The sequence below is a fragment of the Peromyscus californicus genome, unplaced genomic scaffold (assembly GCF_007827085.1).
Source record: "Peromyscus californicus insignis strain IS unplaced genomic scaffold, ASM782708v3 Scaffold_6__1_contigs__length_162567912, whole genome shotgun sequence".
Classification (NCBI taxonomy): domain Eukaryota; kingdom Metazoa; phylum Chordata; class Mammalia; order Rodentia; family Cricetidae; genus Peromyscus; species Peromyscus californicus.
The window spans coordinates 130,320,853-130,579,084 of record NW_026294584.1 but is presented as its reverse complement, the minus strand read 5'-3'; the positions used below and the strand labels follow the sequence as shown (position 1 = coordinate 130,579,084).

General features: G+C 46.8%; 5 protein-coding genes and 1 long non-coding RNA gene across 19 annotated transcripts; 3 read left to right on the top strand and 3 right to left on the bottom strand.

The window, feature by feature from the left end:
• The first annotated feature begins 27,919 nt into the window (after window positions 1–27,919).
• Tmem40 (transmembrane protein 40) lies at window positions 27,920–40,869 on the top strand. Of its 3 annotated transcripts, XM_052721392.1 has the most exons (11): window positions 27,920–27,992; window positions 28,635–28,766; window positions 31,683–31,757; window positions 34,366–34,419; window positions 35,668–35,703; window positions 36,230–36,262; window positions 36,609–36,656; window positions 39,148–39,219; window positions 39,318–39,392; window positions 39,883–39,945; window positions 40,781–40,869. In XM_052721392.1, the coding sequence occupies exons 1-11, from the start codon at window positions 27,920–27,922 to the stop codon at window positions 40,798–40,800; spliced, it is 681 nt and encodes a 226-aa protein (XP_052577352.1). In that variant the 3' UTR covers window positions 40,801–40,869. The 3 variants fall into 3 exon arrangements, with proteins under 3 accessions (XP_052577352.1, XP_052577354.1, XP_052577353.1); XM_052721394.1 differs by lacking the exon at window positions 31,683–31,757; XM_052721393.1 differs by lacking the exon at window positions 31,683–31,757 and having other exon boundaries at window positions 28,635–28,768; window positions 34,374–34,419; window positions 39,883–40,869.
• On the bottom strand, window positions 30,290–53,623 carry LOC128099456 (uncharacterized). The gene is made up of 3 exons (XR_008214528.1): window positions 53,393–53,623; window positions 40,862–40,998; window positions 30,290–31,851 (listed from the first exon to the last, which is right to left on the bottom strand). It is a non-coding gene; the product is annotated as an uncharacterized LOC128099456 (long non-coding RNA).
• Window positions 53,624–93,468: 39,845 nt separating this feature from the next.
• Raf1 (Raf-1 proto-oncogene, serine/threonine kinase) lies at window positions 93,469–150,628 on the top strand. 4 transcript variants are annotated; one of them, XM_052721963.1, is made up of 18 exons: window positions 93,469–93,838; window positions 125,428–125,659; window positions 132,483–132,595; window positions 134,533–134,635; window positions 134,920–135,077; window positions 136,526–136,624; window positions 138,421–138,574; window positions 139,104–139,163; window positions 142,179–142,206; window positions 142,314–142,441; window positions 142,785–142,902; window positions 145,766–145,850; window positions 146,324–146,500; window positions 147,511–147,557; window positions 148,842–148,960; window positions 149,250–149,381; window positions 149,477–149,611; window positions 149,772–150,628. In XM_052721963.1, the coding sequence occupies exons 2-18, from the start codon at window positions 125,453–125,455 to the stop codon at window positions 149,913–149,915; spliced, it is 2,007 nt and encodes a 668-aa protein (XP_052577923.1). In that variant the 5' UTR covers window positions 93,469–93,838; window positions 125,428–125,452; the 3' UTR covers window positions 149,916–150,628. The 4 variants fall into 4 exon arrangements, with proteins under 4 accessions (XP_052577923.1, XP_052577925.1, XP_052577926.1 ...); XM_052721965.1 differs by lacking the exon at window positions 139,104–139,163 and having other exon boundaries at window positions 93,476–93,838; XM_052721966.1 differs by lacking the exons at window positions 93,469–93,838; window positions 132,483–132,595 and having other exon boundaries at window positions 125,583–125,659.
• A 188-nt stretch (window positions 150,629–150,816) lies between these two features.
• On the bottom strand, window positions 150,817–179,982 carry Mkrn2 (makorin ring finger protein 2). Of its 2 annotated transcripts, XM_052721968.1 has the most exons (8): window positions 179,850–179,982; window positions 160,328–160,456; window positions 159,278–159,459; window positions 158,021–158,325; window positions 155,847–156,061; window positions 154,685–154,795; window positions 152,002–152,146; window positions 150,817–151,866 (listed from the first exon to the last, which is right to left on the bottom strand). In XM_052721968.1, exons 1-8 carry the CDS (start codon window positions 179,873–179,875, stop codon window positions 151,729–151,731), a joined length of 1,251 nt encoding a protein of 416 aa, XP_052577928.1. In that variant the 5' UTR covers window positions 179,876–179,982; the 3' UTR covers window positions 150,817–151,728. The 2 variants fall into 2 exon arrangements, with proteins under 2 accessions (XP_052577928.1, XP_052577929.1); XM_052721969.1 differs by lacking the exons at window positions 160,328–160,456; window positions 179,850–179,982 and having other exon boundaries at window positions 159,202–159,447.
• A 74-nt stretch (window positions 179,983–180,056) lies between these two features.
• Window positions 180,057–191,261, top strand: Mkrn2os (MKRN2 opposite strand). 4 transcript variants are annotated; one of them, XM_052721972.1, is made up of 5 exons: window positions 180,057–180,382; window positions 183,481–183,570; window positions 187,214–187,263; window positions 188,392–188,554; window positions 190,849–191,261. In XM_052721972.1, exons 2-5 carry the CDS (start codon window positions 183,494–183,496, stop codon window positions 191,069–191,071), a joined length of 513 nt encoding a protein of 170 aa, XP_052577932.1. In that variant the 5' UTR covers window positions 180,057–180,382; window positions 183,481–183,493; the 3' UTR covers window positions 191,072–191,261. The 4 variants fall into 4 exon arrangements, with proteins under 4 accessions (XP_052577932.1, XP_052577930.1, XP_052577931.1 ...); XM_052721970.1 differs by having other exon boundaries at window positions 183,481–184,004; XM_052721971.1 differs by lacking the exon at window positions 180,057–180,382 and adding an exon at window positions 183,692–184,004 and having other exon boundaries at window positions 183,482–183,570.
• Window positions 191,262–192,300: 1,039 nt separating this feature from the next.
• On the bottom strand, window positions 192,301–234,301 carry Tsen2 (tRNA splicing endonuclease subunit 2). 5 transcript variants are annotated; one of them, XM_052719661.1, is made up of 12 exons: window positions 234,227–234,301; window positions 228,666–228,874; window positions 225,745–225,826; window positions 220,427–220,463; window positions 214,135–214,657; window positions 212,730–212,807; window positions 204,738–204,788; window positions 202,248–202,386; window positions 197,461–197,497; window positions 196,390–196,501; window positions 195,443–195,532; window positions 192,301–194,536 (listed from the first exon to the last, which is right to left on the bottom strand). In XM_052719661.1, the coding sequence occupies exons 2-12, from the start codon at window positions 228,852–228,854 to the stop codon at window positions 194,477–194,479; spliced, it is 1,398 nt and encodes a 465-aa protein (XP_052575621.1). In that variant the 5' UTR covers window positions 228,855–228,874; window positions 234,227–234,301; the 3' UTR covers window positions 192,301–194,476. The 5 variants fall into 5 exon arrangements, with proteins under 5 accessions (XP_052575621.1, XP_052575620.1, XP_052575622.1 ...); XM_052719660.1 differs by lacking the exon at window positions 234,227–234,301 and adding an exon at window positions 233,738–234,203; XM_052719662.1 differs by lacking the exon at window positions 234,227–234,301 and adding an exon at window positions 233,419–233,686.
• Window positions 234,302–258,232: the final 23,931 nt, after the last annotated feature.

Genomic DNA, 258,232 nt, shown 5'->3' with positions numbered 1-258,232 from the left:
GAAAGAGGTTGCTGCAAGTAGGTATGACCCGATAGGCCCCTATCCTCAGACCTGACAGGGTAGGGCTGGCAACCTGAGTTCGACCCTGGAGCCTGTGTGTGGTGGTTTGAATGAGAAGTGTCCCCCGTAAGCCCACGTATTTAAAAACTTAGTCTCCTATTGATAGTCTTGTATGGCAAGGTTATGGAATTTCTTTAAAAGGTTTTTTTAATTTAATTTTAGGTGCTTGAGTGTTTTGTCTGCATGTATACCACCTGCAAGCCTCATGTCTGGGGAGGTCAGAAGAGGGCACCAGATCCCCTGGAATTAATATTATGGATGGTTCTGAGGCACCATATGGTTATTGGGAACTGAACCTGGGTCCCTTGAAGAGCAACAAGTGCTCTTAACTCCAGAGCCATCTCTCCAGGACAGATTATGGAATTTTTAGGATGCGGAGCTTGGCTGGAGGAGGTGTGTCAACGGGGTCAGCCTTTGAGTGGTTAGAGCCTTGCCTTATTTCGGATTTACTCTCTGGCTTCCTTTGTGCTACTGGGATGTGATCTGCCAGCTTCCTGCTCTGCCCACTTGCTACCCTGCCTCCCCAGCCATTGTGGTACATGTGTGGACATCAGAGGTCAACTTCCAGGAGTCAGTTCTCTTTTTCTACAGTGCATGTCTCAGGGGCTGAGCATCAGTGATCAGTCTGGAGAGCAAGTGCATTTACCGGCTCAGTTATATCACCAATGTCAGCTTATTTCTTGTTTAATATTTGAGGGACCAGCCTTAATATTATACATCCCAGGGGCTCAGGAGAGAGAACTACTAATGGCGAAGACTATTTTCAGAAAATAGAATCTCAGCACACCGAGCTCTATAGTCCACTTGCTTTAATTCCTCTGGCATAACATCCTTTATACACTATACACAGCTTCAGTTCTGTTCTCATGTCTAGCTCCTTTCTTGCCTGATTTCTCTCTATACTTATCTATTGCTCCCTCTATGTTCTATCTCAATTCTCTCGTCTTAGTTCTGCCTCATCTAGGTCCTTTTCATCTTGTTCTTACCCAGCTAGTACTTCCCCATCTGACTCTTCCTCATCTTCCATCTCGTTCCTCTAGTCCTCTCTTCTAGCCCTTCAATCTAGTTCTTCCCCATCTCAGTTTGTTCCTCTCAAGCTCTTACCCGTCTAGTTCTTCCATTCTCTTTTCTCTTCTATGTCTCCCCATGCCCTGGAAGTCCTGGTATATAAAGCCAGGCTTCCAGGGTCAAACAGAGGGGTGATAAGAATCACATTGAGAGGTAATAACTTTTATTTATTTATTTATCATTTGCAAAGGGAAGTGACCAATGGGGAAATGAATTAACTAAAGGCTGAATTCAGGTAATATCTAAGAAGAGGGAATCTTACGTGCTCAACTATAGTCTTAAACGTGATTGGTAGAAAATGTTATGAATCTATAAGTTTGTTAGGTCAATGGGAGAAAATAAAACTGTCTTCTTTTTTCCTGTGGCTCCTATCTGTCCAAGCTATCTGCTGTTTTTCTGCAGGGTGGGGGAAAGTGTGCTCATTTGCTAGGCAACCTGTGTACAGCTAGATGCTTCTGGTGATAGTTAAAGGGAGATCTGGAACTAGAGGTAAGTTTTGGGAAAGGAGGAAGTAAAGCTTAATTGGCACATTTGCCAGGCCTTCTCAAACAGGTAGCCTGGATGCTTAAGTCTGTTCTTAGAAAGCACAGAGGTATCTCTGCTAAGGTACTTTCCTCCATCTGGGGATGGACCTGGCCGGATGCTGCCAATGATGATAATTACAAGGAGGCTTGAACTGGGGTTCTGGCTGAGCATAGCTATCAGTGCAGAGGGTTATCTAAATATTCCTAGAAGTGGTTAGATAAGGAGTTAAAGGTCTATAAAGTTAGTAAGGCTGTAAGAAAGGAGGGTCTGAGCTGAATTGTATAAAGCTATTACTTAACGTCCACCTGACCGAGGTGGTGTCTCCTTGTGGAATTTACCTTAAATCAGGAGACTTTCATATGGACTGTTATTACTGCTAGTCCTTGAATATGGCTAAGGGAGATATCTGATTCCAGAGAAAGTCTTTCCTGAGGCTGTTTTTCAAATGCCTGGAATGTGTATGTCCAGAGAGTGATCAGTCCACACTGTTAGCCCTTCTTAGGGAAAAGTCAATTGGGAAAACTATGAAGGCACACATGATTTTCATAACAGAAGACAGTTGATATATAACAAGCCAAGTAACACCAAAAACTCCTTGGAATTTGGCTTCCTCTGGAGGAATTCCCTGATCCCTCCAGGTAGTGACTTTGCCATAACCAGCTGAGTTCTTATGATATATTCCTGCGGCCCGCAGCACTGATTTTGTTCATTTATTTATTTATCTTGAGACAGGACCTCACTGTGTAGCCCTGGCTGTCCTGAAACTTACTCTGTAGGCCAGGCTGGCCTTAGACTCATACGGATCTGCCTGCCTCTGCTTCCCAGTTGGTGGGATCAAAGGCGTGCTCCACCATGCCCACTGTCTCAGTTACTGTCTATTGCTGTGAAGAGACATCATAACCAAGGTAACTTATAAAAGAAAACGTTTCCTGAGGCTCCCGGTTCAAGAGGGTTAGGGTTCATCATGGTGGGGAACATGGCCGCAGGCAGGCATGGTGCTGGATAGGTAGCTGAGAGCTGCATCCTCATCCACGGGCATGAGGCAGCAAGATCTAACTGGATCAGACATGGGCTTTTGAAATCTCACAACCCACTTCCAGTGAGATACCTTGTTCACAAGGCCACACTTCTGAATCCTTCCCAAACAGTTCCACCAACAAGGGACTAAGCATTCAAATACATGAGCCTGTAAGGGGGCAGGGCACTCTCACTCAATACACCATACCCAGCTCTATTTATTTATTTATTAGAAATACATTTAATTTATTAATTTATTAAGGCTGTAGAGGTGGCTCAGAGGTTAAGAACATTACTACTCTTGCATAAGACCATTACACCTAGCTCTGGCTTATTTTTAAGGTGGATATTGGGGGTCCAAACCCAAGTCCTCATGTTTGGACCCCTCCCCTCCCCTCCCCTCCCCTCCCCTCCCCCGAACCATCTCCCCAGCATTTGTGGAATACTCTCTTTTTGGACATGACATGGCCACTGCCATCTTGAAATCAGAGAAGCTGTAACTACCCACACAAGATCAGGCCTGATAACTTAGTAGAGACGTAGAGTGTCAGGCCCACTTGAGAGTCAAGCCCTCCCTCTCTCCATCCCTCCCTCTGTCCCTCCCGGTACCCCCAGCTGCAGTGTGGTCTGGGGAAGCACTATAGTGTTGAAGGTGGAAGGTTCACTGAGGGGAAGGACTCCATCTATGCAGCTTTGGGGAGGTAGTCACCCTTGCTGGAGTGGGTGTTGGTGGGAATGCAGCTGTCTGGGGGCCACCCATGCTCCTTTAAATAAGCCCAATAAACTCACTGGTTCTCCCAGCTGGACCTTCAGCTTGTCATGAGTGCCCTATGGTGGGGTGAGCCGATGAACGTTCGTGTCTTCCCAGAAGTCACACAATCATAGGCCTCCGAGACCTATTGGTTCTTTTCTGTGGAAAGCACTGACTCAAGCCAGGACAAGGCCGTGGGAGGAGGGCAAGAGACAGGCTCGGCAGCAGGATTACACAGGCTCACACCACAAGCCCTCCCTGCCTCTCACACCCATGGGGAGGTGCCGGATACCTGCCCTGGCTTGAGCTGCACTGAGCTGCCCCTCCTACGGGAGTCACTCCTAAAGTTACTGGGAGGATTCCAGGGCTGGAAGCAGGGTCTGGCTACAGAGATGACCCCTGTCCAAATGCCTGATCACAAAGAACTCTTCAAGAACCTTTTCATGGCTGGTGGGACGGCCCAGCAGGTGCTTGCAGTCAAGCCTGACAATCTGAGTTTGATCCCTGAAAACCACATGGTGGAGGGGAGAACCGACTCCTGTGAGTTGTCCTCTGACCTCCACACAGGCACTGTGGCCCTTCCCCAATAAATAAATGGAATGAAACTCAGAAGAACATTCTTTTGATCTTCCTTCCGCCCTCCCTGCTTCCTCCGTCTAGTCTAACTTCTTTCCCTCATCCTCTCATTTGAAAAAACAAAACAAAACAACAACAACAACAACAACAACAAAAACCGGGCAGTGGTGGCACATTGGGGAAGCTGAGGCAGATGATTCTCTGTGAGTTTCAGGACAGCCTGGTCTGCAAGTTCCAGGACAGCCAAGGCTACACAGAGAAACCTTGTCTGGAAAAACAAACAAACAAACAAAACAATAACAAAAAAAGAACTCTTATTTGATCTTCCAGAGGACCCTCAGTTCCTAGCACCCAGGTAGGGTGACTCACAAACACCTGTGGCTTCACCTCCAGATGATGAATCCTCACACACATGTGCCTTCACCTCCAGATGATGAGTCCTCACACACATGTGCCTTCACCTCCAGATGATGAGTCCTCACACACATGTGCCTTCACCTCCAGGTGATGAGTCCTCACACACATGTGCCTTCACCTCCAGATGATGAGTCCTCACACACATGTGCCTTCACCTCCAGATGATGAGTCCTTACACACATGTGCCTTCACCTCCAGATGATGAGTCCTTACACACATGTGCCTTCACCTTTTGAACCACCTCAGCAGCCTTCCCTGCCCCTTCCTAACCGTGCACTGGTCCCCAGGAAAGAGGTCTCTGCATGACTGCCCTTATTGACTTGATTTTATGAAAATCTTTCTCCTTCCCTGAAATCCAGACCTTGGTCCTCTAGGACCTATTGGATACATTTGACTGCTCTGTAATGTTGGTCCCTCTAGGACCTATTGGATACATTTGACTGCTCTGTAATGTTGGTCCCTCTAGGACCTATTGGATACATTTGACTGCTCTGTAATGTTGGTCCCTCTAGGATCTATTGGATACATTTGACTGCTCTGTAATGTTGGTTCCTCTAGGACCTATTGGATACATTTGACTGCTGCTCTATGAAGTTGATTCCTTCGGGACTCATTGGATACATTTGACTACTCTATTTTCCTTCCTTTGTAGAAAGCCAGTGTTTGTACCAAATGGAGGGAGCCACAGTGAGTTTGATCAGCTGAATCCTCAGACGCCTCCCTTTTTTGTATTTGGATTAACACAAGGTCTCGATGTATTATCCCAGCTGGTTTCAAACTCACAATTATCCTGCCTCAACCTCCTCAGTGCTAAAGTTAAAGGCACACGCCACCACATCTGTTTTGGAACCCCCAGATCTTACCAGTAATGATTGTGTGACCTCAAATAAGTTCGATTTCAGGGTCTCCCTGAAGTTCGTTCCCTCTGAGGACCTACCCTTCCCTCTTCTGGAGGAAGATGTTTCTTCTCTCAAATGGGTCCTTTGGGAGGTTGGCCCTTCCCCACTATGGTGGCCTCTCCGCCTTGTGTAAGGTCCCTCCGCCTTTTCTCACTTTGGCAAGTTGGGCTAGGAAGGAGGCTCTGTGCAGTGCACACCTACCTGTCTGAGAGAGGAGAGCAAGCAAAGTGTCTGCTTCCACAGAGTGCCCTTGAGGGCTTGCCTGAAGGTCAGAGGATCTGGCTTGTGGTTCCACCTTTGCCCCCAAAGTCCTTGGCATCCACAGGCAAGTAAGTCCCCAACCTCTAGGCCTAGACTTCCTCATCTGTAAAATGAGCTTTAAAATGATGGTGAATACCTTTAATCCCAGCACTTGGGAGGCAGAGACAGGGGCGTCTCTGTGAGTTGGAGGCCAGCATGGTGTCCAAAACACTTCTAGGCCAGCCATAACTACACAGTGAGACTTTGTTTTTAAAAAGAATGACTATTCAGGAGCTGGAGACTCGGCTCACCCATAGAAGTCTTGCTCAGCACCCACCAAGGAGGTGCTGGGCTCAGGGTGTGGCTCAGCAGGACCATTGCCTGGCATGCAGGAGGCCTACATTCTATTCCCAGTACTGGGGGACCATCCAAACCACTGAAAAACTGTTCATTCAGTCTGGTTCACTGCTGTGAATAGACAAGGGAACGGCTGGCTATTCAGCACTTTCAGAGGGTGGCCTGTGGGACACACGGGAAATATCTGTCCACCGCCAGCTGACAAAGGATTCGAGTCCCAGCAGCAAAGGGGAGAGCAAGCAGAAAGCAGGCAGGAGGCTGTGCTGACCAAAGAAGGTAAGTAAGCATGGGGAGTGATGTCCAGCATGGTTAGCCGTTAGGGAAAGAGTCAGGAGATCAATGGCTGGGGCATGGTTCCGTGGTGGGGGCTTGTTTCATGTGCTCAAGGTCCTCAGTTTCATCCCCGACACTGCAGAAAGGAGGCGGAGGAAGGAAAGCAGGAGGAAGGAAAGCAGGAGGGGGGGGCGATGCTCAGGTTTCAGATGTAGGCTTGAGTGGCACAAACTGGAGCTGTGTAAGCCTGTAGGTTAACTTGGAGTTTCTCGATGGAGGGGCCGAAAGGGTTGGGTTTTCAAGCCAGGGAGATCTTGGTACAAATCTCAACCCAGCCTTGTGACCTTGAGAAAAGTCATTTCATCTCACTTTCCACATCCATGAAATGGACACAATACTCTATGTTAGAGTTGTGTTTGTTTGTATTAAACTTAATTAACTATTTGATTATTATTTTTTTTTAGATAAGGTCTCCCTTTGTAGACCAGGCTGGCCTCAAACTCGCAGCGATCCTCTTGCCTTAGCCCTTGAGTACAAGTGCTGGGAGTATAAGTGTAAGCCACCACCCTTGCCTTGGAGGACTCATTTAATAGACAATTTCAGATGGTAAAGATAGGTCCTGCCCTCCCAGGCATCCTTCTGGGAGGCTGTAGGAGGCTGTAAACGGCCAGAGCTCACAGTAGGTGAGGTTTCCTTTCTTCTCTCCCTGCACCTACAGAGCATATGTATCAGGCCTAAGAAGCCACAGGGGGCTTCTTCAGGAATCCGGTGGCCTCATTCCAAGAACACTGAGGCATAACAAAGGCTGGGTGTCACTGGCCAGTATACACAAGCACCCTTGTCATGAGTAGGGAGCTGCTGCCTCACTGTTTTGACAAATGGGGAAACTGAGGCTGAGCTGTCTGACTGTTGTCTACAGAGTACACATGCCTGCTGAGTCAGGGGCCTGGCTAGCAGTTCTGGAATGCAGAAAAGCCATAAGTCACGCTCAGCTGCTGTACTGACTCCCCGGGACTGTCAGCTGCGCTCCATCACGGTGGGAGGCTGTGCCGTGAATCACCCACACTCTGGGCACTGAAGTCATCTGGGTGGAGCTAAGCTGGAGCAGGGCCTCCTTGACACCTCAGACAGGTCTGTCCTGACTGTGACATCTGCCCACGTGGAGGTGTGTCTGTCATGCTCCAGGTAAACACCCAAGCAGGTGCTGCAGAAGAGGCAGAGAGGGAAACTGAGGCTCAGGGAGGGAAATGCCTAATGACGGGACTAGAAGGCAAACCAAAGATAGAGGATTGCTTTTGGGGAGCACTTTCTGTGTGCCAGGCATTTAAACCTGCAGGTGGCAGAAGACTTCAGACCAGTGGGTCTCGCACATGAGCAGATATCAGCGCAGGCGGGCTAAGATAGCCTGGGGACCCCACAACTTCTGATTGAGCATGTCTGGGAAGGGACCTGGGGACTTAGCAGTTTCTAAGAGGTTTCAGGGTAATTCTGACTCTTGCTCAGCTAAGGATGTAAGCGCATTATGAGAGTAATCAAGTTAGTTGTTCGTTATTTTGGAGAAAGAAATTCCCTATGCAGCCCAGGATAGCCTGGAACCCAAGATCATCTTGACTAACTTGCTGAGTGCCAGGATTATAAATGTGAACTACTATGCCCAGTTTAAGAATACCTAATTTAGTTTAGCCTCCTCCTACTGGCTTAATAGGGGTCTTGAGCTGGGCGGTGGTGGTGCAGGCTTTTAATCCCAGCATTCGGGAGGCAGATCTTTGTGAGTTAGAGGCCAGCCTGGTCTATAGAGAGTTCCAGGACAGCCAAGGCAGTTACACAGAGAAACTCTGTCTCAAAAAACCAAACAAATGAACAAACAAAAATAGGAGTCTCAAAGTTTCTTCTTATATACTGCTCTCAGAAGGAAGGCTCATTGTCTAGCCTATCAACGTATTTCATTTCCAGCAAGTTCTTAATTTAGAAGGTGGGATTTTGCATGTGTACTGTGTCCCACTGAACACTGGCCATCCAGGGTCTACCCCTGGGGCCTCTGAATCACAGTCTCATCAGAAAGGAGCTGGTGGAGGAAGAAGGAGAGTTACAGTTAGTCTGAGGGTCTCCCTCACCCCTACACCCTCACCCCCACATTATTGAGACCTGTTGGCTGTGCTCTCTGAACCAGGCCCATCATACACTATAACTACTACACATTTTAAATTTGCAGTGGTACATTAAAAGTAGTCAACGTTTTACTAACTTACTTTATAAACCAAGTCTACCCAACATGAACTCATCTTAACATCATCAATACAAAAGAAAGGAAGAGTGGGCAGGGCATGGTGGTGCGTGCTTTCTGTAATAGCCCTTGGAGCCTGGCGGTGATAGGACGCACCTTTGATCCCAGCACTCAGGAAGCAGAGGCAGGAAGATCTCTGTAAATTCAAGGCCAGCCTGATCTACAGAGTGAGCTCCAGGACAGTCAAAGCTACACAGAGAAACTCTGTCTCGAAAAACCAAGGGGGAAACAAAAAAGCTCTTGGGAGACAGAGACAGGCATGAGTTTGAAGCCAGCCTGGTGTACATAGTGAGTTTCAGGACAGCCAAGGCTACATAGTGAAACTCTATCTCAAAAAGAATTATTCTCTATTTTCCATCCAGCCTTTAAAATTCAGCATGCATTTTACATTCCCTGCGCTTCTCAGTCACAGTTCTCAGGCCCTATCACCCCTGTGGCTGGCAACACTGTCCTTCTCAACATATCCTGGATCTTCCCATGACCCTACCCCCTAATCCCCTGTCTCCCCATCCCTCAAGACACCCTTCTCAGTCCACACCATAGCTTCCAAGAGCTATCTTCCAAACAGACCAGACCATGTGGCTCCCCACTGTGCTCAGGTCCCCATGCAGTTCCTTAGCGTGGCTTCGGAGCTCCTGCCCCTCCAGCTTCCTCTCTGTCTCTTTTAGCGCCAAGGCCCTCACTCATGCCAAATGAAACAATCTGTGTGCTTCCTCAGCACAGTGGTCAATGGCACCTCTTACCTCCTTCTGCTTGGAGTACCCCCCCAACCCCCCGCCACCACTACCACACACACATCAGGCGATTTCAGATCTCTTACTCATTCAGCAAAATTGACTGAGTGTTTTCTACACATGGGTCACTGTCCCAGGTGCTAAAGCAAATGCTTTATCAGGAAATCTGCGCAAGGAAATAATATGTGGAGGTGTAAAGCAGGCTGAAGAGGACGGAGAGCAGGCTGACCAGGGCAGGCTCCTTGAGGGAAGTGACATTTGAACAGAGACAGAAAGAGTGAAGGAAGGAGCCAGGTGGCTTGCTTTCTTTCTTTAAAGATTTATTTATTTATTATGTATACAGTGTTCTGCCTGCATGCATGCCTGCCCGCCAGAAGAGGGCACCAGATCTTATTATAGATGGTTATGAGCCACCATGTGCTTGCTGGGACTTGAACTCAGGACCTCTGTAAGAGCAGCCAGTGCTCTTAACCTCTGAGCCATCTCTCCATCACCACCCCCTCAGGTGGCTTTCTAGGGGAGAGTGTTCTGAACAGGACAGCCAGTGCAAAGGCCCTGAGGTGGGTATCTATCTGGGATACTTGGAGCATTTTTCAGTATGGCACAAATTGAGAGAGGGGGGTTGTCATGGAGTCAAGGTCAGAACAAGAGGCATGGGGCAGATGGCGAAGGACTTTGTGAGAACGGGCTGCGTCCTGAGAACTGGAGGCTATGCACAGTGGGGGTGGAGCTGAAGCAGCAGCCCAGGTGGACCACAGTGGAGGGTATGGCCGAAGCAGGGCAACAGCGATGGTGGTGGCGGAAGTGAGATGGGGGCGGGACTAGGGACAAAGCAGAGGCTGTCCAGTAGGACTTGGCTCACAGGTCGAGTATATGCTGAACTTGAGAGAACAGTCAAGGCTTGGGCCTGAGCTTAGGATGTGGGTGGCTCCTTTTCCAGGAAGCTCCCGGGTTTGCCTTTATTCCCGCTGACTGGTACTCTCTGGGTCAGCGACAGCACAGGGTGACTGATGAGTGAGCACAAGGCAGAGGTGGCAGCTGTGTGAGGCTTCCTGCCTCTTGAGGACTCAGTTCCTATCTATCCTAGACAGGTGCTGCTCTCCTGACCTGCCCTAGCTTTGGCCCTGTTCCCTTCCCAGGAGAAGCACTGCCCTAGCTTTCAGCCCCTCTCCATGGTCCCTGAGCTCCCTGTTCCTCTGCATATACATACCATGCCAGCCCCGGCTTCCAGGAGCAGGGAGCATGGCAGTGTCTTCTAACTTGCAGGGCAGGTCAGGACACATGGCTGGGGCCTGAATCAACCTCCCGAGCAAAGAGGGGTTACCCAAGACAAACCCTCAACTCCTCCCTTCCTGGAGCCTGTCACAGCCCAGGGTGGCCCACCATGGTTGCCACTGGGGGCTTGAGATTGCAGTGTGATCCTGGGATCTGCAGCAGGGTGTATGCCAACCTCTGCTCCTCCTAGGATGCTGGGGAAAGAGGCAAGTCAGACAGGAAGGCCTGGGGGCTGATAGCGCCTTAGGAAGGAATGCCACAACACCCGGATGAGCCAGTGAGGCCCAGGGGCAACGTCATGGTTGCCCCGCCCTCTGCTGTCACGGTGCCATGGCCTCTCCTTCCCCAGCCTGGCCACATTCACAATCAGCACACCGCTCGCCTTGCTGCTCACATGAGCCCAGAGACTCCAGGTAATGGGACATGGGGCTGGTCAAGTGGAGGGGTAGGTGGGTGGTTTGGGAGAAATGGTTGATCCTTGGGCTTGGCTCTGTGTGAGTCCTTTGTGGACCTGGGATGGAAGCCCCCAACTCTGTACCTTCTGGGCTCCCTGAGGCCCCTCAGTCTCCCTTGTGAATGAAGTCAGGCAGGATGGACCATTTGCCCCCATGGTGGTTTCGACACTTCCGTCAGCTTAGGCCTGCCCACAGTCCATGGCTGGCTCTGACTCTTATCACTGGCTTGTGTGGATGTTTAGAAAACCCTTGACCTCCCTGACCCTCAGTTTCCCCATTTGGAAATGAAGTCTTTAGCTTGGTATCTATAGGCTTTTCTCACTCTGCTGTGGTGGAACCCCACAGCTTAGGGATGCAAAGGGTCTCTGCCTCTAGCTTAGATCAGGTAAAGCCACCACCTTCCCTCCTGGAAGAGGAAGCCCTCTCCAACCCCTCTGCCAGCCAGGAGAACCAGCCAGGTTGGGAAACATGGGAGAACCTATGCTGAAAGGCACCTGTGGTGTGAAAATGCTGAACACAGAGCGAGAGGAAGGGGAAGGAGGCAGGCCCTGCTCTCAGGCAGAGCCTTTCAGCAAGTGGGATGGTCCCCTGGGGAGAGGGTGCTGGCAGACCCCAGGAAGCCCTACCCAGCCTTCTTGGGATCATTTCTCTCCATGGTAGCCATCCTTACCCTGTGGTCTCTGCCCAGAGCATCCTGGTCCTCAAACTTCCAATAAGTCTTTTAAGGGAAGAGGAGAGAGATGGCTCAGTGGTTAAGGTCTTTTAAGGGGGCAGAGAGGTTATCCAAGAGTGCTTATTATTTTCTTTTGTTCTGTTCAAAACTGCCCCCAGGGAATCCAGGGCCCTACCTAGAGCTTGGGAGCGTGTGCTAGGGGAGGCATGGTGAAAAATAACCTGTGTGTGTGTCGGGGCGGGGGGGGGGGGGGGGTCCTGTTTAGGGTCAAACAAGCAGATCTGTAAGGCATAGGACTAGAACTCAAGGTGATGTGGCCTTCTGCAACACTAGGTCACCTGGACTCTGAAGTTCTAAAGCTGCTTTCTCAGACATGACTGTTCCCGTTCTCTTTCTTTGTCTCTGTCTCTCTGAAACAGCTTTGTTGACAACATATACCCGTAATCCCAGTACTAGAGAGGTGATGTCGGGAGAATCAGGAGTTCAAAGTCACCCTCAGCTACATAATAAATTCAAGGCCAGCCTGGGCTACATGAGACCCTGTCTTACCTTTCCTGTCAACAAAACTACTTTATTGATAGATGGAATTTACTTGCCATAATATCTCTCTCTCTCTCTCTCTCTCATCTCTATCTCTATCTCTATCTCTATCTCTATCTCCCCACCTTCCCAAAACATGGTTTCTTTGTGTAACAGCCCTGGTTGTCCTGGAACTTCCTCTGTACATCAGGCTGACCTCAAGTTCACAAAGATCCGCCTGCTTCTGCCTCCCCAGTGCTGGGATTAAAGGCATGCTCCACCACACTTGTCAGTCTTTCCCTCTCTACAAGGTTTGGTGCAGAGGTTTCTCATATCTCATTGAGTTCTACAACCTTGAATTTAAAACACTTCTCAGATAGAGCTATCTGGAGCACTTTCCACAGTGGGCACTTCCTCCATGAGAACTAATTGTCTTGACCCAATGGATGTAGCTAGGCATTTCAGACTCTGTAAAAATGTGTTGTTTATTTATTTGTGGCTATGTATGGGGTACGTGTGTGTGTGTGCACGCTATGGCACAAATGTGGAGATCAGAGGACAGTTTTGGGAGTCAGATCTTTCCTTCCACAATGTGAGCCATGGGAAATGGCACTCAGGTTGTCAGGTTTGGCGTCAAGCACCTTTACCTGCTGAGCCGTCTTGCTAACCCGTGCCTGGGCAGTTCCTATGCATGGACTATGTGGTCCCTTTTTACCGGGATCCTCACCCACCCAGTACCAGATCACCCTTCCTTCCCCCACATGGCTGGATAGTTCTGTTTATGCCTTGTTCTGTGTATCCATTTACCAGTTGATGGAGATTTGTGTTGTTCCCACTTCTCAGCTATTTCGAATGATGCAGCCACAAGCATTCATGTGCTGGTCTCTGTATAAATATGGGGTTTCACTTCTTTTAAAAATTTCTCTTTAAATTACACTTACTTATTTAGTGTGTGGGTAGGTACGTCGTGTGTTTGTGTACAAGTGCACATGCCACAGCGCATGTGCAGAGGTCGAAGTACATCTCACTGGAGTTTGTTCTCTCCTACTGTTAGGTCCAGGCATTGAACTAAGGTTGTCGGGCTTGGTGGCAAGCACTTTAACCCACTGGGCACTCTTGCCAGCCCATATATACCGAGGAGTGGAATCTTGGATCAGCTGGTAACTATATTAGCATTTTGAGGGACTGTCAGACTGTTCCCCAGGGCAGCTTACACATTCTTACCTTGCCACCACAACCCATGAGGGCTCTCTCTAGTGTCTTCTCATCCTTGCCAACACCTGGGACTGCCTGTCTCCTTTTAATCATGCTAGTGGGAGTGAAGTGGGATCCCACTGTGGTTTTGATTTGTATTTGCCTAACGAATAATGATGTAGGAGATCTATTGGATGTATATGGGAAACATCTGTTCATATCCTCTGCCCACTTTTAAACTGGGTTAGATGTCATTTTATTGCAACACACATACACACACACACCAGCAACAACACAGACCAGCAAAGAGACATCCAGAGCAAATGCTAATCTGCTTCTGAACATGGAGCAGCCATCTCCAGATCATCAGCCACTGGATGAAAACCCAGCGCTCAGTGCGCTGTGCGGCTGCGCTGACCCGCTTTGGTTAGGTACAGCAAGGCATTTTCAACTTACCTCCAAGTCACAGTGTGTTGTCAGGATCCAATCCCACTGTAAGTCAGTAAGCATCCGGGTCTACATGTTAGGCACTGTGTACTCATGTCCTGAGGCCTGATATCCACAGGGAGTGAAGATGGCCACCGAGACGGGGGAGAGCCACTTTTTTTAAAAGTGCCTTTCTTGCTATTGATCCAATAATCAGTTTTGCACAGGTGAGAGTTTCATGTCCTCCATGATAACAAGGCTGGCAGAGGACTCGGGAGTGCAGAGGCTGGGCTGGCTGAACTTTTCCTGTTCTCTCTTGTACTTCCACGATTAGCTCTATCTCCATCCGCGGTTTCTTTCTGGGGACTCTGAAGGCACTTGTTCACTCTTGGGGCTGATTCAGTGACAGCTGTATAGTCCGAGTCTCACATCTACCCAGTGGGGCTCCTGCATGCTGCTTGTACCTCAGCCTGCATTGTGGGGCTCCTCACTGGCCTTGGGGACACTGCACAGGGACACTTGTGCTCTGCCTGACACAGGCTACGGGTGCACATCAGGATTGTACTATGTGCTCTTAGCTGTTTTTCATTTAAAATGCAGTAGAAAAAGGACCCTGTGTGACAGTACAAACCTTTAATCCCAGTACCCCAGGAGTCAAGTGTATCTCTCTTAAGTTTGCGGCCAGCATGCTCTACATAGTGAGTTACAGAACAGCCAGGGATACACAATGAGACCCTGCCTCCAAAAAAAAAAAAAAAAATTAGTAGAAAGAGACAAACAAACTTTGTTTCTGTTCTGGAGACGTTTGTCCCAGGGGCTAATAGGTTCTGGGCCGAGAACATGGTTACTAACCACTACTGCTCACAAATTGGATTCCACACTTGACTGTGCTCAGGGCCACCCCAAAGCAGTTGTTTTGAGAAAATGACTTCATGTACTGAGCAGAATGGTTTCACAGCCCAAATGGGAGTGGCCCTGCACTGACCCTGGGCAGCAGCCTGGGCTTGTTCAGATAGTGTTCCCCTCCAGACTGAGTCCCGGTTCCTCCAGTACATCTATTAGATGGAGTCTCAGGACCACACATCCTGTGCGTTCTGTTGGGCTCTCCAGATCGTGTTCTGTGCAGAGCATGAGCCGAAGGATGAAGGCTGGGGAGATGGGGGTCCTCTTCCTCACTGTGGACTCTGCTTCTGTTCATACGACCTGTGGCTGTGCCGGCTTGGCTCTGTGCCTACTGCCCTGTTGGCCTATACTGCCACGTTAGCACACGGTGGTCGTTCACCTGCTTTGTGTTGCACACCATGCTAGATGCTTTCCTTTCAAGTTATCTTTTAAAAAGCTCAGATCAGCTGGGGAGTGGTGGTGCACGCCTTTAATCCCAGCACTCGGGAGGCAGAGGCAGGTGGATCTCTGTGAGTTTGAGGCCAGCCTGGCTATAGAGTGAGTTCCAGGAAAGGTGCCAAACCTACACAGAAAAATCCTGTCTTGAAAACAACAACAACAACAAAAAGCTCAGATCTTCAGGAGTTGAAGGCCAGACAGCTACATGAAATCCTTTCTCAAACAAACATCTGAGATCTAAGCCAGGTGTAGTGGTGTACACCTGTAATTCCAGCACCTGGAAGGCTGAGTTAGGAAGGTTGTAAATTGGAGGCCAGCCTGGGATACATGCAGAGACCATGTCTCAGAAGAGTTGCTTAATCTGGATTGTTAACTTGACAGGATTTAGACTTACCATGGAAACACACCTCTGAGGATGTTTCCAGGAAGGTTTAGCTGAGGAGAGAATACCCACCCTGAATGTGGGCAGTCCAGCCTCATGGACTGGGGTCCTAGATCAAATAAAAAAGAAAATTCAAGCTGAGCACCCAGTATTTATCTCTCCGTTCTTCCTGACTCGGGGACAATGTGACCAGCTGCCTCAGGCTCCTGTCTCCATGCCTTCCCCATGGTGATGGAGTATGTCAAACCTCGAGCCGAGAGAAACTCTTTCTTCCTTAGAAAATGAAATAAAACAGACAACAAAAAGTAAACCCACCTCAGGTCTATCGAGCAGTCTTCAAACTGGCCCGCCATTCCTTCTCCCTCAGGAGTGTCACCCTCGACAATCCCTTTCATCATCTCAGTTCAGCCCAGGTGTCAATCTCAGATCCTCTGCAGCTCCCAGGCCCTGGCAGCAGCCTCAGTTCTGCCCTGGCCACAGGTCCATCTGGGACGCTGGCTGCACAGTGTGGGTTGGTGCCCCACCATTACCCTGGCCTACGTTGGGACAAACAGTCGATGTCTTCCTTCTTTCCCTCCGAGCAGCTCTGTGCCAGTCCGCCGTCCATCGCCATAACAATATACCTCAGATAATCAACTTAGCACAGAGAAGGTTTGCCAAGCAAGTGGTACATGCTTATAATCCCAGCACTCAGGAGACTGAGGCAGAAGGTGGCCAGCCTGGGCTACACAGAAAGACCTTATCTCAAGAAAAACAAAACAAAACCAATAACAACAAAAACAGACTGGGGATGCAGTTCAAGTGGGAGAGTACTTGCTTAGCGTACATGAGGATCCCGGTTTGGTCTCCAGCACTGGAAAAACCACGTATGGTGGCCCATGCCTATGATCCCTGGCGCTGGAGAGGCAGGAGCAGGGTGATCAGAAGTTCAAGGTCATTTTCAGATATATAAAAGGATTGAAGGCAGCCTGAAGAAACAACGGAAAAGGGTATGGGTGATGTGGAATGAGGGAAGGAATTGGCTGGAGTTTAGCCCGTGATCAACTTGCCTTGGGCCTGTGGTCCCAGAGGTACAGCACGGGAGGAGCATAAGGAAGAGTGAGGCCAGAGAACCAGGGTTCCATGGTCCCCTTCTAGGACATGCCTCCCAGTCACCCAGCTTCTGCCCACTAGGCCCCTCCTACTGGGAAGCTGAGGAATGTTGCTGGCCTGCTCTTTAAAACAAACAACAACGAAAAAAGCATTTTAATTACATTCATTTGCTTATTTGTGTGTGCACGAGCGTGTGTTCTGAGGCATGCATGTGGAAGTCAACTTGCAGGAGCCAGTCCCGAGGATGCAGCTCAAGCTGTCCATCTTTATAGCAGTTGCCTTTACCCACTAGGCCACCTCACCAGCTTAAGCTTGTTTCTTTCAGTTCTATGTGTGTGTTTGCACATGCGCACATCAGCTCATGTGCATGTGGCAACCAGAGGACAAGCTTAGGTCTTATTCCTTGGGACCCATCCACCTTGTTCGTTCTTTGAAATTCTTATTATTGTTTTATTATGTGTGTGGGTGCTCTGCCTGCATGAGAGTGCCCAGTGACTGCAAAGGCCAGAAGTGGGCATTGGATCCCCAGGACTGGAGTTTCAGGAGGTTGTGAGCTGTCATGTAGATACTCCGAATCAAACTCAGGTCCTCTGAATAGCCAGTTTTCTTAACCACCGAGTCACATCTCCAGCTACCTACCTTGCTGTTTGAGACAGGATCTTTCACTAGTCCTGCGGCTTAAAGATTATGTGAGGCTGGCTGTTCGTCAAGGCCCTGGGATCTGCCTGTATCTGCGTCTCCAGCATCGAGACTACATGTGTGCACCATAGGCCTGGCTGTTTGTGTAGATTCTGGGCATTGAACTCAGGCCCTTTTGCTTGCGAGCTGAGCACTTTGCTGACTGAACCATCTCCTCAGCTCTTAAATTCAGAACTGCTTTTGACGAAGCACTTTCTATGTGTGGGAAACACATGGTTCCCGTTCACAGGAGCTCAGTGACTTTCTCAGCTCGATCCTCATAGAAGCCCTTGGGACATAATAGCACCAACCATCTCCCCCAGGGGGAAACAGGCTTGCAAAAGTGAAATGGCAAAGCAGGAGTGAAGTAGGGACACAGACTTTGTATGCCCCCCTCCCCCACGCTAGAATGGCCTAATCCAGACCCTGTCTGTGAAGAATAAGACGAAAGATATGAGAACCTGTGTACTCTCCTGCCTGCAGCTGCCATGAGCTCCAAAGCCCAGTGGTGGCATTTGTCCCTATTTGTATAGGAGGAGAGAGATGCAGAGGAGGCAAGTGACATGTCCACTGGCTAAGGGGAGATGGTGGCAGCCTCAGGATACTCCAGGGCCAGGTTCTTGGGCTGCTGACTCAGCTTCCTCTGCAGCTCCTGCAGCCCTGCTCTCAGGCAGGCTCTTAAGGTACTTGTACTGGTCGGTCACACCTCAGATCCTGCTGCTGGTAAAAAGGCCTCTGCGGTCTGTGTCCTGGGGCCACACGGGTTATGTTTGATTCAGTGTACCCCAGCAGTTCTGACTGATGTGTCTGAAAGGCAGGCACTGGCCCCAGTGGGCAGTGACAGCATCCAGGCCTGGAGTCCAGGGGGAGATTCCGACCCTGAGGTCATCAAGGCTGTGTGGAAAGCATTGGACTGCATCCTGGGGACAAGGACTGGGCTCTTGCACAGTCTAAGATAGAGTCCAGAAGGAGTGTTCTTTCCTACAAGCCTCAGAGTCTTTAATATTCATATTGCACAAGCCTCACAATTCAGCAAAAAACAAGCTCCCTTCTGTCCTCACAAGATCGTTAAATGCTGTTCTAGTTTCTCTGACAGATCCTATCATGCCCGAGCCCCAAGGTTCTTTGAAATTAGACAGGTTCACCTTGAAGGCTTTATCTAGAAGGGAGTGCTCTGTACTAGACTGTCAGCTCTGGAAGGGCGCTGCAGAGATGGGGAAACTGGTCCAAAGCAATCCAGCAGTGTTTGGGGAGGGGAGGCTGGAAGCAGGCCAGCCACACGGGAGAGGTTCTGGCGGCGGGCCATAGTCCAGCTACAGGTGGAGAACAATTAGATCACCACCACATTCTCACCTAATCTTGCTCCTGATGTTCGATCCCCGACTTAAAACCTTCACAGAGTCTCAGGAATTCACGGCCATGTTCCCAGGAAACCAGATCATTACTTACATTTGGGAGACACTGTATATCTAGAAGAGAGGGGGCTTATGTTTTATGTGCAATATTTTAGGCTTTTGTTTGTTTTATTTTTTTGAGACAGGGTTTCTCTGTGTAGCCCTGGCTGTCCTGGAAGTCACTTTGTAGACGAGGCTGGCCTCCTACTCAGAGATCCACCTGCCTCTGCCTTCTGATGGGATTAAAGGAACACACTGCCATGCCTGGCTTATTTTAGACTTTATAATTTAATTCCCATAGTGTTGTGAATAACAGAGATTAGCATCCCATTGTATAGTTGGAGAAATTGAGGCACAGTCTGGCAGTAGAGACAAGAATAAGAACTCAGCAATGAAGAGTTCTGAAGTTCGATCCCCTTCCAGGGCCTCATGGGAAGGTTCAGTGAGCCAGACTTCTGGGGCCTTCTCAGGTTTTGGCTGGCTAGTGAGGAAGGAAATACTCTTGACTTTTCTGACCTTGGAACTTGGGGTTCCAGGAGTATGATGGGCTCAGAGAGGAAACCTGGTGGATGGGGAGGTGACTCAGCAGGCACCGTGCTTACTACATAGGCGTGAGGACCTGAGTTCAGATCCCCAGCACTCACATAAAAAGCTAGGCATGGTGGCATGCGCCAGTGCTGGGAGAGTGGAGGCCGAGGGACCCTGGGGACTTGATGGCTAGACAATATGGTCAAACTGGGGAGTGCCAGGTTCAGTGAAAGCTCAGTCTCAAAAACAAAAACAAACAAACACAAACAAACAAACCAAAAAAGACAATACAGGCAGATCTGATGTCAACCTCTGCATCTACACATGCATGCACAGGCAAGCACATCTGTATAGACACATACACACACACACACACACACACACACACACACACACACACACACACACACACAGTAGCTGGTTTGGGAAGAAGGAAGCCAAGTAGTTGCTGGGCCCCTGTGCTAGGCACTGAGTTACAGATGAATAGGTCCTCGGGACTGAAGAGATGACTCAGTAGTTAAGAACCGTGTGCAGTTCTTGTACAGGACCTGAGTTCCTGTGCCTCCCAACAGCCAGTTCTAGGGGATCTGACACCTCTGGTCTCCATGGGAACTGTTCTCAAGTGTACATACCCACATAAACACAGTTTAAAATATTTTTTTAAAAAACAAAACAAAAACAAAAAAAAACCCAGATCAAGTAGGTCCTCCGTAGTGTTCGAATTCAAATGCCAGAAACTGTAAATTAGGTTGATGACTACGGGAATTCACAACTGCACCTGGGCCAGGTGTGGTGGTGCATTCCTTTCATCCCAGCTACTCAGGAAGCTGAATCCGGGAGTTCTAGGCTGTAGTGTGATTATGCCGATTGGATGTTTGCATGGTTTAACATAAATATGGTGATTAGTAATGGGATCATACCTGAGAATAGCCACGATGCTCCAGCCTGGGCCTGGTGTGCCCACAAGGTTCCTTAAAGGTGGGCAACAGGGGGCAGCAGGTGGAGGTCAGAGCAAGGCTAAGGGAAGACTTGAGCTGACACTGTATATCTTGAAGGCAGAGGCTGCTCTGGGGACCCTAGAGCAGGGGTGGGGCATGAGGGCGGGGGTGGGGTGGGGGACATTACTCTGGATGATACTAAAAAAAAAAAGTGGTGGGGGGGAGCTGGGCATGGTGGGCATGGTGGGCATGGTGGTGCATACTTGTAGTCTTAGTTCTTGGACTATCGAGGCAGGAGGATCAGGAGCACAAAGGTCAGCCCGGGCTACATAGCAAGTTCAAGGCCAGTCTGGCCGACATAAGATTTGGTCTCAGTAAATGAAGAGAAAAAAGTCTTCAGGACAGCCTCCAGAGAGGAATGTAGCCCTGTCTACATCTAGGTTTTAGCCCAGGAATATCCAACTTACATCTGGCTGTTCCGCCCCCTCCCTCCTCTGTACATAAATATATAAGTAAGCCAGGCGGTGGTGGTGCATGCCTTTAATCCCAGCACTCGGGAAGCAGAGCCAGGTGGATCTCTGTGAGTTCGAGGCCAGCATGGTCTACAGAGCGAGATCCAGGACAGGCACCAAAGCTACACAGAGAAACCCTGTGGGGGGCCCAGCATGCTGATGGCCTGGTTCAATCCCCGGCAATGAAATAAAAGAGAAGCCCACGTTGACCTTCTAACGCTATACTAACTACTAAATGTCTTTTGTTTTGAACCACTGTGATTGTGGATATCTCTTACAGCAGCCATCAAAAATGCTCAAGGGACCAAACCAGGTTCTAGGGGGTGTGGTCTTGTAAAGTCGATTTGCTTTTCCTCCATTCCTGTCCTGTACTTTCTAAAATCCCTAATGTCTCCAAGGCCCCTGTGCCTGTGCAGCCTCGTGAGTATTGGGGGTACACCAGGCTGGGCTTTGGAGGTGGAGGGAGCTCCAGATGAGTTCTGGTCCCAGAAAGACAAGGTAAGATTGGAGGACTGGGACATTCATCCAGGGGCTGGAAGAGAGACTGAAGGTCACCAAGGCCAGTCACACCTGCATAATGAAGCCTTGTGGGTGAAAACTCACGAGGACAGGCTGGCACACTCCAGGGCATCTGTGTTTATCTGTGAGCACAAGACCTCTGTACCTCCTAACAGGGGACGAAACAAACCAGGGCCAGGCTCGCTCTGTTTTTGTTGTTGCTATTGCTGTTTGCTTGAGACAGAGTCTCATGTAACCCAGGATGGCCTTCAGCTCTCTATGTAGCCAAAGGTGACCTTAAATTCTGCTATTTCCTGCCTCCATCTCCCCAGGGCTAGGATTACAGGTGTGTGCCACCATAACCATTCTATGTGATTCTGGAGGTGAACCCAGGGTCTTGTGCATGCTAAGTGAACACTACCAACGGAGCCACAGTCCCTGTCCTGCTTTTTCCCTTTCCCTCCCTCCTTCCCTCCCTCCCTCCCTCCCTCCCTCCCTCCCTCCCTCCCTCCTTCCTCCTCCTTCTTTGCCATTTTTTGAGACAGGGTCTCACTATGTATCCCTGGCTGGCCTGGAACTCACTATGTAGAGCAGGCTGGCTTCAAACTCACATATATCTACCTGCTTCTGCCTCCTGAGTATTGGACTAAGGAGTGTGCCACCCTGCCCAGTCCTCCTTTCTTTCTTCGCTTCTCTTTTTCTCGGCTCCCCAGAGTCCATTTCAACTCAAAGGAAATCATGTGTTATATGGTTTGGTTTCTGTGGTGCTGGCAAGGAATCCAGAGTCTTGCTCACTCTACCACTGAGCTACAGTCCTGCCCAGGCCATGACTTCTGAACCTGAGAGGCTCTTTCTGGCAAACTCGATGTGGTCCTGCATGCTTCTTGGTGAGCTCATGTCCCTAGGTGTTGGGCAGTGTCCTGCAGATAGAACCTTGACTGTGACATTTTTAAAGCTGTGTATGCTTTCTTGTAGTTGAGGTAAAGCTACTAAAAGAGAAAGGGCCACCTCAGGCCTTGCCTCTAAGATGTGTCCATTTGCCTCTTCTGATGGGTCAGTGCCATACTGCCCAAGAAAGCTGGGTTTGGTATGTGCCCCTGCAGTCCCTGCTACTCAGAAGGGAGGATGGCTTGAGCTCAGAAGTATAAGACCAGCTTGGGTTATACAGCAAGACCTCATCCTGAAAAAAACAAAAACATGCCCTTGAAGTTCCCTAGGCTATGAGGACACTCACTCTGGTGTCTGGAATGGCTAAATCTAAGCCAGGGCAGCAGAATTTCATAATGCTGCTAGTGGCTGTTTATGGCTTCTTTCCTGATGCTAATGACAGGCTTGGGCAGAGGGTGCCAGCTGTGCTCCAGTAGTCTCTCAACCTGGGCAGAACAGCAGCCCTTGTTCAGCCCCTTCCAAGCTATGGGTGCCTGGCAAGTTCCTCAGCTTCTCTGTGCCTTGGCGTTCTTACCTATAAAATGGGTACAATCACAGTGAGAGGGTAGTGGTTGCTGTTAGAACAGTGCCGGGCAGGTAGTGAGCCCTGAGAGTTGGTTCATCATTGTCACAGTCGTCATCCTCCTCCTTGTTACCGGCATCACCTTTTGCTCTGTGCCTCCCCCATCCATTTAGGGAATGAGAGTCAGGTACATAAATCAGCCTGAGTCCCCACCTTGTCTAGGTTCATGATCTTGTGGGGATGTCAGACCCTCTGAGGAGCTCTACCTGAAGCATGACGTATAGGCGTGTGGAAGTCACTTGCTTTCAATTGTCAGTAATATTTATGTAAGAGGTGTGTGTGTATGTGTGTGTGTGTGTGTGTGTGTGTGTGTGTGTGTGTGTGTGTGTGCAAATGCAAAACAGATTAGTTTGCATTCCTCCTTCACCCACAACCACTAAGCATTTCCCAGCAGGCCACTACATCTGTTCCTGTCCACTAGCAAGGGAACACATGGCACACCCAACTTCAAGGGATTGTGGGAAATGTAGTCTCCAGCTGGTAGTTTCCTGATTGTCTAAAATCCCTCTCTCCCCTCCCACACCCTCCTCCAAATAAATCTGCTCTGCTAGCCATTTGGATTTAGACACACCTCTAGTGACTTCTCAGAAGCTCAGTAAAGCAGAGCATACAGTCCCAAAGGGACTTAGTTCTCAACTCTTGGCTTGGTCTTTACCAGCTCCACCCATAAATATTTCGACCTGCCTCCATGGTAGCCCATGAATAAGTTTGTGTCGCTGGTCACAGAATTGGAGCTCTGGAGTTGCAGCCTGTGTGAGACCATAGTCTCTGTGCGCTAACACCTTGAATAGACGCACAGCAGAGCTGACTGTTGTTTTTATTTCTGTTGTTCTATTTACCAACAAAGACTCAGGAGTCAGATATTGGAGTGAGAATCTGCTAGATTAGAGAAACTGTCTTCCTAGGTCCTCTATACTGTCTATGGCTAATTCTTGTCATTGGCTCCACTCCCTGATCCAAGGTCAATTTTTTTAACACAGTGTCCGAGTTTCACAGTGAGATCAAATATCCCACAACAGCTGACCTTGCAGGATTATTGTAAGGTTCAAACGAGACCGTCTTTTAAAAGATCTTTTATTGTCTGAAAATTCACAGGCAAGGGCTGTTCCCGTTCCTACCTGACTGGTCTGCCAGCAGTGCAGGGGCAATCATGGACACATGCCCTTTGTAACATGATTGACATAATACGGATACAAGGTGGCATGTGTTTTTGTTTTTAAATTATTTATTGTATGTGTATGGGTGTTTTGCGTCCATGTATGTCTGTACATCATGTGCCTGAAGTGCCTCTCCAAGGCCAGAAGAGGGAGTAGGATCCTATGGAACTGGAGTTATGGACCGTTGTGAGCCATGTGGGTGCTGGGAATGGAACCGAGCTTCTCTGCAGGAGCAACAAGTGCTCTTGTTGTTGTTACTTTGTTTGTTTGAGACAAACTATGTAGCTCTGGCTGGCCTAGAACGCCCTATGTAGACCAGGCCAGCCTCAAATTCAAAGATCCCCTGGCCTCTGCCTCCCGACTGCTGGGTACCACCATGCCCAGCTCTAACCGGTGCTCATGACTGCTGACCCGAAAAACTAACACCCCTGGCCTCTGCCTCCCGACTGCTGGGTACCACCGTGCCCAGCTCTAACCGGTGCTCATGACTGCTGACCCGAAAAACTAACACCCCTGGCCTCTGCCTCCCGACTGCTGGGTACCACCATGCCCAGCTCTAACAGGTGCTCATGACTGCTGACCCGAAAAACTAACACCCCTGGCCTCTGCCTCCCGACTGCTGGGTACCACCGTGCCCAGCTCTAACCGGTGCTCATGACTGCTGACCCATCTCTCCAGCTCCTGTTGTTTTTCTGTCGTTACATAAATAAATGTGAAAGAAAAAAGGAGAGATGTAAAAAGGTCCAGAAGGCTGAAGCAGGAGACTTGCTGTCAGTTGGAGGCTAGCCTGGACTACATAACAAGTGAACAAAGAAAGAAACAGGGCCTGGTGAGATGCCTCTGAGGGTAAAACACCTGAGGCCAAGCCTGAAGACCTGAGTTCAATTCCCAGGATCCACACAGTGGAAAAGTGAATCAATCCCTGAAAGCTGTTCTCTGACTTCTACACACGTACCCACGTGTACTCACAGAAGTAATAAATGTTAAAAACAAACAGCATCAAAAAACTGTGGGGTAGGTGGCACACACCTTGAATCCCAGCATTCGGGAGACAAAGGCAGGCAGATCTCTGTGAGTTGTAGGTCAACCTGGTCTATATTGCGAGTTCCAGAATGGCCAGGGCTACACAGTGAGACCCGGTCTTTTAAAAACAAAATAAGACGAAACCCTAATACTAATATAAATATCACACCTTAAAAGGGGTTTTGTTGTAATTGTTGCTTTTGTGAGTCTTATTGTTTCATAGTCTGACGCCAAACACCTAACCTTGGACAATGTTCTGGCCCTTAGCCTCCCAGAACGTGGGAACCACAGGCATTTACCACTGTGAAAGTTTCCATGTGTATTCACAGGCACACACGTGGAATGGGAGGCCAGTGCTGTGGGCCACAGGAATATATCATAAGAATTCAGCTGGTTATGGCAAAGTCACTACCTGGAGGGATCAGGGAATTCCTCCAGAGGAAGCCAAATTCCAAGGAGTTTTTGGTGTTACTTGGCTTGTTATATATCAACTGTCTTCTGTTATGAAAATCATGTGTGCCTTCATAGTTTTCCCAATTGACTTTTCCCTAAGAAGGACTAACAGTGTGGACTGATCACTCTCTAGACATACACATTCCAAGTATTTGGAGAACAGCCTCAGGAAAGGCTTTCTCTGGAATCAGATATCTCCCTTAGCCATATTCAAGGACTAGCAGTAATAACAGTCCACATGAAAGTCTCCTGATTAAAGATAAATTCCACAAGGAGACACCACCTAGGTCAGGTGGACGTTAAGTAATAGCTTTACACAATTCAACTTGGACCCTCCTTTCTTACAGCCTTACTAACTTTATAGACCTCTAACTCCTTACCTAATCACTTCTAGGAATATTTAGATAACCTTCTGTGGTGACAACTATGCTCAGCCAGAACCCCAGTTCAAGCCTCCTTGTAATTATCATCATTGGCCGCATTCGGCCAGGTCCATCCCCATATGGAGGAAAGTACCTTAGCAGAGATACCTCTGTGCTTTCTAAGAACAGACTTAAGCATCCAGGCTACCTGTTTGAGAAGACCTGGCGGATGTGTCAATTAAGCTTAACTTTCTCCATTCCCAAAACTTACCTCTAGTTCCAGATCTCCCTTTAACTATCACCAGAAGCATCTAGCTGTACACAGGCTGCCTAGCAAATGAGCACACTTTTCCCCCACCCGGCAGAAAAACAGCAGATAGCTTGGACAGACAGGAGTCACAGGAAAAAAGAAGACAGTTTTATTTTCTCCCATTGACCTAGCAACTTATAGATTCTTAACATTTTCTACTAATCACGTTTAAGACTATAGTTTAATAATTATTGTCTCTCAATGTGATTCATATCACCCCTCCGTTTGACCCTGGAAGCCTGGCTTTATATACCAGGACTTCCAGGGCACGAGGGATGGAGAAGAGAAAAGAGAATGGAAGAACTAGACGGGTAAGAGTTTGAGAGGAACAAACTGAGATGGGGAAGAACTAGATTGAAGGGCTAGAGGAGAGTACTAGAGGAATGAGATGGAAGATGAGGAAGAGCCAGATGGGGAAGTACCAGCTGGGTAAGAACAAGCTGAAAAGGACCTAGATGAGGCAGAACTAAGACGAGAGAATTGAGATAGAACGTAGAGGGAGCAATAGATAAATATAGAAAGAAATCAGGCAAGAAAGGAGCTAGACATGAGAACAGAACTGAAGCTGGGTATAAAGGATGTTATGCCAGAGGAATTAAAGCAAGTGGACTATAGAGCTCGGTGTGCTGAGATTCTATTTCCTGAAAATAGTCCTCGCCGTTAGTAGTTCTCTCTCCTGAGCCCCTGGGATGTATAATATTAAGGCTGGTCCCTCTAATATTATACAAGACCCCAGAGGACAGCCTCAGCTATTGACCCTTGCCTTCTGTCTTGTTTGAGACAGGGTGTCTCTGCTGTTCACTTCACTGCTAAGATAGCTGGTCTGCAATCCAGCAATTCTCCTGCCGCCTCCCACCCCACTGCCATAGGGGGCAGACTAGGATTACAGATTGGAATTGCTTTTCCATGGATTCTAGGGATCTGGGCTCAGGCTATCAGGTTAATGAAGCAAGTGTTTTACACACTGAGCCCTCTCTCCAGCCTCTAAAAGACTTCAATATTATCAAAAGATGATCAATATTCAAATTTTCCTAATTCATATTTATTTGTTTGTTTTGCTTATTTGAGACAATATATCTGTGTATTCCTGGCCCACTCTGTTTTTCTAAATTGTATTCCTGGAGCTGGGGAGATGGCTTAGTGGGTAAGGATGCTTGCTGCCAAGCCTGATGACCAGAGTGTAATCCTTGCGAGCCAAATGATGGAGGGAGAGAGCTGATTCCGGAAGCTGTCCTCTGGCCTCCATACGTGCTGTGAACTTGAAGGAAACATGCTAAACAAACCAGAAACAAATATAGGTTGTTTTTTTGTTTTGTTTTGCTTTGGTTTGGGTTTTGGTGGTTTTTTTTTTTTTTGTTTTTGTTTGTTCGTTTGTTTTTGTTTTTTGAGACAGGGTTTCTCTGTGTAGTTTTGGTGCCTGTCCTGCATCTTGCTCTGTAGACCAGGCTGGCCTAGAACTCACAGAGATCCACCTGGCTCTGCCTCCCAAGTGCTGGGATTAAACTGGCGGCACCACCGCCCAGCCTACAAATATGTTTTAAAAGTAAAAATGGAGCTGGGAGCCGGGCGGTGGTGGCGCACGCCTTTAATCCCAGCACTCGGGAGGCAGAGCCAGGCGGATCTCTGTGAGTTCGAGGCCAGCCTGGGCTACCAAGTGAGTTTCAGGAGAGGCGCAAAGCTACACAGAGAAACCCTGTCTTGAAAAACCAAAAAAAAAAAAAAAATGGAGCTGGGAATGGTGGCACACGCCCTTCAGTCCTTGCACTCAGGAGGCAGAGGCAGGCAGAGCTCTATGAGTTCAAGGCCATCCTGGTCTCCACAGCAAGTTCCAGGCCAGCCAGAGCTACATAGACAGTCCCTGCCTAAAACAGAATTCCTTATAACTTTAAATGTTGTGTTTCCCTCCCTGTTTTATTCATAATTTGCCAAGCTCTTGACATATGAAGAATATTACTAAAGTGAAGGTACCAACTCGCTGTTCTACCTCTAGGAAAAGTGATGGAGGCTTCAGGATCTTCTTCCCAGTCTCAAGACAGCAATGGAATCCACAGAGAAACAGAAAACCTAGACTGTAAGTTTTCTTTCTCAGACCCTTTGAGCACAGCCCCTGGGGAAGTAGATCCAGCCTGGTTGGGACCATCAAAGACGCTGCTCAGGTTATGATGGACACATCAAAGCTGTAGCAGAGCAGTGATTTTCTATTCATGTGCTCCTTCCAGCCTGTTCCCACACTTTCTACCTAAGTAGGTCCTCAGTTGCTCCCCAGATTTTGAGAAGTTTCTGGGCAGCTTGTTTTGGAAGTGGGGAGCATCTCTAGAAGGTGGGAAGGGTCTCATGCATCTGCCCTTGGAGAAACGGACAGTTTAGGGCTTGATCACAGGCTGCCCTCTGTGTGACTTAAGAGAACCCTGAGCTAGTACTGAGTCTGGAAGTCTCCAGGTGGAGTATCGAGGACAAGGGGCAAAGGGGGCTTAGAAGACCCTTTTCTAGGGTCTGTATGCAGAGGAAATTTTGCCTTGGGCTGTCTTTGACACCCCCACCCCTACCTAGGGATCTCTGAGAACTTTGATCTTGGAAACCTTCCATTGGGCTTGGCTATTCAGGGAGTAGTTCTCCCTGTTGGCTTGATGAGTGCTCCATGGAGAGGCTGTACTGTTGCTGGGGACAGGGCAGGGGGCAGGAGGCGCTCACCATCTTGCCTGTGTGCATCCAGACCAAGAGACAGAATTCCACAAGCAAGATGGGAAGCTCCAAGAACGATATGAGAGAAAGAAGTCTTCCTCCTCCTCATCTTCCTCTTCTTCTTCCTCCTCATCATCTTCCTCCTCCTCCTCTTCCTCCTCAGGTATAGCAAACATTCTTAGGACTGGGGTGTGACTTGATGGTACAGCGCTTGTCTCATATATACAGAGCCCTGGGTTCCATCCCCAGCGACACACACACACACACACACACACACACACACACACACACACACACACACTAATAGAAATACATTTAGAAAACATATAGGAGGGGGCTGGAGAGATGGCTGAGGTTAAGAGCACTAGCTGCTCTTCTAGAGGTCCTGAGTTCAATTCCCATCTGTAATGAGATCTGGTGCCCTCTTCTGGCCTGCAGACATACATGCAGGCAGAACATTGTATACATAATAAATAAATAAAATCTTTAAAAAAAAAAAAGAAAGACGCCTTTAATCCCAGCACTCGGGAGGCAGAGCCAGGTGGATCTCTGTGAGTTCGAGGCCAGCCTGGGCTACCAAATGAGTTCCAGGAGAGGCGCAAAGCTACACAGAGAAACCCTGTCTCGGAAAAAAAAGAAAAAAGAAAACATATAGGGCTGAATTTATCACAATATTGGAGCTATCATTTATTGAGTACTTACTTCCAGGTACTCTTCCAAGTACTTTACAGGTAAGAACTCAGCCAGTTCTCACAGGACCCCATTACGGAAGATATAATACTACTGTTACGTCTCGTTTTTTACAGGTGAAGCACAGGGAGGCTATGTGACCTGCTTTAAGAAAGCTCAGTAACAAACTTGAAGGTCTTTCTGGGACTGGGGAGTGTGTGTGAGTGGGTTCTCCGCCTGCTCAATTGGAGCTTCAGCACTGTGATTTATTTTACATCCTGGGCTTGAGCTTACAATTCCTAGGCTTAGGCTGAGGGTGCAGCTCTGCATGGTTGGGTACTTGTTTAGCACAAAGCCCCAGGTTTCTTCCTCAGCACAGCACAAAACTGGTATGGTGACACGCATCTATAATCCTACTACCCAGGAAGTGGAGGCAGGAGGATTAAAAGTGCACGGTCATCCTTAGCTAGTCTAGGCTACATGAAAGAATAACTACTAAATAAAGCCAAGGATGATAGCACATGCCTTTAATTCCAGCACTTGCGAGGCAGAGGCAAAAAGATGGGCAGGCTGTTATAGACTAGCCTGGGTCACACAGAGAAACTGCTCCCAGCAAACAGAAAATAAACACACCCTCGAAACCCCAAGTTTATGTTATGACTAAATAACATAAATTTTTTTCTTGTTGAAAGAAAAAAAACTCTAGAAAGGAAAGAAATAGTTGGGCATGGTAGCACATGCCTGGGATCCCAGTACTCAGGAGACAGAGGCAGGAAGATTACCACAAATCTAAGACCATTCTGCTCTACATAGTGAGTTCCAGACCAGCAGGACTACATAATGAGACCCCGTCTCAAAAGTAAAAGGGGGTGGGAATAAAGTCACTCAACATCTTATTCATTAAGATAAACACACATCTGTTATTTTGATTTGTAGCCAGCCCTCTACATTCATGGACTCTGCATGCTCAGAGCCAGCCCACCAAGGAGTGAAAAACAAGACAAACTGTGTCTATACTGAACACAGATGGCTGCTTTATTGTCACATTACTAAACACCACCAAGTATGAATGAGTAGCATTTACACTGTAGTAAGTATTACAAGTAATCTAGCAGTGGTTTAGATAATAGGGAGGGGTCAGCAGGATGGCCCAGTGGGTAACGTGCTCGCTGCCACGCTGACCACCTGAGTTCAATCCCCAGGACGCACGTGACCCACACGGTCCAAGGAGGAAAGCAACTCCTGAAAGTTGTACTCTGAACTTCCACACATGCGCTGTGGCGTATGCTTCCCCGACCACACGCAAATATTTTTTTAAGTTAAAAAAAATAATACAAGAGGACACGTACAGTTTCTATGCAAATACTACACTGTTGTGTATAAGGGACTGGCGTGTCTGTTGATTTTGATGTGTGTGGCAAGTCTTAGAACCTTCTCCCATGGGTACCAAGGGACAACCGTATGACCAGACATCTGTGTCAGTTTAAATGACATGAACACTGACTTGGAAGCACAGCTAATTGACGTCCTGGAGTTTTAATGAATCCACAATGGATGGGAAGTCCCTATACACACTGAGGGAACTCATCTGGGGCCATCTGGGTAGTCCTGGGAGAAAGCCCTGTAGCCCAGAGCTCCTGGCTCTGAATTCTTAGACCATTGACTAGTCTAAGATGTACACAACTCAGCCATGCTGTCCGTCCCTTCAGGGTCCTGCTCCAGGCTAGGCAGCCTGAGGCAACGGAAGAGGCAGGCTGTGACCTTCAGGAGCTCAGGTGGTTAGAGAGACAGGCATCATCCAGTCCTCCTGGTGACTGACTCAAGACAGTTAGTGCCCTGGAAACCCCCAGTGAGGAGGATAAGGTGAGGGTCTGAGCAGCATGACAGGGTTCCCATAGGACGTGTGACTTCAGTTTAACTTCACAATCAAGGAGACAAGTGGGAAAGAGTTCCAGGCCGGTAGACACAAAGCAGCAGACACCCAGAGTCCTGTGACACCACGAGGACAGAGATGATACAGCATCGTGCTTGGTGGACTCTCCGTAAGATGGTGCGTCATAAAACTTGGTTGCCTCTTCAGGAAAGCCTCCCCAGGCATCAGCAGAAGTAAGGCTCAGTCAGAAAATACAAAGAGGACAGTGACACAAAAAGTTAGGAGTTGCTGGGTGGTGGAGGCGCACTTCTTTAATCCCAGCACTTGGGAGGCAGAGCCAGGCGGATCTCTGAGTTTGAGGCCAGCCTGGTCTACAGAGTGAAATCCAGGACAGGCACCAAAACTACACAGAGAAGCCCTGTCTCAAACCCCGCCCCCACTGTCCTAACCTGGAGCCAGGCAAAGTCCCTTTCTCCGTGACTGTGGTCCTGGCTCCTTCCAGCCTGAGGCCCTACAGCTTGTATTTGCTTCCCACAGACAGCAGCGATGAGGACCATCATTCCAGAGGTCCCAGGGAACATCGAAGGAAGCCACGAAGGGACGGCTCTCCTGGTAGGTAGCAGGCTCCCCACCTTTCCTTTGCTTCTTGGCTCATAGCAGAGCTTAGTGGGCCGGTCCAGGAGGTTCCTCACAACGCTGTTCATACCTGGATGAGTGGGAAATAGCCTACTTACCACCCGACAACAGCTACGACAGCCAGACAGAAGCAGAAAGTGGGCTCTGTCTTGGTCATAACCATGGTTGTTGTTTTGAGGCAGGGTTTTCACTGTGTGGTCTTGGCTGTCCTAGAACTCACTATGTAGACCAGGCTGACCTCAAACTCACAGAGATCCTCTGCTTCTGCCTCCTGAGTGCTGGGGAAAGTGTGTGCCACCACACCCTGCTTTGTTTGGTTTTGGTTTTGTTTTGATTTTGGTTTTAGTTTTTGAGACAGGGTTTCTCTGTGTAGCTTTGGTGCCTGTCCTGAATCTCGCTCTGTAGACCAGGCTGGCCTCGAACTCACAGAGATCTGCCTGGCTCTGTCTTCCGGGTACTGGGATTAATGGCGTGCTCCGCCGCCGCCGCCGCCGCCGCCGCCGCCGCCGCCGCCGCCGCCGCCACCATCACCACCACCCGGCACTTTGTTTTTAATGAGCATTTCTCTAGCTCTGGCATGATAGGTGGCAAGTCACAGAACTCACTTGGCCTCAAATATATTTGCACGCCTTTAATTCCAGCACTCGGGAAGCAGAGCCAGGCGGATCTCTGTGAGTTCGAGGCCAGCCTGGTCTACAGAGCGAGATCCAGGAAAGGTGCAAAGCTGCACAGAGAAACCCTGTCTCAAAAAACCAAAAAACCATAAAACAGGAAGAAGGGGCCTGATGAGATAGCTCAGCAGGTTAAAGGCACCTGCCACTAAGCTTGATAAGCTGAGCTGCATGCCTGGGACCCACATAGGAGAGAACCAACTTCCAAAAGTTGTCCTCTGATCTCCACATGCGCACTGTGGTGTGAGCTCCATGCCCCCATGCAAATAAATAAATAAATAAATAAATATTAAAAGAGAATAGTTTACAAAACAGGAAAACATTAAGATATTAATAGTAATTATGATAGTGAAGTTGTGAGGCATATTTTTATTCATTTATTTTTGCAATACCCGGGTGGTACCCAGGGTTCATGCAAGTGTTCTTCCGCTGAGCTACATTGAGCTACAACCTCAATATCCCCTCTTCTGAAAAATGTATCGTTTATGTGTATGAGTGTTTTGCCTGCACGTATGTATGTGTACCATATGCGTGGTGCCCATGGGGACCAGAAGAGGGTGTCTGATCCCCTGGAAGATTGTTCTGTTGTGGGTGGGGGTTGGGAGCCAAACCTGGGTCCCCTGCAAGAGCAGCCAGTGATCTTTTTTTTTTTGGTTTTTCGAGACAGGGTTTCTCTGTGTAGTTTTGCGCCTTTCCTGGGACTCACTTGGTAGCCCAGGCTGGCCTCGAACTCACAGAGATCCGCCTGGCTCTGCCTCCCGAGTGCTGGGATTAAAGGCGTGCGCCACCACCGCCCGGCTCAGCCAGTGATCTTAACCCTGAGCCATCTTTCTAGTCCTGGGAAATCACTTTTGCCTAAATAAATAAAAGAATGAATGAATGAATGTTGTGAAAAGAAAAGAGCATCAGGGAAAGAATGGGTATTAATGAACGAATGTCTATCACAGAGTCTGGTACACAAAGTACTTGATAAATGCTACTTGCGATACTAGGAGTTGAGCATAGTTCTGTTTCTAGAGATACAACTAGCTGGCGGTCTGGGTATGTAGCTCACTGCGAAGTCTGTGCTTAGCATGCGGAAGCCTTGAGTTCAATCTCCAGCACCAGTAATGATGGTGATGATAAACAAAGCAGCCGCAAATTAAAAACAGCAACCCCAACCAGGAATTCCGGGTTAGGAGAGACCTGTGGGTCACCCCTCACTGTGTGTGTTTGGTAGAATCATTTCACTCTCTGTTTTCCTCTCCACCACCCCACGTCCCTGTGCTGGGACCAGATCCGCGTCTCTCACGTGCTAGGCCGAGCTCTCTCCCACTAAGCTCTTCCCCAAGCTGTAATCAAACCTTTGAGCCTCAGCTGCCACGCCTGCTTGTGTGCCTTGGTGCCTTCTCCGTCCGCACTCTTTCGATGAGAACCGATAGGAAATAGTCAATATAAATTACTTAGCCCACCATTGGCACACCTTAGAGCTCAATAAGTGACGAGTATTCTTATTATATGAAAATTGGAAGGTTAATTTATTTGTGTGTACGAGTGTTTTGCCTGCCTGTATGTACATGTGCAGTGTACATGCCTATGCCCACAAAGGCCAGAAGAGGAGATCGCCTGAAACTGGAATTACAGGCGATTGTGAGCTGCCATGTGGGGCCTGGGAACTGAACCTGGGTCCTCTGCAAGAGCAGCCAGTGTTCTTAACCTCTGAGCCATCTCTCCCGCCCGAGGTAACTATTCTTGACTGAGTGTCAGGTCCTCCCAGACCTGCAGTTTCATATCAGTAACAGAACATAGTAACCTCTGGGGCACTGAGGATAAATAACTGTGACTCTGTTTACCTTTTGGAGACTTCAGATGTAGGGAGATGGAGGTGGTTCTCAGACACTGGGGAGAGTTGACCAAGGTTTGTTTCCACCCAGGTGCTGACCACAGGGAACTGGAGGTGCTGAAAGATGATCTTCAGCTCTGTGGAGGTAACTGCTTGTCCCCCAGCTTTGAAGAAGAGAATCATGAGGGCTGAGGGCCCAGTGGGCACAACAAGGGGTGGGGTCTCATGATCTGAAGACTCCCAGGCAGACAGATGAGCCAGAGAGGCCACAGCCATTTAGGTGGGACTGGGGTGCCCTCTACAGTGATTACAATGGTTCAAGGACGGTCAGTCCTCTCTGCTGATTGGAACCCCAACTTTCAGCATGGTTGACTGGTCACCCAACAGATCTGGGCGCCAGATTGCCATCAACACAATGAGTGCGACCCACTCCACTCTCTTGGGACCCTGCTCTGTTTAAGAACGGCTCAGACCCCCCAGCCCCATTGAAGGGTGATCTTTATATTGTTTTATTTACTTACCTGAATTTATTTATTTGTTTATTTTAGCACTAGAGACTCAACTCAAGAATAGTTTTTTTTTTTTTTTTTTTTTTTTTTGGTTTTTTGAGACAGAGTTTCTCCATGTAGCTTTGCGCCTTTCCTGGAACTCACTCTGTAGCCTAGACTGGCCTCGTACTCACAGAGATCCTCCTGCCTCCGCCTCCCAAGTGCTGGGATTAAAGGCGTGCGCCACCACCGCCCGGCTCAAGAATGATTTCTTTGTTGTTATTTTGATTTTTTAAAAAGATTTTTATTTGTACTTTGATTTGTTTATTTTAATTTGTGTGTGAGTATTTTGCCTACATGTATGTCTGTGTACCATGTGCATGCCTGTGGAGGCGAGAAGAGGGATCTGGATCTCCTAGAATAAGAGTTACAAACAGATTCGAGCTGCCATGAGGGTGGGGACCAAACTCAGGTCCTCTGAAAGAGGAGCAAGAGGAGCTATTTCTCCTGTCCCCTATTTTTATATCTATGTTTCTGAGTGTGGGTTTATGAATTTGAGTGCAGTGCCAAAAGAGGCCAGAAGAGGGCATCAGATTCCCCTAAAGCTGGAACTACAGGAGGGTGTGAGCATCTAGTACTCTTAACCACTCTGACATCTCTCCAGTCCCTATTTTATTTTGTTTAAAAAAAAAAAAAGTACTGGCTTTCCATGGCTTGAGGTGTGTGTGTGGGGGGGGTGTGTGACTGCTCATTAGATGGAGCAGGAGCCCTTCAGCCTGCTCCGGTCCCCTCCCAGCCTACACCAGACCAGTGTAAGTCTCCAAGTAGGCCCTACCTTCCTCCAAAGTGCCCCTTCTCAGGAGAGCACCATCATGTATGTGCTCACTGATTCTCCTTCCATGCAGGTGCCGCTGGGGAAATGGTGCTTGCTGGGGAGACAGGTGAGTACCCAGGAAGGGGAGGGAGTCAAGGATACTGGAGATGAATGAGGTCTGGGTGTTGTCCTGATGAGGCAGTCTAGGGTCCTGGCCGTGAGACACAGGAACTCCAGGGCCACTTAGGGACCTGACTGCATGCAACAGGCATGAGAGGAGTTGTGGGGCATTGGAATGGGGGTCCAGGCAAGAGGAAGCAGACATCTGCCAGCTAGGAGAGGTCCCTTGAATCCCATGGCTGGAAAATTACCTAGAGCCTTTTCTTTTTCTTTTCTTTCTTTCTTTCTTTCTTTTTTTTTTTTTTTTTTTCGAGAGAGGGTTTCTCCATGTAGTTTTGGTGCCTGTCCTAGATCTCGCTCTGTAGACCAGGCTGGCCTCGAACTCACAGAGATCCGCCTGGCTCTGTCTCCCAAGTGCTGGGATTGAAGGCGTGTGCCACCACTGCCTTTTTTAGTGACTAGTCACTGGGTTGAAAGCCCCTGGCAAGGAGCCCTGACCAACCGGGCACTAACACTGAGTTTCTCATTTCTAGGACTCCGAAGGAGAGGTTCCGGCTCAGCAGGGGGTAAATATATAAGCTCCCAGGACAGCCAGAGGCTGTGTGGATTCCCGAGGGGCCAGGGAGGGCCACAAATGGTCTGAGAGAGTGGGCCAGTTTTAGCAGGGATCGCAACACCCACGGAACTCAGAAAGAAGTCTCCATCACAGAGGAAATGGAAGGAAGAACAGGGCTAAGCCTATAGAGGGATGAGGAAGTCAGCGAGGGTCTGGGGACAGCTATCCCCACCTTCAGGGTCCTGCCTGTGGCTCCTGTGAGCACCGGCTGACACACACACAAACACCCAGCCATCCAGTCTCTAAGTTCAGAGTGGCAATCTACAAAACACATCTCTCTCTCTTTCATTCTTAAGGAGAAGTGGAGGCCTCCCAGTTACGAAGGCTGAACATAAAGAAGGACGGTAAGTAGGTTGGTGTTCAGGAGCCGGCCGAGCTCACCTGGCTGGTCCAGATTTCTGTGCGTGTACGATGGCTGGCAGTTACAACGACAGTCACCCCAGTCACCTCTTTCTTGTACCCCACAGTTAGCAAAGTCCTCAGCTCTGATCTCACCTAGGAGTGTGTGTGTGTGGGGGGGGGGGTTTACAAGCAGTGATGCTTATCTTTCCATGTAGAAGCCACTGAGCCCCATGGTTGGTACGGGTCTTACAGCTAACGAAGGGAATGGCCTGGGCTTGACACCCAGTCATACGCTCCCTTTGCTATGCGTGAAAACCCTGGGAGATGAGTGTTTCTCAGGCCCGGTGGGGGGGACTTAGTTAGGTTTTGGGATTCATGAAGTTCTACTAAAGAAGTGATGAGACCTTCAGGCCTTCGTCTGCTCCAAGCCTGGAAGATTGTGAGGATAGGAAAAGGATACTTGGTTTTCTTTTTTTGTTTTTAAAGATCAAAAAAAAATTATTATTTATTTGAGTGCATGAGCCTAAGGAGGCCAGAAGGGGGTGTCAGAGCCCCTGGAGCTAGAGTTACAGGTGCTGGTCGTAGGCTGGTAGAGATGGGTGCTGTGAACCCAACTTGGATTTCTGCAATAGCAATATTCACGGCTGAGTCATGTCTCCAGCCCCTCACATTTTTTGATTAAACAATAGTAGCTGTTCTAGAAAAATCTCGAGCTACTTCAAAAGCTCCCATTTTTTCAGGGAAGGAGACACCTGGGCTTTAAGCTCTCTCATAGCCTTGGTCCCCGACCATCAGAGTATTCTGTTTGGCTGGGGGTGGGGTTGGGGCATAAAAAGGCTCCTTGGACTGAAATCCAGAGTCTCAAAGCACAGGCCACATCCAGCTTGCTTCAAGGGTGTGTTATGCTCCAAAGGAAGAAGGCAATCCCCCCTGTCTCTGGACGCCTGAGACTTTGGTTTAGCCTTGGCCTTGCTCATTGCCCTTGAGAAAGACGCTTCCCCAGGCAGGAGCAGGGTTTGCTCGCTCTGTTCTAGGCTGGCTTTTGTTTTGTTTAGTGTGTGGGAGACAGTGTTTTATTCTGCCTTGATCATCCTTCCTGTGTAACCCGGACTGACCTCAAACTCCGGGTCCTTTTGCCTCAGCCTCCCCAGTCCTGGGAGCACAAGTGTTCACCACCACTCCTGACTTCCCTTAAACTTTCTTTTGTATTCCCCTTGTCTGAGGAAGCAGGGAGACACCACTGACCCTGGTGACATCCTTACCCTCACTGCCTAGTACCCCAAGGTCCAGACTCATGCCTGTTAGCCTCAGAACTTTGCACTCAGTGACTTTGCACATTTTACAATCGTTTTTTATATTTTGGGTTGTGAGCCTAGCCTTTAACGGCTGAGCCATCCCTCCAGCCCTACAATCGTTTTTTAATGCTCACTCAACAAATTAATTCCCGAGCACCCTTGTGTGGCTGCTCTAACTACTGAGTTTTCTAGGGTAGGAGACTGACTGCGACCCTCCTTCTCTAAGACCTAGAGCCCGGGGACCGATAAACGCAGAAATAAAACCCAAGCTGTGTGACTGTACATGTTCCAAAAATAATGAAGAGACATAGAGCTGAAAAGGGGGTTCCTGGGGGTGCTATTTAACACTGGCTGGTCAGAAGCAGCAATACTGTCATTTGTAAAACAAGAGGAGGCTGGATGGATGGTTCAGTGGTTAAATACATTTCTCTTTTGTCAGAGGGGTGGAGTTTTGGATCCCAGCACCCATATCAGGTCCCTCACAAATGCCTGTAACTCTAGTTCCAAGGGATCTGATGCCCCCTTCTGACTTCTGTGGGTACTTGATGCACGCTCATGTGGGGGCATGCATGCACTCATACACAGATAAAATAAAAAATAGAACAGTTGGTCATGGTGGTACATACCTTTAATCCCGGCACTAGGCTGGCAGAGGCAGTTGGATTCTGTGAGTTCCAGGCCAGCCAGGGTGACATAGTGAAACCCTATCTCAAATAAATAAATAAGTAGCTGGGCATCGTGGCATATGTCTTTAATCCCAGGACTCTGGAGGCAGAGGCAGGTGGATCTCTGTGAGTTCGAGGCCAGCTTGGTCTACACAGAGAGTTTTAAATCATCCAGGGTTACAGAGTAAAACAAATAAACAAACATCACACACACACACACACACACACACACACACACACACACACACACACAAATAAAAACGAGAACAGGCATGGTATTGTGGCACACACCTGTAACCCTAGTACTCTGAAGGCCGAAGCAGAAGAATCCCAAATTGAAAGTAACCACCCTGGGCTGCACAGAGACCTTGTCTTGAAAATCAAAGCAAAAAATAAAAATGAGAGGGTTGTGGTGATGGGTGGGGTGGAGTAGGGGGAGAGAGAGACAGATAGACACACAGAAACAGAGACAGAGAGAGAGAAAGAGGGAGAGAAACAGAGAGAGAGAGCTAGCCTCCACCCCTTTCTTGCAGATGAGTTTTTCCATTTCGTTCTCCTCTGCTTTGCCATTGGGTCCTTGCTGGTGTGTTATCACTACTACGCAGGTGAGGCTCCCTGGGGACCTTGGAAGGGGCTGCATGGGAGGATAGGGCGCTGACTTACAACCCAAAGGCTGACTGTTCTTTCCTTGCTGCCCTTGAAGACTGGTTCATGTCCCTCGGGGTCGGCCTGCTCACCTTCGCCTCCCTAGAGACCATCGGCATCTACTTCGGGCTGGGTAAGTGGTCCTATCAAAAAGCTACACAGACCCGCAGGCTCCTGGAGGGAGAGGTGGTTGCTGGACCGGCCATCACTCTCGCCAAGAGTCATGATCTAAACTTTTTTAAAAAGTACATTCCTTATGTTTGTGTTTTCTTCCTGACCGCATGTGAGGTCAGTGAAAGGTCCTTGGCAGAAGCTTGTGGAAAAAGGGGGCAGTCCCACAAAAACAGTTTAAAGTAGTAAACACGCATAGCTCCTCAGATACTGAAAACAAGCTGGTGGAGCCAGGCAGCAAGGTCGCGGGCTTCCTGTCCCTGTTATTACTGCCTGTGACTCTTTTCCGTGTAATAACCACAGCACTGTTATTGACGTTAGCCTAAAATTGCATGTCAGGGCTTTGTTTGCGTGGGGTGTGCCTCGGTCCTGGGGCGGCAGGGAAGGAGCCTGACCCTGGGGCTCTCCAGGGGCCACCATCCTGACCAACATTTCCCCTTGCTTCTGAGCAGTGTACCGGATCCACAGCGTTCTTCAGGGCTTCATCCCCCTCCTTCAGAAGTTCAGGCTGCCAGGTAATGGTGCTGCACATTTCCCCAGCCAAACTCTCTCCTGATCGGGACTTTCTTCTTCCAAAGAGGTCTGCTGTCTAGGGAAAGTCCTGGAGGCAGGGGGCTCCGGCTCCAGTTCTGCCTCTGCTCTGTGACCCCAGACAGCCTTTTTCTGTGCTGGCGATGGAACCCAAGGCCTGCAGCATGCTAGAGAAGCCACAATCCAGCCGTCTGTGGCCTCTTTGAGCCTCAGGTTCCTCAACTGGAAAACTGATGTAATTCTTTCTGCAAGGGGTGGCCCATCAAGTAAAGAAGGATGAGGAGGGCTGTAAACATAAACACTAAAGAAAAGCAAAGAACCTGTACTCCCCAAATGCTACTTCCTCTCTGGTTGTATTAAGTAACTTTGTAGTTGCCTTTGAAATAGCCTGGGCTAATGTAGATTCTCTATGAGTGTGTGTGTGTGTGTGTGTGTGTGTGTGTGTGTGTGTGTGTGTGTGTGAGTGTGTGTGTGTGTGTGTCTGGTGTGGCTAGGATGGGACCCAAGGCTTCACATACACTAAGAAATTGCTCTGCTGCAGAGCCATACTCCCACCCATTGTCTTTGACCAGCAGCCCAGGAGCTTTGTACTTGGTGATGTTGTGCCTCAGAGTCTGGAAGCCAGGGAGAGTGTGTCTCTGTCCCGGGGGTGGGGGTGGTAATGTCTTCTCCACAGCTATGGACCATGGGGAACCACAGTGCCTTCAGGAAGGGCCACTTGCTACCTTCCCTGTATTTTGGGGGCCTTTGAGGTGGTGGTGGGGTCAGGACTTGACTGCCTGCAGAATCCTATACCATCCTGCAAGCTTTGCTTTCCAGGGTTCAGGAGAACCGACTAAGAACGTTGCCTGAGAGCAGATGAGCCACTCCCCCATGTGACCACTGTCACCACTGCTGTACCTGAGCCCAGAAGACAGAACCGACATGCTGGAAGCCACCAGGAGGCCACGCCTGGGCACTAAAGAGCTCTTTTCTTCCATGTGGTCTCAGTGTTGGCAGCAGTGGGCAGGCTCTCACTCTGCAGATTAGCACACAGTCTGCAGGGGGGAGAGAGAAGGGATGGCATCTAAGTCTGCAAGAAGGACCTAGGACACCATTGCTCTTGGGGCAACATGAGTCCTGGGCCCCACAGGCTGGCATCTGTGGGCTTGGGTCTCTCTCATATCCTCAGGCCATGCCCAGAAGCTCACAGTTTCTGCAGAGCCATCCTGGGACAGACAGTCTACTACCCTGAGGCAGGGAGCTACCAGGCTGGGTCCCCAGGGGAACCTGTTTCAGATAAGATGCCTGGGACTAAAGCTGTGGCCCCATCACCTAGTGACCACCCTGTCATCCTTGGATTCCTTCAAAACTCAAATAAACATTCTGTTCTCGATGCTAAAAAGGGTCACCTGAATATTCCTTTAGGATTTTTTTTTTTTGTTAATTTTTTACACGGGCTCTCATGTTGCCCATGCTGGTTCAAGCTTTCCATGTAGCTGTGGCAGTTTGAATATAATTGATCCCCATAAGCTCATTGGGAGTGGTACTGTTCGGAGGTGTTGCTTTGTTGGAGTAGATGTGGCCTTGTTGGAGGAAATGTGGCCTTGTTGGAGGAAATGTGCCACTGTGGGGGTGGGCTTTGAGGTCTCCTATGCTCAAGATATGCTCAGTGTCTCAGACCACTTCCTGTTGCCTGCGAGTCAAGATGTAGGACTCTCAGCTCCTTCTCCAGCACCATTTCTGCCTATATGCCACCATGTCATACCAGGATGATAATGAACTAAACCTCTGAAAATGTAAGCCACCCCAATGAAATGTTTTTCCTTTATAAGAGTTCCTGTGGTCATTGTGTCTCTTCACAGCAATAGAAACCCTAAGACAGAGGCCAGGGCTAATGTTGAATTCCTGTTCTTCTTGCCTCCACCTCCCGAGTGCTGGGATCTTAGGTGTGGTGTGTGCCACTGTACCTAGTATAATGTGTGGCTAGGAATTGAACCCTGTGCCCAGTAGGCAAGCATGCTACCAGCTGAGCTATATCCCTGGCACTCCTTTAGGTCTCTTGAGCATGAGAACACATTTGGAGACTCTTTTGAAGCCATCTAGGTGAGTGAGCACTTATCCAATTGCATAGAGTATAAACAAGAATGTACGTATAGTGACTCGTGTAAAATTCAGGACTTCATTTGCACAGCTGGGGATGGGAGGAGGGGGTTTGCAAACATTCCTGTGGAAAAAATGTGTGTGCGTGTGCTGGAGACCTGGTTCAGAACTTACCTTGAGTTCACAAAGCTCTGGATTTAACCCCAGCAACATACAAACTGGGCATGGTGTTGCATGCTGATAATCTTAGCACTGGGGAGGTGAAGGCAGGAGGATCGGGAATTTAAGACCAGCTACACAGGGAGTTGAAGAGCAGTCTGAGTCAGTGAGATTCTATGTCAAAAAATAACGGGGGTGTGGGATTTGGTATTTTCAGGTCAACAAATCCGAAGAGTGTAGCCCTGCCTGGTTAGGAACTGACTATGTAGACCTGCTCTGGAACTCCTGGAGATCCACACCTGCCTCTGTGTCTCCAGTGCTGAGATTAAAGGTGTGTGCCGCCATGCCCAGCTCAGAGGACAACTCTTGGGAGTTGGTCACTTTCTCCCACTCTATGGGATAGAGGAGACCAAGCGTAAGGATGCAAGGCTGGCCCTGGTGCCCTGCTGAGCCATCTTGCTGATTCAGCTCTAGACTTTATATCAAGGGCAACAATGCCAAGCTACAGAACAAAAAAAGAGACCACGCATGTCCTCATGTGCCTGTAACCCCAGTGCTCAGGACACAAAGGCAGGAGGGTCACTGCAAGCTAGGAGCTAGCCTGGTTGGTGATTTCTGATGGCACTGCACACATGTGACCTCCAAGGGCATGAGGCACACACACATGTTGTGCACAGACATATATTCAAACAAAACACTCATACACATAGAATAAAATACATACATCTAAAAAGAAATAAAATAAAAGTTTTAGGATAGAATTACCATATGATCCAGAAGCTTCACTTCTGGGAATATATACAAAAGATATTTTAAGAGGTATTTGAACACCTGTGTTCATAACAGAAATGTTCATAACAGACTAGTTGTAAGAACAAGCCTGTAGTACCAACACTCAGAATGCTGAGGCAGGAGGGTCACTGGCTTGAGCCTAACCTGGGCTATGTAGCAAGATCCTGTTTCAAAAAGCCAAAATTATAAAAAATGAGAAAATACATTTTTAGAAAATAAATTGTAGGGGCTGGAGAGATAGGTCAGTTAGTAAGGTGCTTCTCAGGTGATCATGAGGACCCAAGTTCAATTTCCAGGTGACCATGAGGACCCAAGTTCAATTTCCAGGTGACCAAGAGGACCCAAGTTCAATTCCCAGCACCCACATAAAAATCGAGGTGTGGCAAATAGCGCCAGCCTGGGCTGGGGTGGTGGTGCAGAGACAGGTGAATCTCTGGGACTTGCTGGCCAGCCAGGTACCAGCCAGCCCCCTGTCTTGGTAAGAGACTCTGTCCCGACAACAAAGTGATTGACTCTGGACTGCCACGCATAACCACACCACACATGTAAATATACTTGCACTCCCATGTAAAAGCCAAAAACTTAAAATTGAAGAAGAAAAAAATTTGAGGAACCTTTAATCCCAGCACTTAGGAGGCAGAGGCAGGCACAGTTCTGTGGGTTCTAGGCCAGCCAGGGCTACAGAGTAAGACCCTGTCTCAACAAAACAAAAAGTGTTTTAAGAGGCTAAAAGTACAGGCCAATGGTTGAGTGTTTGCATACAAGAGGTCTTGGGTTTGAATGCCCAGCACTCAAAACAAAAACATTAAAATGGTGGAATCTATAATTTACCATTTTTTTAGTCTCATTTATTTATTTATTTATTTTTGCTTCTTGAGACAGGGCTCTCTGTGAAGCTCTGGCTGTCCTGGAACTTGCTCTGTAGACCAAGCTGGTCTTGAACTCAGAGATTTGCCTGCCTCTGCCTCCTGAGTGCTGGGACTAAAGGTGTGCGCCACCACTACCACCTGGCTAAAATCTCAAATTACTAGTGGCCATAAAAACTGGACATGACCTACAGGTTATAAGCCACCGGGCATGGGGCTGCCACCGTGTTCAGCTGGAGCTGGGAATGGAAGGAAGAACAGAATGGGAGCGAAGAACCAGAGCAAGGACATGGTCATGTCGATCCTTGGCAGCCTAGACACATCTGAGGGACACAAGTACAACCTGACTCTGCTCCTGGTCACCTTGGCCTCTGGAACCCCTGTTGCTAGAGAAGGGATCAGATGAGTCAGGTTGTTGGTGTCCTTTGTGTCCCCAGGTCTCACAGCTCTGCCAAGAGTCTGTCTGTGTAGTGTGCTGCCTCCTAGGACCCAGCCTAGCACTGACCTTGACGGTTCTCAGCTTGTGTGTACCACTGGAGTTCAAGCCAGGGCTTGGGCTCTGGTTATATCTCAGGCTGTGCATTCTAGGAGCCCCAGTCCAACGTGGGGTCTCAAAATAAAGAATGGAATCCTAAGCTGGGTAGACAGGATTGAAAAACGGAGGGACTTTGGTCCTTGGCCCTCCTGGACCCTGGGCACCAGACTTCTGCTGTCATCCTCACACAGGCCAAAGGGAGTAGTGAGTGCATTCTGAGACCACGCAAGCAGACTTGTACTGGGAGAAAGGTCAAGCCCAGGAGAACAGTGACAGTTGTTTGTCCCAGTCTCCTGAAAGGGACCCAGTTCAGATGTTGCTATTCCCTAAAGGCTAGGTGTTGAATGCTTGGTCCCCTTGGTGCTACTGGGAGATGGGGAAATCTTCAGACAACGGAGCCCATAAAGCCTACTGGTGGGCAGAGGATGGCATAGCATGATGGCTTTAGAAAGATTTCTCTGGCTGCCCTCCTCAGGCTGTGGGGACAAGAGTCTGGACTTATAGACAGATCTCCAAGATCAGGACCATAATTGACCAAGGCCACACTTCCCTATCACAAGAGAGATACTGAGGCAGACCCATAGATACCTGGAGACACAGATACCTCTGACGGCCAACTTTAGCTCACAAACTCCCCAACATGGCAGGTGGACACAAGGTGGCAGGCAAGTAGAGACTTCTCTCACCCACTCTGCCCTGTTCTCCCCATCTGGGGACTTCCACAGCAGCCTTCAGCCTTCCCAGCTCCCTCCTTACTTGCTCTCCCACCCAGACTTTCCCTTTAAAAGTCCTTGAACATCTACTCTCACCCTGGCATTGGCTTCTGAAAGGATCTAGACGGCAAAGCAAGTTTTGTCTTTTTCTATTTCTATGACATAGTAAACAACAACAACAACAACTAATGGTTTATACCTGTAATCCCAGCACTCCAAGGCCCAGGCAGGGGAATCGGGTTTGAGATCTCTCTTCCCTAGCTCCATCCACCACAGCATAAGCTCTCTCAAGCATTCTGAGCCCCAGCACATGCTGTTCTGTGCCTGGCTATGGACTTCCCAGCATCCTGCTTATTGTCAATCAGATGCTACAGACAATCCCCTGATCACAGCTATGACAACGAAAAGTGTCTCCAGCAGTTAACAAATGTTCTCTGGGGTTGAGGGGATAGCCGTACTCCATCCCCTCCCCTATAGGCCTTTGCTGGTTTGACTAAATGCTGGGTCTAGTCTAAAGCATAGCAATTGACCAATCAGTATTAGCCTGCTTCTGGTCTCAGAACTCAGCACAGGCAGAGCCTGGCAAATAAAGGTTTGATGAGTGAATAAATGACAGATGGAGTGTGTGCTCCTACAAGGGTTGGAGTAGCTCAAAATTGTCCAATGTATCCTCCCTCCCCATAAGAAGATTATAGCAGAGAAAAGGCTTCAGGCCAGTTCAAAGATCTGGTCAAGGTTGCCCTGGGACACCCTTCCAGGATGAATGGTTTGAAAGAGTGTCTTTACTCCGAATCTCAGTGAATTCTTTCCATCCTCGGTTCCCTCTGTTCTGTCTCCACCTGCATTCTGTCCTCAGTGTGACTCAGAAGCAGCATGAGATCCCGACACAACTTCCTTCCTGTGTGTTTGTGAGACAAGGTCTCTTTTACCCCAGGCTGGCCTCAAAGTCCATGCATACCCGAGGATAACCTTGGACTTCTGATCCTCCTGCCTCCATTCTTCCCAGAGCCACCTTGCCTAGTTTATATAGTGCTGGATGGAAGCCAGGGCTTCCTGCACACTAGGCCAGCCCTCTCCCCACGACCCCACATCCAGAATCCCAGAGCCTTCCCTATTGTGAAGCCAGCAGAGCTGCAAAGGAAGCGTGCCAAGCTGTCCTGACCGCCCACAGGAAGCAACTCCACACTGCACAGTGGACCGACGGCTGTCTTCAGACACTGGCTCTGAGGCAGTGGACGGCGCTGGTCCCACAGACTAGAAATGAATGGCCTCAGTCCAACAGCTGGTTCAACTCTCCATCTCTAGGGCACAGGAGTGCTGTGGACTGAGCTGAGATCACCCTGACCCTGATTCCTACTGACACTTAACCCCCAACAGGGCTGTATTTGAGGGTGGAGCTTTGTGAAGATGTGATGAAGTATGACCTCGCAATTCTGCAGGGCCCAGAGCAGGCGATATCAAAGTGTTCTCCTGTCATGTATGACCCAGCAGGAAGGCAGCTCCTCCATAAGCCAGCTGTGCTGGCATCTTGACTTTGGACTTCACGGCTCCCAGAGCTACGAGAGGCAAGCTCCTCCATTATATGAGCCGCCAGTGTCTAAGTGCTTCATGGCTGACATAAAGGGGTAGTCCAAAGATGTCACTGAGCCCAGACATGGAGCTTGGGGTCCGAGGAGGTCAAGACCACTGGAGTTCTCAAGGCCCGGACACATCAGAGGGGAACAGAGCAGAGAGGACTCCCAGAGGGTCTTCTCCATGGCCTCAGCTAAGAGCCACACCTCTTCCTCCAGAGGCCTCAGGACCTGGATTTCTTTGTTCTGAACTTCATGTTGTGGATAGAGCGGCAAAAGGTAGTTGAAACAGCCTATGCCGAGGCTGCAGAGCTTACTGAGGTTGCTAAGGGCGCATGGGGCTTGAGTTCTTTAGAAGGGGAGAGGTGAAGTAAAAGAAGGAGATGGAGTTGGAAGTTCCTCAGACCTTCTCTGAGTTGTTTCTAGCTCTTACTTCTCATGGGTTTGTGTGGCAAATGAGGTGGACAGGGTTTATCCACCCTGCGCCATGGGCACCATGCTAGGCAGACGGGGTGCCTTCTGTTGGAATTTGCATTTCTCTGTTTACTAATGAGGCGGAGCACTTGTTTTGCCTATGTGTGTGTCTGTGCATTGACTGCATCCATGGGGCCCAAGGAGGCTGTTAAGAGGGTGTTGGATCCCCTGGAACTGGAATTACAGATGGTGTGAGCTGTCATGTGGGTGCTGGGAATCAAATCTAGCTCCTCTGAAAGAGTGGCCAGTGCTCTAAACCAATGTACTATCTCTTCAGACACCTGAGAATTTTCTATTTCTTTTCCATTTGGATTTGCCTAGCATGCATGAGAGTTTGATTTCCCAATGTCACACAAGCTATATTGACCATCACTGCTGCAGATTACTGAATGCTGACAATACACCACCAACTAAGGCAGCATGTCTTCTGTAGAATATTCTATCGAGGATGGTGGTTCATGTCTATAATCCCAGCTACTGGGAAAGCCAAGGCAGAAAAATATTGCAAGTTCAAGGCTAGCCTGGGCTGCATAGTGAGACTCTGTCCCAGAAGGAGATGATCATGGTGGTTCCTGAGTATAATGCCAGAACTCAAGAGCCTGAGGCAAGAGTCACTGTGTATTCCAGGCCAGCCTGGGCTATATAGTAACTTCCAAGCCATCCTAGACTTACAGAGTAAGACTCAGTCTAAAAAATCCAAGTCAGGGGCTGCTGGGAATGCTCAGTCTCTAAAGTGCTTACCACACACATAAGGACATGGATTCAGACCTAGAACCTGCAGTAAAAAGGCAGGGCTGGAGAGAGAACTTGGCAAGTAAGAATGATTACTGTTCTTGCAGAGGACCTGGGTTTGGTCCCTAGCAACTACATGGTGGCTCACAAAATTACCTGTAACTCCGCTTCTGAGGGAACTGATACCCTCTGGCCTTCTCAGGCACCTGCACATACATGGTGCACATAAACTCATGTGGACACACACATAAATTAAAAATAATAAATTTTTTTAGACAGGTCTCTCTGTTATATAGCTCTGGCTGTCTCAGAACTCACTATCTAGACCAAGCTGGTCTTGAACTCAAGAGATCCACCTGCCTCTGCCCTCTGAGTGCTCCAATTAAAGGTGTGTGCCACCATACCCAGTTTGCTGGCTAGTCTTATGTCAACTTGACACAAGCAATAGTTATCTAGAAAGGAGTGAACCTCAATTGAGAAAATGCCTCCATAAGATCCGGCTGCAGGGCATTTTATTTATTATTTATTTATTTATTTATTTATTTATTTTGAGACAAGGTTTCTCTGTGTATCCCTGGTTGTCTTGGAACTCACTCTGTAGACCAGACTGGCCTTGAACTCACAGAAATCCACCTGTCTCTGCCTCCTGAGTGCTGGGATTAAAGGTGTGCTCCACCACTACTTGACAGTAGGGTGTTGTATGATATTTTATTTGTGTTCTGACAAATTAAGCTTGGTTGGAGATCAGAGGGCAGAGCTAGCTACTAGTTAAACATAGCGGCCAGGCTGTGATGGCACACAACTTTAATCCAGCACTCCAGAGGAGGAAATAGGAAGATCAGGAGTTCAAGGCCACCCTGGGCTACATGAGATTGAACCAGTTTTAAAGAGAAATGGGAGGGGGCAGTGGTGTGTGCCTTTAATCCCAGCACTAGGGAGATGGAGACAGGATCTTGGTCCCCCCCCCAAAAAAAGGGGGGGGGAGTGCTGTGGGATGGTCTGTATGTCAAATGTGTTGCTCTGATTGGTCAATAAATAAATCACTGATTGGCCAGTGGCTAGGCAGAAAGTGTAGGCGGGACAAGGAGGAGAATAAAACTGGGAAGTGGAAGGCTGAGTCAGAGAGACACTGCCAGCCGCCATGATGACAAGCCGCATGTGAAGATGCCGGTAAGCCACGAACCATGTGGCAAGGTATAGATTAATGGAAATGGATTAATTTAAGCTGTAAGAACAGTTAGCAAGAAGCCTGCCACGGCCATACAGTTTGTAACCAATATAAGTCTCTGTGTTTACTTGGTTGGGTCTGAGTGGCTGTGGGACTGGCAGGTGAGAGAGATTTGTCCTGACTGTGGGCCAGGCAGGAAAACTCTAGCTACAATTCACAGAGACAGGATGGCCCCCCATTTGGTCCGAGATTTCATAGAGATAAGAGGTCTCTAGTGGTTGCTGCTCTGCTTCTCTGATCTTTCAGCTTTCACCCTAATATCTGACTCTGGGTTTTTATTTAATAAGACTAATTAGCATCGCACTTCAGTAGGGCATTTTCTCAGTTAGTGATCAATGGGGGAGGGCCCAGCCAATTATGGGTGGTGCCATCCCTGGGCTGGTGGTCCTGGGTTCTATAAGAAAGCAGGCTGAGCAAGGCAAGCCATGGGAAGCAAGCCAGTAAGCAGCACCCCTCCATAGGCTCTGCTCCTGCCTCCAGGTTCCTGCCCTGTTTGAGTTCCTGTCCTAACTTCCTTCAGTTACAGGCAGTGATATGGAGGTATAAGCTGAAATCAATTCTTTCCTCTTTAATTTGCTTTTTGGTCATGTTGTGGTGGTTTGAATAAGTGTGGCCCCCATAGACTCATGTGTTCGAATGCTTGGCCTATAGGGAGTGGCACTATTAGGAGGTGTGGCCTTGTTGAAGTAGGTGTGGCTTTCTTGGAGGAAGTGTGTCACTGTGGAGGTGGGCTTTGAGGTCTCATATATGCTCAAGTCACACCCAGGGTTATAGTTCATTTCCTGTTGCCTTCAGATCAAGATGTAGAACTCTTAGCATCTTCTCCAGCAACATGTCTGCCTACATGCTGCCATGCTTCTTACCATGACAATAATGGACTAAACCTCTGAAACTGTAAGACAGCCCCAATTAAATGTTTATAAGAGTTAACATCATCATGGTGTCTCTTCACAGCATAGAAACCCTTAGATACAGTAATGGAAACTGTAGGGCACCCAGAAAATGCTTTAAAACTAAATAAAACTGACATGGCTGTAGCTGGAGAATTTTTCTCCAGCTCCCACTGCCAAGTCCCGCCAGTCGCGGAGCCCACTTATAAAATAAACACACAGACTCTTACATTATTTAAACTGCTTGGCCATTAGCTCAGGCCTATCATTGTCTAGCTCTCACTCTTATATTCAGCCCATTTCTATTAATCTTTACTTTGCCATGTGGCTCGTGGCTTACCGGTACTTTACATCTTCCTTGTCTTGGCGGTGGCTCCAGCCGGTCTCCCTTTCCTTCCTCCAACATCCAGAATGGTTTGAAGGCAACTGGCTCAGACGATACACCCTCATGGACTATTCCATAATCCTAAAATTTTCTTTGTGTCCCCATAAGATACAGTGCCCACCTCCAGCAGGAAGTAGTAAGAGAAGCTACGCCCAAATTCCCAAATTATATGTAATTTTACTTTGTTAAGGTTAAAACCTTCCTTTTTGAAATAAAAAAAGAGGGGGGGGAAGTGCTGTGGGATGTTCTGTATGGCAAATGTGTTGCTAATTAGTCAATAAATAAAACACTGATTGGCCATTGGCTAGGCAGGAAGTGTAGGCGGGACAAGGAGGAGAATAAAGCTGGGAAGTGGAAGGCTGAGTCAGAGAGACACTGCCAGCCGCCATGATCACAAACAGCATGTGAAGATGCCGGTAAGCCACGAGCCATGTGGCAAGGTATAGATTTATAGAAATGGATTAATTTAAGCTGTAAGAACAGTTAGCAAGAAGCCTGCCACGGCCATACAGTTTGTAATCAATATAAGTCTCTGTGTTTACTTGGTTGGGTCTGAGCGGTTGTGGGACTGGCAGGTGAGAGAGATTTGTCCTGACTGTGGGCCAGGCAGGAAAACTCTAGCTACACATGGCAGTGTGGGTTTGTGATTCAGTGCTGGGAGGCAGATGCAGGAGGATACCTGGGCATGCTGGCCAGCCAGGTCAGCCACACCAGGGAGCTGCAGGTTAAGTGATAGACCCTGTCTCAAAACATGAGGTGATAAGTGGGGCATGGTGACACACACCTTTGAATCAAGGACTCCAGAGGCAGAGGCAGAGGCAGGCAGATCTTTGTGAGTTCCAGGCCAGCCAGGGCTATCTAGAGAGACCCTGTAGGAAACAAACTAAAACAGTAGTGAGCCACCATGCAGGTGCTGGGGACTGAACTGCAGATCACTAATTGCTCTCAATGACTGACCCTTCTCTCCAATGCCCACAAACATGATATTGAGTGAAAATATATGACTTTATTTATACAAACTTCCCAATCAGAAGCTTGCTTGTTTAAAGATACTTATTCTGATAATTGAACACAAAGCAAAGAGATGCAGGCACATACCTGCAGCTAGGGGGCGATGTGTGCTTGCCTGGGCAGGTGGTGCCTAAGGTACTGACAAAGACCCATTTCTTCGGTTTTTAAGACACAGTCTCTACACGTAGCCCAGGCTGTCCTCAAACTCACATCCTCTTGCCTCAGCAACCTGAGTGCTGGGGTTAAAGGCATGTGCCATGCCAGACTTCTGGATGCTTTTCTATGCATTAAATTCCACAATAAAAATTAAGGGCTGCCGGGCGGCGGCGGTGGCGGCGGCGGCGGCGGCGGCGGCGGCGGCGGCGGCGGCGGCGGCGGCGGCGGCGGCGGCGGCGGCGGCGGCGGCGGCGCACGCCTTTAATCCCAGCACTTGGGAGGCAGAGGCAGGTGGATCTCTGTGAGTTCGAGACCAGCCTGGTCTACAGCGCGAGATCCAGGAAAGGCGCAAAGCTACACAGAGAAACCCTGTCTCGAAAAAAAAAAACAAAAAAACAAACAAAAAAAAAAAATTAAGGGCTGGAGCTGGAGAGGTGGACCAGCAGTTAAGTGTGCATGGAGCTCCTCCAGGGGACCCAGGTTCCCTACACCTACATTGGGCAGCTCACAACCACTTTTAACTCCAGCTCCAGGGAGATCCAACACATCTGGTCTCTGAGGCCACACACATCCATATGCACACGTGCCAGCACACAGATATACACACATACACATAATTAAAAATAAAATCTTTAAAAAAAATAATAAGGGCTGAGGATGTTGTCTAGCATACATGGAGTCCTGTGTTGGATTCCCAGCAATAAACACAAAAATATTTAAACCATGCATTAAATTTTAAAAAGTGCCTATGGGGGGGGGGCGAGGAAGAGAGAGAGAGTGGAGGGGGGGAGGGAGGGAGGAGGAGGAAGAGGAGGGGGGAAGGCTGAAGTGGGAAGTTTGAATCTACATGCTTTGCTCAATTGTAGGGGCTATTACTGTATATGGACACAAGAGGGGGTGATAACCAGTGAGCAGCTAAGGAATCCAGGTTCCCTAGCAACGGAGAAAAACATTGAGCAGGAAGTTTCTGAGACTCAGTGGACGGATTTCAGCTCTGCACCTGCTTGGGGCAGGGCTTGCTCCTGGCACCTGGAGCCTTCTGTTGAGTCTTGAGTGTCCTTGACCTTTTGTGGAGTTCTCCTGGACGTGAGGTCAGATCTGCAGGGCTGAGGGGCTGAGCCCTGGTTCTTCCTTCTTCCCTGACCTTTTCTGTAAGACTCCGACCTCCCCCCGCCACCCTCGCGGCGTTTCCCTCAAAAGAGGAGGGAAATAAATGCATACATGGAGTCCTAGGTTGGATTCTGAGACTTCCAGGTATAAAAGATAGATTTGGGATGCAATGAACATTCCCAGGTTAGTTAATGAAGACTTTAACAGGTAAGTATTAGGTAAATTTAGGTAAATATTAGGTAAATCCTGTGGAGTAGTAATAACAAACTCAAGAAGAATCCCCGTGAAGAGGCTGGGGCGGGGCTCTACGGCTGAGTGTTCTGGCATTGCAGTTCAGGCCAATCTACAGTTTAAATCTTGGCTGGCCCTGTGGCCCTGTCAGGAGGTGCCGGGACCTTTAAGAGGCGGGGTCTACTTGGACAAAGGTTACGTCATTGGGTGCTTGTCCTTGAAGAGACTAGATGGACCAGTTGTCCTGTGGCAGACTTTTTCTGGGGAGACACAACACACACACACACACACACACACACACACACACACACACACACACACACCCCTAATCTCCCAGAAAGGGAACTCCATGACAGACCCGAGTAACATCCATACCAAGGGCTAACACCAGAAAGGGAACTCCATGACAGACCCGAGTAACATCCATACCAAGGGCTAACATGTAACTAACGAGCTTATATTGGACTAACAGGAGTGTGGGTGAGGGGTTACCTACCCGAGCAGGTGTGACTCAAAAACAGCTGCATCGCCAAAAACCCCAACAGGGTGACGACTCACAAAAGCTGCAACCCTGGAGCTCTCCTGCACAGCCTGCAGGCAGCTGACAGATCCGAGATATCGCCCCTCTGCAGCTGCCTGTTCCTTCTGGAAAGCTGGGAAGGGAGGGGCCTTCGAGAATCTTGCAAGTCTCCACTTTCCCCGAATGTGGCCTTTTGTTTACCTCCGTGGTTTCCCGAGGCTCCCCCCCCCCGCCCCCCCCCCCCCCCCCCCCCCCGCCCCCGCCTCCGTCCCCTCTCACTCCCCCTGGAGGGAAAGTTTGGATTCTGAGGAGTCTGCTCCCCAGAACCAGCCGTTTCCTGCCTTTCTTTTGCACCCACTCACTGACCGTGAGACTATCGATCTCCTTTGTCTGGCTCCAGCTTCGATGTTTGACCGCACCGCAAACCCAAACGTCTGAAACCGTGAGCCAGAGTGAAGTTTTCCCCTTTTTAATATGAGTCCCTGCAGAATTCGTCAAAGTAGTAGAAATCTGGCTCACAAATGGAGAAATAAATTGAGAACCCCGGGCTGGAGAGACAGTTCACCGTTAAGTAATCGCTGCCCTTACCCAGGGCCCACACTGGATTCCCAGCACCCACACAGTACAGTTCACAGTCGCCTGTAACAACAGCTCCGGGGATCCGATGTCCTTTCCTGGCCTCTGAGGGCACGGCATGCTCGTCCTGCGGACTCCCTCTCCACCCCACACGTGTTGGTATATATGTAACTAAAAACAAAATAAATCTGTAAAAGAGAGAGAAAAGAAACGGAGACTCACAGAGACTAAACAGGATGACGTCCAGTCCAATTTACAAAAGAAGAAATATTAAAAAGCATATTTTTTATTTATGTTTAATTTATTTTTTGAGACAGAGTTCACTTTGTAGCGCTGACTTATCTGGAACACACTGTGCAGACCAGGCTGGCCTTGAACTCATAGAGATCTGCCTGCTTCTGTCTCCAGAGTGCTGGAATTAAAGGTGTGTGCCACCATTCCTTCATTATTATCATTATTATTTTTAAAAGCTAATTTTAAAGGGCTGAAGCTGTTTATTGTCGCCAATAACCAGACAAGTTAAAATCAGAACATCAGGGAGGTAATATTCTCTCCCAACAAATGAAGAAAACCACTTAAAGTCATAGCATGTTGCTCTAGGGAGGTCACTGGCGACTGGCAGTCCTGTCTGGAGCCTCACTGTGAAAGAGCAGTCCAGCTACATTGAGCAAGAACCATAAAAGAGTCCCTCCCAGACAGTGTGATGATGTGTGAGGACAATCCCAGTACTTGGTAGGTGGAGACAGGAGGGTCATGAGTTCAAGGCTACCGTCAGCATCAAATCAAGTTTGAAGTCAGCTGGACTTCAGGAGACCCTGTCTCCAAACATCCTTCCCCTCTGATCCAGCAACTGTGTTTCTGGGAACCTTGACTTCAGACACAATTTGAAATTTGGTAAGAGGTACACATGACAATATTAGTGCTGGCGTTATTTATGATTTCGACAAAGAGAAATGGACAGTAGGGGAAACAATTCGTCAGGTAACATTAATGCCTCCATTAAGGAATGACCTCACAGGAGGAGAGACATCTCTGGATTTAAGGGTGTGTACTGTTCTTGCAGAACGTGAGGTCAGTTCCCAGCAGCTACATTGTATAGCTCACAACTATCTATAACTCCAGCTCAGGGGTTCCATCACCCTCTTCTGGCCGCTGTGGGCCATGCACCTGCACACACATGGCATGCATACAGACAGAAATAAAAATCAACCTTTAAAAATAAAATGAAAATGTTTTAAAGTTACCTTGGGGGCCGAGGATATAGTTCAGTGGGCAAAGGATTTGTCTAGCAGTCATGAAGCTCTGGGTTCAATGTCCAGCACCATGTGACAGGTCACAAACACTCAGGGGATCTGACATCCTCTTCTATCCTCCATGGGTACCAAACATGTACGTGGTGCAGGTAAAACATCCATACACATAAAAAAAAAATCTTAAATTGTTTTCTTTTTGTTTTTTTCAAGACAGAGTTTCTCTGTGTAGCTCTGGTTGACCTGGAACTCATTCTGTAGACGAGGCTGGCCTTTGAACTCAGATCTGCCTGTCTTAAAATTAAAAAAAAAAAAAAAATAGGGCTAGAGATATGGCTCAGTGGTTAAGAGCACTGGCTGCTCTTCCAGAGGACCTGGGTTCACTTCCCAGTATCCACATGACAGCTCACAACTGTCTATAACTCCAGGTCCAGGGGATCTGAAACTCTCATGCCAATGTATATAAAATAAAATTAAATAAATTATTTTTTAAAAGATTTTATTAAAAAATTAAATATACATTTATTTATTTATTTATTTATTTTCAAGGCAAGGTTTCTCTGTGTAGCTTTGGAGCCTTTCCTGGAACTTGCTTTGTAGACCAGGCTGGCCTCGAACTCACAGAGATACGCCTGGCTCTGCCTCCCAAGTGCTGGGATTAAGGCATGCGCCACCACTGCCTGGCTAAATATACATATATTTAAAATCAACTTGCTAGCTGCTGTTAGTGCGACAAGCTAGAAAGACATGCTTAAGGGGTAGAGGCCAATGTGGGCTACAGCTTTTCAGGCCTAGTGAAGTGCCATAGGCCTTTAATCCTAGCACTCGGGAGGCAGGGCCAGGCAGATTCCTGGGAGTTCAAGGCCAGAAAGTTTCAAGTTAGCCAGGGCTACATAGCATCTCAACCCCAAGTACTAATTAAAACAAATAAATAAAAACATCAGCTCACTTTGCTGAGAAAAGACACAAAGTCAAGGGTCCAAGCATCTTCTTTTTAAATTAAAAAGTGTTTGTTTTTTGGTTTTTCAAAACAGGGTTTCTCTGTGTAACAGCACTAGCTGTCCTGGAACTAGCTCTATAGACCAGGCTGGCCTCCAACTTACTAAGATCTGCCTGCCTCTGCCTCCTGAGTACTGGAATTAAAGGCGTGCGCCACCACTACCCGGCCCATATTTACATGTATTTTTTATTGAAACAATGGGTGCACATACCCTGGTGCATGTGTGGAGGTTGAAGGATGTGGTGGTTTGAATAAAAATGGCCCCCATGGGAGTGGCACTCTTAGAAGGTGTGGTCTTGTTAGAGTAGATGTGGGCTTGTTGGAGGAAGTGTGTCACCATGGGGGCGGGCTTTGAGGTCTCAGATGCTCAAGCCACTTCCAGTGTGGCATTCTCTTCCTGCTGCCTGAGGATCCAGATGTAGAACTCTCAGCTCCTTCTCCTGCACCGTGTCTGCCTGCACACCGCCATGCTTCCCGACATGATAATGGACTAACCTCTGAAACTGTAAGCCAGTCCCAATTAAATGCTTTCCTTTATAAGAGTTGCCGTGGTCATGGTGTCTCTTCACAGCAATGGAAACCCTGACTAAGACAGAGGAGAACTTGAAATCAGTTCTCTTCTTCTACCATGTGGGTCCTGGGGATTAAACTCAGGTCTTCAGGCTTAGCAGTAAACACCCTTACCCACGGGGCCACCGCACCAGTCTTTGTTTTATGAGACAGTCTTGCTATAGAGCCTAGACTGGCCTCAAATCTGCAGCCCTTCTGTCTCAGCCTTCTGAGTGTTGGGATTTAAAAAAAAAAAATCCACACTCCCTTCAGTAAGGAAACACTGTAGAAACACCTTAGGACTTGTGGTCCTTGAACTTGGACCCACATCACAATCACCTTATTGAAAGAAAGCCTTTATTTATTTATTTATGTATCTCTGTGTGTGCACTTACCACAGCTCAGAGGTCAGAGGACCACCTCCCTGCCCTAAACATGAGTCTTAAACTGGATGTGGTGGCTCTTGTCTATTATCCAACCACTGGAGAGGCTGAGATGGGAGGAGTCCTGCCAACCTGAGGCCAGCCTGGGCTACACAGTGAGGCCCTCTCTCAAAAGAAACCAAAACCAGTTGAGGGCGGTGGGGAGATGGCCCAGTCAGTGATGTGCTCGCCACACAAACGCAAAGGCAGCATCTCTATCGCCAGCACTCGTGGGAGGCCAGGGGTGGTGCTGGCAACCGTTATCCCAGCCCTGGGGATGCAGGGACAGGAGGATGGTCACTGGCCACTCAGCCTAGATGAATCAATGAGCTCCAGTTCAGTGAGAGACCTCCATCTCAAAGGTGGCGGGGGTGGAGTGATCAAGGAAGATACTTAGCCATTGGCCTCTGGCCTCCACACAGAGCTACACGTTCCTGAGTATGTACATGTGCGTATACTAAACAGAAAAATAATTTTAAAATTTTAAAATTTGAACACTTTACATTTTTAGCACAGTCCCAAGTAGCATTGAGACTGCTATTCCCTGGACCCACTTTGAGGACCATTACCTTAGTGTATCATCCATGGAGTCTCTCTGTGGGCTGAGGAGGTAGGCCAGTGTGTTTCGTGGGTTCTGGAAGCACCGAAGAGAGCTGGTTGTTGTGGTGCACACCCATAATCCCAGCACTCAGGAGGTGGAAGCCAGAGGATCAGAAGTTTAGGGTCATCCTCAGCTACATATGATTGGAGCCAGCTTGGGCTACATTAGACACCCCCACCCCCACCCACATTAGTGACTTCAGCGTGCTGCACACAGACACCTCACCCTTCAAAAGATAGGCACCTGCCTTTCCAGTGGCACCCTTACATCTAAATTATTGGTGTGTCCTTAATTACCAATCACCTGAATAAGATTATCATAATTGTTCATTTATTCCCTTAATTACCTAAATTATTAGTATTGTTTCCAATCCTACAAGTGGAGCTGTTGAGTCAGAAGGCAGGCATGAGCTGGGTGTGGTGGCACATGCCATGAACCCAGCTCTAGTGGGGCTAGGGTAGGAAGATTACTGCCAGTTTGAGGCTAGCCTGGGCTACATAGTGAGTTCCAGGCCAGCCTGGGTTTATAAGTATATAAATGAGACCTCATTGGGGTGAGAAAGAGGGGAATGTTTTTCAGCCCTAGAATATAATGATTGCCATGCACTGTGGGCTGTGTGTGTCATGTCCTCTGATACTCAAACACCACTAATCAATTAATGCAGTCTGTACTTGTCAAATGCTACTTTGTGTCAAGTACTTTGGGGATTCAGAGTTGAGCAAGATGTAAGGGTAGGTGCTATTATTATGCCCATTTTACAGATGAGGAAACTGAGACCCTGGAGGTGATTTGCCTGAGAACACTGCCAGAGACTGCTCCCTCGTTGGTACATTTGTGTATCTCTGAGCTGAGGGTGGTGATGCTCACCTGTAATGCCAGCAGAGTATTACAGCCAGGAAAGGCCAAGTCAGGAGGATTTGGAGTTCAAGTCCAGCCTGGGCGACATAGTGAGTTCCAGGCTTGCTATGTATAAGCAGGGAGACCCTGTCTGTGGGGGGGGGGGGGGGGGGGGGGGGGGAGAAGAGCCTCCAGCCTCCTCAGGATGCTCTGGTTTGTGGGGGAGAGGGTGTTTTAATTTTAGGAACAACTTGTTTTTAATCCCCCTTTGATCCCCCCCCCCCCCCTTTTCTCCTTTCCATTACAATCCTGGAAACAAATCAAATGATGAAATGTATTGTCATATAGCTTGGGAGAGAAAGCCTATCCAAACACTGCTGGAGTAAAGGGTAACACGTTCTACATTAAATTTGATTTCCCACTTTTAAGGAATATTTATTCATTTGTATTTGTGTGTGTTTGTCTGTGTGTGTGTGTGTGTGTGTGTGTGTGTGGTGTTCATGAAAGCCAAAAGACAGTGTCCAATCCCCTGCAGATGGACTACAGGGCTTGTAAACTGCCATACAAGGTGAATGCTGGGAACCAAACTTGGGTCTTCTGCAAGAGTTATATGTACTTTTAACTGATGGGCCACCTCTCTAGCCCTGACTTACTGCTTTTAAGAAATTAAGCGGAGTCAGGTGTGGTAGTGCATGCCTTTAATCCCAGCTCTTGGGAAGCAGAGGCAGACAGATTTCTGTGAGTTTGAGGCCAGCCTGGTCTACAAAGTGAGTTTCAGGACAGCCAGGCCTACACAAAGAAACCTTGTCTCAAAAACAAAAACAAAAACAAAAAGAAATTAAGCTGAGGGGGCTGGAGAGATGGCTTAGCAGTTCAGAGCACTGGCTACTCTTCCAGAGGATCCAAGTTCAATTCCCTGCACTGTGGGGCGTTTACCCAACCACCCCCACAGTTCCCCAGATTTTTCTTGAGTGCGAGCAGCAGGAAATATTAGATAGAAGGATTTATTGCGGAGAATATCGCGGAGATAAACAGAAAGTAAAGGATAGCCTCGAGAGGGCCTGGAACCTATTCCAACGGGCCCTGACTGTCTCTGCCCCAGGATTTTTATAGAGACGCCAAGGGGTGGAGCAAAAGACCTCCTCCCCCAGCACAGCCAAGTGCAGACCATCTCAGACACCTGCACTCAGGCCCGTGGTCTAATCATTCTCTATGCGGACATGCTGGGTAAAGCCACGAGGAACCCGAGAACGGGCTCCCACACTGCACCTACGGCCACCTGTAACTCCAGTTCCCAGGGGATCTGATACCCTCTTCTGGCCTCTACAGGCACGTCACACATGTGGTACGCACGCACGCACGCACGCACGCACACGCACACACACACACACACAGGCAAACACTCAGATATAAAAATAAAAATAGATAAATCTTATTTTGTTTTGTTTTTAAGTACAAGCCAGGTGTAGTGGCACACACCTTTAATCCCAGCACTCAGGAAGCAGAGGTAGGTGGATCCCTGTGAGTTCAAGGCCAGTCTGGTCTACAAGACAGCCAGGGCTACATAGAGAGATCCTGTCTCAAAAGATATGAGTAAATAATTAAATTACATTAAAAAGCACAACAGATATGTGTGGAATGGCGAAGACAGGGTGTTCTCTCTGAAGTGAAGGACCAGTGACCATTGCTGTGCCTTTGTCCCTTTGAAGGAAGCACAGTATCCACGGACCCCTTCAGGGTCCAGCTTCAGTCAGCACATGTTGTTCTTAAGAGTGCAGTCAGCCTTTTACATCCTTGAGTTCCACATTCCTGAACTCGGTGACTCACAGATGGAAAACACTGGAGAAGGTAATATTTACATCCAGTCACGTGTGGCAGCTCATGCCTGCAATCCCAGCACTCAAGAATCTGAAGCAGGACTATTGTGAGTTCAAGGCTAGCCTGGGTCTGTATGGAACAGGCACACACATTTTTTCCTTATTCCAGTGCCCCAAACAACCCAGTATAGTAATAACTATTCATATAACATTTGCATTGCATGGATTATACAATCATCTAAAGGTTTGAAACATATGAGAAATATGCCCAGGTCACATACAAACAGTTGACTTCATGAGGCTTTGGACCTCCCTGCAAATCCTGGAAGCAGTCCCGTGCATAATGAGGGGTGATTTATTCCTTTAATTTTCTGAGCAACAAGGGCTTTGAGCAGGCCCCTGAACAAAGAAGAGTGCTGAAGCCAGGCTTTGATATGAGCAACTCTCCACCTCAGTCCATCAGATCTGGACCATCTGGTGTTATGAGAGTGTAGCAGTGCACCTGGAATGCCCCCCACAGCTCCCATTTGTTTCTTAGGTGATGACACTACTTTGGGAGGTTATGGAACTGGTAGGGTGTGGGACCTCACTGATGAAAGAAGGTCAGTCTGGGTGGGTCTTGCCTTTGAAAGTTATGGCCTCCTCTCTGTTTCTGGCATGGCTTTTTGTTTCCTGGTCCACTGTGATGTGAGCAGCTACCACCATGCTCCCAGCACTACAGTTGAACTGCTCCTTGTTCCAGTCCCAGCTGTGATGGACTAAAACCCTCTGAAACAGTGAGCCAAGATAAATCTTCCTTCTCTTCAGTTGTTTTTGTCAGGAATTTTGCCACAGTGGGATCTGTGGTGGGAAAGACACTAGCTAGACCCCTAGAATTCTGAGCAAGGCCATTCCAGTCTGTAGCATAAACCATTGCCAGTTGAGAAACTTCTCAATGCTGAGGAGATGGCTCAGCTGTTAAGAGTGCTTACTGCTGTTACAGAGGACCCAGGTTCAGTTCCCAGGACCCATGTGGCAGTTCACAATTGCATGTAACTCCTGCACACATGCAGTACACGTAAACTCACACAGGCACACACATGTAAAAATAACAAATAAGACTTTAAGAAATAAAAGAGGCCGAGAAACTTCTCCTAGAGTGGGCCCTCAGAGACATGGACATCTGACCATAGGTTTTAACTGACCCTGCAGCCTGTCACAGGCCCTAGGAAGCATTATATCGTTTGGCCTGACAGTATTCTGTAGTAAGGTAGTACAGATGACATCAGTCTCAAGCAGGGTCTCAGGGCACACGAAGGCTTCCCAAGACCCTCACAGCAGCCCCACTCCCCACGTCAGCATCAGACCAGCACGCCTCCTCCAGCCCACCGTGGCTGCAGTGGGACTTCCTCTGACTCGCAGGCAAAGAGGGCCACATTGGATTCACAGATGAGTCTGTGCGGTATGTGGGTGCAAACTGAGAACAGACGAGGTGCTGAAGTGACCAAGACAAAAATAAGGAGCGATCCTACCAGCAGGCATAGCTTCAGGGCAGTGTACGTGAACATCCACCAGGGCCAGAGAGACAGCCAGCGATGAAAATGGGAAGGCTCAGGCAAGGCGAAGATGGCTCGGGAGGTAAAGGCACTTGCTGCCAAGCCCGAGACCTGAGTTCAGTCTCTGAGACCCACATGATGGAGAGAGAGAATCAACTCCAGCGGCTCGTCCTCGGCCCTCCCCATTTGTCCAGTGGTGTGTACCCCCGTGTACATAAATAAATGTAATAAGAGAATTAAACAAAAACAAAGGAGAACTATGATAGGATCAAAGATGAGGAGGTCTGAAAAAAGTGGTGTGGGCAGACCTGGGAGTGGGTTTGCTCTAGTCTGGGTGTGTCCCCCAAACTCAGGGAGCTGGCTCCTGGTGAAAAGTGATTGAATTGTGAGGATGGAGTCTCATGAATGGATTAATGTTGTCATCTGGGGTCTTGGTTATTCCAGAGAAGGTTTGTTGTAAAATGCCCAGCTCTGGCCCCGCCTTCTTCTTGGCTCTCTTTCCTCCTCCTCCTCCTGCTCGATTGTGAGGCTGTGTGCTGGATGCCAGCATCATGCCCTCAGTCTTCCCAGCCTCATCACATTGAGCAGACTCCTTTACTATATAAATGACTTAGTCCATGGTATTCTGCTGTATCAATAGAAAATGTAAAGATAACAGAATTTTCCCAAGTTCCAGCCTTGAGAAAATTCCTCCCAGAGTCCTGGGAAAGATGCTATGTACGGCGTGGGGTATCTGAGGGAAAGGAATCTATGTACACTACACTCTTTTGTTTGTTTACTTTACTCCTTTATGACAAAACTCTATCTCTACAGCTTCAGTCCTGTCCTGAGTCTCAGTTCCTCTTTGTACCTACTTTTTCTGTTCTCTCATAGCCCTGGTAATAAATAAGCCCTTATGTTTTGGGTCTCATCTTCGTCCTCTGTTCCTTCATCCTCCATCTATCCTTCCTGGCTCCTTACCCCTGCTTTACCCTCTACGGAATCTCTGTCTTCCTCTCCTCTCTCTGGCCACATGATTCTGTTTCTGCCTCTGGAATTCTGCTCCAGTCCTTACTGCACCTGGTTATGTAAAAAGTTGAATTATCCTCAGTCAATTGCTCTGGAAAGCCATTAAGCTTGAAGGCAAGGAATGGTATGAGCTTCATTTGCATAAGAAGCAAAGCTATATGTCTACAGCCTGCTTGTCTCCTAGGCTCAGTGAGGGAGTTTGTTACCTAGAGGTTCAGCATCTGAGAAGCCTAGCTGTTTGCCAATATGGTCTGTAAGTATTTGGGCATGCAAGAATTTCATAGCAGAAGACAGCTGAAATATTAAGGCTGTATAACACCAAATATTCCGTGATAAATGGCTTTCCATTCGATGGACCCTTGGCCAGTCAAAGTATAGCTTTAATACACAGCTGAATCTCTATAATATATTCTTGTGGCCTGCAAGAAATATGGACTAAGACAAAGTGTGAATATGTTGGCATTCCATGTCTGTGTCATTAGAAAGCATCCATCATTGGTTGGTACCACCTAAGCAAGCTGATTGAATGAGGCAGTCTGTGCTCAAGCTGGCCTCTGTCACTGGCCGCATCAGTGGGCTCACAAACAAAGGAAACGCGTGGCAGGGTTAGAGGTTCTGAATTCACTAGTAACAGTCTAGGTACCACCACTGGGAATGACTGATTTTCCAGTGACAAATATCGAGAAGGATCCCTCAGTATGGCTACCATCCTTTAAGGAAGGCCACAGCACTTGCTGACAAAGTAATAACATGAGATCTTTATAATCCAGAAAGAGAAATGAGTCATCTCGACAGGGACCAACATATATTTGAGACATGGGTTTACCTTTCCAGGCGCAGAGCCTCAGCCAGTCTGTGCTGGTTTATGTCAACGTGTCACAAACTAGAGTCACCTGGGAAGAGAGACCCTCATCTGAGAAACTGCCTCCATCAGACTGACCTGTGGTATGTCTGTAGGGTATTTTCGTGATTAATGATTGAGTGCTACTCCTGGGCGGGTGGTCCTGGATTGTATAAGAAAGCCAGCTGAGCAAACCATGGAGAACAAGTCAGCAAGCATTGCTCCCCCATGGTTCTTGCCTCTGCTCCTACTTGAGTTCCTGCCCTGACTTCTCCCTCAGTGATGGACTGTGGCTGGAACTCACAGGCTAAATGGAACCTTTTCCACCTCACGTTGCTTTTGGTCATGCTCTTTATCACAGAAACAGAGGACCAAATTAGGGTACAATCTAAAGATTTGATCTCAGATAATATCATAGCATACCTGAGGCAGCTGAGGTGGTCCAGTGGTTTGCATATGACTCATGGACTCATCCCAAGAGCCGCTAGCCTAGAGGACTTTGGAACTGTAGCCTATATCCAGGCTGCTCGTGGGCCTACAGACACTGTTGATTTCCTTCCTTCCTTTCTTTCTTTCTTTCTTTCTTTCTTTCTTTCTTTCTTTCTTTCTTTCTTTCTTTCTTTCTTTCTTTCTTTCTCTCTCTCTCTCTCTCTCTCTCTCTCTTTCTTTCTTTCTCTCTTTCTCTCTCTTTCTCTCTTTCTCTCTTTCTCTCTCTCCCTCTCTCTCTCTCTCTCTCTCTCTCTCTCTCTCTCTCTCTCTCTCTCGGCATTTTCCCAGCCTGTCTGGAAGTCAGTCATTTCCCTCTGCTCCACAGATACGGAAAGGGTGAGCAGTGCAGTTCTTTACTCTTCATGGTTGTGTCCTTACTTCTCCGGTGCCTGTTATCAGTTCAGCTGTTGTGCTCAGTGCTCCTTGGAGCACCATTGCTTCCCAAGGTGCCCCTGCCTGCCTTGAGGCTTTCTCTATCAGTGTCTGGAAGACTTCCAGCCTAGCTAAGTCACAGGTTCTGTGGCTCCTTCACCTTCCCTGCAGATCCACTTCAGGTCTCCAGGGCCAGGGTGGGAACTGTGACAAGAGGAAGGAGACGCAGACTCCATTTCTGTTCATCTCTGAGGTTTTTTATAGTTCTTTTCAGCCTAGAAATCCCTTGAAAACTCTATTCTTTGTCCAAAAGACACAGCCAACAGAAAGCTGAGGAAGGATCTCTGCCACTCTGCACCCATCGTTTCCACTTCTCACTGGATGTGTCTTTCTCTGGAGGTCATGATGACATGTTGAAGGGGTGTGCTCTCCTGGAGCCACCTGGCGTGGTCATTCAGACCCTATGCCTTTGGTTGCCTGGACGTACGTTCTTCTAAGACTCTGCACTGTCTAAGCATGGTGGCACAGGCCTGCAGGAGGTCGAGCTGGGAGGATGGAGAGGCCAAGACCAGCAAATAAAAGGGCCAGTGAGATGGCCCAGTGGGTAAAAAGCACTGGCCATGGATGCTCTGAGACCTCAGTATGACCCCTAGAATCCATTGGGGCCAGTGAGATGGCCCAGTGGGTAAAAAGCACTGGCTATGGAGGTCCTGAGACCTCAGTATGACCCCCAGAATCCATGGGGAAAGGAGAAAACTGACTCTCCTGTCTTCTCCATGTGCACTGTGACACACTGGTGCCTATACTCACACACAAACACACACACACACACACACACACATACACACACACACACACACAGTAATAATAAATAAATATTTAAAAGATAATCCTGTGGGGCTGGAGAGAAACTCAGTGGTTAAAAGTGTTTGCTGCTCTTCCAAATGACCTGAATTTAGTTCTGTGTACCCTCTAACTCCAAGGCCAGGGAACCTGACACTTTCTTCTGGCCTCTACAGTCATCTGAACACATGTGGCATACACTCACACAACACATATGCACTCATGCATGCACACAAGCTTGGCTGTGTAGCAAGACTCTGTCACCTCTTCACAAACAAACAAACATGGTTACTGGTCTAGCAGGTTCATTGAACATTCTCATATGGAGGAAGTCAGAAGTAGTGTCTCTCCACCTGAGGGCAGGGAGAGTAGATGTGACTCACGCTAGCTGACTGTTGGAGGGGCCCTTGGTTCTTCCATGATTAATTCTTGATGGTAAATCAGCAAATTATAACAGTCATGAGGAGATCCAGGTAACACAGGCACAGGGTCCAGGAGCATAGACATCTCAGGGCCTTCTCACTAAGCAAGGCACCTAGAGAAGCAGACATGTTGCCTGGAGGAGGAGAGACACAGAATGGGCAGTAGATGGGGAGACAATGACCATCAATAGAAACCTAAGACCAGCTATAGCCAGAGAGCTGCAGACACCCCACTTACCCTCCTAAGTTACCCCAGATAATAAATCTAAGGCTAGGGTTGTGGACAGTAGTAGACCATTGCCTAGCATGCACGTGGCCCTGCAACACACACACACACACACACACACACACACACACACACACACACACACACACAATCAGGGTTATAAAGGCCCTGTTCTCAGATGAGGTTAAATCGTTTTGTAGTGAGGTCATATTTACCTTGCATGAGGCTGAACTGTAGTGGATTCTGTGGTGTGTTGCCTGGATCCCAACAGGGCCAGGTATTCACTCTCTATCAGCTAATGGAAGAGGTTATGGCTTCTTTAGAACATGCCCTAGCCAAGGATGGGCCAACATAGAAGCATAAAGTCATGGGAACTTGAGATGGACAATTTTGATTGTCAACTTTACTGGACTTAGAAAGGCATGACCGTTAGTCAGGTGCATTTGGGGGTGCATCTTTGAGAGTCTTCCTAGGGAGGAACCACTGAGCTGAGAAGATCTGCCCTAAATGTGGGCAGCAGCATCACACAGTTGGGGGTCCAGAGTGAATGAGAAAGTAGACAGTAGAAAGGAGACAGCAGCTGACCACAGCCCCCTGAAATATGAGCCAGCAGCTCTGCGCTCTCACTACCATGGAGCTGCATGCTACCTTGCTTCCCCTGACATGATAGACCATGTCTCCGCAAACTGATAGCCATAATATAACTGTCTCAGCTGGCTTCTTGTCAGGTATTGGTCACCGTGACAAGAAAAGTGACTAATACACACCCTAAGGGCCATCTCAATAGCAGAGTTCTGTTAGAACTGAGTTCACCTTCCTATGTGAGACTTCACATCCTCCACCCCACACCTGTGTTCCTGAGAGTCCTGTGGGAGCTTGAATGAGACTGTCCCTCACAGCCTCCCCCCACCCCACTGTGGTGCTGTTTGGGCAGGTTTAGGAGGTGTGGCCTCGCTGAAGGAGGGCTGTCACTTGGGGGTGGGCTTTAAGATTTCAAAGCCATGTGCCATTCCCAATTAACTCTCTCTGCTTCGGCTTGTGGTTTATGATGTGATCTCCAGCTCGCCGCTCCAGCCACCACATCTGCTGTTTGCTGTTGTGTCTCCCTGCCATGACGGACTCTTCCGTCTGCAACCACAAACTAAATAAAGTGTTCCTTCTCTACATTGGCTGGGTCATGGTGTTTTATCAAAGCAGAAAAGTAACTAAGACATTTCCCACACTTCAACCTCCTCTTCCGAGTCTGCTTCCCTGGGAGCCTGATGAACCCAGTATGCATCCTCAACCAGACGGATCGATGCCAGACTGTTCCCTAGAGAGTGGTACCATACTACCCTCCTACTACAATGGAGTGGAGTCCTATTTACTCAGCATCCTTAGGAAGTGCTGAGATTGTTCTTTTTCCTTTTTAACTGTGCTGTGGGTGTCAAATGAAACATTGTGGCAGCCGGGCGGGAGGTGGTGGGACACACCTTTAATCCCAGCACTCGGAGGCAGAGCCAGGCGGATCTGTGTGAGTTTGAGGCCAGCCTGGGCTACAGAGTGAGTTCCTGGAGAGGCACAAAGCTACACAGAGAAACCTTGTCTCGAAAAACCAAAAAGAAAAAGAAAAAAAGAAACATTGTGGCAACTTGGGTAGTTTGTTTAAATTTAGTGCTGGAATTAACGCCACAGCCTGGCATAGCCAGCATGGTGGTCGTTTTAACTTACATTTCTGGAGTGAGTGGTGATGTTGAGCACCCTTGTTTTCAGACCCTGTCTTTGGAAACATCCCTGGCACTCTTACAGTCCCCATTTTACAGACCCTCTTTTTTCATGCTGGCTAACAGGAGGAGGAGTACAGGTGTGATCCCAAGGAGTATAGCATGAATCTTAAAAGTTCTTATTAATATAATCAAACCTGAGGCCAGTTATTGGGGTGAACACTGGTTGTTTCCAATGTGGCCTTGAACTCACAGAGATCCAGAGGGATTTCTACCTCTGGAGTGCTAGGATTAAAGGTGTGAGTGCCACCATTTTCTAGCCTTTGTATCTAGTGGCTGTTCTGTCTCTGACCCCAGATAAGTTTATTAGGGTGCACAATATTTTGGGGAACACAATACCACCACAAAGGAGAATGGAAATGGGATGCTGGAGAGATAGTTCGGGGGTTGGGAGCCCAGACTGCTCTTTTGAGGACCTGAGTTTGGTTCCCTATACCCACACTGGGTGTTTCACAACTACCTGCATCTACAGTTCCAGGAGATCTGATTCTCTTTTCTGACCTCAGTGAGTACTACATGACTAAACACACATACAAAATAAATATAAATAAGGGCTGGAGAGATGGCTTAGTGGTTAACAGTACTGGCTGCACTTGTAGAGGACCTGTGTTTGACACCCAGCACCCACATGGCTGCTTGCGAACCATCTGAAACATGAATTCCATGGGATCTGGCATCCTCTTCTGGCTTTTGCTGGTACCGGGCACACATATGCTGTACATACATACAGGCAGACAAAACACTCTTACACAGAAAATAAAAATAAATTATATGTATTTATTATTCAGTTGTTTGTTTGTTTGGGGCAGAGTCCCTTGCCCTGTAGCCCTGATTGGTCTGGAACTTGCTATGTAGACCAAGCTGGCCTCAAATTCACAGCGAACTGCCTGTCTCTTCCTCCAGAGTACAGGGATTAAAGGCATGCACCACCAAACTAACTTTAAAACAAAACACCCCCAAAAACAAAACCTTTACATTTAAAATACTATTAAAAAAAATAAGAGTCTGGAAAGATGGTTCAGTGGTTAAGGGCTTACAGGTGACCAGAGGTCAGTTCCTAGCAGCTACACCAGGCAGCTCACAACTGCCTATAACTCCACCTTCAGGGGATGTGACACCCCCTTCTAGAGTCCCAGGGCACCTGCACACAGGTGGCAGTCTCTCTCTGTCACTTACACACATACACACACACACACACACACACACACACACACACACACACACACACAGACAGATTTATTTTTTAAAATCTTAAAAAAAAGAAAGAAAGAAGTAAAACTGAAATGGGTTCCCAGAAGCCGCACACCTTGATGAACGTCCTCAGTCCTCCCGAGCTCTGGGAAAGATGTGGCTGATTACATTCCTGCAGCGTCTGTCTTGGTCTTCCTGCCTTGCTCTGCCAGGTTAGTCTGTTCTCGGATGAGCCTCTCTGCATGCTTTGCAGGACTGACGGGTTCTCCGCTGAGCCTCTGCATGCTTTGTAGGGCTGACGGTTAGACGCTGGGAGTCCTCAGCTGTCAGTCCTTGACTCTTTTTACCTCACTCTGAGAAGCTCACCTTAGCTTAGAAGTTATGGTCTTGCTTCATTTTTGCGGCACAGTTTCACTCTGTGGCCCACACTGGCCTCCAGCTGACTGAAGAGCACTTTTTGTGGGTATCTTTGTTCTTAGTGCTCTGAATAAATTTGGCCAGTGACGTTGCAATTATTTATGGCTGCATAACAAAAATATTCCACAGCTTAATGGCTTAAAATGACCAGAATTGGGACTGGAGAGATGGGTCAGTGGTTAAGGGCACTTGGATAGTCTTACAGAGGACCCAGGTTCAGTACCCATCACCCACACAATGGTTCACAAACCATATGTGACTCCAGTTCCAGGGGATCCAGTGCCCTCTTCTGACTTTCATGGGCACCATGTATGCATGTGGTGCACAGATACACGCACAGGGAAAAACCCATACACATAGAATAAAAGTAAATCTTTTTTTTTTTAAATTTTATGTGCATTGGTTCTTTTGCCTGCATGTATGCCTGTGTGAGGGTGTCAGATCCCCTGGAACTGGAGTTATTAAAAATAAATCTTTAGGGCCTGGAGAGATGGCTCAGTGGTTAACAGCACTGACTGTTCTTCAAGAGGACCTGGGTTCAATTCCCAGCACCAACATGGCAGCTCACAACTGTCTGTAACTCCTGTTCCAGGGGCTCTGACACCCTCACACAGACATACATGCAGGCAAAACACCAATACACATAAAATTTTTAAAAAAATCTTAAAAAAAAAGAAAAAAAAAAAAAAAAAAAAAAAAGAAAAGAGCCGGGTGGTGGTGGCGCACGCCTTTAATCCCAGCACTTGGGAGGCAGAGGAGGGCGGATCTCTGTGAGTTCGAGGCCAGCCTGGTCTACAAAGCAAGCTCCAGGAAAGGCGCAAAGCTGCACAGAGAAACCCTGTCTCAAAAAACCAAAAAAAAAAAAATAAATAAATAAATAAAAAAATAAAATAAATCTTTAAAAAAAAAGTTTAAAAAGGAATTACCAACATTGTTGAGCATGGCACAGGCCTTTGGTCCCAGCACTTGTTGAGTTAGAGACCAGCATGTAGCAGGTTCCAGGTCTTCCAGGGCAATAGAGTGAGACCCTGTCTCAAAAACAAAGTCAGACATGGTGGCACATGCCTTTAATACCAGCACTTGGGAGGCAGAGGCAGGTGGATCTTTGTGAGTTTGAGGCTAGCCTGGGCTACAGAGAGAGATCCAGGAAAGGCTCCAAAGCTACACAGAGAAACCCTGTCTTGAAAAAACTAACTAAATAAATAAATAAGTAAAGTAAAATATTTAATTGGGGCTTGCTTACAGTTTCAGAGGTTTAGTCCATTATCATCATGGCAGGAAACATGGTGGCATGCAGGCAGACATGGTGCTAGAGAAGGAACTGAGTCCTGCATCTTGATCAGTGGGCAGCAGAAGGAGACTGTGTACCACACTGGATGTAGCTTGAGCATGTGAGACCTCAAAGCCCACCCCCACGGTGACACACTTCCTCCAACAAGGCCACACCTCCTAATAAGTGCCACTCCCTATGGGCCAAGCATTCAAACACATGAGTCTATGGGGTCATATCTCGTCAAAGCACCACAATGTCTGAGACTCCTCTGGGCTTTCTCTAGCAGTTTCATTTCAGCCTTCTCTCTGCCCCTCAAAGCTTTCTTACGTGCTCTTTCTTGGTTCAAGGTGGTTCAGGGTTTCTTCAGCTCACCCTGCTAGGCTCTCTTTTGTACCAGGCTTTTTCTTTTGGACCACCAACCAGCTCCCAAGTCATGACAGAGACTTATTATTAGTTTTGAATTCTCAGCCTAGCATACACATGTTTCTGGCTAGCTCTTCTAACTTAAATTAGCCTGTTTCTCTTTATCTACCTTTTCCTCGGGGCTTATCATCTTTCTTACTTCTGTATAGCTTACTTTCAGCTCTTCTTTATGTCTTCCTCACTCTCTTCTCCTTCTTCTCTCCTTCTTTTCTCCTTCCTCTCTCTGGCACCTAGATTTCTCCTCCTATTTATTCTCTCTTCCTGCCAGCCCCACCCATCCTTTCTCTGCCTAGCTATTGGCCATTCAGCTCTTTATTAGGCCAATCAGGTGCCTTAGTCAGGCAGGGTGAAACAAACGCAACACATCTTTACATAATTAAACACACATCCTTATATTGTTAAACAAATGCAGCATAAACAAATGTAACACACCTTCACATAGTTTAAGTAATAGTCTGCAACATAAACAAATATAACACATCTTTACATAGTTAAAATAATATTCTACAACACCTATCAATATCAACCCAGAGCTGGCCCAACGTTACTTCCACCTCCTTCTATTGGTTAAAGCAAGCCATAGGACCAGTCCAGGTCCCACACGGGAGAAATGTACCCAAAGGCATGAGCACTGAGAGGCATAACTCACTGGGGATTGTCTTTGGAGACTAGTCACCATAGTCTATTTGTGGCTCAGTGGTTAAAAACACTTGCTGCTCTTCAAAAAACCCCATGTTCAGTTCCCAGCACCCACTTCAGGTAGCACACAAACTACTTATAACTCCAGCTCCAGGGGAAAATGATGCCTGCTTCTGGCCTTCCAAGGCACCTGCATCTCTCATGTACAAAACCGACTGTTCTCCCACTTTCCATAGGCCCCAAAATCTCAACTGAGTTCAGCCTTAGGCCTGGGCCTAAAGTCAAGTTTCTCATTTACTGTTGATGAGGCCCTGGAGTGAAAGGCCTGTGAGCCAGAGCGACAAGTTCTCAGACTGTACATGTCTGAGGCCAGACAGAAGTCAGGAAAGTTATGGGGACACAGGACGGGAAAGGACACCTCGCTCCAGAGTCTGACTGGAGCCTGCAGAGAAGCAAGGATTCCAACACAATCAATGTTTGCTGCAAAGGCTACTCACACACAGGAATGTTCCCTTGGCATACACATATTTTATGTAAAGTAACAACGACCTGGGTATAGGTGACCTTGGGTGGGGCTTCATTCCTTTCCCACAGGGCCTGAGAATCTCAAACAAACCTAATTGTGTTTGCAGTAAAGATATCCAATATTCAGTGTCCCTGGGAACTGGACTTTACCTTATCAGCTGAGGCCCTTCCCTCTGGAACCACCTGGGGACCTCATTTACCTTTCTTTATTCTGCTTGTTTGGGACAAGGGTCTCTCTCTATGTAGCCCTGGTGGGCCTGGACCTCACAGGGACCCACCCACCTCTGCTTCTCAAGTGCTGGGATTTAAAGGTGTGTACTGCAATGTCTGGCTCCTTATTTAGGCTTCTTTCTTTCTTTTTCTTTTCTTTTCTTTGTGTATGTGTGTGTGTGTGTGTGTGTGTGTGTGTGTGTGTGTGTGGTTTCTCTGTGTAGTCCTGGAACTCCCTCTGTAGACCAGGCTGACCTGGAACGCAGAGATCCACCTACCTCTACCTCCTGAGTGCTGGAATCAAAGGTGTACACCACCACTGCCTGGCTAGTTTAGGTTTCTTTCTTTTTCTTTTTGGGTTTTTCGAGACAGGGTTTCTCTGTGTAGCTTTGTGCCTTTCCTGGAACTCACCCTGTAACCCAGGCTGGCCTCGAACTCACGGAGATCTGCCTGCCTCTGCCTCCTGAGTGCTGGGATTAAAGGTGTTCACTACCACCACCCAGCTAGTTTAGGTTTCTTAACAACCCTTTGAATACAGTAACTTCAAACCCATGAAATTCCTATATGTAACTGTTGTAAAAACAGCAAGCAGCTGTTCTCCCTTTAGAAGCCCGCACCCACGTTGGATATATCTTACGTTCAGAGACTTGTCTCTGTGAAGCCCCATCCAAGCTTTTTGGCTCATTTTGTGTTTCTTTCTGAGCACTGCTTTTTCTTTACCCTTATGCTTAAGCTTGTGTTAATTAATTTTTCGTTATATTCATTTATTGTGTGTGTATGTGCACATGGGCAAAGGCACACATAGAAGGTCTGAGAGCAACTTCCAGGAGTCTCACCTTCCACCACAAAGGTCCTGTGGATTGAACTCAGGCCAGCAGGCTTGGCAGCTAGTGTCTTTACCTGCTCAGCTGTCTCTACAGCACCCTGAAATAGATCTGTATTTAACCCCAACTCTGCTTCATAAACTGGTTAGTCCTGAAATTCTTTCTGTGTTGTAGAAGCCACCAACCCTGTTTGACCTGAGTTGAAGACCCTGAAGGTCCAGGGGAATTCCCTGGGCTGCTGAGGGTGTCTGGTGGAGAGCCATAGCTTATGCCTGAACCCCAGATGCTGACAGTTCCACTGCATAATGATCATGATGTCTGCTGCCATTCAAAGTGGCAAGACAGGTGAGGGTGTGGACCCATGCTAGAACAGTCTGGCACAGGTGAGACTCTATTTTGTTTTTGTTTTTTTAAAATGATTTATTTATTGCTGAGAATTGAACCCAGGGCTTTATGCATGCTAGACAAGAACTCCACCAAGTGAGCTACGTTCTCAGTCTGTGGACTGTGCATACCTGCACATATACACAAACAAATTCAATAGATAAATAAAATAAGATAGGGAATTTTAAAAAAGGGGGGGCATGAGGGTGGAGTCTTTGTGTGTCCACAGTGGTTCTGGAACTCCATAAGTTCAGCTCTAGGCACAGAAATACAAGTCGATTCAAACTCTGGTCCCCTTTCTGTGATGGCTCTCGTTGGTTCTCGATTCTAGACTCTGGATCTTCCTTCTTGCAGAGGACCTGAGTTCTGTTCCCAGCACTCACATGGCAGCTTACAGTTGACTGTAACTCCAGTTCCAGGAGATATGACACCCTTTTCGGCCTCTGTGGGTACCAGCCATGCAAGTGCAGACAAAAACACTCACACATGTAAATTAAAATAAAATAAAATTGTAGGGGCTGGAGAGATGGTTCCAAAGCACCTGTTGTCCTTGCAAAGGATTTTCTGACCTCCCTGAGCACCACACACATGTTGTATATATGTACATGCAAGCAAATCCTCATACACAGAAAATAAAATAAATCTGAAAAAACATTAAAATGAAAAATATTAAATAAAATTAGATAAAAGATGAACAAAAATGTAAACATAAAAAAAGATTAAAAAAAAAAGGTACTACTCCTTACAGTCCAAGTTAACATAGTTAGAAAAGAAAAGCTTGGTCAGCCATCCAACACAGCGGGTAGAGGAGAACAGCCCCAGCATTCACTTTAAGGGGTTTATATAGGAAATGTTCACATGCAGAATGTTACAGATCTCGGGGGCTAGGGATGAGGTAAGCACAAGGTCTTATGCTTATAGATGGTCTGAAAGAATATGGTCCCCAAAAGGAGTGGCACTGTTAGAAGGTGTGGCCTTGTTGGAGCAGGTGAGTTTTTGGAGGAAATGTGTCACTGTGGAGGTGGGCTTTGAGGTCTCATATATTCTCAAGCCACCCTCATTAAGACAGTTCACTTCCTGATGCCTTTGGATCAAAGATGTAGAATTCTCTAGCACCATGTCTGCCTGTGAAAGGGAAAAGTCAGGAGCCATCTTGAGAGACACTTCCCCCTCCCCTCCTCCAAAGGTATTTGCTGACCAGCAGTTTTAGAAGTGACCACAAGTTCAACTTATAAGGCTGGGACAATAAATCCATGTATCCTGGACTTGGCAAAACACGATATGGGGAGTAATGGACTCAGCTGACCTTAGAGGAGAGTAGGACTGGAACAATAAATCTGAATGTGTATGTCCTGGGTTCAACAAAAGCAGGACATAGGGAGTAAAAATTTATGTCTCTGTAGATACCCTGAATCCTGTTAGCAATTAGTAACCTTATGCTTACCTCATCCCTAGCCCCCGAGATCTGTAACATTCTGCATGTGAACATTTCCTGTATAAACCCCTTAAAGTGCATGCTGGGGCCGTTCTCCTCTACCCGCTGTGTTGGATGGCTGACCAAGCTTGCTTGTTTTATTATTAAAAACCTCTGTGTGCTTGCATTGGATATTGGCTCTGTGGTGGTCTTGCTTGCGGGACTTGCAACCTGGGCACAACACCTGCATGCCCCCATACTCTCATCTGCCATGCTCCCCGCCATGACGATAATGGACTGAACCTCTGAAACTGTAAGCTGCCACCTCAGTTGAATGTTTTCCTTTATAAGAGTTGCCGAGGTTGTGGTTTCTCTTCACAGCAATAGAAACCCTAACTAAGACAGTCACTAGGACCAACTCCAACACAGCTGTACTTAGAGTGACAGATCACCTCTGTCATCCCAGAAGGTGAGATGCTAAGACAGGAGGATTGCCATGAGTTCAAGGCTAACCAGGGCTCTATAGCAAACTCCATCTTGTTGAAAAATGAAAATAAGAAAGCTACACTTAACATCACTTTCTGAGCTGGGCCCTTGTCTCCTCTGGGCTGTATGATGTATGTACACAGGCACTTAGGGACCAGGCCAGCAAGCTTCAGTGGACATGATGATAATCATTGAAGTGTTTGCAGATAGCCTGGGCTCAGCTCCATGCCATGCTGGTGGGGACAGTAGGCTTTTGTGCCTTCACTGGCCTGAGAATGCCCAACATGGCTCATGTACATGGAGGACAGACACCTTGATGGAGACACAGAAGCCTGACTGAGCTCAGCTAGGACAGCGGGGCGTGGGGCCTCTCCCTTTCTGCTAGGCTTTCCCATGTGTTCTCTCCTGGTGGATTCTTCAAGTAGGTAGGAAGATTGAGGACAGGTTTTGCAAATGCTCTGGCCTAGGTGTGGCCCATCCTCCAATTCTCCCTGAGAAGGTGCCAACCTCTTATCTTCCTTGTTTAGAGCCATTTACCCACATTCCATGCTCGCACATGGGAACCATAATGGGCACTTGACTTGTATTTTCTCTCTGTACCAGCATTTTTTTTGTAGTGGTTCACGCATATTTACTGTTCCCTGCCAACACTGGTTATTTAGGGAACCACGGCAAACATTTCACAACACACTTCAATTAACTCAAGATGTTCTATTTAGAATCATCCTCCCAAGGCTTTGCAATGTTAGAGATCACGAGGACATCAGTGAACTTACACTTACACACAGCCAAGCTGCATAATATTTTTCCTTTGCCTTGGAACAAGAGACATAAGAAAAAGATTGAGATAAATGACAAAATCATGCCCTAGACAAAGACCAGGAAATGATGGTTCGATTTAAATGAACCTAAGAAAAACTCATACCAGGTATTACTTTAAAAAATATTTATTTTGTTTTTAATTATGTGTATATGTGTGTATCTATGTACACATGAGTACAGTTCCCATGGAGGCCTGAAGAGGGCGTTGGAATCCCTGGAACTCGAGTTACAGGGAACTGTAAGCTGCCCCATGTGGGTGCTGGGAACTGAACTCAGGTCCTCTAGAAGAGTGGTAGTCACTCTTAGCCACTGAAATATTCTTGCCCCTAGATATCACCTCTTTATTTGTTTGGGTTTTATTTCTGAGACAAGGTCTGAATATGTACTGGCTATTGATAATCTGGGCTAGAGTCAGCCTCCTGTCTCCATCTCTAGGCTGAGTTCATTTTCTTGGTGGGTGAGGTTGCAGGAGGGGATGTGTGACACTTGTACTCCTGGAGAGTCTGTCTTCGGTTGGCTCAGGGAAGTTTCCTTGCATTTGTTCCTAAAGTCTAAAGAGACATCGTTTGGGGTGTTTTTTCTGAATGTATGCACACTCAGGCTGACCAGCATCCAAATGCCAGAAGCTGTGTTTCTGTGCTCTCTCAGAAACCATCATCTCTCTATGGTCTCTATTTCTCTCTCTGCTTGCCCGGCAATGGGTGTATGGAGGCATCTAAATTTCACTGAGTCTGGAATATTCATTTCCCTCCCTATGATGCCCCAGGTGTGTCTTATACTTATAAACTACTTCACCTGTTCACTGTTTTCCCCTGTCCATAGCTGGCTTACTGCATGACTCAGTTAATGACCCACAGAAGGGTAGGGAACACTTCCTCACCCTTCTGGGAGCATGGATCCCATAAGGACAGACCTTGACCTGTTTTGTTTCTTTACCCAATCCCCACTCCCTCCTCTCTTCATCCTCCTTCTTTATAAGATAGGAGTTCACTATATAAACCTGGTTGACCTGGAACTCATTTTGTAGAGCTGTTTGGTCTCAAATTCAACAGAGCTCTGCCTGCCTCAGCCTCTTGACAGCCAGTTCTTCACATTCCTGGCCAGGAACATGGTACTCGGTGCTTAAATAAATAAATAAATCACTTGGAGTGAGACCGCAGCCTGTCAACGCTAGCTTGTACTAAAATCACGTGGGGGAAATGCCATGAATGTATCTCAGTGGTAGAGCCCTTGCCTGGCATTCACAAGGTCCTGGGTTCAATTCTCTACTTTGACTCCGTGCCCCTTAATGAAGTATAAGGATACTATGTGATCTTGAGGAAATCAGCAGATCTCCAGCCCTCAGTGGTCCTCATCTGCAAAATGAAGAAGCAAATTCCCGCTGGACTGGCTAGCACCACCTCTCCTTACAGGGCAAGTACCTGGACACTTTCGTTGCCTCCTTCCCGTCAGCTAGCTAGTGGCTGTCAGGGTTCCTGAAATTGGGAGAGTTGAACAGGAGGCACATGAGTGTGACTGAAGCTGAAGGGCTCTTTGCGGCCCCCCCCCCCCCCTCAATTTGAGCTACAGTGAGACCTTAAAAGGATTCACAGCCCTGCCCTCTCCTGCCTGCACTAATAGCTGCTAGCTGAGGCCCCCGCCTGTACCTCTCCCTGCCTTCCCTGGTCTGAGGCTTCAGTGAGGGCAGGTTTTTACAGAACCCACACCGCATGTCAGCGACTGCTCCCGTCACTCTCTGCATATAAGGCCTCATGCCTGTCCTGTGAGCTCAAAGCTATTGTTAGCCTTGAGTCCGGGAGTGAGGGAGGAAAGGCATCGAGTCATTCAACACATGACTCGGGGCCACACAGATGGGAAGTAGCAGGGCCTGGATTTACACTTAGGCAGCCTAATGTGTGGTGTTGACTGCTGCAACATCTACTTACTCCAGGGGAATGCAAGCTTTCTCTTATTTACTTTTGTCAAAATAAAGTAATTTCTATTTGTCTGGTGGTTAAAAAAAAATACATGTAAGGTTGGCATGTTGGTCTGTGCTTGTGATCCCAATATTCAGGGGATTGAGGGAGGAAGGTTGCCACTGTGTAGGTGTGGTAGTGGTGCATACCTGTACTGTCAGCACTGTTGGAGGAAGGAGAATCAGCAGTTTCAGGCCAGCCTGGGCTACATGAGACTTCTTCTCAACAAACAAGAGAATGAGTGCAATGATCTGGAAGGTTGAGGTGACCAGCATGGAATACAAGCTTGGGATCAGGCCGGAGGGCCTGGAACCGTTCAAAATGCAGGGCATATGACCAGGGTCACTATTTATTTGGGGGCAAAGGTGATAGGAGCTGAAGGCTTGTGGCCTGTCCCTGGGAGGCAGAGGATCCTCATGTGCTCATCCATGGGGCCCCACAGTCCCAGCCTGAAACCAACCGCAGCCTCTACCCTCCCAGTAAATAGGCATCGCTATTCTAAGCGAGGCCTGGGATAAAAATACTCGCTATGTTCTGCAAGTTTTTTTTTTTTTTCAAGTCATGAAAATAACAGTGCAGTAAGCTGTCTATTTTTGGTTGGTGCCTGTTGGCACGCGTTCAAAGTCACGGCCCAAATGAGATCTATTTAGAAATAGGTCACTGCACACTTTGTGGGAGTGTTGAGGGGCCTCAGACCTGCACCCCAAGGAGAGGAAAGGCCAGGCTTGAACATCCATATGTGCGCTGCTCCTGACCAGCCAAGTTCTTAGGGGTAAAGGCGCCACTCCAGCCTGAGAAATCCAGCCCCAAGGAAGGACTGGGGTGCAGGAATGTTCCCCAACTTCTCTATAAATCAGTTGATCACGTGATTGAATAGCAGCCTGGCAAGCGTTTCAGTTGGGGCCCAGCGTCCAGTACTGGCCTGGGTTTTTCCAGCCTCGGTGGATAAGAGGGTGCTCTTGGAGGCTGAAAAGATCATCTTTATTCAATGGCTTCATACAGATGTGGAAAGAGCCTGCCCAGACCTGGCTTTCAGTCTTGGCCTGCACTGTGTGATGTAGAAGGTAACTGTACCTCTCTGACCCTTGGCTTTTTCCTTTAGTGAAATGGAAATAATAAAGCCAAGCTTCGAACAACACTGGAGAATTGATGAAGACGGTGCATTTTATGGATCCTAGGTCAGGGTGGCTGTCATACCTGGTTTCCTGATTATATGAGCTGGTGTTCTCTCTCTATCCAGACTTTAGGATCACCTTGTGGTAAAATGATAATAATAATAATAATAATGACAACAGTGGCGTGGTATTTGTGCCATGCATTGTTTTAAATGCTTTCCCTATAGAAACTCAACTATTTGCCATAGCAGCCCAATGGAGCAGGTACTGTGTTAGCCCCCTCTTCACACATGGGACAACTGAGGCTCAGAGGTTAACCGTTTAGTTTGGTGTGGTGACCTAAGACTGTAATCCCAGCACTTGGGAGGTGAAGTTAGGGGGATCAGGGATGCAAGGCCATATTTAGTTACATAAGGAATTAGAAGTCAGCCTGGGCAACATGAGACCCTGTCCCAAATAAACAGAAACAAAAAAGAGGTTAACACCTTAGCCGGCGTCATAAGGGAGCAGGTGACAGAGCCAGGACTCAAAACCACAGTCACCTGTGGCTAACCACACACTATTGGTCCTTTCTTAATTATAGCTGGTTTCTTGACCTTGCCACAATGAGAGGTGAACAAGCACAGTCAGGACCGTTCCAACACCAAAGCACCCCAAAGAATCTTAAGGGGTCAGCCAGCCTCTTCGGTTTTAATTTTTTGCCTTTCTCAGGCAAGACTGTATACCCAGAACAGCTGGATGTGGTGTTACAAGCCTGTAACCACAGCACTTGGGAGATGGAAGCAGGGTGATTAGGAGGAGCTCAAGGTCATCCTCAGCTACATAGTGAGTTCAAGGCCAGCCTGAGCTACTTGAGACCCAGCATAAAAGGAAGCAAAGGACAAATAGCAATGGGGCTAGAATGATGGCTCAGCGGTTAAGAGCATCTTAGAGGACCTGAGTTTGGTTTCCAGCATACACATGATGACTCAGAGCTGTCTGTAACTCCAGTTCTGATGCCCTCTTCTGGCCTCCTCAGGTACTGCACTCATATGGTGCATATACATACAAGCAAATACTCATAGACATAAAAATAAATGAACAAATAAACACCAACAAAAAAGAGTACTTTAAAGAGCTGGACATGGGGGTCAGTAGGAAAGCACATGCCCAGCTCTCCAGATCCTGGGTTCTACCTCCAGCACTAAAACACAAATGTTTTATTGACTTTGACCTGTCAGGGGAGGAATGGTCTCATAGCATGTTTTTTTCCTATTATGATGAACCTGATATTTTCATTTTTGATATTTTATATTCTATTCTGCAACTTGTCTATTCATATCTGCTGTGCAATAATGCTCTTGTACACTGGTTTAACAAAATGCTGATTAGCCAATAGCCAGGCAGGAAGTATAGGCAGGGTGAGCAAATAAGGAGAATTCTGGGAAGAGGAAGGGCAGAGTGAGGAGTTGCCAGCCAGACATAGAGGAAGCAAGATGACAAGGCAGAACTGAGAAAAGGTACCAAGCCACATGGCTAAATATAGATAAGAATTATGGGTTAATTTAAGTGTAAGAGCTAGTCAGTAATAAGCCTGAGCTAATGGCTGAGCAATTATAATTAATATAAGCCTCTGAGTGATTATTTTATATGCATCTGTGGGACTGCAGGGCCAGGTGAGACCAGAGAAAACTTCTGACTACACACATTAATGACCTCTCCCTTCTGCCACAGCAATGGGTACTGAACTCAAGCCTCAAGATGCCAGGTAAGCAAGCTCTCTGTCAGTGAGGTACACCCCCAGCCCTGCCCCCTTTTACTATTTTTTTTTCTAGTGGGTTTCTGGTTTCTAACTGATATTTGGAGCTTTTTTTCTGTTTAAGGAATGAATCCTTCATATAAGATTGAACTGCTGTTGTTTTGTTTTCTGAGACAGGGTCTCACTATGTATTCCTGGCCGAGCTAAAATTCAATATGGCTGGTCTCAGACTTACAGATCTAGGCCTACCTCTTCCTCTGGAGGAATGGCATGTACCACCATTCCTGGCCCTGACTTTTTTTTTTTTTTTTTTTTTTTAGGAGAGCTAGAACGCGGTCCCCCACTGCCAGAAACTATGCAGCTGAGTTGAGCACACTGCAGGGATCAGCACATCCTGGGTGGAATGGATGAGCTTCAAGCTAGGAAGCCTTACTTATTTTCTGTGCATTTGTGTTTTATCTGCATGTATGTCTCTGCATCATGTGCATACCTGGTACCTGAGGAAGTCAGAAGAGGGTCGTGGATTCCCTGAAATGGATGATTTCACATCACAAATGGATGATCGTGAGCTACCATGTGGGTGCTAGGAATTGAACCCTGAGTCTTCTGCAAGAGCAGCCAATACTCATAACTGATGAGTGATCCTTCCACCCCCTAAACCACATTCTTGATCATGGTGTCTCCCTGCTGGGTATGTTGCAATTTTTAAAAATCCAGTTTGGCTTTTGATTGTATTTAAGGTATCTTGAAAGTTGACCTCAAAATTATTTTAATTATGTATGTGTTCAGCACTCCAGAAGTACAAGTAGGTGGATTTCTGTGAGTTTGAGGCCAACCTGGTATACATAAAGAGTTCCAAGTTGGGTGGTGGTGGTGCATGCCTTTAATCCCAGCACTTGGGAGGCAGAGCCAGGCGGATCTCTGTGAGTTCGAGGCCAGCCTGGTCTACAGAGCGAGATCCAGGACAGGCACCAAAACTACACGGAGAAACTCTGTCTTGAAAAACCAAACCAAACCAAACCAAACAAACAAAAAAACATAAAGAGTTCCAGGTCAGCCAGAGAAATATAATTAGACTTTGCCAAAGGAAAAAAAAAACTTTAGTTTTTCATTTTATGCGCATCAGTGTTTTACCTGCATACTTGTCTGTGTGAGTTCTTGGCCAGCCAGAGAAATATGATTAAAAAAGGGAAGGTCTTTTATCATGTTTTAAGTTTTAAGTCTTTGATTAGTCATGGAAGTGAGTGTTTTCCCACGAATATGTTCCTTGTTCAGGATTTATCTGTTTGTGACCTTTGCCCATTGGAGCATTGATGTTTTGTTTGTTTGTTTTTTTCTTATCAATATGTGTACAGTTCCCCTGGAAATGGAGTTACAGATGGTTGAGAGCCACCATGTGGGTGCCAGGAATTGAACCTGGGTCCTATGCCAAGCAGTAAGTGCTCTTTTTTTAAAAAGTTTTGTTTATTTTTAATTGGTGTTTTTGCTTGCATGTATGTCTATGTGAAGCTTCCATGTGGATGCTGGGGATTGAACCTGGGTCCTCTGGAAGAGCAGCCAGTGCTCTTTTGTGTGTGTGTGTGTTTTGAAATTTATTTATTTTATGTGCATTGGTAGTTTTGCCTTCATGTTTCTGTGTGAGGGTGTCAGATATTGGAGTTACAGACAGTTGTTAGCTGCCATGTGGGTGCTGGGAATTGAACCCAGGTCCTCTGGAAGAGCAGTTAGTGCTCTTAACTGCTGAGCCATCTCTACAGCTCCCAGCCAGTGCTCTTAGCCACTGATCCATCTCCCCAGCCCCAGTAAGTGCTCTTAACTGCCTCCAGCCCCTAAATAAACAGAGGAGGAGGAAGAAGAGGAGGAGGAGGAGGAAGAAGAGGAGGAGTTGGAGAAAAGAAGAAGAAGGAGGAGGAGGAGGAGGAGGAGAGGAGAAGGAGAAGAAGGAGGAGAAGGAGGAGGAGGAAAAGGAGGAGGAGGAGGAGGAGGAGGAGGAGGAGGAGGAGGAGGAGGAGGAGGAGGAGGAGGAGGAGGAGGAGGAGAAGAAAGAAGAAGAAGAAGAAGAAGAAGAAGAAGAAGAAGAAGAAGAAGAAGAAGAAGAAGAAGAAGAAGAAGAAGATGGTTCAGTGGGTGAAAACATTTGCCTAATGACCTGAGTTTGATCCCTGGAACCCATGAGGTGGAAGGAGAGAATCAAGTCTCACAAGTTGTCCTCTGTCTGAACTCCACAGGCATGCTGAGGCACAAAGGCACACTGAGGCACACACACACACACACACACACACACACACACACACACACACACACACACACAATGTAATAATAAAATTAGTTTCAGTTCCCCAGAGCTGGAAATTTAGCTTAGTGGTAGAGTGTGCATAATCTGTGCAAGGCCCTGTGTTTAAGACCCCTGCACTGAGCTCTTCAAAACCTCTCATCATGCAGTAATAACTGTCCCTACAAAGTCACCAAGTATGAAACAGCTTCAAAATAAAAAGGCAAACCAAAGAACAGAAGAAACATTTGCTACAAACAGAAAAATCCTGAAGAGGGAACATATATGTGGGAAAATACTCACTTCCATGACTAATCAAAGCCTTACAACTTAAAACATGATAAAAGACCTTCCCTTTTTTAATCACCGATAGGAAACATACCTAATGTTTTGTGTTGCCAACAGTGTATTGAGATTGGCAGGCTCATGTGCTGCCCGTGGCAACTCAGCTGGTACCCTTAAGGAGACAGGTTAGCAACATAGATCAAGGGCCATAAAAAGCTTTATACCAGCTATTCCAGTTTTTCAGCTTTTCTGTCTTTATTCTACACAGGAAAAAAATCTGAAGTCTGGATATGCTATTTGAGAAGGTGGGAGACAACAATTGTGGGACTCTTAGGAGATGCAGACCTCTTTGTGTATTTTATCTCATTTAATTCCCTCCATTGCAGATAAGGAAACCAGAGCTTTGTGGGGTTAGGCCTTTGTCAAGGTCACAGGAGCTTATAAAAGACCTGGATCGTCTGTCCAGGTTACATGGCTCTGGGCTCTCGTTGTGTGGAGGCGGAACACTGGACCAGCTTTCAGGCGAGCTGACCCATCTGCCAAAGGTGCTCACAGTGAAGTATCCCTAAGATTCCCTCAGCTCCAGCTTTGAATTGAAGGCTCTTTGTTGTTATACAAACAGAATGAGCAGAAACTAGTTGACACACTTCATTTGCCCCTCAGCCTTGGGGCTTTCGGCCCGGAGCGATTTTTGTTGGGAATTTATTTAGAATGTATTTCTTTCCTTGTTTTTTTTTGTGGGGCAGCAGTGTCAGTGGCTGTCAGAGGACAGTCTGTGGGAGACAGTTCTCTCCCTCCACCACAGAGGTCCTTGGGATCAGACTCAGGTTGGTAGCCTTGGCAACCCTTTGGCCCTACAATCATCTTGTGTTTGTGTGTGTGTGTGTGTGTGTGTGTGTGTGTGTGTGTGTGTGTGTGTGTGTGTGTGTGTGTGTGTTTTGCTGGAGACTGAACCCTGGGCCTTGTACATGTTAAGGCAAGTGCACTACCACTGGGCTCAGGACCAACTGGAATTTTTTAAGTCATGCCAAGTTTATGAAGTTCTGGGAATCAAACCCAGGACTTTGTGTATGTTAGACAAGCAGTCCAACTGAACTACATCCCTAGTCAGTCCCACCCTCTCTCTCTTTCTTAATTTTTTTTCATTCCTCCTCTCCCTCCTTCTTATTAGCCAGGATCTTACTACGTTACTCAGGATGGCCTTGAACTCTTGACCCTCCCACCTCTGCTTTACCAGTGCTGACACAATATCTAGCCACAATTGTCATGGTTGGGTTCTTTGTACAGGCCTGTAATTCTTTTTTTTTTTTTTTTTTTTTTTTTTTTTTTTTTGGTTTTTCGAGACAGGGTTTCTCTGTAGTTTTGCGCCTTTCCTGGAACTCACTTTGTAGACCAGGCTGGCCTCGAACTCACAGAGATCCACTTGCCTCTGCCTCCCGAGTGCTGGGATTAAAGGCGTGTGCCACCACCGCCCGGCCAGGCCTGTAATTCTTTTGTTTCCTGTTTTTTTGTTGTTGTTTGTTTTTTCTTTCTCCACAGGACACAGTGAGTCCCCCTAGGGCTACGTGTCTCAGCATCTTAAGCTGCTAGTTCAGTCTGGCCTCCAGCATGCAGCTCTTGCTCAGTAAATGCTTGTTAAAGTAACCTGGTTCTAGGTAGTGGAGAATGAACCAGGGAACTAGTATGAAGCTGGGTGTGGTGGTGCATCCTTATAACTGCAGCATTTGGGGGTTGAAGCAGGAGGATGGATATGCGTTCTCCACCAGTCTAAGTTATATAGAGAGAAACAACCCATTTCCTGTAACAGGCTTTCTTGTGGGCCACCAACCAGCTCCCAGATCATGACATGGACACTTAATATTAGTTATGAATGCTCGACCTTATTTTATGCTTGTCCCGCTAGCTCTTATAACTTCTTTTAGCCTGTTTCTCTTCGTCTATGTTTTGCCCTGGGGCTTTTTACCTTCCTTTCATTCTGTATGTCTTACTTTCACTGCTTCCTCTGTGTCTGTCTGTCTGTCTGGCGGCTGCCTGGCTGGATGGCCCCGGATGTCTCCCTCCCTTCCTCCCTTTCTCCCCTCTCTCATTTTAGAGCCTAGATTCCTTCTCCTACTTATTCTCACTTCCTGCCAGCCCCTCCTATCCCTCTACTGCCTAGCTATTGGCTGTTCAGCTTTTTATTAGACCAATCAGGTGCCTTAGGCAGGTAAGGTAAAACAGCAACACATTGTTACATAATTAAACAAATGCAGCATAAACAAATATATCTTTACATTGTTGAACAAATGCAGTGTAAACAAATGTATAACACATCTTTGCCTAGTTAACCTAATATTCCACAACACACCCCATCTCTAAGAAACAAAACACAATCTAAAGGAAAAGGGCTGAAGAGTTGTCTCAGGGGTTAAGAGCTCCTGCAGCGGGCTGGAGAGATGGCTTAAAGAGCACTAACTGCTCTTCCAGAGGTCCTGAGTTCAATTCCCAGCAACCACATGGTGGCTCAAACCACCTGTAATGAGATCTGGTGCCCTCTTCTGGCCTGCAGACATATGTGCAGGCAGAATACTGTATACATAATAAATAAATAAATCTTAAAAAAAAAAAAGAGCTCCTGCAGAGTTCCATATCCCATGCCCAGCACCCACATGACAGCTCACAACTGCTTATAAGACCAGTTCCAGGGGACCCAATGCCTTCTTCTAGCCTCCTTGGGCACCAAGGACTCACATGGTGCAGGCACATACACGTACACATGAAACATAAATAAATACATCTTTTAAAAAGAAAATAAAATAAAGAAAACCAGGTACATGTCTGTAATTCAAGAACCCAAGGAGTGGAGGACCGATTCACCATTCAAGGTCACAGCTGACTGTATAGTCAGCTGGAAGCTAGCCTAGAATCCATGGGTCCTTGTCTCAAAAAAACCCTAACCTCCAAAGAAGAAAGTTTGATTGTCTGTGCAGTTTTAGCAAACATCAACACCAGTGTGTCTTGGGCCCTGATTCTCTGGCTTTTGTCCCTGCATGGGAGCAGTCAATGTGGGATGATCCAGCCACTTCAGACTCTGGATAACAGCAACAATGAAATTACTTGAAAGGAAGATTTTGTCATCCAAGGGTTTAGTCATCCAATCAGTCTTGTTCTGTTAGCATTTAGCTAATGAAAAAAAGTGCACATTAGGCACCAACTCAGTGCTACTCATTCCACGTGCTGAGAGAGGCCTAAGACACTTTTTTCCCCTTTTTTATTAAAATACTTGGCATAATTTTTTATTGTACTGTGTTATTTTTTTCTGGTCTCATGTTTGAATTGTAAGTAGTGGGTATAAAATGATGATGATGATGATGATGATGATGTACTTTAAGTGTTTTCTGGTTTTGGCTTTTTTCCCTTTGTGGTGCTTATGCATGCTGAATAGGCACATAACCCCTGAGCTGCCTTCAGTCCAAGGATGATGTGCTCATCATTTTATTCAGCAAAGCAGTACTTTAAACTCACAATCCTCCCTTGCAACTTAAGGACAGTTTGTGATGCTTTTTAAAACCTCTTTTTTGGAGATTGTATTTATTTTTATGTGTATGGTATATGGATGTATGTGCACCACATACATGCAGTGCTCACAGAGGACAAAATAGGGTGTCAGGCCACCCCCCTCGCCCTCCAGGACTGGAGTCACAGAGGGTTGTTAGCTGCCATGTGGGTGCTGGAATCGAATCCAGACTCTCTGGAAGAGTGGCAAGGGTACTTAACTACTGAGCCGTCTCTCCAGCCCCTTGTGATTCTTTTTACAAGATAATTAAAAGGTTTATTAAAATGCAGCTCATATATATGGCCGATTCTATTTTTCAAAGATGGCTGCAGCCATAGCTCCTGCCCCATAGGACTCTAAGTAACTTCACTCTCCCCCTAGAGAGGTGGCGTCTTTGTTTCCTCTTTTTGACGGTGGGTGTGCTTGTGACCATTTTATCCAGCCCAGAGTCTGTAGGTGACTAGTTCGCCAGGGACCAGGCTGCTTCTGTGCTGTGTGCTGGTGCTCCGCTCTCCCAAGTGGCTGCATTCGGCTTTCTTGGGAGTGACACCACACACCACGGAGGACTGCACGTCCGGGCCCTGAGGGGAACTGATGCCAGCTATCTGCCCCTTCAAACTTGTGCTTCCCTGTTCTCCATTCCCTGCCCTGGGAGGCAATCTCCCACCAGGTGATGGTGTGCTATGCCGTTCCCCACTACACCATGCTAGCCAGCCGCACTCTATGCTCTGGATGGTTCTGCTTGGCCTCCTGCCCTTCTGTCTGGAAAATTCCGACATCCTCTGATGAGCCTCGCCCCTGTGGAGGCTTTCCTGATCCACTGTGGCAGAGGCCATCCCTCCCATCCTCCTCTGGGTGCCCTTGCGCTCACCTGGTGGGGTAACTGTTTATTTACATGGCTGTCTCTCTCCCAGCACCCAGCCCAGGCAGGGCCCACACTCCAAACTCATTTGTGACTAAAATTAAACTCACTGGAGAGGCAAGATGGCAAGGAAGGGCCAGGGCGTGGGTGTCAGACTGGTTATGACTCTGTCCCCTGTCTTCACCTTGCTGGCTCCCTCTCCTCCTGGCTCCTTGCTGCCAACATCCTTGTCTCTTTGTCTCAATCAAGGCCCTTGCATACACCCTTTCGATTGCTCACAGTGCTCCTTCCCTGGCCTCTTCTCATCCTCAGTGCCTAACTTAACTCTCCTCTAAGGCAGACCAGCCTGTCCTGAATCCACTCTCCCATCCCCATCATCTTCTTCACTGCCTTCAGCCTCACAGGCACACAGTTTGCTTGTCTGACGCTATTTCCATGCATTAGCCCCCTCGAGGGACTTTGGCTTGCTCATTGCTCTGGGCCTGAGGCTAACACTGGGCCTGGCATGGCATATACCTGGCATTACATACATGTTTAAGACAGGTATTCTGTATGTACCCCAGGCTGGCCTGAACTTTTGGTCCTCCTGCCTCAGCTTCCTGAGTGTGGGATTATAGGTATGCCTGATCATGGCTGGATTTTACACAGATCTTTAACTGAATGAAGCAAGGGCAAATGATGGGCCCACATCTCTACTCTACCTTTACCTTTTTTGTGTCCTTGCATTTATTATTTATAGTCTCTGAAGGACCCTCAACTGAAGATGAGGCCTTTCATTGGCTGTGTGTTGGAGAGACTAGGAAAATGTATGATAAAAGACAAGACTTCATAAACAACAGATCCTATTTATTTTTTCTTTCTTTCGTCTCAAAAGTAACTTTTTTGTATTAAAATTTTAGTTTTATGAGAATGCTGCCTGAGGAGGTCAGAAGAGGGTGTTGGATCCCCTGGAACTGAAGTTTTAGACGGTTGTGATTCACTATGTAGGTATAGGGAACAGAGTTCACATCCTCTATAAGAACAGCAAATGTTCTTTACCGCTGAGCTCGCTCTCCAGCCCCTCAAACATGTACTTTAAAACCAGGTTTAAAGCTTGTAGCATCTTCTTAGAGGAATTTTATCGAGCTATAAAAAATAAGAACAAGCCGGGCGGTGGTGGCGCACGCCTTTAATCCCAGCACTCGGGAGGCAGAGGCAGGCGGATCTTTGTGAGTTCGAGGCCAGCCTGGTCTACAGAGCGAGATCCAGGAAAGGCGCAAAGCTACACAGAGAAACCCTATCTCGAAAAACAAAAACAAAACAAAACAAAAAAAAAATAAGAACAGTGTAACGCTCAGTTTTCATATCACACACATTAGCATCGCCGCTTCTGACACTGAGAACATCTACCACTGGCAAAGCTGCCTTCAGCCTTCGCCCTCAGCTTCTGCTCCTGTGACAGCTCCATTCCTTCCCTCCTGACCTGACCCCACTTACTCATTCTTCAAACTATTGATCAGCCCCTGCCCCCTGCCCCAGCTCCTCTTGTAAGTCTTTCCTAATTAACTCCAGCGTGCCTACCAGCAAACTAAGTCTCCGAGGTGGGGACATGCAACCCAGCCAGATGCAAAGTGTTTCCTCAAAGTCCACTCTTAGATATACTCCAGAAAATGAAAAATGGGGATATAGAGAGATGTGGCTAAGGCATGTGCTTCTCAGTTCATAGGAACTGAGTTCTATTCCTAGTACCCACATACTCAACTCCCATTGGCTGGGTCATACCACCTGTAAAGCCAGCTCCAAGGGATTCAACATCCTCCTCTAGATTCCACGGACACCTGCATTGGCATGTACATGCCACCCCTCTTGATGTATACACATAATTAAAAATAAACCTTAAACAAAACAAAACAAAACAAGTACTTAGCCAGGAGCATACCTTTAATTCCAGCACTCCAGAGGGTAAGGCTGACAAATCTCTACGAGTTTTAGGCTGGCTAGGTTTACACAGTGAGTTCCAGGCCTGCCAGGGCTACATAGTGAGAGCTGGTCTCAAAAATCAAATCAAAACCAAACCAAACCAAGAAAAAAAAAAAAGGAGCTCAAACAAGTATACACAGCACACTTTTTTTTTTTTTTTTTTTGAGACAGGGTTTCTCTGTGTAGCTCTGGAGCCTGTCCTGGATCTCACTTTGTAGACCAGGCTGGACTTGAACTCACAAAAATTCACCTGGCTCTGCCTCCCGAGTGCTGGGATTAAAGGTGTGCGCCACCACCGCCCGGCAACACACTCTTTCTAGCATCACCATTCACTATAGCTGTAACGATTACTAATGACTGCCACCTTCACAGGCTCCAGGGGTTCTCAACCTGTGGGTCATGACTCCCTCGAGGGGTCACCTAAGATCATTGGAAACACATTACAGTTGATAACAGAAGCAAAATGACATTTATGAAGTAGCAATGAAAATAATTTTATGGCTGGGCAGTGATGGCACATGTCTTTAATCCCAGCACTCAGGAGACACAGGCAAGATCTCTGAGTTCAAGGCCAGCCTTGAAAAACCAAAAAAAAAAAAAAAAAAAGAAAAGAATTTTATGGTTGGGGGGTCACCACAACATGAGGAACTGTATAAAAGGATCACAGCTAGGAAGAAGGTTGAGAACCACTGCTCTGGAATCACCTAGGAGGCCCATCTCTGGGAGTGTACGTGAGAGAGGTTCTAGATTGGGTTAACTGATGCTGGAAGACCCATTCTAAAAGTGATGCCATTTCATGTTTGGGGGGGTCTCAGACTGATTAAAAATAAATAAAAAGGAGAAGCGAGGGCCAGGTGTGGTGGCACATGCCTTTAATCCCAGCATTTGGGAGGCAGAGGCAGGTAGATCTCTGTGCTGTAGTTCGAGGCCAGCCTGGACTACAAAGCCAGTTTCAGGACAGCCAGGGCTGTTACACAGAGAAACCATGCCTTGAAAAAATAAATAAACAAACCAAGTGATTTGAGACCTGTATTCATCTCTCTGTGTCCTGACTATACAGGACATAACCAGTGGCCTCAATCTTCTGCCACCAGGCCTTTCCCACCATGATGGACTGTGTCTTTGAACTGTCAGCCAAAGTAACCCTTCCTTTCTTTCACTATTGTTATTATTATTTTATCTACTTATATGGAAGAATGTTTACCTGCATGTATATCTGTGCATTATATGTCTGGTGCCGAAGAGGTCATCAGGTCCCCTGCAACTGGACTTATGGTGGTTGTGACCACCATGAGAGTGTTGAGACTTGAACCTGAGTCCTCTGTATGAGCAGCTGGTGCTCTAACCACAGAGCCATCTTTTCAGACCTACCTTTCCTTCTTACCCTGTATTTGTCTAGTATTTAGTCACAGAAACCAGAAAAGTAACCAATACAATAGCCGGAAGATGGAAAGAGCCTAAATCTCCATGGTTATCCCAGATATAGAAAATCTGGTGTAAACTTAGGATGGAATCATTTAGCCCTCAAGAGGAATGAAGTATTGGCACATATGTAATACAGATGAACTTGGAAACAGGCTAAGTGAAAGACTTAAGTCATAAAAGGCCTTGCACTCTATAAATATCCATGCACACAAGATATCCTAGAAAACGTTAAGTCTGTAGTAGCAAAATGAATATTGGTGGTTGCCATTGGGTGGGAAGCTAGTAAGAAACTGCTTAGTAGGTTGTTTTATTTAAGAGTATGGTAATGTTTTGGAAATAAAGTTGTGGTTACACAACACCCTGGTGAATGTACTAAATGCCAATAGATGTTTACTTAGAAATGATTACTTAAAAAAATTGTATAATGTGTGTTTGTAAGTGCGGTTGCAGGTTGCACACGTACCACACGGGCTACTATCCATGTCAGAGGATCTCTTTCAGGAGTCTGCTTTCTCCTTCCATTGTTAACACCAACCTCGAGAATAAGACCACTACCACAACTTGAGCCAAATTTGAAGCAAGCTTGATTTTTACTGGGGTGCACCCAAGAGCAGGCCAGCGATTGCCTCCTAAGTTGGGCTAAAGAGAGCAGCTTGGGACCCATCTTGTGGGGTCCTTTTAAGGAGTAAAATCACGAGTAGTTTTACAGAAGACAATGGGGGCAATAAGGAAATATTTTAAAAAAATGTGATCACCCACCATGTGGTTAGGATGGGTCAAGGAGAGTCGAGGAGGGTCAGGGTCTTCTCAAAAACAAAATAAGGTCATTGGTTGGGGAAGGTCAGGAAAGTTATTCAACTCTCACAGTAAATAGAAACTCATTTATTTTTAAAAATACATCGTAATGGCTCCTGCCTTTAAAATGGAGTCAGACAGGTTCCTCATCATCAGGGATCAGAGGACTGATGATCAGGTTTTCCTCTGCAAACTTTTTTCCTGCCTGAGCCACCTCGCAGGTCCCAAAATGGCTACTTTGAAAATAGTTACAAAGAGGCAGGCGAATAGAGGCGGAGGCCAACCCCGGATTAAAAGCGAGTCGCTATTTCAAAGAGAAACAAAATAACGTTGACGATGTAACATTGCCCTCCAGGTGTCTACCCCACCAGGGCAGTACGAAGGCGCACCGTGGGCCGTATTGACTCATCAAGGAAAAAAATTTTTTTTGGCCAATTTTTTTTTTTTTTTTTTGGACAGGGTCTCACGCAGCTCAGCATGACAGTGAACTCCCGATCATCTTGCCTTCACTTCCCAAACGCTGGTATTGCAGATGTGTAACACCACACTTTCAGTTTTTGGTCCATTAGATGAACGATGATAGTAAAACCTCGATTTACAAACGAGGGACCCGAGGTGTAATATAGTATGAGGGCTTTTCCCACAAAACCCGTGAGCCGCCACTCTCCATGGATGTCAACTCCGGAGAGGAAGCGCCAAAGCTGGGCCCCGTGCCGAGTGTCATCGGGCGCGTCTGGTCCTCCCAGGGCCTCGCGGGTGGCGGGGCCGGGGCTGCACTCACTGCCGCTCGCCCCTGACCAGAGGCAGTCACTCGGGGACGCCGCCACGGTCTTACCCCGAAATGGCGGCCGCAGCCCCGCGAGGCCCCGCCCCCGGAGGCGGGGCCAGATCCCAGGCCCGAGCGATAGATCCCCGAGCCAAGTTTCAAACGGAGAGCCGAGCTCTAGAGCTCGCGCGGAGGCGGTGAGCCCGCGGCGCCGCAGGTCGCCGAGACGAGCGTCGAGCGCAGGGTTGGCTCGCCGGGGCGGCTGGAGAGCGTCTTCATTGCGGGTGCTTGCGCCGCCATCTTAGATGGCGGGAGTTAGAGCCGAGCGAGCTTGAGGCGGGAAGGCTTCTCTGCCGCTCTCCGCGGGCCCTCAGACGGGCCAGCTGGCCGGGCTTTGGGGCGCGTGCCCTGAGGCGCGGGGCGCTAGTGCAGCGATGCGGGGCCTCCCCGGGGCCCCGTCCCCCGGGCTGGGGACGCGCCGAATGTGACCGCATCCCGTTCGCTCAGCCACCGCCGCCGCCGCACGACGGGACCCGGCGTGACCCGGCTCCCTCAGGTAGGCCGCAGGGCTGACGGCACGGTTGCGGGGCGAAGGGCCCGTCAGGCCGCTGTCACCCGGGTGGCGGGCCGGGCGCGGGCCGAGTGTCATGGCCGGCGAGCCAGTTTCCACACCCCTGCTCAGATTTCCTAGTGTTTCTCGGAAACGTGCCAGCGCCACCCCGGTGCCCAGCGCGCATTCCTCATATTTTGGCAATGGGGAAAAAAAATTCGCCCGGAGCTGCCCGGTGCCTGTGTTGTCACTGGGATGGGCTGGTTCTTTTTCTCTCGCGCTGCAGAAGTGGGGGGAGCCCGGCCTTGCACCTCCTCTCGGGCTGCTTCGCTCAAGTGACACCCTTTTAGGGAAGACGAGAGAATCGAGGAAGGCAGCGAGAAACGGGTCAGTGCCCCGCCACTAAGGCGTGGGGACCTCTCCCGGGGCTTCCTAATGGAAGGCCGGGGATGCTCGAGATCGGGAACCGGGATGCCTTTTGTGTGAAGCGACAGCCGTCTAGCTTCTGCAAAGCCAGTGGATGCAGAGAGAGGAGTTGGGACATCACGGGAGACGAGTCGGGCCGTGTTCATTCATTGTCCTTTCTCCAGGGCCCAGGGTGTGCCTCTGGTTTTTTATTCTTTGTTAGGGGTGACGGTGGGATCTCGTCTCTCCCCGTTGGGACGTGACTGGGACCTGGGGAGGGGGTCGGGTCTGTGCATAGAAGTGGGGAATGAATTCAGGGCACGTCTGGATGCCTGCATTGCGTCCTGTGGGGTCTGTGGAGACTGCCCTTAGTGCTTTTGGCTCCCGGGGCGTAAAAACAATGCGCGGTGATAAGGACTGATTTCTCAAGTGTTCTTGGGATTTAGAACAGTTAAGTGCGCTTTGGGGAGTAGAGAAGCCCCGAGGTTCCTTGCTTGCTTCTCGAAGAGTTTGGAAGGACCGTGTTCACTAGGTGAGGCAGAGAGGAGGGCATTGTCAGCGGAGGGAACAGCTGGCACCAAGGCACAGAGGCGTGGATGGCCTACAGGAGTTGGGATGAGTTTGGGAAGTAGCTATTAAATGTGGGGTGCAGGAAGGAGATAGTGAGATATCAGGGTCCAAAAGGAAAGCTGATAGCATGTGAAGGGTCTATGAGATGGATGGTGGTGAACTACTTCATTTAGTTTGGATTAATTAACTTCAAGTTGCTAATTTTTAACTCTTGCTGGTGGCTGCTTTGCCCCCTCCGCCAATGGTAGTGAAGTCGATACAATTGAAAAGATTTACTTTGTTAAATCTAGCTAACCAGTTTTGGTAATTGATACAAAATGTTTAGCGCTTGTTCAACCGTTAATGAATTGGACTCCCTATTCCGAGATTTTCTTGCAGGTTTTTCTAAGGTTATACATGCATGTAAAAATGTTGACTTCATAAACGTAGTATTCTTTACTAACTCCCTGAGTTTTAAATCTCTGCTGACAATGTAAAACATGTCCTGTAAACATACAGAAATTGGCAGATTATGGAAAGCACCTGAAAAAGTGTAGCATGAAAGAATTTTTAATTAACCCTATTTATACAGTATATTATTTTCTTTGGATTGAGCCCCCAGGTTGCAGGCTTTGTTAAAGTCTCCAGCCCAATGAACATTATTCTTAAATAGCTACTTTGATTATCAGGCTTATGCTGAAGTGACTACTCAGATATGAAGAGACTTGAGGGGCAGTTTCAAAATCTTTGGTGTTGTGTATCACCGAAAACCACTGAGATTCTTTTGACTGGTTTTTACTCTTATCACTTCAAGGGCTAAGTAAGCTGTTTAAAATCCAGCAGCAACATTTGACCTAGCTGAGCTCTGGATACTTGGAAAAATAAACCTGCTGATGTTTCTGTTCTGAAGGCTTATCATCAGGTCTGCAGGGCTGTGATTGTGCCTTGAAGTGGGATCAGGCAGCTTTGTTAAGGTCTTGTCAATAGCTGAAAAGACCTTGTGTGCCTGTGAAGTAGAAGACTTGACTGAAAGGCTTTTGAACGAATTTTAAGGGATTTGGCCTAGTAGAAAAAAGACTGAGAACCATATTAAAACCTTTCATTTATGACAGAAAGTGTTCAAAAAATAAGAATGATACTGCATTACAACTACTTTGAACCCAAGTAGTTTGCTTCTAGCCTCAAGTCACTTTTGCTGTGAAGGTTAAACAACTTCACACCTTTTGGAAATTGGACATTTGCAGAAGTACTAATTTTTTTTTAATATAAATATAATGACTAACTTCAAATTGCTCTTTTAGGAAGTCTGTTAGTAAATGTATGATTACTTAATGTTTAAATCCCAGACAAAACTTTGTTAGTCACCTACTACCTAAAAATAGAAAAAAATATTATATGAGAGAATGCTTTGGTTTGCCTGTTAGGTGTAATAGTAATAACCCTGATCTTGGGAGGAGCTTGTTAGCTAAACAGTATACTTTAATGTTGACTTGCAGAAGAGAATTTAAATGCTGTCTGTGAAAGACATGTTCAATGGAACAGTGAGGGATTTATGAAACCATAAAAACCAAGCTTTGACTTGAAAATTTTGTTGTGTTAATTTTCTAAAGTTGTATATAGACCATAACAATCAGTTTCCCATCCCTGAAAAATCAGGAATATTGGGTGCTTTTTGTTGTTGTTGTTGTTTTTTAAAGTAAGGTCTCACTGTGTAGCCCATGGAAGGTTTGAAACTCACTATATAAACCAGGTTGGCTTTGAACTCACAGCAATCCCCCTGCCTCTGTCTTGTAGTGCTGGGATTAAAAGTGTAGGTTCTTTAGGAAGAGGTTATTGAAGGTTTTTTTTTGATATGTATACATATAAATGGGTGAAATTGATAATTGTTCATCCAGCAGGTTCAAAATATAACACTAGATATTTTTGTCAAGATTCCGTTGATACTAATGAGGTCTAAACTCTTGTCTGTAATCTTATAATAGTAATGTCTGAGTGTTTTATTTTGGCCTTCAAAGTTGTGAGTAAAAAGTCCTTAATTACACATTAAAATTGCACATTTAATTTTTGTAGTGTTTGAGTCATTATGCTACTCCTTTGCTCCCAGAATTATTTGTGTAGCTCTCAGTGATTTAATTTTAGTTTTTTAAATTATACATGTATGGGTATTTTGCCCGCATATATGTCTGTGAACCACGTATGTGCCTGGTGTCTTGGAGGTCAGAACAGGGCATCATCATCTGGAACTGAGGTTACAGACAGTTGTGTGCCAGCATGTGGGTGGATGCTGGGAACTGAACCCAGGTCTTTTGCAAGAGCAGCCAGTACTCTTAACCACTGAGCCATCTCTCCAGCCCCTTAGTGGTTTTTGTTGTGGTGGTGATTGACTTTTTCTTTTTTATTGTACCTATATGTGTATGTTTGTGTGGCTGAGTGTATGAACCACTGTGTACAGTGTCAGTGGAGGTCAGAAGAGGGCATCAGATCCTCTGGAGTTGGAATTACAAGTAGTTGTGAGCCATCGTGTAGGTTCTAGAAACCAAACAAGATTTTCTGCAAGAGCAGTAAGCACTGTTAACTGATGAGCCATTGTTCAGTCCAGTTGTTTTTTAAATACATATTCTCAGGGCTGGAGAGATGGCTCAGTGGTTAAGAGCGCTTGTTGCTCTGGCAGAGGACCCTGGTTTGAGGGTAAGCATCTACATGGGGGCTCACAACTGTCAGTAACTCCAGTTCCAGAAGATTGGACACTGTCTTCTGTTCTCACATGGTACACATGGCACCACATGGTTCACAGAAATATAACAGGTCAAACACTCATACACATAAAATAAAAATAAATAAATTAAATGCATGCTTGTATTAAATACATATATGTAGTCAAGGCTGGCCTCAAATTTGTGATCTTCCTACTTCAGCCATCCTGAGATTTGGGATTACAGGTGTGTGCTACAACACCTAGTGAGTGATTTCAGATATTTGACTTCTAAAATTACTCGCAGAATCTCAGTTTAACTGAAGAAAATTTTCAAGTGGATGGTATTTATTTGTTATTTAGCTTGGCACAGGCTATTTGAAGTTTCTTTTTTTTTTTTTTATTGCTCACAGTGCGTTAATTGGCATCACATTCCAATCAGTGTACATAGTATATTTTGAAGAACACTTGACACGGTTTTATTTTTAGACCAGTTTCTAAAGGATTTAGCTGGGTGGGGATTAACAATCCTAAAGAGCTATTTTAGAATTTGCAAATCCTTGTGATTTAGCGATGTTTACAGTTTTTGGGTAACAAATGGGAAGCAGCAGGCAATGAGAATTTTTTTTTTTGGTTTTCTGAGACAGGGTTTCTCTGTGTAGTTTTGGTGCCTGTCCTGGATCTTGCTCTGTAGACTAGGCTGGCCTCGAACTTAGAGATCTGCCTGGCTCTCTGCCTCTCCAGTGCTGGGATTAAAGGTGTGTGCCACCACTGCCTGGCAATGAGAGTGTTTAAAGTGAACTCTTGTATGGCACATTCTTTCAGAGAAGTAGTGTGGACTGTACTGTGTAGGGTCATCTTCCTCTTTTTTTTTTTTTTTTTTGAGACAGGGACTCTTTACATGGCTCTGTCTGTCCTGGAACTCACTATGTAGAACTTGAACTCAAAGATCCGCCTGCCTCTGCCTCCCAAGTGCTAGGATTAAAGGCATGCAGGTTTCATCTTCCTCTCTCTAGCTATTCTATTTAATTTATTGTCATCTAATAGCAAGAGTAAACATATTGGCTGGATGAGTCAAGATGGTCTCCTGTCTATTTCCTTCCAACCTACTATGAAATAGAAGTTCTCTCTGATTTTCTCCTTGACTTTCTATAAGGAGACGGTGTTTGGGCAAAACAGCTCCTTTTTTCTGTTTTTCTGGATACAGTGCTGGGGATTAAACCTAGGGCTTTGAGTAGACTAGGCAAACTCTGCCATTAACACTGCCAGTCTCTTTGCCTTTCTTCAACCCAGTACATGAGTGTTGGGAGAGTCAGTACTTAATGGTTATGTCTTGAGTTTTTGTCTCACATGTTTATTGTTTTTAGACAGGAGCCCAGGCTAACCTCATGGCAACCTTATTCCTGAGCCTTCTAAGTGCTGGAATTATAGGCATGTATATCATACCTGACTTTTATTAGTTCTTTGAGAATTTCATACAGTATGTTTTGATTGTATTCACCCTTTTCTCCAACTCTTTTCAGATCTACCCCTTCTTCTCTACCCATCCAACTTTTGTGTCCTTTTTTTTTTCCTTTTTTTTTTGATCACTAGTGGTGATAGTGGTGGTGGCAGCAGCGGTGCCTGCACACACCTTTAATTCCAGCACTCAGGAGACAGAGGCAGGTGGATCTCTGAGTTCCAGGACAGCCAGGGCTACACAGAGAAACCCTGTCTTGAAAACCCCCCCTCCCCCCCCCAAAAAGGTTTCAAGACCAGTTTGTGCTGCCCAAATATTCTTGGGTGTGTGGTCTTCTGCTGGGGAGTGGTTGACACACCTGGACCTACACTCTTTCAGAAAGCTGTCTCTCCCTTTTCCAGCAGCTGACAATTGCTAATAGCTCCCTGGCTAGGGGTGGGATTGTGTGTTCAACTCCCTTCTCCATGCTGGGATTTATTTAGTCTGGCTTGATTTGCAAAGGTTTTGTACATATTGTCCCAGCTGCTGTGAGTTCTAATGTGCAGCTGCCCTGTGTCCAGAAGAGAATGTTTCCTTGTAGTCATCCACAGCCTCTGGCACTTAGACTCTTTCCTGCCCCCTGTTCCTCATCATCCCTGAACCTTGGAGGTGTAGTATGTATGCTCCCTTTAGGGCTGAGCATTTTGTAGTCTCTCTGCACCTTGGCCAGTTGTGGGTCCCTGTAAATCACTGTTATATACTGCAAATAGAAGCTTCTTAGATGAGGGTTGAGGGATACATTGCTCTGTGAGTGTAACAATAAATCATTAGGAGTCAGTTTAATACTGTGTTCATTTAGCAGCATAATAGTAGTAAGTTTTCCTCTAGGATCTATGACCATAAGTTTCTTAGCTTGATAATGGTATCAGGTATTGGTTTCATACTGTGGATTGGGACTTAAAATCCAATCAGAAAGTGGTTGGTTACTCACATGCTGTTTGTGCCACCATTGCACCAGTATGCTGCGTGTCTTGTCAGGCCAGTCATTATTGTAGCTGTGTATGACTGATGATTGCTTTTCTCCTTCAGTACTATGCATTGCACCCTCCAGCCCTTTGAAAGCTGGCCAATAGGAATGAAACTTCCAGGTCCATACCAGCTTGATTTTGCCATGCTTTATGACTCAAGTATGTGGTGTCTTTAGCACTAGGGTCTTACTACTGTCAAGTTCTGAACGATATTAAGAGCAGTGACAATATCCTTTAATGTTTGGGGGTGGGGGTTCTGTGGACCTCTCTGGCCAACAGTTCCAAAACAAGTAACCCATTCCTGGCACAGGGCTTTTTATTAGTTAGCTTCTGGTATCTACTAGGGACATTTTAACTCTCTCTCTCTCTCTCTCTCTCTCTCTCTCTCTCTCTCTCTCTCTCTCTCTCTCTCTCTTTCTCTCTCATCTCGTGTGTGCATGTGTGCATGTGTAGATATAAATATTTTAGAAAGTTTCTATAGTACTAGGTTTCCATATGTCTTTTTTGAAAAGTCTTTCCCATGCTACCTTCTTTACCCTACTCTCTGCTGACCTACCCCAGTTTAACCCTTCCTGTTCCATTATTCTCCTTTACGTCTTTATTCCCTTGAACTTGCTATGCACCCAAGAATGGCCTTGAGTTTCTGATCTTCCTGCCTCTACCTCAATTGCTGGGATTAAAGCCTTGAGCCCTTACACCTATTTATGTGGTGCTACTAAGGATCACACCTAGGACCTCCTGCCCCCAGATTTAAAAGTCATTTTAGTTTTAATTTATTTACATTAAACATTCTTTTAGATTGATTTATTTATTTTACTTTACACGTATGAATGTTTTACCTGCATGCATGTATGTCCACCATGCACATGCCTGTTGGATTCCCTGGAACTGGAGGCTTGGATGAATGTGAACCCATAACAACCCAACTATGTATGTGCTGTCAATTGAACCTGGGTCCTCTGTAAGAACAATAAAGGCTCTTTACCATGGAGCCATCTCTTTAGCTGCTAAATTTTTAAAATTTTGAGACAGGGTTTCACGTAGTCCACATGGCTTTGAGCTCACTACATAGCCAAGTCTAGCCTTGATCTATTCCTGCTTCAGCCTCCCACATGCAAGGATTACAAGTGTTTGTTATTATAGCCTACTAAAAGTTAAAATTATTATTTTAAGATTTTTTAAAAATATACTTTATTTTTATGTGCATTTGTGTTTTTGCCATGGGTATCGGGGTCCCCTGAAACTGGAGTTACAGACAGGTGTGAGCTGCCATGTGGGTGCTGGGAATTGAACTTGGGTCCTCTGGAAGAAGTAGTCAGCGCTCTTAACCCCTGAGCCATCTCTCCAGCCCTATTTTAAGATTTTTACTTGCATGTGCCTGTGGGGGTATATGCATATGAATGCAGATACCTAAGGACTCCCCGAGGCATTGGATCCCCCTGGAGATGGAGTTCCAGGTAGTTGTTGGCCAGCTGACACAGATGCTGAGACTGACTCAGGTCTTCTGCAAGAATAGTAAGTACTCTTAGTCACTTACCCATCTTTCCAGCATACATGAATGAAGGTCAGAGGAGGGAATCTATTCTTTCCTTCTATGTGAGTCTTGGGAGTTGAACTCAGATCATCAGGCAAGCACCCTTAACCACCGAGCTGCTTGCCAGCCCTAAAAACTGTTTTTCTTTTATTTTCTTTTTGTTTGTTTTTAAAGTACCTAGTAGGTGTAGGCACTCACCGTGAAGGGTACAAGGTGATGAATGGAAGTTCTTACCTTGAAGAATTTTGTCTAGTGGAGGAGGGATTAGCAGAGGTTAGTTAGAGGTTTGTTCTTGTTCCTGAGAGTCACTCCTTGACCTTTTGCTCTTATTACTGTTATTTACCATCCTTAACCTTCTATGTTCTTGTTCTTCTTTTTTTCCCCTGAGAGAGGGTTTCTCTGTGTAGCTTTGGAGCCTTTCCTGGAACTCACTTTGTAGACCAGTCTGGCCTCGAACTCACAGAGATCCACCTCCCTCTGCTTCCCGAGTGCTGGGATTAAAGGCGTGTGCCACCACCGCCCCGGCCCTTCCTTGTTCTTTCTGTGGCTTCTATTGTATAGTCATTTGTGAGCGTCTCATCTTGTTAGATAATAAATTCCAATGACTGATTTCTGCTTCATGTTTATTCTTGTAGATATTTGTGAGGAAACAATTTCATGAGAGCCTGAGGGACCAGGATGAATCTAAATCCTAATATTTACTTGTTCTTTTACAGTTATATTTCTCTCTCTCTCTCTCTCTCTCTCTCTCTCTCTCTCTCTCTCTCTCTCTCTGTGTGTGTGTGTGTGTGTGTGTGTGTGTGTGTGTAGGTCAGAAGACAATTTGCAGGAGTACATTTTCTTACCAGGTGGGTCTCCAGGATCAGACTGAGGTTACCAGACTTTGGGGCAAATGCCTTTATCTGCTGAGCCATCTTACTGACCATTGTTTTTTTGTTTGTTTGTTTGTTTGTTTTTTCGAGACAGAGTTTCTCTGTGTAGCTTTGCGCCTTTCCTGGAACTCACTCTGTAGCCCAGGATGGCCTCGAACTCACAGAGATTCATCTGGCTCTGCCTCCCAAGTGCTGGGATTAAAGGCATGCACCACCACCGCCTGGTGGTTTTTAAAGACATGGTCTTGTTAAGTAACCACAGGCTGGCTTTGAATTCAGTCACCTTCCTGTCTTAGCCTAGCCTTCTGAGTGCTGGGATTCCAAGTACTATGCCATTATGCCTACCAACACTAAGTTTGTATGTGAATTTTTTGAGACAAGCGCTCATGTAGCTCAGGTTGGCTTGGAACTCTTTGTAGCTGAGGATGACCTGAACTCCTGATCCTCTGACCTCCACCTTTGGAGTGTTGGGATTTCCCATGCTTTACATCATAGTTCCGTTGATTATGTACTCTGTGGTGAGGAAGAACGTCATGGTGGTGGGAGCATGTGGCAGAGGCTACTCACTTCATGAGAGACAGGAAACAGAAAGAGGGGACCTGGGGACAAGATACAGTCCTTAAGAACATGACCTTGGTGACCTACTCCTTAAAGTTTAAGAATCTCCGCAAAGAACCTCACTAGCTGTGAACCAAACTTTCACTGAAGAGCCTTGGCAGAGGTGGAAGCACACTTCATATCCAAGTATGCTTCCTTTTCCTTCAAACTGACACCAAGTTCTGACTAAGTAGCCCAGGCTGGCCTCAAACTTTCACTTTCAAGTCCTCCTTCTTGCCTCAGCATCCTAAGTTCTAGGGTTAGAGGTGTGATATGACAGCACTTGCATGAGAAAGGCAAAACAAGTTTTGTTCTTTTTTAGAATTCTTATTGTGTAGGACAACTTGCAGGAATCAGGTTTTTTATTTTATGATGTCGGACCTGGAGATTGAAGTTATATAGTCAGGCTTGGCAGCAAGTTCCTTTACCTGTGGAGCCATCTTACTGGTCTGAGAAGGGCTAATTTTTCAATCATTCACTTTTTTATTTATTTAGAAATAGGATCTCACTGTATATTCCTTGCTGGCCCAGATCTTGAAATGTACACCAGACTGACTTTAAACTCAGAGATCCACCTGCCTCTGCCTCCGAGTGCTGGGATTAAAGGTGTATACTACACTGCCTGGCTGGTTTTTTTTTTTGGTTTTTTCGAGACAGGGTTTCTCTGTGTAGCTTTGCGCCTTTTCCTGGAACTCGCTTGGTAGTCCAGGCTGGCCTCGAACTCACAGAGATCCGCCTGGCTCTGCCTCCCGAGTGCTGGGATTAAAGGCGTGCGCCACCACCGCCCGGCTGTTTTTTAATTTAATTTAATTTTTTGTTTTTTTGAGACAGGATTTCTCTGTGTAGCCCTGGTTGTCCTGGAACTCCCTCTGTAGACCAGGTTGGCCTTGAACTCACAGTTTCTGCCTCCTGAGTGCTGGGATTAAAGGTATTTGTCACCACTGCCTGGCAAAAAGGCTTTTTTTTTTTTTTTTTTTTTTTTTTAAAAAAAAAAAAACTACTTGCTGCATATGTAAGGTTTGCCACAAAAATTTATAATTTTTATGTGAAATACAGTGTGACATGAAATTAAGTCATTAGTGTTTCCATGTGGTGAGCTTCAAGCAAGATGAGATAACAGTGGTTTTTGCTGCTCCTCCTTCTTTTCAGACATAGTCATTTTAGCTCCTTACTGTGGGTGCCAGACTTGGCATCTCTATACTTTATTTGCACATTGTATACTTTGGTGTTGTGTTAATGTTGTACTTTGTAAGTGGATTCTACATTTAAAAATGATCAGTTACGCTGAGCAGTGGTGACACACACCTTTAATCCCAGCACTGGGGAGGCAGAGACAGGTGGATCCCCAGTTAGAGGCCAGCCTGGTCTACAGAGGAAGTTCCAGGACAGCCAGAGGTATACAGAGAAACCCTGTCTCAAAAAACACAACAAAACTGTTAGTTACTACCTAAATAAAGAAGCAACAACTGATTTGGAGATGAAAAGAAAAGCTGAGTTTAAAAACAATTCAAAGAAAGCCACATATTGGGCTGTACCCTTTGTAATCAATCCCAATAGTCAGATTCTAAGACAGAAGGATCACGAGTTCAAGATTAGCCTGACCTACATAGTGAGACTCTAGATCAGCCATTTAGCCAACCAGCTAACCAGCTAACCAAAACAATTCAAAAGATTTAAAGAGGATAATGAAAAACTCATTTTGTGCTGAGAGTTAAAATGAAATTGGTCCCAGGCATTTTTGACTGTGTAAATACTGTTTCTGAACTAGTTCCTACTCAATTTGCATTTTAAAATCAGTCACACTTCAAAACAATAAAATCTGCTTCTGATACTTGAGTAGCTCTTGCTCGCTAACATTTAGAAGGGTAGTGTGGTCCATTTCTTTATGTAAGTCTGTTGGCCAGTCATCTGATGAAGTCACCAGTTTGTGGCTAGAAATTGAGAAAGAGAGATGAGGAAACTCAAAATATTGACACATACTGACCACCTTTCCGTGCATGAGACTGCCCTTTTGGACTGGTTGGGAAACTGTAGCATAAGCCTTGTGCAAATTAGACCATTGCTGTTTTCTAGCTGGGATGAGATGAAGATCAGAGCAGCTCATGTTTGTTCAGCAGAACTTTTTGTGTGTGTGTGAGCCCCGCCCCTCCACTCCCTAGCCCTCCCATCCCCGAGTTGTATGCTCAATGCTCAATTGCATTGGTATTTTCAAACTAATTACTGGAGTCTAGGCCTTATAAGTATTCAGATCTAGAACATTTTATGTTTTTAAATTTAAATTTATTTAGTTAGTCTCCTTTAAAAATAATTTATTTTTAATTTTAATTGTGTGCATGTGTGTCGGTATGTGCATGTGAGTTCAGGTGTTTGCAGAGGCTAGAGGTGTTGGATCCCCCTCGAGCTGGGGTTACAGGTGGTAATGAGCTGTGGGTACTGGGAATTGAACTCAGATCCTTCAGAGAAGCAGTGTGTGCTCTTAACTGGAGCCATCTCTCCAGCCCTAATTATGCCCTTTTTTGAGAGAGGGTCTGGCTATGTAACACAGATGGGTCTTTACTTCAAGATTCTCCTACTGTTGTCAGTTTAATTTGGGTATGGAGTTGGAGAACTTACTCCCCACAGTATTCTTTTTTAATATTTATTTATTCATTCTGTTTTATGTGTGAATGTTTGCGTGCATGTATGTCTGTGCATCACAAGTGTGCCTGATGCCCAGAGAGGCCAGAGAAGGTGTCAGATCTCCTGGAACTGGAGTTAGAGACAGCTGTGAGCTGCCATGTGGGTGCTGGGAACTGAATGGAGGTCCTCTGGAAGAACAGCAGTGCTCTTAAGCCCTAAGCCATCTCTCTAGCCCCTAGTGGTTTATTTATTCATTTTTTATTATGTTTGAATTTTATAGCCTGGGCCTGGAACTGTGTGGACCAAGATGGCCTTGAGCTCAAAGAGCTCCACCTACTTCTGCCTCTTGCGTTCCCAGTCCCGTTTGTTTGTTTATTTGGTGTTTTGAGACAGGGTTTCTCTGTGTAACAGCCCTGGCTGTCCTGGAACTCTTTTTGTAGACCAGGCTGGCCTCACACTCAGAGATCTGCCTGCCTCTGTCTCCCAAGTGCTGCGAGGTGTGCGAGGTGTGTGTCACCACCTCCCAGCCTATTTTCTTTTGATGCTAAACCATTTTTATTTCTCCATTGCTAGGAAATAAAAAGATTTTTGAGGAAATGACAAATTGTGGCAGAGAGATATTTTGAAAGTTGCATAGGTTGGTTATAGGTTAGGAGTGTGTTGATCTCCTTCATAGGTTTTAACATAGGTTTTAGATGAAGCATCTAGAATTGTTCCAAGGGATCTTTAAAATTATGTGTGCCTCTGTGGGTTTGAGGACGTGAGTGCAGATGCCTGCAGGAGCCTTAAGAGGGCGTTGGATCTTCTGGAGCTGGAGTTACAGATGGTTGTGAGCTGCCCAAGACAGGGCCAGGCTTGAGTCCTCTGCTAGAGCAGCAGCAAGTGCTCTTAACCACTGAGCCAGCTTTGCAGCTCCTCAGGAGTCTTTACAAATTTTAAGAGAGAGGGGTGAGAGATGGATGGATGGCTCAGCAGTTAAGAACACTAGCTGCTCTTCAGAGGACAGACAGGCTTTGATTCCCAGCACCCACGTGGTGTCTCAAAACTAACTCCACTCCCAGGGGAATTCAATACCCTCTTCTGGCTTCCATGAGTGCACAGATATGCACTCAGGCAAAATACCCATACACATTAAAAAAAAAAAGAATTTAGAGATAATCTGCAAAAAGGAATGGATGCGATGGTGTGAAATTGACACAGAGGAGATACAGTTTTCTCCAAGTAATGTGAGAGGTTGACTTATAGGCTTATTATGTTTGAATTTTATTGCCTGGGCCTGGAACTTACTGTATGGACCAAGATGGCCTTACTTTGGGACCCGGAACTCTTTTGGAGTAGAGAAGTATAGTAGGTCACGATGTTGGGTAGCAGACTCAGGAAATCCACTCAGGAGGTAGAAGGGCAACTTATACTTCTAGTCAGTAGAGCCATCATTGCTTCTTTAACAAAGAGTAATGACAATATTATTTGGTTAGCTCATACTAACACTTTGCTTTCTCTGTAATCTTTAAAGACTGAAAAACATGTCAGGCTGCATAGTTATGCGTATTGTATGTAATCCCAGCAGTAGAAGTGAAGGAGGAGAATTTTCTTTTTCTTTCTTTCTTTTTTTTTTTTTTTTGTGGGAGGCGGCAGGGAGAGTTTCAAGGCAGGGTTTCTTGGTGTGGCCCTGGCTGTCTTGGAACTCACTGTGTAGACCATGCTGGCTTTGAACTTGAGGTTTGCCTGCCTCTGCCTCCTGAGCACTGAGACTAAAGGCATGCACCACCACTATCTGGCTAGGATTTATATTTCAAGGGCAGCTTGGGCTAGATAGCCAAGCCCTGTCTTAACAGAGCAAGAGCTGGGGATATAGCTCAGTAGTAGAGCACTGACCCTGAGCTTACTCTCCAGTCCCTGGGTTGTGGGGCACAACATGGTGACAATACTAGTAAGTCTTTTATTTTATTTATTTATTTATTCATTCATTCATTCATTCATTTATTTATTTATTTATTTATTTATTTATTTATTTATTTTTTGTTTTTTCGAGACAGGGTTTCCCTGTGTAGCTTTGTGCTTTTCCTGGAACTCACTTGGTAGCCCAGGCTGGCCTCGAACTCACAGAGATCCGCCTGGCTCTGCCTCCCGAGTGCTGGGATTAAAGGCGTGCGCCACCACCGCCCGGCTTATTTTATTTTATTTTATGTTTTTGGTTTTTCGAGACAGGGTTTCTCTGTGTAGCTTTGGAACCTATCCTGGAACTCATTCTGTAGCCCAGGCTGGCCTCGAACTCACAGAGATCCGCCTGCCTCTGCCTCCCGAGTGGTGCGTCACCACCACCTGGCATAAGTAAGTCTTAAACCTAGACGTCAGTAAGGATAATAGGAGTGTTGCTGCCAGATGTTGACTGAGCTGTGTTAACTTATTCTTCCTCCTGCTTTCAAGCCAAGGAGAAACTCCCTCCAGCAGGTAACAATCTGTATTCATTACTACCACTGGGGGAAAAGTTTTTGGGAAGGAAGGTAAAAAAGAATGACAACACAAAGCTTTCATGTATGACTTAATAGAAATGTGTTGTCTCTTCACTGTATTTCAGATTGTTAGCTGTATGAACAGAAGTTCATAATTTTAATGTATCTTCTGTCATTTAATGGCTAAGAAGAAGTAAGGACCAAGTTAGAAAAGCATGGGACTAACTATGACTGCTAGAAGACCACTAATTTAAAGTAAATCTTTTGTCACTTAGAAAGGAAGGTTTCTTGAATTAGAAGAGAACTGCAAAATGATGTGTAAGGTAAGGCATAGTCTGTATTTTCCTTTCTTTCATGTGTTCCAAAGTAGTATAATACTAACAATACATAATGATTACCTCAAGTCCAAATTTATATAATTTAAATTAGAACTCACAGAGATCTGCCTGGCTCTGCCTCTTGAGTGCTGGGATTAAAGGCATGAGCTACCACCGCCCGGCTAGAGCTATAGTTTAAAACCTGAGGACTTGGTTTTGTTTGTTTTAAGTTGGCATACATTCATTGTGCATAGTACTGGCTTTCACTGATTTGTTTAACTCTTAAGTTGTTACCCTTCTTTTTGTTCGTTTTTTTGTTTTTTTGAGACAGGGTTTCTCTGTGTAGCTTTGGTGCCTGTCCTGGATCTGGCTCTGCCTCCCGAGTACTGAGATTGAAGGCATGCACCACCACTGCCCGGCCCTTTTTTTTTTTTTTTTTTTAAAGCTTCACTTTTTATTTTCAGGTGCAGGGAATTAAACTTGGAGTCTTATCCATGCTAGTCAAGCACTTTATCACAGAGCTATTTCCTAACCCTACTTTTTCTTCATCTAAAAAAGAGATAAGAATAATGCTTGCTTTATTGTCATCATTGTCATAAATGATGATGATGATGATGATGATGATGATGATGATGATGATGCTTTGAGACAGGGTCTCACTATGTAGCTCTGGCTGGTCTGTAACTTGTGTAGACCAGTCTGGTCTAAAAATTTGCCTGCCTCTACCAGGATTAAAGACATGCCACCATGCTTGGCCTTCTTTTGATTAATTCTAACAGTACTGTGAGATAATGGAAAGGAGAGCTAAATAAACTGTTTTCTACAGTTCTGAGTTTCTCTCCATTGATGAAGACTTTCTGTAATCAATATTAACCACATAGTGTATTACCACATTCTCAGAAACTAGGTTTTTTTTAAGTATAGTTAAGAATATGGGGGCTGGAGAAGTAGTTCAGTGGTTAGGGCATCAGCACCCACATAGTAGCTCACAACCATCTAAACTCCAGCTTCAAGGGTCCTGACTCTCCCTTCTGGCCACTGTGGGTACTGCACACACATAATTGAACATAAAAATAGTCATTAAAAAAACAAAAAGAAGAATATCAGCCAGGTGGTGGTGATAGCACATGCCTTTAATCCCAGCACTTGGGAGGCAGAAGTAGGTGGATCTCTATGAGTTCAAGGCCAGCTTGATCTACATAGTGAGTTCCAGGACAGCCAGAGCTACATAGTGAGACCAACCAACCAACCAATCAACAAAAAATATTATCTTAATGGCTAGGGATGTAGCTCAGTTGGTAGAATGCTTGACCTTTTTATTTATTTATTTATTTTTGTTTCTTGCTTTTTGAAGACAAGATTCCTCTATGTAATAGCTCTGATGCCCTGGAACTTGCTTTGTAGACCAGGCTGGCCTCAAACTCAGAGAGATCCTCCTGCCTCTTCCTCCCCAGTGCTGGGACGTATGTGCCATCACACCTGGGGAGTGCTTGACTATTCTGCACAAAGCCCTGGGTTCTGTTCCCAGCATTGCATAAGCCGGCATGGTGGTGCATAGTTCACCCACTGCAGTCTTCCCAGTATTGGGAGTATAAGCTTGTATCACCAAGTCTGGTTCATTCTATTTTTTTTTTTTTTTTTTTTTTTTTTTTGGTTTTTCGAGACAGGGTTTCTCTGTGTAGCTTTGCGCCTTTCCTGGAACTCACTTGGTAGCCCAGGCTGGCCTCGAACTCACAGAGATCCGCCTGGCTCTGCCTCGCGAGTGCTGGGATTAAAGGCGTGCGCCACCACTGCCCGGCTTCTATTTTTTTTTTTAACTATTGTTATTTTTAATACTAGAGATTTGACCTAAGGCCTTGTGCAGGTGATGTAAGCATTTTATCACTGAGCTGTATTTCCAGCCCTCTTTTTTTTTAAACATCACCTTACATTTCCCAGGTCAGGGACTGGAGAGTTGGCTCAGTAGTTAGTTGGCTCACTTCTCTTGCAGAGGATCTGGGTTTGGTTCCCAACACTTACCTGATGGCTCGCACTGTCTTTAATTCCAGATCTGATGCCGCCTTCTGGCCTTTGCAGGTACTGCACACAGGTGGTAGATGTACGGATATGTAGGCAAAACACTCATACACATAAAATAAAGTATAAAATAAAATTATTTAGAAGTTCCCCAGGCCAACATACTCTGTTGTCCAGACAGGCCTTAAACTTGAAACTCTCCTGTCTTTCATCCTTTCCTCTTTTTCTTCTCTGTCTTCCTTATACTAGGGATTGAACTCAAGGTACTGGCTTGGTAGGAAAGTGTTGTACCTTTGAGCTACCTTTTTTTTTTTTTTCTAGTTTGCTTTATTCCTTAAATTAGATTTTATTTATTTTGTGTGTGCATGCATGAATGCCCTAGTATGTATATGGAGGTCAGAGGACAGCTTCTAGGAGTCAGCCCTACTGTGGGTGCTGGGGATGATTTTAGATGGTCAGGTTTGGTGGCAGCCACCTTTTACCAGCTGAGCCATCTCACCAGCCCTTGTTTTTTGTTTATATTTTTATTTATATGAGTACATGTGCCTTTGTAATTTATAATACATATGTGTGGTCAGAAGAGAAAGTATAGGATCCCTGAGAGCTATAGGTACTTGTAAGTGGCCAGATGTGGGTGGTACGAACTGAACTTGGGTACTTTGGAAGAACTGAACTTGGGTACTTTGGAAGAGTAGTAAGTACTTTTTCTTAACTTCTGAGCCATCTCTCCACCCTCCACCCATTTTGGTTTTTAAGATGTAAGCTCATAGTGTGCTCAGGCTGGCATAGAACTTACTATGTAGAACACATCCCCTTTCAGTTTCATATTTTTAAATGAAATAATAGTTGAAGAAAATTTTAAGAATTGGGAAAAACTCAAGACATAATCTCATGTGTCCAGGTTTACTTAGAACTCCATATCTAGATGAGTATGATTTTGAACTTCTGAGTCTCCTTCCGTTGGAGTGCTGGCACACACCACTACTAGTGCTAAGAGTTAGGTTTCTTAGAATGAATGTAGTTACTGATTTGCTGAGGCACTTTTGGGAGGAAGTTTAAAAATGGCCTTCTGTATTCATACTGTTTAGTTCTTGTAGATGTGTCCTTAGTTGAGAAGGACAGTTAATAAGATTTGACTGCTTTGCTTTAGCAGAGCCAAGAAATAGTACAAAACAAAGTTGACTTCAAGCTCTTTCAGTTGCTTTTGAAACCTGTGGCCTCCTGCCCCCTTCCTTTTTGACAGGGTATTACTATGTTGTCCTGGCTGGTCTGGAACTCTGTGTAGACCAGGCTGGCCTCCAACTTACAGAGATCCTCCTGCCTCAGCCTTTGGAGTACTGGGATTAAAGGTATGAACTTCTATGCCTGCCTTGGACTCTTTTCAGCAGAACTTTTTAAACTTTTGGTTCTTGAGTATTTAATTCCTGAAAAGCCTCTGAGATTAATGAGGTCATTAGCGTTGGTTATTTTTACTGCAGTCCAAAGGAATCTGCTTTGACTTCTGAGAGAGGAGCTATACAGAAGCACCCACAAGATAGGTTGCTTGTGCTCCAGGGAGGCTTTCCTCTATGGATGGTGTAGAATAGGCTTACTCCACTTGAATGCCTTCTTTCTGCCTCTAATGTGAGCCATGTGACTTAAGATGTCAGGATTCAAACTACTTAAAAAGATTCTGTAAATACTGGGAGTTACATTTTAGTAATTGTAATCACCCCAGATTTGGTTTTCTTAAGTACTCCCCCCCCCTCCCAGCCCCCACTTTTTTTCTTTTAGTTTTTTGTGGAGCAGGGTTTCTCTGTGTAGCCCTGGCTGTCCTGGAACTCACTCTGTAGACCAGGCTGGCCTTGAACTCACAAAGATCCGCCTGCCTCTGCTTCCCCAGTGCTGTGATTAAAGGCGTGCGCCACCACCTGCCTTTGGTTTTCTTGAATGTGTTTAAAGTGCATTGTGTACATATGCTTCTCTTTGTTAATCTTGCACCTTGGACATGGACTTGTTTTCTTATATTTTCCAGCATCATGTGGTAAACTCAAAAGAAAACCAACCAGATCCTCCCAGGACCTTTAAAAGTTTGCTTTCTAAATTATACTTTATCAATTTGATATTATTTATTCTCATTCCTTTTTTTTTTAATAAAGTTGAGATAAATTCTCATCTCATGCAGACCATGCTATCCTCAAACTAACTTTGTGAGAGAGGATGAACTCTTGATTCTTTTCCTCTTACCATTTCCCAAGTACTGGGATTAAGTATACCACCATGCCCAGCTTCATTTACTTATTTTTACAAAAGATTTACTTATTATGTGTATGTATGTGTGAGTTTTTGCAGCACGTGCATATAAGTGCCTATGGGAGTCAGAAGTCATCATATTCCTTGGAACTGGAGTTACAGGTGGTTTTGAGTTGCCATGTGGGTGCTGGGAACTGAACCCAGGTCCTCTCCAAGAGGAGTAAGTATTCTTAACCTCTGAACTATCTCTCCAGTTCCTTATTCATTTTTTGATGCTGTGAATTGAGCTGAGAGCATGGTAAGCACATGGTCTACCACTGAGCTACACCCCCATCCCTATTTACTCTGCTATAGAAATGCCTCTAAGTGCAGAAATTCACTGAAATGCATTTTAGAGCTGGGACGCTGGGCCTAGAAGATGGAAGTGAATGTCTGAGTTCTGAATGGATGTTATCATCTGGCTGATGAGATGGTTAGAGGGAAGAACTGCCTGTCATCCCGAACTCACAACATGAGTTTGATCTTGGATCCCATGGTAGATAGAAGGAGATAACCTATTCCTGAAAGCTGTCCTATGACTTCTACTGTGGCATAGCCCCCACCCCAATAGTAATAAGCAAAATAAATTTATGAAAGCAAGTCTCACATGCTTTTTTTAAAGACAGGGTTTCTCTGTGTAGTTTTGGAGCCTGTCCTGGAACACACTCTGTAGACCAGGTTGGCCTGGAACTCATGGAGATCTGCCTGCCTCTGCCTCCCGAGTGCACCACACCGCCCAACTGCAAGCCTCAAATGTTAAAGCCTGGTTTCTATGTTGTTAGCTTTAGTGTCATTGTGACAAAAATCTCTGATGTAAACAACCTCCAGGAGGAATTGTTTCTTTCGGTTCATTGCAAACCATCCTAACAGGGAAGGCCTGTTTGAACAGAGCAGCTCACATCATGGTGGCTAGGAAGGAGAAAGAGGAGAGTGGGGCACTGTCTTTTTTTCTCCTTTATTCTATCCATATGGGAACAGTGTGGCCTATGCTCAACAGGGGGCCTTCTTCCTGTGGTCAGTTAGTCCTCTGTAAGACACTCAGACATACCTAGAGGTGTGTTCTTCGGGTGCTTCTCCACCCAGTCAAGCTGATGGATCACAACTGGTATTTATCAAAACCAGGTATTCTCTCGGGTTTTAGATGCCAGAATTCATTATACTGGTTTCCTTTGGAAAGCCCTTCTCAGAACTTACTAGGAATTCCACTCAGAAATAAATTTGCTTTCTCTCATTTGTAAGTACTTATTTACTTATTTATCTATTTATTTATTTAGTCTTTTCAATATAAGGTTTCTCTCTGTGTAGCCCTGGCTGTCCTGGAATTTGCTCTGTAGACCAGGCTGGCCTCAAACTCACAGAGATTTGTCTACCTCTGCCTCCTGAGTGCTTGGATTAAAGCCATGAGCCACCACGGCCTGGCTTATTTGTGTGTGTGCGTGTGCGTGTGCGTGTGCGTGTGTGTGTCTGTGTCTGTGTCTGTATAACTGAGTGCTGGTGTCCACAGAAGCCAGAGGCATCAAATCCTTCAGGAACTGAAGTTACAGGTAATCATGATGACATGGGTGCTGGGAACTGAACTGGTTGGCATTCTCTGCAAGAGAACTACGTGCATTTAAACGCAGAGCCATCCCTCCAGCTCCTCTATGTTTATTCCTCATTTACTGTTTTTGAGACAGGGTTTCTTTATGTAGTTCTGAATGTCCTGGATATAGCTCTGTAGACCAGGCTGCCTCTGCCTCTCAAGTGCTGAGATTAAAGGCCACCACCACCTGACTATGTTTATTCTTAAGAAAGCATTTTGAACCTAAGGATATAGCTCACTGACAGAGCATTTGCCAAAAGTACAAGGCCCTGGTTCAATCCCTGCAGTGCAGAAAAACAAAGTTGGAGGTGTGGATACACTTCTTTAATTTTAACATTCAGAGGCAAAACAGGAGCATCTCTGAGTTTAAAGTCAGCCTGATACATGCATAGTGAGTTCTGCACCAGCCAGGGCTGCATAGTGACTCTCTCTCTCTCTCTCTCTCTCTCTCTCTCTCTCTCTCTCTCTCTCTCTCTCTCTCTCTCTCACACACACACACACACACACACACACACACACACACACACACACTCATGCACATGTGTGTTTGGGGACACAACCATCAAATATTTAGGCCATTAACTATTATATGTTCTTGAGGCCAAATTATTTTTCCCCATATCTGAGATTCTTGTGTCTGCACAGTTTTTTATCTCTACAGATGTTTAGAACACAGTTCCTCAGCTGGGTACTGTGATTTCAAGCTATGTTGAGGACAGCTTGGGCATGTGTATAGCTACAAAATGATGGGTTTGTGTCACAGTCAGTGGGTGAAGTTGTCTGATGCTTGATTTTGAGATTTCTTGTTAACAACTGATTTTTGACAGATGGTGGGCAGTGCTGGAGATTGAACTCAGGTGCTTGGTTTTATTTGTAATATGAAGAGGTGAGCCAAGCAATTGAGGTAAATCAGACTTTGGAATTTTTTAGCATAGTAGAGGTTCCTAATGACTTCAGTTGGGTGGTGTGTGTATGCGTGGGATGCGTGTATGGGTGAGTGTTTCCACCAGAGATTGGTGTTAGGTGCTGTGCTCAGTTACTCTTCACCTTATTTTCTTTAGTTTTTATTTTATTTTATTTTTGTTTTTTTCAAGACAAGGTTTCTCTGTGTAGTTTTGGTGCCTGTCCAGATCTTGCTCTGTAGACCAGGCTGGCCTTGAACTCACAGAGATCCACCTGGCTCTGCCTCCCGAGTGCTGGGATTAAAGGCGTGCACCACCACCACCTGGCCCTATTTCTTCTGTTAAGCTTCACAACTGCTTGTATCTGTCTCTCTTTTCTGTTCTCTCTTCTTTTTTCTCTTTTCTCTTTCAGTTTTCCAAGACAGGGTTTCTCTCTATAGCCCTGGCTGTCCTGGAACTCACCTTGTAGACCATGCTGGCCTCGAACTCAGAGATCAACCTGCCTCTGCCTCCTGAGCACTGACATTAAGGTGTGTACCACCACTGCCAGCTCTGTCCCCCCTTAACAGTTCCCTTTCTCCCCCTCATCTTTCTTGCTGTCTAGCTGGCTTCACACTTGTAGCTTCCAGGTTGTCCTGTCCTTAGCTTCCTGAGAAGCAGGGACTGTGGGCACATTATCATTCTATGAATTTGCCTATTTGGGAACTTTTGTATGAATAGAACCAGTATTTGGATTTTGGCTTAGCAGAGTGTCTAAAGTTCCCCTGTGTTTTCACATGTGCAGTGCTCTCTCCCTCACTGCGCTCTGGATGTGTTTGACCGAGCCAAAACTCATGCTGAAATGTAATTGCTTTTGTGTTAGTATTGGGAGGTGGAGCCTTTAAGAGGTGATTAGATTGCTAAGAAGAGTTAATGCCATTTTTAGAGTATTCTCCTGCTGGTCTGGATTAATTACCATGAGAGTGACTTTTAAGAATTATTTTGTTATTTTTTTATTTATGTGTGTGTGCTGCTTCCTTGTATGTTTGTGTTCCATGTACATGCCTGGTGTTCATGGGAGCTGGAAGAAGGCATCAGATCCCCTAGAACTGGAGTTACAGATGGTCATTAGGTGCCATTTGGGTCCTGGGAACCAAACCTAGGTCCTCTAGAAGAGCAGCCAGAGGGTTGAGCCCTCCCTCCCTCCCCTCAACAGTGACTTTTGTTTTGTTTTGTTTTCCGAGACAGGGTTTCTCTGTGTAGTTTTGGTGCCTGTCCTGGATCTCTCTCTGTAACCCAGGCTGGCCTCAAACTCAGAGATCCGTTTGGTTCTGCCTCCCAAGTGCTGGGATTAAAGGCCTGTGCCACTGCCGTCAGGCTCAAAAGTGACTTTGAAAGTGTGAAGGTCCTATGCTTTGTCTCTTTGGCATATATTGCTTCCCCTCTGCCTCTGGCCATGAGCTGAAGCAAAGTGAGCAGACACTGCTGACATACTGCTGGACTTTCCAGCCTCCAGACCACAAGCTACAATAAGCTTCTTTACAAATTACGTCTCGGGTGTTCTGGTTTCACAACAGAAAGGGACTGGCTCTCTTGTCCACAGTTTTGCTTCTCTCAGCATCAGTTACCTGTGTTAGGTGTGCTCTTCAGCTGTTCGCTAGGCAGTCAGGTTAACAAGTCTTGAGTTTAAATTGTGTGCCATTTAGAGTAGCATGGTGAAACCTCAAACCATCATTTCCTGTCCTGCCCGGGACATGAGTCATCTCCTTGTCCAGCCTATCTATGCTCCATATGCTCCCCTCCAGTCATGGAGCTGCCTTGTTATCAGCCCCGCTGTGTGGTATTACAGGCTGGCACTCACATTACCCATATTTTACTTAAGAATGTTTCACTTGCAAGAGGATATACTGAAGAGTAGCTATAAGGGGCCTAAGAAAAGAAAAAGGAGTGTGCAAGTTGAAGGAGACTGCTATTTGAAGTTGTGAAGGAGTAAGAAGAGGTCCATGCTAGTTGTGCTCCTGATGAGCTGGCTGTGGGTGACTTGACAAGAGCTCATTAATACTAGCCATGGTTCCCGGCATCCACTGTGGGTCTTGGGGTATGCACCCACATGATAAGGGGCTCCTCTACTAGCATTTAATTTTTAAAACAATTTTGTTTCTTTTTAAAAAATAATTTTTATCTTTTGTTTTTGTTTTCTGTTTGTTTGTTTGTTTTGATACTGGGCTTCTGTGTGTGACAGTCCTTGCTGTCCTGGAACTCACTTTGTAGACCAGGCTGACCTCATACTCAGAGAGATCAACCTGCCTGTGCCTCCCAAGTCAAGTGCTGGGACTAAAGACATGCACCACCACTGCCTGACTCTTTTTATTTAATCTTTGACAGTATCAATGTGTATATATTCTGATCCTACCCTCCAACCCATCATTACTTTTTATAATCAAGTACAAGCAGTCCTTGCTTAGATAATGTCTCTTCTCTGTTTGTCACTTAATGGGCATTTGGGTTATTTCCCTGTTTGGCTATTTGGAATAATGCTACTATGTACATTCTAATGTTCTAAGGTTATTCAAGCTACTTGGGTTTGTTGTTCTTGCAGAGGACTTGAGTTCAGTCCCAGCCTCACAAACACCTATAACTCCAGGGGATCTAATGCCTCTGGCCTCCACAGACACCTGTACTCATTTGCATATACCTTACCCTCCATACATAAAATAAAAATAATAAAAAATTTTTTAAAAATCTCTTGGAATTCCCATAATTTTAGTTGATTTAAAAATTGCTCTGGACAGGCTTTTGGAAGGTAAAAGAAAATTTTATTAGGTTTTATGTGGTATATTGATTTTTTTTTTTTTTTTAATTGAAGTCTCCAGATTTCTTGAGACTCCATTCTGGGAGTAGGTTTTGATACAGTGCTACCCATCCTTACTGTCATAACAAAGCCATGCAGGTATTGGAGATGTATAGTTCTCCCAGGAACTTCAGATTTAAGAACTAGTAACTTTAGTAATGTTTCACTTTTAAATTAATGTTTTGGCCTCTCTAGGTCATTTGCGTTTCTATGTGAATTTTAGGATCAGTTTGTCATTTTCTACAAGGAATTGACCTCAGATTGTGTTCTGGTTGTTTGATTCATTCATTCATTTATTCATTGCTTGTTTTTGTGTTTGTCACCTTGACACAAGCTAGAGTAACCTCAGAAGAGGGCCATACTTGATTAAAATGTCTCCATCAGGTTGGCCTGTGGATCACTTTCTTAGTGATTGATTGTGGGAGGACCCAGTCCACTGTGGGTGGTGCCACCCCTGGGTAGGTGGTCCTGGGTGTGTAACAAAGCAAGCCAGGAGGAGCAAGCCAGTAAGCAGCACTCCTTTATGGTCTTGCTTTTTGTTCCCGCCGCCAGGTTCCTGCCTCAAGTTCCTGCCCTGGCTTTCTGGATAATGGACTACAAGCTGTAAGATGAAATAAACTCTTTCCTCCCCAGGTTGTTTTTGGTCATGATGTTTTATCACACCAATAGAAACCATAATACATGAGTGTAATAGGGATTGATTAGTGTGGAGAGTATTGCCTCTTTAACAGCAGACCTGCGTGTTGCTTTTGATATGCATGGCCCAGCATATTCATGGGTTTGTCTGTTTTCAGTTTTATGAACCTAATGCCCAGTGTCTCAATTTCAGATCAAGTTCCAGCTTGGAGCCTTGCTCTGCTTTGTGAAGGTTGGGGCTCGAGGATGAGGAAAATGGCTGTTAAGTGAGCATGGCCGTTTCTCTGTTAACAGTCAGGTGTGGTGGCCCACTTGTGTGATCCCTGCACCTGGGAGGTGGAGGCCAGAGAAGCTCCAGTTTGAGGCCATACAGTGAAGTGCCCTGTCTGAAAAAGAGGGGTGGAGGGAGAAGCTTTGCAACTCTTGAAATGACCCTTGGTGTCTGCTTTGAAGCAGGAGAGAGGACAGAGGTCAGGCACTGCTAGGCGCTTTGTTTAGAGAGCGACAACTGGAGGTGCAGGAGAGTGGAAATGAACAGACAGGCTTTAGATCAGGTTGCTAGAGTTTCAGGATGGTTAGGTTTGTTTAAAAGCCTGGGGGTGGGGCTGGAGTTTTGGCCCAGAGGTTAAGAAGTTAAAAGCACTAACTGATCTTGCAGAGGACTGGGATGTAGTTCTTAGTCTCCACATGGCAGCTCAAAATTCAGTTGTCTGTAACTCCAGTTCCAGGGGCTCCAGTGCCCTCTTCTAGCCTCCCTAGGCACCAAGCACAGTGAAGGACAAGGTCATTTTATGTCAAGGACACTATTTCTGCTAGCATAGTGTTCCATTAGCTTTAGCTTTTACCTTCCTCACCTAACACAGCAGAGAGCTGCTGCACTACAAGTATACAAGACTGCACCCAACAACAGTGCTACCTTTTTACATTCGAATTTGTGGGGGGGTGGGGGTGTGGGGGTGTGGGGGTTGTTTCATTACTCCTTACTCTTCGGGGCCTGCCACCCAGCTCCCAAATAAACACACACGGAGACCTTTTCTTACTCATAAATGCCCATCCAGCCTTAGTGTGGCTTGTTTCTAGTCATCTTTTCTAACTTAAATTATCCTGTTTCTCTTCTTTGATGTTTTGCCTCTGGCTTTTTTACCTTTCTCTATTTCTGTATACCTTTCATTACTTTTTACTCGGTGGCTTGCTGTGTAGCTGGGTGGCTGGTCCCTTCTTTTCTTGCTCTTTAATCTCTCTTGCTCCCCTCTCTCTGCATGCCAGCCCCACCTATCCTTTCTCCTGCCTGGAGAGTTCTTTATTGGCTGTTCAGCTCTTTATTAGACCATCAGGTGTTTTAGACAGGCACAGTAACACAGCTTCACAGAGTTAAACAAATGCAACATAAAAGAATGCAACACATCTTTGCATCATTAACAAATGTTCCACAGCAGAAAGAAATGTAACACATCTTAATACTCTACAACGTGTGTGTGTGTGTGTGTGTGTGTGTGTGTGTGTGTATGTGTGTGTATGTGTGTGTGTGTATGTCATAGGGCACATGTGGAGACCAGAGGACAACTTGGTGCTGGTTCTTACCTTCTGCCATGTAAGTCCAGCAGATCAAACTCAGGGTAGGCTTGGTGACAAGTGTCTTTACCCACTGAGCCATCTCACTGGCCCTCACTATCTTTTACATTTTTATTTATTTATGATTATTGTGTGTTTATGATGTATAAGTGTGCATACGTGTTTGCTATGGTTCAAATGTGGAGGTCAGACGACAACTTATGAGTCAGATGTCACCTTGCACTGTGAGTTCTGGATATTGAATTTAGACTTACATGACAAGTGATTTTACCCACTGAGCCACTTCACTGGCCCCGATTCACTCTATTTCTTTTATGTAAAATCAAGGAACAACAATGTTATAAGCACTTGTAAGAATGTGGAAACTGAACAGAACTGCTGGGAGAGCTGCACATAATTCTAGACTTTCTGCACTGTTTCTGTAAAAGACAGATAGCAGTGTTACTTTAGTTAGCTATCTGGTCTCTCCATGGCTTTGAGCTGGGAAGAGATTAGTAAATACTAAGGAAATCAAACAAACATCTTCTAGCCAGTTGAGGCTTTCTCCCCCTCATGCTCCTGTTGGGGTCACTGGGTTGTAGTCAGTGCCATGCCCCATATCCCCCAAAGTCATCTTGTAAGCCAGAAGTGATATGTGTCTGTGTTTTGTGAAGTTCTGCCCTGTTGGATTACGTCACTCATGTTCAGTCACCAGGAAGCTCTCAGAACCCAGTGCAGGCTTTACTGCTTGCTCCATAAGGATGATAGTAAGGTTAAGGGGCTGTAGCCTGAAGTTTCCAGAAAACAAAAGCAAAACAAAAACATACCTGTGTGGATGATTCTTTTTCTTTTTTTTTTTTTCTAGATAGGGTTTATCTGTGTAGTTTTGGTGCCTGTCCTGGATCTCACTCTATAGACCAGGCTGGCCTCGAACTCACAGAGATCTGCCTGGCTCTGCCTCCCGAGTGCTGGGATTAAAGGCGTGTGCCACCACTGCCCAACTGTGTGTGGAAGATTCTTGAAGGTTGAATTAGAATTTCTTTAATTGTGGAGAGTTAGAATGTTGCAGATCCTGAGTGAATTCTCTTGGGCTACCTTTGGTCCTCTTAATAGCCATTCATTGCTTACATATGTATTTGGCCAAACAGTTTCGGTATCAGGCAAAACCTCTGAACTGCCCTCTGAAGAGACCACTAGGCTCCACCCCTCCCCAAACTACGTGTAGCTTGGATGGCATTTGGAGCCTGTAGCAGAGCTCCCCGTCTCCTTGTATCCCCCTGCCATGTCCCCTTCCAGTGTACTAGGTAAGTGCTTTCCCCTGAAGCCACCTCCATGATGAGGTATGTTGTTTTGGACTGCTGCCACTCATTTTTGGCTCAGAATAAATTCTCTCTCATTACTTTTGAGGAGAGCTGTGTTTGCGTCAGCAGGGCCATAGGTGCAGGGAAACTTAAAATGTGGGTTATTTGCTCTTTCTTTTTTTCCTTAGAAGAAAAGAAAAAACCTTGTGTAGGTAAACGTTTCTAGTGGTAGTTTGATGTTTCTAGACTCAGGTTGTTAGGAGTTCCTATGTAGCACACATGTGTCATCCAGGAATTCCCCTCTCCAGGCCTACTGGGGATTTCCTTTGCTTCTTTCCTGTATTCGATGTCCTGTTGTTTCCTGTGTGTGTCTCAAGTCATTTTCTCTCTTGATTTATGTGAATAATGAGGTCCTTCAGAAAGGAACTGTGGACAGTAAAGCTTAAGTTAATGAATGTTAGAAAAAGCTCTCTCTTAGCTGCTGCTGGTGGTAGCCTTTAATCCCAGCACTCGGGAGGCAGAGGCAGGTGGATCTTTGTGAGTTTAGCTTTACTGAACTTTGTGATAGGATGAAGAAGTTCAGCATGTTCTGAGTCTGCTTGCTGAGCTGGGGAGGAGGCTGCTGGTTTTTGCAGTCAGGCATTGGGCTAATGTCCCTTTCAGAATGGCCTCGATGGCCCAGTGTCTGGATTTGTCCAGTTTAGAGACCTGCTAGTATACCATCCCCAAGAGTCTAGGCCCAAGTCTTGGGCCTGATGAATTAGGGTCTGACCTGTTTTTGTAGTCCATGCCAGTCTAGAATCAGGGCTCTATGTGCCTCCTCCTATGGCCTGGGCCTTTTTGTTTTGAGACAGGGTCTTGCTATGTAGCTCAGGCTGGCTTTGAACTCTCTACATCTTCCTGTTTTGTCTCTGGAGTCCTGAGCATATACAGGTGCCTGCCTGTACTACTACCTGATCTAGTATGGCCTATATTTCTTTTTTCTTTTTCTGGCATTCATTCATTTGTTCACTCATTCATTCATTCATTTTAGTTGATCTCATGGAGCACAGGCACCCTCAAATTCCCTATGTTTTAAAATGTAAAAAAGACAATATTTTTAACTTTATACCCAGTTTTTGGTGAGAATTGTACATGAGATACTCTGTACCTACATCTCACCTGTCCTCTCCTTTCTAGGCTTTGTCTTTCTGTTCCAGGCTTTTTTCTTTTGCAGCTTTTGTTCGGCTTTAGCCCGTGATAGCCCCTTTGCTGGGGTGATTGATTGCCTACATGGCAGTGGTGCCATTAGCCTTTTGCGCTACATCTGTTCAGAGTAGATGGGTATATTTCTTCCTGAAAACCTGGGCTACTTTGCCATTTGCTGACTTCTGTGGTGTCCTTATACAACCTGAACTCTCCTCATTGGGGCGGGTACATATCTAATGCTAGGCTTCCGTCTCTGCTCTTTGGAAAAAAGAGAAGACATAATGTTCTTTGGAGTGTGAGAAGGCCTGGTCAGAAGTTGCAAAAGAATTCAACTCCAGCAATGGCAGAAAAAGGGAAGAGCTGTATATAATTTTCTTGACCTAGTAATCCGTACCTCCAATGGCAGCCGACTAATGTACTTCATTCACAGCATGGGAGTTGAACTGGGGTCCTCTGCGAGAGCAATACTTGATCTTAACTTTTGAGCCAACTCTTCCACCCAATATTTATCTTCTGTTGTTTTTTAATGGAATCTGTGTGATTACAATTTTATGTTGTATCTTAGAGCAATTTTCTTAATAAATTTTAATACTTAATACGTTATGGACTTAGAATCACTGCTGTTTAATTAGTTTTTATTTTCTTTTTGGTTATTTTGAGACTGGGTCTCTATAGAGTGCTGGCTGTCCTATGTAGCCCAGGCTGGCCTACTTAAAGAGATCCTCCAGCCTCTGCCTCCCTGTGCTGGGATTAAAGGCATGCACTACCATGCCTGGCCTTGAGTAGTTTTTAGTTTCAGTTGACAGCTAACTTTGGTTGATTCAAAATGATCATTGGAATTGTAGTTACCGTGATTGATGAGTAAACTCCTTCCACTCTAAAATCAAATCACAATGATAAATAAGGTCATATAATAAGGTTCTATGTTAACTAATAGTTATTGTGAAAAGAATGACAGTTTCAGACAGCACAGCAATGGGATGCCTGAAAACTGTGAGAATTACCCAAAGCTTTGGGTCCGGTGCCTTGGTGGTGCAGGTACTGCTCCAAGTAATAAGAGTATACCAGTGAGCTCCGCTCACAGAGCAGACATTTATAAACAATCTCTGTAATAATAAGCATCACACTGAGAATTAATCAGGTTTGTTTGCTGGGAGAAGGGAAGTAGGCAATTTTGGCTGGAGTGTCAGGTAAAGATTCTTTAGAAGGCTGTTTTGGTGGAGATAAGTAGTGAAAGGGCCATCTTGCCTGTTTCTGTTTTTTTTTTTCTCCCTAGAGCTGAGGACTGAACCCAGGGCCTTGCGCTTGCTAGGCAAGCGCTCTACCACTGAGCTAAATCCCCAACCCCTGTTTCTGGGGTTTTTAACTCTCCTGGTGAAGGGAATAAGAAGTTCTAGCCGGGCGGTGGTGGCACACGCCTTTAATCCCAGCACTCGGGAGGCAGAGGCAGGTGGATCTTTGTGAGTTCGAGGCCAGCCTGGTCTACAGAGCGAGATCCAGGAAAGGCACAAAGCTACACAGAGAAACTCTGTCTCGAAAAACCAAAAAAAAAAAAAAAGAAGTTCTGAGGTATGAGTACAGGCATGTTCTGGTGAGGTTTTTTTTGTTTGTTTTGTTTTTTAAGGCAAGGTTTCACTATGTAGCCCTGGATGTCCAGGAATGGGGTATGTAGACCAGACTGGCCTCACACAGAGTTAGTTCCGCCTGCCTCTGCTTCCCAAGTGCTGGGATTACTGGCGTGTTCTGAAAACAGCCTTACAAGCCTGGTTAACGAGTTTAGGGAATATTTCCACAAAGCATCTGTGAGGATTAAGGTGGGTGACAGGAATGGGTGTATGTATATGTGTGTGTGTGTGTGTGTGTGTGTGTGTGTGTGTGTGTGTGTGTGTATGTATGTATGCATGCATGTATGTATGTATGCGTTCATGCATGCTTTGTACACTGCCTCACAATAGAGGCTCCTGGTAAGTACTCGCTGTTGATAGAACAAGTTTCTGACTTAAGGTTTGAAGGGAGATTCTCTGTCAACCTCATAGTTTTCTAGAGGAGAACCATTTACTCTGCGTACTTGCTGACTATAAGCCAGTGTCTGGGCATTCTTAGTCCTATGCCTGAGGCATGTTACCTAGTTTAAAAACCATCAGATTATTTGGGTTAAATGACTGGTTTTCAGCTTTGGTTCTGCACCCAAACTGAACCCTGAATGTTATATTGGAAAATTCATGAACTTTGTAAATAGGTATGGAATCTGGTCATCTTACCCATTTCCTAGGAGTTTTTTGGGGACAGCTAGGATGATTTCTCTGGTTTAAAGAAAAAGATTTAAGCAGATTTTGAGTAAAAGATTAAGTAGAAGGAAGAAAAGATTTAAAACCTGAAAATCTTAACACAAATTAAATGAGATAGTTTATGTATAAAAATAAATATATATGGTATCTGTAGTGCATCCTGGGAATTAAGTTTGCTGCTCCTCTCTTGGAGGCAGGACCCTTCCACCCCAGTGTGTAATTCTCAAAGTCTAAAATGTATTGCTCATAGACAGAGGTTCATATACTGTAATCAAAGGAGAAAAATACAGATGAAAAAGTGGGGACTAGAAGCCAGAGTTCCTGGCTTATGTTCTAGATTGGCTTTGATAGTTGGTTCCTTTTATCTCATTTTATGGAAATATACCACTGTGTACATTTTTTTATTTCCTAATTAACTTGCTCACAGATTATGAAAATTCATACACCACCTTTTTACAATTTTTATTTATGTTGTGTTCCTAGATTAAGTGCTTTTCTTCTAGAATTACAATTCTTTGTCTTTCAGGCTTAAGTATTGTTAAACTGCATCAATGGAGCACATACAGGGAGCTTGGAAGACGATCAGCAATGGTTTTGGACTCAAAGATGCGGTGTTTGATGGCTCCAGCTGCATCTCCCCCACAATTGTTCAGCAGTTTGGCTATCAGCGCCGGGCCTCAGATGATGGCAAACTCACGGATTCTTCTAAGACAAGCAACACCATCCGCGTTTTCTTGCCGAATAAGCAGAGGACCGTGGTATGTGACCCTAGAAAATGTAGCTTCTGTCTGTGGAGACTGGGCTGTGCTGTCCAGTTTATAGATGGGACTCTCCCTGTCACTTGGGGTCTCTATTTTTTAATTTTTCTCCCAAGTGCAGATTTATTTTATTAAATCACTGTTCTGCTTACACTCCCTACTCTGACCTAACATTGCTCACAAAGGCTTGTTTTCTGCATCCTTATTTTAGGGAGAGGAAAAGGGGATATTTCTGATTCTTTTCTTTCTTTTGAGGCTCTGAGGTCAGGAGGCCAGCCAGAGTTTTCTTGGTTTCTTCCTACAGCCTTGGAGAACCAGTCCCAAAGCTGCACACAGGTCTTGCAAGGGATCCATGGTGGTGTTGAGGCTAAGACTTTTCTGTCTGAGGGGTTTTGGGGATGGGAAAAACTCAAGCACTCCTGTGATGGTTTCTTTTCTTTATTCTCTTCATGTTGTTCTCATCATGCTTTTCTCTCTCACGTTGTACACTGTATTGCTCCTCTGTTACTCTCTCATGCTGTACACTGTAGTGCTCCTCTGTTACTCTCTCATGCTGTACACTGTATTGCTCCTCTGTTACTCTCTCACGCTGTACACTGTAGTGCTCCTCTGTTACTCTCTCATGCTGTACACTGTATTGCTCCTCTGTTACTCTCTCACGCTGTACACTGTATTGCTCCTCTGTTACTCTCTCACATTGTACACTGTAGTGCTCCTCTGTTACTCTCTCATGCTGTACACTGTATTGCTCCTCTGTTACTCTCTCATGCTGTACACTGTATTGCTCCTCTGTTACTCTCTCACGCTGTACACTGTATTGCTCCTCTGTTACTCTCTCATGCTGTACACTGTATTGCTCCTCTGTTACTCTCTCATGCTGTACACTGTAGTGCTCCTCTGTTACTCTCTCATGCTGTACACTGTATTGCTCCTCTGTTACTCTCTCACGCTGTACACTGTAGTGCTCCTCTGTTACTCTCTCATGCTGTACACTGTATTGCTCCTCTGTTACTCTCTCACGCTGTACACTGTATTGCTCCTCTGTTACTCTCTCACGTTGTACACTGTAGTGCTCCTCTGTTACTCTCTCATGCTGTACACTGTAGTGCTCCTCTGTTAGTCTCTCACGCTGTACACTGTATTGCTCCTCTGTTACTCTCTCATGCTGTACACTGTAGTGCTCCTCTGTTACTCTGTCATGCTGTACACTGTAGTGCTCCTCTGTTACTCTCTCACGCTGTACACTGTATTGCTCCTCTGTTACTCTCTCATGCTGTACACTGTAGTGCTCCTCTGTTACTCTCTCACGTTGTACACTGTATTGCTCCTCTGTTACTCTCTCACGTTGTACTACCTCGTTGCTCCTTTGTTCCCCTTCCCTCCACTGCTTAAACACTCTAACTTCTGGTTATCCAAGAACACCTGCAGTCCTCATTTGGGGCTACAGAGTCAAATTATTTTCTGTAGCCTTGACTAGTCAGAATTTTCACAAATTGAAGTCAGGAATGAACGCAAGGATTTAATCATTTGCCAGCTAGCAATAATTGGGCTGATTTTGTATTTACAGCCTACCCAGATAGTACAGCTGTGTGTCCTTGCTTATCTGGGATAGTTTATCTTAAAAACCATTAGCAAGGCATCTGGTCTAGTCTAAAGCTCTTTTGAAGCTTTGTGGTGCTCAGCCATAAAATTAAAAGAATTTGAGCCATTCTGGCCCCCAGTTTATCATTAATTTGAGCTGTGATCTAAAGCATCTCTTAAGTGTGACTCACAGGCCTCATGGAACAATAGACCGTAGCTTATGAAACATATCCTAGTATTTATTTTTATTCATCAAAACTATGTCAATAGACAATGCAGCTTAAGAGAAATCATCTTTCTGACAATCCACAGAATTAAATGCCTAGAAGATGGGATGTTTACATGAGATAAACACACACCTTATTGGCAGTGGATAATTTTCTACACCCAATTCAACCAATGTCAGATATCAGAGAAAGATGGCAACAGCAAGCAGGCAAAGGCATAGCAGAAACAAAAGACAATCTGGAGTCTGTGGTATCGGGGGGCTTGCCTGCCCAAGAATTACCCACCAGGGGGATGCCTTCTGATAGGCTGACACCCTGAACCTCAATTGTCTGTCACCACCTGCTGCCCCTGACACAGCCACTGGCAAGACATAATAAAAACCTTTTAACAACAAAAGGAGAAGCCAACAGCAGGTTACTATGTACCCGTTGGCACTTCATTGAAATAGTTTAAGTTGCTTCTTAAACGTGACTGTTTTTATTTTACTACTTCCCTATTTGAGACTGGTTAGGAGATGTGGAGAAAAGATATTATACACCCCTTTATCCCAGTAAAATGCAGTTCAAAATTGTTATAGTCAAAGGCTTCACTGTACATACCACTTTCACAAGGTACTCTATATCTTGCCTTCAAGTAGGAAATGGTACATTTTCCAGCTTGTTTTAATTACCCCCCCTCAACCACATCACCAATGGATAGCCCACTTATATCTTGGCTTGGCATCACATCTAAGAGGTAGGTGGCTTTTGGACAACATTTCCCTAAAAATAAAGAACTTGGGGCTAGTAAAATGTTTCAGTTTATAAAGGCATTGTTGGCAAGGCTGCTATCCTGAATTCAACCTCCAGAACCCACATGGTAGCTACATGCATACTGTTCATTCATGCATCCCCTGCAATGGGATATAGCTTGGGAGTTGAGCCATTCTCTAACATACATGAAAGCCGAGGTTTAATTCTCAGGAGCACCAAAACTATCAGAACCAAACCAAAGCAAACCATCAATAACAACAGTCTTATGTATTTATTTGAAGTAGTGGTCTTTACGTTAGGTGATTTTCTTTTTTCTTTCTACTCGTTCTCATTACCTTCTAACTTTACAGTGAGAGGTCATATAGGGACTGTGAATGTCATAGGAGCCTGAAGACTAACAGGTATTTCTGGAAGTTTTCAGACTGCCTCCTACTTTGTTTACTATGTTTGGCTAGAAGGGGGTATAAAACTTAGAGAGCATATTGGTTGTATAGTTGTTTTTTGTTTTTTTTTTTTTTTACTTTTTGGGGGCCTGCTACTCAGCTCCCAAATAAATACTCGGAGGCTTATTCTTAAAAATGCCTGGCTTATTAGCTTGGTTTGTTTCTAACCAGTTTTTCTAACTTAAATTATCCTGTTTTTCTTCTTTGATGTTTGCCTCTGGGCTTTTTAACCTTTCTTTATAGTATATGCCTTTCTTTCCTTCTTACTCTGTGGCTGGTGCCTGGGTCCTCCACTCCTCCTTTTCTCACTCCTAGCTATTCTTTCTTCTCCTATGTATTCTCACTGCCTGCCAGCCCCGCCTAGCCTTTCTCTGCCTTGCTATTGGCCATTCAGCTCTTTATTAGACCAATCAGGTGTTTTAGACAGGCACAGTAACACAGCTTTGCAGAGTTAAACAAATGTAACATAAAAGAATGCAACACATCTTTGCACCATTAAACAAGTATTCTACAGCATAAACGAATGAAACACATGTTAAACTAATATTCCATGACATGGTTGTTTCCAGCAGTTGGATGCAAAAATAAATTCCTCCGTTGTCTTTTGTTAGTTGCCTCATCTAGACAAGTTACCTAGTATTTGAGCCTCTCTGACTTTTCCAGCCTGTGCAGCATGCTTTTTAGAGTAGCTGATTCATTAGTGCAGTGGCACCTACTAGTATTTCTGTATAATCCTTGACAGTCTTCATTGAAGCATACATAGCAGGTGGTTGGGAGTTTGACATCTCCTGCAGCTTATGAAAAGCCGATAGCAGATGTTAGTTTCTTCTATTTCTTTGGCAAAAGATAGACCACCTTTCTCTGGGAAATGAGTGGTGGAAGGTGTCTTGGCAGCCAGTGCCCTCAGGCAGCCAGCGCTTTCCCTATCCTAGGGAGGCTTCACACTGGGAAGCTAGGATTTCTCTTCAACTCAGACACCATTTAACTACTTACAGTGTGCATCAGTCGGGGTAGGAGAAACAGATGTATCTGACTGAAATGATTTTAGAAGAATAATTAGTAGTCTTCCTTGTCATTTTGTTTTTTAACCATGCACATCTCTCTGGCTGCTGCCACTGCTTCTCATTGTTACTGGACAGGTGAGTGACCAGAGCTGAGAACTGCTGCCCTTAAACCACCTGACAGGCAGGCATAGACATGGGTTCCTGGGCTGTATCCCAGAGTTACGGAAACAGACACTTTGGATGTGTTGGTACAGGAGGCTAGGGAGTTGATTTCACAACTCCCTTGGCTGCTTCCCATGCTGTCTACATGTGAGAATGTTAGTGGCGTAGAGGATAGTTAAAAGAGACATCTAGCTCTCAGAGCCTGTGACTTCTAATAGAAAAAATAACCACGTATCAATTTACAGCCTTGAAAGCCATGCTCACAGCATAGATGCAGGTCATGAGTCTGCCAGTGTGTAAGTTTAGCACTCTTTGCTGTTTTCCCCTCATGTCTTTGTAGCTCAGATCTCTAGTCTGCCTTGTTTTGCTGGGCATTAGTAAGATGCTATAAGGGTAAATATCTGTGAAAGTAGAGAGACAATAACAGTTCTGCTGTGTTTATCACCTGGCTAACCCTTAGCTGATCATAGCAGTTCTGTTTGTCTGTTTCCACCCACACTTTTTCATTTGTTTTGATACAAATCCCAGATAACATTTGTCTGAGCTAGTTTGGTATGTGCAAGAAACTTTTTCTTTAGACAAGGTCTAACACTGTAGTCTATGCTGAGTTTAAACTCAAAGCCACCATGCCAGCTATAAGGAACTTAAAGGATGTTAATGGTATTTATTTTTAGTTTTTGTTTTTTTTGAGACAGGGTTTCTCTGTGTAGCTTTGGAGCCTATCCTGGAACTTGCTCTGTAGACCAGGTTGGCCTCGAACTCATAGAGATCCTCCTGCCTCTGCTTCCCGAGTGTTGAGATTAAAGGCATGCTCCATCACTGCCTAACTCGGTATTTATTTTTATTTATTTTTTTGTTTTTTCGAGACAGGGTTTTTCTGTGTAGCTTTGCACCTTTCCTGGAACTCACTCTGTAGGCCAGGCTGGCCTCAAACTCACAGAGATCCACCTGGCTTTGCCTCCCAAGTGCTGGGATTAAAGGCGTGCACCACCACTGCCCGGCTTGGTATTTATTTTTAAATAGGCAACATGATTTACAAGGACTGGGTGACCCCTGCCTCTGTCTAGTTCCCCAGTTCTTACCCTTAGTATTCCTGTGATAAAGAAGGTTCATTAACCTGGAGAGGCAGTTGCACTCAGCCATAGCCAAGGAGGAGCTCTTACAGCTTGGAAAAACCTTTTGCTTTCCTCTGACATAATTGATCCTTTAGGAGAATTTCTCCCCTGATCTCTGTCACACCTGAATTGTCTGTTCTACACCTTCAGAGTTTGCTATAGTTCTTCTCACTAACCTATCTTTATTCTTCAAAGATTGGTGACTGACCAGCTAAGTCCCTGTTAGTAGCCAGCAATATCAAAATAAGGTCATGTGAAAAACTTAACAGGAAGGAGGTATCATTGCTTAGGTTCCCTCTCACTCCTTCCTACTAGCTTTGTCTCCACTTTGTATCCAGATACTGTGGTCTGTTTTGAGGTCAGACACCTGCCTTGCTTCTTAAGACTCATCACTATCTTAAACCAGCTAGAAAAAGAATGACCAAGAAGGGCTGAGATTGCTTCTGACCTGGTTATACAGTCAGCCAGAGTAAGGGCCATGCAGGCAGTTCAGAGCCACTTCAAATCGTCCTGCTCTCCTTGCTGGCTCTGCTGACTCTTCCCACCTTGTTTTTTTATTAATTTCCTAGGCTTTGAAGACAAAATATCTAAATCTAAGAGTTTATTCAGTAATTTAATGCTGTGGGTACAGATACTTTGCATTGTACCTCCAAGTGGCAACCTAGCTTATGAAGTGTGGATTAGGGCACTGCATGGGGCACATACTGCCCAGGCTATCTGGTGCACATTGGTGTCTGTAACTAAAGTCAAGCAGGAGCTCTGCTCTTTTGCTTCCTACTCACCTCACTACTTTGAAATTTGTTAGGAAGATCAATCAGCTCTCCATTTTTTGAAAATAGGCAAGATTTTATTATAAAGGCCATCTCTCGTTTATTTCCTTTCTGCCATGTTCACACTTACGTGTACATTTGCAAGTACAGGTTATTAGAGATGTACTAAGTATCATCCCCCCCTCCACCTTTTTTTAAATTTATTTTTTGTTGTGTGTGTATGTGCATGTGTGTGCATGTGCATGCATGTGTGTACATGCATGTTCCATGGTGCAGTTGTGGAGGTCAAAGGATGGATAACTTCTGGGAGTCTATATCTTCTTCCACCATATTGGCCCCAGGAATGGAACTTTGGTTGTCAGGCTTGGCAACAAGTGTCTTTCCCTGCTGAGTCATCTCACTGGCCCCCAAATACCAGCTTGGTTGTTAATAGCAAGTCATACATCTTTCCAAATCATACAATATAATAAACATGTATTGGTTTTCCCACTTTTAAAATAGTCTTACTCTTTGTATTATTCTAATAAAAATAGTTTCCTCTAGTTAACATGCTGTCTAGACTGCTGTCCTGGGGTAATAATATAGGAGATACATAATGTGCCCCAGGCTGATGGTCTGTGTGCATTTGCTTGCACTTAGTGCTGGATACCATTGTATCCAGTATGTCATAAATCTATACCATTTTACAGATGGGTGGGTATATTTCAGGGCTCATCCTTGCAAGGGGACCTGTAGCCTGCATTGGTACTAAAAGGTTATTTTTTGCAGGTCAATGTGCGGAATGGAATGAGCTTGCATGACTGCCTTATGAAAGCTCTGAAGGTGAGAGGCCTGCAGCCGGAGTGTTGTGCAGTGTTCAGACTTCTCCAGGAACACAAAGGGTAAGAGTGCAAGTCAGTCAGCACCTTTCAGAACAGTACGGATTTCCTACCTTCAAATAACTTGTTGTTTCACAAATGCTTTGTAGATTCCTAGGGATTAGGGTATGTGTATATTTTTGTTTTTAAAAGTATCAATTCAGAAAAATTTGCTACTGAGAATTATTGCCTGGACATTGTCTTGAAAACTATAATGCACAGGAGATGCTAATAGTGTGTCCAGGGATGGAAGCAGAATTGTTAGAAGGCATGATTTTAAGTGCAAAGAATGTTCCTGGTGTTTGCCATACAGAGTGGGTACCCTGAAAATGTTTGCATTGTTTTTTATAGTTGAGCTGGAAGGGTGGCTATTAAGAGTGTTTGCTGCTCTTGGCAGAGAGCTCAGGTTCAATTTCTAGCACTCATATCAGATGGTTCACAACTGATTGTAGTTCCAGCTCCAGGGGATCTGATGCCCTCTTTGGCCTCCAAAGGCACCTTCACACACATGGTGCATATACATGCACTCAGAGACATTATATATATATTTATATTTAAAGAATACTATCTTTGGCCTGAAGAAATACCCCAGTCAATATAGTGCTTGCCTTGCCATCTGATTGCCAGAACTGACATCAAACTCCTGGGTATGGTTGTGTCCTTATAACCTCAGCACCTGGAGGCAGAGACAAGCAGGTCCCTGAAGCTTGCTGGCCAGTTTACCCTAATTGGTGAGCTCCAGACATACCCATTCACTGCATTACTGAAGAGAAGTTCTTGTCATTCATGCTTTGTCAGCCAAACCTGAGGAAACATTTGACTCTGCCCTCTTTGGGGAGCAGTGCTTCTGTTACTAACCTCCTGCTTGTTGTGTTTGTGGTTCTGAGTTCCCCCGCTGGAGAGAACACCCAGGAGTCTGCTTACAGAGCTTACCTTCCATGTGTCTCTTCCTCTGCCTGGTCAGCAGTTAGTTTGCTGATCTTCAACATGTCATCACCTTTAGCTGGCTTTATCCCCGTGTTGGTCCCCAAGCTGATCCATAGACTTCCTTTACGACTAGGGAGATTCTGAGACAGGGGCTTAGTCCACTCTTCTCCAAAGCTGTGTGACTGGGAACTGATCTCAGTTCTCTTCAGGACAGACAGCCCCTCCTGCCTGTTCAGAAAGTGAGGCTTCCTTCCTGGTCTTCATCAGGACACAGCAGTACTCTAGACAGATACCATCTCCCTACCTTAAGGAATGGATTGTTGCCTGCTGGGTAACCAGAAGAATGGCTTGTTGGCTTCTGGCAGGTGACAGAGGGTTTGAGTGATGTCATGTGTGTTACATTCCTTCTTAACTGGGAATGTTCATCCTCCACAAATGGGACAGATTAACTGAACTAACAGTTTTTCCTTAAATCGCTATGATGGCCTGTCTTGCTTGTTCCAGGCACAAGAAACAGGTCGTTGTCAGCCAATTTTAAAGACTGTTTTGTCTCCTATAGACTTTATTTTTATAACCTCTACAAACAACTTTGAGTCAGTAACTAATGAAAGGGCATCTCTGTTTGCATTATGTTTATGGACGTTTAGATTTAAGTAGCTGTTGAACACTAAACTTGAGCACTGTAGTCACTGCACCTTACTTTATGTGATCTTGGTATTTTGGTAGGATTTTAATATTACACAGTCTCCTGAAAGACATAGTTACCCTTGTAATGAGATTGTTTTATTTTATTGTTAAAAAAAACCAAAAAACTTTGTTCTAGGAATATAAAGTTTGGAGTCCAACAGACTTGAATTTCAACAGGCCCATCACTCTATGAGCAGGGTCTCTTGAGGGCCCCAGTCACTTATTTTTAGGGTGGGACCAGACTACCTGTCCGGTGTGCTTAGACAGCTTGCAGTAGACAGTAGAACTGCTCTGTGTCCGGAGCCTTGTCCATTGTCACCTCATATTATACTTTGGTTAACTTTTAGTAAGAAAGCACGCTTAGATTGGAACACCGATGCCGCCTCTCTGATTGGAGAAGAACTGCAAGTGGATTTCCTGGATCATGTTCCACTCACAACTCACAACTTTGTAAGTTTCAGCGCCTGCCTTTCTCTGGCATTTTGGCTCTTTGCTGTGCATGGCTGACCTTCCCGAGAAGCACTAGCCATGTGCACTATTAGTTGCTTTCATTCTCCCGCTGTGCTCATGTCCAGTGGGCAGTTTAGAGTCTGCTAACAGAGGTTCCTCTGCCTTCCGTTTCTGAATTTGACAGTGTTGGAAGTAGGATTCTTCACTGTGGGAGGCTCTTGGGAGGCCAGTGGAGAAAGCACCTTGTTGGTTCTTCACTTGTGTTATTGGATTTCTTGTCACAGGCTCGGAAAACGTTCCTGAAGCTTGCATTCTGTGACATCTGTCAGAAGTTCCTGCTAAATGGATTTCGATGTCAGACTTGTGGCTACAAGTTTCATGAGCACTGTAGCACCAAAGTACCTACTATGTGTGTGGACTGGAGTAATATCAGGCAGCTCTTGTAAGGCATCTGTTTTTGTTTTTTTCCTTATAAAAATTCAGGGTCAGGTGCAGAAACACTTTTGAGGATGCTCTTTATATATTTTTATTGTTTGAGTTTTAGGTTTGTTAAATAATTTCTGTGAATCCGAAACTATCTACTTTAGAAGCACCATAGTTCTAAAATTAGCTAGTATTAGTGTGGCAACCTAACCGAAATAAACAGGTAGGGAGCTGGGAGATGACTCAGTTGGTTTACTTTAAGCAGTGTTTACTTTAAGCATGAGGGCTGAGTTTGATCACCAGCACTGACATAAAAGCTGGGCCCACACCGTGTGCCTGTAATCTCTGAGTCGGGATGGTGGAGAGAGGGCTGTCCTTGGGACTTGCTGGCCAGCTAGTCTAGCCAAGTTGATGCCACAAACAGGTAGGACCCATTGTCTGTCAAATAGTTACTGACACTGATTTGTCAAGGAAAAGAACGGGGACATGGAAATCAAAGGGCTTTTTTCTCTCCTCAACTGGGCTGCAAGTGGCCAGTGCTGCATGTTGTCCTGAGAAAGCAGAAAGTGGAGCTTGGCTGTTTCCTCCCCTCGCTCTGGGGGACAACATGTTTGGTTGGGCCTCACAGTTTGGATATAAAAAAATTGAGACTCTTTATTAGGTGACAAACCAGGTACCAAGATATATTTCACAGAGAGAAAATGGTTTAAATAACTGCAAATTTAAATTCAAATTATCCTTATTAAAGCCTTAAAAACTGTGTTGAGAGTATGAAGTCAGTTTTACCCTTATTGGAGCATGTTAGGAAAATGAGAGGACCTTTGTCTTCACTCACAATGGGAAGGGACCTTTTAGCTCCCACAGAAGCCACCTGTTGCTTCTCAGAGAACTTGAGTAGCAGAAAGGCATGTGCTTGTGGCCAGCCACACATCACTACCTCAGGGCTGTGATCAGCACCTCTAAGTCTCAGCTCATTGATTTGAAAAGAGGTCTCATGGGAGTTGGGTGGGATAACATGAGATTGCTTAGCACAAATACTCAGCGTGTGGAATCAAAGTGCCTAGTTAATGGTAATTCCACTTTCCCTTCCTTTTTACTATTGGTGCTGAATATAGTTTATTCCTTATAGTCTTCTCATCGTTTCCAAGACAATTCCAGAAAAGCTGGATGTGATAAAGGTTTTAAAGTGTTGCACTATCACTTAAGAAAACATTACTTTGATGTTGTTGGGCAGGACCAGACTTTCGTAGAGATGCATTCTAGCAGGATGTGTGTTCATTGGCAGGTTGCTGTCACTCAGTCTGTAATCCAGCCCTTTGGGTTGGTAGTCTCTTCATAGCACGTGTCTAAAGCACTTGAGAAATGAGTAAAGGGAAGTTGGGTTGTAGCTGTGGGTTTGCAGGCAAGGGGCTTGTTTCTCTGTAAGAGGACAAAATCTATAAACCAGTCTTTCCACGTTTCATTTAGGCTGTTTCCAAATTCCACTGTTGGTGATACTGGAGTCCCAGCACTACCTTCTTTGACAATGCGCCGGATGCGAGAGTCTGTTTCCCGGATGCCTGCTAGGTAATGTTTTACTTGGCACTCTTGGAAAGTTACATTGGGTTGGGTGGGTTGGGAGCCTACTGTCATGTTGGACTGTCTGCAGACCCTTTGCTGCTTCTGTGGAACACCAACTGGAGACCTTTCTCTCTGTGGTCCCATGGAGCTTACATTCTGAAAAGTGATTTTGATTGTTGGCCTTTCTGTTACAATACAACCCTCAGTCTCCCATTATATTTATAAAAAGCTTGAGGTTCTGCCATCTTCCAGTTGTGGTGAATTAAGCCTCTATGGAAAGGTCCCCAAAGTGAGTATAGTGGCTAAGATCAGACCTTACTTCTAAAATGTTTATCATGGCCTTGATATTCAAGTAGATGAAACAGATAGCCTTTCTGTTGTTATTCTTTTCAGTTTGCATTTGAGTTGTCATTGCTGCTGTTTTCTAGCTTTAAAACTCAAAGTTCAGTGGAGTACACACCTTGCTCAGTGACACACAAGAATATAGAACCTAAAATAAAGTCTACATTTTTGTCTAAAATGTCTGACTTTTAACTTATATGTAATCAGCTAGCATTTAATGATCCCTGTAAAACTACTATGGAACCAGTGAAAGGCAGCATCTTAGAACAAGGAATTTGTACTGAAATTGTGTCTGACTTGAATGAAGCCTTTTTGGTAATTTGAAAACTACATTCAAGCAAAAAACAACTTGCCTTGAAGATAGGAAGAAACTAGACTCTGAAAGCCTAAATGTAGAATTCCTAGTGCAAGGTGGCATTTCAGTGAGGGAACAGCCTTCCTCAAGTAAGGCCAGACACACTCAGGGTGGTATGGCCATAGACAGAACGGTATCCTTTAGAAAAGCCAGTCTTTGTCCCTTGAGTTCATATGAGTATGACCTGAACCAACCTTAATTGAAGTCTACAGAACAAATATGTTCTACTTTGTTTTGTTGGGGTTTGGGTGGAGTTCAGGGCCTCATTGAGGCTAGGCTTGTGCTTCACAATAGAGTCACACCTTAGCCATGGAAGCTGTTATTTGTTTCAAGATACTGGGGCTTAGACCTAAAGCCTTACAGATGCTAGGCAGACATTCCTTCTACCACTGAGCTGCATCCCATACTTGTTAATGTGGGTTCCTAGGCTGAAATAGTCATAGGTTGGGGTTGCAGATCTAAAGATGGAACACACTTTGCTGTGCGCTGACTACAGAGAGAAATTCTCAGTCTTTCTTTCAATTAAATTGGGCAGATTCCTATTAGCATTAGGTGGTAGTTGTAGCAAATACTGATCTGTTCTTAGAGATATAAAACTCTAAATTATTCTCAAGAATGATTTATCACCAAGGAGAACTTGTATGATGGATTCTCCTTTTCACAGGGGATGACAAGCACATTTATTTTTCATTTTCAAAAAATTGCACACAAAAAGAACCCAGACAGCATTTTTTTTTATTTTGCAATACAATTCAGTTCTACATATCAGCCACGAATTTCCTTGTTCTCCCCCCTCCCGCCCCCCTCACCTTCCCCCCAGCCCGCCCCCCATTCCCATCTCCTCCAGGGCAAAGCCTTCCCCGTGGACTGAGATCAACCTGGTAGACTCAGTCCAGGTAGGTCCAGACCCCTCCTCCCAGGCCGAGCCAAGCGATCCTGCATAGCATTTTTAAATAGTGCATATTTAAAGAATGAACCATTGTGTCAAAGATTGTATGGATCAGTTTGCCCCTAAGTGTCTTAATGAGGTAGGCAGTTGAAAAGACTTTGCCAGTGTGGAGGCCTGAGTGCCAATCATGGGACTTTCTTTCTCCTCCATGCCTAGTTCCCAGCACAGATACTCCACACCTCATGCCTTCACTTTCAACACCTCCAGCCCTTCCTCTGAAGGTTCCCTCTCCCAGAGGCAGAGGTCAACGTCCACTCCCAATGTCCACATGGTCAGCACCACCTTGCCTGTGGACAGCAGGATGATTGAGGTAATAGGGCCCCTTGTGGGTGGTGATGAGCAGCAGTAGTTAACATTGGGAGCACAGAATGTAGATTTCGAAGGTGCTCAGGAATGTTGCAGTATTTTCTTAGGCCCTTAAAAATAACTTCAAAATGTTATTTTAAAATCTGTTACTTCCACAGACTGACTTAATAACTAGGCCGTGTATCATTCCAGTGGGAAACAAAACTCCCCGCTAACCATTGTGCAGGTGTGTCCCAGCTTTGGGTGTGAGTTCTTTGAGCTGGTACAGGTATGTGTAGAGCAGAGCAGCTTCATATGGTGAGGGGTGTTGTAAAGACTACAGATGCTCTAGAGGACTGAAAGTAGGACCTCTAGGATCTAAAGTGCATTGAAGCAGATGTGACAGTGCCAGTCAGTGTTTGCAAACTGCCTTTTCTTTTCTTGTGTGTTCTGTTGTTTGGTTTGCTTTCTAGCTCATCTTTAAAATCAACTGACTACACTTCAAATGCTTCCTCTGTCTTTATTCTTCTTTATTTCTCATTGCTTTGGACTAGAATAACAGCCTGAATGCCTCTCCCAGGGCGTGCTCCAGACGGTTTTGTCTAAGGGGAAGAGTAGGTATTTTTCTCCATGCCTTTGCTTCTTGGGTTTAACAGGATAGACTGTCAGATGGTAGACTATCATGTGAGACAACAGATACATTCATTTATATTTCTCTCAGACTTTTGCCATGTTTTCTTTCTTTTCTATGGAATATTTATTAGGAAAACAAACACTCTGAGTTGCTACTGCTAGGTGAATTTCTCAAGGTAGATTCTCAAAGGCAAGGGCATTGAAATAGTTTTTAAAAACTCAGCTCCCTCAAAAGACTAATGCTGGACTGATAGTAACAAAGCATCTGCATGGAGTTCAGACATTAGAAAGCAAAGCATTTCACCCATTTGGTTGATATGACCTAGAAAAGCCTATTAGAAAGTCTGGCATCCTGGCACATGCCTAGAATCCCAGCACTCTAGAGGACCTTATTCAGGACTGGCCTGGGCTACACAGTGAGATCCTGTTTCAAAATCAAATTAACAGACACAGCAGACATGGCCATGTAGCTGTGCTTTCTCATCTTTGCAAACATTGGTTCCTTGACACCTGCCATCTGAGGTGTAATTTTTCTATAGCTAGAAATCACCTTTAACCACTTGTCATGCCCTGTGTAAGCTATTGGCTTTATCATAATGATTGGCCCTATACATTCCTATACAATTATAAAGTAGCCATTTTCTTTCCATGCACAATTTGTTCCTGTATAAATTGTTAATACAGTCAAAGTCAAATTCTCCAGTTGCTAATGTAAGTAACACAAGTATTATGTTTAATCCTGTTTGTGCCTCAGAAAAAAATTTGATTCTTGGCTTTTTTCCTTCTTGATATTTTTTTGTTTTTGTTTTTTGAGACAGGTTTTCTGTGTCTCACAGCTCTGGCTGTCCTGGAACTCACTTTTTGTAGACAAAAATAACAGAAGAGATTGGTTGAATGGCCAGTGTTTCTCCCCCTTGGCTGCCATCCTGTCATACAGACACCCAGGCTTTCTTACCTTTCCCTCACAGACACACATCATTAGCCCTAGTTTGAGTTGTAGAGTGAGAATCTGTATTTTGTGTGTGTGCAGGTATGTGGAAGCCAGAGGTTGATGTTAAGTGTCTTCCCCAATTGCCTTTCCATTCTGTGCTTTGAAATAGTGTCTCTTACTGAACCTGGAGCTTGCTGGTTAGGCTAGGCTGGCCAGTCAGTGAGCCTCCAGGATCCTCCTGTCCCCACCTCCCAGTGCAGGGATTGTAGGCATGTGCCACCATTCTGTGCTTACAAGGCAAGCCCTTCAGCAACCAAGCTCTCTCCTTTTGGTGCCTGTCCTGGAACTCGCTCTGTAGACCACGCTGGCCTCGAACTCACAGAGATCTACCTGGTTCTGCTTCCCGAGTGCTGGGATTAAAGGCATGTGCCACCGCTGCCCGGCAGGATCTTAAGCATCTCTGTGGATGTTTTACAGACAGGCCAGGGTTGGGAATTAGAATTAGGCTTTATTCTATGCTGTTACAGATACTTGGGCAGGGTGGCTGACACAGTTGGTGTGTGTGTGTTTGAGTGCAAGAGAGAGCAAGTGAGCAGTAGCTTGGTTTGTTGTTCTTTTACTCTTGTAAAGATATTTTTGAAAGCTAGGCATGGTGGCACATGTCTGTAATCACAGCACTAACAAGGCTGAGGCAGAAGAATGGCAAGTTTAGGGCCAGCCTATGCTACACAGTGAGAGTCTATATAAAAAAACAAGTAAAAGATATGGCTGGAGTGATGGCCTAGCAGTTAAGAAGAGCCTTTGTTCTACAGAGGACCCTGGTTCAGGTCCCAGCACCCACATGCAGGCTCACTACTATCTATAACTTCAGTGCCAGAAGGTGTAACATCCTCTTCTGGCCTCCAAGGGCACTGTACAAATGGTGAGCACACATATATGCAAGCAAAACACCCATACATATAAAATGGAAAAAAAAAAAAAACAGAAAAAAAAACAACCCTCAAAAAATTGAGTGGGAACATTCTAGTAATAGCTTTTTTTCTTGTTTGCTGTGGTAATACAAAGAAAAATGCAGATGACTTGCTAGAAAGAAACTTTCTGAAGTGATGAAGTGGTTTTATATTTGTAATATATATTATAAATTCTGCCCTCAAGGAAGAATTTTAAGATTAAAATTTAGAAAGGTTTCATGGATGGTTGTATTGATAGTTGGGCAGTTAAGAGTACTTGATGCTCTTGAGGATCCAAGTTCAAGTCCAAGCACACATATCAGGAAGGATATAACTGCCTGTATCTCCAGCTCCAAGGGGTCCCACACTGTCTTTGGCCCCTGTGGGCACTTGCATTCTTACACGCACATACCAAAAATAAAATCTTAAAAAAAATGTCTGGTGGAGGTAGGTCCCTGTGATTTGAGTGATTCTTGAAACAGTATCCACAGCGTCTAGTAGCCAGCTTGAGAAAATCACTAAAGTTTGAATGTCTTATGCTAATGGAGCTGAGGCTGAGATCCATATGTGATGGCTCATTTCTGCCATCCACTGCTCTGTGACCCTTACTGAGTCTCCCCTTCTGTCCATGTGGGTTTTAAAATGTAAACACAGGATTCAGGCTCTAGGGTTCATGTTTTTTCCAGTTCTCTGTAAGTTAGGCTTCAAGTAGTACCTACCTGTGTTAAACCCAACTTTGGTCCATATTTGTCCTTCCTCCTACTGAAGTCAAAATGAGCCTGTCACTGGACCTCTGTCTCTCAGTCTCTGATTAAGCATCAACAGAGCAGTATCCCGAGTCTGTGGAGGAGATGCCAGTTGACAGTAACTGCCAGCCTTTGCTGAAGGTCTGTTTCTGAGAAATGTGGTTTCCATGAAAAGTTATACTCATTCCATGTAGTATTTAACAGGAATCAATCTTGGAAAAATTTGTTTGGGCATTAGGTAAATCAGGAAATTAGGAGTACGCAAGTGTACTTTCTATTTTAGAGGGTTAATAGTTGCTCCTACAGCCCCTGCCCCAAGAGACAAGGCCTGTTCTAGTGTATCTGATCAGCTTTTGTTTTCCGTTTCAGGATGCAATTCGAAGTCACAGTGAATCAGGTACTTTACCCCACAGCCATTTAGTGATCAGTAATGGGCTTTTTCTCTATGCTGTCATCTTCTGTTGCCTTATCTACGTGCGGATTCTGTTTGTCTTGTCTATTAAGCCTCACCTTCAGCCCTGTCCAGCAGCCCCAACAACCTGAGCCCAACAGGCTGGTCACAGCCCAAAACCCCTGTGCCAGCACAAAGAGAACGGGCACCAGGATCTGGGACCCAGGAAAAAAACAAAATTGTGAGTATGGTCAATAACACTTCCTGCCCCTCAGGGATTAGTAAAGATAAACTCTTGGAAATCAGAATGTACTTAACATATTTGGGGGCGGGAACCTAATAAAATACACTGAATAAAATGAATGCCAGTGTGCCCTGCCATGTTCACATTCATTCTATAAGTTGCTATTTGGCTACAACTCAGTAAACTGTCATCTTCTCGAAGACAAGACTGTAGCTGCAGAGCCTGTCCACCTTTAAAGGAAGCAGGAACAGGCAGGGTGGGGTGACCCTTTCTTTGATAGTCTTACTCTCAGCAAGCTGTTGGCATTCTATGGGTTATGAATGATCTCCATTTGTTTCAGAGACCTCGTGGCCAGAGAGATTCAAGCTATTACTGGGAAATAGAAGCCAGTGAGGTGATGCTGTCCACTCGCATTGGGTCAGGCTCCTTTGGCACTGTGTATAAGGGCAAGTGGCACGGTGAGTTTGGAGCCTATCTCCATGCTCAGGGTTCGGCAGAGGGCTAGGGGGCTTCTTCATTCATAGTGGCCTTCTCTATGGGTACTTGATCACACTTGGCAATCAAATCAATTTTGAAATTTCACAGCATTCTAACCTTACTTTAATTTGTATAATAAAGTTCTAGTGATGCTTAGAAACCAGAGAGCAAGTTTTAGCCCTGTAGTTAGATGTTAGTGGTGCCATTTCTTCTAAACTAAGCTAGCTCTGCGCGTGGAACATACTTCTTCACTGAGCAGGTGTTTGCTGCTTTGATGGAGGGCACCCTAGACACCAACAGCTGAAGGGACCTTAAAACAGGTCCAGACCAAGAGCAGGAGCTATCTCCTGTTCAGAAGGCTGGTACAGGAAAGTGGGAAACTTCCTGACTCTCTGTTCTGCCCTCAGGTAATTGTAGCTCTCCCTTCCTGTGGGGTGAGTGTTCTTATTTCCATGGGAAACATTGCTCACTTGGAAGTTTCTAGTTTAACCTTTGTAGTCATAGCTTGAATAGTTTGACAGCATTTCCATACCAGGTTTTTAACACCTCTAGATTGGGATGTTAGCAAATGTAAGCAGGGGGTTCTTGAAAATGCTTGTGACGTTTTAGTAACTTTACAGATAATAGGGCAGAGATGGAGAAAAGTTCCGAGCCAGTGTGTGGACATTCACATTCAGTGTTGGAAACAGCAGCATCCACTACGGTTGTGCATCAGTACGTGGGGTTTTGCCTTGCGTAGGTCGTCATATGAGCAATGTGCTTTCTTAGGAGCACAGATCAGAAAGTTGGTCAGTGACACTTAGACTGACTCCTCTGAGAACTGTTAAGTGATGCCCTGCTGGCCTGTCTCTTGGTCTGCAGAGGAATGGTGTCACTGCAGCAGGCTATGAGCTAGGCAGAGCCTGTTCTTGAGGGGCTGCTTAGCATTCCTCCAGCCTCCTATGCAGGCATCTGGCCACCAACATCTTCCTGGCCTCACCACTTAAGTTGACCTGCCTACCCCAGTCTCTCCTTTCACCCCTAACTTTCTTACCATTTTGTTTCCCACTGTAACTCCAAGCCTGCCTTCACCTGGGCTGTTGTAGCAAAATTTTTTCCCCGCCCCTTCTGTTTTATAGATGCTCACTTACATGCCCCACTAGAGTGTCCTTTCTAATATCCTTCCTGATGCTTACACCCCACTACCTCCAGGAAGCATCTCCATACACTCCCACTCCCCAGCAGTCTTTAAGCCCAGCTACTGTCTTGTCTCAGACTTCACAGCCATGTGGGAATCTTCCTTCCTCAGCCACGTGGGACCTGCCACTAGGGCACACACGGTCACTGCTGGACAGGTGGCTCCAGCACTGCACCTTCTCTACTAGGATGAGCTGCAGCTTCTCCAGCAGCCTGTGCCTTTGGCGCTGGATGATGCCAGTTACCAGGTCAGTTATAGCTGAGAGACTGGGACCTCAAGGGAGCCCTGTCTTTACCATTGGTGCTCCCTAGAATAGACTGCCTCAAGACCACACTCCTCAGGCTGAGGGACCGGCCAACTCCAAGGTGCCTCTCAGCTGACTCAGACTTTGATCATTGGTACCATGGTTAATTTGACTGTTTTTTGAGATGGGGTCTCGGTATGTGGCTTAGGCTGGCCTCCTGCCTCAGCTTTCAGAGTGGACAGCCTTATAAAAATTTGAGGTCCTAACCTGGTGGTGGTGGTGTACATCTTTAAGCACTCGGGAGGCAGAGGCAGGCAGATCTCTGTGTTCAAGGCCAGCCTGGTCTACAGAGTGAGTTCTAGAATAGCCAGGGCCACACAGAGAAACCCTGTCTCCAAAAATAAATGAATGAATGAATAAATAAATAAAATAAGGGGACCCTTAAAGGGTTTAGGCACTTTATTATTACTCTTGTTAATATATCTATATAAAACATATTTGAATGTGACTGCCAACTACCCCGGAAAGCACGTTGACTCCTGGGTGTTTCTGAAGCTGTAGGGAGGTTACCTATATTGCTGCCTTGGTGATTGTCAGTACTGTAAGACAGTTGTGTGGGCCCACTTAACTTCCTGCCCTTCCTGGCTCCAGCACATTTTTCTTTTCCTTCCTTCCTCCCTTCCTTCCCTTCCTTCCTTCCCAATGTGGTTCTGGACATGAGACTGACTTCTACTCTATTTCCTCTCTGCAGAATGAGTTTTAACAGTCAGGTGTGCATACAAGCTATGACAGTGTTCAGTATTCCCACTGCTCCTACTGGTAAAGGACCCTCTCCTTCAGCTTGCTGAAGGACCTGCTTCCTCATCAGTTTACACTTGGCGTGCCACTCACAGCCTTGGCATGGATTTCATCCTCACAGGCTAAGGTTGTGGAGCTCTCCCATATGGACCTACCGTGGTGCTCCTAGCATCATGTGGATACAAGCTTGTTGAAGGCCTTTGTGGCCCAGTGTGGGTATTAGTAGCAGTGAAGCTTCTCAGCCACTTGATGTATTGGTTGGCAGATTTGTTCTACCTGCAGACACATGTTCCTTGAAAAATGCCTCCTATTGTCCTTAGAATTAGGGTTTTTGAAAGGCTGGGAAGTAGCTCAGTTGGTAAAAAGAGCTTGCCATCAAAGCACAAGGACCCAAGTTCAATCCCCAGCACTTACATAAAAATTCAGCTGTGGTTGTACTGTCTTGTAATCTCAGTGCTGGGGAGGTAGAAAGGGGCTCACTTAGCTGACCCTAGTCGAGTCCTGGGTCCCAGTGAGAACCTGTCTCAAAAAAAACAAAAACAAGGTAAGATGCACATAAATCCTAAGGTATTTGAAAAATAAAGACTATTTAACTGAGCGTAACTAACTACAAATTAATTTGCAGGAGATGTTGCAGTAAAGATCCTAAAGGTGGTTGACCCAACCCCAGAGCAGTTCCAGGCCTTCAGAAATGAGGTGGCTGTCTTGCGGTGAGCCCAGCCCCTGGAGCAGCAGGGTTGGGTAGGGCCGGGCTGTGCAGGTCAGCACCTGCTATGGGTTCTGAGGGCTACTCCTCTGAAGAGGAGGGAAGTCTATTTCCTTCCAGCGTATGTGCTGGAAGCCAGAAGAGCCCTTTGCATGGACACACCTCATCTCTGGAATCAACTCAACAGTCCAGCTGTGTGGGGTTTGGCTTGTGGTAGGGGGATCATTTTTACCTGTTTCCAGGCATCTTTTTATAGCTAATAAAGAGAGAGCCCTTGCTCTCTAGTCACTGAATTTCTCTTAGGTTTGTAGGGATGAGTTGGACAGAGGTGGATTCCACAGATGAGGGGTCCTGTGCAAAGAGTACCCTCTCTCTGTAAGCAAGGCCAGCATGGAGGTGAATGAAGGGTGAGTGGGCTTCAGCTGATTATAGGTAGTACTCTTATGGTCATGCTTTCCCTGCTTCCCCTTCCCCCAGCAAAACACGGCATGTTAATATCCTGCTGTTCATGGGGTACATGACAAAGGACAACCTGGCGATTGTGACCCAGTGGTGTGAGGGCAGCAGTCTCTATAAACACCTGCATGTCCAGGAGACCAAATTCCAGATGTTCCAGCTAATTGACATTGCCCGACAGACAGCTCAGGGAATGGAGTAAGTAGACAGCTTGGTGAGTCCTTGTGGCCTGAACCCTGAGTTGCCCTTGTAGGAACCAGACTGAGTGGCACCTGGGTGGGCTCTTTGACATCTGAAGCTCCCGTTTCTCATCAACCAGACCTAGCTACCATCTGTAGGAGCCTTGTGCCCAGGCAGCAGGAATACGCTCTGCTCACCGGTGCTTTTGTCAATTAAAAAATATATATTTTAAATTGCATGTTTATATGGTCTGTGAGTGGCAGTGCTCAGGAGATGGGTGGTCCTGGGGCTGGAGTCAGTCGTCAGCTGCCTAATGTGGGTGTTGGGAATCAAAATGGGATCTTCTGCAAGAGCAGTGACATGTTAACCTCCAAACCGTCTTTCCAGCCCTTTGTCACGTTGGATCATCCATTTTCTTTAAAAGGCCATCTTTTTAGCTCCTGGATCCCCTGGATCTACGGAGCAAGATCCAGAGTTTGAGGTTAGCTTGATCTATAGAGCAAGTTCCAGAATAGCTAGGGCTATACAGAAAACCCGTCTCAAACAGCCAAAAAATAAAATTCATACAGAGCTCTGAACTTTAACATTCACATATCATAAGAAGTCTTTCTTTTGGAGGTAGGGCTTGGGGGCCTTTCTGGATTCAAAGTACAGCCATCCTACTAAATGCTGCATTCTTACCATATAGAAAAATCCCCAGCTTATAGCCATCCCCAGCTCCTGACAATTGGCCTTCCCACTGCTGGGTTTTGTCTTTGGTAAGTGGAATGTGAGGTAAAAGATCGCATCCTACATGCTTGGCTTTGTTTGCAGAGCAAATCCAAGTTGCAGTATGCAAGGCGAATTGCTACCCACAGTTAGCTGATGGCCAGTGAGACAGTCCGAGTTACTTTTGAGTAAAACTGATGTTTGATGTCAGTCCATTTACACTGTGGCCTTTCTATGTGACATTCTTAGGCTGGGAAGACAGGTCCTTGGGTATCTTATTAGCTGTAGCTAATTAACTGATTGATTTCTCTCTTTCACAGCTATTTGCATGCAAAGAACATCATCCACAGAGACATGAAGTCCAACAGTATCCTTTGGTATTGAGTTCTCAGCTTAGGGACCCAAAGGGGCCTTTTTCTCAAATATGGTTCATGGTTCCAGGGGAGAGCTTTTTAAAGGAAAACAAAAATGAAGTTAGTTAAGAAGCCAAACAGGCCCTCTGCAGCCTCCATCTCACCTGGGCTGCCGTGACTGTCCACGAGAGTTCCTTCCTTAAGGTTTTTTTCCCCAACAGTGATCTGTAAACAATTCCTTCAGAGTTGGGATACAAACTTGGAATGAACTTGAACTCAGCCTGGTTGGATTATTCAAAGTTTGCTTGAGAGTTTATTAGCATCTATTTATATCTCATCTGTGGAAGATGTGTGGCTGTACATACAGACGAAAAAGTAATTGCAAGTCAAGATTTTCAAGATTCTGGATTTATTTCCCATCCTCGGATGCATATATGTGTTACCAACAAGTGCAAAGTGATTGCTGCCTCCTGCTCACTTGGTCCAAGCAGCATAATGCCATCAATACAGTAGAACAATGTGATATTTGGTGGAAGTCACAGATAATCAAGATCCCTTCAAACTAAGTTATGACACAGGGCAGGAGAGGTAAAACATCCTTGAGGTAAAACTGTAAGGGTGTTTTCCTGGCCTTGCCAACTAAAAGCAAATTGTTTCTGGTGATCCTTATGGACAGGTACCAAGAAAAGGCATTTTTCTTCAGGCTGGAGAGGTAGTTCAGAGGTTAAGAGCATTGATTGTTCTTCCAGAGGTCCTGAGTTCAATTGCCAGCAACTACATGGTGGCTCACAACCATCTATAGTGAGATCTGATGCCCTCATCTGGCCTGCAGGCATACATGCAGACAGAAGAAATCAATCTAAAAGAAACGGCACTCCCTCTCCCTCACACCAGCTGTGCACCTTTTATGCTGTGAGTTGGTGCACAGCTGGTGTGCCAGTGTCAGGCTTAGCTGTGCTGCATTAGTGGTTGTGACCTTCTTGCTACACTTTCTTGAAGTAAAGTTTTTTGGCAGCTAAGCACTGCTCTAAGATCTTGGTCACAAAGTGGACCAGTTCTAGCCAGTGTTTAAAAACATTCAGTGGTGAGGCTGCTGCTGTTTTGTTACTGTCATGAGTAGGGCATGTAGGCGGGGTGGGAAGCTGGTGAGCAGTCTGAGGCCCAGTTATTGGGCCTACACCATCATTTCCTGCCTCCTGAAGATAAGTGATTTCAGAATTTGATTTAGTAGTGAGGCGAAGGAGGTAGAAAGCACTGTGACGAACGTTGACCTGTCAGTCTCCTTAACAAGCATTGAGATATATTTCTCCATGAAGGCCTCACGGTGAAAATTGGAGATTTTGGTTTGGCAACAGTCAAGTCACGCTGGAGTGGTTCTCAGCAGGTTGAACAGCCCACGGGCTCTGTGCTGTGGATGGTAAGGAAGCTGGCCCCACACAACTTCCTGAGCACCATGAAGTGGAGCAGGGTGCAAACTTGACATCATTTCTGCACATTTTGGGAGTCTGGTTGATCCCTGGTGTCAGCTTAAGGCAAAACCACTTATCTCCTAGGAAGGCAACAGAGGCCAGAGCCTGGGGGTTAAGTCTTTAGGGAAGAGCTACCCTGGGCTAAGGACTGGACTCCCTCCAACTAGTTGGAATAGCCTGGCTCCTGAATGTCTCTGGAGCCCATTACCCAGGGACTAACATACTTTGTCCTCATAGGCCCCAGAAGTAATCCGAATGCAGGATAACAACCCGTTCAGCTTTCAATCTGATGTCTACTCCTATGGCATTGTGCTGTACGAGCTGATGACAGGGGAGCTTCCCTACTCCCACATCAACAACCGAGATCAGGTGATCTGCACGGGGCCTGGCAGAGCAGCAAGGGACTAGTTAGTCCCAGTGTCTGTCGTTCACAAACTCCTTTGCTCAACTGTTTCCTTCTTTAGATCATCTTCATGGTGGGCCGGGGATATGTTTCCCCAGACCTTAGCAGGCTCTACAAAAACTGCCCCAAGGCAATGAAGAGGTTGGTGGCCGACTGTGTGAAGAAAGTAAAAGAAGAGAGGCCTCTCTTTCCCCAGGTTAGGTGGAGCTCAGGAGCTCAAATACGATTACAGTCTGAGGTGGGCCAGGGGTCTGTGGGGAGAGGACCTTCCTGTGTGCTTAGACGCCTGACTGAAAGGTATGGCTGGGGAGATAGCAAGTCCAACTAACGAGACCACATCCGGGGCCTTGTTTCAGATCCTGTCTTCCATCGAGCTGCTTCAGCACTCTCTGCCGAAAATCAACAGGAGCGCCTCTGAGCCCTCTCTGCATCGGGCGGCCCACACTGAGGACATCAATGCTTGCACGCTGACTACATCCCCGAGGCTACCAGTCTTCTAGCTGCTGATGTAGCTGTTCTTAGGCCACCAGGGGAAAAGAGTCAGCAGGCACCACTTTGTTTCCTTGGGGGTAGAATGCATGTTTTCAGAGAAGCTGCTGCTAAGGACCTAGACTACTCACAGGGCCTTAACTTCATGTTGCCTTCTTTTCTACCCTCCTGCCCTGGGAAAGGAAGCTGTCCACCATGCTAGCCTGCTCTGCTCCAGGAATACAAGTCAGCGGAGTATTTTAGAGCAAGAAAATGGCCTTGGAGAGAAGTCAAAGTGGCTTGCACTCTGGCTGCTGCAGGGACGTGCAATCGGGAACTTAGCTCGCTGAGCCTATCTGCTGCAGGGCACAGACAGTGGTGCAGTGCCAGTTTTGCACACGGAGTCTTGGCCACCTGGGGGACCCTGCTTTGGTACTACAGAACTTCACTTTATGGACACACCCTCTCTTACTGTGTCTAAGGTGTCCTGTGTGGATGGCTTTCCAAGCACGGTGCTCCACCTTCGGGCAGCCTCCCACACGCTGAATCTGTCTTCCAGAAGCTGCCCCTATGGGGTGGGCTGCAGCCCAGCCTATCTCTAGTCACATCCTTGTCTGTAAGAAAGCCAGGAATACAGGTTTTCTTAATGATTTTGGGTTTTAATTTTGTTTTTATTGCGCCTGACAAGATACAGTTATCTGATGGTTCCTCAATTATGTTATTTTAATAAAATAAATTAAATTTAGGTTTAATGGCTTGTGACTCCTTCAAAAGTAATGCTGAGCTCACAGGCAGTGTGGACACCCTATTTGTTTGGTTTCTTGTGTAAAACTCAAGGAGGGTCTGTGCTGTGTGAGCCTTTTCTGCAGTTATATGAACAGCTGAGTAAAAAGCAGACAGGTAATACCCTCCCCAACACACATACACACACACTATAAGGAGTGCATTTATAAAATATCTGAGATCTACAGAGCTTTTTACAAAAATAAATTTAGGTTTAGAACAAACTTGCTGTGACTTACAAAGTTATACGCACTACATTTACAATCCAGCTGTCTTGGCTGGCTTCACGTCCCCTCAGGTATGAATGACTGTGGGTCAAGACCACAAAAACAGCGTAGAGTAGGGCCTACTTTACAGGCGAGAACAGGCAGTTTGAATTGTGATGCCTCAGTGTCTTATGCTCTCTCTCACTATAAGGGGAGGATGGCGATGGAGTTTCCCTGGAGACCTTTATAGATAGGGTTTCTATCATTATAGGACCCACCCTTTAACTGTCAACTGCTTTGGGACTCTGGAGGGAACTAAATCAAGCCTGACCATCCTCAGAGCAGTAAGAATCTATGCTGTAGTGCAGCACCAACATGACCACGTGTTCTACAGAGGTGTATAAATTCCAAGGCTCACAACACACTACATTAGAGATTGGTCACTGCAGAGGAGCCCTCTACAGGGCTGGCGACGCCTTGGTAAGAAAAACAGATCTGCTGCTTTAATGAGCAGCTCCAAGTTTACTGTTGCTTAAGAAAGTCACAAAAGAAAGATGGCAGTTGGGTTTCATTTAAAAGCAATCAATTAAAACAGCTGGACCACATAGCTGGTCCCCGGTAAAGGGGCTGGAGGTACAACTAAGAGCCCAACTCTAAACGTAGTGATTCCATGGACTTGGTTATCTTATGTCCTTCCCTTCACCAGGGCTGTGAAAGTGGAGCATGAAGAGACCAAGGGGATTTGCTACCACACTTACATCCAGGTACATGCTACCTTGGGTCGGTGACAGAGGCTTTCGCACCCTGCCTTGGAAAGTTGTGACCACAGAGCCCGAAATCAGTGTCAGCACTGATTCTAGGGTTCTGATGATTCTACTCCAGAAAGGTGCATGAAGAGGTCTCCAAGCTCTGTCACGTCGACATCATCGGTGCTAGGGACATGCTGGGTTTCTCGGTTCTCGATAAAATCCCAAAGCCGCACTGAGTTAAAGAACTGCAAAAACAGCCAAAAAGCACGCCTGGGTCAGTGGAGATGGCAGCAGACTGAGTGCTAGCTTGCTTTGCTTTTGTTGACCCCACTGCTCTGCTGCCAAAGTGTTTGGGAGGGGCCTGGGCATAACCAGCTTACCCTCACAGTGCCTTCAGAACTCAGCTGCTTCCGAGGTTTCTCTGGCTCTGCCAGTCGCCCATCAGGGTAAGCATGGCGGTAAAGGCACTTGCTTCCAAAGGGACAGGTCCCCTTGCCTTGTTCAAAGTATTTACATGCCTTTTTCCTGAAAAGCACACACACACACAATAAATCAATCAGTCAAAGACCGATGAAAATAAGGAACAGCTACAGTCTTCCTGCGGCCCCACCTGTGACACTGGCGAAACCTGTGCTGGGAGAAGTGAAGCGACTTGTTGAAGTCACAGCTGGGATTCTGATTTCCAAGCTGGGCAAAGCTGCTGGGATGCACTGCGTGGAGGCTGCAGTGCTCAGTAGCAAGGACGGCCCTCCCCGCAATGCTAGCTGCTCCAGTGCCTCTGCACCAGGGCTGAGCGAGGCCTGGGTACTCCAGGTGCCCATGTTTGAAGCTGATTCACCAGCTCTGCCCAAGTCTCCAAAGCAAGTGAGTTAGTTTCCTTTCCTCCTGGTCAAAACTTCTGACAAAGCGAGAGGGCAGCCTGGTGAAGCAGGTCTTAGATGCCTGAAGCTGTGGGTGCCTTCTACTTTTAGAGCCTAGCTTAACTCTTCCTTGTACCTTTGACCCTTCTCCACTGTTCTGGGATTTTATATTTTTATATAAATAAATAAATAGTAGTAAACTCTCAGGTCTCTAAGGGCCCTTTCACTAGCCCCAGAACTGCCTCCTCATTGGGCATGGTGGCCTACACCTGTAATCCCAAACCTTAGGAAGCAGAAACAAGAAGGTCTCAATGAGTTTTGAGGCCAGTCTAGTCTACAGATAGTTCCAGCCCAAACAGGGCTATAAATAAGACGCTGTATCAAAAACAAACCTGCCGGGTGATGGTGGTGCACATCTTTAATCACTCAAGCAGCACTCGAGAGGCAGAGGCAGGTGGATCTCTATGAGTTTGATGCCAGCCTAGTTCCAGGACAGCCAGGGCTACACAGAGAAACCCTTTTTTCAAAAAGAAAAAAACAAAAACAAAAATGGCCCAGAGGTGGTGGCGCATGTCTTTAATCCCAGCACTCAAGAGGCAGAGGCAGGCGGATCTCTGAGTTCGAGGCCAGCCTGGTCTACAGAGTGAGTTCCAGGACAGCCAAAGCTGTTACACAGAGAAACCTTATCTCAGCCAAAACAAAGACAAAACACCACCAATAACAACAAAAACCACAAACAAAAAACCCCAAGCAAACAAAAAACAAACCAAACAAAATCAAAACCAACCAACCACAACAAAAAACCAGAAACCCTGCCTTCCCTAGGCCCCACTCTGCCTGCCTGCCAGTCATGTCTTCCTTGACGTCCTCCCATCCCCACTAGTCTCTAGCCCCTTCAAAGGACCACAGTGGAGCTGTGATGCCCACCCACAGGATAGGGTATTCAGGGCTCCACAAAGCTTTCTTCTTGCACCCAAGGGAGACCCAAGTGCCTTCTCTGTTCTGCCTTAGGTCACTAATGAAATCTGCCACCACACTGCCGTGTCACACTTTGATGATCTCACTCATCTCTCTGTTGCCTGGTGGCACTGGGCAGAAGCTCATGTTCTGGAGAATGCTCAAGAACATCCACCAAAGGGACGCACAGCCAGGCAAGGACAGCAGCATGGAGGCGACTTCTAACCAGCACAGCATCTTTCTAAGCCCAGCCAGCTCTGTCCTGCTGCATCTGCCCTCTTGTGGATGGATAATCATATGACAGGAGGGAAAAAATGGTAAAATGGGTAAATATTAAGCTACAGTAATTAGATAAACATAAAAACTTTCAAAACAACAGGAAAAAGACAAAAAAACAAAAATAAAAACAAAAAAAACTTAAGGAAAAAAGTGACTTTTGGCCAGGCATGATGGTATAAGCCTTTGATTTTAGTACGTGGGTGACAAAGGCAGGTGGGTCTACGAGTTCCAGGCCAGCCAGGGCTACACAGTGAGAGCCTCTCTCGATAAAAACAACAAAAAAGAACAAACAGAAAAGCGAGTTTTAAAGGGCAAATCTGATGTTGCCTTGTGGGTTTTGTAATATGTAAATACAACACACATTATTCATAATACAAATGACAAAGGACAGATACAAGGCAACAGGAATATTCTGTGAGAAATTCCTAGAAAAGTATTTCTTTTAAAAAGATGCCAGATGTGGTTGTGCATGCCTGTAATCCTAACACCAGGGCGGCTGAGGTCGGTGGTTGAGGCCAGGCTAGGCAACAGAGTGTGTTAAGTAGCATGACAAGCGCGTGGGGGTCAGTCCTCATCTTGCACCTTCCTGCTCATTACTGTCCTCTGCTAGAGTGTGAGCTGTGTGAGGCACTGTCAGTGTGAGCTGTGTGAGTGACATGTCCCCTGCAATGGACAAGGCCTGCGAGATGGCAGATCCTCAGCAGACACCTGGTAAATGCATGGAAAATGAGAGATGCCAAGTTCATCTAAGCACCAGGCATCAGTGCTCATCTTAGAACTCATCTGCTTCCTCAAGGCTGCGCTCTGCTCTGCAGCTCAGAGCCCACCCAGCAAAGTGCCTGACAGGAGCGAGAAGCTCTGAGATCCACCCACCAGGTCCACATTCTCGGGAAACCTGAAGCTGACAGAGGCTCCACCCCACCCAGCCAGGCGGGTGCCAGGACCCCTGTGAAATGAAGGCACTTACCCCATTCCCTGTTTGAAAGCTTCAATCAACTCATTCTTTTTATTCTGATCTTCTACCCAGTACACACTTGGAATTACAAACTCTGATATCACACGGCACTCCGGACAAGACCTGAAGAACAAACAAATCAGGTTTGTAAGGGGAAAATAGTATCACGAGTCCTTTGCACATTCCACTCTGAAACCCCTTGTTCAAATGCACGGCCAGAGACACCATCACCACCATCTAAGAGCAGCCTGTGCTGATGAAAAGGTTCAACTCAGTAAGAAAAAGAGATCTGAGCATTCATCCAGGACAGCCAATAATCACACAAACAATGCTCATTATCCTCAGTGACTATGGAAGGCAAGATGACAGTAAGATATACTTTACTCCTGGGACAGCTCAGATTAGAAATAAAGGCAAGTGTTGGAGAGGATGTAAAGAAACTGGAATCCTTATCTGCAGGTAAGAGTAGGAAATAGCTTCAGTTAGATGCCAAGCTACTGTGACACTCCTGGGGTCTAGACTTGTATGAGTGCCCACTAGCTGGTGAGTAGATTACAAGCTGTTTCTCAGTCAGAGCACTTGTCACCCATACAGCATGCTCATCAGGGGTGGCCCTGGGAACACTTGCTAAGGCAAAGGCCATGCGTAATGACGGGCAGAGTAAGGTATTTGTGGAGAAAAAACCTAGGTTGGGGGCTGACAGAAGACAACAGGAATGGGGGATGACGAGGTTTCTGAAACTAGACTGCATGTCAGCTGAGCAACTCTGGAAAGTACTAGACACTGCAGAACTGTATTCTTCTATCTCAGTGAAGCTGCCGCAGAGGCAGGTGCCCCGACAACGTGCACCAGGCAGTAGGAAGTGCACAGGAGTCATATTCCAAGGGAGCTTCAACCCTTTATCAAGGTAAAAAACCCCAAAGCATGAAAATGTTACAAGGCAACTAGCCTAAGGCAGATACAATGACTGTCCGGAGTCCATTCGGTCTGCAAGACAGAACCCAGCCAGCAACAACTTTTGGTTTTGCAATTTCCCCAACATGGAGAGATTGAAAAGGCTGTCATTTAAGACAGACGGGCCTGGAAGGATGACTTGTACAAGCTCACACAGCTGGGGCCTGAGCTCTAGAGGGCAGCAGTCCCCATGCCCGCAGAGAAACCCAGCTGCACTCACTTTATGATCGGGTTTTCAAACTGTTTAGCGCATCTCCATTGGCGGATGCAGGAAAGGCAGTAGGTGTGGCTGCAGCTGGAGAGAATGCCAAACCTCCTCTCAGAAGCAGACGCCTTCTCCAAGATCACCTCCATACAGATACTGCACACTTTGTCCTGGCTCGCCTGGAAGGCAAAAGCCTTTTCCATCTCGTGTTCAAATGTCGACATACACATCTGAGGACGACAGGGAGGGAAGCTTTAGGTTCTCTTTGGCCAAGATCCCAGGAGCTGCTCAGTCACATAGTCACAGTAGCTGTTAAAAACAGTACCCACAGTCCCTGAATTCAGGACACAAAGATCTGACCACAAAGTGGACCTCAAGCCACCTTGTCCTTGTCCTAGGTTCCCTAGTAGAATATGGTCACTACCAGTTTAGCAGCCATGGAGTTCTAGAACACTTAGGTCACTGTGGGAGTTGTAGGTCTCCTGGCTCTTCTGGATGTTGTGCCTATTCCATGCCACAACAATACAGGAAATGCCAAGTAACTGTGACTGAGCTAAATGAATTCAAGTGAACGAAGGCGGATGAGAAGACCCAGGCCCCTGCTCTCAGAGCTGAGTGCATATAACAGTGCCCTCTGCACGTGGATGAAGATCAGACCCAATCTGAGTTCCACAGCTTGCTACTCCACCGTCCCATGGAAGCTGGACTGCCCGGAATGCTGTCTGCTGACATGTGCATTAGCAGCCCTCCTGGGACACAGGCCTTCTCTGTCAGAGAGGCCATGACCACTTTATTCCGCATAATTACCAAGTCCTTAGGAGGGAACCTGGCCTCTAACACTGTAACCCTGAGCTTCTTCCCTTCTCTAATCCATCTTCATAACTCTGGAACGAGCAGAGCCTGATGTAAGGCATAGCCTCCAGACGCCAGGACATTCATAACCTTTCAACACTTGGCTCCCAAGAGTTCATGATCAAAGGGACTAGAGAGATGGCACAGCAGTTAAGAGCTCTTGATGATCTTCCAAAGGACTTCAATTTGGTCCTAGTACCCTCATCGGGCAGCTTAACACTGCCTGTAACTCCAGCTCAAGGATTCTACAACTCTCTCACCTCTACAGGTACGTACACGTGTACACACACACACACTTTAAAGAAATGTCCACAATAAAGGTTTTTCAAAGTTTTCAAAATATTGGCTAACTGGATCCCAACCACAGAGATATGTAAACCGAGGGATGTGTGAGAGATTGGGTGTACATGTGGTATAGAAGGCAGGCACAGGTATATGTGCTCCTGAGTTGGAGCTGTTTTCTTTACTTTGTATTTCTTTTACTCATTAGTTTTCTTAAAGAATGTACTCAATGTTCTGTGAGATGAACACATTCATGCTTTTTAAAAAATGATTTATTTCTTTTTAATTTTTATTTTATGTGCATTTGTGTTTTGCTTGAATGTATATGTGTGTAAGAGTGTCGGATCCCCTGTAACTGGAGTTACAGTTGTGAGCTGCCACGTGGGTGCTAGGAATTGAACCCCGGGTCCTCTGGAAGAGCAGCTAGTGCTCTTTACCACTAAGCCATCTCGCCAGTCCCTGATTTATTTTTATTTTATGTGCACTGGTGTTTTGCCTGCATGGGTGTCTGTGTGAGGGTCTTGGATCCCTTGGAACTGGAGTTACAGACAGTTATGAGCTACCATGTGGGTGCTGAGAATTGAACCCAGGTCCTTTGGAAGAGCAACCAGTACTCTTAATACTGAGCCAGCTTTCCAGCACTACTTTGCATTTCTTAAAGCTTAATTATTTCCTTTTCACTATAATTCGTGTGTACATGTGTGTGCGTGTGTTGTGTGTATACACGCATGAGGTTCTTATGGAAGTGAGAAGGGGATGTCAGACCCCAAAGTGGGTGCTAGGAAGTGAATGTTGGTCCTCTGCAAGAGCAGCAAGTGCTCTTAATTGGTGAGCCATTTTTCCAGTCCTAAACTTTGCATTTCTAATACTTCTTATTCTTCTGTGTTCTAATTAATCAAAAACTGATCAACTGGCAACAGGAAAAGAGCTTGAAAACCGAGTACAGTAAGTCAGTACACAACACAGGCAGTCCTGGCACAAAGACGGCTGTGAGACTCCGGCCTGTGGTACACTCAGGGTTCTTAAAACGAGTTCATGCAAGGCTTTCAAGTTACCTTCTCATGAGCTTTCCTTTGTTCTGGGTCAAAGGGGTGCAGGACTTGAAGCCTGCAGATCTCACACATGTCCCCATGCAGGTAGACACAGGCATCTCCAAACCGGCACTCCCCAGCAGCAGCATAGGGGCACAACTGCGGCTCACTGCTGTAGGAGCTGCTGGCCTCCAAGTCATCTAGGCCACTCCTGATGGCATCTAGGTAGGAGTGGGGCTTCATCTCTGGGCTGGTCTGAGGGTCACTGCAGCCACCTGGATTAGTCACTGTGCTCGGGAGAGTCTTCTCTTCAGCCAGGCCAGTGAGATCTCAACACAAAATGCACACATACACACACACATGAGAACGGGCTCACCTTCACGTCAGCTACTAGGCCCAATTAGGAACAGCTAGGGAAAAGCAGGCCCAAGAACAAGAGTGCAGAGCCTGCGGGATGGCCAGGTGGTCAAGGGCTTGCCATGCAGAACAGAAGAGAATGGGGTCTTTTTTATATAGAACACAAAGGTGTCAACATAGACTATTTAATGCTAAACCACCCCAACACATGAAACCCCGAGAGGAACAACCCCAAGAGCTAGGAAACCTTCCTGAGGCCCAGCAGCACAAAAGCCACTTGACTTCCTTCTCAAACCTGGTCTCAGCCTAGACCCCTTCCTTGCCCTGTATCTGAAGAGGCTCCTGAAATCCCTAAAGCAGTCACTACCAGGGCATGGCACCAAACAAGAAGAGAGTCACACGCCCCTCCATTAAAATACCCAGCTTCAGCCTGGCGGTGGTAGCACACATCTTTAATCCCACCACTCGGGAGGCAGAGCCAGGCAGATCTCTGTGAGTTCGAGGCCAGCCTAGTCTACAGAGAGTGTTCCAGGACACCCAGAGCCACACAGAGACACTCTATCTCAAAAAAACAAAAACAAAAGACAAAATAAAAAAAAAAATCCCACCCAGCTTCAAAATGAATAGCCTGCAGCTTCTCATCAGTGGTGATGAGGCAACTTCATGGTGACAAAAGACCACTCTGACACCCAGCTGTGGAAATGCACCCCCGAACCTCTGCAGCCTGTTTTCAACTCAACACTTGACACCCCGGGAGCTTCCTAGGGAGGTCTGAAAGCGGCACGAAGGCCCACATGCCGCTTCCCCGCTTCCCGCCTCCCCCAGGTATGAAGGCTGCAGTCACTCACTGCGGTCCCTGAGCACCAGTGTCTTCTTCTCCCGCTTCCCCGCCTCCCCCAGGTATGGAAGGCTGCAGTCACTCACTGCGGTCCCTGAGCACCAGTGTCTTCTTCTCCCGCTTCCCTGGTTCATGCAAATGTGTCCTCATAACAGATGTGGCGATGTCAGGAGAAGGGTGAGGACTGGGCAAGCTTGGGGAGGGCAAAGAGTGGGGTGCAGGGCCCACAGCTCCACCTGCTGCAGCTGGGGGCTTTGTATGATCATATCTGAACAAAACATGACAATGTATCATGGTCATGCAGGCCCAGCACTGCCCCCCCCCCCCCACTACCCACACTCCTAGCCACCAACAGCTGGACTCATCCAGGTGGGGAAGGGTCTGTCTCTGTACTCTCAAACAGAAAAGGCTATTGGGGCCATGGAACCTGCTACCTATCCCCACACCTAAGTGTCCCAGTAGGACTGACAGGAACCCATCCACTGCCCAGGACACCAAGAGAGAGCCCTTGACATCTGTGCCACCAGGAGGCCCTTTGGGAAGGACTCTCCAGGACGCACAGATGGGTGGGTGGATGGGTTGGGAAAGAGCAGGTGGCTGACTCAAACTCTAGAGCTCTGCCAGACATCGAGGACTAGATAGGCTCTGTTCTCCAAAGTGTGGAGCACCTCACACTGTTGTCCAGCCTGGTGCAACAGGGTTGTGTGTGCACAAATGCCATGAGCCTCCATGCCAGAAGTCACTCAAGCTTGAACTGGAAATGGCTTTAAAATAAATGGCATACCACCTCATGACATAAAAAAACCATGATGAGAGGATGGGCTGGTGGCAATTGGAAAGTCTAGGGTGTGTTTATACGGGATTTAAAAGCAAGACACAAATTATTAATATTCTAAGTACAATTTTAAATTTAAAATTTCCCCTCATCAATACCCATGCTCAGGCAGGCATATGGCATACACCTGTGTTCCTACCACCGGGGGTGGAGGCAAGAGATCCGAAGTTCAAAGCCAGCCCTGGCTACATAGCAAGTCTGAAGTCAGCCTGGGTGGCATAAAGCTGTCAATAATACCAAACACAACCCCCACTCTCCACACACAGCTTCACTCCAGTAGCCACAGCTGTGGCAGCCTTGCCTGCAGCGTGCACCATAGGCACAGTAGCCCTTCTGGTAGTATTTGCAGATGTTGGATGGCTTGCTGTTCGCCAAGTCATGTGAGAATAGGCACTGGCTGCCTTCGCGACACACACCATGCATAAAATACCTGAGGAGACAAGCAAAGAAGAGCTGAGTCCCGCCTGGGAAAGCAGCACTCTCCAGCACTAACACGCCAGCCCCGCCCATACTGCCCTCACTTTCCTTGATTCTAAACAAAGTGATTTTACATGAATCACAATGACCCAAGACTAGCTTTTTTTTTTTTTTTGGTTTTTCGAGACAGGGTTTCTCTGTGTAGCTTTGCGCCTCTCCTGGAACTCACTTGTTAGCCCAGGCTGGCCTCGAACTCACAGAGATCCGCCTGGCTCTGCCTCCCGAGTGCTGGGATTAAAGGCGTGCGCCACCACTGCCCGGCTAAGACTAGCTTTTTAGAAGAAAAATGACCTCAAAAAGTTTCTATATGGGGGATGGAGAGATGATTCAGCGGTTACGAGTACTTTCTGCTTTTGCAGAGGACCCAGCCTCTGTTCCCAGCACCCATCTCAGCTAACAACCATGTGAAACTCCAGTCTCAGGGGGATCTGATGCCCTCCTTCGGTCTCTCTGGTCACTGCATGCATGTGGTACACACACATACATGCAAGTAAACATTCATACACAGAAAATATTTTTCAAAACCCTTCTATGTGGATAAGCTCTTGATTTATGTTAAGTATGTAAGATATGAGTTTCATAACTGGGAAAACCCACATGACTGACTGGTGTGAGAAAGTCTTCGGCTCAGGCCAAGTCACAAAGCCTTCTTCCCTATCCTGCTGTTTCACCTGTAAGTGATGACACCAGCTACTACTTCACGAGGTTGCTGCAATGAGCCCCAAGAGAGTGGCATCCAAAGACACAAGTGATGCTGGGCACGGTGGCACAGTCTGAAATCCTATCACTCTCAGGAGGCTGGGGATTTAGCTCTGTTGGTAAGGTACTTGCCTAGCATGTGCTAAGCCATGAGTTCCATTCCCTGCACAGAATAAACCAGATGTCGTGGTACATGCCTATAGTCCCAGCACTCAGAAGAGCCAGGAGGATTAGAAATTCAATGTCATCCTTAGCAACATAACAAATCTGAAGCCAGCTTACACAGGAGATCTTGACTTAAAAGAAAATAGACCTGGTCAGCTGGGTGGTGGTGGTGGCAGCGGCAGTGGTGGCACATGCCTTTAATCCCAGCATTCGGGAGGCAGACAGGCGGATCTCTGAGTTCAAGGCCAGCCTGATCAACTCTGTCTCAAAAAACTAAAAAGGTGTGTGAGTGGTTCTTAACCTGCAGGTCTCAACCCCTTTGGGGGTCACATTATCAGATATCCTATATATCAGACACTTACATTACGATTCATAACAGTAGCAAAATTACAGTTATGAAGTAGCAACAAAATAATTTAATGGTTGGGGGTCACCACAACATGAGGAACTGTATTAAAGGGTCGCAGCAGTAGGAGGGTTGAGAACCACTGGTCTAGAGAGATGGTTCAATGGTTAAGAGCTCTTCCAGAGGACTTGGGTCTGATTCCCACCCAACACCCATATGGCAGCTAACCACCTGTAATTCCAGTTCTAGGGAGACCTGACACTCTCTTCTGGCTTCCTCAGGTACTGCATGCATATGGTGCATAGTTATACATGTAGGCAAATCATATAATATACACATATAAATAAAAGTAAAAAGAGAAGGGGAACCAGAGTGTGCACTGGGTACAAGGGATAGCTCTGGGATGGTGGACATACATATTCAAAATGAACTGGTGACAAAACCTAAAAAAACAAAAAAACAAAAAAAAAACCCCAACCTTTGACATTTCTAACAAGTTTTTATAAGTTACACCTCAATAAACATTTCAAGACAGACAGAGACAGGGGGTGGGGGGGTGGCTAGACAATCAGGCAGAACACGGGATGGTTAGTAACCAGGTGCAGCATTCACATCTGGTCACCATCTGGCTTCAAAAGATGATAAAAGATGTAAAGATGTTTGAGGCAATGCACTGAAGTCTTGAGTATGGACTAGGCCACAGTCCATACTAGCCGGTAAAATGAACATTTACTGGGGCTGGTGAAACAACCCAGCTGGCAGTGTGTTCACCAGCTGGCATGAGGAGCATCACTGCAAGCGACAGTACTTGCTGCCTGTAATGTCAGCACTCTGGAGGTGGAGCAGTTCGAGGTCACCCTTGGCTACATGGGGGGTCCATGATGACCCATCCCTTAAGCCCCAAATAAAGAATACATAAAAACACAATAAATTGAATACAGCTGAAAAGAACAGATTATTGCTGTGAAATAATCCTTTGGTAAACTTACTGTGTGAATATATGTCACTATGATTGGTTTAATAAACAAACTGACTGGCCAACAGCTGAAAGGCTAAGCGAGGAAAGCCAAACGGAGAATGATGGGATGAGGAAGGGCAGAGTCAGAGGAGTTGACAGCCAGATGGAAAATGAGTCAGATACACAAAATGGGATAGAGGTAAAAGCCAAGAGCCTCAGGGCAGCACACAGATTAACAGAAATAGGAAAACTTGTAAGAGCTAGTTAGTAACAAGCCTGAGCTATTGGCCAAGCATTTATAATTTATATTAAGTCTCTGAGTAAGTTATCTGGGAGCAGGTGGTCGGAACAGGAAAACTCCACCTACAGATTATAAAACATCATATAGCCAGACATGGTGGCTCACATCTTTAAACCCAGTACTCAGAAAGCAGAGGCAAGCTGATCTGAGTTCAAGGCTAGCCTGGTCTACAAAGAGAGTTCCAGAACAGCAAGAGCTGTTACAGAGAAACCCTGTCTTGAAAAATCAAAAGCAAACAGCAACAAACAACAAAACCCCCAAGACAAAGAAAGACAGAAAGAAAGAAAATAATAATAATAATCCATGCACAAAACCCACAAAAGTAGTATGTACATATAATGGAATATTATTCAGCCTTAAAAAGGAAAACATTTCCAACTCAAAACTACATGAATGAGCCGTAAGGACACTGTGCTAAGTGAAATAAGCCATCACAACAGATACATGTGAGGAGGTACTTTGAACAGTTAAATTCATCAAGGCAGAAAGCAGAGGGACTGCTGGCAGTTAAGCGGGGAGACTGGAGTTCAACATAGTATTTTTGTCTCACAGGCAGAACTCTGGAGATTACTTACATAACTGAAAATGTACCAAGGCCACAGAACTGTAACATGGGCGCCCTGGCAAAGCTTAAGCTATATTAGATTCACTTTATCACAATGTTTTTTAGGGTTTCTACTAAAATGAACACCATGATGTATGAGGAAGAAAGGGTTTATTCAGCTTTCAATTCTCAGGCGGCAGTCCACCACTGAGTTCCAATGAGTTCACTGAGGGCAGGAACTCAAGGCAGGAACACTGCTGACTGGCTTGCTCAGCTTACCTTCTTATACTGCCCAGGGGTGGCACTGACCACAGTGAGCTGAACTCACATCAATTACTAATCAAGAAAAAGCAGACCTACAGGCCAGTCTGATGGAGGCATTCTCAAGACCCCTCTTCCCATGTAACTCTAGTTTGTGTTAAGTTGACAAACAAAAAACCAACCAGGACATACAATATTCTTTAAAAATTCCATATACAGGACCTCATTTTGTCTAAAAATATTATGAACATAAACTATTGTGCTAAGACTGGTGATCCATAGAAGTATTGAACTGTCTAGAATAAGGGGACTCACAGAAGGGTTAAAAAAGAGGGTGGGCGGGTACCTGGGATAAGCTCAATATATAAATAAAGGGGTGGAAACTTTAAAAGCTGGTGATGCTACAATAGGGTGGTGGAATCCAGGCCATCATGGGGCACTTTCCTGACTTCAGCACCTGCACTTCCCCACATTTCTACATGAACACATTACATAACCACCTTTGTAGTAACAAAGTGCTGATGGTGCTTGTAAACTACTGGGTGCAGTGTACACTGTTCAGTTCAGTCTTATTCAGGCTCCCCAGAGTGCAACTCTTATGAAGGTCTGTAAAGGACAGGGACAAGTCACACTGATGTAACCTTCCAAGTGCAGGCTGAGTGCTGGGGAAGCAGCGACAGGAGACACAGATGGCCAGCGAAGGAGAGACTAGAAGTTCATGCTGCATGGAAGAAAACGGGCCAGAAAGAAAGGGCAGAGAGGTGAGGTGTGGGCAGGCCTGCTGGGAGCCTAGACGGGAACCATGCTACCAGTGCTCACCAGGTCACCTTAGTGTTAGCTGTAACTCTGCTGCTCAGGCCAGGCTTTCTGGAGATTCCAGAACACCCCCTACGGTGAGGCTGGCAGCCTGCAGGTATGAACACTGCTGGGAGGAGGGGCCTGAAGAAGGTAAAACATCCCTTCACAAAAGGCTCAGAGATGCTTTTCTATAACATAACAGCTTTACTGGAAAAGAATATTTAAAAATTTACTTAAGAACACAAGGGCCAGGCACTTGAGATGCTGAAGAGGAGGACTGCCACAGCTAAATGCCATACTGGCTACGTACACCACCTTGTAGAAAAAAAGGAAACACACACAGACACACAGACACACACACACGAAATTTCCCCACCAGCCGAAGTGGACCAGCAGATTTGATCCTGACCGAAAGCCAGCTGTGTTGCTACTGGCCTGCCTGGTTTACCTTGCACCCCTCCCTTTTGGTAAAGAACCTTTCGGAATTAACTTGTGGGTGGAGCCTCCTCACAATCCGCTAAACAAATAACAATCTGAGGAACACATGAGGGGAGGAAACATATAAAGGATGATTAGTGGCTATGAACCATCTTGGCTTCGAACTCATGAGAGGAACATACAACCCAGGAGGAAAATGGGAGAGAGTGGGGCGTTTACCCACCACCCCCACAGTTCCCCAGAGTTTTCTTGAGTGCCAGCAGCAGGAAATATTAGATAGAAGGATTTATTGCGGAGAATCTTGCGGAGATAAACAGAAAATAAAGGATAGCCTCGAGAGGGCCTGGAACCTTTTCCAATGGGCCCCGACTGTCTCTGCCCCAGGGTTTTTATAGAGACGCCAAGGGGTGGAGCAAAAGACCTCCTCCCCCAGCACAGCCAAGTGCAGACCATCCCAGACACCTGCACTCAGGCCCGTGGTCCTAATCATCCTCTCTATGCGGACCTGCTGGGTAAAGCCACGAGGAACCCGAGAATGGGCTCCCACAGGTCCCCCTTTCTTAATATATAAAAAATAACTATAATGGCTTACAGCAATCTCCAAGCTGTTACACCTCCCAATATGGGAGTAGAGGATGATATAGATGGCATTTCTCTTTTGAATTAGGTCCAAGGTGACTACAGCAGTCTTAGCTGCCTCAAGTCCTTTCTAAGCCAACAACTCTTAAGGCGACTACAAACTTAAAGAATCCCTTAGCTTCATCATTACCATTAACAGGTTAACATAAATATTGCTATACATAGTCACAATTTTCTCAATCTTACAACTCAAAGCAAACTCTTAACAGAATCATTTGAATTAGCATATATGGTGCTAAATATAGTTAACAATTTTATGTCTTACAACTTTAACTCAATCATTTGAATTTTCTTGCTAACAGAACATAGGAAAAACTTTGATGTATTCACATCAAACTTAAATATTTTTTAACTCCACAAAACCAGGGTGCATTAATATCAATAGGGTAAATATAATTTCTGCAAACATAATTCAACCTCATAACTCCTCCTTTTATAATTTTTTAAACAAAATCTCAAACCTAGTTAGAGGAACCCAAACTTATACAATTCCTACAGACCCATATTGAAAAGCAATATTTTTAATCTAACCATGAACACTTTGAAAACTTTTAGCAAAACATCCAAAAGCAGTTTCTTAATAAAACTCTTTACACACTTTAAAAGTAGTCTCTTAGTATACCCCATTTGCATTTCTTACTAACAAAAACATGACATTAATCCACTCAAACTTTTTTTTTTTTTTTTTTTTTTTTGGTTTTTCGAGACAGGGTTTCTCTGTGTAGCTTTGCGCCTTTTCCTGGAACTCACTTGGTAGCCCAGGCTGGCCTCGAACTCACAGAGATCCGCCTGCCTCTGCCTCCCTAGTGCTGGGATTAAAGGCGTGCGCCACCACTGCCCGGCTCACTCAAACTTTTGAAATTAGACTAAGGAATATTAACTCTCCCCCTTTTCTTTATAATTTAAGCAAAATCTCAAGCCTGGTTAGAAAACCCAAACTTTTCCATTTAAACAGTTCCATTTGTAACACAAAACCAGTCCCAGAAAACAGTTTCTGGGTCATTACTGTAAGTAAACTCAAAATTGTCCCATTGCAATGAAATCTATTGTTCAGTTCATTAAGTCCTAGAATTCAAATGATAAATTCTGGTACTAGCCTTCCAAATATGAAGAAATCCAGAACCAAAATCTTTCTGTAGTTTTATCTCATTTTAAGTTCAAAAAGTTAAAACAAGAATAAATTCTGGTATCAGGCGTCACTTCCAAATATGAAGAGACGTTTTACAACCAAAACTTTTTGCAGTTAACAATTTTAGTTCAAACAAGCGTCTCTGCAACTTTTGTTCTCACAGACCGACCTTTTTAGGTACAGTAGTATTTTAAACCGCACCTTTTTTTTTTGTTTGTTTGTTTTTTGATGTTAGCTCAGGTTTTTCTGTGTTGCGTTGATTTTCCACGGATCTCAGCTGCGGATGCCTTGTGCTGGTTCTTGCGTCCGCCATTCTTAGCTTCTTAGCGGCTTCTGGAGCTTTTGAAAACTGCTCAGACTGACTACTTTGCAGTCTACTAGGACACTTCCTTCCGTGTCTCAGGTTCTTTCAACCATATACATTAAGAGTAGACTCACACTTAACATTTACACTTTACAAACTCACATATAACATTTTTTGCCTTGCAAAGCATTTAGACTCACATTCAACATTTTACAAACTCACATATAACGTATTAACATCTACTTATTTATACTCCTTAAGGAAACTATAGAACTACTTTAGCAAATATATTTCTTACTACTTCTTATATACTTATCATATTTCTTATTTAAACTTACATTTACAATTAGTATCTTTACTTCCTACAAGCTTAAAGGAACTCTATACATCTACTTATTTATACTCCTTAAGGAAACTATAGAACTACTTTAGCATATTTTTAACTTAGCAAACACCTAAAGATTTCTTAACACAGATCTAACAAGAGAATTTTTACAAACTTACATATCTTATTTTCATCTTTTTCTATTTCTTACTCTTAATTATTATCACTATATTAGAAAGATTCTCTTAACTAGACAGGAAGTACATACATCATTTCTAAAGTTTAGAGTTTATAGTCAGCTTTGTTATAAAGCACTGGGATTTAGTGAGTGTTGTTGTTATAGAGTTGTGATACTTGTTGTTAGGGGACTGTAACATCTTTGGGACGAAGCCACACTCCAAAGTTGCCAGTTCTCTCAGCCGTTCCGGAACCGGCAGAGATGCACTGTCAGCGGTAAACGGTTTTTAACTAGAGGCTGTCCCTTCACCCAAATTCATAATAGTTCCCCTAAGTGCTTCAATTCAGACAAATGTTTCTATTACAGCAGTACTTTTGGTTTGCTCTACCGAAAAACTTCACTTCACACTGAAGGTGAAATTACCGTATTTAGCTGCTGTAAAGCTCTTCGCCAAATACTGCATAGCTATTAGGTGATATAAAGTATTTTTCTAAAGGAGCTAGCAAAGCCAAAAGTGGCACAGCTCTGAACTGTACTTAGTATTTTCACTTCATTAGCTTTAACTCCTGATGTTATTAGCAGCTGTGATATTTAGCATTGATTTCTTACAAGGAACTTTCAGGTGAAGCAACTCTTTTGTAAGACAGCTTTTCTGAAGCTTGTTTCCCATCTATAAAGCAGTCATTTCTTTTTTGAATGCCTGTTTCCTTGTCTCCTTATTAGATTTGCAAAGGAATTACTCATTGCAGGCAGTTTGTTCAAAAGGCAAAGAACTTTTTTAATTTCAACATAAGTTTCTTCATATCTAAGACAACGTTCAGTGTATAAACTGCTTTCCCTTGTTTTAAGGATTTTAAAGTGGCTTGTTTGTTCTTATAGGTAGCTTTTTGGTAAAAACTTTGCACAGCTATTAGGGTAAATAAGGCATTTTACCAACGGAGCCCCAAACCTCGAAGCACCTAGTTCCGTATCCTTTCAATTTTTCATTGGAACTGACACTTAAACTCTTAGATGTTTTTCCTCCTTATTCTTCTAAAAGCTGTATTAAGTTTACCAGGAACGTATTTTTGAGCTGACAAAAAGTGTTTCAGGGCAATGTCGCCATCTTTAGCGGAAAAACTACCTTTCCCAGAATGCATTTCCCTTATATCAGTTCATAATATCAGTTCCTTATATCAGTCCTTTATATCATTTCCCTTATATCAGTCATTTCCCATAGTTCTTTTTGGGTCTGAGAGTCAACTGGTTCTCTTTTACCAGACTTGCTTACAAATTCTTGCCCGGGAGGTTTGAACAAAGTTTTTTGCTTTTGCAACGGGAGATTTGAACAAGCATTTTACATTTTCAGCTTTGGGACATTGAGCGGTTTCTGGTCTCTCCTCAGCTGGCTTTAACAGGTGTCTCTCCTTCATTTGACACTGGCCCCCAAAATCAGAACTGTACCTGCCTCGTTAGCATGCATTAAGGTGGGCAATTTCTGATAGTAACTTTCCTCGGGGCTTGTGCTTGCCTTAGCCAGTCAGTGAAAAACAAGATCATGTACAACAGCTTTTCCATAGCTCCTTCAGAAGAGATTTTCTCCCACTGATCTCATTTTGCTTGTTCCTCCCCCCCCCCCACCCCCAGATGCAGAGCTTCAGGTATCTGTCTGCGGCTCTGTACCTCTGCTAGCTGCTTTTGGAGGTAGGGTTTTTTTTTTTTCTCCCCCCGAATCTGCCTCAAATTCTAGCAGCTTTTTCAGGTCATGCATTTTCTGGGGAGGAATCTGTCCCTTCTCTTTCTTCAGAGTCTTTCTCCCTGACAATATCCAGTTTGGTCTCAGTTTATCCCCTCTACCCCAGAAAGTTTCCGACACTACAGTGGAGGCTTTCCCTGCTCCTGAAGGTAGGGCTTTTTGTCCGTTTCTGTTTTCGGGGTCTGTGTGGTTTGCGTACAGACTGAAAATCTAACAAGGGAGGTTTTTGCCATTTCTAAACTCCCATTAGGACAGGTTTTTTGCCTCAAGAGGCCTTCACCTGGCCCAGTCCCCCAGTGGGTTGCATTTGCTTGTCTGGGTGCTCAAGGACAGAACTTATGCCAGAGGCAATCACCCCTCAGGGCTACACTCCCTCATCTCAGGGAGTCAGTCGAAACAAAGCTTTTCTCAAAGAGATGCTTTCTCTGACAGAAAAGAAAGCTTTACTCCTGGATAGGTCTGTTCTGCCCTGGCTGGGCTCTTTCCCCAGACAGCGTTCTGACTCAGCAGTACAACTGCTTCAGACACAGTTCAGCTTTACTGTTTTCCCAGAAAGGTCCTTTCTCTGATAGGAAAGCTTTTTCTCAGATTTCTTTTTGCAGCTGTGGACCTATCAACCCGGGACTTGTAGGAAAGTGGACAACTATGCCGTTCCCACCGGCTTTAGCTTTGTTTGTTCATTAGCAATCTTCCCCTGGGTTCTGCACCTTCCTGCCTCAGCTCTGTGCTCCAGGAAGTTTACAACTGCAGGAACCCTAGTATCCCCGAAATGCACCCCAACTCAGAGACGCTGGTCAGTCGCCCCTGGGTTTTTGGTCAGAAAAGAGGATACAATGCTAACAGTTTGCATTGCCTCAGGGGATCTTTAGGATGATTAGGAGCACGTTTTCATTCTGAAACGCTCACTCAGAAACAAAACCCTTGATGCCTCAGCTTGGCTGTAACTGAAAAGCTTGGCTTTTTTGCTTTTCCCAGTAAAGTTTCCAGCCCTTTAGGGCTCTCTGTAGCTCTTTACCCACACTCTCCCAAGCGTTTCCCTCAGGGTACTCTGACCCACCCACTGTCTTTTACTAGCTTGAAGAGACAGCTTAGAAGAGGTTTTTAGGAACTTGTCCCTGCCTCCTGCATTGCAGGGAGGATTTTTAAAGCTTGAAAGACAGAACTTAGAGGTTTTGCTGTCTTAAGAGGGTTTTCCCTTAGAGCTAATCACAGGTGGTCTCCATACTAATATCTTCAGGTGATTCTAATTTTTTGACCTTCTGAGAAAGTTAAAGGCTTTAGTTTAAGAGCTTTTAGTTTGAGAAAGATTAAGGCTTTTTAGAGAGATTCCCCCCCCCCCCCCCGCCCCATATTTTCCAAGAAAAGCTTTATAGTTTAAGAGAAAGATTTTTTTCCCCAGGAGAAAGACTAACCTTTTCCAAAAGGTCCCAACTTTAAACTTTTTGGCTTTTTACACCCCCATTTTTGCCTCAGGGAGAAATCACTTTCTCCTGCCGCTTGGACTTAGCATTTCAGCTGTCCCCAGGACAAAAGCTTCCCCTTAAGCTCAGAGAAGAGCTTTTTTACTACCCGTAAAGCCCAAAGAAAGATTTTTCTTTCCCCAGTTTGCATTCATAGCCCCTAAAGTTAGAAAATTGGAGCTTTTCTGTCTAGTTGCCTTATTTATTTTTTCCTACACAATCTTACACTTCTAAGTTTTTCCTTCACTATATTACTATCCTATGCCTTATACTTTTTCAGATAGAAATTGAGAAAGGGATAGAAGATAGAAAATTGACAGAAGAGAACTGTGCTGCAGCATCGGACATCCTTCCAGTCCACTTTCCTTTTCTCTTGAGGATAAAACCCCTGCCTCTCAATAATATATATAAAAAATATATATTTTCCATAACACCGGCATGCCTTATCCACTGGCAGGGCTGAACTCAGCACTTTCGCCAAAAACTCTGTAATAAAACTATTATTTTCCTTTATCTTTAGTCCCTATTACTTTGTCTTTAGTCCCTGTTCATTTGTCTTTAGTCCCCCCTTTTTTTAGTCCCCCCTTTTTTCTTTAGTCTTTTTTTTTTTCTTTTTTCTTTAGTCCCTGTTCATGGTGCCATTCTGTGAGGCGTTTACCCAACCACCCCCACAGTTCCCCAGAGTTTTCTTGAGTGCGAGCAGCAGGAAATATTAGATAGAAGGATTTATTGCGGAGAATCTTGCGGAGATAAACAGAAAATAAAGGATAGCCTCGAGAGGGCCTGGAACCTATTCCAACGGGCCCCGACTGTCTCTGCCCCAGGGTTTTTATAGGGACGCCAAGGGGTGGAGCAAAAGACCTCCTCCCCCAGCACAGCCAAGTGCAGACCATCTCAGACACCTGCACTCAGGCCCATGGTCCTAATCATCCTCTATGCGGACCTGCTGGGTAAAGCCGAGAATGGGCTCCCACAGGAGAGCTGAGCTTAGAGAGGCAAGAGGACCCACAACATGCCACACAAGACCACTAATTAGAACACACCTGCCTCCTCCTCTTCCTCACAGTTTCAAAGCCCAAAGACTAATCATGGGTACATCCACACTGACAGTGTTGCAAAAGCAAGGCTCTGCACCCTGCAGAGCTGGCCCTGTGGCTAAGCCAGGAAGGGAAAGGGCAAAGCAGACAGCCCAGCACCTGGCCTTTTCCATGGTGGAGACATAGGACCAAATGACAGAGCCTAATTTGTGATGGGGCTGGCAGGCTGCTGGAGATCCCCACTCCTGCTTAAGGAGCAAGCATGTATCTTCGCCTGCTACCTCCACAAAAGCACCCCTCCCAATCTGATAAAAGGGACAATTTCATCATCAGAATCAGAGCCAGAGTCCACCAAGATGCGAAATTGAAAGCTGCCATGTCCCTGGACTTTTCTAGGAAAAGATTTCCCAGGAAACATTTCCCAAGTCAGACACTGTTCAGTAGCTTGCTAGAAGGCTGATTTGAAAAGAAAAGAAAATTAAAGAGGAGGAAGGGAAAGAACGGAGGGCTTAGGAAGAGGCTCATGAGTGCCATGGCATTCAGAGGCCCTGGGCTCCATTCTTAGGAGGCAGGGACGGCGCGTAGAGAGCAAGTAAGGCCATGGAAAGGAATCACCACAGTAGGTCTGAGACTGATCCCTCTGAGCTGGCCTACGAACAGCCTTTGGCTTCTAGAAGCTGCTAGTATAGTCAGAGTCCCTACACTGACTTAAGAGCTTCCCACTGTGCCTCAATTGTACCATGGTGTGGTTCACACAAAACCTACTTGCTTCCTCTTGGGTCTGGAAGGTGGGTCACAGGCAGAAACTGCACTGGCCCCACGCTGTAACCCGCCTGGTACCTCCAGTGAGAAAAAGTGCTTCGTGCTTCTCTGCAGGGATAGAAGCAGCCCTCGGACTCCTGCGCTTCCTTGCTAAGCCAGCCTAAAGGCCTTGGTCTGGAGTCCAGCTGTATGCTAAACACTATGAGTCTCTAGCTAGTCTCCAGGTGGAGGGTGGTTAATCCTGGGACTCCTCCAGACAAGGAGATATTCCACATCTAAACAGTTGGCTAATTCTTTTGATTTTCTGAGACAAAGTTTTGTTATATATTGCCTCAGCTGACCTTGAACTTCTGGACTTAAGTGATTCCACTGACTCCCCTGCCTCAGACTCAAGTGGCTGAGAGTATAGGCACGCCACCACACCAGGCTTGGTAATTCTTTGAGAAATGCCACTCAAGATGGCAGTGGAGCAAGACATGGTAGGATAACACCTGTAATCCCAGCGCTCGGGCTGAGTTGGGGATTGCAAGCTGGATAGTAACTTGGGCCATAGAAGGAGACCCAGTCTCAACAAAGCAAAACAAAATGACTAATATATTGTAACCATCCATCAACTGGGACTGAAGGCACAAAAATAACCTGGTGCCAACAGCCCAGCCTGCAATAAAGACTAGGACTGGCGAGCTCCAACACATGGTGGCAGGCCAGTTTACAATGGCTACAAAAATAGAAGGCCAAGTGTGGTGGCGCACACCTTTATCCCAGCACTCGGGAGGCAGAGGCAGGCGGATCTCTGTGAGTTCGAGGCCAGCCTGGTCTACAGAGTGAGTGCCGCAAGACAGTCAGAGCTACATAGTGAGAGCCTATCTCAAAACAACTACAAGCCTGGGGAGCTAAGATAAACACTTTACAGTCTTCTGGAAAAAGACCAGAGATTTCCTTAGTCAAAGCAGACGACTACCAAAGGTCATCTGCCCAGACAGGTGACAGCAGTCTGGCTACAGTGCAGCAGCACATGAGTTTTCGAATCTGACTGCTACCTTCCCAAGCCACACTCAGCAACTAGCCCTCCAGACTGCAGTTAAGCTCCTGAGTCCACATGTGCTGATTAGTTTTTATCAAGTTGACATGACCGAGAGTAACCTGGGAAGCAGGAACACCAATCAGGAATAATTCCACAAGATAGGTCTATAGGCATGTAAAGTACTTTCTTGATTGATGACTGATGTGGGAAGGCCCAGCCCACTGTGGGTGATGCAAACCTTGCCCAGGTGGTCCTGGGCTAGATAAGGAAGGATGCTGAGCAAGTAAGTCATGGGACCAAGCCAGTAAGCAGCATCCTCGAAGGGCTCTGCATCAGTCCCTGCCTCCAGGTTCCGGCCCTGATTTCCCTCAATGATGAACTGTAATGTGGGAGTGTAGGCCAAATAAACCCTTTCCTCTCCAATTCGGTTTTGGTCTTGGTGTTTATCACAGCAATGGAAAGCAAAACAGGACACATGTAAAGGCAGAAGAGAACTGACTCCACAAAGTTGTCCTCTGACTTCTACACATCAGCCATGAGACACACGTGCCCAAACATGCATATCATATACTTGCACAGTAATAATAAGGAATACAATTAACCACAGCTCCCAGATAATTTGGCCCCCTTTATGCTGAGTCCATGCAAGCCATTTCACTGCTCCAAGTGACTGAGGTGAGATTTAAGCAGACTCACAAGTTATAATCACTGCTTCCAGGAAAGCTAGTGAGTCGAGTCTCGTGTCAGAAGTGAAGTCAGCTGAGCACATCCTGCCTGTCCTTTGGGGAACACTCATCTCAGTCTAACAAACTTCAACTGCTGACCTTTCCCCTGAAAGAGAGGGCTATGTATGGACTGGAGGGGACAATGATGTGAGGGAGCTTGAACCTCAAAACAGGGAGGTTCCTTCTGGGGAACAGTCCAAAGACTTTCAGGCAACATAAACCTGTGGTTCACTACAGGCCCCAACCTGCCTGAAATCAGCCATGTAGCTGAGGCCAAACCCAAGAGAATCAGTCTGGTTTCCCACGGGGCTACAGTTGTCTCTCTCTCCAAACCTGCTTCTGCAACTCTTTCCAAACACAGGTAATGTGCAGTCTGAGATTCAGGATTGCCTGACAGCACACCATGGGAGCAGCTATTTGTGCCCACGTGTATGCATGAACATGAGATGCACGCACAGGTGGCAGCATGTATCTACCATACCGGTAGAATGTAAAAGGTGTCCTCTTTACATTCACTTATTTGTCTACTGTGTGCACACGTGCACTTGCACTTAGGCAGGAGTGAAGATTACCCCAGAGTCATCTTCAGGAACATCCGCTGCCTTTGAGACAGGCATCTCTCATTGGCCTGGAGCTCACCAGGCAGGCTAGACTTCCTGGCCAGTTAGTACTCAGATCCTCCTGGCTAACACTGGGTTTCTGACTTCCTAGCACTGGAACAGCAAACATGCCCCATACCCAGTGTTTTCACATGGGCTCTTGGGATAGAACTTATCTTCAATCTTGCAAGATAAGTCAGCTGACCCCCAGCCCCTTGTGGTATTTGATACCATAGAACAAAGGGTATTCAATGTTAGGTTTTAAAGTCGTCAAGCCTGAGAATACATAAATACACAATGGCCAAGTTGTGTACAGGGCCATTTCAGAAATTGTTTGAAGTCCTGTGCTAATGCCAACCCAAAATTCAGCTAATAATTTATGAAACAACTCACATGGCAATCTTTTAAATAATACCTACTTAACACAATCCAAAGACACTAATTTGGAGCTTGTATGCTTGCTGAGGTATGGGCAGGGAACTATGAAAAGTCTTTGTTTTCCATAATTAAGTCACTGCATGTCTGCAACAGCATCCTGTAACTCACAGCACACAGCAGTCTGGCATCTGAACTGACTGGGGCAGTAGGTGGCAGGAAGGCAGTACAGCACCTGTATTTGTGTTAGAATCAAGGTCCAGCAAGCTCTGAGGCACAGCAGAAACACCTCGGGTCCATCACACTTTGAGTTAATGTCAGGTATGTTCAGAAACCTGTCACTGAGCCAGTGAGATGGCTCAATTCCACCTCCTGATGCCACCATGGCAGAACCCATCCCCGAAGGCTGTCCTTTGACTTCACACACAAACCACTGCACAGCATTCACTCGCGCACACATACTCGCACGAACACGCGAACGAGAAAACACACACACACACACACACACACACACACACACACACCCTTCCAACACAATTACTTTTTAAAGAAACCTTTTATCAATCCCAAGTGTTTTGTGATCTCCACGTACATGGAATTAAGACTCAACAGTTTAAGAAACTTGGCCCTATCCCACAAATCATTCCTTGCGCCTTTACTGTAAATTATCAATGTCAAGGACAAGGCTTTTGTGAATAAAGTGAGAAAACACCCCAGTTTCAGCACAAACACAAACCTGGCACTCCTGTCGATCCCAAAATTTTTCCACTTAAATAATCCAGTTCCAGGAGAGAGAAACCCTGTGTGTGTGGGTGGCTGGGGTGGGGTGGGGTGGAGTGGGTGGTGGTGAACTAAAACAAACAAACAGCAACAACAAAAAACCATGTATGTTGCCTACATTTATGTCTGGGCACTGTGTGTATGCTTGGTGCCTGAAAAACCATAAGAGGATGTCAGATCCCTGGACTGGTGTAACAGATGGCTGTGAGCCACGATGTTGATGCTGGAAATTGAACCCGATTTCTCTGCAAGAGCAATCACTACTCTTAACTCTACAGTCCCATGCTTCATAACTTTTTACAAGGAAATTTCCTTTACAGACTTTTTGAGAAAATGGTCCTTCAATGGGAACATATTAAAAGCTCTGAAACAGCCAGGCAGTGGTGGCGCACCCCTTTAATCTCAGCACTCGGGAGGCAGAGGCAGGCAGATCTCTGTGAGTCGAGGCCAGCCTGGTCTACAGAGTGAGTTCCAGGACAGCCAGTGTTGGCATTCAGGCATCTGTACTGGTCTGTCCTTACGGTCCTGACAGGATACATCCTCAGCTGCAGCCACTAAGAGCACCCCCTGTGTGCATTTGCTACGGTCCATTAGAAAAGACAGGCCCTGCCTGGCTCTCTTTCTCTTCCTTTGCTCTTGTCCCCAGGGACTAGTCTCTGCCCCTTCACTCCTCTCCCCTCACTGAAACCTCCCACACGGGCCCTGTTGTATGGTGTTGACTCCTTTCTGTTATTTTTAAAATACAACAGCTAGAGCTACACAGAGAAACCCTGTCCCCCAAAACAAGACACACCAAATCTCTGAAACACCCTTTAGTTGAGCCCAAGCTATGAGACTCAATGCATGTCACACTTGCACCACTCTGAAGCTAAGCTTAGGGAAAACCTGACAATCCTGAGGTTGTCTCACTGTGGAAGATGTCCAGCTGACAGAGCAGGACTGATGGTGGCCACTGATTGAATGTCTGCGAGGGATTATCTAGATTAGGTCAATTCAGGTGGGAAGATCCCTCATGAATGTGGCGATATCAATCCTTAGGCTGGGGTGTGGTGGTATTGTGTTCCCCAAAATATTGTGAACCCTAATAAACTTATCTGGGGTCAGAGACAGAATAGCCACAATACTAAACATAGAAGTTAGGCAGTGGTAGCACACGCCTTTAATCCTAGCATTCCAGAGGCAGAAATCCATGTGTTCAAGGATACAGCATGGTGACTCACGCCTTTAATCCCAGAAAGCGAACCTTTAATCCCAGGGAGTGGTGGTAGAAAGCAGAAAGGTTTATAAGGTGTGAGACCAGAAACTAAGAAGCATTTGGCTGGTTAAGCCTTTGGCTGGTTAAGCTTCAGGCTTTCGAGCAGCAGTTCAGATGAGAGCAATTGGGATGAGGACACAGAAGCTTCCAGTCTGAGGAAACAAGACCAGCTTGAGAAGTTGGCCAGGTGAGGTTAGCTGTGGCTTGTTCTGTCTCTCTGACCTTCCAGCATTGACCCCAATAACTGGCATCAGGTTTGATTTTATTAATAAGAACTTTTAAGATTCATGCTACACTGGGGGTCAAGACTGAATAAACTAATCATTGCTCTCTGGGTGTGTTATGATCAACTATCTCAAGCTCCTATCACATGACTCCCCCTTCACCATGGACTGTAGCCTCCAACTATGAGTCAGAATAAACCCTTCCTTATTACATGCCGCTTTTGTCAGGGATAGCACAACCAGTATAGCAGCACACCCCGTAAGACTTGACAGGGCCACAGAAAGAAGCCCACAAACACCAGACAGCCCTTCAACAGAAGGGATCCTTTCCCAGCATTCCAACTCTTACTAGCAACACCCCTTAGGACTCTCTTACTTGTGAGACAGAACTAAAGCTTTCAGGTCAGGCTATCTCCAGGTGCAAAAGGGGGGAAAAAGAATCAAAATGACTTAAGCATTATATAAAGATTTTGTAGTCACACATTTTAGGAAAGTGTAGAAATTTAAAAAAAAAAAAAAGGTAGAATTAAACCATAAAGCAACCAGGTGTGGTGGTGCACACCTTTAATCCTAGCAAGGGAGGCGGAGGTAGGCAGATCTTGAGTTCAAGGCTAGCCTGATCTACACAGTGAGTTCAAGGGCAGCCAGGGCCACATAGATAGAAACAATAGAAAAAGCCATAAGCAAGCAGTTTTAGAAATTATTTTCTAAGTAACCTGAATCTACTTTACAGGACACTATGACAGGAACATTTCCTCCTGCAAAGGGAAGGGAGTAAATACAGGCACACTCACCCTCAACAAACAAAGACATCTCGTCCCAATGATCCGCAAGTACTGGTACAGACTGTCTTAGAGTTTCTGTTGCTGTGATAAATCACCATGACCAAAAGCAACTTTGGGAGAAGAGCTTATACTTCTAGGTAACATTTCGTCACTAAAGGAAATCAATGTAGGACTCTAGGCAGGAACGAATAATGAGGCTATGGAGAAGTGCTGCTGACTAGCTTGCTCCACCTTTCTTACAACATCTAGGACCACTAGTCCAGGGTGACACCACCCCTGGGAGTTGGGCCCTCCCACAAAAATGAACCACAGGCTAGTCTGGTAGGATTTTATCAATTAAGGTTCCCTCTTCCCAAATGACACTGGCTTGTGCCAAGTAAACATAAAACTAGCTAACACACAGACTCTAACTGCAATTTTCTGATAACTACTTAACATAAGCCACCTGGGCCCTGGGTACTTGGCTCAATCAATCCTTATGTCGAATTTGAAAAGAACTCTTCATAAAGGTGTCAGGTACCTACACTAATGAGAAGTAACAAGGTAATTAAATGAAATGTTTATCACATAATCAAACTACATCTGTTTTTTTTTTTTGGGGGGGGGTGTTTCAAGACAGGGTTTCTCTGTGTAACTTTAGTGCCTGTCCTGGATCTTGCTCTGTAGACCAGGCTGGCCTCGAACTCAGAGTTCTGCCTGACTCTGCCTGCTGAGTGCTGGGATTAGAGGCGTGCACCAACACCGCCCGGCCATATCTGTTTCTTAATTTACTCAAACCAACTGAAATTTGTATAAGCTGAGGCTCCTCTATCCAAAATGCTTGGGCTCGGGAGTGTCTTGAGGATGGCATAAAAGTCTAAACATAGAATTCATGGTTTCATATATGCTTATTCACATATCCTGAAAAACTTATACAGTATTTCCGATAATTTTCTATTTTAATATAACAAAATTTCATGGTGAGGAATTTTCCACTTGTAGTACCATGCCGGCTCTCAAAAAGTTTGGGATTCTGAAGCGTTTCGAAATTTGGATTTCCACATTCGGGATGCTCACAAGCTGCACTTCCCAAGCTGCAAATCCACAGGACTAGACCCTAAGCTCGTCACCGAGTTACGACGTTGCTACTCAACAATTTTTATTTCAAAACAGGAGTCACAGAGTAGCTTTCTGGTTCTCCATCTCGTCTAACAAGCCATCCATCAACGCTGTCTTTCTCGGTGGTCTCGGTTTCCTGAACCGCGAAATGGGACCATCCGCTCAGGATAAGGAATGCGACCAGCCCGCGTTTCCCGCAATCCCCCCTCGCTCACTCTCTGCAAGCCGCGGCTGCAGCTGCTCTTGCCGCTCCAGCCTCTCCGCGGCCTTCGGGTTCCTGCGTGTTATCCCGCTGTACACGGCCCGCCTCGGCCCGCCTCGGCCCGCCTCGGCCCGCCTCGGCCCCTTACCTCCCTCCGGCTGCCTGACAGCGCCCAAGGCCCCGGGGCGCCGCGCACTCACCTGCAGGTGACCTGCTTGGTGCTCATGGCGGCGGGGCCACGGGCTGGAGTCGCGCCAAACTCTCAGAGCCGCCAGCGACACGGCCCAGCCCGGCCCCGCCCCGCGCGCGCAGTCGCGTCACTCTTGCGCGCGCCACCCCCGTGCGTGCGTCAGCTGTAGGGTGCCGGCCGGAAACTTAACCGCCGTCATAATTAGTTCCGTCGGGGGCGTGGAGCCGGAAGGTCCTTACTCCCTAACGCTCCGGGTCTCGCCTTTTCAAGACTAAGGGGTTGAGCGTGAATGGCATCCTAGACTTGCCAATCGTCTGCAGGGCCGTTACTTCCTAGGGTTTGGCCCATCTCCAAGACATTCTTTTTCTTCTTCTTTTTTTTTTCCGAGACAGGGTTTCTCTGTGTAGCTTTGGCGCCTTTCCCGGAACTCACTCTGTAGACCAGGCTGGCCTCGAACTCAGAGATCCGCCTGCCTCTGCGTCCCGAGTGCTGGGATTAAAGGCGTGCGCCACCACCGCCCGGCTAAGACATTCTTTTTCAAAGGTAATTTTATTATTTTTATTTTATGATACGGGTGTTTTTGCCTGCATGTATGGCTATGCGCCAACCATGAGCACGCAGTGCCGGAGCAGTCTAGATGAGGGAGTTAGATCCCCTGGAACTGGAGTTACAGATGGTTGTGAGCTGCTATGTGGGTGCCGGGAACTGAACTTTTTGTCCCCTGCAAAAGCAGCCAGTGCTTCTAACCACTGAGACATACTCTAATAAGAATATTTTTATTTCTTTGATAATTTCATATATGTGTACAATGTATCTTGATCATATCCAACCCAAAAGCTCCTCTCCCTCTGGTCTTTTTATGTAAATACACACACACACACACACACACACACACACACACACACACACACACACACACACATTACTCAAGGCAGGAACCTGGAGACAGAAACTGAAGCAATATGTGCATATATATATATTATATATATATAATTTTGATTTTTGCAAATATAGTTGTGTTGTCAGCTTTGAAAAAGCATCTCCCAGTTTATTGTGTTGAATGGGCATTGTATAGAAATTAACAGCATATTGGTCTGGAAACATTATACTTATTTTTTCCATTTGTATAGAGGTAGTGCACTGTATTAAACATGTAAGGTCTGCTGAGTGCTCAGCTCTAAATAGGACATCTATGTCAACACTCAACCCTGCAAGCAAGGCTCAGGGAACATCATGGAAGAAAGGGTAAAAGAATGTAAAAGCTGGAGGGTGGGAGGAATGCTAAGAAATGCTGTCCTCTGTGCATTAGCTTTAGAACTCTGAACTCCCAGCAGCTGTAGCTACCTGCACAAGACTGGGCCTGTGGCCAGATGTGGTGCTGCATGCCTTTAATTCTAATCCTTCAGTCAGGAAACAGAGGTAGTTAGATCTCTATGAGTTTGAGGCCAGCCTGGTCTACACAGACTAGCCAAGACTACATAGTGAGACTTTGTCTGAAAAAAAAAAAAAGATTGGAATCAGTATTCCATCACAAATGGGGGAGGGGCTCATAAGGATCCACCTCCTCCACAGCGGGCTATAAGAAGTTGGTGGTTGGTTTTTGGGAGAAGGGAGTCATATTCCTTGGTGGTGTACCACTAGCAAGTTGCCCTTGCTCAAGTACGTGATCCCTTCTGTGTTCATGCAAACAGCCTCCCTCGTATGATCATAAGTATCTTGGGAGAGGGAAGGGTTTATTTCAGCTTGCAGTTCCATGCAACAGTCCATCACTGAGAGAAGTCAGGGCAGGAGCTCAAGGCAGGAACCTGGAGGCAGAAACTGAAGCAACAACAATGGAGGAATGCTGCTTACTGGCTTGCTCCCTGTGGCTTGCTCAGCCTGCTTTCTTACAGCACGCAGGACCACCAGCCCACATGAGCTGGGTCCTCCCATATCAATTATCAATCAAGACAATGCACCATAGGTTTGTGCACAGGCCAGTGTGGCAGAGGCATTTTCTTAATTGAGGTTTTCCTTCCAATAACTCTGGCTTGTGTCAAGTTGCCATGAAAACTACCTAGTATAGTGCTACACACCTGTAATCTCAGCATTCTAGAGTTGGAGGCAGAGGTCAAGCTCATTCTGGGCTAACCTGGGCTAATTGAGACCTTGCCTTAAAAAGAAAAAAAGTTGGGCAGGAGTAGGGGGACTAAAGAGATTACTTAGTAGTTTAACAGAGCTGAGAGGACAGGACTTTGTAAGGTGACCTTAAGAAAGAACAGCAGACCTCAGCTGCCTAACTTCTTTAAAGACAACCCTGCCTTGCTCATCAGTGTCTCCAGCCCTCTCCTGAGGGTATGTGAGGTCAGGCAGACCCGTCCTGCTGGGGACGGTAAGACACAAGTGGTTTGTAGCTGACACATCCATCTCAGTATAGTTTGATGAGAAGGCAGCACTCTGTAAGGCCTTGCTACACAGCCAGGAACACAACTGCCAGTGCGCACCCCCAAAGAAGATGGCTAACTCTGAAACAAGCTCCCTTCCTTACCCTTCCAGGGGCCACTGCGCCCGTTACCTATAAATGCTGTGTGTGGAGCAATGCCAATTCGTGGTTCCTTACATCATTCCTCCTCTGTCTCATAGCTCTACCTGCTACAGGACAGTCCTGGCTACTCTAAATGCTAAATGAAAAAAAAAGGGAAGAAAACAGCAACAAAACCCCCTTGAGCTATTTCAGATACTTGAGACTGACTGCTAAGGGCAAGAGGCCACTCTGCTGGGACCCTGGCTAGTGGGCGTTCTAGAGCCTTGAGGGTGCCTCATATTGCTGGTGTCTCAGATGCTTCAGCAAGAGCCCCCTTCCCTCTGCAACAGATTTTAATTTTTTTACTCTTATTTAATGTACACTGGTTTTTGGCTTTTGTTTTTTATATCCATTGTAAGATGGATATGTCTTGGGGGGGGAATGTACCTTTGGGGAAACAATTACAGTTTGTTTCTCTGAGAAAGAAAGGAAGGAAGGAAGGCTGTGTGGAAAATAAGAAAACAGATTCAAAATACTAGTGAAAATTAGAAGTTTGTTTGTTTTTGTTTTTTGAGCCAGGGTTTCTTTATGTAGCCCTGGCTGTTCTGAAACTCACTCTGTAGACCAGGCTGGCCACCAACTCAGAGATCTGCCTGCCTTTGCCTCCCCAGTGCTGGGATTAAAGGCGTGCGCCACCACTGCCCAGCTAACAAAGCCGTTTTTAATGTACCATCCTGTAGACAGGACACTAGCATAGAGAAAAGGCAAAAATGGCTTCCTGCTGTTTTGACAACAGACTGGTTTTTAAAGTCCCCATAATCACAAGGAATTCCTGCCACCTTTTCCTTAAGGCTGGGACTTACCTCTTCTGTAAAGTCCCCACTCAATTGGATCAGGACACAAAGCCTTATCTAATGAATAATTTGGGGCTTGAGACTGCCCCTTTTCTGACGGGGGACTGTGTCATGCAGCAGGCTGCCCTTAACTTTCTAAGTCTCAGAGTTCTGAGACTCCTGGGCACCAGCTGCCAGTTAGGGGAGAGGGAAGTTGAGCGCCCTGTTTATCTGATGGCCCTCTGATGAACGCTGAGCCCACGCCGTACTGCAAATGGACTATAACAATTTATCTCTTCCAACAGGAAGGCAGTCACAATGAGTCTACTGTTAGTTCCACAAGGCAAGATTGGGGGAAGGAGGTCTGCGAACGCGCAGGTCTGCAAAGAAACGTGGTAAGCCAGCTCAAATGAAAACTAGCTCTTTAAGAGCCCAGCGGCCACAGCCTGGTTACTGGTTAATCTACCTGGCTTAGCTTTGGAAGCTTCCTCCCATGATGATGTCATCGCCGATCAGGTTACTCAGGTGGTGTGAGTTGGCCAGCGCCAGCTGTGGAATGAAGGGAAGGAAGTCTCCAGAAACCTGTGCTGGTGGCCCAGGAGTCAGACGGTATGCACTTCGCAGGAGCTGGAAAGCCTCTGATTAAATTCAGGCACTGCGAGAGGTCCATCTACAGTTTCAGTGTACCCCAGTGCTGCCCCCTGTGCCAGGGGGTCGTGGGCTCCACCAGGATAGAGGACGCACCTATCAGCATCTCAGACCCGTTCTCCAATGGGCATCAAGAGAAATGCTCCTTCCTCCTCAAACCCACGAGAGGGACGTTCCTTAGGTACGGTGGCTCGAGTTATAATGCACCGTGCGTGTGTTTCCTGCTGTGTGCCAGCCATTAAACCGTCTCGGAAGGCCATGTGCCATGCTGTGCAGTGTGTGTGTGGTTGCTTTGGGTAGACTGTTGTCCTTATGTCTTCATCTGAAGGCCCATCTGTCCATTAGAGTGGGTGCTGTGGGGCCAGGGTGTGTGGCTTGCCTGCCTTGGGAAGGCCCTGGGTTTTGTGTACACATTTATGTAGTACGTGAAAGACTGTACATGGTGGTGTATGAAGATGCCCGCTGACTTTAGGAGAAAAGTGTGTGCTGAGTGGCTGACTGGGGGTAACCTGGCAGTGCATGTTATTGGAGAAACACTGTAACCTACAGTTCATACTTACGTGGCAAGCAGGTACAGTGCGCAGAGCAAAGTACAATCCTGAGAGATAGTTCTTGATGGAGGTGAATTAAATTAACAATGATGTCTAAGTCACCTCTCCTATTTCTTTTCATTTCCTCTTCCTTTTATAGTGCCAGAGGTCAAACCCAGAGCCTCCTGGAGGTTGTGTGCTGGGCCAGTGCCCAGTGCTAAGCTGCACTTCTAGCCCCTCTGCCCTTTGCTTTTCCCTTGAGACAGGCTCTTGCTGTGTGACACTGACTGGCCTGGAGCTTGCAGTATTGACCAGGGTGGTCTTGAACATGTGACCTTCCTGCCTCAGCCTTTTGAGTGCTAATATCACAGACATGAGCCAATGCATTCGGCTCTTCCAGGCATTAAAACATACAGATGAATAAAATTCCAATTAAAAAGTCAGTATATTTTTTCCTGGAAGTGCAAAGTTAATGTAATGTTAATTTTGAAAACTCAACAGCAGGAGCCAAGTGTGAAGGCTGGAGAGATGGCTCAGCTGTTAAAAGAATACTGGCTGCTCTTCCAGAGGATCTGGGTTCAGTTCCCAGCACCTCCATGGTGTCTCATGACCACCTGTAACTCCAGTTCCAGGGATCCAACTCTCAACTCTCTCCTCTGGCCTCTGTGGGCACTGCATATACATATATACAGGCAAAACACCTGCACTCATAAAATAAATCTTAAAATTTACATTATTAAGAAAGAACCAGGAAAATCCACATATAAAAGGGTTGTTATTTGTATTTTGTCTTTTTTTTTTTTTCAGAGCTGAGGACCGAACCCAGGGCCTTGTGCTTACTAGGCAAGCGCTCTACCACTGAGCTAAATCCCCAACCCCAAGGGCTGTTATTTTTAGATTCATACAGTTACCTTTCAATAAGAATATATTTGATGTTATTCAAATATTCAGCTTTTCTGGAGCTCCTCACTCCTTTGGGTAGATCCAAGTCTCCATTTTTCCATCATCTCTGTTGTGCTTCAAAACTTTTCTTTAACTTGTTGTTAACTTAGCCCAGGCTGGCCTTGAATTTGCTGTGTAGCCCAGGCTGGCCTTGAATTCCTCTCTCCTCCCTTGTAATGAGCACCTGTTTATTCCCTGGTCAATGTTAATACTGATGGCATGGTCCTTCCTGACCTGAGCAGAATGGGAAAAGAGGTGTGGACACTGGCCCTATGCCATGGTGTCTGCAGAAAACCATGGCAGCCCCGCCCACCGGACTCTCCAAACTGATTCCTTCCCTTTCATCCATGTTTCCAAGTCTGCCTTGAGTCCCCCAAAACTTGTGACAAAAGGAGAATGAACAGTGACCCCAGGGAGCCGCCAGGTTCTGCTTGAATGAGGTTGGTCAGCTCTGTTCACTGTGGCTGTGCGGGTTGCGGACTGCACACAGGTGCCTGGGCAGTGGGAGGTGTTGACCCTCAGCCTGAACTCCACCCACCAAGCCAAGGGCACTGTCCAGAACTGCGGTGGAGGCCTTTCCATAATCCATGCAAAGGGGCTAGAGGAGAAGGGGTGGCCAGACCACCAACATTCACTTGGTATTTTTCCACTCCATACTTACCAAGTGATTACAGTTTGTCGAACTTCAGTCTCCAGTATAACAAACTAGAGAAAACACAGGCTTGCCACACTAAAACTGAAATGGTCCTTCTGGAAGCAAGCCAGGAGGGCAGAGCCTCATGCTTTCCTGTGTCACCAGCAGCCTGACTCGACAGGCCCAGCTAACAGTCACATGACGGAGAATTTATGGGAGGAAGGGCGATCTGGCTAAGATGGAGCTAGGGAGTGAAGAGCGGGGAACACCCAGAGTGGGGAGCACCCAGAGTGGGGAGCACCCTGAGTGGGGAAACCAGCATCACTACAGACACATTCTTGTTCACTCTAGCCTCTGTGCCTACGAGGTCTCCATAAGCCCAAAACAGTCCCTGGGAGTGACTCTGAGAAGGGGCAGCAGTCATCCATGTCCTTGGCCATCATGAAGCTGGAGTTGCTTGCTCTACTGAAGTACCAGATATCCAGATTTGAGTCTAATACTAGGAAGGTGCCCTAGGAATGACCTACTGAGCAGGGTGTGGGAACCTAATCAAAGATACATGCCAGAAAGTGTCATAATGAAGTCCATTATTTTGTTAATGTACAATAACAAAACATTTGATGTTGGGTTACAGGTTCAAGGCTAGCTTGGGCTACATGGTGAACCTGTGTCCTAAATAAAAACAAACAAATAAAAAAGAACAATTTTAAGGGTGTGTGTGGGACAGAGAGAGCATGTGCTGAGCATGAGTAAGGACCTGGATTTGATCCCAGAACTAACCAACCCAAACCAGAAAAATCTCAAGCCAACAGAGCAACGGTAAGAAACAGCAATCTAGGGAGCACAGTGGGCCACAGGCTGCACTGAGCTGTCTTGAAGAAGGCTGAGAGTCTCTGTGCTGCCTCCAGGATGCTCTCACCCACATTAGCTGGTGGGATAGTGAGTGAACTCCCAGAGGGGAGGAGGAAGCTCTTCCACCATATGCCTGTGGGGGTGTGGGGGTCCTGAGTTCTGCTTCTGCTGTACCCTTTAGCCAGCCTGCAACTGATGGCAGGGCCTGGTACAGGCTTCCGGGGTGGGGGTGGGGTGCACACACTCCTCTTTTAAATGCCCATGCCTCAGTCATGCTTGGCATGAAGTGCTTGTCAATGGGCAAGATGGCACACTTGCAGTTGCAGCTGCCCTGGGGTCTGAGGCAGGAAGATCCTGAGTTCCAGGACACCCTGGGCTATTTATCAAGACTTATCAAACTGACACCCAATACAAACAACCCCTCTGTTTCAGGGAGTACGATGGAAAGTCTGATCTGCACGTTGGACTCACTAACACATGCGGTGAGCATTGCCTCCATTTTTCCAGCATAAGAAACCCCGTAAGAAAGCCTCCCTAAGGGGAAAGGAGGGTTTCCAGTTGGGATGAGGTCACAGCAACAGCAAACCCATTCTGCCTTCCTTGCTTCTCCTCCTGCAACCCAAAGCAGGTCATGTGACTTGGGCAAGTCAGCACTACTTACAGTCTATATATCTGGAAGACTAAGAACATTTTTTAGTGGTGCCAGGATGGGACCCAGGCAGGACCTCCTGCATGATCAACCCATGCCACCACTGAGCCACACTCGACCCCTGGGAAGGTCTAATGTTTCCTCAGAAAGAGCATCACAAACCTGCACACTTCTGTGCTGGGTTTAAAGAGAAAGAAACAGATGGACGGTCAGAAGTTGAGTCGATCAAGATCTCAGTTCTTATGTTTGAACCAGATGGCGGGCCTGCAGCTTCTGATTTCCTCACTCTCACAACCTGAGTTTCCCCACTACACTGGGTCCCAGTGCTTTAGACTTGAAGAGTGAAACGGGATGTGGTGAGGTCTGCAGTCTTTGGCTTTAGAAAAGTGGACTGGGTGGCTGTGTCAGAGCACGTGCCTAGCCTGAGTCTGGCTCTGGGTCCCACCTCAAGTACATAAGTCAAAAGCAGATTACTCACCATGTTCCATTGACAGGATTTAGCTCAGAGACTACTGAGCTTATTCCTGGGAGACGTAGTGGCGGGATACTTGCCTAGCATGCATGAGGCCCTGGGTTTAACCCCAACAACAAAAGTTTTTGAAAGAAAAAAAAAAAGACCCTCTGTATCTCACTAGATCAGGGTTCTCAACCTATGGGTCACAACCCACTTGGGGTCATATATCAGATATCCTGAATATCAATCAGATATTTACATTATGATTGAGAACAGCAGCAAAATTACAGTTATGAAGTAGCAACAATATAATTTTATGGTTGGGGTCACCACCACACAATGAACTGTATTAAAGGGTCACAGCAATAGGAAGGCTGAGGACCACTGCTCTAGATGGACAGCAGCTCTGACAGTTGTAGACAAGTGTGACACAGATTACAGGATCTACGGCTACTGTCGTTTTCTGAGCACCTGCCACAGGGTACTGCCTTGGCTTTGTGTTTTCAGGGGTCGTGTATAACTACAACGCACACGGCATACAGCGTGACGAGGCGGGATGGGAGCAGAGTCTCAGCGTTCCCCTAGTGCAGCCCAGCATGTTTGGACTGATGGACCAGTGGGACAAGTACTTGGAAGACTTCTCTGCTTCGCCGGCCTGGCTGCCTCACAGGTAGGTGTCTAGAAAGACTACAAGTCACTGTCACCCATTTTGTGTCATGTAAGTAGCATCCTCATTGCTCTGTGGTCACTGCTGGGTTTCAAGTATAGTCCATGCTTGAGATTGTCAGTCTGTGAGAACAGTTAAATCCAATTATTAGAAAATGTCCCTCGGGCTGGGGAGATGGCTCAGTGGTTAAGAGCACTGGCTGCTCTTCCAGAGGTCCTGAGTTCAATTCCCAGCAACCACATGGTGGCTCACAACCACCTGCAATTAGATCTGGTGCCCTCTTCTGGCCTGCAGGGACACATGCAGGCAGAACACTGTATGCATAATAAATAAAATAAATCTTTAAAAAAAAGAAAAAAAAAGAAAATGTCCCTCAAAGATTCATGCTTGAATACTTGGTTCTCCACATGGTGGCGCTATTATGAGAGGGAGGTTGTGTAGCTGGGGCCTGGCTGGAGGAAGTGGGTCTCGGGACAGGCCTTGGGGTTTGGAAGTTGCCTTCCTTCCTGTCCCATCTGTGTCTTTTGCTCCTTGGAGATGTGAGCAGCAGCCTCCCCTCGGTTGCCACCAGCCTTCCCACAGGACGCTAGGCTGGACAGGTCCCTCAGAGCCCAAATAAAGCCTTCCTGTAAGCGGCTGCTTGTCAGTAGTTGGTCCCATCGATCAGCAAAGTAACAGACACAGGACTCGGGCCATGGAAGTTTTCTGAGGAGTAGGGCCGGCAAACACTGTTGCTGCACACTCAAGTCAGTGTCTTGAGGGCTTCGTGCCTTGCTTACTTATTTCACTGATGTTGACAGGAGGCTTTTATTTTTAAGATTTATTTTAAGAATTTTATATATTTTCAATGTGTGTGGGTGTTTAACCTGAGAAGGAAACATGAAGGTGCCGGATCCCCTAGAACTGGAGTAAGCTGCCTTGTGGGTACTGGGAACTGAACCTGGGTCCTCTTGAAGATCAGACAGGGTTCTTAACTGCTGAGCTATCCTCTAGCCATTGTTTCCCCCGCCCCCAAGACAAGGTCTCACTGTGTAGCCCAGGCTGGCTACAAGATCACCATCCTCCTGCCTCAACCCCCAGAGTGTTGGGATTAGAGGATGTCGCTATGCCCAGCTATGAGAATATTCTAAATATACACAGAAAATCTATATTATATTTCATAATCTTATTTCTTTGAGACAGGGTCTCTCTTCATAACCTTGGCTGTCTTGGAACTCACTCTGTAGATCAGGCTGGTCTCCAACTCACAAAGATCTGCATGCCTCTGTCTTTCAAGTGCTAGGATTAAAGGTGTGTGCCACCACACCCAGATTGTAATTTTATTTCTTGACACAGGTTCTCATTGTGTGGACCAGACACACCATGAACTCTTAGAGATCCGCCTGCCTCTGACTCTGACATGCTAGGCTTAAAGGCGTGTGCCACTATGCCTGGTATTCCTAAATTTTTAAAAATATTGTTTACAGTGTACAAATACTTAAGTGTCATTTTTTGTTTTAGCAATTTGAAATTAATTTCTCATTTTCCCCTCTTCACTCTTTTTTCTAGAGATAAGCCCTGGTTGGCCTTGAACTCACAAAGATCTGCCTGCCTCTGCCTCTTCAGTTTTAGGATTAAAGATGTAAGTCTCCAAGCCTGGTCTCCATTTAAATTTTTTTTTTTTTTTGGTTTTTTGAGACAGGGTTTCTCTGTGTAGCTTTGTGCCTTTCCTGGAACTCACTCTGTAGCCCAGGCTGGCCTCGAACTAAGAGATCCGCCTGCCTCTGCATCCCGAGTGCTGGGATTAAAGGCGTGCGCCACCACCGTCTGGCTAAAAATTTTTTAAAATTACATTTTATTCATTTATTTTGGGTGCCTCTGAGTGTGTGTGTGTGTGTGTGTGTGTGTGTGTGTGTGTGCGCACCATAGCACACGTGTGGAGGTCAGAGAATAACTTGGAAGAGTTGGCTCTCTCCTTCTATCATGTGACTTCTGGAGACTGTCAAGAGTTGGTGGTAGGGTGCCTTTACCATCAAGCAGCTTTCTTTCCCCCTCCAAGACAGGGTTTTTCTGTGTAGCCCTGGCTGCCCTGGAACTCACTCTGTAGACCAGGCTGGCCTCGAACTCACTGAATGCTGAGATTAAAGGCATGTGCCACCACCATCGCCTGACTGACCAAGCAGCTTTTAATGTCAGCATTCTCAAGGGCCAGCATGGCGGCCTCAGCCATCCTGCCTTTCCTGAGGCAGGGGTTTGAGCCCAGCCTGGAAAGCAGTGATGGCCGTCTTACGTCACTGGAGCTCACTCTTCTCTTCAAGGTATGATGAGAACCACCACAACTGTTCCAGCTTTGCCCTCACCTTCATTAACTGTGTCCTTGCCATGGAAGGCAAAGAGCAGCTGGACAAGAGGGAGTTCACGGAGAAGTACGTGATCCCGAGGACGCGCCTGGCCTCCAAGTACATCACGCTCTACAGGGCCATCCAGGAGAGGGGCTTCCACGTGGCTGACCATCCCCACCCAGTGACAAGCCCCTCTTGAGCAGTCTGTGCTGAAGGCTGTGTGTGGTTGGGACAGGACATTCAGGTTTTCTACCTTTAAATGGTACTGCAGATGTCTAACTGTATTTAACTGTAGCTAATAAAAAATGTGTATGGTTTTCCTTTAACATATTATAAAAACGTGTAAAATTAACAAAAACAAATAAAAATTTACAAAACTAATAAAATCACACAGTATATAGTTCAGTGGGAGAACCACCTGCCTATCATGTAAGAGAGCATAGGTCCAGTCCCCTGACCACACCCCTAAATTAAAAAAAAAAATTAAATTGCCCTGGGTTTCAAAAAAAAAAAAAAAAAAACCCCCAAAAAACCAAACATTGTTTGTTTTTTTTTTTGGTTTTTTGAGACAGGGTTTCTCTGTGTAGCTTTGCACCGTTCCTGGAACTCACTCTGTAGTCCAGGCTGGCCTTGAACTCACAGAGATCCGCCTGGCTCTGCCTCCCAAGTGCTGGGATTAAAGGCGTGCGCCACACCACTGCCGTCCAGCTCCACTGCCGCCCAGCTCCAACAGTTGTGTTTTAAAGCTGAGAATCTGCTACTACCAAAATGGAAGAACCTTATTTACTGATGAAAGAAAACACTTTGTATCGATTAATTTAAGCTGACACATTTACTTTGTGATGTGACTGAAAAGAGTGAGGACCAGAGAGAGGGGACTGGGATAGAGCCAGGGTCTCTCACTGAACTGGAAGCTCACCATTTTAGCTCTGCTGGTAGAGAGCTCTCCAGATCTGCCCATCTCCCCCCCCCCCCCCCCCCCCATGCTGGGTTACAAGGCATGCACAGCCATGCCTGGCTGTGTACCTGGCTGCTGGATTCAAACTCAGGTCCTCAGGCTTGTGTGCCAAGTGCTCTTACACCGAGCCATCCTCCAGCCCCATCTCCATTTCACAGATGAGGAAGGCATTTCCCATTCCCAAGGCTACCTGACATCCTGGTGCTGACATGGAATGTGAACCCAGACTTGCATGTGTGATACTCGGGCAGACTTTCAGAAGACCTATCGCTGATTAAATGTGGTGTGGAAACTTAGCCAGCCTGGTGAGGGGGAGGCTGAGGAGGAGGAGGAGGAGGAGGAGGAGTTTGAGGCCAGCTCGAGCAACCTCGCAGAACCCTGTATCCCCTGCCCTCAAAAATTCACATGAAGATGCCAATTATTCAAGCTGCTAGAAGCCTTTCACATAAAGGAAATACATACACCAGCCATTACTTTAACAGGTTTATAAATGCTTTTTTCCCCATTATGTATTTTTAGGTGGGAGATCCCTATATTTTGCACAGTGGTCAACCTGCTTTAAACCTTCTAGTACTTTACAAAACAACAATTATTCAAGAGAAATTGGTGGGTTAAACATCTGGGCTGGTGGAGTTTAGTAGGTGAGGCCACTTGTGGCTAATCTTAATGACCAGAGATTAATCCCTGTGACCCACATGATGGAAGGAGAGAACTGACTCCTTCACATCCTCTGAGCTTCAACCCTGAGGCATTTATTTCTGTGTAAAAGTTCATCTACAAGAGACTCCTGTGAGCCTGAGGCTCGGAAGGTATGGGAAGACAACTCTGCTGAGTTAGGCTATGGCATCGCACTTGTCAAAGTCCCGAAGCGGCTTTGTCACAGGGCAAATTTCTAATCTTGATGAACTTGGGCTTTTAAAACAAATGTCTTGTCTTGCACATACGTTTCAGAAGGGCACAAGCCCTCCAAGGGTAAGCTAACACTGGTATTGGCTGGAGGCCACAGGTGGTACTGAATCAACACCTCTGCCGGTATTTCAGTCCTGTACCCCAAGGGCTCTATGGTAATGCAGAAGAGCACGAGGTTTGCTATACATGTCCAAGTCAACCATGCAAAGAAGAACCATCTCTACACAGGCTTGATTAGAGACACTGCTTCTGGGGTTGGGGACCTATCAGCCGTAAACTCTGACCTAGCACGGGCAAGGCCTGAGTCCCCAGCAGCCCCAGCCAAACCACGCAAGAGGACAGCGTCTCTGCAACGCTGCTCTCCCCTCCCCTTCCCCAGTGGTGGCACCAAACCCAAGGCCTCATTTTGCTCCCCACTCTGTCCCAGCTCAAGATGCTCTTCCACGGCTTTCAGTGACAAGTGGTACCTGTGGTCTCCTGGGCTTTCCATACCACACAGTTACTGAAGTCTGTATACTTGGGGGCACACTCACCCTTGGAGGCACCTGAGATGGCATGAGACAGGCAACAGCACTGGGTGAAGTATTCTTGGAAGAGTTCAGACTGCAGTACATCCAAGCCCTGTGCAGGACTAAATGAAATATGTGAAGCGGCTCCTCAAACTTTCAGTTGACTTTAAAAGTTCTGAAAACTGATGACTCAAAACAACAAGAAACCACAAGAAATCTCTGCTCAGGAGCCTGGGGGAAGCACACGATGGTAAAAATGCTAAAAAAAAAAAAAAAAAAAAGTCAGCAAAACTGAACTGGGAGCAAGCACATCCGTATAGCCCACTGATGCTCGCTGGGAGCCTGGGGCAGGGAGGAGCTGCATTACTGAACCTCATCTTCAGATCATGAGGCCTAACGTGTGTGAGGGCAGGAGCGAGGCCTGCAGGGTTAATGCAGTTCTTAAGGATGGGTTGGTTCCCCAGACTGGTTAGAGAGCTGTATCCCCATCCCCACTGGTCATGCCCCTTTCCACTTCTCCAGAATACTATGATGCCATCAAGTGGCAGACCTGTGCCATGACTTTCCAGCCACGAAAGTCATGAACCAAATAAGCCCTTTTCTTTACGTCCTATCTAGTATTAAGCATTCTGCTATGGAAACATAAAAACTGACTAAGATGCCCTCATTCCCCTCAGGCAACAGTTTCTCTGCTTTCTAACCCATGGGAAGAGGGGAATGATGTCTTGTTCTGCTAGATGTAAACTGCATTTGTTACCTTTCCAAAAGCTTCACTGCTTATTTTTATTTTATAAAAAGTTCCCCAAAGAAGACAAATTTTTTCTGGACTTATTTTGTAGACCAGGCTGGACTTGAACTCAGAGATCCGCCTGCTTCTGCCTCCCAAGTGCTGGGATTAAAGGTGTGCGACACCTCTACCTGGTGCAAGCTGCATTTTAAATAGCTAATACTGTATAATATTGTGTTCAACATGCAAACATGTCAAATAATGAGTTCACTGAGAATGCATCAGTCACTCAGTATTTCAAGGCTTCCAGACCATCATTGATTTTCAATTATTTGGGTTACTGGTTCAAGTCCTTGGGTGAGCTGAGCCAAGCAGAAGATTTTCCATTCAAAGCAACAGAACATGGGACTATGACCCCCAAATGTGCTGATGCTCCTTCAGAGAAGACGGATACCACACAGTCAGAGTTTATGGTGAATGGCAGACTCTGAGGTTGAAAGGTCAAAGCTCATCTTGGTCACTTCTCTCACGTGAAGAAACCCATCGGCTGAGAATCACCTCCTGCAACCGAGCAAAAGAGGGCTGGACTTCAGAAAAAGACATGGCAGTCCCAAGCATATAACACCATGACCCTCATACGGGACCCTGTCCACTGTCACCACTGAACTAGTGCCCCAGCACATGGCAGCAGCCAAGGCCAGTCCCTGACCCTAGTCTGGGAGCACTAGCACTTGCTGGTCAGCCATGGAAGTGAGAAGCGAACTTTGGTTGACATTTTATGAAGATCAGAACAAATGGAGGGAGGTGGCACTGGAGCCCTGGAGGCTGACAGGGGCTCTGACTGGGACCCAGGAGGCTACAACCGAGAGAGAGAAGGAAAACAAGGCGCGAGCACAGCTGTGTGCAGGGAGCACAGGACAGGGAGCACCGAAGCACAGGTGCTGTTGACGGCTTTGGGGCAGTGGTAAAGGGGAAGGGTTAGAAATGGCAGCAGACCCGGGACTCAAGATGAACCTGGCAGCCTTGGCAGAGGAAAACCAGCCAGCACTAGAGGGGGCCTGCTTCAGTGCAGGAGCAGAAGGTGAGGTGTGTGGGTGTGCAAGAGGTGTGTGGGTGTGTGAGGCTCAGTGGCAGAACAGGCACTCAGCGTGAGCGAGGCCTTGTGTTTTCACCCTCAGCACTGAAGAAGTCACATGAGAAGTTCGAGGAGGGAGAGACAGCTAGTCTCTGGAGTGAGACCTGCGGGAGACCTGGCCTGGCTACAGCTGGAGATGAGGAAGCCACAGGTAGACTGGCTGGAGCTATGGGATGGTGGAGTCTAACGGGTTCAGTGGGACGGAGAGAGAGGCTTCCAGGGCCAGCAGAAGCTTTCCGTCCCTGGGAAAAGACCCTTCCTGGTAGGCTTCCAGAGGACGCACTGGGAGCAGACTCTTGGGAGGCCGTGGCTCCATCTCCGCACGCACACACCTGAACTTGAATCCTCTTCATGCATTCTGGGGTCTCCATGTCTTCGCTAGTCATGGTAGAGGGTTTAATCAGGTAGCACAGCATCAGCTCCTGCAGAGAAACAAAGAAACCTCAATGTGCCAGCGCGTGAGGAGAGGAGCAGGCACCCCTGCCCGTCCCTGTACACCAATACACTGTGATGTGCACTCACCGGGCACACCGCCTTCTGCCTGGATCTGGCTCTTCTCTAAAGACCTGGCTTTTACAATCATCGAGAGGATGTGAACATGTGTTGAAGTAGACAAGCTGATTACACACACTCCGTATGCTATCAGATGGGGGAGACAGGTTGGCTCAGACTCATGATTCCCCTGTCTCCACTTTCCACGTGCACCATGCTCAGCTATACAAATAACTTTACATTTTTTATTATTTTGTTTTTAATTATGTATATATCTTCATGCCTGTGTGTAGGTATGTGCATGTGAGCGCAGGTGCCTGTGGAGGCTGGAAGAGGACACTGGATCTCCTGGAGCTGGAGTTATAGGCAGCTGTGAGCTGCCGGATGGGAGTGCTCTGGTCCTCTGGAATGAAGAGCAGTGTGAGCTCTGAGCCACTGGGCTCCAGTGACTTCCAAAAGCGAGAACAAAACAAAACAATCCTTTTTTGTCTGTTTGTTTATGTGTATGAGTGTGCCGTTGTGTACGTATATGCCATGTGAGTGCAGGTGCCAACAGAGGCCAGAAGGTGTCAGATCCTCTGGGGCTGGAGTTACAGGTGGTTGTGAGTTGTCTGATGTGGGTGCTGGGCTGAACTCAGGTCCTCTGCAAGAGCAGCAAGTGCTCTTAATCACGGAACCATCTCTCCGTTCCCCCCACATTCCCACCTTTAAAAAAAAAAATTCTACAATGTTTAGGAGAAAAACAAAGGAACCACATAAGTGACAGGCAAGGCTAAAGCTGTGCCACCTTAGAGACGTTCCCTGAGACTCTGCTCAAGGCGGCCAATGACTTCCAGCTGAAAGGTCTGCGGAGGGAGCCCTCAAAGTTGTCGTCCACGAGCTCAACGATGACAGAATAGCTGGAAGACAAGAGAGGCATCCTGAAGAGCCACAAAATCAACTTGTTCAGAGAGCAGTGTGTCTTACTAAAAACTACGAAGGGTTTCACAGCACCTGCTGCTAAAAGCCTAGACCCCTAAAGAGAATTACTAGTGACCAACAGCCTGAAGTCTATAGGAACATGCCTTTTTTTTGAGACAGGGTCTCACTATGTAGCCCTGGCTAGCCTGGAACATGCTATGTAGACCAGGTTGGCCTCAAACTTATAGAGCTCTACCTGCCTCCTCCTCAGAGTGCTGGGGTTAAAGACATGTGCTACCACACTTGGCCAGGAATATGACTTTTTAAAGAGATATATTTTATTTTTATAAGGATTATATTTGGGCTGGAGAGATTGCTCAGTGGTTAAGAGCACTGGCTGCTCTTCCAGAGGACCCAGGTTCAATTCCCAGCATCTGAATGGCAGCTCACGACTGTCTGTAATTCCAGTTCCAGGGGATCTGACATCCTTATGCAGACAAAACACCAATGTACATAAAATAAAAATAAACTATTAAAAAAGTAAGTATAGGTATTTGCCTGCATGTGTTGTACACCATGTTCATGCCTGGTGTCTGTGGATGCCAGAAGAAGATAATGGACCCTCTGGTTGTGAGCCACCATGGGGGTGCTGGGAACCGAACCTGGATCCTCCGGAAAAGCAGCCAGTGCTCTTAACCACTGAGTCTTTTTTTTTTAGACAGGGTTTCACCATGTAGCTCTGGCTGGCTCTCCTGGAACTTGCTTTGTAGACCAGGCTGGCCTTGAACTCAGAGATTCTCCTGCCTCTTCTTCCCAAGTGCTGGGATTACAGACATGCACCACTATCATCACCCGGTTAGGAATATGACTTTTAATTGTTTCTGAGACACTGAAAATTAAACTTGAAGCCAGAAATATCCTATGTTTTTTCAATTAATTTATTTTAAAAAGTCCAAACCTTGCGTGGTAAAATGGGGGGCCTTTCCGATACAGCACTGCAAAGAAGAGAAAGCGACGTTACCCCATCTCAGCCAGGCCAGGGCAAAGCAAACACCCAGCTCTCTGCACGAGGGCACTCTGCGCTCTGCCCTGCAGCCTGGCTTCAGATCCGAACTCCTTCTCCCGGAAACAAGGAAGTTCGTCAGATCTGCTGCCCAAACCTCGACACCCTCATCCACCCCACAAGCAACTCCCAGAGTTAAATGCAAGCCATTCTTTTTGGCTTTCTTCTGGTGCTGGGGACTGACTCCAGTGATCCACTCTGGCCAGCCCATACCCCTAGCCACAAGTGGGTCTTGCTTTTCTCCATGTGTGTGACATGGTAGAAAGAACATGAAGTCCATAAAATGGACAGCATTTGTGATTCGTTCCAAATCACCCAAACTCAGAGTGAGGGTGGGCCCCACTGCTGGGTGCCGAGGCAGGTGTTGTACTGGAGATGAGCAACCTCCAGGATATTTTCAGGGAAGTCAAGGGTCACTTCTCAGCCTTTTGGCTACACAGGTGTAGAAATCCAGGTCCTGGGGAGATGACGCAGTGGTAAGAACACAAGCTGTTTGAGTTTGAGGATCTGAGTTTCAATTCTCAGCACCACATAAAAGGTGGGTTATGGTTGCACATGCCTCGAACCCCAGCAGCAGGGGTGGAGAGGGCAGGGGTGTGGTGTGGTGGGGGGTGAGTTGGGGGGTAGGTGGATCCCAAGGGCTTGCTGGCCAGCCCAGCCAAAACAGTGAGCTTCTGTTCTGGGTCACTGAGAAACCCTGTCTCAAGGCAATAAGGCAAAGAATGACAGAAGAAGCCACCTGACATCCTCTTCTGACCTCCTGATGCACGCTCACCTGCAGTCACACGCATGCATCACACACACATTCACATGTATGGGCTGGGAAGATGTCTCAGTAGGTAAAAATGCTTGGTATGAACGCCCATACATTGTGTCCACACCATGGCACATGTGCCCATGCAAACCTGAGTTCATGCACACACTTATAAATAAAAACTAAAATAAACGAATAAATAGGAAAGAAATTCAGTCAAGAGGCTATAAAAGATCCACAACCACACCCTCCACCCAGTTACCAGTCTTCCTTTCTCATGGGGCTCTGACACATGAAGGGGTGAAGCCAATCTGCAGAGATCAAGAAGAGCCTCTCACTGAAGGAGCCTGGGCCTAAGGACTGTAGACCTTAGGGACCCTTTAGAGGCAGGTACTGGCTAGCTGTCCACCATGTCCATCACTTCCTCCAGGCTCTCAGTCCCTGAACATCCAGGCCTGGCCCTGTGCTGTGTCATGTGTCTCGAGCACTTAGATCCTGAGAGCCCGTGCTGATGATGGAGCAACCGGAAGCCTGGGGCCCTGAGCACCTGTCAGAGTCCACCTGGAGCCAAGCAGAGATGCTCACTGGCTTTCAGGTAAAGTACGAGTGAACGCTATAATGAGCCCCCGGGGCCTGACATTTACAAATGAACAATGAACTCTGAAGTAACCTACAGCTACGCCACTGCCGCTGCCACGTGCTCATCCTGTGACACTGGCTGCCCCCTTGCTCCCCACTAGAGGAAAGTTCAAGGGAAGCTTGTTTCCCTTGAACAATGGACACACTTTCCTTTTTGAAGACAGTGATTCTGGAGCCATTTCAGGACCCCGAGGACACAGCAGAACCCCTTCATCTAGCCTGCCATTTCTAAGTCTATTTTCTGTGGTCACGTTGCCATCAGAGTACTCATTTCTTATATACTGTGTTTCAGTATTCCTCAACTCAGTTCCCACCAAGTAAACATCCAAATACATTCAGACATCTCTCTACTTTTTCGGGTACAGCAATGGGGTGAAGGTGGACCCAGAACCATAGCTTCCCGCCCAATCTCTGCCACCCCAGGTTGTGAGACTTTAGGCCAGTTACTAGCCTCTCTGCACTGGTTTCCAACACTCTAAAATGAAGGCATGCTGGGCACAGTGACACACACGTGTAATCCCAGCTAGGCAGGAAGCTGAGCCAGGAGGGTTGTTCAACTGTGAGAGCAGCCTGGGCAATGTAGTGAAACTCCATTTCAAGACGCAAAACAAAAAATGAAGCACCCAAGGGTGATGCTTCAAGAAATGAAGGTCTTCTCTACCCCCTGAATCCATGTGTGGAACTGTGGGAGCCCGTTCTCGGGTTCCTCGTGGCTTTACCCAGCAGGTCCGCATAGAGGATGATTAGGACCATGGGCCTGAGTGCAGGTGTCTGAGATGGTCTGCACTTGGCTGTGCTGGGGGAGGAGGTCTTTTGCTCCACCCCCTGGCGTCTCTATAAAAACCCTGGGGCAGAGACAGTCGGGCCCGTTGGAATAGGTTCCAGGCCCTCTCGAGGCTATCCTTTATTTTCTGTTTATCTCCGCGATATTCTCCGCAATAAATCCTTCTATCTAATATTTCCTGCTGCTCGCACTCAAGAAAACTCTGGGGAACTGTGGGGGTGGTGGGTAAACGCCCCACATGGAACCAAATGTGCATCTTCACCCCACATTCTGGGAGGCTCAATGCTTTGAGTAAATCATGAGTCACGTGGACACATCCTCGGCCAGTCCTTTTCAGAAGTGCTCTACAAAGATGGTGATATGACAGAGCGCAGGCAAATTCAGAAACCAGCTGAGGTCACACAGGCAGCAAGAGGTAGAGCCGGCCGTGAACCCAAGAGCTCTCTGTTACCCATGCTGCCTTTCAACATACTGGACAACCTTGCTTCAGTTCATATTTCGATCTTAGGATGGGAATGGCGGAGACCTGCTAGGTAGGTGGAGTGGCTGTGACCACGGGAGGGAGAATGAAGAAGTCAAAAAGAAACAAAACAAGACCATCCCCTGCTCAAAGACGATCTGGGACCAGTACAGCTATCTTGAAATATCTCCAGCAACTTGACCCAGTCCACACCATCAGCCACATGCATATCCGTCTAGGATGGAAGAACAAAGGAAGCTTCCCCAAGAGGGATGGGCACATAGCAACCTACCAACTACTGTTCAGAAAGCAATCTCTGGGTTGCTGGTACCCCCATGAAGACTATCCCACAATTCTAGGCAACTCTCTGGGGAGTTCAGCTGTGCCCCTTGCAAAAGGGGTCATCCTAGCCATGCTTGTTGACTGTTTTTACCCACCACAGAGGGTGGGGAGGATCATGAGACCTCACCTGAGTATCCAGCACTCCCTACCACCTGTGGTATGCAACTGAGCCTTAATTACATGTGACCTAGGGGAGGGGCTAGAGTATATAGGCCTGGGAAGGCTAGGGTACAGGGTGGGGTGGGGTCTACAGGGTAAGCCCTCATCCCTTCGGGGGTAAAGACTTTCTAGGTGTGGCCTGTTGCGGGGAAGGAGCACCCACAGCACTGTAAGTAGCCCCAATAAACTGACTAGCTCCCCAGAGTAAACTTTGGCAGAATTGTCCCTCAGTTCCTCACTGGGACATTAGAAGGGGTAGATACTGCTTATGTCTCTCTCTGGGATAGAATTCTTGTAACACCAGGTTAAACGCAGCCTATTTTAGAGCATTACAATTTTGATTTTTTTTTTGTTTGTTTGTTTTTTGAGACAGGGTTTCTCTGTGTAGCTTTGGTGCCTGTCCTGGCTCTCGCTGTGTAGACCAGGCTGGCCTTGAACTCACAGAGTTCCACCTACCTCTGCCTCCTGAGTGCTGGGATTAAAGGTGTGCACCACCACTGCCTGGCTTTAATTTTTTATTATATGGGTGTTTTGCCTGCCTTCGTTTTTTGTACACCACATGTGTGTTTGGTGTCCAACAGAGACTAGAAGAAGTAAGAGTCTCTAGAACTGGAGTCACAGATGGTTGTTACCCACCATGTGGACGTTAGGAATCAAACCCAGGTCCTCTGGAAGAGCAGCCAGTGCCCTGAACTGCTGAGTCACCTCTCCAGCCCCAGCATTAAGAATTTCAAAGACGGTAGGCCCAGCTTCCCCAACCAGCTTCTCCTCCATTTTGGTCCTTTTTAGTCATTAGTAAGACAGCACTCAGAGGGTTCCACTAAAATCAGGTCACGTCAAAGACTTTTCATCCCCCGAATCCCAGCTCTGGTCCCAGCCTAACTCCCTTGGGAGCCATGTTCTCCACACCCTGTGCAGTTCCTGAGACCTGCTAATCATCTCCTGCCTTGGCCTCTGTGCTTGCTGTCTGCTCTGCCCAGCAAGCCCTTCCCAGACACACAACTCCCATGGGGTCACTGGGAGGCAGTGACATGTACAAGTGCCTGTGAGCCTGCACACTAGAATCCAAAGCTCCAAAGTGACTGGTCCTGGAAACCACTCGTCAGGGTCCTGGAGGAAGCAGCCCACGTGGCACACAGAAGAGCAAAGGGCTGCCATGAGGAGTAAGCGTCACAGGGGTGTCCAGCACCAAGCCTGACAGTGTATACTCAGTAAATGACAGCTGGGCTATCACCACAGCTCAGGATGCTCTCATCTGGAGGATGAACGGGTGAAGCTGCGAGAACACAGGCCTGACCAAAATCACACAAGCTCACGGCTGAGCTGCAGCACGTGCCACACAACTCTCGTCTATGATCAGGAAAGCCTGCGTCTGCCTGGAGGCTTCCCCAACACACTTCTTACTCCCGGGATCGAACCCATCCCATCCAAATACCCAGCATTTGTATCCAAATCATCACCATCACAGATAGCTAACCCAACCTCCCAGGCAGAATGGGCTGACTCTGTCCTCGAATCTGCCACCCACACCAAGAGCTACTCACACAGATCTGTTCCATACTTGAGCCCCACTTTGGGTACCCAGCCTTTGCTTCGGAAGTAGTGGTAGGCCATGTAGGTGGTCCTGAAGGTGGGCTGGACTGCAGTGAAGGCTTGCCAGAGCTTCACTATTGTTAAAGGCTCCTACAGTTGTTTTAAAAGAAGACATGAGTTTGCATGTATTCACTCCCACTCAGTGAGGGAGCAGACATCCGGAGGAGCATGGCACTACAGCAGCAATGGACAAACGAGGGGCTTCATTCAGGAGACCAGACCCACACTGCCTATGTGACAGGACCACCGTGTGTGGCTCCTCACAACACAGGTGCTACTGTGGGTCGATGATGATCACTGTGATCATCAAAAACAAAAAACAAAACAAAACAACCCCCCAAGCAACCCTGGTAATTTGGGTCATGTGAACTTAATCACACTCTTTCCCTTGCAGTACTGGGTGTGCAAAACAGGGCCTTGTACACGCTGAGGCAAGTGCCCACCACTGAGCTGCAGCCCAGCCCTCCCCATGTGTGCGGTTAAAAAGCTATGCACATATCATTAAAATTGTTTCTGTGGGTGGAGGCATTGCCTTTTTGAGACAGAGTCTCACAATTGTAGCCCAGGTTGGCCTTGAACTTGCAGTCTTCACACATCTGCTTCCTAGTGCCACCAGAAAAGTCTCCAATGACCTATGTGGCTCCCACCCGAGCTCTCATTCATCTCTTCTGAAGCAGGACTTTAGAGAACCCAGAAAAGCAAACCCTGAGGCCGGGGTGCAGCTTAGTGATGGAGCATAGGCTCAGCATACATAGGCTCCAGGATCCATCCTTGGGAGAGGGAGAGGAAAGGCTAACATTTAGGAATGAGAAACAGCAAAGGACAAGGGGTCAGAGACCATGTAAAAAGGTGGGAGGGTGAGGATCCGGGTAATGACATTCTAGGCAAAGGAACCAGTATGTGGTGTTGGACCCAAGTATAACAAGTCCACCAAAGCTTGGTGAAACCCACCGGGGCTTGTTGAAACCCACCAGAGCTTGTTGAAACCCACCACCCTTTAGTGAGCAGCTACTGCAATGTCAGGCCAGGCTCAGGAAAGTGAAAAATAATTTTGTAAGTGAAAATTTCATTAAAGACCCAAAGATGGCCGGGCGGTGGTGGCGCACGCCTTTAATCCCAGCACTCGGGAGGCAGAGCCAGGTGGATCTCTGTGAGTTCGAGGCCAGCCTGGGCTACCAAGTGAGTTCCAGGAAAGGCGCAAAGCTATACAGAGAAACCCTGTCTCGAAAAACCAAAAAAAAAAAAAAAAAGACCCAAAGATGATCCCTGGCTCCATCTTAGCTTTCAGATAGGAGAGTGGCCACCTGAGAGTGCAGTGCGATAACCCAGCTGCGTCCAGAGAGGGGCCTTGAACAGAACGAGAATGTTTTTCTAGGTTGCAGCAGAAAACAGTCAGAAGTAACTGGGTGGGTTTGGAAAGTGTCTTTCCTCGTTCCATTGCTTTGGGAAAGAATCAACCCTTCAGCTGGCTGGGGCTCAGTCGCTCTATAAGACATGCTCAGTTCAGCTCAGCCTAAGCTTTAATTCCACAAGTAGAGCTGGGCCACAGCTCACGGGTAGAGCACGTGCTTAGTGTCAACAAGGCCCTGGGCTCCGTCCCCAGATAACAAGTGGCTCTCATAAACACCTAGGGTGGCCTTGGCTGAGTTACTTATTTTCTCTGAGCCTCAGTGAGCTTGTTAAGGCAGCTCCAACTAAGAGGCAAAAAGGATTGGAAACAGCACAGCCAAGCTGGGCGCCATGGCTCACACATGGAATTCTAGCACTTGGTGTGTTCTGGCCCTGCCTAGGCTATGAATGAAGATCTTGATTCAAAAACAAAAATAAAGGACTGGAGAGATGGCTCAGTGGTTAAGCAAGAGAACCAGTCCATTCCCAGCACCCACATGGCAGCTCCATAACTGTCTGTGCTCTAGTTCCAGGAGATCCAATGCCCTCTCTGGTCTCTGTGCACACCAAGCATGAACGGGCTGCACAAACACGCAGGCAAAATGCCTATATACATAAAGTCAAACAACCAACCCAGGGAATTTAAAGGGTCTGCACAGCATGTGTAGGAACTATGTAGCGGTGACTTTGATTATTTTTGCAGCGCTAGGCATGGATCAAAGCCTCAGATATGTCAAGCAGACACTGCTCCTGAGCTGCACCCAGCCTGCAGCTCTGCTTCCTGTTGGTGATTTTAGAACCACCCGGAGACAGTATTCTTGTATAACAAGCTGTACTTCTGCAGGTTCTGAGAAAAACACAGCCTAAAAGGTCACCCTGGTTTGTGCCTGAACTGCTTTAGTTGAGGCTCCAAACCCAAAACTTACAGAAAAAAGGCAATTCCTATTTTTTTTTTCAGTCAAAGTCGACACATTTGCATTAAAGCTCCATGGGAAGGGGTTCAACCTACTGTCAACAGGGGAATGGTGAGATTATATGCATACAGAACTTACCTTCTCATAGTAAATACTTAAACATCCCAGGGCGTAGGCCAGGAAGAAAGCCTACAACAAAGCAGGGAAGTTCTCATTAGAAGCATGCTGCTCTCCTAGGGTGGGCATGGAAGCCACCGCCTCGCACGCCCTTGGTTCACCCCAGCATCACCCAACAGAAATAAAAATAGCTTTCTGACAAAGCCAACATGCTTCCAAATGCTAATGCAATCTCAACAGCCACGTGCTGTGGCCTCTGTCCCAGGCAGTCAGGACAGTCAACTATGATCCTCAGGTCTCAGGTGCCCAGGAGATGGGTTGGTGGGCAGTACTAAAAGATGGCTCGTTGACACTGGGTTACTTTGTGTTTTATTGACTGCAGTGCTGCAGACCCAGGCCCTCCTGCATGCTTGAACTACCCTACCACACCACACCCAACCTGACTTTTCTAACATCAAAGTATCCAAAAAGACAGGAGACATGCTACCCCAAATAATTACAAATGGTCCCTGCCTCCAAGTGCAGAGCAGAAGGGTTCTTGAGTACAAACAGGATTTGGCTTTTTTCTTCACTGTCCCCTCCTGTCCCAACCTGGTGTACAAGTGGCAACAAGGGGCCAGAAAGCTGAATGGTGCAGAAGTGTCCAGAGATGAGAGGGTGCAGGGCCTAGCACCTCAATAACCTCCTTAGAACCACCCAGAGCCACTGGACACTGGTGTTCTCCACAGCTGCAGCTCTCCAAGGCTGTCTGGAGTTCCTGGGTCTCAAACTCAAAACTATCTGCCTCATTTGTGCTCTTGCTGGTTGGGGAGGACACAGGTAGAGACAAAAAAGCCCAAGGCCTGCAGTGAGACCATGGCAGAGACCATCACAGCCAGACCTCACCGTGATCTGCAAAACAGGACTCAATATTTTTAGTTTGGAAAATGTTGGGGAATATTAGTTTTAAATGTGTTACATTCATTTATGCTGAGGAATATTTGTTTAATGATGCAAAGAAGTGTTGCATTCTTTTATGTTGCATTTGTTTAACTCTGTGAAGCTGTGTTACTGTGCCTACCTAAAACACTTGATTAGTCTAATAAAGAGCTGAACAGCCAATAGTGAGGCAGGAGAAAGGATAGGTGGGGCTGTCAGGCAGAGAGAATAAATAGAGGAAGAGACGAGAAGAGAAGGGGAGAAGGGAGAAAAGGAGAAGGAGAGGAGGACTCCATGGGCCAGCCACCCAGCCACCCATGGAGTAAGAAGTAAAGAAAGGAATAAAAAAGAGAAAGGTAAAAGCCCAGAGTCAAAAGATAGATGGGATAATTTAAGAAAAGTTGGCTAGAAACAAGCCAAGCTAAGACCAGACATTTATAAGTAATAAGTCTCTGGGTATTTACTTGGGATCTGGGTGGCGCGTCCCCAAAAAGCAAAGAGTTAAAAAAACAAACAAACAAACAAAAAAACAACTACAGGAAAAGTTATTTTTCATAAAAATACTATTTAGAGCAGATGTGGTAACTCAGTGCTGCTCCTGGAATATGGCCAGTCCTTCTCACTCTTGCTCTCTGCCATCTCGATGGTCCTTTCCACACAGACTCAAGCAACTCTTTTCCTGTCTCCTCCAGAGCACTTGCTTTTGTCTTTCATCCATGGGCCTCCCTGAGAAGACCAAATCAGGCAGAACAGAGTGATGCTGTCCCTCAGGCTACAGGACAGTCCAGCTCCCCTTGGGTGAGGGCTCAATGCCTGTGTTGAAAGAATGAAAGGGACCCCAACCCTTGTCTTAGCTTAGGCCCAGGCGGCTCGATCCCCTGGGGGTTCTGCACCTGCCTCAGCTTGCTTCTCCAGGGGCCTGCATGTCCCGAGGCTGGTCTAGTTTTCTCAGTGTTGCCCACAGCCCTACAACCTTGCCTGGCTGCACTCTTTTCATTACCTTTCCTACCACTAAATACTGAAGTTTTTGGATAGACCAGGGTGACCAGAAACACCATGGAAAAGATAAAGCTGTCTCTCCAGGTGGTAAGTTCCCTTCATTTTGCCAAATTTGCATTTCTTGGGTCAGAATGGTACAATAAAAAAAAAAAAAATCAGCCTCAAAGGATCAGAATGGAGATGGAATAAGGTCTAGCAGACTTATTTATGCTTTCACTGAGGTGGTTTAAATTGATTTTATTTTTAATTTTTATTTTATGTGTATGGGTGTTTTGCCTGCATGTATGTGTGTGCCAGGGACCCAAGGAGGCCAGAAGAGGGTGTCAGATTCCCCTGGAACTGGAGCCATCACGTGGGTGGGTAATGGGAACAGAACTTGGGTCCTCTTGAGGTTAAGAGCCAGTGCTCTTTTATCTCTCCCATCTCACCGAGGCGTTTTTGTTTGGAATCCAATCCTCACGAAGCTGACATCAGCAGCAAGCTCTCTCTTTTGGGTGCTGAGGTGGAGGTGAACCTGTGACAGTTTTTCCATCACACGGGTTATTCCAGTTAGGGCCCACAGCACTGGAAAACCAGATCTCAAAGGCAGACCGCTCTGAAGCTTTGCAGCAGCCTGGCTCAGTGATCACATGACTCCTTAAAGGAAGACCCAGACAGCGAGCATGCGTGAGAGAGAGAGAGCACATTATCAGCCAATCGGTGGTCTGCCATGGGCATGGTTCGAGAGCAGGACGGGGAAGAAGCCACTATCTGCGTTACAGCTGTCAGTGTCCAACAGAGGAAAAGGCAAAAGCCACTCACGTGACGCGGTCCCTGCGAATTCTTCTTAATTCATGACGCGTGTCAACAATTTAGAGAGAACTAGCTTTGGGTCGGGAATGAAGGCTGACTGGGCACCTGCCAGGAAAGACGTGCGCATGCGCCTTTGATATGCGTTATGTTAGTGTGATATCTGATCCTGAACATGAACTCAGAACTGTTACACTGAGTAAGAGGAAGGAAGTGTACCTGTAACACCCCCTCCCACTTTTTCCCTTAAGCTTTCCCTCTGCAAGCCACACGCTTCTACAAGCTACAATCAAACCAAATTTCACTGCTCATTTTAAATTTAGAGGAAAAAACAGACAAACAAAAGCACCTGCCATTTTGTGTCAGGACAACAGAGAGAATCAGAAATAAAACGGGCCATGTCCACCCAGGGATGTCGCATCCATGGTGAGAGATGAGCACGGAGTTGCGCGCCTTCCAGGAGAGGCACCTGACACACGCCATGTCTCATTTGATCGTCACTCTAACCGTCTGGGGGGAACAGCTGGGACGTCACCATCGGAAAACAGAGGGATGCCACCTCTCGTGTGCTATGTTGATGAGGCCAGTCTTTTCTCCTGTAGCATGAATCTTAACATGCCTTATTAATAAAACAAACCAGGAGCCAGGTATTGGGGTAAATTCTGAAAGATCAGAGAAACAGAACAAGCCACAGCTAACCTCACCTCGCCAATTCCTCAGCTGATCTCGTTTCCTCAAACTGAAAGCCTCTGAGTCTTCATCTGAATGGATCTCAGCTGAACTGCTCCTAAAGCCTAAAAGCTTAACAGAGGCTACTTCCTGGTTTTCACACCTTATATACTTTTCTGCTTCCTGCCATCACTTCCTGGAATTAAAGGTGTGTATCACCATGCCTGGCTGTTTCCAGTGTGGCTTTGAACTCACAGAGATCTGGATGGATCTCTGCCTCCAGAATGCTAGGATTAAAGGTATATGTGCCACCATTTTCTGGCCTCTATGTCTATCTAGCGGCTGTTCTGTTCTCTGACCCCAAATAAATTAATTAGGGTGCACAATATATTGGGGAACACAATATTACCACATTCTCCTACTTATCTTTTCTGTTTTTTGATACAGGGTTTCACTGTGTATCCCTGTCTGACCTGGAACTTGATATGTACATCAAGCTGACCTGGAATTCACCTTGCTTCTGCCTCCCAGTGCTGGGCTTAAAGGTGTGGGCTACCATGCTCAGACCCATTTATCTTTGTCTCTTACTTCACCTCTATCTTTAATGTGGAGGGGAGTAAACCCAGGCATGTAAGCAAATGCTGGGCCATGGAGTTATGATTTCGACCACTGTTATCTTATCTATTGCCATTTCTCATTGGCAGCTCACAACAAATGCTTCAGAGTTCAGGCTGTAGAGTCCGATGGCTCAGGTCCAAGTACTGATCTTGAGCAAGAAATTTAACCAGCCTGAGGTTCAGTTTCTTCCCCAGAGATATCACAACAGGATCTAGGGTGATGAGGACTTGAGATAATACACAAATCAGTCAGAAACACTAAGACCATGCACACGGAACTGAAGACCAGCACACACACTATTCCATTGTTCTCATTGTGTGTGACTTCCTCTTGAGCCCTGGAGCTGAGCCCACATAATTATGGGCCAATGAGAGACACCACTGTGGATGTTCTCTGGAGCAGGTGATGCAGGTGAAGCAGGAGCTGCTCCAGGAGCTCCCTTCCTCCGCCCCAACTGCAGATCCCCAGAAGAACAGGGAGGAAGAGGTTTTTTCCTGCTCACTTCTCCAGCACCTACCCTATCCTGCCCTGCCCGACACACAGGAGGTCCTCCGGACATGCTGGCTGAACAAAAGACCACATTAGGAGGGACACACCCCTACTGCGCATCATTCCTCCAAGGTCCCACCAGCCTCCTTTCCCCCAACAGTCTGCCATAGGGCTTACATGGAGGCTTTCACCAACTAAGGATAGTTACTGTGTGCAAAGGATAGAGAAATCATGGTGCACATGAACAATGGGATTTCATTCGACCAGAAAGAAAAATGAAATTATACGTTTGCAGGAAAATGGAGATCATTATGGGAAGCAAAATAAGCCAGGCTCAGAAGGCCAAATTCTGCAGGTTTTTCCCCCTCAAATGCAGAATCTGTATTTGAATTTATGTGTGTTGGTCATAAAAATAGAAAGGATACTGTGAGTGGAGGATGAGAGCTTCAGGGAGGGGGTGGGGAGAAAAGAAGGAAATGGGATCCAGATGGGAGCAGGGGGTGTGTTTATCTGAGGGCAACAAGGGCAGTAAGACGGAAACAAGGGGTGGGGTCGTGCAGTGAAGGGCTCAATGAGATGAGAATAGAAATAAAATATATTGACACACATGTATGAACATATAATGAGTCACACTTTGTATGCTAACTTAAATTTTTAAGTAAAAAAAACCCAAATCTATGTGAAACGGGTTACAATGTCGAAGTGAAACAATTACAGCAATCGTTTAAGTTAGATTTAACTTGCATCCGTGTGTGGTGTTTGCTAGTTACTTTCTGAAGCTTCAGTTTGCACCTTTTTCTTCAGTACTGTGGCCTCTAGGGAAGGAGCCAGGGCCCTGGAGCCCTAGCGAATCTCTCCATCACTGATTTATAGCTCTAGCCCTGGCATGCAATCTGTAAGTCAGTTTCTTACATGACTTTACTCATTGGGCAAAGCTAAATACTTAGGTGAAAATATTTAGCTTTGGGCTTTTTGTTTGTTTGTATTACCTGTGAGACGGGTCTCATGTAGCCCAGGCTGGCTGTAAACTTTCAACTCCTGACTTTTTGTCTCCACTTCCCAAGCACTGAGGTTACAGGCATGTGCCTCCACCCTGGCACCGCTTCTTTAAGGGCCCTGAACTGTGTTTAGCATACACTAGGAGGCAGGATTACCGTCTTTCCTCATGGTTAATGAGCTGTCCAAACACTGCAGACCCACTGTCTTTTCCTCACTGATAGGAAATGAGATTTTTACTGAACACTGAAATCCCATCTACAGACGGTCTGTTTCAGTCTCTTTGGGCCAATCTCTTATTCTTACACTTTTAACTATTCTAACCTTATTATGTCTTTTACTATCAGTTACAATGACATTTGTCCTTTAAATTCTTTTGTTCTTGGACTGGGGTAGCTCAGTGGCAGAACTCTTGCCCAGCATAGACAAAGCCCTGGCTTGGCCCCCTGCAGAAGCAGGAGCAGCACTTTCCATGATCCCAGAAGTTTAAGAACCAACACAGGGAAGAGCAATGTCATGCTCCTCTCTTCCCGCTGGTACACGAACATGGTCTGAACAAAGCGGACCCTCAGAGCCCAGGGGAAGTTCTTACATGAGTACACACTGAAGCTGGCGTTAAATATGGGGATGGAGGAAAATCCGAGCTCTTTAAAAAGTCATTCAAAAGGTTGTGGTGGAAGTATTTTTACAGTTAGGATCAATGTTTTAATAGTAATAAAAGTGATCACAAATTTCTGTGGTAGAATTGTAGCTACTCAAATCGATGGAGTGTGATGCTTGGAATCACAACTACTGATACCAAGGCGGGGGAAAGGTAATAGAGAACAGAGAGGCTGGGCTTATTTCATTTTGCCTCAGCCTCTCCCATCCAAGACACTAAAAATGTTCTTTTATCCAGCACAGAGGTCACACATGCCGATTTGGTACAAGAAAAGTAGCTTGGATTGGATAATGGAAACTTGAACTTTTAATTAATTTAAATTTTAATTAGTTTAAATTAAAACAGTCACATGAGGCCAGTGGCTACTGAATTTCAGGGCAGACTATCATCCTCAGGTGAAAAAATAAAAGATAAGGTGATACCCCAATACCCCTTCCCACTCAGCTTTGTATCACTGGCCTTCCTGCAAGGAAGGAGAAGCAGGGACCAGGGAACGGAGGGTTACGGACAGCCCTGAAATGACCACTTCGGAAGAAATCTCCAGAGACCTACCTGTCTGTCAAGAGCTGTGGTGCTGCAGAGCTACCTGAAAAGCCCAGGAAGGGCCCACTGCCTCCCCCAGCAGAAAGACAGTCTGCGTGCAGAGCAGATGGGAGCAAGGAGGGAGGGCTCAACCGAGTGGGACCACGAGCTAGAGGGACACATCAGAGGGGCAGCATGATGTCGTTTTGAGAAGGACACTTCTGAATGCGGCTAATTCAGTGAGGGGGGCACACTAAGTGATTCTGCAGAAGGAAATGCCTGGAATCAACTCACTCGGCCGTCAGGACGTGATCAGACTCACAGGGCGTACTAAAACAGGAGGTTCTGCAGTTTAAAAACTTTAGTTCTCTCCCCCTCTGACTATGCTGTCCAAGCTGGCTTTGAATTTCTGGGCTCACATGATCACCCTTCTTCAGCCTCCCAAGTAACTGGGACCACAGCCACATGTGGCCACACCAGGTGGAGTGTGTATTTCTCTCTGTCTCTCTGTCTCTCTGTCTCTCTCTCCAGGACTGGGGATTGACCCAGATCTCTGTCAAAGACCTTCAGCACCAGCCTGAGTTACACACTTCAAATAAATGAACTGGTATGCTAATTACATCTTAATAAAGATGAATTTTTAAAAAGCTGATGAAAATTAGCTGGGCATGGTGATGCACACCTTTAATCCCAGCACTCAGGAGGCTGTTAGGGGGATCTGCGTGTTTGAGGCCAGCTGTCTATATAATGAGTTCTTGGGCAGCTAGAGCTATACCATGATACCCTCCCTCAAAGAAAGAACAGAAAAACCCCACAATATTCTGAATCCTTGATGAGAGAAGGACTTAAGCTGGACGTGGTGATGCACACCCAAATCCTAGCACACCTGAGGCAGGAGAGCTGTGAATTCAGGCTAGCCTGGGCTATGGAGCAAGAACATATCTTAAAAAAAAAGAAAAAAAAGAAAGAGGAGGGGGAAAAGGGAGTGGGGGGGCTCATACAGACCCTTTAAATGCTCAAAGCTCCTATTCTTTCCTTGCTGAGGATTTGAACCCAGGGCTTTCAAGAAAGAGGAGGGGGAAAAGGGAGTGGGGGGGCTCATACAGACCCTTTAAATGTTCAAAGCTCCTATTCTTTCCTTGCTGAGGATTTGAACCCGGGGCTTTCACACACCATTTTAGTTCACTGAGCCCAGCTCCAACACACTCTCAGAACTGATGAAATAGGATCAGCATCCCGGCAGGAATTTCAATATTTAGCCTCTATACAGAACTGCTCTCCGAGGAGGGTTCAGGTGCACGGCACACAGGGCTAGACTAACCCAGGCCTGAGACAGCAAGGTGCATACATACCTCTTCTAGGCTGAGCTGCAGATACTCAAAGATCCTGTATGGATTTCTTCTGCACACTAGTCTCTTTCTTTGCAGCAACTACAAAGAAAGGAAGAGAATCAACCACCCGGGACACTGGTGAGCACCACCTGTCATGAAGACTGAATCCCCAAATGAACATTTTTTGATAAATTCAATGCTACAAGCTGTTGAGTAAAATAACCTTCATGGAAAAGGAATGTGGTGATATATTGTATACCCTAATAAAATTTGCCTGAAGATCAGAGAACAGAACAAGTCACTAGATTAAATATAGATGCTAGACAGTGGTGGCACACACCTTTAATCCTAGCACTCGGGAGGCAGAGATCTGTCTGGATCTCTGAGTTCAAAGCCACCCTGGACTACATGAGATTGACTTAGTCTAGACAGAGGCAGACAGTGGTGGCACACACCTTTAATCCCAGTACTTGGGAGTCACACGCCTTTAATCCCAGCACTAGGAAGGAAGTAATATGGCTGTGTGGTGAAAGGTATATAAGGCATGAGGAGACTGGAACAAAGCCCCTTTTCTGCTGAAGCCTTTCAGCAGAAGCCCCTTTTCGGCTGGAGCTTTTTCAGGATGAGGAGTCCTAGAGATAAGACATGGCAGTGGATTGTTCCTTTGTCTCTCTGATCTTTCAGCATTTACCCCAATATCTGGCACCGAGTTTTTTATTATAAGACCACTTAGCAATTCGTGTTACAAAGGATGGCCTGATTTCCTCTGCTAACACTATCCTGTGGACTGTCCCTGCAGATGTGATAGCTCCATTGTCGAATGCAGTGTCTTCCACTCACAAGCTGTGATCTGTTCTTAGGTGTCAAAATCTCCATTCTCTTAGGAGTACCTGAGATCAGGCAATTACACTGTGTTTCTTCTTCCAAACAAGACACAGAGAATTACTTGTTTTAACTTAACTTTAAAAAGAATTTTTTTTCTTAAATTTGAATTTTAGTTGAAACTGCCCTCACAACTACTGTGCAACTGGGGTCGTGCTTCGTGGTGGCCTCAGAAGCATCATACAGGCCCAGTGTTGACCACAGGCCTGCCCAGCGGCAGGTGGCTCTGGAGAAACGACTGACAGTCTCTGACTCTCCAGGGGACATGCCCCGCGAGTCCTGGTGGACACCCCCAACTGAGGACTGCACTGACCCCATTGCCCTACTTTTCCTATCCACTTCCAGTCACGGTGAAGTTTGCATTAGTGAGAGATGAACAGCAATGACCAACAGGAAGGAGAGGGATCCTGACACACTACAGTGAGAGCAGCAATGAAGGGGGACTCTCTCTTTAAAAAGCCAAGACGAACAGCAATGCTCTCAGACTGTGGCTGACTGTAACTGGAGGCCAGCTGAGGGGAGTACGGTACTTCCTTCTCCGTACCTTCTCATCTGGGGCCGCCTCTGCCTCCTGGACAGCACACAGCTCTTCCTCTACGAGGACATACTCATGAGCAGCCCGCCTCTCTCCTGCTGCCTGGCTGCTGTCTTCAGGCCACAGGCCAGCCTGAGGAATGAGGACTTCCTGCCTGTGGCTGGGGACCTGGGGCAGAACTGTGGTGTCCTCTACCACATGTCCATTAAGGCTAGATGGACTAGCCACAGTGAGTGTGGCATGGCCAGGCCCCTCCTGCAGGCAGTCCGTTGAGTGTGTGTTAAGACCCTGTTGGTCATCTGACTGTCCAGCACCTCCAGTGGTCACGAAGAGTTCATCCTTTCCCACTCTGCCTTCCAGGGAGGAGCTGGCCTCAGAACTCAGCGGGTCATGCCGCGGGGCCTCTTCTTCCCCCTTTCTGCAAGGAAGTTCAAGTGGTTCTATGTAGTCTGTGAGGGTCTTCTGCACAGTGCTCTCATCGTGGCCCTGTCTATGCATGAAGTCCATGGCCCATTCCACTCGATGCTGAAACCTGTCAACAGAAACACCATCAATAACACACTCAAGTCTCAACTCCACGACAACAAAATGACCAAAAAGCTACGAGATGGCCCACCAACATGTGGAGTTTTCCTGAAGGGTGGATTACAAGCAGAGCTTGCCTCCTTCACACTCTCCTACGTCTGTCAATCAACAAGCATGCATCACTGGCCTTTTGATATCATTTGCTTACTTAGATTAAGAAAGTGTAAAAACGTGTGTAATTTAAAACCAAGAGACACTAGTAAATAAGGCAGAGAAAATACCGCCTTTTACTGGGATCCATTTTGTCTTATTTTAATCTTGGTTATCACATTGTTCTCTACAGATACTCCTTTCATAATAGAAGACCCTTCATTTAGTATTGGAAAGTGAATTTAATCAATATTTTTCATAGTACCCAAGAAGATCACTGGATATGGAAAGAAATGATCTGCCTTATATACAGTTCAAGCTTACTTTCTGTTGTGATGAAACACTCTGACCAAAAGCAACTTGGGGAGGAAAGGGTTTATTTCACCTTAGAGCTTACATGCACCATAAAGGGAAGCCAGGGCAGAAGCTCCAGGTAGGACCCAGAGGCAGGGAAGGAAACAAAGGCCTTGGAGGAACTTTGTTTACTAGCTCACTCTCTAGCTCATGGTCAGCTAGCTTTCTTATACAACCCAGGCCCACCTGCCTAGGGATGATACTGCCCACAGTGGTCTAGGCCCTCCTCCACCAATTAGCAGTTGAGAAAATGCTCTGTAGACCAATCTGACAGAAGCAATCAACTGAGCTTTCCTCTTCCCATGTGTGTCAAGCTGACACCCAAGATTAGTCACCACACACACACACACACACACACACACACACTGAAATAAATTCCCCATAATAATCTTTAGCATATAGTAACACGTTACATTTCTACACTCAAAGAGCTGAGTACTTGCCAAGGTATAAAGGCCATGGTGAAGTCAACAGGGCTGTATCAGGTCACTGCTGGGATGTGTTCCTGTGAATCGGAACCTGTTGCAAACCAAAGACCAGCAGAAGGCTGACCTCAGCAGCCAACTCCTGTCGCTCTGCCCACGCCCAAGAAGACACATGTAATTTCATTCGATGCCTGGATATATCAGGGCGCACATACTGTCATGTCTCATACAATCCAGCAGGCAAACTGGCTTTTGCACCTAGAAAGACCGGTGCCTGCTTCCCCTTGGCTCATCAGAATCCCAAGCTGTTCACACTGGTTTTCCTACACACAGATGAGCATCCATCCCTGTTCACTGGGGCTGAATCTTTGACTCATTCATTTGCTGTTCTGGGGATTGGACCTAGGGCCACAAGCAAGGGCAAGCACTCTACCACGGCATCACCCCATGCCTGTTTTTTTGTTTTTGTTTTTTTTTTAGGCAGGGTCTCTCTGCCTGGGCTGGACTTGAACTTGCCAATTCTTCTGCCTCAGTTTCTTTCTTTTTTTTTCGAGACAGGGTTTCTCTGTGTAGCTTTGCGCCTTTCCTGGAATTCGCTTTGGAGACCAGGCTGGCCTCAAACTCACAGAGATACGCCTGCCTCTGCCTCCCGAGTGCTGGGATTAAAGGCGTGCGCCACCACCGCCCGGCTTGCCTCAGTTTCTTGAGTAGCTGGTATTACAGCCTGTGTCAGCAGGCCTGGCTGAATCTCAGATTTAAAGGCTGAAACATAGCAAGGCTACTCTGAAACCTGTAGCAGAACAGTATAAAATGTGGAGAATCTGTTATCGCACATTTGGGGGTTAGCCTGAATGTCACCATTTACTACTGTGTAGATTACTCAGCTTCTGTTTCCATTTCCTCCCCCACAAAATTGGGGACACTAGTCCTACCAGCTCACAGAGATCTTGTTACATCCAACCTTTTATCATGAGGGGACATGGTGGCCTGGTGACCAATACATGCAATAGAAATGCAGGAAAGATCTAGAAAGAAGTTTTTTTGTGCTAACTCAGACTCAGAAGAGTCAGGGCCAGGGCCATGTGTAGGTTTGAATACAACATGTGCTGAGACAAATTGACTTGTGTTTTATGCTACCCCTGAAGTCCTCATAGTAAGAAAGCAGATGTGGGCCCCTCCGCCTCTCCCCTCTTCTGTCACAAGCCACAGCCACTGCATTCCTGCCTTGTAGTATCTCAGACGACCTAATACTACAACAGGAGTGGCCACAGGATTGTGCAGAAGAAATCCCAAGTTAAGGCCAGAGAGGGAAGAGTAAGACAGCAAATAGCCTGGGTGTGTGGCATGCAGGTCCCAGAGTGGTGTCCTCCTGCTGACTGGAAACACCTTACACAGCCAAGTGCTGGAGGAGTGGTAAGAACAGAGTAGGTGCCAGGGGCCAAGGGGGAGAGGGCAGGGGGAGGAGGAGCAGCCAGGACTGGAAGCAAACCCACTCATGGCTGCAAGAACTCCATACCTCTCAGGTTCCCAGGCTCTGAACATGCCTCTTCCACTGGCCAGATCCCCTCCTCTACCTGGTCAACTGTGCCCATTTATTATCTGGGCCATTCCAGAGCCAGCTCGGGAAGGCCCAAGTCTGACCTCCAGTGAGGAACTTAACTTCCCATGGTTCAGTTCCTCATCTGCAGAACATGGATATCAGGAGGATCGAGGGGTCTTCATGGGCTGGGGTGAGGACTCAGGAGACGAGCGAGAAGTCTATCATGTGCCCAGCACCCCTCACACAACATACTCCAGCATCACTGCCATAAACAGTTGCTTTATTGTTCTCATGTGTCAATTCCTCTCACTCTGGAGCTGAGCCCACTTAGTCATGGGAAAGCTATTCCATTAGTGTATTGTTTCCATTTAAGATGAGGTCATCCTGACTGGGGCACTTAACAGAAGGAGGAAACACAGACAGACACGGACGGACGGACACACACACACACACACACACACACACGCACACAATGCTGGAGGCAGGGACTGGCTAAGAACACCAAGGCCTGCAGGCACCACCAGAAGCTGAGATTGGCAGGAAAGGTCCTCCCGTGCCCTCCAGAGGGAGGAGCCCTGTCAAAACCTGCATTTTGGTCTTTTATCTTCTAGGACTGAAGATTCACTTCTGTTGTTTTGCGTCACTGAGCCTGCAGTCCTTTGGGCCGGCGGCTGAAGGAAACACACCTGAGCTGAGGAGGCACTCCTGGGCCCCTGCACTGCAGACCTGCAGTGCCGCTGAGTTTCGCTCTTCAGGGAGGCGGGACTCACTTCCTCGGACAGCAAGCCTGACTAGGAGGGGTCCCCAGCCTCTGTCTTGTTTCTGAATCCTAGCTTTGAGTACAGTGACCCGTGTACAGTGACCCTTCCTGTGGCCAAGTTCTAAGTAAATCCCACTCCAAGCCTAGCCTGGGAACATGCCTCCCTGACACGCTGCTTGCCAGCAGGGCACAGGGCTGTGAGACTCTGCCGTTGCGGGTTAGAAGGTGTGAACGTGACTGTGGACTTGGCATTGTAAGGCTCTACAGAGGGGCTGGGATCTGAACTAGAGAACTAATGCAGCCCGTGGAGACCAGCTCCAAGGCTACAAACAGGGTTGGAGGAAAAGGTCCACAGTGGAGCGAAAGTTATGGCTTTTTATCTGAGGGAAAAAGACTCACACATGATCTGAGGGTCATTTTCTTTTACTCTTCTTTATAGCTCTAATTCTTCCTGGTTCCAATTCCTTCTAAGTTCTAATTCTTTCTAGTTCTCCTCTGTTCTACACAGCTCTCTATTTTACAGGAGGCTTTTTTTCAATAATAAAAAGTTATAAAGTCACCTCTGAAGGTCATAGCACATTCCTTGAGTAAACAATAAGTGGCAGAGCCATTTACCACGGCAAGGCAAGGCTTTAAGGTTCCTGGTGTAAGACTGGGACCAGTGGCTGGGGTCACAGTGCCGGGTGAGACAGGCTGCAGAGAGATCTGCACAGTCAGGTCTTGATCAGCCAGACTTAGCAAGTGAAGAATTGGCAAAGTATCTTAGGTTGCTCTGTGTTACTAACCTTGATTCTATAATAAGACCTCTGAGAATTTGTCCTTGTGTATTTTGTGGAGGTCAATCGTATGAGGCGTTTTGTTTACTTTGAAATTGCTCTTAGGTTATGAATGAGCTAACTGTCTGTAGTTGGTCACAGACAGGGGGAAATTGTTGTTTTCTTATGTTAGTCTGAGTTAAAGGAATAAAGCAGGCTTCCCAGGGTCTCACAGTCCCCGTGGGACAATGGATCTAGTTATGAAGGATATCTTAGCATGTTTCAGTTCATCAAAACTATACAGCTTAATGGGAAGTCATCTTCTTGGCCATCCACAGAACATGTGCCCTTAAGATTGAGATGTAATCATGGGATTACATGTACACATAGCATGAAAATGCCTGGTGATGAGGGGTTCCAGAGCTGGCTTTGCACATGTGGAATTACATACAGAAGGAACCTGTTTTCCAGAGTCTGTGGTCCATAGGCCTTGCTTGACAGGGCTCCTCCATCAGCGAATTACTTATCTGGTGAGTTGGCATATGAATTATCAATTGCCATCTGCTGTATTTGCGTCATGGCCCAAAATAGCTCCTGACAGAGAGAACGAGGGTTGGGATGAACAGACCTCTATTTTGTTTTATGAGAAAGGTGTGCTGGCTAGTCTTATGTCAACTTGACACAAGCTAAAGTCATCTGAGAGGGGGGACCCTCAATTAAGAAAATGCCTCCATAAGACTGGGCTGTTGATAAGCCTTTAGGGCATTTTCTTAATTAGTGATTGATGGGGGAGTGCCCAGTCCATTTTGAGTGGTGCCATCCCTGGGCTGGTGGTCCTGGATTCTATAAGAAAACATGCTGAGCAAGCCAGCAAGCAGCACCCTTCCACAGCCTCTGCATCAGCTCCTGTCTCCAGGTTCCTGTCCTGTTTGAGTTCCTGTCCTGACTTCCTTCTATGATGAACAGTGCTGTGGAAGAGCAAGCCAAATAAACCCTTAACTCTCCAACCTGCTTGGTCATGGTGTTTCATCACAGTAATAGTAACCCTGACCAAGACCCGGGGCTTACGCTGTAGCCCAGGCTAGACTGGAACTCACTATGTAGACCAAGCTGGCCTTGTACTCATAACAATCCTACTGTCTCAGTGCTGAGATTACAGGCTTAGTCTTTGTCCTATCAAGGGACCACTAAGTCCAGGCCACAGAGATGCCAGTTCTGGCCTTGATATCCTGGAACTGACTCCAAACCCAAGCATGTGAGATTACACAGAGAAAAGAGCCTTGGGCCCATTATCTGGGGCAGTAGAGAGGATCGTAGTGGGGAGAAATTCTAGGAGAGGTGATGCATGTGCAGGACCATGGGCATGTTGGGACTAGCTGGACATCAGACAGGTGTCTGTGGAGTCAGGGGAAATGCTTCCAGAATGTCTAAGAGGGGCTGACGGGACTTCCGTGAAACTCTCTGGTACTACAGTGTGTAGAGCAAGCAAGAGGGCAGGACCATCTGTCCACACGGGCTGGACGCCCGCTCATGCCCACTCAGAACCCGAGTCCCAGAATCTCAGGACTTCAGAACACATTCTCGACACGACAGCGGTTGGTGTTTTGGGAGACTGAACTGAACAAGCAACACATTTCAGATGGGATTTGAGCCACATTAAGTTCAGACTCAGTTTCCAAGCATTATCTCCTATCAGGAGAAAACAAAGGTACAAGGTTGCATCATCACAGAGTATCTAACACCAGACCCGAGGAGACACAGCTGCACCAAAGCCAAGGTCGCCCTCACTTACTTCTCTGAGGTGATTATGGGCATGTCTGTCTGCACACCTGGAACAGAAAGACGCTCTATTAGTTCCAGACAGACTCCCTTAGAGGGAACAAAACCCACTAAAAAAGACAGATAATTTCAGATCCAGTCACACAGCTGGATGGTGACACGTATTGGCCACAGCCAGCTTGTTCTGACCGCAGCCCTCCCCTGCACCCACATCCTCCTGCTGGCTCAGACGGGCCCTCAGAGCCTCAGCCTCAGCTCAGAAGCAGATATGTAGGGGGCAGTTCATCTGTTGGAGTGCTTGGGCCCTGTGTGAGCTCAGCAGGAAGGGCTGGAGAGACCCTTGATGGAGGTGTGGTTTGGGGTATGGGGCTGGGGGCTGCAGCTCTCCTGCTGGTGCCAGGGAGGACAAGTCCTTCTTCTAAAGCATTTTCCGGTCACTCAGTAGTCTAGCTTTCAGTCCTAGTCCCCCTCATTCTGGCTTCTGGAAAGTTGTCTCCCTTCTCAAATTCAGCACTGTGGTGGTCTGAATGAGAATGGTCCCTGTAGGCTCACAGATTTAAATCACCAGGGAGTGGCACTATTTGAAAGGATTAGGAGGTGTGGCAGAGGCAGGGTGTCACTCACTGGCTTTGAGGTTTCAAAAAGCCTATTATTCTAAGACCAGAGTCCCTCTCTTCCTGCTGCCTGTGGATACAGATGTCGAACTGTCGGCTCCCTCTCCAGGACCAGGTCTGCCAGCATGCCAGCATGCTCCCCGCCATGATGACAGTGGACCAAATCTCTGACCTGTAAGCCAGCCCCAGTTAAATGCTTTCCTTTGTAAGAGTTGCCATGGTCATGGTGTCTCTTCCCAGCAACAGAACACTGACATAGATTCATCTAAAGGTGAAGGAGGCATGACGGAGGATGTTTAATTTGAAGCCCAGGGAGGAGGCAACAAGTCTAATGAGAAGGACAGATGGATTCTGGGGCAGTTTATGGATCGGAGACATTCTGACAGGAGAAAATGGACAGTCTCTTCCATGAGGGCTGAACAGTAGGTGAGTGTTCCCTAAGACAGCTGCTGCCAGGGTGGTTATATAACTAACGGGCTAAACCTAACCCATTGATTAAAATAAAAGACTGCTGGGTGGTGGTGTCACATGCCTTTAAACCCAGTACTTGGAAGGTGGAGGCAGGAGGATCTCTGTGAGTTTGAGGTTAGCCTGATCTACAGAGTGAGTTTCAGGACAGCTAGAGCCATTACATAGAAAAACCCTGCTTGAAAAAAACAACAATAACAAAAACAAAAAGAAAAAAAGGAAAAATATATTTATTTATTCATTCATTCATTCATTCATTTATTTATCTTGAGATAGGGTCACATTATGCAGCCCTGGCTGGCCTGGAACTTGTTGTGTAGATCAGGCTGGCCTTGAACTCACGGAGTTCAGCCTGCGTCTGCCTCCAGAGTACTGGGATTAAAGGCACGCAGTGCTGTGCCTGGCTTTAAGACTTTACAATTTTTATTTATGTGCACTGTGTGTGTGAGTGTGTGGGCAACTGCATACTAGAAGAGGGAGTCTCATCCCCTGGAGTGGGAGTTCAGACAGTTGTGAGTGGGGAACCAAAGTTGGGTCCTGTGCAGCAACCATAAGTGTTCTTAATGATGAGCCATCTTTCCATGCTCTAATATTTCCACAAAAGAAAGATTACTTTGAAATACTTGGGTTTTGTAAGCACACATTATATTGATGAGCTTTCCAAGGCAGAACTGCAGAGTCTGGCCTTGATCCTGGGCCCCACCACACCACACTGCTTTTGCTGTGTGATGGGGTCAGAATCCAGGATGCCCACATACTAGGCAAATCCTGTACCTCTAAGTGACAGGGTCTTGCTATGTAACACGGTAGCCTCAAAGTCACAACAATCCTCCAGTCTCAGTGCCTCAAGTGCTACGATTTCAGTGTGTGTCACCATGCCTGACTTATGCTTTCACTCCAGTATTTATTTACTTAGGTAGGGTCCATTAGCAGGTAGCCCAGGCTGCCCAGTTCACAAGCCTCCTCTTAGCCTCCCAAGTAGTAGGATTACAGAAGTACATGGCCATGCTTGGTCTTATTCTTACTTTTCAACTGGTGTAAGAAAACATAAAAGCTGTATTATCAAGGGGGAAACAATACGTGTACACTTGTGTAATTTTTAAGTCAGGTACGATATCTACCTCCTCAAACCCTTTCATCTTCAAATATATTAAGTATGGATTGCCTTTTCGAAAAACTGTTTAAAGCTGTGTATCAGTGTTCTGCCTGCATGCATGTCTGTGCACCATGTGTACGCAGAGGCCAGGAAAGGGCAGTGGCTCCCCTGGGGCTGGTTTTGCCGATGATTCTGAGCTGCCACGTGGGAGCTGGGAACTGAACCTGTGTCCCCTGCAAGAGCAGCCAGTGCTCTTAATGGCTTAGCCATCTCTTTAGCCTCCAAATACATATTTCTTAGGCCTCCATTTGGTATCACCACAGCTCACAGCTTCATTCTCTCATTTAATAACATCACAGTGAGCCCTCAACCCTATCCTGGTGTATGGATTTTTGTTTTTCAAGATGAGGTTTCTCTGTGTAGCCCTGGTTGTCCTGGAACTCACTCTGTAGCCCAGGCTGGCCTCAAACTCAGAGATCTGTCTGTCTCTGCCTCCCGAGTGTTGGGATTAAAGGTGTGCACCACCACTGCCCAGCTTCTGCATTTTGTTATAAGAACACACTACTGTTTGCAATCAACACTCTTCTCTTTCACTGGGCTCTTTCTGTTCTTCAAGTGTTACAAATAGGGCCTCAGTGAACGGCCTATTTTTCTTCCCATTTGTTCCAGTGTATTGTTAAGAACAATCTAGGCTCACAGGGAAAATACAAATATAATTTTGCTAAACATGGTTAAATTCCCTCAGTAATGGCTGAGGCACATGAATACACATGCAGCACGCGTGTGCACACACACACACACACACACACACACACACACACACACACACACACACACCCTGTGGTGATGGAAGTTTGCCACAGTCTCACCAGCTCAGCACACTGTCAGGCATTTAGGGTTCTGACCAGCTGCTGAACTAATACCTCAGTGTGGGTAATTTCTATACTTTCTTACATGAGTCATTTTACATCCCCCAACCCTGCTTTTTTTTCCTGTTGAGACAGGGTCTCTAGCTGGTGATCCTCCAGTCTCAGCTTCCTACTTGCTAGGATTATAGGTCTGAGCCACTATACCAGTGGTTCTCAACCTGTGGGGCATGACCCCTCTGGGGTCACATGTCAGATATCCTGCATATCAGATATTTACACTATGATTCATAAGAGTAGTCAAATTAGTTTTGAAGTAGCAACAAAGTAATTTTATGGTTGTGGGTCACTACAACATGAGAAACTGTATTAAAGGTTCACAGCATTAGGAAGGTTGAGAACCACTGCACTATACTCAGCTTTAAAATTAATTAATTAATTAACTTCTTTATTCTTTTTCAAAACAGGGTCTCACTATGTACCTCTGACTATCCTGGAACTTGCTATGTAGACCAGGCTGTCCTCGAACTCACAGAGAGATCCACCTGCCTTTGCCTCCCAAGTGCTGGGATTAAAGGCGTGCGCCACCACACCCGGCAATTCTTCTATGTTTTAACTTACTGGTATTGCTTAATTATGAGGATGCCTTGGAAAATATATTAGGAGAAAAGAATTATAAATTAAGGAGCTATGCACATTTTGATTAGTTTTAAATTTTAAACTCCATTTATGTGTGTGTGTGTGTGTGTGTGTGTGTGTGTGTGTGTGTGTGTGTATGTGTGTGTGTGTGTTTGTGTGTGTGTGTGTGTGTGTGTGTGTGTGTGTGTGTGTGTGTGTATGTGTGTACGTGCCACAGCATGTGTGGAGGTCAAAGGACAACTTGCAGTAATGACTCCTTCCACCATATGGGTCTGTGAGGGCTACCCTTGTCAACTTGACTACATCTGGAATTAACTAAAACCCAAGCAGCTGGGCAAACCTGTGAGGGGTTTTTCTTTTTCTTTCTTTTTTTTTTTTTTTTTTTGAGACAGGTTTTCTCAATGTAGCCCTGGTTATCCTAGAATTCGCTCTCTAGACCAAGCTGGCCTCAAATTCACAAGATCCACCTGTCTCTGCCTCCCGAGTGCTGGGATTAAAGCCATGAGCCACCACCGCCTGGCTGGGATTTTTCTTCATTGGATTATTTGTGGTGGGAAGACCTACCCTAAATCTGGGCCACACCTTCTGGTGCAGCCCACGTAAAAGGACAGGAAGGAAGGAAGTTTTTGCTTTTTGCCTGCTTGCCTTCATTCTCATTGTCCATCTATCCTGCTGCTGCTGCTGAGGCATTCCTTCATTGGTGTTGGAGCCTACTTCTTCAGGATTCCCACACGTACTAAAGACTGGGACATCCAGCATCGTGGACGGAACAACTACTGAATTCTTGGACTTCCTGTCAGGAGACAGACAGCCACTGTTGGACTAGCCAGACCATAGCCTATAAGCCATGCTAATAAATCCCATATGAATAAACCACACACGCACACACATTCTCTCTCCCTCTGTGATTCTATCAGTTCTGGTGCTCTACAGAGTCCTGACTAACAGGCCCGGGAGATCTGACTCCGGTAGTAAGGGTGGGGGTTGGTGGCAGGCTGTCTCACCAGCAGCCCAACACTGCCATAGCTATTGTACATTTTACCTCTGCAAATAAAACACCACGCTCACTTTGACAGTGGCACAGGCAGGCAGAACTTCATACACACAGCATCCTGCTAGGCCAGGTGTGACAAAAGAGCCAGAATAATCTTTCCCTGTCTTCTGAGGTGCAAAGGATTGAAACCAGGGCCCTGTATGTGTAAGACTTCTGACCATCCCAAGGAAGCTGAAACACATTTCCAAGAACCATGAGGATTTTTTTGCCTGGTCTGCTGGCACATGGGAGATCCTGAGTTCAAGGCCAGCCTGGGCTAAGTAGTGAGACTTTTTTTTTTTGAGACAGGGTTTTGCTGTGTATCCCGGGCTGTCCTGGATCTCGCTCTGTAGACCAGGCTGGCCTCAAACTCACAGAGATCTGCCTGGCTCTGCCTCCTGAGTGCTGGGATTAAAGGCATGCACCACCATCACCCTGGCTGAGACATTCTTTAAAAAAAAAAAAAAAAAAAGTCAAACTCAAACAAAACAAAACTGCTTGATGCAAGTTCTTGTAGGCGCTCTTCCAGGCAGGAACACTCTCGGTGTGCCTCTGTTCCAGAACTTACCACCTCACCAGGACATGTAAGCGCCAAAGGAAAACTGCATGGCTTACCTTTCCATCTGGCAGCCAGCTTGGGACTGGAGATTGTGAAGTTCGGACGGCTTCTTGAAAGAATGCCTTTTCCAAAGTAGCCCTTTCAGGAAGAAAACATGGTTGGTTGATGCTCAGCTGTTCAGTTTGCAGCTGCGCAGAAGACAACCATTCAACAGCCTCGTGTTTCCCTGACTCTAATGAGCACACATTCCCACCTCCGTGGTTTATGTAGGTGTTCATGTACATGTGTGCACATGGGCAAGTGCAGGGACATGTGTGCAGAGACGGGTGTGCAAGTGCATGTGTGCAGAGACGGGTATGCAGGTGCATGTGTGCAGAGACGGGTGTGCAGGTGCATGTGTGCAGAGACGGGTGTGCAGGTGCATGTGTGCAGAGACGGGTGTGCAGGTGCATGTGTGCAGAGACGGGTGTGCAGGTGCATGTGTGCAGAGATGGGTGTGCAGGTGCATGTGTGCAGAGATGGGTGTGCAGGTGCATGTGTGCAGAGATGGGTGTGCAGGTACATGTGTGCAGAGATGGGTGTGCAGGTGCATGTGTGCACATGTCTGCATGCCACATCATGTTGAGTATTTCCCATAGGAACTGGGGTCTGAACTTAGGACCTCAGTTACTTTATTCCTGGATTATCTCCAACCCCCACAGCTTTAGTACCAGCTCGCCTATCTCATGAGGAATCACTTCAGCTTGCGTCTGGCATCCTGAAGGCACCAGAGCAGGCAGGGGCAGCTTCTTCTCACGTGGCTCAGGAGTGCATTGTGTGTGGGAGTGGGAGCCATGCCCACTGCAGACAAAGGCCTCTTGGATTCCTTCCTACTCTGGACTGGAAGCATCCCTTTCTTTCCTGCTGATTTTCCCCCAAATAATACTTTCCCTGCCTTTTTTTTTCCTTTTGGTTTTTCGAGACAGGGTTTCTCTGTGTGGTTTTGGTGTCTGTCCTAGATCTCGCTCTGTAGACCAGGCTGGCCTCTGCCTCCCGAGTACTGGGATTAAAGGCGTGCATCCATGCCGCCAGGGCTCCTTTCCCTGCTTTTGACTCTAGACAAGCAGAAAAAAATCAAATAATAGAAAGATGATTAAAACGTCAGCTACGTAGAGCCTCATCTCACCCGCACACTGTGAACAAAGGCTTCAGCAGTGAGCTGCAGGCAGACAGGACCTAACGAGGCCTCAGCGCACCAGGGCCCCGCTGACCTTACTGCAAGCTTTCTAGAGAAAGTAGAGGGCAGGATGCCCAGTGGCAGCTGTCCTGAGCTGGGAGTGGAGGCAGGGAGTGTCACAGGTATGAGCGACTTCAGAGGGGATGGCAGGCACAGCTCAGAGGAGGAACACAAGGCCCTCGGCCTAATCCCCAGCACCAAACCAAACACACCAACACTAACACTGGACTGTGGAGATATGGAACCACTCTATGGACTCATGATGTCACTGAATTAAAGGTCTGCTTTGGAGGGGTGGACTTCTTAGCTATAAGCTGCAGGGGGATGATCCTTCTGTACACTGAATCTGTATTGCCCTCATTGGTTGATAACAAAGCTGTTTGGGCCTATGGCAAGGCAAGATAAGGTTAGGTGGAACAAAAAAACTGAGGACCCAGAGGAAGAGGGGCGGAGTCGAGAGAGATGAGAGCCAGCTGCCCAAGAAGCAAGATGCCAGAGGACTGGTACAGCCACGGCCATATTAGCAGAAATTAACAGAAATGGGTTAATCTAAATGTAAGAGCTAGTTAGTAATAAGCCTGAGCCATCAGTCAAGCATTTATAATTAAATAAGCCTCTGTGTGGTAATTTGGGAAGTGGATGCTGGGTATTTGGGAACAGGTGGTCGAGGCAGAAATCTCTACCTCCAGTTACAATAAGCTACATCTCATCCAGGCTACTTAAAAAATTATTTTTGCGAGGCAGTGGTGGTGTACATGTTTAATGCCAGCACTAGGGAGGCAGAGGCAGGTGGATCTCTGTGAGTTCAGGGGCCAGTCTGGTCTATGCAGCAAGTTCCAGGATGGCCAGGGCTATATAGAGAAACTCTGTCTGGAAAAACAAAAGCCAAAACCAAAAACTAAACAAAAAGAGCCCAAAACCAAACCAACCAAACAAACAAAAAAACCCAACACAAACAAACAAAAAAGATCCATTCCTGCAGGTGGTGGTGGCACAAACCTTTAATCCCAGCACTCGGGAGGCAGAGGCAGGTGGATCTCTGTGAATTCGAGACCAACCTGGTCTACAGAGCGAGTTCCAGGACAGGCTCCAAAGCTACACAGAGAAACCCTGTCTTGAAACACCAAAAACCAAAAACCAAAACCTTTAAATTTCATGTGTATGAGTGTTTTGCCTAGATGTATGTCTATATACCACATGTGTGCCTGGTGCCTTCAGAGGCCAGGAGAAGGTACTAGATCATCTGGAACTGGAATTAGAGACTGTTGTGAGCTGTCATACTGGTGCTGGGAATTAGATCTAGGGCCTCTGGAAGAGAAGTCACTGCTCTTAACTGCTGAGCCATCTGTCCATCACGCTGCTTTTTAAAATGCTCCAGTAATAACAAATACGGAGAGTGGAGCAGGAGAGGGTGGTGGGGAGCAAGTCACCCATCTCATTTGAAGCCCATACCTGCCAGAACTAGAAGCTGTCCTCATCTAACAAGTTCCCAGAACAGAAAGAGAGCAGAGACCTTTGGGAACTTTCCACAGGCCCTGGCTCTGCCCATGAGCTGGGTCCTGTGCCACTGGGAAGGGACAGAAGTCAGTGGGGGTGATCTTCAGTTTTTATCCATTACATTCTGTAAATTACTTGTCTTTAATATATGTGGCTTCATCCTATGGTGTTGGAATGTGGGTTTGTGGCTGGGCGTGTCTAGTTCTCAGCCTCACAGTCAAGGGTGGGAGGATGCTCAAGGTGTCACCAGTTTCCAGGTCTTACCTTTCCATACAGCTGTTCCATGTCCTCCATGCCCCTGACTACCACATTGTTGCTAATCATTTCAGCTCGGAATATTCGGAATTCCTTCCTGGGACCTTGGTCCTGACCAAAGGGGATGGGCAGTGGTGACTCATAACTCTCATATACTCTTCTTTTCCTCTTCGGGGCACGGAAGACTGCCTCTGCCATTCTTCAAGGGTATCAGGCCTCTAGAGACAAAGGAGGAGGACCAGTCAGTAACCACAGACCAACAGAGCCAGCACACTTAGAACCGAGTTCATGTGGTCTCTGGGGGAAGGCCAAGTATCTATAAAACAATGACCAAGAAGATGTGACAAGGACATGATGGTGCAGATCAGTCACCAGGGGTGTCTCAGAGCCTGAGACCTCCAAGAAGCCAGTGCCATCATCTTCACTGAAGCTGGTAGCACCAAGGACTAACCTTATACCCTGAGAATTCCTGCCTTTAAGGACAAAGTGTGGTGATACTTTATTTGTGCTCTAACAAATAAAGCTTGCCTGGGGATCAAAGGAAAAAGCCAGCCACTATATTAAATATAGAGGTCAGGCAATGGTAGCACACGCCTTTAATCCCAGCATTCAGGAGGCAGAGATTCATTTGGATCTCTGTGAGTTCAAGGCCACACTGGGAACAGAGCCAGGCGTGGTGGTACATGCCTTTAATCCCAGCACTAGTTAACCATAGAGGTCTGGAGGTCTGTACAGACAGACAGGAAGTGGTAGAGCTGAGTAGAGAGAGAAAGTAAGATGGCAAGGCACAGAAAGGCATATAGGCATGAGCATATAGGAAGTAGTCTCTGGAGGCTGAGGAGTTGGTGAGGTGAGGTTGGCTGTGGCTTGTCCTATTCTTCTGATCTCTCAGCTTTCACCCCTATATCTGGCTCCAGGTTTTTTTTTTTATTTTTTTATTAATAAGACCATTTAGCTATTCATGTTATAACCAAGTACTTTTCTTTTCTTGACCAAGAGGCATTCAGAGCCTCCCAGGGATTACTAATCAGAGGTACTGGGGATGTAAAGATAAAACCAAGCAAGAATGTGTCCTCAGTAGAGTGAGTCAGGTGACATCTCTATCTTCCAAAGACCGACCTTAAGAGACATCATAAGCCGGGCGGTGGTGGCGCACGCCTTTAATCCCAGCACTCGGGAGGCAGAGCCAGGCGGATCTCTGTGAGTTCGAGGCCAGCCTGGTCTCCAAAGCGAGTTCCAGGATAAGGCGCAAAGCTACACAGAGAAACCCTGTCTCGAAAAACCAAAAAAAAAAAAAAAAAAAAAAAAAAAAAAAAAAAAAAAAAGAGACATCATAAGCCCCGGGGCTGTCAGTTCTCAGGGTTTTCTGTTTATTTTTTTGTTTGCTTAATTGAGACAGGGTCTCGTGTAGTCCAAGTTGACCTTGGATTCACCATGTAGGTGAGGATGACCATGAAATCCTGGTTCACCTGCTTCTACTTCCCAAGTGCTGGGATTTGAGGTGTGAGTCACCATGCCTGGCTCCCACTTTTAAAAGGAAATAAGGGTCACTGTCATTTAAGGGCCAATTATGTTCCACCAAATGCAGTGGGTGTGTGCGGAGACGCTGAAGCCAGACTGGCTGTGCTGTGATATACTCTGTGTGCTAGCTTCTGCACACACTGAAACCGGGAAGCTGCTGCCTCTTAGTTGTGAAACCTTGGGCAAAAGTCCCCCGGCCTCTCTGGGCTTTAGGTCATCTATAAAGGGGGCGAAAATCAGCCTCTCACAGCCAAGGCTCACAGAGTGTGTTGTGGAATATTTGCTTAACTATGCAAAGATGTGTTGCATTTGTTTAACTATGTAAAGATGTGTTGCTGTTTTACCATGGCTGCCTGAGGCACCTGACTGGTCTAATAAAAAGCTGAAGAGCCAATAAATAGTAAAGGAGGAGGTATAGATGGAGCTTCTGGGCAGGGAGAGTACACAGCGGGAGGAATTTAGGCTTAAGGAGAAAGAAAAAGAGATGCCAGGGAGACGCCAGGGGCCAGCCAACCAGCCAGCCATGGAGGAAGCAGGAAAGTAGGACGTATAGAATGAAAAAAAGGTAAAAAGTCCTGATGCAAAATGTGGAGGAATAGAAACAGGTTAACTTAAGTTAAAAGAGCTAGCGGGACAAGCCTAAGCTACGGCTGAGCAATCATAATTAATAAGTCTCCATGTCTTTATTTGAAGCTGGTTGGCAGCCCAAAGAAAATGCCAACTACAAGAGTGCTTGGAACAGATCACAGGGCAGTGGTGGCGCACGCCTTTAATCCCAGCACTCAGGAGGTAGAGCCAGGCTGATCTCTGTGAGTTCAAGACCAGCCTGGTCTACAGTGTGAGATCCAGGACAGGCACCAAAACTACCGAGAGAAACCCTGTCTCGAAAAAACAAAACAAAACAACAACACTCCCCCTCCCAAAAAAACTAAAAAAAAAAACAAAAAAAAAAAAACACCCAAAAAACCAAGAGTGCTTGGAACAGGACCTGGCATTGCTCATACACTGGGGATAATGGTTATGAAGTGAGTGCCAGCAATGCCATTTCACAGCAAAGGCAACATTTGGGTCAGTGAGGCCTGAAAAGGGCCCTGTGAGCAACGGCTCTGGATAACCATAGGGCTATGGAGTCCGGAGCCCAGGCTCTCTCCGTGGGTCCTGCTCAGGCACAGGCTGCATCTGTTCACTATGGACTAGGTCTGAGCGAGATCCCACATAGCTACCAACCAGGCAAGGAATTACCTAGAAGGAGTCAAGGAAGCTAAAGTCAAGACCTCTTTACTCGGGGTCTCACACTGACCTAAGGAGACAAAAAACAAGTATGGACACACATGAAAACTTGGATATAACACAGGGCTGCTGCCAGGTAACAGCTAACAACAGGAAGCATTGTTGAGCCACAGTCGATGCAAACGTGCACATTCCAACTGACAGACAGATGCTGTCACTAGGCGGGCAGGGAATTTGAACCTGCATCTGTCTAGGGTCAGAGTTAAACTGAGAAGTTACATGGAGCTGAAAGGTCTCACACATCACCCCTCACAAAGGACAAAGTATGATGATCTGGGTGCCCTTGCCCTCAAACCAGCATCCATTAGGAAAGTTGAGCCTGAGGTGGTGGGTGGCTTTAACATTTCATGACCATTAAAAAGAAATGATGTGGCAGGAACACTGGCTGCTCTTTCAGAGGATTCAGGTTCCATTCTCAGCACTCACATGGCAGCTCATGCCCATCTCTAACTCTAGTCCCAAGGACCTAATGCCCTCTTCTGGCCTCTATGGGCACTGCATGCATGTGATGCACAGACAAGAAATACAGGCAGGCAAACACTGGCATAATAATAATAATAATAATAATAATAATAATAATAATAATAATAATAATAATAGAAATGACAAGCCTTGGCCAAGATGTGATGACAGCTTCATGGAACTTCTCATGAAGCCAGGAACTTCAATAAGAACAGGGAAACAGACCAAGTGAATGACAGATACCCATGCATGGGGATGGAGAGGTGCTTAGTTAAAAGCACTGGATGCTCTTCCAGAAGACCTGGGTTCAATTCCCAGTACACACATGGTAGCTTACACCCACCTGCAACTCCAGTTCCAGGGGATCAGACACATTCTTCTGGCCTCCTCAGGAAGCCAAACAAGTGTTGCATGTTACAGTGCACATACAAACATGCAAGCACATATATGTGCATGTATATGAAAGCAATCATCAGGATGTACCTTCTTAGAACTGAGTGTTCCAGACAGGAACACACCAAATAAGTTAAGTACTTGGGCCTCTTAATGAAACATACCTGAGCATTACCATGCATGACATGCATAATACTGAACAGCATTTATGACCATGGCTACTGCATGGTAAGGTAGCCGAAGGGCTGTTCTCCTGAGAGCACTGTAACTATATATGATGATTGTCGACCTGAGAGACGTACTGAAGAGGCAACCCTCTGGGCACGTCTACGTTAGATGAGCCCAACCCCGAACGTGGATGGCACCACACCATGGGCTGCGGTCTTAGATCACAGAAAAAGGTGAGAGAGAGCCCAGGAGCCACATGCTGCTTCCTGACTGCGGTTACGATGTGAGCAGCTGGTCTGCTCTTGCAAGTGGTGCACAGAACATATATGCAGGCAAAATATTCACATGGGTAAACAAAACATAGCTTTAAAAAAAGAGAAACGTTTCTTGTTGCCACGTCAACAGAACACCACGATGTGAACAGGCAATGGAAATAAACCTGGAACCATCGTAATCAGGTTCAGGGTTCCAGATACTGACTGGGTCATGTACACACACATGACACCGGAGAGCTGTCCTTATTTCATAAAGAAGCCGTTTGCTCGAAGCTGTTACTAGGGAACATAAGAGGTACGACTTGATGTGGCGGTACATGCCTGTAATCCTCAGACTAAGACAGGAGGATTGCTCTGAGTTCCAGGCCAGCCTGTACTACAAAGTGACACCTTGTCTCAAAACACCACCAACAACAAAAACAAAACAAAACAAAAAAACCCCGAACAAACCAATGAATAGGTACATGAACAAAGAGAGGCAGGAGGGGTGTGGAAGGCTGGATGCAATGGCTGTAACTTGCTTTTTTCTTGAGTGAACCCAAGGCCTGGCTCACTCAAAGAAAACGCTCTACCGAAGGAGCCACAGTCCCAGCCCTGGCATTATCCTTATTCCCATTGTACAGGTGAGAAAAGTGACTCTGGGCAGCATGTACCTGCAAAGATTGTTACTCTTCGCTTCCCAAACTCGGGCATGCCTGACACCAAAGCACCATGAAGCGTATTTCTGTCCATCGAAAGCAAGGCCTGTCCTTTTTTCTTCTTCTGATGAGCTAGCCTAACTTTCATTTAAAAATTTTGGTGTTGCTATGTAGCTTTGGCTAGCTTTAAACTCACATCTCTGCCTCAGCCTAACCCCCTTTAGATGCTCCAAAATGTCAATCCAAGCACAAACAATAAAGGGGGTAGATCCATTTAGTTTTCCAACGTTCTTGGACCAGGTGCCAAACAAGTATCCCTCATGGCAAAACTCACCCATGGTCTCTTATCACTTATTTATTTCATTTAGTTTTTGAGACGGGCCACACGTAGCCCAGGCTGGCTTCAAACTTAATACGTAGCGGAGGATGGCCTTAAACACAGGTTGGGATTACAGGCGGGCACCAAGCACGCTGGATCTGATCCGGTGCTGGGCGCAGAAACACGCTGCCAACTGAGCCCCATCCTCGGCCCACCCTCGTGGGCTGCTCATCTTTAGAAAACACATTTGCCTCTATGTTCCTCACTGCACAGCTCCCGGGCTGAGGTGCAGGGCCGAGGGCCAAGGCAGACCAGCTCGGCTTTGGGGCAGCCGGCAACTGTCAGCCCGAGCAGAGTGCTCAGCAGCCCGCAGGACGGTGTGCCCAAGGGCGCTTGAGTGACAGCCAGCCCCCGCCCAACTCGCGCCCGAGGCCGCCACCACGCTGGGCACGGGGACACAGCATACCGCCAGGCCTCCGGCTCCCAGCCTCCACTCAGCCTTACCTTCCGCGATCACGCGTGCCCGCCGTTACCAGGACAACCTGGGGGCGGCGCTACAGCCGTCAAGCAGTGAAGCCGCAAAAACCAGTCGCACGCGCAGCCGCAGAACCTACACGCCGCTTCCTAGCGCGGCGCGCCTGCGCACAGTATCGCAGATGGTTCATTCTGCCCCACCTCCCGCTGAATCTAATGAGGATTCCTACAGGGTCATATATCCCGCTTTAATCCTCACGGCAATCTCACAAAGTCCATTTGTTTCTCCCCTCTTGAGGTTACATAAGTCTCGCAGTATAGCTTTGGTTTACCTAGAACTGACTGTGTAGCCCAGTCTGGCCTTGAACTCATGGAGATGCACCTACCTCTGTTTCCCCAATGCTAGGATTAAAGATGCTCACCGCCTCACGGGTCTAACACAAGATCCATTTTTACAGATGAGATGTGAAGTGGCCTGCCCCCAAAGAGTGCCCTTAACCTCCTCAATATGACGTGAGATTTTATTCAGTAATGAACCCTGCATGCTACAATAATGACCTACCAGATAAAATGTGCCCGCTGGTGCAATAATGGTGTGAAGGTTACGGAGGCAACTAACAGGAAAGAAATCATGCCTGGTACTGCAAACCTGATCAAAAGTCTGTGTCTCGGGAGGTCATAGGGCCTAAGGGGGAAAAAACCCTACTACTGCTGTCTTGTTAAATGGAGATGTCAATCTACTTCTAAATATTTTGGTTATACCCACAGATTAGTGCTGCCCTGACCCATGGCCAGAGAAGCACCTTTCTGCAGTGGGTTAATGGTCAGAGTGCTGAGAAGTTACTATAGAGTGATCAGCCTTAAATGGGATGTGTATATTAACTCTTGCCTGCCTAAGGCTGAAGAAACATTGAAAAAGAAGTGGGGGTTGGGGTGGGCCGGCGGCAGAAAGAAGATGAGAGCCAGAGGATGTGAGGAGCGCTGTGAAGTGCTGTCTTCTGGACGTGACAGAGCCCATGGCATTCATGAACTCAGAGCAGCAGTGATTACTTACACACGACTTGGACATGATCAAGCCCGAAAGCTCAGTTAACATTCTAGCAGGCAGTACTAATTGGATCTGACAGATTACCAAGAAGATAAAGAGCAGGGGATATGAAGGGGTGTGTGGGGGAGTAGGGGAATGGGAGAGGACAGTTGGGGGTGGCTATAATCAAGATACACTGTGTACATTTATGAAACTGTCAAAGACTATACAGAAGATATATATAAAGAACTAAAACAAAGAATACACACAGGCAGTAGAAAGATAATCTCTGCCAGGTGTGGTGGTGCACACCTTTAATCCTAGCACTTGGTAAGGAGAAGCAGCCAGATCTCTGAATTCAAGGCCAGCCTGGTCTACTTAGCAAGTTCCAGGTCAGCCAAGACTATATATACAGTGAGATCCTGTCTTATTTTTTTCTCCTCAGGCTGGGGTGTGACTTAGTGGTGGAGCACTTGCCTAGCATTTAGAGACCTTGGGGTTCATTAAAGACAAAACAAAACAAACAACTTATTTCTCAAACTTCCAACCTGTTGTATCTTGTTTCTTCCGTACTCTTCACATCCCAACTTTGATTTCTTTGGTGAAGTATTTGAAAATAATTCCTACCCAGGCTTGGTGGTGTGTATTTATAGTCACAGTTGCTAGGAAAGCTGAGGGGCTAGCATCCTTTGAGGCTGTGAGTTCAAGGCCAGGCAGAGAACTATATGAAGCAGGCAGTAGCGGCGCTCAACAGTGACCACAACACTCCTTATCGAGTTAGAGGCAGGCAGATCTCCTGAGGTCGAGGCCAGCCTGGTCCAGAGAGTGAGTTCCAGGACAGCCAGGGCTACACTGAGAAACCCTGTCTTAAAAAACCAAACCAACCAAACAACCAACCAACCCAACAACAACCAGAGGGGCTGGAGAAGTGGCTCGGGTTAAGAGTGCTGGCTGCTCTTCCAGAGGATGTGGGTTCAATTTGCAGAGCCTACATGGCAGCTCACAACCATCTGTAACTTCAGCTCCAGGGCACCTGATGCCCTTTTCTGGCCCCAGTCACACACGTGGTACACAGACATACACGTAGGCACAACACTCATATGCGTAAAATAAGTAAATCTAAAAATAAAAAATAAGACAACAAGAACCTCAAACATCATGTAAAACCTCACCCATGATATTCCAGTATTATACACATGTAACACAGACACACACACTCCTATCAACTGTGTAGTTGATTCTATTTCTGCTAGTCATGTGTATTCTATAGAGTTAGCAAATATTGATCTGTTCTTCCCGGGAGAACACAGGGCTGGCTTCTGCCAACCTGTAATCACAGTCTTTTCATCCTGTGGTCACTATAAGCCTGTTTCATACTGTTCATTCTATTTAAAGTCATCCTTTGTATTATCTGCTGTTGATTCATTGACACTGAACTTGCAGCCAGCAGTGAAATAACATGCATGCCAGGGTCTTATCTGAGCCATATTTCCTTCAGCAAATCGCATTTCCTGCCTGAGCAACACTGCATCACCTCAGCACTCTGCTTGAGGCGTTTGAAACACTCCAATCACAAGTAAAAAACACAAGAGTGTAGAAATCGTGTGCACATGGCTGACTCTGGGTGTGTGTGAATCTGTGAGGGACTGCAAAAGTGAGGCCTTCATTTTGAGGTCTCACACACACATATACGCACGCATGCACGGACGCACACTCCATTTTAGAATTCCAGAATAGTGTTAAAAACAAACAGAAAACCATCTAGATGTCACATAAGGGAACACACAAATAAAGTGAAAGTAGCTTGCAATGCAATTCTTTTTGCAAAAAGGGTGTGCCAAGACCCACAGCAAGCTAGCAAGCACATGGGGTTAGGAACTTCAGTTGATGATCATGTGTTCGCCATTGGCTGGAGTCTGAGCTCTCAGACTTCTGCCATTGGTTAGTTTGGAAAGAATCCTAGGCAAAGACAATGAAGGGAAGGGTTCGGAGCTGCAGGCCGCCAAGTAGGGGGGAGGTTGCTTTGCATAAATCAAAGTTTTACCAGGTAGGAGAGATCTGTGGAATCTTAGTCCTTGGTAGACCAACTACTTTTGATAGACTAAAACAAACACTTCTAACAGTATAAAGGCCGTCTGTCTACTACAGCTTAAACACAGCTGGAAATGGACATCAAGTCTTTTGTTGTTGTTGTTTTCTTTTTAAATTTGGTTTTTCCAGACAGGGTTTCTCTGTGTAGCTTTTGCTGTCTTGGAACGTGATCTTTAGATTAGGCTGGCCTCGAACTCAGAGATCCACCTGCTTCTGCCCCCTGAGTGCTGGGATTAAAGGCACATACCAACACTGCCCAGCGACACCAAGTCTTAATGTGAGCCATGAATGGAATCATCATGTAATTTTTGAAATATACTGAAAAAGAAAAAGAAAAAGAAAGAAAGGAAGGAAAAAGTTGCCCCTCCCCCTGCTTTTGTCAGGGGGAGGGGTTTGAAACAGTCTGGTGTTGCTGGCTTCAAACGCTACATGTAGCAGAGGATGATGACCTTGAACTCCTGATCTTCCTGCCTCCACCTCCTAAATGCTGGGATTATACAAATGCATCACGGTATCGAGAGTCAACCGGTTTGTAATCTCAAATTCAAGATCAGCTGGGTGTCCTGTGTTTTATCTAGCCATCCTTGCCACCTCTACCGTGGCCATTATGTGGTGGTCATAGCGGCCCCGCGGACTGGGTGCCACCGCCTCTGTCTCTGTTGCCAGTGGCTGGGAGCAGAGCAGCCTCAGTCGCCCCACGGGACGCCAGGGCTTGGTTCCAGCACCCAACACACAGCATTCAGTGTTGAAACCAACTCTGTAAGAATTGGCGGGAGGGGAAAGAGGAAGCCTTGATGCGGTGATGGACCAGGGAGGCTTCCTGAAGAGCTGGCCTAGAAACAGGGCTGATGGCAGCCTGGGGCTTCCGGCTGGCCCTGGTGAGAGGCCGGACCCAGTTTGGAGGTTCAGGGAGGAGCTGGGCCTGGCCAGGGCAGGAGGTCGGAGCCGAGATAAGGCCGGATAGGTAAGGCGGGGCCGATTGTGGAGGCGCTTGAATTCCAGGCTTGGCTTTCGGACTTTACCCCGCAGACAATGGGGAGCCGGCCGCATTTCTGAGCAGGGCTGGGCAGCCCCTGTCGCCCCATTGTTTTCCTGAGAGGCCGGGCCCTGCAGTGTTGCGTCTCGACCACCAGATGGTGGTATTTCAGCAAATTTCAACCACTCCCGGTGAGCGCCATCCATCAGCCAGAGCTGCGAAACACACACCAAATCTCCCCAATCCGGGACGTGGTACAGACTCACCCCGCCAGCGAGCCTTCTCCCCTTCACAGCTTTGAGGGAGAATTTGTTGAGCTACAGGAAAGGACAGACCCGTGTTGGCCTGTGCAGCTGGAAGTTCAACATCAGCTGGCCCTCTTTCAGTGGGCCACACGCCCATTCCACTAGTTGGGAAGTAGAGGTTTGCCTTAACTCAACTGTTAGGACGTGGAGCCATGGGGCAAAGGGTGAGCCCGGAGCCCTCAAGATTCTGGTTTGATGGGCAGGGTTCCTTGCATAGTATCCGGTCTATTGTCGTTGCCAGAAAAACAAAACCAAACCAAAATAACCCCAAACCACCGTAGTACTATTGAGGGAAATAAGCCACCTGGTCGGTTCCTGGTGCTTTTTAGAGAGACACTGGTCCTCCGAGTTAGAGATTGGAACACCCGTTTTACTGGAAGGATTGTCCAAGGTCACACAGAGGGGACACACCAGAGGGCATGCTGGATCCCAGGATTGTTGCACCTGCCTATCTCATGCCTTCGTTTATCAATCAAACATAGCCTACTGTGCAGTCAATTTCTTAGCGAAACTTGTGTGTCCATACCCGAAGAGATACAAAGATTTCCTTTTTACAACTGTGTATATATATGTGTGTGTCTGTGTATGGATTTCAGGCAACTGTGAGCTGCTTGATGTGGGTACTGGGAATTGTACTCCAATCCTCCACTGGACAGAACAGTGAGTGAGCTTAATCACGGAGCCATGTCTCAGCCCCAAATGACTTTTTAAAGAAAGATATTTTTTATTTATGTGTATGTGTTTGTGTGCACTCGCCAAGCTGCTTGGAGAAGCCAGAACAGGCTGTTGGATCCACTGGACCTGGAGTGACAGGCAGTTGAACCCCTTGGTGTGGGTGCTGAGGATGCAACTCAGTTTCTCTGGAAGGATAGCAAGACCTCTTACACGCCAATGCACCTCTCCAGCCCCTTCCTCCTTTAAATCAAAACTGGTGGTGTGCAGTTTTTGTTTTCTGAGAAAGAAAACCTAACTGTTCCTATTTGGAAGGAAGGCACATTCATAAAATGTGTCATAGACACACACGCTGTACAACACCCATATAGCAGAATACTGTGTAGCAACAAAAATGAACTAACTGTTCTGAATATGACCTACAGAAGTCTATCAATAGACACATTTCAAACACACGATAAAAGCAAAATGCAAGATAATATACATCCTATTTATGAAAACTAAAACACACTACATCACACACTGGGTATACCAAAAGGTATGTTCATATACCAATGCCCAGTCTTCTACGGTACTTGGCAGTGGGTAAGGGGACTTCAACTTTGTTTCTAATACTTTATTTCTTAAAATAAAAACTACATAGAGAAACAAAAAACCATGGAAATAAATCTGGGTGGTAGATATACCAGTGATTGCCACACTATTTCTTCTATTATTTATGTACATACAAGAGATGCTCCAAGGAAGTAAATTCAAATGGGATGCCACCAAGCCTGGCTTTCTCTTTGTCTAGGATCTGAAGGCGGCAGCAGCGTTCAGGGGCCTGAGGGTAGCCGGGAAGGACAAGGCCCAGTTCTGGTCTTACAAACTGAGATTTGTAGCTGTGAGGTCCCATTCACGAGCAGCGCCAGGTACCCACCCTGCTTCTCTCATCCCTTCAGGGGAGATGGATGTGGCTGGCGAGACCATCGGACCCCTCAGGGGGGGACACAGAGGACAGAGGAGGCCAGGACCATGTGGCTCTATCTTGGAAGCTACTGGCTGGCTGGCAGCGGCCATGGCCTGGGCCCACTTCCCTTCTGTCCTTTGCTTTGGTCATTTCCCCCCGAAGAAATGGTCACACAGACCATTTCTCAAAACGCCTCCTTGCAGGGCGACACCCCCTTTTTTGCGCCAGGTGCTCCAGCCAGAAAGTTAACCCAATTTTCACTTTTGCTTCTTGTTTTCCGGAGCTGTGCTGACCAGCATGCAAAATCGGCGTTGGTGTTCTGTGATCGCGACAGAGAAAGAGGCGATCAAGTGACCTCATGTGCTATACAGTGATGCTTGCTTTGGTCGATGGCAGATGGAGGCAGCAGGCTGTACCCTGGTGTGTAGCAGGCTAGACCATGCAGCCCCATCATGTAGCAAGGTGTACCAGACAGCCTCGGTGTGTAGCAGGCTACAGTTTACAGCCTTAACGTGCGACAGGCTAGACCATGGAGCCGAGGTGTCCAGGTTAGACGCCTGAGGCATGTGTAGCGCAGCCGTCACCTCTTATTCAGTCCTCAGAGCACACTCCATTCTTAGGTGCACGGCTGTGGGACCTTTTCCTCTTACATTTCTCCCCCGTTTGCACTGGTCATAGTGAGCTGAGTGTGGTGCTTTCAGAAGCCCGTTTTCCGGCTCTTTCACTCCTCACTCTGAGGCTTTGCACGGGTAATGTTCTCCGCCAGATCATGTGTTTGCACACTCGGTCTCGGCCTAGTGGCTGTTGTGGGAGGCCATGGGATCGTAGGGAGTGGCGTAGCTAAGCACACGTGGGTCATGGGGCTCCTGCCTGAGTCTTTGTCTCCTGCTCTACCGCGGCGGCGTGGGAAGCTGCAAGGACCCGTTACAGACCCACCCACGATGCCCGATGGGCTGTGTGCCCTGAAACTGTGAGCAAAGATGAACCCTTCCTCCCATAAGTTGCTTCCGTCACGAGTTCCTCTGTAGCAGCAAGAGCAGCAGCTCACACTCACCTCACCTCTCTTAGTAAGCGATGCTCACTCACTCCATTTCATCCATGTATTGATCCGTTTTTATTCTCTTCAGCTTTTATTTGTGTTATTTGATACGTATGGGTGTTTGCCTGCGTGTGTGTCTGTGGAGACAGAAGAGAATGCTCGATCCCCCTGGAACTGGAGTTACAGGCGGTTGTGAGCTGCTGAATGTGGGTGCTGGGAACGGAACCAGTGTCCTCTGCAAGAACAGTCAGTGCTCTTACCCACTACGCTGACTTTCCAGGGACCCCTCTCCGTTTTAAAGAGGAAGAAACCCAGTGCCAGATATTGGGATAAATGCTGAGCCTGTATGGTTATCAGTTTAGGACTCCACCCCTCATTCCAAAAAGGTGCTATAAAGAACATTTGTCTTATCTCTCTGAAAAACCAAGTGTTCTTTGTTCCAGGTTGCTTTTGCCTTGCATGTGGCCCCCAAAGGATCATAATTTCCTGGGTGGCTAAAGAATTCTCTCCTCTGCTCACAGGACAGAGTTCCAAACCCCAGCTTTCCTGCTCATTGGAGCATACGCACCTCCTATCTCAAAGGCCTAAATTCCAGGCAAGCCAGTGATAATGCCCCAGTCATCAGATTTGAAATCAAATTTCAGCAAAGACACATTTGCTGCCAGAAAGCCTTTTCTTTTCTCTGTCATTTTTTCCCCACCCAAACATAACATCCTCTTATGAAATATGTCTGATCTGCAATATTTACTTTCCCTTATTTAATAACAGGAAAGGCTTTGCTGCGCTTTTGTTGATTTTTGCATTTCTTATTAAAATTCTTAAGGGGGTTTTGGGGGAACTTAATCAGCAAAAAAAGGAGGAGAGAAAAAAAATTCCTCATGTGCGGTCCCCACGACTTGCAAACGGAGGAAGCACACTGTTTGTTTAAGAGCTGCTGATGGGAGAAGCAGCCGGTCACGTGTTCCGGAACCTTCCTCAAACCCTTTCCTTCTCTGAGTACCTTTCTCAGCCTTCTACAGAGCGGAGCCAAATGCCATGCTTTCTGCCAAGACCGTGGAGCTGGTGTCCACGCTCTTGCCACGCTGGGGCAGATACAGACATTCGTGGAACCCCCAGCATGCTTGCAGCAGGAGGTCTCAATTTCCCCTTTTGGCACTGGCAGATACAGAAACTGGGGCTCAGAGGGCCAGTACCCCTTGTCCAGTCCCTCGTCCTGAACAGCTTGCTGTCCTTGGGACTAAGAGGAAAAGGACTTGCAATAGTCCTACGCTCCCAGCCCTGCTGTGCTCCGTGGCAACTCTCAGGGACAGTAGGTGACCCCTAATTGTAACTTGCTGTAGGCCACACAGCTGCAGGGTAGCGGAGCTCAGAGCCCGGAGCTGCACTGGCCATCATGTGTGTTTACCTCACGGCGTGGCCTCGTCAGAGCCACCTAAGGCTTTGTGTGACAGAGTAGACCATGTCCTTAGACTTTAAAGTTCTGCCCGAGAGCGGTCGTGGCTACCACCCTTGCTTCCTGATTGGGGCTTCAAGTAGCTTCAAGATTTTAGTTTTTACATTTACATTCTAATAGAAATAATTATAATAAAATTTTAAAGTTGCATTTATTTATGTGTGTATCTCTCTCTCTCTCTCTCTCTCTGGTGGGGGAGTGCTCATGTGGGGGGCCAGAGGACATCTTGCAGGAGTTGCTTCTCCCCATCTACCATATCAGTCCAGATGGGCAGGCTTGGTTGCAAGGGCCTTTACCTGCTCATGCCCTCTTACCAGCCCAGGCATGATTATATTTATAAGCACTGTTATGACATCATTGCACTGTTATTCTAGTATGTGTATGGTTCATCATCAGAAGACCCCTTTCCAGAGTCAACACCCCTGAAAGACAGAGGACCCAATGTGCCTCTTCCACAGATGAGGAACCAGGTCCAGACGGGCCAAAGCATCTGATAACCAAAACCTGTGGCCGACCAGAACTGAAATCTAATTCTCTAAGCCTGGAAGGAAGAGTTGGGGCCACACTGTGAAGGGCGTCACCTGGTGTCCTTAGGAATTCATTCCTTTATACAAAGGGACACCTGGCAGGCTTGAGGGGGGAGTGACTCAGTCAGGTTTGGACTGTGGAGGCCTGGGGTGGAGAACAAGCCAGAGGGCCCAGGGATCTGCGGTAGAGGCTGTTAGGAGCTGCAGGCAAGGGGGCCCGCAGGCTTGCCCACCCCACATCCTGTTTCCTCCCACCTCCACGACAATCTTTCCCGACACTCACCCTCCTCCCAGAGTCCCTCTCTGCTTCCTCCCCTCTCTGTGGTGCTGGGGTTTGAACCCAGAACTTCATGTTTGTCGGGCTCTTCTCATTCTCCCCTCCTTCCTTTGCATGCTCAAGGCCTCAGTCACAATGAGTCTTAACCTTGCAGGGGTCAGAGAGCTGTCTGAAGACCGAGGAAAGAAGATCTACAGGCGCCCAGTACACCTGCTCTGTGTAAGGAACACGGCATCAGGCCTCACAGACCCCAATACCGCTTCTGCCTGCGAACACCCGGGAAGGCAGACATCCCCAAGGTATCAGCTGGGTGTTGTAAATGTCCTGGGATTGCGTGTGCCGCTGAGGAGGCAAAGAGAGCTAGGTTTATCTTCTGAGAGGTCAAGTGCATGCCTTGGAAGAGATGCTGGATTGACATGAGTTCCGGGCCAGCTTGGGCTACAGCGTGAGACCCTGTCTTTAAGGAATAAAACCAGAAGGAAAAAAAGTGGGGGATGGGGGTGTGCTAGGCTAGAGAGAGCCCTAAGTGATTGCAATGCCATCATCTTCCCTCACCTCCTCCCTCCCTCCCTCCCTCCCTCCCTCCCTCCTTCCCTCCTTCTGTCCCTCTCTGGCTCTGTTCAGGCTGTTCTCAAAACTCTTGGGCTCGCCGGGCGGTGGTGGCGCACGCCTTTAATCCCAGCACTCGGGAGGCAGAGGCAGGCGGATCTTTGTGAGTTCGAGGCCAGCCTGGTCTCCAAAGCGAGTTCCAGGAAAGGCGCAAAGCTACACAGAGAAACCCTGTCTCGAAAAACCAAAAAAAAAAAAAAAAAAAAAAAAAAAAAACTCTTGGGCTCAAGCCATCCTCCTGCCTCAGCCTCTTGAGCAGCTAGGACAACAGGGGTTTGCTCTGAACACAGTAGTATTCATTGATCCTTCTTATTCTGAGACCGAGTCCTGTGTAGCTCAGGCTGACTTCCAACTCTTTCCATAGCTGGGTTTGGGCTGGCCTTGAACACCCCTTCCCCTGCCTGCACCTCCCACGTGCTGGGGTTACAAGTGGGCTCCTACAGTAATGTTTCTAATACTCAAAAAGTCCATCTGAAGGAAGGTTGGATGCGCAAGAAAGCAGCAGAGAGAGGCAGGGAGGTCTCTGGTGCCCTTAGCCACTGGAGTCCCTCACCAGCCGCTCCTGAGCCTCCTGCTCACCAAGCATCGCTCGGATTTGATTTGGCTTTCTGGGGACTGTGCCGACAGGGAGCTCAAGTGTTGGCAGCAGGACACATGTATCCGGTCCCTTTGGCAGTGACATTTCTCACTATAAATTAGTAAATTGGGAACAGATAATCCACAGAAGAAGCCATGGAAACGACTAATATGTAACAACAATTCTTCCTCTCTAGGATTCAAGGAAACATAAATTCAAACCCAAACCCAAATTGTCTCCAACCTACTCCATCAGAAAAGACTGATTTGTTTGTTTTTGAGACAGGGTCTCACCAGGTAGCCTTGGCTGGCCTGGGACTTGCTGTGGTCTCAAACTCACAGAGATCCACCTGCCTCTGCCTCCTGAGTGCTGGGACTAAAGGCATGTGCTACCACATCTGGCAACTTCTATTTAAAAAAAAAAGACTTAAAAAGATTAAAAAATAAATAATAAACAAAATAAAATAAGACAAATAAATAAAAGTGGACATGTCGTGTGAGTGCGGCAGGGTGTGGGGAGGCCAGAAGAGGGTAGATGTGCCTGGAACTGCAGTTGCAGGCGGCTGTGAGTCACCTGAGATGGATGCTCGGAGCCAAATTCGGGTCTTCTGGAAAAGCAGTAACTGCTCTTAACCCCTGGAAAAGCAGTAACTGCTTTTAACCCCTGAGCCGTCTCTCCAGCCTCAAGCCTTTTACAGTTATTTATTTATTTAATTTTGCAATACAATTCAGTTCTACATATCAGCCACGGATTCCCTTGTTCTCCCCGCTCCGGCTCCCCTCACCTTCCCCCCAGCCCCCCCCCCCCCCATTCCCACCTCCTCCAGGGCAAAGCCTCCCCCGAGGACTGAGGTCAACCTGGTCGACTCAGTCTTTTTTTTTTTTTTTTTTTTTTTTTGAGACAGGTTTCTCAGTGTAACCCTGGCTGTTCTGGAACTTGCTTTGTAGACCAGGCTGGCCTTAAACTCAGAGATCTGCTTGCCTCTGTCTCCTGTGTGCTGGGATTAAAGACTTATGCCACCACAGCTGGCCTCAAGACTTTTTTGGAATTGAAATATATTGCTATGAAAGGCAGGTGTAAGGGGCACACTTGTGCCCAGCTTGTGGGAGATCTCGCTGCCTGTATGGCCCTGGAACTTTGGGTCTCAGCATGTAGGTTCTTTTGGTTTCTTTTCTTAGGTGTGTTTGCAGTGCTGGGGAGGAACCCAGGGCCCCTTGCATGCCAGGCAGGTGTTCTGACCCCGAGCTGTGGCCCGGCCTCTCATAGTGCAATTCTTTAGGTTTCTACAGGATCGTTTGAGACACTCATCTGCCAGAGAAGAGCTGAAGGGGGCTGGGGAGAAGGCTTATTGGGCAAGGACATAAGACTGGAGTTGAGTTCAGGTCTCCAGAACCCACAGAAAAGCCATAGCCTGAATGGTGGTAATCCCGGCATCCACTCCCAGGAGCTGGGAAGTGAAGACAGGGGAATCGATGGAAGGCCAGCTAGCCTGGCTTGTGCAAGAACAAAGAGACCCTCTCTGTGACGAACAAACTAGAAAAGTGGGACCAACCCCCGATGGCCTCTGTAAGTGCCCTGTGGCACACGTGTGTCAACACCTCTGTGCAAGAACACACACACATGCAAACATACACACACAATAACATATACAAATACACAGCACTGTGGCACACATCTGCCAACACTCCTACACAAGAACACACACACACACACACACACACACACACACACACACACACACACACACCCCACTTGTGTGCATACACAGAACAGCCACAGAAGCCACTTCCTGGATTTGCTCCCAAAGGTTTACTGAACACCTACTATGTGCAAAGCTTACAAGACACAAGCAGGATGGGGCCACGCTGGAGGGAGGGTGGAGATCACTTCCTGGGTGTGGTGGAAAGGAGAATGGAAGGGAAGGAGATGGGGAGGAGGCTCAGGGGAAGTCAGCCCCTCCCTTGGCCTTTACCATCTCTTGCTGCTCCCCAGACTTGTCCTGCTTGGGCAAACTGAGGCTCAGGTGGCACCCAGGAGCCGCCTGTAGCCATCCTCTGCAGCACGGGTGGATCTGAGGTTGATCTAACGGGCTCGGGTGTACTGACAGCATTTTTTAAAACTATCTTTTTTTGTATTTTATTTTTTTCTATTATCAGCTTGATACAGTACAAATTCTTATCCTAATAGTGAAATGTTTCACTGAGGCTTGCCCAGTGATTGAGTAAAACCAAAACTTATTATAAGCCACAGTCATCCTAGGGTCCCCCCTGCTATATAGCCTCCCTGGTTCTGTGGGTTGCAGTCTGATTGTTCTTTGCTTTATATCTAGAATCCACTTATGAGTGAGTACATACCATGTTTGTTCTTCTGGGTTTGGGTTACCTCACTCAGGATGATTTTTTCTAGTTCCATCCACTTGCCTGCAAATTTCATGCTATCATTGTTTTTCTCTGCTGAGTAGTACTCCATTGTGTATATGTACCACGTTTTCTTAATCCATTCTTCAGTTGACGGGCATCTAGGTTGTTTCCAGGTTCTGGCTATTATGAATAGTGCTGCTATGAACATAGTTGAGCATGTATCTTTGTGGTATGATTGAGCATTCCTTGGGTATATGCCCAAGAGTGGTATGGCTGGGTCTTGAGGTGGATCGATTCCCAATTTTCTGAGAAACCACCATACTGATTCCACGGTGGTTGTACAAGTTTGCATTCCCACCAACAGTGGAGGAGCGTTCCCTTTACTCCACATCCTTTCCAACATAGACTGTCATTAGTATTTTTGATCTTAGCCATTCTGACAGGTGTAAGGTGGTATCTCAGAGTCGTTTTGATTGGCATTTTTAAAAGCACCCTAGGTGTTTCAGTTGTTTAGTCTGATCAGAGAACTAGCAAACAGAAAACGGACAAACTCAGGGCAAGGTGCTGATAAGACAGGATGGAGGGCCACACACAGCTGGCCCAAGAGCTGGGGGTACAGAGGGTGGGTGCTGGTGGCTTGCAAGACTGCAGCTACATGCCACCTCGCTGAGCAGTAGCTCATTTTGAAGAACGTTGTTTGAATGAACTAAAAACCATGTCCGGGTATTTTGCTTGCCTGCATGTCTGTACACCCACGTGTGCTTGCTGTCCACAGAAGTCAGAAGAGGGCATCAGATTCCTAGAACTGGAGTTACAGGAGCTTGTGAGCTGCCATGTGGGTGCTGGGAATTGAACCCGGGTTCTAGCAAGAGCAGTCAGTGTTCTTCACTGCTGAGCTATCTGTCCAGGTTCCTGCATTAATTAATTTTTAAATGGACAGAAAATGCTTGTATTTACTTAAGGGATAAAAGGTGGCATTTTGGTCCACCCGGAAGTGGTTGCCAATGTTTATTCTATTTTCCATCTCTCTCTCTCTCTCTCTCTCTCTCTCTCTCTCTCTCTCTCTCTCTCTCTCTCTCTCTCTCTCTCCTTCCTGTCTTCCTTCCCTCCCTCCCTCCCTCCTTCCTTCCCTTTCTTCCTCTCCTCTTAATGAGACAGTTTCATGTAGCCAAGCTGGCTCAGATTCCCTGTGTAGGTGCAGATGACCCAAGCTTCTGATTTTCCTGCCTCTCCTTCCCAAGGGCAGGGATTACAGGCTTGTGTCCCACGCCTGGTTTATGCAGCACTAGGGACAGAATCCAGGGCTTCAGGCATGCTAGGCGAGTGTTCTACCAACTGAGCCACATCCCCAGCCACAGAATGAAAACACAACCTCTGACTCCTGCTGGAATTCAGGGAATTCCTGTCCTGCTGACAGTGTGGGTGGGGAGAGCCTATCCTAAGATCTGCAGTCAATGTAGTAAGGACTTCTATCAAAGATCATATGAGCCGAGCTGACTTCTCAACAGTAAAGACAACCTTCATGAGTGTAAAGTAGGGGGACCCTTAGATCTGAATCTACAGGAGCCCACTGTTCATTAGCTTTTTGACGTCAGGCCAGTGGCTTGATCTCTCTGAGTCTCATCAGTCTCCTTGTTCCTACCCCACTTGGCTTGGAGGAACAGGTGGGGTGGTGATAGTGAAAGTCCACAGCACAGAACCTGGCCAGTTAGCTCCTGTGGGACTGGTGGTGTGGGCTACCCAGCCAGGAGTATCCCTTCCCACGACAGCCTCCTTCGCTTCTGGAACTTTCCTCACTGCACACAGGCTGTGTGGCGTAACTACTAGTGTGTGTCTTACTGAGGGCCCAAGTCACAGTCTGTAGTTGTCTGGAGGACATACTGAGACCCAACAGTACCCCCCTCTCCCTACAGATAAGAAAAAGCAAAGCTCCCAGAGGGTGGGGGTAGCACTGAGGTAGCTCACTCACGGGGCCACCAGAGCCTTGGTCCCCTACTTCTAGTGGGTCATGTCTCTCTAGCCCCAGAATGCCCACTCTGCCAGATTCCTTGACAGTGCCCTCTACCGGGTAAACCTTGAAGGAGGAGAATCCATGAACATCTGGGGACTCCTGCTCTTTGAAGTGCTGAGGTGGGCGCCAAAGGACCAGGTGAGTGGGGGTCAGGGGTGGGGCTGGGCTAGTGAGATGATTACCGGTTGGCTAGGTGACTCATTTGTACCAACGGGCTGGTGAGACATAGAGAAACCCCGGTACAGGAAGATGAGGCAGGATAACAAGCCTGGAGGTTCTTTGAAAACAGTCAACTTGTCTCAGAGCTGGGCCCCTTAACTGCTACTAGCAGAACTCAAAGCCTGCTGTGACCCCAGGCACAGTGACCCCCAACCCAGGGTGGCTTGCTGGAGCTTCATCTCACTCATCTGACAGATGAGGATAGGACCTCACCCCCACCCCCCACCTCATCTTCTTGGGATGGGTTTGAGATTCCAGCACCCTTTATGTAGTACTGCCGTGTATTTGCATAGAACCTGTGTACAGCTTCCTGAGACCTTTAACTCTGCCGTGACATCAAATACTGAATGGGGTGCACATGTTGTGGAGATGGACAATCTATTGTGTTTAGGGAACAACGACACGGGGAAATATCTGTGCATGTTCAGTACAGACGCCATCCTTTGCCCTGAATATTTTCAAGTCATGTTGGATGGAGAAACTGCAGATAAAGGTGGCCACCCAAGGAATTCTACCTCATTGGCTTGCTCTGAGGATGAAGGGACAGAATGTAGGCAGCGTGCACAGGGCCTGGCTCCTGACAGGGGAGAGGCAGGCCTTCTGTTAGGCCTACTCCGGCTCATAGCATCTTCAAAGCGGCTCCCCAAAGCTGCTCCAAGCTGGTTCTCTTTCAAAGAGTATGCTTCATGGCAGCCTGGGATCTGCAGGCAGTTTAGGCCCTTTTTGCTTTGTGCCTACTAGACCCCTTCCTTCTGGAGAGCCATGGAGGACCCTAGGGGAGTTCAGGGAGGCAGAAATAGCCTGGAGCTGTCCTGGTCTTGCTATCAGAACAGTGTCCTGCCTCCATGCTGGTACCTGAGTAGCACAGAGGACAAAGAAATTAGCAAATCTGTTGTCACAAATTCAGCCAGACATTCTGTGCCATTATGACTTAATTTAGGCTTTTTTTTTTTTTTAAAACACAGCTTTCTGTTTGTTTTGCTTCCAGGCTGTGATACAGACGAGATGAATGGCAATCTGCATTAACCACAGGCTGATCAACCCCCCTGGAATGTTTGCTGAAAAGCAAGGCAGGGGAGGTTGGCCCATGAAGGAGCCCTATCGCCAGCCATCAGCAAAGGCCAGACCTGGTGGAGACTGGGAGGCATGCCTGGCAGCCCAGAGACCTTGTGAGCTTTCTAGGTGCTTCCAGCTCATAGTGAGGCAGGGGAGCCAGTCCCGTGTGTGTGTGTGTGTGTGTGTGTGTGTGTGTGTGTGTGTGTGTGTGTGTGTGATATGCGCAGTCCCTGGTGGATAGCACCCCTACCACATCTATGACCTTGGCACTAAAGTGAAATTCCTTTGTGGACAAATGACATGAACTTTAATAAGGAGTTTACATCATCAAATGGCCTGCATAGGGCTGTAAGAGGGAGCCCAGATGAATCTCTCTTGAATGGACAAATGCTTTTGTGTAAGTGGGAGGTAGGTTAGGTTCTGGAACTGCCCCGGCCCTCTCCATTTCCCGACTCTTGTCACCCCTTCTCTGGTTCCTTTGTGCTGCTGGAGGTGGACTCCATGGCCTTTTACCTGTTAGGCAAGTGCCCCACCACCAAGCTACATCCCAGCCTCTGATTTTCTTAAGTCAGGAAGTCCAGAAAATACTTCAGATAGGCAACAGAACCCAATATTTGTCCATATTGACTATCCCCAACTCACCCACCAACCAACAAACTAACCAACCTGCTGAATCATCCACCCACTCACCCACCCACCCACCAACCAACCAACCAACCATCCATCTGAATCACAAACCAACCAAACAGCTGAATCACAAAACAAGTACCAGCTGAACCACAAACAAACCACCCAAACAACTGAACAATCAACCAATCAAACAAATAGACAAACAACTAATGGAACAACCAACCAACCAACTAACCAACCAACCAACTAACCAATGGACTGAGTAACCAATCCACCAACTAACTAACCAATGGACTGAGTAACCAATCCACCAACTAACCAACTGATCAACCAACCAACCAACGGAATAACTAACTAACTGCACAACCAATCATCCAATTAACTGAGCTATCAACCAATTAAACAACCAATCCACCAGCCAACTGAATCATTAACCAATCAACGAACCAACCAACCAACCAACCAACCAACCAACCAAACATGCAAGCAACTAGGTAGCCAAACCAACAACCGAGAAGTAAAACCACTAATCTAGCCGGGCGGTGGTGGCGCACGCCTTTAATCCCAGCACTCGGGAGGCAGAGCCAGGCGGATCTCTGTGAGTTCGAGGCCAGCCTGGGCTACCAAGTGAGTTCCAGGAAAGGCGCAAAGCTACACAGAGAAACCCTGTCTCGAAAAATCAAAAAAAAAAAAAAAACCACTAATCTAAATATTTACTGGGTTGAAAAGAAATCCCCTCTTCCTGTGTTTCTGTTCTTCATCACCCCCTCTCCCCCTAAATTGAGGAATCCTGTTAATGCTCCTTAGACGCCTCTTCTGCTGGGCCATCCCACCACTGCTCGAGTCCATTCCTCTAGATATTGCTCTGCCGGGCACCTCTGTCCCTTGCACAGCTGCCCACGAGCTCCACATCTGTGGCCACTGACACAAACATCATGGCTGGAGAGTCACAGGCTGAAGGGCCCAGTCCTAGCCCTGTTTTTTTCTGGTCCCCCACTTTTCCAGGTGGAGATCACCTACCCGGGTCCAGCCAGACAGTAAATTCCCTGGGTTCTTTGCCCTGAGTCCCCACTACCACATTATCCTGACATAGTAGTACATACTTGTAATCCCAGGATTTGGGAGGTGTAGGAAGGAAGATTATGGGTTTAGGGCCATCCTTGACCACATACAGAGTTTGAGGCCAGTCTGGACTCCATGGGATCCTGTCTCAAGAAAACCAAACAAGGCCACACCTGCAGGTCATACCTTCAGGTCACTGTGTATCAGTGGCAGAAAGTCAGGGGAAGCAAAGTCAAGTGTGCTTGGGTTGGGAGGGGAGTTATCCTGGGGAGGGTGACTGCGCAGTTCTAGACGGGCTGCCTTTGTTTTCTAGCAGCCAGAACCTCCTGGTCACTTGCCTTTTGATGTTCTTTAATTAGTCTTCACACTTGCCACTATAGGTCATGATCCCTAGGAAGTATCCCGGACACTGCCTGGACCCACTGCAGTTCCTAGAAGCCACTGCTCAGGCTCAGGTGCCTCCTTCCTCCCTCCCACCTGACCTGGGCTGCAGAGGGGCTTCACTGGCTGCACACTGACCTTGCCTTCCCTCACGGTCCCGATGCTAAATAAGTATATTATTTACAAAATATCGCTATCGCCTAGAAAATATCTTCCCAGGAAGAATTAAACAGTGACACATTAAAACCTTTTAAAATGCAGGCATGCATCAGCTGGCATGGGGCGCTGGCCACACAGACCCAGTGGACAGACCAGTTAATGGGGCTCCCAGGCAATGCTGGCTCTGTTCAAAGACGGGGGCCGTACGTTTGAGCCTCCTCAAGAGTCCTGGTGCTGGGCGGCCTGCTCGGTTGCTGTTGGAGGAAGGGACGCCGCCTAAGGCAGTGAGGGTGTTTGGAAAGCAAGAGTACCGCTGGAAAGGAGTCCAACTAGCAGTGTTTGCCGAGCTGGAAGAGGACCCGATCAAGCCCCAGAACCCACATTTGAAAACCAAAACAGCTAGGCATGGTGATGTGCGTTTGTAATCTCAGTGTCTGGGAAGGCAGAGACAGACAGATCTCTGGGGCTCTCTGGCCAGTCGTCAGTCAGCTTCGCCTACATGGTGAGCTCCGGGCCAGTGAGAGATGATGTCTAAAAAAAGAAAGAAAGGAAAAAAAAGATGGCTAGGTGTGGTGGTGCATGGTTTAATTCTAGCACATTTGAAGGAGAGGAAGGCAGATCTCTGTGAGTTTAAGGTCAGGTCAGATAGGGTGAAAAAGAAGAAGAGGAAGAGGAGGAGGTAGGAAGGGGTGGGGTGGGGAGTTGACACCTGGAGAACAAAACTCCAGATTGATCCTCTGGACACATACACATCCACCCCACCATCCCACAAATACACACACACACACACACACACACACACACACACACACACCCAAAAAACAAAAACAAACAAAACAGAGGAAGTCCAGAGCAGCAGGCTTGAAACACGTTGAAAACGACCACTCAAGTCTGTACAACCTTTGACCTCTCCAGTCTCACCCAACCCTGGGAAGTCAGTTGCTGCCACACTCTGACAGACTGGGAGGCGGCGGTGCATGCGCAGCATGGCGTCCTGGGAGCTGGACAGGGGTAGGGGATGACCCAGCCTGAGCCCTAACACCCCTCACCTCCCCGCGACTGTACAGCTCTTTCCCCAGCTCACATGCCTTGCCTGGGTTTTGAGGAAAAATTGCAGCCTCAGAATGGCATTCTGTACTACAGAAGGTTTTGAAGAAGCAATTGGAGAGCATCAGTCTTTGCCATTTCCTGTCGGTAGAGTTCAGAAGGAGGTCAGCAACAGGCCTGCAAACACACCCTCCAGACCCCTCTCCCTCCAGTGAACAGCCCTGCCTGCTAGGCTAACCTGCCGCAGGCTGGGAGCCTGGTGATAAAGCAGACAAGGGCCTTATCCTATGAAGCTCCTGGTGCGAATCTAAGAACACACAGGAGAGGGCATGGTGCACAGGGCGTGTGTGGAAGGAAGCAGAGGAGAAAGGAACATCTTGGCCCATGATTTAGGGCTGTCTTTATAGCAAGGGGAACATTTGGGTTGGGCCTTGAGGGGTATATATAAGTTCATTGTAATATTCCAGAAAGCTGAGAAGGGCAGGAGGCACCAGGTGGGTATCACGCTAGGGGGAAGAACCTGCGGGCCCTGAGTCTGCAGCATGGTGGCAGAAAACTGGTAAGCTCAGCAGAGGCCGGGATTCAAGGAAACGGGAGGGCGAGTCCGGGCTATTACTTGGGAGTGCTGGAGCAGGGGAGTGGCCTGTTCAGAGCATGGTCTTGAGAGGGCACCTTGGCCTCCATGTGTGGCAATAGATGGAGAGAGCGGAGCTGGGTGTGTTATCACACAAAGGCCAAACCGGGGCTAGCCATGGCCAGGGGCGTGTGACAATCCAACGCCGTGCCAGGGACTGGGGACCGGAAGGCACCTGGCTGCACTCTCGAAGGACACTAAGTTATCTGCTGTACTACTAACGTCTTCCACCCAGAGCTACCAGCTCAGTCCTCAGCAACCAAGAGGGGACACAGACCCTCTCTAACGCTCAGTCACTCAAATTACAGGACAGAAAAATGGCCACTGCTCGGCTGAGGGGTGCCATGGCAGTAGGCATATATATCACCTTGGTCCTCAGATCATTCCCAGGTCAGTGTCCTAAGCCCGATTGACAACCCATTTCCTACAGCTGTGCCACACCCTGGCAGGCTGGCAGGCCAGGGCTGCTGGATGAGGTCAAGGCAGAGAGGGGCTAGCCAAAGCTCCCTGGATGAAGACAGGGTAGTTACTACACTCCCAGGCTGGGCTTCCAGGCTGTTGCTCAGGAAGGGTCAGGAAAGAGTACACCATGCCACGTGATCTGCACCTGGGCTCTTGCTTTATTCCCATTCTGCAGATGAGGAAACTGAGGTCCTACATAAGTGGATTTGTTGGGCACTTCAATGCTGCACTGTGCTGCTTCCCAAGTCTGAGAATAGACTTGGATCAAGGCCACAGCAGGGCCTGCTTTGCCAAGAAGGACAGATGAAGACACAGGCCCCTGGAGAGGGCCGTGTTTCTCTCCTGAACAGGGCAAATGGCTTGCAAAACTCCTTGGTCTGAAGAGGGGCTTTTGCAATAGGGCTATTGAGACAAGGCATGGAGACCACAATGCTCTGGGACTCGTTCTTTAAAAAAAATAATTTTTTTCCTTTTTTGACAAATAATTCAGAGACCCAGCCAGACTCCAGGCAGCCAGGGGAAGCTGCCCTTCCCCCCAGCAGCACCTACTTCCTCCTGGCTCAGGAGAGAGGCCCAGGCCTGCACCCTGAGCTGGCCCAGGTACCCCAGTTGTTTTATGGATGGGTCTGTCATGAGTCAATATGATGACGTTTCCTGTAAGAACATTATTTCCCTGCATTGTTTGTGAAGTCTGTGTGATTGAGCACGTACTCCAGATTGACTCCGAGTGTGCTGGGCCCGGTGGACGGACACTCCAGAGGGCGGAGAGCAGGGTCTGGGGAGGCCAGGCAGGGGTGGTCCCCATTCTTTAGGTGGCAGAGAGAGGATGGTGACTCACAGGCTCTGCCTCATCTCCAGCCCACGGAGAGCTGCTTCTCTGGCTGAAGAGGCGCTTTAATCAGTCATCTCCAGATGTGAAGATCACATCGGCCCCCGGGCCACGATGGCGGCCCCCACCTAGAGTGTTCCTGCTCAATCTACCTAGAAGGCTATCCCTTTCAGCCCCTCGTCATTTGTAGCTGAGGAAGTCTGGAGAGGTGGCATTGTCTGAAAATACTTGTAGAGACGGGAGCAGGGTCTTTGGAGCTAGCCAGTCTTGGGTTCAGATTCTAATTCTGCCACTCGCCAGTGGGCAAGTCACTTTAGCCTCAGTTGTTCCAGCCATCAAATGGGTCAACAGTTTTCTCTTTGTGGACCCTTGACTGATCAGAAAACAGGTATGGAACATGTGCCATGAAGACATTTGTAGACTTCATCAATTCCTATTTATTCTTTTTCCCCCCCTCAAGACAAGGTTTCTCTGTGTAGTACTGGCTGTCCTGGAAATAGCTCTGTAGACCAGGCTGTTCTTGAACAAATAGAGATCCACCTGTCTCTGCCTCCAGAGGGCTGGGATTAAAGGTGTGCGCCACCACTGCCCAGTTCCTATTTATTCTTAATGTAAGTTGGAGCTGGGGCTCATGGGTAAGTATGTTAGTGTGCCTGTCTAAGACCATCCCCTTGGAGACCTTTTCATCAGAGCCACAGGACTCCTAAAGGTTTTAGAACAGAGGAAATAGCCCTGGTGCAGACATGACTGTTGGTATCAGGTCAGTGACTTAGCCAAGAGGTTTAAGGGAGAAAGAAGAAATGCGTTCATCCAGTTCTCCTTGGCTTCCTAGCCTGTCTACAATTCCGTCTGCCTCCTCCACCTACTGTGACCCCAGGCATGTCGCAGGCGTGTCCCGTGCTCGGGGCCCCAGCTTACCTGGCTTTGTGAAACCTCTGCTCTCGATCTAGACACGCTCATCTTTTGTCGCTGTGGAACTTTCCAGTGGGCAGAAGACACGTTATTTTGATCTGCTCAGCATTTTCTCCCTTTCTTGCAAAATCAGAACCCATGTTTGGCTCTGAGGTCCACTCCTCAGCCCTGTCATTAGGAGTGGCCCTCAGAGGACTGTTAGTACAGGCACCCAATGATTTTTTTTTTTTTTTTTTTTTTTTTTTTTTTTTTGGTTTTTTGAGACAGGGTTTCTCTCTGTAGTTTTGGTGCCTGTCCTGGATCTCGCTCTGTAGACCAGGCTGGCCTCGAACTCACAGAGATCCACCTGGTTCTGCCTCCCGAGTGCCGGGATTAAAGGTCTGTGCCACCGCCTCCTGGCCTGCATCACCGCCGCCGGGCCTGCACCCAATGATTTTTGACCAATGGAGGGTCTCTGGCCCGTGTGAAGCCCATCAGAGGCCCTTTCGGAATCCATGTTTTTTTTTTTTTTTTTTTTTTCTTTCTGGAGCTGAGGACCAAACCCAGGGCCTTGTGCTTTGCTAGTCAAGCACTCTACCACTGAGCTAAATCCCCAACCCCTCGGAATCCATATCTTAAGGGGATAGTGCAAGACTGCCAAGTGGTTAGGGTCTTGTAATCCTGTGGCGGCTACCCAAAGGGAGGGCTGGGGGTATAGTTCAGTGGTAGAGTACTTGCCTAGTACGCAGGCCCCAAGTTTGATCCCCTGTACAGTTAAAAAGAAAAGAAAAGGAAAAAGAAAAGATACAGGCCTCTACTAGACCTGGATGCTGCACTTGATCTGCCAGCCAAGACGTGACTTTGGTCTCTCTTCCTGTCACTTCCCAGTGAACGGTGCCTTCGACTCAGCTGGCTGCTCTCTGCAAATCAGGTGTTTGGAGCAACATCCAGTGTGCACAGATTTGTGGATATCCTCCCGACTTTTCTCAGGGGAGGTATTGAGCCATTCATTCATTCACTCACTCACTCACTCATTCATTCACTCATTCACTCACTCACTCACTCACTCACTCACTCACTCACTCACTGCTTTATATAGTCAACAGCCTATCATTACACGCTTGCCTGGGACCGCTAGTTCAGTGCTGGAAGGAGTGTAGGATTAGTTGTGGACACACTTACCCACTTCCAGACTGTTCCAGGTCTCGCACAGCCCTGCAAAAATTCACAGTGAGGGTTGGAGGGGTGGCCCAGGGCTTAAGAGCACTGACTGCTCTTGTGGAGGACCTGAGTTTGGTCCCCAGAACCCACATCTGGCAGCTTATAACTAATTGTAACTCCAGCTCCAGGGGATCTGACACCCTCTTCTGGCCTCTGTCTTTCTTTGTCTCTTTGTGTCTGTCTGTCTGTCTGTCTGTCCGTCCGTCTGTCTCTCTCTCTCTCTCTCTCTCTCTCTCTCTCTCTCTCTCTCTCTCACACACACACACACACACACACACACACAAGAAGCCCCAAATCCCAAAAAACCAAAAACCAAAAATCAAATATTTTCAAGGCCAGTGCACAGGAGCTCTGGCTGTGGTCATTCCAGCAGGGACTTGAGAGCCTCCACCACACTCCTGGGGCTGTGAGGGGGTTGGGTAGGCGGCACAGAGGAAGGAAGGGAGACTAAGTGGAGCCCTTACGCTCTATGTTCTCAGCACCCTGGAAAGGCCAAGAGTGAGGCCATCCACCATCATGCAGCCACTGGGTTTTCAAGGATCCCTGGAGCCCAAGGTCTGAATACTGGTGTT

What these genes read in the sequence shown, in the direction of transcription:
- Tmem40 (XM_052721392.1), top strand. Translation starts at nt 27,920, where the DNA reads ATGGAGGCTTCAGGATCTTCTTCCCAGTCTCAAGACAGCAATGGAATC. An exon ending in CTCCTCCTCTTCCTCCTCAG is followed by an intron (nt 28,767 to 31,682) that starts GTATAGCAAACA and finishes TGCTTCCCACAG; the next exon opens with ACAGCAGCGATGAGGACCAT. An exon ending in AGGTTCCGGCTCAGCAGGGG is followed by an intron (nt 36,263 to 36,608) that starts GTAAATATATAA and finishes TTCATTCTTAAG; the next exon opens with GAGAAGTGGAGGCCTCCCAG.
- Raf1 (XM_052721963.1), top strand. Translation starts at nt 125,453, where the DNA reads ATGGAGCACATACAGGGAGCTTGGAAGACGATCAGCAATGGTTTTGGA. An exon ending in TCGAAGTCACAGTGAATCAG is followed by an intron (nt 142,207 to 142,313) that starts GTACTTTACCCC and finishes TTGTCTATTAAG; the next exon opens with CCTCACCTTCAGCCCTGTCC. An exon ending in AATGAGGTGGCTGTCTTGCG is followed by an intron (nt 145,851 to 146,323) that starts GTGAGCCCAGCC and finishes CCCTTCCCCCAG; the next exon opens with CAAAACACGGCATGTTAATA.
- Mkrn2 (XM_052721968.1), bottom strand. Translation starts at nt 179,875, where the DNA reads ATGAGCACCAAGCAGGTCACCTGCAG. An exon ending in AAAGGAAAGCTCATGAGAAG is followed by an intron (nt 156,062 to 158,020) that starts GTAACTTGAAAG and finishes TGTCGTCCTCAG; the next exon opens with ATGTGTATGTCGACATTTGA. An exon ending in TTTGAAAACCCGATCATAAA is followed by an intron (nt 154,796 to 155,846) that starts GTGAGTGCAGCT and finishes TTTGTTCTTCAG; the next exon opens with GTCTTGTCCGGAGTGCCGTG.
- Mkrn2os (XM_052721970.1), top strand. Translation starts at nt 183,787, where the DNA reads ATGCACTTCGCAGGAGCTGGAAAGCCTCTGATTAAATTCAGGCACTGC. An exon ending in TGGACTCACTAACACATGCG is followed by an intron (nt 187,264 to 188,391) that starts GTGAGCATTGCC and finishes TTGTGTTTTCAG; the next exon opens with GGGTCGTGTATAACTACAAC. An exon ending in CCGGCCTGGCTGCCTCACAG is followed by an intron (nt 188,555 to 190,848) that starts GTAGGTGTCTAG and finishes CTTCTCTTCAAG; the next exon opens with GTATGATGAGAACCACCACA.
- Tsen2 (XM_052719661.1), bottom strand. Translation starts at nt 228,854, where the DNA reads ATGGCAGAGGCAGTCTTCCGTGCCCCGAAGAGGAAAAGAAGAGTATAT. An exon ending in AGGCGGCCCCAGATGAGAAG is followed by an intron (nt 212,808 to 214,134) that starts GTACGGAGAAGG and finishes CTTTCTTTGTAG; the next exon opens with TTGCTGCAAAGAAAGAGACT. An exon ending in TGAAGAGGATTCAAGTTCAG is followed by an intron (nt 194,537 to 195,442) that starts GTGTGTGCGTGC and finishes GCTCGGTTGCAG; the next exon opens with GAGGTGATTCTCAGCCGATG.